The sequence below is a fragment of the Primulina tabacum genome, chromosome 11 (assembly GCF_025594145.1).
Source record: "Primulina tabacum isolate GXHZ01 chromosome 11, ASM2559414v2, whole genome shotgun sequence".
Taxonomy (NCBI): domain Eukaryota; kingdom Viridiplantae; phylum Streptophyta; class Magnoliopsida; order Lamiales; family Gesneriaceae; genus Primulina; species Primulina tabacum.
The window spans coordinates 2,358,316-2,634,395 of NC_134560.1; the positions used below are offsets into that span (position 1 = coordinate 2,358,316).

Sequence of the window (276,080 nt, forward strand, 5' to 3'; positions counted from 1 at the left end):
GCTCTATTGTCCACTTGATCATCCGTCTGGATACCTCTGAATGAGTCATGATCCTGTCAAGAGGACTATTGGTAAGAATGATGATTTGATGTGATAGGAAGTAAGGTCGTAGCTTCCGGGCGGTCATGATCAAGGCCAAAGCAACCTTCTCTATTTCACTGTAACGGAGCTCGGGGCCTCTTAGAGCATGACTGACATAGTAGACTGGCTTTTGATCAGAGCCTTCTTCTTTTATTAGAACTGAGCTAACAGCATACTCCGTAGTAGATAGATAAATATATAGTTTTTCCCCGGGCTCCGGCTTTACCAATACAGGAAGCTCTGCAAGGTGATTCTTCAAGTCCTGGAAGGCCTGCTCATATTTTTCATCCCACCCGAATTGTTGGGCCTTCCTTAGAACCTGGAAGAAAGGATAACTCCTATGTGCTGATCGGGATATAAATCGAGACAGGGAACAATCCTCCCGGTCAGTTTCTGTACTTCTTTGACAGATCGGGGGGGTGGCATACACAACACGGACTTGAATTTTTCTTGATTCACCTCGATTCCTCGATCTGTCACTATGAATCCCAAGAATTTGCCACTCTTTACACCAAAAATGCATTTGGCAGGGTTAAGCTTGATCCCGTAATGCATTAGAGTGGCAAAGGTTTCTTCCAGATCAATGATGAAATCCTCAACCTCCTTGGACTTGCCCAGAATATCATCCACATAGACTTCCACATTTCGTCCCAGCTGCTTCTCAAATACTTTGTTTATTAGACGCTGGTAAGTAGCCCCTACATTCTTCAAACCCGAAAGGCATTACAATATAACAAAATGTACCTCCCGAGGTGATGAAGCTGGCTTTATCTTGATCACTCCTGGCCAGGGGAATTTGATGATATCCCTGGTATGCGTCCATGAAACTCAATAGTTCAAAACCCGAGGTGGAGTCCACCAGCTGGTCAATCCTGGGCAAGAGGTAATGGTCTTAGGGCAAGCCTTGTTGAGGTCGCGGAAATCTACACACATTCGCCACTTCCCGGTGGATTTAGGTACTAGCACCACATTCGAAAGCCATGTGGGGAATTGAATTTCTCGAATGTGGCCAGCCTTCAGTAGCTCCTTCACTTGCTCATCAATAACTTTGTCCTTTTCAGGACCAAAGTGTCTTTTCTTTTGTTTTACCGGGTGAGATCCCGGGAGAATGTTCAGTTGGTGCTCCGATATTAAGGGAGAAATCCCTGTCAGCTCCTGTTGGGACCAGGCAAACACATGGATATTAGCTTTTAAACAGTTAATTAAACTAACCCGGGTGGATGTATTGAGATCTCGAGCCACCCGGATTTGTTGGCCTGGTCCGACTTCTACCATCTCCTGCTCTTCTTCTGCTACAAAATGCACTTCCCCTTTCTCCACCACTCTTCTTCCTACTTCTTTCACTCTGGCTTTCTTCCCTTCCCTCTTAGTTTTGCTCTGATAAGCTCGGACCGCCTCCACATAACACTTCCGAGAAGATGGCTGATCCCCCCGGACTTCTCCAACCCAGGCTCAAACAGAAAATTTTATCTTTTGATGATAAGTGGATGCCATGGCTCTTAATTCATTCATGGCCGGCCTCCCTAGAATGATATTGTATGAAGAAGGGGAGTCCACTAGAGTGAAAGAGGTCATCACTGTCTTTTTGAGATCCTGAGAGCCCAGGGTTAGCGGTAAGACAATCTCCCCTTCCGGGTAGACCACATGGCCAAGAAAGCCAAAAAGGGCAGTTTCCATAGCTTCCAAGTGAAAACACTGTAAATCCATCTGCACAAAGGCATCTTTAAAAATTACATTTACGGAACTGCCCGAGTCAATAAAGACCCTCAGAATGTCATAATTTGCCACTCGGGCTTGGATAACCAGTGCATCATTGTGGGGTAGATTCACCCCCCTCAAATCCTCTGGGCCAAAATTGATGACCGCCTCATTTCTCCTCGTCCCTTCTACTTCCATACATTCCCTCCTACTCCTCGATTTCCTCGCCCGATTAGAGTCTCCATCAGTGGAGCCTCCTGATATCATTTTAATCAACTCAGTGGCAGGGGACGAATTCTTTTTTCTCTCAGGCTCGGGCTCTCTTCTTCTCCCGGGCTCTCCTCTCGGACTATTCCTCATACCTCCTTCCCGAGCGCTGGACCCTGGCTGCTGAGATGTCCAAGGTGGCAATCTCGGCTCTCTGTTGTTGTGACTGGGTCCGGGGATGCAAGAAATAGTGAATTCATATACAAATAATTAAATTCGTAAACACAAAAAATTCATCCAATAGATAAAATTATGATATATATATGATGAACTTACAAGACAATGTCATGAAATTTGAAACGAGTGGTTAATATATTGAATCATCTCGTAACCATGGGTTTTAATTTAAAATGCCCATGGTTTGGGGCAAGGAGAATAAAGTTTTTGGGGACGTTGACGCTTGATCTATTACTTTTTTATACCGTAATATAAACAAAAAGGTACCAATAATTGAAATTTGAGTTTTCCTTTCGCAAAAATTAATTAACGAAGTTCCTAGATTAAATTCCAAAGTAGGCGTCGACCAAATCGTTGGTGCAATCCCAGTTTGAATTATTGAAACTTGATTTGGTATATAAAAATGAATTTAGCATAACCTTGTCCACAATGCGGAGTTAGATTATCATCCACTAGAGTAATTTTCCTCGTATTCAAATACCGTTACATCGTATAAATCTCCGACATTTTAATAAAAATTGTTATCATAATTTGATGATCACAAAACTGAAATTTCACATCATCGTTGGATAATAACATATTAATAGAAAAATCCCACGATGCGAACGCAACCCAAAATAAGCATGTTAAATCGCCAGAAAACTAACTAATCGACTATACTACCCGGTCTAAACTTCTAGTTGGCTGTTTTTCTATCTTCCACCAATTTACAATTTGTTTTTATTATTTATTTTATTTACTTTACGGTATTGTTTTTAAATTAAATATGTTAATAAATGATTATGAAAAATTAATAAATAATCAAATTACTTTTCAAATTAAATATTTTTTAAATTTTTTTCATGAGAAAAACTGTAGTGATCTAAGATCTATTGTGTTATACGGATATGATATCAATTTATGATGCTTGAATGATATTAGTCTTTTGTGTTGTCAAATTTCAATTTTAGTGCTAAATCTTTGTTTTTTCAGTAATTTTAGTTTTTTTTTCGAGATGACGCTGATGTGATATCAATATAGTTTTGATATGTATAATGCTGCATCAATAATCTGATGATAAATAACAAAAATTGGAAAAAAAAGAAAAAGGAAAAGAACATCCCCATTTACTAGAAAATTTGTAGGTGAAACCATATATTATATAATATTTGTTCATGTATTGTATTAAACTTATATATCGCGTACCGAAACCGATACTGAAAATAAACGTGCACGACAGATACGATAACCTTTTGGCTAGAGCAATGGAGTAGTGGTAGTGTAAACATTTGGATAAATGATCGCAGTCTCGATTCATCATTGTTGAACTCGATCTTTATCGATCCAATAAACTTTTTTTTTTAAATCGCTAGCCTATTCGTATACTTGAATAAATAATAAATAATAATGGCACTTAGATATAACAAAATTCATTATTCAAAGGCATTATCATGTAATATGATTTGATATGATTGTCTCCATCACATATGAGTTAGTTAATATGCAAGTGATCCGCTGGCACTGCTTGTAGTGCCTTGCAAATGTTAATCTCATGATCATGTGGTTCTGAAGTGAGTTTGAACTTAGACGTGTCTATTCTATTAGCTTGTAAGAAAAATCGTATGTTATTACGAGATAATCAAGCGAAAAATTGATGTGAGAGAATAAAATACGATGATAAATTGATTGTAGTAAAAGAGTATAGACTTTAAAAGACGCACTTATAACATAATGTTTGCAAAAGACTAATTTGATAACTATTTTTTAAAGAAGTTTTGATAAACTAACTTGAAATAAGGCTAAAATTGATAACAGCATTTTTGGAGAGGCTTTTTTTTAAAAAAAGTTTCGTCTATTTACATTTGGTCCCTTATTTGATTTAAAAATAAAATAATACGCTATACGAAGGGGTAAAGTGTAAATACTTTTTACCTTAAACTCTTGTTTCCATGGACCCCACTCAATTTTGGCACTTTGGCTTACAAATTACGCGGCATATTTATCGAGGTCCGTTGTTTCGTTCGCAGATGAGAAAAGCCCAAGGCGACGACGTCGTTTCACACACGAAGAAATCGGAATTGGGACCGTCGATTTTATATGAAAGCATAGGAACCGTCAAATTCATATCCCCACGCCATCCCTAATTAATTTACGAATTTAAAAAATATGTGATTTCCCAAACCCCAAACAAGAATTCTGGACTAAACACAGGAGCTGAAAAGCCTAAACCCCTGTTTCGAAGAAGAACAGTAATCGAAGACCTCGGAGAAAAAATGTCGAATGTAGAAGATGAGAAGAAGCCCGCTGATCCGGCGGGACACATCAATCTCAAAGTCAAAGGGCAGGTCTCGCTTTCTCACTTTGGTTTTTTTAATTGATGATTTTCTTATGGGTTCTGGAATTATGGATGCAGTTGAGTTTATAGTTTGTTAGTTTCCTCTTTTATTCTGCTTACTTGTTTTATTGTCATGATTTAGCCTCTATTGGTTGTTGAAATTTTATGGTGATTGATGGACGTTGAGCTATTTATGGTGTTCTCCTCCTATGGCGTATCAGATATTTAGATCAGAACTTCTCAACCAAGGTTGGATTTAAAATTTTCCCCCATATTTGGGAGTTTCACGCGTTAGTAGATTATTGCTGAAGCCCTAAGGGACCGTGTTTATCTGGTTGACTTTGAAGGACAAATTCTCAGAATATTTTTTCCATTTATAGCCCTAAGTACATGTACATGTTAGCTTCGAACTCCCTTTCGCTATGATTATGGTGACTGATATCAACCATTTCTGAGAGTTAGTGTTCGTAGGATATATCTGTTGCTACCTTTAGTTGGCTTCTGGTTCCAGTAAGCTCTGCCTTGTAGGATTCTGCAAAAAGAAAACAATAATATTGACTGCACGTAGATGAAAATTTTATAAAAAACCCATGTGAAAACTTTTCTGTGAAATTTTCGTTGTGTTTCTATGTGTTTATGAATTTTGGTCAGTTTTAACATAACCATTGCAGGACAAAAAGAAAAATTCCACCTGAACATTAGAGGTCGTTCTTATTGATCCTTTTTTATTAAACTTCGTGCTAAGACTTTAATTGTCCATTACATTTTGGTTTTTGGAGGCTGGGAAGCTGAATAAGCAAGTGCCTGATCTGTGTGAATTTTTGTAGGATGGAAACGAAGTGTTTTTCAGGATTAAGAAGAATACTCAGCTGAAGAAGCTTATGAACGCCTATTGTGACCGACAATCTGTGGATTTCAATTCTATTGCTTTTCTATTTGATGGCCGTCGTCTCCGAGGAGAACAAACACCAGATGAGGTCTGACATCTCTCTCATTTTCTCGTTTCTGGATCATCGATGCATCTCCAAACCACTGCCAACAGCTATTTTGGCGCTGGGTTTTGCATTCCAACAGGGGCACCATCCTCACACATGGGATGGCAATGCCACAACACTGTTCATTGCGCTAACACATGTTTTTCCTTTATATATTTTTATTCTGCATATGTATTATAATTTTTTAAAATGATTTAAATAATAAATTTTATTAATTAATAATATTTAAATGGTATATAATTAATATAAAGTAGAAAATCAATTATTAAATTAAATAAATTGAATTATTTGATTAAACATAGATTTATTATATTGATATTATCCGATGCTAAACTGGTGCAATGGGCTGGAGATGATCTTATAGCTCCTGAACACACTGATTATATATACTATATCTTTACAGCTGGAAATGGAAGATGGTGATGAGATAGATGCAATGCTGCACCAGACTGGAGGCACCATTGCATATCTGTGACGACGACGACGGAAAGACGTCAAATTAATACAAGTCGGGTTGTTCAACTCTTTTAAGCACAGTTTAGATTGCTTTGCTTTGATATATTGGGTTTGTAAGAATCTAAATTGAAAGCCATACATTTGCTAATTCTTCTTCTTTTATCAAACTCAGTATTAACAGTGTCATATATATTTTGTGTACAGCGTGTCACTCGTTTTCATTGGTTTCATTTTGTTCCTGTTTTTTGATTGGTGCTACTTCTCCTCGAGTGTGTATAAAACAGAAAGAAACAAAGGAATGATTTGGCTGAAACTGAAGTTAGTTCCTTGGCAAATAGTTGTGATGGGTTCAATGATATTTTATTTTACTCAATCGACATTCTTTTTTGTTGTAGTGGTGGAGCTAGACTAGACAGGGCTGGCAAGGATGGAATTCCAACCCCGCTTAAATATTTATACACATAAAAATGGCTTCGTCCCCCACACGCCCGAACACACACAGTCCGGCTATGTTATTTGTTCGAGTCTTTTAATATTGTTTGGTTTATTCAATCAACCATGGAGCTGGATTACACTCCAATATAATAGGTCGACTTATCGTCACAGATATTAAAAAAAAAAGGTAAAAAAAAAGAAAAAGAAAAAAGAGTTGGTTTCTTTTATTTTTGTTAGTTTTATTGAGAGAGGATGGAAATTATAAATTAAATTACACGAAGCCATGAAATCTGAGGTGGGGGTGAACATTGTCTTGTTAGGCCGACACAACGAATCGAGTGGTGTAAAGTTGGTTGATGAAATTATTGTAGACCCGGTTTTATTAAGTGTCCGAGTCCAATCTGAAGACCTACCAACCCAAAATGACCCAGTTAGTTCATTTCGTTTCTGTCACGATCAAAACCTCCCAACATGTTTATATATATATATATATTGGATTCATCTTTATAGATCGCACGAGAATGAATTGCTTTGGTAATAAAGATGAATCCAAAATCAGTAACCCCATAATTTCAATAATTCAATTGTTACATCAATTGACAATTGTAAAAAGATATGTTTGTTATGTTTTAATCAGCGTGTATCGAAAAAGAGGTCTATAACTACGTTCAAAGGTAAAAGGATCATTTAGATAATTTAAATCTAAAAAAATTTACTCACAGGAAAGCACTTTCTTTTTCATTATTGTAATGTAATAATCCCACACTGAATAAACTCGTGTAAACTTTCTTTATGAGTTCATAATTTGCATTTTTTTCCAACTATTTTAAAGTGTCTTTAATGGTGAACGTTGAAGATGCCTAAATAATATTAAATGTTAATCTCACATCTCAATCATCAAAGATAAAATATGTTGCAGAAAAAAAAATCTAATTCCGGAATGGCGATCTTCAAACCCAACTTCCGATTCATCGACACATGAATAAAATCTTACCATTTCTTCCCATCGATGGCCTTTATTTGCTATGTTCCAACGAATTTACATATAAATATCTGGAAATTTCCAAATAAGCCTAGTATGAATGCCTTTAAATCTGGTTTTTCCTTTACCAGTTAGCTGTGTTGAATTCACTTTATGCACATGAAACATACAGATTAGCTACATAAATGAACGGTCGGATCTTTCTCCAAATCAATATATCATTTCTTTTACATGTAATTTATACAACGCCACGTGTATATCTGACATGTTTTACATCGGTTCATATACTTGTTAGTTATTTGTACTCAGTTAAATTACCATAAATCCAATATATTGTGAACTAAATTCCAAGAAACCAAATATCATAGAACATTAAAAACATGCAGAATACTCCAAATCACCAGGAAACCAAATGTTATATATAGAGGACAAAATCACGTCGTTGGAGCAAAAGGAAGAAAGTTAGTGATAGCTCAGAATTTAACAGAAACTTCAAGATTTCGCTTAAAAGAAAGCAATGGGGGAGAGGAAAAGGCAGCGCCAATGCATGCCTTTTCCACAGTTGATAGTTCAAATACTTTACTTATTTTCCACTCTTCCTTTCTCTCATTCCTTCGACTATGGAGATGCTCTAGCCAAGAGTCTACTGTACTTTGAAGCGCAGCGATCGGGCCACCTGCCGTACAATCAGAGGGTGACATGGCGCCACCACTCCGGCCTTACTGACGGCCTCGAACAAGGGGTCTGTTTTGTGTTGTGCTCAAATGTTAAATTAAATAGATTAATGTGCTAAACGAGAACAATAGAAAAAATCCCTCTTGAAATCTAATGAAATTTCATCCGTGTTCTTGGAAATAGGTGGACTTGGTGGGGGGATATTATGATGCAGGTGATAACGTCAAGTTTGGTCTTCCAATGGCCTTCACCATTACAATGCTTTCATGGGGTGTCATTGAATACCGGGATGAAATCGCTGCCGCAGGAGAACTCCAGCATGCCCTCGAAGCGATCAAATGGGGAACGGATTACTTCATCAAAGCACACACACATCCTAATATTCTTTGGGCTATGGTGAATTCTTATTGTATTTTCAACAAACTAAACGCTTCCAATATCCCGCGTGCTTCAAAGATTTAAAGTCTTGATTTTTTATGTTATCAATTCTGTCAGTTTTAGACAACAGGGATTGTTGGATTTTGATGTTGCTTTAAAAGAAATGACGTTGCCTTTTAATTAGGTGGGTGATGGTGACACCGATCACCTATGCTGGCAGCGACCGGAGGATATGACGACATCCCGCCGAGCGTATAAGGTGGATGAGGAGAACCCGGGTTCCGAAGTGGTGGCGGAGACCGCAGCCGCCATGGCAGCAGCGGCGATAGTGTTCAGGAGAACAAACCGACAGTACTCCCACCTTCTCTTGGAGCATGCGAAACAGGTAAGTTGGCGGGTAAAAGTAGATTGAAAAATGAAAATTACTAGCATTAAGATTGAATTATTTTTCTTTTCATATATTTAATTAGAATTTAATGATCTGTGCTAAGATACTAAGATATGTGTTACACGTTTCACCTATGAAAAAATAAGAATCAATCAATCATATTAGAAACCCGAACCCCATTTTCAAATTAGTTCAATTAAATTTAAATTGCATTAATGTCGAATGACATAGTGGGAGATTGTGTATGTGCAGTTGTTTGAATTTGGTGACAAATACAGAGAGAAATATGACCGCAGCATTAAAGAATCGAAGGGATATTACCCGTCGGTGAGCGGGTACGTAGATGAGTTGTTGTGGGCAGATTTGTGGCTCTACAAAGCTACCGACAATGAAATACAATACTTGAATTACGCCATTCAAAATGCGCAATCTTTTCGTGGGATCACTTGGGCCATTGCTGAATTTAGCTGGGATGTTAAGTATGCGGGACTTCAGATCATTGCCGCTATGGTAAATACGTAAACATTTAACTTTTCTTTTTAATACTAATTTCTTTTCGTTTCGGATTTGATGATTAATTGCTTGCAACTCATGCATGTTGTATTTTAAATTTCACATTTTTTCTTTGCAAGGCCAAGAATTCCATGCAAAAAATGAATTTACCACTCAAACTATTTTTATTGCAGTTGCCAAGGGAAGGCAAAAGCCAACAACAGAAGGAGATCCTCGATCAGTACCGTTCAAAAGGAGAACAATACATTTGTGCTTGCCTAAACAAGAACAACTCGACCAACGTGCGACGAACCCCGGGTGGCCTACTGTACACCCGGAGATGGAACAACATGCAGTACGTTTCCACCGCAGTATTCTTGCTCACACTCTACTCTGATCATCTTCAATCCACTAATCGAAGACTCAACTGTGACAAAGACTCGGTGAGTTCCGACGAAATCCTCTCATTCGTCGAATCTCAAGTACACTACATTCTGGGCTCGAATCCTATGGGATTGAGTTACCTGGTCGGCTATGGACAGTCCTATCCCAATCGAGTACACCATAGGGGAGCATCCATGGATTCATTCAAGAATAGCAAGGTTTTTGTTGGGTGCAAGCAGGGATATGATAACTGGTTTGGAAGGCAGAAACCAAACCCGAATGTCATAGTAGGAGCCTTGGTTGGTGGACCCGATGATAAGGATAACTTCATGGATCGAAGGGGTAACTTTGCTCAGACTGAGGCTTGCACATACAATACAGCGCCTTTGGTTGGGGTTTTCGCCAAGTTGCACTCACTGGAGAAGGGCAATTCCACTGCCACTGCTTCGGAGAGGCTCTCCCTAGTCTCCTTCGCTTAAACAGACATGACTATTTTTGGTATAGCACGTGAATGAAGAAAATACACAGGGAAAATAATAGTTAAGAAAAGGGTATTAATTAACATTCAATTTTTCCAAAGACCCATTTTTTTTTTGTGTGATTGATTTTCAGTTATTGTACGAACTGCCAGCCATCAGCAACTGGAGAAGAAGTAAACGAGGTGAATCAAACGTGTCACTTCACCGACTGACAGAATTAAATTTTGAGACACAACACATGCGAATTGATCTGGCATAAAGATTTAAAGGACAAACAGAGATTCTTGGCATAGGTCAGCGCGATTAGTTTCCATATTTTAGCCTTTACCCGGTGAAGGTGGCCTAAAAAATTCGCCATCGAAATCGGGTTTCAGAAGTCGTAATACGAATTAAAAAGTGAAGGAAAATTTTCTTATGGAATTTGAGAGAACGAATTTTAAAACTAACCATTATTTTCGCATTGTGCTGGTGGAAAAAATCTTGATATTTGGATTCGGGGTGAACGAAAAAAGTCAGATCAATGCAAGTCGAGTCTATCATTAGGATAATGAGATCTTTTGTGAGATAATATAACTTGTGAGCATATCTCTTGTGAGATAATCAATAAGTAATATTTTTGACATAAAAAATAATATTTTTTTACGAATGACCAAAATAGAATATCTGTCCCATAAAATTAATCCGTAAAACTGTCTTGATGGAGTTTTTGTGTATGAGAATTGGAGGAAGCTTAGATATATTATAATCCAAGACAACATTATGAAACATATAACCGATAATACTGTATTGACTCCCACCCAATAAATTATATTCTAATAAATTAAGGATGATCTAGAGAATGGGTGACGATATAATTATTAATCATAATCATGCTTAGGTTCGTCATAAAATTTAGTAATCGTCGATGCAAGTTCAGCCATTTCCAACAAAATTTTAATGGTAAATTGAGCCGGTTGAGACAAAAACTGATCACCCCAGAATTGTTCTTTCAATCTCAAGAAAGAAGAGCTGACCAAGAATAAATATTATAAAATTCTGCTTCCTGCCTCACCAACCAAGAAGTAAGAGCTTCAATAGAGCCATGCGGATATAAAGACCATTCTTTGCTTGTCTAAAGTATGCAGCCCGTGGATCGACGTCGACATCAACAGTGATCTATTATTAATCAAGAAATAATCATTAAAAATGGGTCTAAGGGGACGTGTTGTTTGAAACAGAATCATAATGGAAGGCACCAGTGAAGCTGGTACTAGAACCTAACCTCATCAAGCCTTGGTAGCGGATGCATTACAACGGCGTGTTTCTGCATCACATTAAGGATATTCTGATCCACTATGTACTTTCCCCGAGCTTCTTCATAGATATCTATTCTTTCCCCGAATCTTTCACGTTGGATGCGAGTTTGGTACACCACATCACATTTTGAAGCAACCTCCATTAAATCAGCACTTTCTTCCCATTCAACTCCCTTAGATGTCAGATAATCTTTGATGTCATCCTGAAATTGGAATGGTAATGATATACCAATGAGTTCACAAAGGATTTACTAATAGGATCCAATTTACAAATCTACTTTTCATATACTTAAACCGAAAATAGGTTCTTATAACTCCAATCGGTTTCACCTTCATCTTTACTACTTCAGGCGACACGAGGTAGAGCTTAACATCCTTGTACTTGGCGAGTAAATAGGCAAGTGATCGAACTGTTCTTCCATATGCAAGATCTCCAACAAGTCCAACTTTGATGCCATCAATTTTTCCTATCTCCCTTTGAATAGTGTACACATCCAAGAGGGCCTGTTCATTGCCATAAAATTAAAAAGTGCAAATTCTAGAGTAAACTTTATGGTACATAATACGTTTTGATTCGCTGAGTCCTGTTCAAGCAAACAGATAAACATTATGTGCGAACTGACGCCACAAGTTACTACTGCTTCCTTTATTCGTGGAATATTATTTATATGATGTACTTTAATTTTTTTGTCATGAGGACCCAGGCAAGACAGACCGACTGTAAAGAGAAACTCATGCGGAAAGTTTAAAGTCATCACAAGTTATAACTGATAAATGCCCCCAGTGGCAACGATCATAATTGGTAGCTAAGAACTGCACCATGAAAAATATAAGGTTAAACAAAAAGTACTTCATAATTGTTGTCTTATTACAGAAGCTATTCAGAGACAATTTTCTTGATACAACATACTAAATACTTATATAAAATGTTTCTAGTCCAAAGTCTACAATCAGTTCATCGTCAGACCCAAAATACAGACTTCGAGCTACACAAATCCACACATATAAACTAAATTTCTGGAGATGCAGCTTTACTCCCAAACAAACTGGGATACGTGATTCTCATAGATATTCTTGAAAAAAGGATATACCTTTTTCTTCTTCTTAAAAGGGGGTCAGTTTGGGCCTTCGGGGGTGTCAATAAGCCGGTTCATATGTGATATTGGAACATATTTTAGAGAGTTGACAAAAGAATAGAATAAATTGGTTCACAAACCCGAACCCATTGATATGGTTGATCTAAAAAAAATCGGGTACCTGAGTTGGATGCTGTCCAGGGCCATCTCCGGCATTAATAATTGGAATACTGGCTGTCGCCGCTGCCCTCCTGGCAGCGCCACTTTCAAAATGTCTCATCACAACTATATCAGAGTACCCTTCAACTGTTCTTACTGTATCTGAACCATAAGGAAAAATCAATGTCAATGGTTAGTAATGATTACTCTAAGTTAAAAAATCTACTGAATACCTTCAAGTGTCTCTCCTTTTGCTGCAGACGAGAACTCGCGAGCATTTTCTGTTGTCAAAACTTCCCCACCCAAACGTTTCATAGCAGATTCAAATGAAAGCCTAGTTCTGGTCGAGGGCTCGTAAAAAAGAGTGGCCATCAGATACCCTTTAAGAATTCGGCCACCAGATGTGTTTTTCTCAATTTTCTCCATTTCTAGTGCCACTTCAAATATGGCATTCAGAGTGTCTCTATCAAATTGCTGAGCTTCAATGACATCCTCAAGGTGAAACTTATTCCCAACTTCAAATGAAGGTTTAATCTCAACTTCCAATAAACTGCATTTGACGCGTCTCGTGTGAGACAACTTACCCCATCTCGGGTCAACTGATTTCTCATTCCACGATACCCATGATTGTGACATGTCAGCTAACGAAGATGGTGAAATTGAAAGAAATTTTCGTTTAAAGCAACCGCTAAGGTAATTGAAATTAAAATTCCCGTTGTGTTTTGCAGCCTCTGGAGCGAGACAACTTCCATTCACAGTCCATTTCGAAAATGAGGAAGACGATGCCATTGCAACAGATAGAACCACCTGACTAAACACATCATCATCATTATTATTAAAGAAAACATCTTTGAATGGATATTTCCCAATTCCTGATGGTTTAACTCGCAGTGAATGGACCTTTCGACATCAAATATTTAAACATTATACAAACATAGATTAACCAACCATATGAAATAATTGAACATTATATCTCCACATCAAATTAAGCGCTCTGCAACTGCACAAGGCATCAATGCCAAAAATGAAACAAACTCATTGAACTCGGTAGCCAAAATGAACTATATAAGCTTCAAAGCTATGATCTTTCTCTTAAAAATGAAAGCAACTTAATTCTTATTTGCAAAACATAACATAAAAACGGTGAAAGAATGAGAAATCAGAAATCCGAAATAGGCTTACCGAATCTGTGCTACGTATGTATATCTTGGATCCCTTGGATGTCGACAATCGACAAGAGTCTAGGGTTTTAGCAAAACTAAATTTTGTGAGAGAAATAAAATGGAGCGCACATTGGGAGGCAGCGATGCAAAACTCTTCATGTCGTTCGGGAAAGAGACGAAATATCTACTGTTAATTAATTGCCCGTCCCCAAACTTTGGCTAAATTAGCAAAATGTCCCAACTGCATATGTTCGTAAGTATTTTAAAAATAACGATTATAAACTTTTTTAAAAAATAAAATTTTACAAATTTATAATGAAAAATCCAACAATAACTTTTTTAACAACCAGTGAAATCGACAAACACAGATTTTTGTCGAAATATAATATCATTATGATTATTTATATGCACAAATTTCTCAGCATTTCTCGTACCAAGCGTGTGGTTCAGACCGTACGTATATCGATAAATATGGATCATTGGATTCATCGTCGAACTCAAAAAAATTAAATTAATTTATCGATTACTGGGTTGATAAAATCTACAATTAACAAATAAATAATGTGAAAGATATTCCCATGGAACAAACAGATAAAAAGGAATTTGCAGTGAGGTTAGATTATGAGATTTTGTAAGGTGTAATCATGTCTTTTTAATTCTTCGTCACCTTTATGAAAGACAAGAGGAGGAGATTGTGCTGAACCAACGATCTTTACATGCAAACCACACTTGTAATTTCTTCACAGGAATGGATCCAGCATCCAACGACAAGTAATATGTAACACACATACAGAAAAGCATACCGATGAATAAAACAGACTGACACAAAAACCAAAAGAAACACACAACAATCACAGACTTATTGAGACAACCGATAAACCGAAATCTGAGCTTGGTACCAAGGAATTCTGCTGCTACACAGGCACCATGTCAGGATGAGAGGTGCCTTTGAGATCCTCCTCATTTTCACGAGATCGAGGGGTGACAGCTGAATCGTCGGTGATAACATTAGCCTCGTGGGTACAGCAGCAAATGGATTCAAATATAAGCTCCTTTACTTCTTGGAACCTCTCTTCAGAAAGGGAGACCTCAGCCAACAGCCTCCAAGCATTTTCTGTGGATGCCTCCTCATAATCCTTCTTTCGTTTCAGTACCATATGTCCACTAATCTCCCACACTGCAGGATTGACTTGTGTGTTGAGTAGCTCGGAACTCACTTCCCCTAAAGCAAGTTTCTCTGCATAGCACTGATTTTCCATACACGACTAAAAGTTAGCCTCATTGACTTGAACATGAGAAGTGCATTCAAAAGCCCCTTGAAACTATATTAAGATAGTGAAATCAAATATGATTTTACCTGCGGGAAGAGGAAAACACGCTTTCCAGAATCAGCAATTAGTACATTGTAAGGAACATTGTTCTCTTGCAAGCAAATACAGGCGTCTGAAACCGCATTGGATAAATATTCCACTTTATTTCCGGCCTCAAAAACAAGACCCCGCACAGGATAGTTAAGAATATCCGAGATTTTCACTCCACTTTTCATAGTGATTATCCTCTTCGAAGGAGTCCTTTCGACAGGGAAAGGTGCAGCTAAGTAATAGGCCTGAAAATGGAGGTGATTGATGGTTGCAAATGCACCTAAGCTATTGTAACCCACTCTGAAGTAGGGGTTACCAGCCTCTACAGCCATAAGGAGAGCAAGCAAGAAGCTCTCACGGTCAATCCTCTGCGGCAAGCACTCAAGAATCCGAGGAATCAGCAGCACATGTCCATATTCAATTGGACTAACCTGTTAAATCAATCAAACTAGGACGATTACCTATCATCAATTTAACAGACCAAAAAATCAAATGGAGCAAAGCAAAATATATCGTACGTTAATAGCCACGATGCTAGGCGAATTCTTGATATCAATTGGTGCATTCGGAAAGAACTGGACCTCATTGCTCTCACTGGCTTCAAATTGAAAAAGCATCTCTTCTTGCCCGATCTTAGTGAAGTTGAACTTGTTCTGGTCGAAGGGTTGCAATACTCTATCAACACGAAACTCAGTAGGCCTCTTCTTGAGGTGTCTGCCCTCATTCAGCTGAGCAATGAACCCATAGTCCCCAGGAATAATCTATACGCCATTTTTATTCACAAACAATTACACCGAAAATGATAGAGATCAGACTTAAAAATTACTCAAAACCGGATTAGTTCAAAGGAAAGGACAAAACCTTGGTTTCACAAGCAGTGACATCATAACGAAACAGGCCTCTCAGCATACGCTCCTCCCACTGTCCAGGAGAACAATAAAATTTATGACAAAATTAACTTATTTCAGTAAAAATATAAAATTAACCCAATTTTTACCTCGCCGAGAAGAAGTGAGTCCAAGAAATCAATTGAAGGACCATTATTCCCAGAGCCAGCTAAACTCTTGTCACAGGGAAACTTGTTCACCTTCTTAAAAGAATATAATGGCAGTTTTGCACCTGATAAAACAAGATCCCGTAAATTCCACCACAGTAATAAACAAACAAACAAACGAGACTCGCAAATACCACATAAACAACCAAAACTACCACGAAGACAGCAGCTTCTGAGGCAATTGCGCCCGCAGCCGCTGGGATAGCGTGCTACTTCCTCCGTCTCTGCTTTTTGGTAGTTGGAAACAACAGTAGGAACCCTCTTAATGCTGAGCACCATCTTAATATTTGTCTCTTTTAAACAATTCCTTTCTTGGTAGCTGGTAGAATCAAACAGATTCTTGATCGTCCTTGGTAGTTGGTAGAATCAGACAGATTCTTGGTCGTTCTTGCTAACAACAGATATATTCTTAAACAAAGTGGTGAAAACCGGACAAATTCTTGCTCGAATAATAGGATACTAAATCCAAAATTCGTGAAAATATCTACAGATAATGAGAACTAATAGAAGACGTAGCCGCCGCCGGCAAGGAACAGCAGATCTGAAGGGCAGCCGCCTTCAGATGGTAAAGCTCCACGTCCGCCGTGCATCGCAGGGTTGCTCCCGATTATGCAGCCATTGCGTCGTACTTCTCGGACATGCAAAACAGCGCGACTAACTCCGATTAAAGCCGTGATTGTCGACAACTTTTCTTCTTCGGGTATTACCCCCTTCCAAAAAAATAGAGAAAAACTGAGTATTTAGAACCTTTTAACTTAAAATCAGAGAGAGCCTCAGCGAAAAAAGGTCTGTAGAGATGACCACCGGATTTCGAGAGGAACGGGTAAAAGAATTACCGGACTTTGTAGAAGGGAAGAGGAAATCTGATATCGCCTCGTGCTGATACACACACACACACACACACACACACACACAGAGACAGGGAAGCAGTAACGTAAACGATTCCGTTTAGAGCACTGGCGTGGTCTCCTTTCGTGTAAACTTAGATTAAATTTTATTTTTAATATTTTCAATATAATTTTAAAAATGAATTTGATGAGATTAATGTCATGAAATAATAATAATTATTGTGAAGCATATGTGGGTAATATATAAGAATATATATGGTTATAATAAGTTTCTTACGAAATTATCTATTCGTGAAAGAGTTCAATCAAATTCATACATGTAATAAAATATAATAATTTTAATGAATCGAATTTAGATCAGACATATCTATATTTACAAAGGCTTCAACAAAATGACAAAAACTTGTGTGAAACGGTCTCACAGGTCGTATTTTGTGAGACAGATCTCTTATTTGGATCATCTATGAAAAATTATTACTTTTTATGCTAATATTATTACTTTTTATTGTAAATATCGATAGGATTGATCTGTCTCAAAGATAAAGATTTGTGAGATTATCTCACAAAATAACTATTCCAACCAAATTAGTTAAATCCTCTTGCAAAATCTAAATCTTCCGTATGTGGCTTGGAAACTAATTTATGATAATAAATTTCTTTTATTTCTTTCCAATATCAACAACATAACCATATGACACATGTGTGGTGTCGGACAAAGGGCCAAGGCCCAATTTTTGCTTATGTATATTTTGTTGATTATCATGAAATTTTTTGTGTACGCTTTACGATCGAATTTTAAAAAATACATATTTAAATGTGTTCGTTTTTTTTAAAAAAAAAAATTGTGAAGTTGGTGGAATTGATGCTTGGGATTTGGGATGGAAAATTTTCGTTTGGATGGGTAATAAAAATAAGCTTGTTTTATTATTTTTTTTATAAAAAAAAATTACTTAAAAAATATTGAGAAATAAATTGATATATGTGACTATAAGCCTAATGTGTTTGATTGAATGTGACTGCCTACGATTATGGAAAGGGATATTCTTAATTACTTTGGATTTTTCTTTCGAACTAATTATTATGCACACGCGATGCGTGTGTACAGATTTTTTTTATCATTATCGATGGACTAAAGTGTAATTTGACAATTTATGGAGTGACTAAATTGATATTTAAATTCTTGAAATAACAAAAAAAAATTAAAAGTGTGTGTTGAAATTAAAAACAAAAAACAAAAAAACAAAATGTAAAATTAGTATCATATAAGGGTAAATTTGGAAGAAAAGTTGATATCCTCCTAAGTAGTTACTATCATGTGTTCAATCTTAATAAAATAGAATAGATATTATTAATCGATCTTTAATTTGGCCTCAAATCACATACAAACTTCGCACACTATCAATAAAAAATCGAACACTAAGAAAAAGGGAAAGTTAAAATATTTTGAAAAATCGATAAAGGAAATTCTTTTGGTCTTCGATTCTTACATTTAATCACCTTTTTTTCTACTCGGGGGTTGGTGGGGGTTTTTTCCCACCATTAAACACGATCGTTGAAAAATAAAGCAATCGCATGTTACATAATTTCAAATCTAAATTATTTTACAATAGAATATAGTTTTTATTAAGGTAAAAAAGAGTAAAGAAAAGAAAAGAAAAGAAAATCTATAACATTCTCTAGGTCATTAATTTGTTTAAAATTTTGTGATGGAACGTTTGATATAAATTAAGTGTCCCTCGTGGTTTCCTTAAAACTTGTGTCGCATTTTTTATGCCACATGAAATGCACGGAATTAAGGGCCAAAAAAAGAAAAGAAAAAAAGAATACGATTGTCTATTATTAAAATGAAGACAATTTCGAAGATGACTTTGGGTTATAATTTTATTTCATGAATTGATAGGAAACTTGGTCAATCCTACAAATTTCAAATTAAATCCGTGTTACACCTCATTACCCAAATCTTTATATGTCTTGATTTTTTCATAAATAAATAAACGAACGGTGATGTTAATATTGAGACTTGGACTTAACTCAATCCCAAAAAATTAGCTTGTCTAAGCCATATATGCAAATCCCAGAAATTTTGTCCAACTGATTTGGGACAACTAACACACACTACTCAAGTCCAGGAATGAATATTTGGAGCGTTGAATTTACAAATGATCTAAATATGGGCAGTCCAACACATAACAGTAGAACCTGAGCTCTGATATCATGTTAAGATTGAAACTTGGACCTAACTCAACCTAAAAAACTAGCATAAGAAGGAAGGATGTTCAAGTTTCAATTTTAACGGTGAATAATTAATTTATTATAATTTTAAATTGTATAAAAGTTAATTATCGTGGGCTCTTCAAGGACGGACAAATTGGCGTTATCTCACTCGTTTACCCATGAATCATATTATAGTCTATTATTATTATTATTATTATTATTTAAGCTATATAGTCAATTATTATTGCTAAAGAAGACAATACGAAAAGAATGATACGTGGATAAAATTAATAAATAACTAAATTTGAAGTAAGATTGACGTTAAAAAATATTGACATTTCTAGTATTGAAGAAATTGCCGGCAGTGATCACGCTGTTGATTTTCTTGATCCCTTCTTTTGCTTTTTTTTGGTGTTGATTTCTTTTGGAAGAACGCAGCTCTTCCATTTCATGGATGTAATCCTTTTTTCCTTGTATTTTGATTTGTACTCCGAGCTCCGATTATGGCTGACTTTGGAGCTGTTTGAATTTCTTCTGACAGGGTTTCAATACTTTTCTGCTTTTGAAATTACTAGCTTCAGCGCTACTGGAAAGGCCATTAATAAAGCACCTGGAGACCTGGGATTGATGGCTTTCATTTGTCAAGACTCGTAAAATCATGTCTATATATATATTCTTTCTGTTTCTGTCGTTTGGTTCTCTTCTCTAAGTTTTCCACTAACTGGGAGAGAATTTTTTGAAAAAAAAATTATGATACAGGAGAAGATAGAAGAAATCTTGAATCCACTGGGTTCGCTTGTGACAAATCAGTTCGCTCTGTGTAGCGAATCCACCTGTAAAAATCGATACCAGGAACATAACAGTTTACGTTTCTTCAAACCAGACAACCGAGCAAGAAGCCATTATTCGGCCTTACGCGAAACAAGAAGACGAAGTACTCAAATCCATCACACCTGTTCATATTTTTCGACATGGGAACTTCACCAAATATCCGCCGTTTTGTGAATACAGGCACGAAATCCCTGCTGTAGTTTTTTCGACAGGCAGCACAGGCAACGTTTTCCATGAAATTAGTGAAATAATAATCCCTTTATTCATGACCACGAAACAGTTTGAATCCTGGGTATTATTCATCCTCAAGGATTACAAGCCATCTTTCATGGCCAAATACGGCAAGGTTTTGTCACAGTTATGCGCTTTTGAGGTCATGAATCCAGCTTCAAATGGGAGTGTCCACTGTTTTCCAGGTTCAGTTATTGGTGTTAAGTATAACGACAATTTGGTAATGAAGTCCAGTGAAATTCCGGGGGGTTATTCAATGTCAGATTTCAGACATCTTCTCAGACAATCATACAGTCTTGAGGTTCACACACGTTTCACAGATCGTACCAACACGAGGCGATTCTTGAACGAAGATGAGATGATTTTGATATGAAAGAGTTGGGATTTGAAGTAACCGTTGTTAAAAGATCGACACTCACCTCGAATCTGAACAAATTCACACAAATGATCAATTCTTGCAGCGTTTTGGTTGGAGCTCACGGGGCAGGACTCACAAATGAGCTGTTCTTGCCTTCCGGTGCTGTAATGGTGCAAGTAGAACTAGTCGACCGAATGGGAATCGAACATGTACTATGGCGACGCAGCACGTGCAATGGGGGTACACTATTTGCGCTACAAAATCGAACCAGAAGAGAGTTCCTTAGTGAAGTTGTATGGAAGAAATCATCCGGTAATCACTGATTTTGCATACATGTATAATAAAGGCGGATACCAGGCGGCCGGACTGTGTATCTTGATCTGCAGAATGTAAGGATCAATCTTGTAAACACTTGTTGAAGCACTAAGCATAGTTACGGATTTAGAGAGGTAGACAAAGATTATTCATTTGTAATAAAATGATGATAATTAGCTTTTCATAGATAGAAAATCTTGAAATCATCAGAAAATGATATAAATAAGTTACCATCGAATTTTTTTACGAATATTAGCGGAAAAAAGAAAAATGTGAACCAAATTGGTAATGGCCGTAAATTCAAAAAGGAAGTTGCTTATTATTATTTAATTACCTTTTAATGGCTCTCTGAAAAGAAAAATACAAGAAGGGGGCGGCTACTTAGCACGAGCTTTATCAGAAAAATAAATAATTTGGCTCATTCACATGATCCACTGGACTTGTCAGGATATATATTCGTTTATTATTTAGAATATAATGTATTACCAATTATTATAGTTAATTATATTTGCAAGCATGATTTGGACATATTGGACTGTATTATGGCACGATTGTCACAGTTATTTAATGTAAATATATTTAGTCGGCACTAATTAAAACCACAAACTCACTAATTTTTTTTAGCCAATTCACATTCACGTAATTTTTTATTTTTTTTTTACTACATGGGCATGTTTTTGTCAAACCTGATCCTATTAAAAATGTCCGATATTATTTTCAAGAACTCTAAGACGAAGAGAACAAATGAAGCACAACATCAGGCACAATCTTTAATACTCCATTTAGCTTATTCACTCCTGTAAAATTTCATTTTTTAAAAAATAATTTAAATTACTTAAAATCCCACTTTAAGAAAATACTTAGGTTAATTAATAAATCAAGTGTAAACCACATTTATTACATAACCTGGACTGATTAGTAGCTGTAACTAAAGATAGAGATACTTAACCAAACAATGAAAAAATTAAGAAAAAAAGTCTCCTTCAATTAAACAATACAATTAATATGAAGTGTAGTTGTAAAAATCCAACAAAAAACAGAACACAGTTTGCATCTCGTGGACAAGATATTGTTCTATTCTTTCTCTCTGTTTATTTATTTATTTTTATTTCTTTTGCCTCACAGCTTATAGATTCGTTTCTTGCATCTGGAGAACTAATATTTTCTAACAGTTCTTTGTGCAACCAGGAATGGAGAGAGATCCTAGGAAGCTGTTTTCTCGTAAAACTCCATTGATTTTCTTGCTTGTGATTCTTTGGCTGTATGTTGACTTTTTGTGGGTTCGTTTTATTCGATTAGATGAATGTAAGTTTACCTGAATTTCTCGTTTTTTGAGATATTTGATTAGTATATATACTAACTTGGTTATACTTGTGATTCTGTCATAAACTGAAGTTTGTTTAGTTCACATGGAATTTGTCAGGGATGCAATACAACTCTACTTCGGAAACTACTCCAACAGACATATTAAAGATTAGATTGAATGAAACCGTGAATGAAAACCAGGACTCCCTTGATTTTGTTTTATCCAGATTGCTGAAAGGTTCCAAAATTTTCACATATATGAAATATTTCTCCTGATCAATACTTCCGTATTAAGATTTTGTGAAATTTTTACAGGGGAAGATCAAGAAAAGCTTCAAACGACTGGATTTGTTTGTAATCCTGAAGTCTACTCCATTCACTGCGTTACAAGTAAACCTGTTTGGATTGACACCAGATCAATGACAGTTAGTATCCCGTCCAATCTGACCAATCAAGAAAGAGTGGTTCGGCCCTATGCTAGGCAAGAAGATGAAAATCTACTCAAAAGTGTCACACCTGTGAGTATATTGCAGGGGGATGTTACTTCACCAGTTTGTCAGTACAATCATCAAGTCCCTGCTATAATTTTCTCATCCAGCGGATTTGTGGGGAACATTTTCCATGAAATCAATGAAATTCTTATACCTCTGTACATAACCACGAAAATGTTCAAATCCCAGGTCCAATTTATCATGCTGGATTACAATCCTTCATTCGTGAGAAAATATGGGAAGGCCCTGGATAAGTTGTCGGATTTCCCGATTATAAATCCCGCCATAAACAAAAGTGTGCACTGCTTTCCAGGGGGAGTGATCGGGCTCAAATTTCACGGCCATCTGTCTCTAAATTCCAGCGACATACCAAAAGGACATTCGATGCAAGAATTCAGATTGTTTCTTAGACAATCCTTTGGCCTAAAATTCAGTCATGTTTCCCAGATCAGAAGGCCTACTGTAATGCTCTTATCCCGAAGAACAACGAGACGATTCCTCAACGAAGAAGAAATGGTTTCCACAATGGAGGAACTAGGATTTCGAGTCATTGTCATTGCCAGAGCAAAAACGATCTCGAATTTGAGAATGTTTGCGAATTACATAAACTCATGTAGCGTTTTCGTGGGAGCTCATGGGGCCGGTCTAACAAACGAGCTTTTCTTGCCTGATGGTGCAGTAATGGTGCAAATAGATTTGATCGGCCTTGCGTGGGCCGCAGCTACTTATTATGGGGATACTGCCCGTGCAATGAACGTGCATTATTTGAGATACAAGATTGAACCGGAGGAGAGCTCGATTTCGAAGGTTTACGGAAGCCCGAATCATACGGTTTTGACACAGTTCCATTGGCTCAGTGTGGAAGCAGGGAGGGAGGTGTATCTAAATGGACAGAATGTAAGAGTTAATATTGCCAGATTTCGGGAAACAATGGTCGAAGCGATGAGTCTTCTTTCAGGTCCGGTTTTGTAACCACACACGAGTAGGATAGGAGATTTTGAAAAATAAAAATAAAAATTTCCTTATAATTTATTCAGAAGATTGAATTTAATTTTTGTATTGAATTGGATGCTTGTTCCGAGTGTAACCTTAACGGGGAATTTCACGAATCAAAGAAATTCGTGGTACGCAATTAGTGTTTACTGTAAAGATTTTTCATTTTGTCTTTTACGATATCATGGTAATTCATTTTGACGGATTTTTTCAAACATAGTTAATAATAATATCAGCACATCTTTTGCACCATTGCTACAATCACAAGTTGACCTCACGCTCAACTGTAAATATTTATTTATATTAAAATTTTCGTATCACAATTTCCCAGAAATCAATTGATATTTATTGGGTCAAAAACAGACTGCTAAACAATTATACATTGTTGTTAAGATATTGCATTTAACTATACAACGCAATAACGTGTTAGGGCATACACAATGGGTGGGTGTTATAATACCCATCAACTCATCAAAAAACGTGAGGTCCACTGCCACATACTCATTATAACAACATATTTTTTTTAGTCACATTCCTTTTAACATTAAAACTCATTATATATGGATCCCACAGTACACTCATTAAATAAATATGTTTTAAATATATTTTTACATTATTTAAATCATTATTCTAATTTTAATAAAATAATTTTATTAATTTTAATAAATAATATTAATTTTTTTAAAAATATATTTTTTAAATAAAGTAGGTGTTCGAAAAAATATATTAAATTGAAATAAAACAATAACTTAGAAATAAACTTCACTTTGATGAAATTAAAACTAACATATGAAATAATAATTAATGACAGTTGATTTACCCATACGTAGGTGCTCGTCAAGATTGTCGGCGGGACTCCGTAAGCCAGTTGACGAATCGCAGCTGTGCATTTTTGTAGTGGTTAGAACCCTTTTCTTCGCACAGCATCGTCCCTCTGTTGAAAAAACGTTCAATGATTCTCTAATCCATTCACTATGCTGAGGAATAACTCTCTTCGCATTCGAAATCGTCTTCGAAATATTTCATCGTGATACACCGGGTTCGTAGAGAAATAATCATTGACGAGCCTCTCATTCCCGGTCTCACGATTTCTTTGGATGAACCTTCTTCTTCTGCGTGTTTCCCTCCTCTGATATAATTCCATAAGTTGGTGTTGTTGAAGTACCAATGACATCATTTCTTCAACCAGATCATAAGCTTGCGCATCGATTTCGACATGGATTTCGTCAGTCGCTTGTCGAGCTAGAATTTGAGCTACAGCTGCTTGTAGAATGACACATTTTTGGAGGAATGAAAATATGTGTGCACATTTGTGGGTATTTATAGAAAATAATCGAAACTAGCCATTACAAAGTTTTTGGATTTTTTATAATTTAATTTGAATTTAATTAAATATTTAAAATAAAAAATAAACTATATACAACGGTTTACAAATGAAAATTAAAAAAAAAATTGTAAAAAAATCAATCCTACCGTTGAAGGGAAAGTCAAAATTTAAAAATTTAAAAACAAAAATAAAATAATTCAAAACACGTCGGGCTTAGCAAAGTAGCGACAGATTTATTAGCAACGGTTTTTTAAAAACCGTCGCAAGTTGTCCAATTTTTTTTTAAAAATAAACTGACAGAGGGACGTTCAAACAACTGAACGCCCCACTCTCTCTCTCCTGTGAATGGGCGTTATAACGCTCACTCACAATGGAGAGGGTGTGTTAAATGGGTGTTATACTCTTAGTGGTGAAGAAATGCAAAAGATGGCACAGCTTTTGAGTGCAACTCCTACGATTTTCTTACTTACCTCCCCTTACTATTTTCTCATAGAAGCTTTTCTTTCTTACGATCCTATACTTTCAGCAGCAGGGACAGAAACATCAGGCATTGAGCAATCTTTTAGAAAGACTGTACGAGGTTAGTGATATAATCGTCCGAATATTCTGCGTAATGTTGCCAACGAAACAATCTTGATTAATGTATGCAGGAGAGGATCTAAGAAAGCTGGAGATGACAGCATTTGCCCGTGATAACAGAACATTTCGTCGTGTGTTTGCCAAATATGCCCAATTAGGATTGAGAGTAGCAACTTAATGGTGCTTATTCCCTCTAATACTAAGAGTATGCAAGAAGAAACATAGTGTTAAGCAATACACAAGGCAAGAAAATATTGATACCTCTCCAGTATATGACACCAGTTAAGACACTGCAGGTAACCAACTGTCAGTCCTTCAGTATCCCAGTTCAACCACAAAATCACTGTCGTAATATTCTCATGGAAAACCTGTTCCATAAATTTAAGGGCATCATAATGATGTTATCGACTATGCAATTTCAGACACAAGTGTTTGAAATCCTAGACAACAATCCAGAATTTGTCAGAAAAAAATGGCTAACTATTATCTCGATGGGTTAGTCATGAGGCGATTGATCCGGCTGCAAATTTAAGTGTATATTGTTTCCCAGGTTCAATACCTGGGCTTAAATACCAATCCACATTCCTGGGACCTGGAGGATAATCATGCACGATTTTAGGCAGTTTCTGGGGAAAACAAACGACCTGAAATTCACTCGAGTCTCCAAAAATAAAAAGCCAGAACTAATGCTTGGTTCTATAGAAATCAAGGACTCCATAGAAATCAGTTAATGGATTTGCAATATAATTGACTCTCGCAGTGATTTGGTGGAGGGAGAGGTGACTTACAAATGAGTTGTTCTCACCTGATACAAGTGCAACTGCTGGACCAGGAATGCCTTCCGACCAACCACTCAGGCAGCCCAGCATGTGCAATAAACCTGAATAATCTGATGTATAAAATTGAACCAAAAGAGAGCTCACTTGTGCAAATTTATAAATGCAATCATCCAGTCATAACTAATCCAGCCTTGCAAAGGAACATCTGGCAGCCAGGGCTTTGTACATCGAGAGGCAGAATATAAGGATAAAAAGTGTAGAGTTTAGGGAGACAACAGTTAAAGCATTTCAAATGGTTGGAAACACATTTTTGCTAGATAAATAGTATTTGATGATTTCACACAATAAATCACCAGAAACAAATATAATTACAGTTCATACAAGCACTCCCCTGGCACAAATTGTTTCAGCAATTTAAAAACAATGGATTTTTTTTTACTTCACAGATACTTAGACTCTTGCAGACCAAGTAGCATTGCCGAAGCTGCAGAGTTCTCCGGTTCTTTCACTTTTGACTTCTCATTCCCCTTCACAAAGAGTATACCTTCGGTAATTTCAATTTCAACAGAACAAATATACTTCTTCTTATGAGCCAGACCAACCTCTTCTTAGATCCTACACATAAATATAATATATGAAGAGATCAGCAACATAACATAACCACGAAAAATAAACTAATTCAAATGGAATGCAAGGTCTGAATTTATCACAAACACAATTATGTCTTAATCAACTTAATTGTTTACAGATGCAATAAATTTTAACACAATGAGCTTCCAGCAGGAAAACTCTTACTTTGTAAGTTGGTTTGGGCCATTTCTTCTTGGCACATAGCTCATGCAGCTTATGCTTTGCTCTTTCAATTTCATTATCCCCATTGAGTTGGCTGCATGTATCGACCACCTTCATATCAATAGATACATAAGACAACCTCCAAAGAGCGAATTTTGCAGCATGAAGCTTTGCATTTTCTTTTTGCTCAGAAGAAGCTGAAGCCACAAAACGTCCGTCAACATATACACTAGCAATATTTCTGTCTCCATTTCTCCGATGACTTATGTCAACTTGCTTGCCATCCTTTTGGAATTGTCCAAAGAGCGTTGTCACTGGTTGTGGTCGTTGTTCCAACCCATCAAGCGTGACAATGGGTTCTAGAAATTCTCTGATTATCTGAGCGTGAATTCCAAAGAAAAACAAGCAACTTAATAAGGGATTTTTGGGGGTATGCTTGTGTTGATCAATATATGTTGAAACCTGAGAAAATCTTCAACAGCTAATAATATATGGGACACCCAAATAAAAGAAAGGATTAAGTGTAACATTTATGGCATGTTTTTGTAGCCAGAAAGCGAATATTTAAAACAATTAATATCAATTTTCCACCGAACTCCTTTTTTTGTGCCTGACTAACTGTGCTAGCAGGCTTCACCGAAAAAGGCCTGCCATGGCATTAGTGAAAAATGTTTATGCCTCTAACAAGTGACAAACACAAATTTGACAAAACACAGGGAATACACTATCTGATTGATATTTCTGTACAGCAGGCAAAAAAGATGCATTAAGAAAAGCAAGGCAGAAAAATACGGAAAAACAAGACTTACCATCCACAGCATTTGAATTGAAGTTACAATCAACATATAAAGCAGCAGCCACTGATTCTACAACGTCTGCAAGAATTTTTGGTGCTTTAATCAACCCTCCATACACTTCTGGTCCTTTCTCTTGCTGTATGCACCACTATCACAAATTCCCTAACCTGAAATACACTTATGCGAAGGGGCACAATTTCGGTAGAGTCCAATATCGAAAAATTGGCCTAGCTTCCCAACAAGCACTTGATATGCATATTCAGTGGGTAATTTTGATGGATCCATTCTTGGGCGCAAAAAAGGAACAATGCACCTATAAAAGACATGGGCACTTCTTATTTCAAAATCCCCGTAGCAGAGCCCATAGAATAAGTGCACACTTCACTCGATTGCACCTAAGAAATTTTTTGTTTGATTTATGCTACACCGGGATTGCTATACTCGATGTATTTCATATAAGATGTTCGTATGATCATCTGAATTCAAAATAAAAAATATTAATGGACCCACATTGTTCGTTTTGAATTCAAATGTTCACACAAACATCTTGTATAAAAGTGCAACGTGTTACTACGGATGTAGCATAGAATGAGCCGAAATTTTTCCATCAAAGGAACTGGTGACACGATACAATGGAGGAATATCCATACTCAATTGCTTATTGGACAACTTAACCAACTTCACAAAATTCAACTCAACCAAAGCCATGTCCCCGGAAGGGCCACAAATTCGAAATATGTGTCAATCAACAGACTCACGCACATGCACTAGTTTGCTAGTTGCTAATGTAACGCTTTTCAATCAAACAGTACAGCCATAAATATAGACTATGCAAGCACGAAGTACGAGTTGTCTTGCCGTAAAAGTACAACAAGAGAATTAAGCCCTGAATCTTTAAACAAAGAACTCAAAAGCTCAGTGCTTTTAATGCCAAAAAAGAGCTATTTACCAAACAGGGAAAAACTTAGGTACGGCATTCGAACCGTACTAAGCAAGGTGACAAATAATAGAAAATTCTCCAAACATTAAAGGGCAACACACCTTCTCGTCAAGGGTGGTGGCGTTGTGGCGGACATATTTGTAGAGCTGGTGACGGACGGAGATGCACGCGAGCTTCTCTGTGCTAATGTTGGCGGCTCGTATGAGGGAGAGCTTACCTGGGTCAAGGTCTGGGTAAGCCACAAAAAGATGACTAGTAATTGCTAAGCCGAGAGCCGAATCGCCTAGGAACTCAAGCCGCTGGTAGGAAGCGGATTCAGTGTAGGAGGAGTGAGTGAGTGCCTCCTCCAGTAGGCTCTTGTTCTTGAAAGAGTATTTTGGAAGCTTCTCCACCAGCCTCATCAACGTCGCTATGTCAGGTATTTCTTGATCATGATAGGAGTAGGTGTCAATGGTCGCCCGCGACATGGTTGCTTTGAATTCGAAAGGGCTTCTCCGGTTGTTCAACCAAAACTACAAAAGGGGCCCACCCTAAGTCCCTCGGAGAAAATAAAATTTCCTGATCATTTTTTATTATAAATTAAATATTGTGCTGATTTACTTGTTAGTACAAAAATAAAATTCATATCATATTATTAAATCTCAACATATCATACTAATAAAATTTATACATTAATATAACAATAATTTTTTTTTGCAATTTCAACCTTTTTAATATTTGTTAACTATCTTTATAAATGTGATTTTAAAGTGAATTTATTAATAATTTGTGTATGTCTCTTTATTTTTTTTTATTTTTCTCCGACTTCTCTCAATTTATCTAAAAATTCAAATGATCTCAATAAATTTTATTTAATAATTAATCTATAATTATCATATCATAATAAAATAATGGCAAAAACATGTGTGAGAAGGTCTCACGGATCGTATTTTGTGAGACGAATCTCTTATTTATGTCATACACGAAAAAGTTTTACTGTTTATGCTTTACTTTTTTATTGTGAATATCGATAAGATTGACATGTCTTACATATAAAGATTCGTGAGATCGTCTCACAAGAAACATACTTTAAAATAATATATATCAAATACAAAAAATATTAATATCACACACGTAGCGTTCCACCTAACATAAAATAAAATAAATAAGATTGTCTTATGATCAATCTATTATAATTTATACATACATATATATATATATATATATATATATATATATATATTATCTTACTTCTAACTATTTAAACAAAAAATCTTTTGAAAATATTTTTATTAATATTCAATATTATCTTTATCTATTTCAAAAAAAAAAAAAAACTTCCTTTTGAAAATAATTTTTTTTAAACTCTGACCTATTTTACACTTAAAATTTTAAATCTCATGAATTTAAAAATAACAAGATAAATATTTCAAATATGACAAAAATTTCATATGACATTCTCTCAATTTATTTGAATTTAAAATCTGAAGAAAGCAAATAATAAACAGAGCATCGATCCATAATATACTAGTCAAGGCCCAAGGGAATAAACTTTTAATTTGTCACACTAAGCGATTGTTAAAAACAAAATTAGGAAAAGATTATCATATTTGAAAATATGGAATATTGTCATGAAAATGAGAGTTTGCATCTTTTGAATAAATATAAATAAAATTTAAAAACTTTTTCATATAAAAGAAATGGACAACCCGCACCCACCAAACAAAAAAGAAACACCACGATCCAAACGCAAGGAAAAAAACCAAGATAACCACTGTCTACAAATGTAGTAGGGAGAAAAGACATGACATGTGCGCTTCCAGTATTTTACCAATCCAAAAGTCACGGTTTTCAGGTTCCTTTCTTTGCCAAAAAACATTCATGTACTTTCGTTCTAAACGGGGACCATATAAAAGCTAAGATCTGCATATGGCTTCATTTTAGTTGACCATCATATGCTCGAATCCAACTCCCGCTTGCATAGGAGCCCGAGCAGCTTGGACATTGTAAACCAACTGTTGTAACCACTTTCTAGTAGTTGGATCTTCCTGAAGACCACAACATTAAGAATGTTCATAATGCCCACTTACACGAATTTAGGATAGGACATTGTATTCATTATAATGTGATACAAGTTGCTACGTACACGAAGGCAGCTATTAAATGTCGCATCTCTAAGCAAATCAGGTAGGCAGCTTTTCAGTGCTTCACAAGCTCTACATATAACGAGGTGATGTGATCAATTACACCAAATAATAGAACAAATATGAATGGAGAAAGAGGAAAACATTCTCATATCAATATTTCATGATTTGTTGACCACCTTAGATTTTCAGACAACCGAAGATAGCATCTGATTATGTGCTTTAACAGCCGAGGAGAAGGTTGTTCAGCTTGCACGGTAACCATGTTTCCAAGTACTCTACCAACAGCATAGAACCGCTCAGCTGTTGTGCATATGTACTCTAAGCCAATATCATCAAGTAAAATCTTCTGCACAATGAATGTTGCCACCTGCCAATGATAATCCATGCTCAGATAAACTCAACTGATCACGAATAAGATGCTTAAACCCACAACAAAATGTAACTGATAAACGGGGAATCATATTGAACTGTTTTTAGAGGTCATATTGAACTGTTTTTAGAGGTCGGAAGCTAATGAAAGAAATCTCGATTTGAGTGTTACTGCTGGGTATATCATGTGGGATGTGAAAAGCTCGTCCATAGCAATGGCTATCAGCATCTACTTATAAAAAGGAACGTAGAACGGAAGAAAACATACATCAAAGCAGATACAGTTAGCAATTTTTAACACATCAGCTGACATATGCAATGGACGACCTTAAAGCAAAAAATCATATGCATACAGAAGCATTTTCTGGAAAAATTCTCCTAAAAAATTCATCGAACGAGGCTCCAACAAAATATTAATAAACAAAAGCATTGTCTTGGAAGAGCTCCAACAATTGTCAGTTTAAATGAAAAATTTGTCACAACCAGTGACAAGCAAGAAGAAACATAATCTTCTTAAGATGGTCCCACAGACTGTCATTGTCAAGCTAACACATTAACTATATTAATGAGACTTATAATGCGTAATAGCAATAAGAACATGTATAGTTTAATAGAAAATGAATAGATGAAACTCAACTGTTTTTGACAATTCACTCCCCATCTCCATTGTGCGCAGGCACAATGGAATGATCTCAGTAGAGAGAAGGAAACTAATAACATCGGTGTCATCAACCTTGAAAACCACAAGCCACAATTTACTGTTAGAAGCGACGATAAAGAAAAAGGAAAATTTTCATACACCAGGAACAATGGCATGAATGCAAGTGCCCTAAACTTGCTCGTGAACCACACAATCATGGGCTACAGATGGCAAGACATGAAATTAAGTCATCAATTGCACCCAATTAATATCATGAGAAGAATTACCGATGGACAAGAATGATGAATACAGAAATAAAAAAGCGAAAGCTAGAACCAAAGATATAGAAAAAAATTAGTCTCTGTGGGCAGCTTTTGCAACTTAGCAACGACTTCTTACTGAACTATCATCTCACACATCCAAAAGGTCGATAAGTTGGCAATGGAATAAAAGTCTCTGAGGGAAGCTTTTGCAACTTAGCATTGACTTGCTACCGAACTATCTTCTCATACATTCAAAAGGTCGATAAGTTGGCAATGGAATGAAATAACTAACAGCAACTAAAACTGGGACAAAATGTCCATGTTTAACAGCAGAAAGAATGCACACAAACATGTCACAGGGTAATGGGTAAGACAAGGTAGAGTTAGTGAAGGGGAGGGGTGCAATAAGCCAAGCTCCAGATCAATCTCACTGAAGAGGGGCAGTTGTGTCTTTCCATTACAATTTCTGTTGTTGCAAAATAATAGAAAAAGAGGGATTCTCATTATTAAGCATGAAATTTGATGATTAACTACGTAATTAAAAAATACCTTCACTAGAGCACCGACGACACCTAAACTAGTTAGCCTCAAGTACTCAAAGGGCCTTGATTTGCTGGTTGTGTTGAGAAAAGGATACAAGTAAAGAGGAATATGAGCTGCAACATTAAAACATCAGAAGACAAACAATCACCAACATTTTGAGGTTACCAGACAACAACTGTGACTCCGTCCTTATTCACCTTTATAATATAAAAGAAAGGTTACTGTTCTAGAGATAATCAAACATCAAAGAAAATTTAAATAGACTAAATTCAATTCCGTACACAGTTAGAGTAACAATCATATCAGAACAAAAACGCCATGGAAAGATTTGCTACAAATAAAAAAAATTATCCGACCAACAAAAATTACCATTAAGGAACAGCATTCTAGTGTCCGGATGGGAGGCCACACACTGCAAAAAGTTGAAACTAATACCATTATTTCAGGGTTGAAGTGATATCAGAATAATCCTAAATACCTAAATACAGTTGCTGCTTCTACTACAGGAGTACTGAAAGTAATTCAAATGACATTGTAGGTGCACAAACATAAAGTAGGTAGTTTTCTTTTGTTGTATCCTCGGCATGGGAACATGGTCAAAAAGTGCAAAGCTACTTCATAAGAGAGAAAAATCCAAAGCCAAAAAAAGAAGCAGAAATAAGACTAAAAGAAGCAAAATTAGAGAGAGATACAAGCTTCCCGCCTGAACAATGAATAGAGAATGATTAGGATTATGCTCCACCAACAGACATTTTCATTTATAATAAATTAGACAAACATCTAATTCACATCCCGACCATGTGAAGAGAATTATGATCTTTAACCATCTAACTCATAAAATAGTCCTATTTGGAGCCACACATGCGTTGACCAGAGACTTCAGAGACATAAAAATGGAAGGAGCAAAATAGAATCATATACATAATTAAAACTAATTGCATCAGCACAACATAGCTTGCATTCGGGCCATGAAAAAAAGTAGCCCCAAAAAAACTAATGAATATCCCTTAAAAGAGAATATAAGAAAATTGCACGAAATTTTGAAAACAAAAAACCATAAGACCTGAAGGAGAGCGAGTGCATTGCAAACTCTGTTTGATTGTGCCGGAGTTAAGTTTGGTGGTGATAAAACAGGATAAATGGAGACTATCTCCTGCACGTCAAATGAAAGCAGCATTCATATCAAACATGTGTGTGTGTACACATGTGTGTGTGTATATCAATGTCTTTATGTATATATATATGTATGTAAACAAACCTGTAAAAGGGAAGCAACAGTACCGAAGGAATTCCACAACAACGGAGCCAAATCTTGGAACAGTTCCCTCTTCTAATGGAAAATAATAAACAGTGTATAAGGCATCCATAAAGTAGTGGGCAGATAAAAGCAGGCAAGATGACCACAATGCCGGTGTTAGGACTCCCAAAAATTCGCATCTAGATGGAGAATTTACGGCTGTGGAGCAAAAATGAGACACCAAACTTTATCTATCTATATAATAGAGCCTGATTGTATGCAAATGCAGAAGAATTTATCTCGTCTTTTTCTATTTCAGAGAAAACCGAAAAATGAATCCTAATATTTGCAAATGGGGCCGATTTTTCAATCAATGAATCTGGATTAAAACGTAATTATTGAAACGTGAAGATAAAGAGTACAATTGCATGCCCGTTAAGGCTCAGTCAAAGCTTAAGAACAGAAAACATAAATTCAACACTCAAACAATTGCGTGCAAACAACAAAAATAAATATAAACCTTGGAGAGTTCGTGGAGTGCGTTTTCCCGAAGATCGGGATTGCAAAGATCGAGAACTAACTGCTCAGACGATTGCATTCTCCAGTCCTTGTTGGGAACAGAAGAGGTGCTTCCGGCTTCGAAGGGGGCGGCTTTCAAGTTTAGCGACGGAGCGAGGCTCGCCATTCTTCTCTCTCTGCTGAATGGTCTCTGTTTCGGAATTTATATTTGCGAGAAGGGTAAAAGCAGGGTGAAGCGGACACGTGCATCTCATGCGCGGTGCTGCCGACACTTGCCTGCCTCAGTCATCCGAAATTCATGGGCTATTGAAACGAAATCAACCCAGTAGGCCCAACAATTCTACCCGTAAGTTCCATGCAGCCATTTCTTTTTGGCTTAAATGTATTTTATTTTTCTAATTCAAATAAATTGATGATTCAATTTCTTAAATAAGCTACAACTAAATTATTTTAAGGGTAAATTGCTCATAAATCCCCAAACTCAAACTCAACTTTATCCAAACTCCCTATACCTCAAAACCTTTCTTTTAACTCCCTAATACTTTAAAATAGACAAAAATACCCTTATTCCTATTTTAATTTCAATTGATCCTCACGCTTTCAAAATGGTATCAGAGCTTTAGGTGGATTTATTTAAACACAAATTTTATTTTTACAAAGTAACTAATTGTATGAGAAGGAGAATTTTGAAAAAATTATGAATCCGAACTACGGTTCGAGAAAAATAATTCACAAGGAATATTCCAATATTTTGGAATATAAACAAGTGCATCTAACTATTGTTAGATATCAGAAACAGCAAGGGAAGCTACTGCACTCTCAGGTAAAATCTTATGTAAACTTATGATTCAAACAAATAAGTTTTTGGAGATAGTTCCAAATTCCTCTAAGCTCTCTTCAGATCTTAGAGAAATTCAGAAGACAGTACAAAATTATGCCAATATGCTATATTTTGTACCACAACGAGTTGAGAAAATCCTTGAAACCCAGGAAGAAATTCTTGGAATATTAAAAAATATTCAAACAAGAATTCAGAAACTGGAACAACAACCCAGTTCCAGTAAACGAACTTCAGGAGGTTGGTTACCACCATCCTTTGGTACTGAACCTTTGTTACACCAACAAGGGAAGGCCAGAGTGGTGTCAAAACCTTTGACTGAAGAAGAACAGATGATCAATCTAATCAAGTCTGTCTCAGAAAAGAAATTGATCTGATGACAACTTTAGAAAGTATTGGTTTAGAGGATCTACAAGAGCTTGCGGAATTTTTCGCAAATCTCAAAGTTGTAGATCTAAAGATGAATACAGCAGGGAGTGAAGTACCTGCTATAACCTGGTCATCTACTCAGGAACCACCAAGGGAAAGTATGGGATCTCATAATGTTAACATGAGAGAATCCCAATCAGATTTCCATACTGGTGGAGGATCACACCCAGCGGGTACAAGGACAAGGAGAAGTCAAATTCCCTTGCACCAAACACCCTACGGGAAGACTGTTTTAGATCCTATACATCCTTATGGGGTTATGCTTAACCTTGATGTATTAGATTTCAAAAACAGAGAAGATCTCATAGATGATTGGACATCTGCTATGAAAATCGCAGCAGGAACACTTGATCTCAATAAAGAAGGATTCATTAAACTTTTAGAAATGAGTCTAATGGGATCAGTGAAAATTGCTTGGGACATGACTTCATCAGAAATGAAAGAGTCAGTCCTGGCCGGAGAATCTCTGAGCGAGATAGCCGGAAAAATGGCTACCCTATTTAAAGCACAATTTATAGGGGTAGACTATTTTAATAGTCAAGATACAGAGAAGAGGAAGAAATATACTCAGGCTATGTATAGTCTTGAATTACATGATATATGTTTGGTGGATGAATATGTTATGTTATTCACTAAATATAGATGGAATTCAGGAGTCGAAGAAGATATAGCTATGCAGCTTTTCTTCGCAAAAATGCCAAGCCCTTGGAGAGAGATGCTCATAAGGGAATGCGTACCTGGTAATCCAGATACGCTGGCAAGAAGAGCCTCTTTCCTCAAAGGAAAGTTGGCAGAATGGTGCCATATGGCAACATTACAAAAGAATTATAAACGCTTAAGGGGTATCAACAAAAGAACTTCTTTGTGTTGTAAGGAAAATGATCTTCCAACAATTATTGGAAGTAAACCACAGAAGTATAAGAGAAAAAGTTTCAGGACTCATCCTTATGCCCGAAGTGGGAGAAGTTCTTGGAAACCAAGAACTGTATGATCTAGACAGAAAGCCAGATCTTATAAATCTGGACAAAGAAGTGGACCATCGAGAAGTAGGATATCATCCCAAGCATCGAGTACATCTCGAAGCACAGGAAGAACACCTACTAAGAAAACTTTCAGAAGAGCTCATACTCGGGCTAATGAAAGTTTCAAGGACTGTAATTGCTGGACATGTGGAGCAAGAGGTCATATTTCGACCAACTGTCCAGAAAATGAAAAAAGAGGTATTAAACGCTTTGATCCTACTCCGGATATTGAAGAAGCAGTTTATTATCAAGATCTTATTCAAGTATACCGATTTGAGGACATCGCCTCAGATGAAAGTATATATGAAGAAGAAGAAGTCTTAAGTCAGGAAGAATCTGATGGAACAGAATCGGAATCTGACTGAAGACGAGGTGTTTCGACACGAAACACATGAAGATCTGTCTGGGTTTTTCAGCCAGACAACAATATCTCATAACATGATTCAAAGAATCATGAGAGAAAATCCGAGTCTACAGAGATATCAAGGTTTCTCTGCAGGACAGATAGAAAAATTCTTAGGAAGTCTTGGCCTAAGAAACAGAAAGCATCATCTAATTTATAAAGTATCTAGAAGGGAAATGGCAATCCCGATGGAACTTACAGGAAATAGAATGAAGATGCAGTTAATTCCTTCCGAAGAAATTAAGGAAGAATTACAAAAACTAAAGATAGAAGTAGCAAGGACTATGTCTTGGATTCATATTGGAGCAATCCAAATTATGATAAAAGCTACTTTTAAAGAAGGAATAGATTCACCTATTGATATTTCTATATGCGATAAAAGAATGGGGAATCTTCAAGATTCAGTACTAGGAACAATCTCAGGAAATCTCTGTGCGGGAAAGATTGTAGGAGTGATCTATCCAAGGATAGCCTACAACCTGGCAGATCGAGATTTCAGCCGAGCCTTGACTTTGCATCAAAACTTCAAGGAAAAAAGGCTGATGAAAGAAGGTAATAGGCCATATTCTATTATCTATCAAATTTCATATGCTCTGTCTAATACACATCATTCTGAACTGTTTATTAGAAATGAGTTTATTGAAATCCCTGAAATATTCGGAAAAGTTGCTCAGGCAGTTTATCCAGAACGAGTAGAGTTTCCTTTGATACATGAAACAGATATCCAAATACAAGACAAACCGATTCTACAAAGGAATCAAAGTCTTAAATTGGAATCAAGAAGACTATCTTTTCAAGGAGATAGAATTACGAGTTACAGATGGGGAAAAACGCCTGTCATAGAAACCCACAAGAGCCAAAAAGCTTTTCTACAATGGGAAAACTTAGATGCCCAGAAGGTTGGAAGGAAGTAAAAATAGTATTTGATATTACAAAACAAAGGAATCAATTTCCTTGTAATTCAATATACTATTTGGAACAACCGATGATAGGAACTTACCAAGGACTGATTAATATCGGAGAACTGGAAGTTCACATTCAAGGAATTCCAGGGAAAGAATCAGATCGAATGATTCTTGGATTAGAGTTTCTCGAGGAACACAAACCTTGGAAACGTCTAGAGTATGGAATGAAGTTTATGGCAAATGATAAGATATGAAAAATCCAATGACCACAAGCCCATTCTCCATATACATTCCAGTAGGAATGTTGTATGAACAATATAAGGCAGAATACTTTGCTGCATATATTGATTCAGGAGCTGGAATATGTACAGCAAAACGAGGAGTTTTTCCAAATAATTTGGAAGAAGAACTACCAAAGATTGCTGGAATAGATTTTTCCAGACGAATCTTAATCTTATGTAAAGGGATTAAGATGACTGAAATTATGATTGGCGGTGCTGGACAAACACCTTGGTACAAGGTAAAGACACCACCAATTTATTTTCATGATACAGGAGCTGACATATTATTAGGAAATAATTTCCTACAAATGTTCAAATCCTATACTCAAGAAAATGAGACTAGAAGATTAGTGTTCACAAAATCATAGTCCAGAGACTAAGAGAAGCATTTTATAGAAAATTGCCGATCCAGTTTCGCAGCAAGCATGGTGATTCAGGAAAACTTCTGAACCCAAAAATGAAGGATTCAAGACGGTTTGGAGAAACAATGCTCCAGTTGAGAGCTGATAAAGAACTCCAACAAGAAGATATAGAATGCCTTAAGATAACTCTACAAACAAATGAAGTAGAGTTTGAAGCTAAGGTATCTTTGGAAGATGTCAAGAAAAGGATCAGAGAAAATTATAATGAGGATCCCTTGGCATGGTGGGACAGAAATCAACTCAAAGCTTGTCTTAAGATTAAGGAAGGAAAAGAGTATGAATTTGTCCGTTGTAAGCCTATTCCAATGAATATCATTGATCAAAGGGATATGCAGATTATAATCAAGGAACATTTAGACCTTGGTTTAATCAAAGCAGGTATGTCACCATATAGCAGTCCATGTTTCCTGGTAAGAAACCATGGTGAGATAAAACGAGGAAAACCCAGACTTGTTATTAATTATCAAGAAATTAATAAAATTCTGGAATTTGATGGGTATTTTATACCTAGTAGAGAACACTTGATTAGTTGTATACGCAACGCCAAGATATTCTCTAAATTCGATTGTAAGTCTGGATTTTATCAGATTAGGATGGAGGAAGGAAGCAAGAAATTCACAGCTTTCTCCACACCTCAAGGACATTATATTTGGGAAGTATTACCAATGGGATTGGCTAATTCACCCCAGATATTTCAAAGGAAAATGGATAATCTTTTTAAGGATTATTTTAAATTTATGTTTGTTTATATTGATGATGTTTTAATAGCATCTAAAGATATAAATGAACATGTTAAGCATTTGGAGATTTTCTCTAATATTTGCAAGAAAGAAGGACTGGTTTTATCTGAAAAGAAAGCAGTCATTGCTAGTAGAAAGATTGAATTCCTCGGAATTGAAATCGATGAGTCAGGAATAATTCTGCAAGACCACATAGTTGAAAAAGTGCAGAATTTTCCAGAAAATCTCAAAGACAAGAAACAACTTCAAAGCTTTTTAGGAGTTGTTAATTTTGCTGGGATGTTTATAAAAAACCTAGCAAAACACAGGAAGGTGTTCAGTCCATTATTGAAAAAAGATACAAAATTTATATGGAAAAAAGAACATACAGAAGGACTTATTCATTTAAAGAAGGTTTGTAAAAATCTTCCAAAAATGACGATTCCTCAAGACGAAGATGATCTGGTATTATATACCGATGCCAGTGATCATTGGTGGGCAGCAATTCTTACTAAGCTTACACCAGATGGAGAACAACCATGCAGATATTGTAGTGGGTTATTCTCAGATGCAGAAGCCATTAGATGGCATATCAATGAAAAGGAATTTTATGCAGTAAAAAGAGCTTTTGAAAAATGGCCATTATTTTTAGTTGCAAAGAAATTTACTTTGAAAGTCGATAATACACAGGTAAAAGCGTTCTTAAGGAATAGAATTGAATCTAAACCAGAGAAGGCTAGATTATTAAGATGGCAGGCATTATGTCAGAATTATATTTTTGATATTGTGATAATAAAATCTCATGAAAATATTCTTGCAGATTTTTTAACAAGAGATAGACAGTAGTGATATCAATTTCATCATCAAGATGCAGAGGCATTTGAGGGAACACCTTGAAATGCTTCAAAACGAGTTTAACAAGCTAGTCGTAAACGCAGAAGTTGCGGGAAGACTACAACAAGCCGATAAGAGAGTTGTCTCTGATCGAATTACATGATGTTTACATGCATATACTCAGTTATGGTCTGTAATGCAAAGGCCTATCCTCCAAGGCATTGAGAAGCCATTGGTTTCCCAAATGGAGAGTTTTCGAGTACAGAACTCTATACCTGTAGCAGGGGATTCAAATACCCCTTGCACAAGTGTTAAGTCGGGATCATCACCAGATGAGTCGGCTGAAACAAAAATTGAGACTCCTGATCCTTATCTTGAGTCTTCAAGTCAACCCTTCACCTCGGGGATTTAAGAGGGAGAGATCAACCTTAGGCCTCGTATTGACAAAGGCAAATCTAAGGTTGGTATTAACGAAGCAATAATTTCTCCATTTCAGGTTTATCAACAGAATTGGGAGAAATTGAAAACAAGAATTGGAATCAACCCAGCTACTAACAGGGTTGATGTCTCAGGAAAATATCCAAGGGTATGGATGAAACCAAATTCATATCCAAAGGAGGTTAAAGCATGGTATGAATTCGGGGCTCTTGCCTCAGTTTATACTACATCACCCAGCTTTCCGGAAATTTCAGGATTACCAAAGTGGATCCAGGAAGCTGTTCATGAAACTTGGGCGAATAATGATTATTTGTCCAGAGGAGATGTTTTGGAGCTATACTTTTTTAGTGCAGCACCAGAACCAGCAGGGAAAGGTTCTCACGAAGCCTTTCATTTCATCAAGTTAAGGAGGCCGGATACAAATATCCAAAAATTTATCAAAGACCCTCCAACAGAAGAAACACCCCTGGTTGCTTCAATTTCTGAAGATGATATGTCTACCAGAAGAGCTTGGGGTCTATGGGTCTGTCTCACTGAGATGGACAAAGTCAAGTTTCCGTTCAAATTTTATAATCATTCAGTGAACGGATCATTCCTGTTAAACACCATGACAGGAAAAACCACAAGTTTTGCAGAAGATTTATTCGAGAAAAAGAGAAATCTTTTGTGGAATAGCAAGCTGCCGGCCAGTAAAGAAACTCGCCGAAAATTCTGTAACATGGCACATATAGGAAGATGGTCAGAAAACATCTGCCTTGAATGCCAAAACCAGAAGGAACCTGAATTCGGTAAAGGATTCAAACCGAGATCTGATCGGAAACACTTTACCGACACAAGCACAAGTGGAGATGGACCACATTCACGTTTTCCTCGAGGAAACCGAAAGCCAAAGATTCATCGACAAAATTGAAAGTGGACATATGACTAGTCCACTAACAAAAAGAAAACCCACCATGTAAGTGGAAAGACAGGACCACCAATAATCGGTGGACAAGGACAACAGGACCACTAATAATAAGTGGTAAAAGACGAAAGAACATTATATCCTTTATTTTAAAAGGGAATCCAATAAAGAAAACAAGAAAACTGGACCCAAACTTTACACTATAAATAAGAGTAAAGGAACCAGTAAACCATATCAGACTTAAACCAAAACTGGAAACAAAAGAAAATGTATTTCAACTATCTCAGAGTTTCCAGAATAAGGATTAAGGCAACAAGAAAAGAGCTGAAAATTTCCAAAGATTATTATAAACAGCTCAAAAAAGAAGGAAAGGAGATACAAGCTGATCTGATCCAAACGCATATATACGATTTATGCAGGCAGATAAAAATCCAAGAAGGGGCGGTTTCTAGATTAATAATCTAGAAAAAGACAAATCAAGAAAGGTGGAGGGACCAACCTAATGGACCACTCAACCACTACATGGTCCATGTGCAAGCTGTAAAGGTTTATGAAGATTTGAAGTCCGAAGGAGCCTTCTATAAATAAAGAAGCAGAAGGAAGATGAAGGCATCGATCAACCTCTTCGTTTTTCTTCAAAACATTTGTAATAATTCTCTTTCAAGTTTATGTGTGTAGTGAGTTCAGCTACTATCAGTAGCTAAACAAGTTTCTCCTCCTCTACAGGATGTTACTATGTATTAATAAAATGTTTGTGTTTAAATAAAAGAAATCTTCGCTCTAGCCCCTCTCATGTATTATTTTCAAAATTTTATCTTTTATTGTACACCCTAAGGTAGGAAACGAATTAGGGTTGTGCCAAGTGCTGCTGAAGGAATCTGCGTCAGTAACCATCGGTTGCGATCGTGTGGTTGGACTGTGAGGAGCAGTTCGTAAAATACGGTGGATATAACCCGGTGGTACTCCGGTCAAAGAGGTAAAAGATTTAGTTTATTTTCGGAAGCATGATGGGCCATTATTTACAAAAGAAAAATCAATTATTTAAAATAAAGATATAAGGGTAAATTTGGAAATTTAAAAGAAATGGGGAGTTGAAACAAAGTTTTAGTATGATAGGAAGTACAGAGAAAGTTAAGAATGGGTATAGGGATTTTTTGACAAGTCTCCCTTATTTTAATATCCATGGAAAAAGATAAAAAAATATATTTTTCATTAAACTAATTGTTAATTTTATTTTAACTTGATGTATTCCGAGGTTTTTGTGTACAAATATGCATTATGTGCATATGAAACCAGGACAAAGTCTATGCTACTCACGGATAATTATACCCCATCGTCTTAAAACTAATCATTAGATTTTATGGATCTCACATTTTCATGGGGCCCTCCTAATGTTAAAATCCGAACATTGAAATTTTGTCACAATTCGTGGGGAGACAGAGGCTTTTTCGAGGATCACAATGAACCGAACCGGGCCGGGCGCGCGCTTCACCGAGACCTGACTTATTAGTGTCTTTTTCTTTTCCAAAAAATTCCGGTGCCCCTTATCATCTTAAAAATAACCATTAGATTTTATGGATCTCACATTTTCATGGGGCCCCTCCTAATGTTAAAATCCGAACATTGAAATTTTGTCACACTTCGTGGGGGAGACAGAGGCTTTTTCGGGGATCACAATGAACCGAACTGAACCAGGCCGGGCGCGCTTCACCGAGATCTGACTTATCAGCATCTTCTCCTTTCTCTTTTTTCAAAAACTTCTGGTGTCCCTTGGGCCCAAACCTTTAGCTCAAACTTTGAGCTAATAAAGAAAAATTTATTTGACAAATTTTCCAACATGGGACAAGACTTTTCATGGCATTAACTAAAGAAAGGACCGTAGACGTATTTTTACCGGCACGTTTCACACAAATGGTTATTCCGCGTGGGTTCGTATATCTACAAGGTTACCTCATCGAGATGGATTTATTTATTTTTGGTTTTTATGATATTTTAAGAAGTTGGTGGTGATCAGAAACCTGCCCAGAACTTGCGACTTTCTTTAGTTTTTGAAGCTATCGAACTGGAATCTGACCAGAAATTAGTTAGCTCCTTAATTTGGTAAAGAAAGAGCGGAAGCCCACTTGAAAAGGCAGGAATAACAAAAGCATGTGTGAAACCGGTTGCCCATTTCGTGTCTTGAAAAAAATGTGTAGCAGTCGTGTAGTAGTTATGCTCAAATTCAAAAACCAAAGAAAACAAAGCGGAAAAGAATCCACCCAAGGAAAATCATGGAGGGCGATCAGCTAAAAAGCTTGACCACCCGATCCTGTTCCTGCTTCGATACAAAGATTGTGGTTACTTAAATCCCTCACAAACGTGGTTCTCTCGTCCCATCTCGACATTCTTTGAGCAACTTATAACATCCTTTAATTAAAAATTAAAATATTCCAAAGAAATAAACAAAAAAAATTATCCACTTGTTTTAATGAAATACATTGTCGAGTGATTTTTCGTAATAAAATATATCAAACCACGCCATCATATTAAAATTCTAGAATATTATCTAGAAATATTCAAGATATGACTTAAGAGGAGTTGTGATGAAATTCAAAAATTAAAACCATGCAAGGCATAATAGTTAGCAGCAGTTGCTGATGATGCACTTTTTGCTGATTACGTTTGCTTGAGAATTACACATTCAAAACCTGAATCCCTGATTATCATGAGCGCCTACCATTCCATTACTTAAAGCACCAGCCCCATCATTTAACTGTTCACTTTTTCAGCTGAAAATAGCTGGGCGGTTGCATTTCTTGAACTTTTGGGTCTCACAGAATCTACTTTACATTGTTCCTCTCTTATCTTTCCTACTTTATTACATTGTCCCTTCCCACTTAAACCTTCACGCCCCCAACTTTTTCTTGTCGCATCTACATTTTAACATTTGATACCCATTATTTGTAGAAGACCAGTGTTGCTATCCCACCACTGTTTTAGGTTTGTTAATTTCTCATGTGACATAGTTCAACCGAGGAGTTAGTGTGGAAATAAATAAGTGGACATTAAATGAACATCTAATTCCTAAGGTTCAATTAAAAGAGAGCAGTCTAAATAGTAAATGGTTGGCATTAACATGGGGTTAGCCAATGCACCTACTAGCAGCTGTTATTATCTGTGAAATACTTTTTCATTGGTTCTCATTGTCTTTCCTTTCTTCGCATTGAATACTTACTTACCTTTTAGGCACATTCCCAAAGTTGAACGAATAAATATTTTGTAACTTATGTCCAACCCATATTTCTTAATTGAAGCATTTATTATTATCATTATATCTTCATGAGATTTTGAATTGTTATTTTCAAAATACGATTTAAATATCAATATCTAAAAAACCAGTCATGTTATGTACAAGTATCGTGTATATTCGAATTCTAAAATATTTTAAAAGAGTTTCAGTATGTATTATGTTGTCATGTATCTTTCGTTTAAATTTGACGATAATGTCGATAATTAGAACTAAGATTTAGTTAAATGACTGTAATTGATTCACAGAGGAGACATAACTAAAATGTCATATGTCTACACATACCTACCTGAGTTCGATATTTTACCATTATGAAACGATACTTTAGAGTTTTCGACAAACTCTATGTTTGCACCCCCTTGATTTCTCGATTGTTGTAAATGGTTCACAACTATAATATATTTTATTACAGAAGAAGTGAATTTCATCGCATTACAAGCAACAAGGAACATTGCGTTGCCGGCAAACAATACATTAATCATCTTGTTTCGCTTCCAACTTGAAAATTTCTGTCCATCGACCTAAAGATATTCGAAGCAAGTGAATCCTTTTTGTCGTGTTTTCACATTGTATACATGTTCAAGAATTTTTTCAAACCCCCCTCAATTTTAATTCAATGCATAGAAGATATTAAACGGTGTATATTAATCATGGGTAATTGTGCCTAAGCTAAATCCGAAACCTTTGGATTAATTAAGAATTTGGTTGGGGCAAAGTGTGAAGCGCGCCGCAATGTTTTAAAAACCACAGCTTGGTGAATAGCGATACATGTTCACGTGTCTGTTTTCATGTGGACGGCTTTTATTTCTCCAACTTAGGCAACGCTCCGCCAACTCACACCTCCTTTCGTTTTCTTTTATCATTTGTTACACCTAACTATTTCAAATTCTTATGTAGCAAGTGATATTTTATTAATTTTTAAATGAAATTGAAAAGTCCCGATTGGTTGATCTTTATAAAATTCCTATATATTGATGTAGAATATATACTTGCATCATAGAAACTCGATAAAACGTGCAAATTTTTGGATGTTACTTAAACCAAGAAAAGAAAAGGATGGTTTTCTAGGTTATGTATGTATAGCCAAGTATTTGGCCGTCACTCTGAAATACCCAATAAAGATTCTGCGCAAAAAGCCACCAAAACACACACCAAAGGCATAAGGACACGCAATAAATACAACAGCCTATTACTATTAATAATCTAACACACACCAGGACACGTCGTGTCCCCACATCTGTGCATATATAGGTTGCATTACAACCTCCTCCCAACACCCATTTTGAAAATCAAGCCTATTCTTTTGATCAGATTTCTCTCCGCTATGGATTGGACGAGGGGTCCCACAATAGGCCGTGGCTCCTCGGCCGCCGTGTATCTCGCCACCTCCGCCGGTGGGGAGCTCTTTGCGGTGAAGTCTGCTGATTTCTCTTCTTCTGTCTTGTTGCAAAAAGAGCACCTTTTGGTTTCTCAGCTCTGCTCACCATATATAGTAAGATGCTTGGGCTTTGACACTACTGTGGAGAATAATGAACGAGTTTGCAATCTTCACTTGGAGTATGTTCCCGGGGGAACGCTTTCTGAGCAGATTGCGAAGCAGGGGGGTTCTTTGGACGAAGGTTTGATTCGATCTTACGCGCATCAAATGCTGCAGGGGCTGGATTATCTTCACCTGAACGGATTCGTGCACTGCGATATCAAAGGGCAGAACATTTTGATCGGAGAGAGTGGGTTGAAGATTGCTGATTTCGGGTGTGCAAAGCGTGTTGTGGAATCCGACGCTTCTTCGAAACAAATGTTCGCCGGAACTCCAGCTTACATGGCACCGGAGGTTGCTCGGGGAGAGGAGCAAAGTTTTGCGGCAGATATATGGGCATTTGGGTGTACAGTTATTGAAATGGCAACGGGATCTTATCCCTGGCCTGAGATAAAGGACCCCGCATCGGTCCTTTACAGAATCGCTTCTTCTGGCGACATTCCTGTATTCCCGAGCTGGTTCTCTGATGAATGTAAGGATTTCTTGAGCAAGTGCTTGATTAGGGACTCGAGAAAACGGTGGACGGCGGGCGAGCTTTTAAAGCACGCGTTTTTTGATGATGTCACGGAGACTTGTGGAGAAATCAGGGAGTTTACGAGGAAATCTCCGACGAGTGTAATGGATCAGAGCTTCTGGGATGAGCTGGAAGAGTCAGGTTCTTCTCAAACTGCAACGGGTGTAATTGCTTTTTCTTCAGATTCTCCGGAGGAAAGGATCAGTGATTTGATTACTGAGAATTTTTCATTGAATTTGAGTTCACCGGATTGGGAGGAGGACGATGGTTGGGTGACGGTGCGGGGCGATGAAACTGAAGAATGTTACAGATTTGCGAATGGTGACTCTGAAACCTTGATTGATGAAGAACGTGCAACATTTTCAGGCGTTGGTGAAGAAGAAATTCAAACGTCGGTTGCCTCTGAGGATCAATTAATGTTTGATTGTTTTGGTGATGTACTTAGCATAACCCCCAGTGTTGCGATATTTTTTTGTATCGTAATTTTACTGAGATTTTTAACAGAATTCTTTTTGTCATTTGGATCAACTTTCTCGAAATCTTTTAGCACTTTTTCTTTTTTAATTTAATTTAATATATAAGAAATTATATCTATAATATTGCTTATGACAGTCTTTACCGATACCTAAAATTTCTTGGACATAACATAAATTTGTCATACTCACATGGTATTATGGCCTAATACATGGATTAAAGATTATGATGTGTAATAATAAAGTTTACAAATTATTAGGTTGACGATTAATTATCGTGAGACGGTAAATTACGGATATCAAAAAACAACAATATTATGAAAAAGATAAAATTTTGAGTATATTATAAATTTATGTATTATATTTATTATTATTGGTTACAATAAATAAAATTTAATACTGCTTATGGTATGTGAAATGGATCTCAAATCTAATTGGTTCAGCGACTATGAACATTAAAAAACTCGTGATATTATTTGACATCCAATTCTATTCTATCCATTTTATAAAACAAAAACGTTTTGATTCTCAATATTCAAATTAGCCACAGATTGGTTTGGAGTCAAATCACACGCGACCTACCTTCCGCCTAACCTCATAGCTCCAAATACATCTGGGTCGTTTGATATGACGATCCTCGTACGCAAAAATAATAATAATAATAATAATAATAATAATAATAATAATAATAATAATAATAATAATAATAATATAATAATAAATAAATGTCCATTCACAAAAGTAACGCTTAATCATCTTACTCAAAAGGATAACGAAATTTATTCGCTGCTTCGGTGATTACGTGTGACGTTTACGATATCTCCGAGTGTTGGTAGCTGAATTTTATATCTAATTTCCATCAACTCTGCTACAAGTGTCGCAACTCCATGGCCCAACTATTTGTCTGACTAATCACACGAGAAATCTTGCAAAAAACGAGTCCACTTCACATTTGAGGAATTTTCCAGAGAATAACGACGGATGGGTAGTCACACATGGCGTTGCATAGGGACGACACGCAAGACTTTTGCGAAGTGTGAATGATACACACGACTTCTTCCATGTGTGGAGTTGTGTGGTTGGTCAAAAATCAACCCCCCAAGCCGTGTTCGAACTGTTGTTGTGTGAACATGTTAGGGCTCTGCCCCCAGCAATACATGCGTCGATGTCCTATTGCTTCAAGAAGTCAACCATTTGTTAATTCAGAAACAACGTGAGGTTAGGTCAATTTCTCAACGAACAACCATTTTGTTCTTGTCGCACATAGGCGACGGATATTCGATTGTTTGGGTGGGATTCTGGCCATTCGAATTGGTTGAAATTTAGCGACTTTTAGGCAGCCCAATACTTTGTTCCAGAAGCAAGACAGCTCCAGGGGGAGGTAATCTTTTTTTTACGTATTAGTTTGGTCGGACGTAGTCTCACGGAAGAAGATACTGGCAGCTTTTGTGTACCCATTTTATATAAGATTGTTCGCAATTTGTTTTTATATTTGTCATATTTTTGTTCAAATACTGATTGAACATCTACCAGTCGTGTATCTCATAATAAAACCAATTAATACTCCACTATAAAAAGATACAATAGGTGGTGTAGGACTATAGATTCGATGTGCTTACCTAAATCAAGAAAAAGATATTTATCTGACGGCCCATTTCAATGCCAAAGCATATATCGCATGATGGAATCTGAATGTGAACATTCGCGAATCCTATGCAACTTTCGACAAAAGCACAAACACGATCCACGTATGAATTCAATTCCGTAATGATTTTTTCATATTCTACTTAGGTGCGTGTTTGCTGAAATTTGAATATTTTCCTTCTTGTGTCACAAATACATTAGGCACGGTCACATGCTTTGCTACAGACCAGGGGGGCTCCGCAATACAACACATGCATGTAGGACACGCTTTGTCCCCAGTTACGCTTACAGGCTTATTCACAAAAAAGAAAAAATCTTGAAAAACATTTAGGATTTGCAATTATTATAAGAATCTGTCAAAACCCACTAAAGATTAAACATTCAAGCAACAAACCCAATTCCAGAATAGTAAAATCTGACAGGTGGAGAGTGGACACGCGACAAAAAAAAGTAAATGTTTTGCCTGAAATATGGAAACCTAAAGTCCGGGGATTGGTTCCCACTAGTTTATAACAAGCAATGATATTTTTTTAAACAGATTTCTACCGCACTCAAGTGTCCGACCTGCACAATAAATTAGTAAAGCCCATAAGGCTTTCAGAAAAAATCATGCTCGAATGTGAATGAAATCTTATATTTCAGTTTTAGATAATTGCCTGCAACAGACCAATACCCATTACCGGATCAATCCTCTCCTTCAATCACTCGATGCAACAAGGACTAGTTAGCTGCACAGCTTTAGAAAAATAAAAACCGGAAGGACAACTTTTGCATCAAGTTATGGAGGCGAGGAGAACAAAAATGACTCATATCATTGCACAATTTGAGAGCATAAACTCGGCTAAAATTTCAGGCACACAACAAATATAAGTAAACCCTTCCACTGGAGAATAAGCAAATGAAGTTTAGATCATTTTCACAGTACCGTTGAATTTCATTTTTATTAACCAAATAATCTAAGCCTTCAATTGTTCCTAACAAGCATTTTTTTTAACCAAATAATCCAAACCTTCACAATTGGTCCCAACAAGCGAAATGTCAGCTTTCACAATTCGCCTTTAGTCATCTTCCTCTGTAACTTTACCCTTGACATTTCCCTGTGTCTGATCCATCTTCTTTACAGACTCCAAATGTTTCCTCAGCATGCGGACCTCCTTAATGTAGTAGTGGATTCTGTCGATCATCAATGCCAGGAAGAGTACAAAACCTACATTCAGGATCGAGAAAAGTTTGTTCAATCATTGGAACATATTCAACACCGAGTATAATTTACTGTAGTATTTTTCTGCTAGATCAATTCAAAGTAATCAACCCCCCTATATAGAGTTCACGTAGGGAACATAGTTTTTTAAAATCACACGCAGTCTACAAGGCTCAAACCTTGAGCCTTGGCACAAGCTGAGACTCCGCACTCCATCCCTTAACTGTGAAACACCAACTTTGGTGAGCTACAAAGGCTCAAGACCCCTGATGTAAGGATAACAAACTAAGATAACGACGGTTGTTTATTTTTGTTATTAAACACGTGAGTAAATTATCTTTTGATACTCATGTAAAGGTACATATTCAGCTATATGTAATTAAATTTTCTTCATGTATTTCAATATTTCCACATTACCAATAGATCGCTTCACTTCAATAAAGTGTGCTAGCTTTACATTTTACGCATAGGGTCAACGATATCCAAGCATATTAATCATGCACGTCAGAGTGCCTTGCACTTCTAATCTACATCATGATAGATACATTTGAATTAATATATGGTAACCGGCGATGAATAGGATATAAGATCATTTTTTGTATCGATCAACCAAAATAGCATGGAATCGTAACTGGACAAAGAACTATACAAACATTTTCTGACATTTATCAATATACACTTGTAGATACCAAGAAAATTACAAGCGTTGAAATGACGGACAGAGTCAGGAAATTTGTATGAGGAAACATTATGTATAAAATCAAATTTAGGAGAATATATTTCTTGAAAACAATAAACCAAAATAACCCCGAAACAGAAAGAAGACCCCTTAATTCTGTTCACGTGCTGTTTCTATTTAATAATTGAACAAGATAGATTATGTTCTTTATCCTTCACAATTTTCCTTAATTTTGCTCCTTCCTGCCTCATTCATTTATTCAAATCCTTTTTCTTCTTTTTAAACGTTATTTTATTATTTTTTTAATAACGTATCATCCAAACTTTTTCTCTCTAAGCTCATATATTTTAGCAATGCAGTTTAGTCCCACATTTTTATCAGATTTTACGATATTATTATTATCTAACTTGTAACTTTTTCAGTTCACAATTAAATATAAATTGATGTAATTTTTTACTTTAGTTAATAAAGAAGTAGTTAGCTACATCCCACAGGGTTAAACATCCAGGTCGAAAAGCAAGACTTAAAGTAAAAAAAGAGGGGCCAGAGAGTTACTATTACACAATAACACAACTAAATTCGACGCGTGATCTATGACCCCTTCTAAATGTGGATCTCCGTACAAGTGATCTCAAGTTCGCAAATTCGCTTTGAGCAGGCTTCCAACATGTCATCTAGAGAAGGGGTTCCTTTATCCGAGAAAAAGTATTTCTAATTTGCATGGTCTAATTCGCGAGAAGATACTGAACTCTTATATTTAAAAAAAGTTTCAGCAGGGTTCAAAGATTTCACCCCTTAGGAAGTCCGCTTTATTTTCACATTTGGAATTGCACAAAAAAGACACTTCATCTCAGAGAGGTTTGCGAAAAAATTTGGAGTTCCCTTCGGGAGGTGGGGTAGGCAAGTTTGGGCTTTGTTGATTTACTGAGTGATGATTCTATTCCAAAAGATCGGAAAAAGCATGAAAAAAAAGGCTCAAATGTTAGATTCCTCCGAATGTGGGATCTCTTTGGTGAGGTAATTTCCGTCATTAACCAGAATATACGTTGCTTACGGCATGGCAGAGCCAAAGCCATTTGTTGTCTTTTTTAATTGAAATAGCGAACTTTCTTTCTGAGGTGTGGTCTATCCGAATAAATTATTCATTAATCTAAATTAATTAATCAAGTTGATGATAAAATCCTTGAAAAATATCTTGTGATCCTGCTAAAAAAAATTTCTTAACTTAAATCGGCCTCCAAAAATGGCTATATGGTTTATCCGGGGGAGAGATCTAATCAATTCATTTTTATGTTTCGAATCCATTAGAAAATTTGTTTTGTTAGCTCAATGATTTGTGACGCTCCGCGCGTTAACTCCTTTAAGTGAGTATGCCTTTTTCTTCCTCAAGCTAGAGAAGATTCGTCCGAAATTTTCTATTTCAATCAAATGCCCATTTCATCTGTATGGGCCCATCCCCCGTGAGCCCAAAAGCGTGAGGGGGAAGAGGGCTATCACCTTCTTTGGCCAGATCTTCCAATCTTTTCACAATTACAGTTCACTGCGCCCTTAAACGAATTATCAGTCGAGACAAAAATTATTTACTTCATTTAATTTTTTTAATCTCATTCAGAAAAATAACTAAATAAAAAAGTTATAACTTGATTATATCATTTTGAGTTACTTCACCAATTAAAAAACCCACGAATCTAATAGGCATAAACAAAAGAAAGGCAGAAGCAAAACCATTTGCCAGCAGGTCTGCAAAGTTAACAAATTCCTGGCCCAACTTGGGTCGAACAATTCAAATCGTCATATAATAAAATGCAAAAGCACCGTTTTTCAAAAAAATTGTTTTTTACGGAAAAAACTAATGAGGTTATAACAAATATCTGGAGGCTAAAGAACAACAATTCCCATTAAAATTTATACTTCTAGCAAATGAATAACTGAAGAAGATGGAAACAGGGAATGATTTAAAACTTACCTAGCAGTGATGCTTCGAGAAGCTGAGTAGCGTAGAGAATCTGATCGGTTGGATTAGCCACGCCGCCTTCCTCAGATCGGTTCTGAATTCGGTTTATGTTAAACAATAAGGACGCCATTATCACAAAAAGAGTAGCTCCGGTCGTGGACGCCACGATAGGCCCTCGCCCCTGCTTCAATCGGTCGAGTAACATCAAAAGCGGCTTTCTTAGCGGCGTCCGGAAAAGAAGCAGCAGAATCACCGCCACTTCGGCGAACACCAGAACATATAGAGGCTGAATCATCTTTCCGGACAAAGATTCACAATTTTTTTGAATGAGATGAGATCGAGGGGTTTCGGAACAATGTTCGTTTGCGAGAATGGGTTTACGGTATGTCTCAATTCAGCAGACGAAGAAAGGAATCAGAGGAGACGTGGCACCTACGCCCTACTACCGCTACTGCTCTGCTACTATTATTATTATTATTATTATTATTATTATTATTATTATTCAGTTTGTGACTATCAAATTTTTTATTAATAATACGAACAACTCGTAATCGAATTGTACGCATCGTTTTTTCTTAATAAAAAATAATATTTATAAACCGCATAGTGTTGAAAATAATATATTTAAATATTAAAAAATAATATTTAAAATGTGTGTATTGAATATTTGAATGTTGAAAATAAGAGTTGTAAATATTGAAAATTAGTGTGTGATGATGTAGGTAATGATGTATTTTATTTTTGGATTATTTGTAAAGAAATTCTATAAATAGCCTCACCATTTGTGAAGAAATTCACAATTGAGTAGAGAGAAAAATATTATAAATTGTGTAGTTTTGTCAATTTTGAGAGTTTGAGATTTTTACTTTTTACCATAAATTTTTACTTTTCACAACACGTTATCAGCACGAAGCTCTAAAAGTCCTCCATACTTTTCCAAGCTCCAAACAGAAGAAAAAGGTAACAAAAGTAATAATATTTATTTTACTATTATTTATTTATTGTGTATATATTTAATATATAATATAATGTTATTATTAGAAATAATAAAAATAAATTTTTCAAAAACTTGTTATAAATCCTGGGAGGATGTTAAGACGACATCCCACACTCCCGGTAAGGGATACGACAAGTATAAAATCCTATAAGATTTTTAAACAAAATAACTTATGACACATCATTATAATAATGTGATATGATATACATAATTATTTAAACATGACTAATATTATATACACCATATTATTACCATAAAATTATACAAATATATACATTTATTTTTTTGTACACCAACAGTCATAAACGGTAACAAAACGGCTAATTTTTGCCCTATAATATGATCTCACAAACTCTTTCAATCACTCCAACTTTCTCCTATTCTCTAAAAATTATTCTTCATCAAATTTTTCGAAGAAAAAGGAAGATGACTTTCTCAAGGTTATTTTTAATTATTTTGGTTATCATACTCACGAGTCTTTTTTATTTATCGGAGAATATCCTCCTCGCGTGTTTTCTTTATTTTTACAAATGCTTGTACTTGTTGTTTATCCATTACTTTGTATTGCAATATTCATTAACTAATAAAATACATCGTAATTTTTTTAGTACCACCATGTCAAATTTGACAAAGCTCGAATTTGTTGCGTTCGACATCACGGGAAAAAATTATATGCCATGGACTCTCGATGTAGAAATGCATCTTGAGTCATTGGGTCTAAGCGAGACCATTAAAGAAAATGGTATATCTTCATCACAAGAAAAAGCAAAAGCTATAATATTTTTGCGTCGACATCTCGATGAAGGTTTAAAATGTGAATATCTAATCGAAAAAGATCACATGGCTCTGTGGAAAGGATTGAAAGAAAGATTTGAACATATAAGGGAAGTTATACTTCCGACCGTCCGTGATGAATGAAATATGTTAAGATTCCAAGATTTTAAGAAAGTCAGTGATTATAATTCAGCGATGTATCGAATAATCTCGCAGCTAAAATTTTGTGGACATGAGGTTACAGAATTGGAAATGCTTGAAAAAACATTTTCCACGTTTCACGCATCAAATATAACTTTACAGCAACAATATAGAGTGCGTGGATTTGCGAGATATTCTGAACTCATCGCCTGTCTTCTTGTGGCGGAAAAGAACAACGAGCTGCTAATGAGAAATCATCAGTCTCGACCCACTGGATCAACAGCATTTCCAGAAGTAAATGATGTAAGTAAAAATGAATTTAAACATGGAAACCAAAATCAAATTCAAAGACAAGGTTTTGGTCGAGGTCGAGGTCGAGGTCGTGGACGTGGACGTGGACGTGGACGTGGAATTGGTCGTGGTCGTGGTCGAGGCCGTGGTTTTGAAAACAATAGAGATAGTTATTTTTATAACTCATCTCAAAAGGACGTCACAAACCACCCACAGAAAAGGCATCATGAGAACATGAGTGTTAATGAAAATTACTCGAAAAGATTTGAAAGTTCTTGTTTCAGATGCGGCACTCCAGGACTTTGGTCTCGTATTTGTCGAGCCCCTGAGCACCTTTGCAAGCTCTATAAAGAATCAATAAAGGGGAAAGAAAAATAGACCAACTTCACTGAACGCAGTGACCGTTTGAGTGATGTATTTTATTTTATTTTTAGTTTCAAATTTCAAATAAAATATTGTGGTAAAAGAAATAAATATTCTAATAAAATACTAATATGAAAAATAATTAAGAAAAATGTAAGTTTACATTTTAGGAGTAATAATTTTGAAAAGATGTGAGATATAATAAAGGCCGACTTATTTAATTGAATATGTTGATTAAAAACTATTATAATTATATGCGAAAAATTATTACAAATGGTTTAAGCGGATGATCGATTTGGTGCGATTCTTGAGGAAAAATAGCCGAACAATATATGCTATGTGTTGTGAAAAGTAAAAATTTATGGTAAAAAGTAAAAATCTCAAACTCTCAAAATTTACCAAACTACACACTTTATAATATTTTTCTCTCTACTCAATTGTGAATTTCTTCACAAATGATGAGGCTATTTATAGAATTTCTTTACAAATAATCCAAAAATAAAATACATCATTACCTACATCATCACACACTAATTTTCAATATTTACAACTCTTATTTTCAACATTCAAATATTCAATACACACGTTTTAAATATTATTTTTCAACATTTAAATATATTATTTTCAACACTCCATCTTGTGATGATGATCATAATATGATGATGTCTTCATTACGTGTTTTTGTACTGCCTCGTTAAAAACCTTACTAGGAAAAACCCATTGGGATAAAAACCATAGTAAGGGAAAAAGAGTGCAGTCACGTAAACTCCCCCTCATGTTGACACGAACAATTCTTCACAAATTTCGTAGATTACGCATCCCAATATTATATATGTGCTTTCTGAATATTGACGTAGGAAGTGCCTTTGTGAAGAGATCTGATGAGTTTTCACTTGATTGAATGTGACGAACATCAATACATTTATTCTTCTCTAGCTCTTTGGTGAATGCGAAGAACTTAGGAGGAATATGTTTAGTTCTGTCGCTTTTTATGTATCCCTCTTTCATTTGAGCAACACATGCAGCATTATCTTCATATAGTATCACAGGCTTCTCGCCATCATAAATGATAATGAAGATCATGAACGAAAATCTTTTGGTGAATGTAAAAATCGGCAGGATTGGATAAAATGGAAAGATGTCATCCAGGTTGAATTCGATTCGCTAAATAAACGTAATATTTTTGGACATATAGTCCTTACACCTGAAGGTGTAAAACCTGTTGGATACAAATGGGTTTTTATTAGAAAGCGAAATGAGAAAAATGAAATAGTAAGATATAAAGCTCGACTTGTTGCACAAGGTTTTTCTCAAAGGCCTGGAATTGATTATGAAGAAACGTATTCTCCCGTGATGGATGCAATTACGTTTCGGTATTTGATTAGCTTGGCGGTATCTCAAAATTTAGAAATGCGTCTTATGGATGTTGTTACAGCTTACTTATATGGATCACTTGATAGTAATATATATATAAAAATCCCTGAAGGATTTAAGATGCCTGAACCACAAAGTTCAAAACCCAGAGAATGTTATTCTGTGAAATTACAAAGATCATTATATGGGTTAAAATAATCCGGTCGAATGTGGTATAATCGACTAAGTGATCACTTGATGAAAAATGGATATGTAAATAATTCAATATGCCCTTGTGTTTTCATTAAGAAAACAACATCCGGATGCGTAATTATTGCTGTATATGTTGATAATTTAAACATCATTGGAACGAAAAGGAAATTCAAGAAGTTGTGTCATACTTGAAGGAAGAATTTGAAATGAATGATCTTGGAAAAACCAAGTATTGTCTGGGGTTACAAATTGAACAAAAAGAATGTGGAATGTTTGTTCACCAGACAAATTATACAAAAAAGATCCTTAAACGTTTTAATATGGATAAATCAAATCCTTTAAGTACTCCAATGGTTGTTAGATCATTAAACATAGAAAAGGATCCATTCCGTCCATGTGAAGATGATGAAGATATTCTTGGTCCAGAAGTATCATATCTAAGTGATATCGGTGCCCTTATGTATCTTACAAATTGTACAAGACCTGATATATCTTTTGCCGTAAATTTGTTGGCAAGATTTAGCACATATCCAACAAAGAGACACTGGAACGGAATTAAACATATATTCCGTTATCTACGAAGAACGACAGACTTGAGACTTTTATATTCAAAAGATGCTAATCCAAGTATAATTGGTTATGCTGATGCTGGATACTTATCTGATCCACACAAGGCACGTTCTCAAACTGGATATGTATTTACTCGTGGAGGCACTGCAATTTTTTGGCGTTCACAGAAACAAACACTCGTAACAACTTCATCAAACCATGCCAAGATTATTGCACTACATGAAGCAAGCCGTGAATGTGTGTGGTTAAAATCAATGACCCAACATATCCAAATCTCATGCGGATTATCATTCGACGAGAAGCCTGTGATACTATATGAAGATAATGCTGCATGTGTTGCTCAAATGAAAGAGGGATACATAAAAAGCGACAGAACTAAACATATTCCTCCTAAGTTCTTCGCATTCACCAAAGAGCTAGAGAAGAATAAATGTATTGATGTTCGTCACATTCAATCAAGTGAAAACTCATCAGATCTCTTCACAAAGGCACTTCCTACGTCAATATTCAGAAAACACATATATAATATTGGGATGCGCAATCTACGAAATTATTGAAGAATTGTTCGTGTCAACATGAGGGGGAGTTTACGTGACTGCACTCTTTTTCCCTTACTATGGTTTTTATCCCAATGGGTTTTTCCTAGTAAGGTTTTTAACGAGGCAGTACAAAAACACGTAATGAAGACATCATCATATTATGATCATCATCACAAGGTGGAGTGTTGAAAATAATATATTTAAATGTTGAAAAATAATATTTAAAACGTGTGTATTGAATATTTGAATGTTGAAAATAAGAGTTGTAAATATTGAAAATTAGTGTGTGATGATGTAGGTAATGATGTATTTTATTTTTGGATTATTTGTAAAGAAATTCTATAAATAGCCTCATCATTTGTGAAGAAATTCACAATTGAGATGAGAGAAAAATATTATAAAGTGTGTAGTTTGGTAAATTTTGAGAGTTTGAGATTTTTACTTTTTACCATAAATTTTTACTTTTCACAACACATAGCATATATTGTTCGGCTATTTTTCCTCAAGAATCGCACCAAATCGATCATCCGCTTAAACCATTTGTAATAATTTTTCGCATATAATTATAATAGTTTTTAATCAACATATTCAATTAAATAAGTCGGCCTTTATTATATCTCACATCTTTTCAAAATTATTACTCCTAAAATGTAAACTTACATTTTTCTTAATTATTTTTCATATTAGTATTTTATTAGAATATTTATTTCTTTTACCACAATATTTTATTTGAAATTTGAAACTAAAAATAAAATAAAATAGTATAGCTGTTATTTTTGTTGTGAGTGTGTTGTGTTGTGTTGTTAAAGTATTAAGTTAGTTTTGAATCTTGATTGCTGTTTTATCTAGTTTTATCTTTATATGATTTTAACTATATTTTAAGTTTGAAGACACTGTATTGTTACTATTTTCAAATAAATTAGAATATATGTTATAATATTTTTTATTAAAAAAATCGTAAACCGACCACTACCGCTTGAAACCATTCAAAACCTTAAGGCCCAGTTTGGTTAGCCTTATTAAGGTGTGATTGTTTAGTTATCCTTTGTTTGCTTTCATTTATAAATGTGATATTGACTATTAGTTAGACAAACTTTACTGTTCTCCTTGGACAACAAATCCACGCATTCATTGTGGATAGTATTTATCCTGCTGCTCTCATAAAGTTTATTGACCAAATACTCATGTTTCTAAAATAAAAAATTGCAAGTGGCCTACGGACACGTCATTCTCCTTCTTTCTTCTGAAGAACCGATGGATGCGCAGTACCTTAGAAATCGAAAGTGGTGAACCAAAAATCCTCATTTCTAAGTCTGATCTGTTCAATTTTCAAGTTTATTCGAAGGTAAAACTCGATAAATTACAACTTTGAAGCTATGTGTGATTATTGGTTTTGTATGTCATGCATAAAGTATTTCAGAGTAGATAAACCTGAGGAAAACTAGCGACTGATGAACATTTCGTGTTTCACGTGATCGTTGTTTAGTACGAATGTGTTGTACATATCCTAGTAGTGTTCTGTTGTCGTTTTTTTTCCAGTTCTTGTACTGTAATTTTGAACCTTTTTTTTTGCGTAAATCCTATACAAAAATTTATCATGTGACATTGTATGAGACATTCGTTGTGAATCTGTGTTGGGCTGTTGTACAACAAAAATCTTGTTTTGTAAATTGTAGATTTTTTTCCTAAAGCTTCGTAAACTGATATACACGAGTTACAACTTTATTGACCATGCTTGTGAGCTTTCGTTATTTATTTCTTGGCTCGTTCTAATTTTCGGTTGCATTTGGTAAGTACGTGTGCAAAATGGACCGTAGACGTCATAACATTAGAATTTTCCTGCTGCTACACCAAATGATGGTCCGTACAATTTTTATGGTATGTCTTTTAATACGACATCGCACGAGATGTAGCGCCGATCGACGTCGTCAAGCACGTAGAACGTTAGTTTCGTACAGCATGACGGAAAGAATGACTGCACAAATGAACCATTTGCGAAGAGTTATTGAAACCGGAGATGTTGAATGTGTGGTGAATTTGAGGATGAATAGAAATTCATTTGCACAACTTTGTTACTTGCTAACACACGTCGAGGGGCTGGACCATTCTAGATATGTTAGGACAGAAGAAAAAGTGGCTATGTTTTTGTCTATTTAGGCGCATCATAAAAAGAACCGAGTCATTGGTCATGATTATCTACGAAGTGGTCAAACAATCAGCACCCATTTCCATGAAGTGTTGGGGTCAGTATTGAAGTTACATACTATACTGCTTGTGAAGCCTTCCCCGATCGATGAAACCTGCACTGGACGAGACGTGGAAATGGTTCCATGTAATCTGAACATTTGAAAGAGGAATACTTATTACAAATTCCATTTATAATGTTGTTCGTACTTTACCTTATATTAGACATCCTCATGATTATTGTTCTTATTTATGTAACTTATTTTTCAGGGTTGTGTTGGTGCGTTGGATGGTACATATATAAATGTTCATGTGCCTATATTAGACAAGGGAAAGTACAGAACCAGAAAAGGAACCATTGACGTGAATGTTTTGGGAGTGTGCGATCGAGATATGAACTTTATCTATGCGCTCTGTGGGTGGGAAGGATCGGCAGCGGATGCTCGAGTGCTTCGTGATGCATTATCACGTGATGATGGACTTAAAGTTGAAAGAGGTTAACATATTGTTTCATCTAATAATGTTATCTCACCATAGTTTTTATTTGGATTCCTATTTCAGTATTTCAAAATTTATTAACAAAATATATGACTTCGATGGTAGGTTCTTACTCTTTGTGCGATAACGGATATGCAAACGTCCAGGGATTCTTGACTCCATATAGAAGAGCACCATACCATAGGGATGCGTGGGGCAATCGCACAAATGCTCCCTAGAATTATAAAGAACTCTTCAATTGGAAGACACAGCAAAGCTAGGAATGTGATTGAAAGAGCTTTTGGGTTGCTTAAGAAAAGATGAGCTATTCTTCGAAGTCCTTCTTTCTATACACTTAAAACTCAGAACAGAATCATAATGGCATGCATTTTGTTACACAACTTCATTCGAGCTCAAATGCCGGATAATCTTGTTGATGAGATTGAAGAGGAGACATTAAGCCCAATGCCACAGAATGAGAATTACTTTATCGAGGATTTTAATTTCTCTGATGCATGGGATTCGTGGAGCGATAACTTCGCAATGTCGATGCAACACAACTAAGACAATAGTTAATTGTTATTGTATCTGGATTGCAAACTTGTTTTTATTTGTTATGTACGTACTACTGTTGTTTGTGAAAACAATTGTTTTGTGAAAACAATTGTTTTGTGAATTATTTTTTCGATTAATTGTTGTATTTGCAATTACGTTCTGAAATGTGTTTATCCCTTTTGCAATATAATGTTGCATCTCCCATTCTAACTTATCACATTAATGTGTAACAGGTTAACATAGTACAAACATTTGAAGCAATGGATAGCACAAGTGTGACTTCGAAAGGTCAAAAAACAGATAAGGTGAGACGTAGCTGGACAGCCCCTGAGGAAGAGATTCTAATTGTGGCGTTGAAAGATATAATAAGCAAAGGATATAAAACAGATAACGGATTCCGTAATAGGTATTTACCTTTATTGGAAACTGCATTGAGGAATGCATTCAAAGATTCAAATTTACGTGGGCATCCCCACATTACTTCAAAAATACACGTGTGGAAGAAACAATATGGATGTTTGACATCAATGCTAGGCAAAAGTGGGATTGGTTGGAATGACATAGAAAAACATGATTGACGCTACGAATGAGGCATGGGACGCGTTACTTAAGGTCAGAAATTTTATTTAAATTTTAAATTTTTATATTTGAAATGTGTACGCTATTAAAACGAAGACCTTTTAGGTTGACAATAGTGTTCGAGTCATGCGTTACAAGCGCTGGCCACATACAAAGATTGGTGCGAAATATTTGGCTACGATAGGGCAACAGGTGATCGAGTGGAGACTTTTTCAGCTGTTGTTCATGATGTCTTAAATATGACTCAGCATGAACCCATTGACATGGAATTTGGCATGGATGACTTTTACCGGCCACTTGAAGGAGATGGTGAATCAGTGTCTGTTGCTCAAACTATCCCCTCGAACCCATCAGGAGTTTCAAAGGTGAGATCAAAGAAACGCAAGCAATTAGACGAAGTTGACAACCAAATTGTTGTTGCAATCAATAATCTAGCTGATATCACAAAGGAAACAATGTCCAACCTCATAAAAGAAATGGCACTGTAATGTGTAGGAACATCTTTCGCTCAAATTTTGTTTGAAGAAATTATTCGATTTTTGACCATAGTAGGAAAAACTTCGAAGTCAAAACAAAATCTTTTATCTGTTTCCATAATAGCATGGACATACAAAAAACAAAATCGATGCGCAAAACCTGAATGACACAAGAAATTATATCTATTCTCGTAATAGCAGGATTCTAAATGTAAGAAATTATATCAACATAAACCTAAAAAAATTACTACACGTTCAAAGCGACAAACTTGTTCGATTTTGTTTCTATGAAAATCGGAATTAAAAGATTTCTCGAATAAAAACTTCAGAAATTACTCACAATAACTTTTTCTCCCAAGTAGATCTTCATTTCTTCCACTGATTCGTACCACGTTTGTATATATAATTTCTTAGATCACCTGTAAGAAAAAATAAACGAGAAGACCATGTTCATGCTTACCGGTGGATCTTCGGTTCATATCTTTCACGGATCTGACCTCGACTTACGATCTTGAAGGAAGAACAATGTGGAGAGGGTTTTCATTTTTTGGGATACAGACAGTAGCTTAGGGGAGAAAGTGAACAATTATGGCAAATAAATTAAAATATAACATTTAAGGGTATTTTGGTCCATTAATAAGTTTGACATGATTTTATCACTCTTCTTAAATTTGCACCACACATGATATTATATATAACCCAAATTACATATCTTATCCTATCAAACATTTATCAATAAAATTATTAATCATTCAACTAGTCCCGTCCTACAAACCAAGCGAACCCTAAGAGTAATTCTACATGTAAAACCGCGATTATTTTTTTAAAATACCAACCGATCGCATATGACAATTCGATTTGAATTTTTTAAAAAACCCGCAAAACCATACTGTAATCATCCTCTAGTTGTGACAGATTATATATATATAAATTGAGATTGATGTGTGATGCTCGGTCCCGCCCACACAATTGGTCTTGCGCCAAAGGTTTCCCTTCCCTATCCTCCAACCATTATCCACAAACTAAATCAAACAGGTGATCGAACGTTGTCCTAATGAATTCCATAATATACCACTCTTCTCCACCTCCTCCATCTCTTCCAAAACGCAACTATATGTACCAAACGAGGATGGTTTTTCAGCCAAAGAAACCAGTCAAGATTCAAGAAAATGGAACTGGATTCTCGTCTTTTAAAACCAGGGCTACAGTCCCTCCTGTGTATATCATCGCTAGATCGTCAGCTACCGGCGGAAACTTATCCGTACTTCTCCAGACAAGGTGTAAGATTGTGATGTTTATACTTTTGTTACGTCGTGCATCGATTGATTTTTCTGTGATTTGTTGGCAGCGCCGTACTTCTGTTAGCATACTGGATTGCCAATTTTCTCGTGCCATGGTTTATTATGGCAGATTATCGAAAAGATAAGTCAGAAGATAATGATGATGATCCATCCCAAGATTAGAGGAGAAGCAAGCCGATGGTTTGGGAACGGATGCGGGATTTTTAAGCTTAATGTGTTCGCATTGAGTATAGAAACTTGGCCGTCCACGATTTGTGGAAATTTTTTTTCTGTATATTGCTTCAACCAATTATCTTGCAACTTTCCATTTCTTATTTTTTCTAATTCAAATCTGCGCAGAAATTTCTTCACAAATTCTGTTCTTGAACATTAGGATATCGTTGCTGTTATGGATAAGACGAATGAAGGATGAATGAATACAAGTGTGATAAAAAAATGATAAGATATTGATGAGTAATATATAGAGAGAAATAATATGTTGTTTTGTATGTTTTTTATAGGATTGTTATGTTTACATTGTATAATGTCTTAAATACAATTTCTAATTACTCACAATTACCTAATCTTATAAGAGTAGGTCTCTTGTGATATTGTCTCACGAATCTTTATCTGTGAGACTGGTTAACTCTACCAATATTCACAATAAAAAGTAATACTATTAGCATAAAAAAGTAAGATTTTTCATGAATAACCACAATAAGAGATTCGTCTCACAAAATACGACCCATGTAGACATTTTTACACAAGTTTTTGTCATCTTATAAAAGATGTCATTTTTTATTAATCATAAAATTCTTTGCAGAACGAGCAAAAAATTTAACCGATGTGAAATCATCCTTGTGGGAGATAATTTTTTTCCCTCAAAATAAAATTTGGTTTATTTGTAGTATGAATATATTAAATAAAAATGTATTTATATACGAATTTGGAGAGAATTTAGTTCATATATAATTTACATGTAAAAAAAATCTTTAAAGAACAATCTAAAAAAAACAAAAAACAAAAAACAAAACAAAACATCACTTGCACGACACACAATTTTAGAATAAAACATGCAAAACTTTCAAAATTACCTCGGGCCTCCAGTAGAAGCCGCAGCCCGACTAATTACCCCGGGCCTCTAGTAGAAGTCGCAGACGATATTTAGGCGTACTGTTATTTCGTTAATACTTTTTAATATGGGCCTAGCGTAATATTCAATATTAGCAACCTCTACTAGAAGATGTAGCCCAAACAATTACCGTGGGCCTATAATAGAAGCCGTAGCCCAATATTTAGATCTGCTGTCGATCATAACTTACCTTGGGCTCAGAGCAATACTAAATATTGGAAACCTTATTCATATTAGTTATCCTCAGCCCAAACAATTACCCCGGGCCTCTAATTGAAGCCGCAGGCCAATATTTAGGCCTACAGTTAATACTCGTATACTCAATATTAGCAAACTCTGGTACAAGATTCAGCCCAACCAATTAGCTAGGGCCTCAAATAGAAAGCACAGCCTAATATTTAAGCCTGATATACTGTAGTACTAACTTCATGGGCCTGGTCCATTACTGAATTAGAAACTTTAAGAAGAAGAGACAGCCCAATATTAAGGACTGTTAATAATTACTTCGTGAGCCTAGTCCAATATTTAACATATGGTTAGCCCCATATTAAATATTAGCAACTTCTGCTTGAAGACGCGGCCCAACGAATTACCAAGGGCCTCTAATAAAAGCACAGCAGCCTAATATTTATGCCTGCTATACTGTTAATACTAACTTTCCTTGGGCCTAGCCCAATATTTACGCCTTCTGTTAATAATTACTTCTCCTAGGCCTAGCCCAATATTAACATATGGCTAACTTCAATATTAGCAACTTCTAATTATTTTGTAAAAAATGGATAAAATTGATGCTAATATTGATAATTAAAATAAATAAAGTAACCGAGAATTCTCTTTTCACCATCTCCTTTAAGGATGAATCTGCGATGTATTGATGAATGCATTTTTTCCTTATCTTGGGATCGAACATAAGGTGCAACGATTCGATAGACAGCTCTTTGAGATAGATGTAGATAAACAATAACATCTATAATCGTATAAGAAGTTTTCTCCTAGTATGACTCGAGAAAAAAATGATTTTATTTGAAAGAACCTATAAAAATCAATCAGACTTTAATTTCAATTATTTTTTTCTCATTCCTGCAAGTTTAAAATAAATCTTTCGTATTATATAGCAAAATAAATGATTATTATAATATTTTATTAAATGATAATTATTCTATTAAATAAATAATAGTAAAATAGTAATATTAAAATTATCAGTAATAATAGTATATTGATAACATTAATTTTATAATAATTAATAGAACATAATCATAATAATAATAATAATTTGATAATGATAATACCCGGACCTAATGAAAAAAATAGAATCGCCCCGTCTATCCTTCCGAGGATTATTGAATAATTATTTTGAATTTTTTGTTAGAAAATATTTAATTATTAAAAACAATTTTATTATGTTATGTTTTATTTTTTACGTACCAATTATCGAAATACAGTAGAATTACATTCTCATCTTTATTTTGTTTCAAAGTTGATTTGCACATTTAGATGCTATCACCCTACTCTCAAGAGTATATAGCATCTGCCAAATGCATCTACAGATCCTTTATATTCAATTTCAACCATACTTAAACCTCGGAACGTTGGTGAAAAACATTACTGAAACTCTGCAAAGATTTCATTTTAACTTGTTCCATTTTAATGTACCAATTATGGCCTAAGAGATATGTCAAATCTTGTTCATCCGAGAGAGATTAAACTCATTGTACTGATTGTATGGTTTACACATTCAATTAACGAACATCAACATACAGAAAATCTGCACAATAACATCTAGTGGATAAAAATATTATTAAACACCACACAAAAGTTACACACTCAAATTCTTATCAAGTTCAAAATGAAAATAATCTTTCTTAGAAGGATATAACCGAGGCAATACAAAGAATATACAAGTTTATCTTAAACAGTATATATGTATACACACACACACACATAGAGGCTAATCAACAGCAACAAATACATCTCAGAATGATCCAAATGTATTCTCGCCACTGTAGGTCATGTATAGGAAGCCGTCTTCATCTTTATTTTCCTCGTATATCGCAGACATCATTGCAGCTAAAATAACACACAACAAAGGCCCTTGTTAAAAACAACAGAACGAACTCATCTCGATTTAAACACTGCCAAAGTTTCTCTCTCACCGGTTGGAGGGAGAATGTTCTTGACAAATATAAATATAGCTTTATCAGCACTTAGCTTAATTCTTTTTCGGACAACATAAACAAATTGTCCAACAGTCAGATCAGCAGGTACCAAGTATCTACAGAGTTTAAGATAAAAAAAAAACCATTAACAGGTTGGGAACAAACAAAAAGCCAATTGGAAAATAATATCTTTTCGCCAATGAAAAAAATAAAACGAAGGTGGATCAAAACTACGGTCCTACACAAACTGACAGTTGCTGTGAAATAAAGAAAATGCTATACAGGGTAATTTAAGATAAAGTTATCTCCAGCCAAGGAAATGCTGTAGCTACTAAAGCTTAAACACTCAACCAACCGTTGCTAAACTGTAATAATATTGCTGAAAAATATAATCAAGGGGTCCTGCCTAGGCTCTCTAATGTGTTTCACATCAAAGATAACAATGCATATAAGTTTAACTAGATCCAGAAAAAGAAATAGTGTTGGAAGTCATAAAGGTCACCGACTTCTTCTTGTCAATGTCTGGGATGTCACTCCTTTCAGTCTTCTCCACAATTACCTACACCACAGGAGTTGAAGCGAAGGATTTATCGACCGATAAAAAACAAAACAAGTATATGATTGAAAATTTACTAATTTTCACCGGAATTCTGTCAGGGTACTTCTCCCTAATACGAGCAGCCTCAGCTTGTCGCCTCTCTGCAACACATTACATGAATATACACTGCAGACTGTGAACACACCACAAAAGAACAAAAAAAACTCAAAGCCATCTACAACATGCACAACTTTCCCATTCGACTCCTCAAGAAACGTCAACAATTTTTCTAATTTCAGACCATAGAGCAAACACAGTTTATAAGCAAACAACTAGAATGTGACAAATCACGGCTAGAAGTTGTTTGAAAACTAAAACCCAACAGTTGCAGCAGTATCTAAATGAAAACTTACCTACATACTTTAAATAAAAATTAACACAAGGCCAGTTTCCCCCCTGATCCACTCTCACAACCTAGTAATTGAGAACTCAAGCATTGATCATAGAATACGGAAAAGTCCCACGCCATTTCAACACTGTCTCGCCAGTAACTAAAATCTCAATCAAACTAAGATCAATCAACATAAAATTGATGCATCATCCTACAGTCAAAAGCCAAATCACACAACACTACCGTAAATCAAATCAGTCGTTCATCCACAATAATAAAGTCAAAGATCCAGATCATCCAAGTTCAAAGAAACATGAGTTTGACCACTCTTTGACAAATAAGATTTTATCACAATTCTAATAAAAAAAACACATTCGATAAATGAAAAAAATGTAACCAAATCCCAGACGGAAATTAGGGCTCCTAAACAAAAGGACCATCAATTTACCAAGAGGGTGTTCCAGTTTGAAGGAGCTTTTGGCCATGGCGTCCGGTGTTAAAACAACGATCGGCGAAAGAAGAGAAAAATCGCGTTTCAACGTTAGGTTTCTTGCCTTGAAAACGAGATATTTCTTGTTCAGTCAAGGAATAATAATCATAAATAAAATGTTAAATAAATATGTAACTAATTTGTGTGTATATATATATAAAAAAAAAACTGATAGTTGCACTAACCTATAATTTTGGAAAATTTTATTTTAGTATGTTTTATCCACGTCGAAAATATACGTGAAAAAATAATTGATGTGATATTCATAAGATGTTTATGTCATGCAACGTCCACAATTAATAATACAAATATTTTTCAAGAAAATAATTACGAAAACATTAAAAATTATAATTTATAAAAGTATTATTAATAAAAATAAATTTGAAATGTTGCAAGATTTTTGAACTTTTAATTTTTTTATAGGTTAGATATGTAAAAATGTAAAAGAAGTAATTATTTTCGTATTCATTTAAGATTTTTTGTAATTGTGATAACACTCTAAAGATGTGAATGTAACAAACCTTATTTGTAATATTGAATTGATTGATCACGTTATCAATCGAAAAAGAGCTATGAGATTATTTTCAAATGCACTTAACTAGAACAACAATCAGCTACACATAAAATTAGTTGATATTTTGTGAGACGATCTCACGAAACTTCTTCTGTAAGGCCAGAGGCAGAACTATATGAATGTACATTCGGGCTTGGACCAATTTTTTATTTAAAAAAATTAATGTGTAAATTTTGTATAATTTTGGAATAATATGATATTATCCTGGGTAAATCAATTTAAAATATTAAAAGATTTTAGAGTTTAAAATTCTAGCCCGGTCATAGCCATATTTCTGGCTCCGCTATTGTCTAAGACGGATCAACCCTATTGATATTAACAATAAAAAATAATACTCTTAGCATGAAAAGTAATATTTTTTCATAGATGACTTAAATAAGATATCCGTCTCATAAAATATGACATGTGAGACTGTCTCACACAAGTTTTTGCCACGTAACACGTTGATACGCAAATCTAACATTGATTGAAAATCGACAAATACAAGAGAGAGCCCATTGTGTTTGTGCATACTATTATATACTACATAATAAACTATACTACCAAAAGTTAAAATTACTCCAATTTAAACTGTTTTCACATCATTGTTACTGTCACTAAATATGAAATCAACGTAAATCATAGAGTGTGATCAGCAATATGGATTCATGCAAGTACGGTCTCTCTCTGCTCACAGTTCCAGGTGGCTGTAGAAGGAAATGCAATTTCTTGGCAGTGATTATGGTACCTGATTGTACAAAAAGATCAACATACTAAGAAGTTCCCGCAGTGCTGTTATGTACCTGAAGGAAACATCATGACGCAAATTACTGGTTAAGCAAACCTCAAAACATGGTAATACTCTTGGTTAGAGAAAGAATAGCAGCAGCCGAGGGGAATTTGAATTTTATTGTGAGCTGAGAAAAAAGGCCTATCTACAAGGTTTTCACGAGAAGAGGGAGGAAACATCGTAAGATTGAACGACAACTTGAGGGAAGCCAAAGAGTTTTTACTCCTCGTTTTCCGATTCTGTTCACTGTAATAGTTGGAAAGACAATCTACTTTTCTATCAGAAGTAATAATAACATTCCGTGTTTCCTCTAGCCATGTATCTAAAATTGCCAGCTCCCACGGAAAAGTTTTATTTGTTCAAATAAAGCTAATCACAAACCTGAACATAATTTAAGTTACCCCTCAGTTCAAATAAAGCAGGATTATTTTTATAATATGACTAAAAAAAGCAAAAACTTGTGTGAGACGGTCTCACGGGTCGTATTTTGTTAGACGAATATCTTGTTTGGGTCATCCATGAAAAAATATTAACTTTTATTGTGATAACGGTAGGGTTGACCCGTCTCACAAATAAAGATTCGTGAGATCGTCTCACAAGAGACATACTCTTAAAAAAATAGCTTATAAATTGATCACGGCAAAAGATAGAAGCTAGAAATAACACTGAAAGAAAAACCCACCCCATCTATACTAATAATAAAAAAATTTATGCAATATTTGAATGTTAATTTTCTGTATCCAGAAAAATAAAAAATAAAAAGTATTTACACCATTTTTTCTATTTTAAAAATTAATATTTGAAAAACTTAAAATTTGTCATTCAAAACTTTTTGCATCCAATGTATCTAAAATGCTTCTAAAAAAAATTTCTATGTCAACTATTTTATCACAAATTCAATTTACATCAATATCTCAAGGTGTATCTAAATTAAAACATTTATGAGTGGGGTCTGTTGAAAAAATTGCATATTTATTACTAGATAATACAATTAGGGATGTAAACGAACCAAATTGTTTGTGAGCTATTCGAAGCTCGATTCGATAAAAGCTCGTTTGAGCTCGTTTAATGAGGCTCGTTAAGATAAACAAACCAAACTCAAGCTTTACAGTATTCGGCTCGTTAGCTCGTGAACATGTTCGTTGGTAAGTTCATGAGTAATCTTTTAGATGAAAAAATAATAGTTTTGATATTTGATTTATTGATTTTGCATATTATTTATGAAATATATAGAAAAATCTATTAAATTTATTTATTATAATAAATTTACAAATTTTAATAAGAATAATATATTTTTCTTTAAATATATAATTTACTTTTTAATTAATTTAATGAAAATTTAAATGTATAATTCATATTTATTAAGCTTGTTTAGGCTCGATAAAGGCTTGAATAAGCTCGTGAGCCATGCATATATTCGTTAAATAAAGCTCGAGCTCGGCTCGATTATAAACGAACCAAGCCCAAATATTCAAGAGTTCGGCTCAGCTCAGCTCGACTCGATTACATCCCTAGATACAATATCACTTTACAGTAAGGAGCTACACAAAACCATGTCGTAATTTTCAAACTAATCAAATAATTTTACTATATTATAATAAAATTGTTCTTTATATTTTATTTTATCAACTACCATTTCATTTTCAAAAATTTATATTTTATTTTAGAATTAAAAAAAAAATTAATGAAACACATATATCGCTCACGTGCAACGAGAAATGCCATAAAACAGTCTCTCATTAACCATTGCTAACTACCCAAATAGTTGTCCTAATTCCTAAAAGGATCTTCCGGACAGACTATCACGTCACGCACTATTGTATAATAATAATTGGCTAACTCTGTAAGACTGTAATCGCGGTACTTTGGATTTTGTATTAAAATATCAACTGATATCAAATTTTAGTCGTGGCCTTTGCTGTAGACATGTATTAGGATATATAGTTGGAAATAGAAATATTTCCTCCAATTCCAATTCACATCGATATTGACACACCCAAAGCAAATGCAACTCGCACAGCCATTTCTCTTCATCCAGCATCAAGAACCTCAAATTGTCCAGACATTTTACATCAATCCAAAACTATTCATTTAACAAGAATTTAAGTTTGAAAAAATAGAGCATTCGGCGACAAATATGGAAATGGAAATTTATCCATTTATGAATACATAAAGCAGGAGCTCGCCATTAGTAAACATATGGCAGTATCCTCCAAGGAACCAGGGACCGATATTCCGCCCAAACTTCCTTGTACTTCTGTGCACACCGGGCTTCGTCTCTCCTTTCTCTCCATATCAGTAAAACAAATAGGTATATTGGATAGAAATATGGAACTGGAGAACTGCATAAACATGGTAAAAGATGACAAAATTAAGCCACTATAAATTGCCTTTCCTTGATAGATAGAGAGAGATTATGACCTTATCCCACAAGGTAAACTGAAGGACAGAGCAACCAACAAATCACCGAGATAATTACTGTGCCTGGCAATTGCCCTGAAAAAGGAACAAAAATCTACCAGGATGGAGGCATAGTAACTTAGGATGAAGGAGCAATTCATAGTTCGTAGAAACACAAGGAACACCAAAATGCAGTGGCATTGTAAAGCCTAGACATAAGGAGAGGACCAATGCAAGACAGATGGTCGAACTTTCAGAGAGATGATACATTAGAATCTAGATACCTTGAGGCTACATTCATTTTTCAATGTCGCATGGCCTCTATTTTCTCTCTAGAGCTATATTAATTTCTATTATCTATTATCTTTATAAACGTTGTTTCATTGTTTGTTTACTAAATTGTCATCATATCTGATGTTTGTCTTTTGGTTTTTCTTATGTTTATCTTTTGGGATCACTATGGTTTTTTTGTCATTTGCCTACTTAACTTTGACTTTTTTTTTCTTTGTTTTTGGTTGTGCCGTTTAATTACAGAGTTACATCTTCAGGTTCCATCTGGGCATCGCAACTCCTTTTCGCAGCATCCACTAATTCGAAACTTAATTAGAAAGTCATATTTCGACTCGGACGTTTTCGAGATGCTGCTAATATCCAACGAATGACAAGTGTTTTTCCTTTTATGGATCTTATTTTAATGAAAATTTGATGAGTCCATCCACTTACACATATTGTTTTTACTGTTATATCGTACTTTTGTAATTTCGTAATTTGTTTAACTTTGACTTTTCTTCTTCGTTTTTTTTGGTTGGACGATTTAATTTAATAATTACGTCTCGAGTCTCGAGGTTCAATCTTTTTATTATATCTGTTGCTTTGGAGACTTGGAAGTTTCGACTTCACTTATGTTAAAAAAAAAACAACCGGATTTAAATAATCTAAGTTTTAATTTACAGCTTTAATTTAAATAAATTTTTGTAGGCAATGACATTCATTAATTTGAAACTTAATCTGAAAACCATATTTCAACCCATAAGTTTTCGGGATGCCACTAATAACCAACAAATAAAAAGCGTTTTTCCTTGTATGAATCATATTTATATGGAAATTTGATTAGTCGATCCACTTACATGTATTGCTTTTACTGCTATTTCGTACTTTTGTAATTTTGTTATTTGTCTGATATTTAACTTTAAATTTGCTTCTTTCTTCGTTTTTGGTTAAATTATTTAATTGCATTATTACATTTTGAGTCCCAAGGTTCAATCTTTTTATTATATTTGTTGCTTTGGAGATTTTGAAGTTTTCCAACTTCAGTTATGTTAAAAAAAAACAACCAGATTTAAATAATGTATAGTTTCAATTTATAGTTTTGACTTAAATAATTTTTCGTGGACAATAATCATTATTTTCATTCTCATGTGAAGGTGTTAAGCTTTTTTGAGTCAAATGAGTTAACGTACTTCGATTTCATAAAACAATCAAAATGAACGAAATCATATTAGTGTTAATCTAATGTGTATTGCTTTGATTGGTCTATGTATAATTAATGTGCGTTCTTCGGTTTTTATTCATCTGCTTTCTATTTGTTGAGTACATGGATTTTTATATTAATAATGATAGATTTGACTTTTTTCATACAAAAATTTAATCAGGAAGTTGCATTTCTCACAAACAATAAATTTGTCCGTGATATACATGTCTTCTTGTTATTTTAGTTTGTGTATTTTGTTATAATGTTCATGAATTCAATCTCTAATATTGTTCTTTAGATTCGAATTTCATATAAATTAAAACATATTCAAGGTAAATTATTTATCATATATTTTTCAAATTCCGTAATTCTTTTATTATAATGATTTATATCATTTCACAATTTTTTTAATTAACACAGTTGATTAGCAGTAAATTTTTTTAAAATCATATTTTAATTCATTCGGATATATGATGTTTTATCGACAAAAATTTTCTTGGTTATTTTATGCAACTACAATGCATGTTCTTCTTCTTATTATTCTTATAACGTAGATATACTCGATCATATTTTCATGAGATGAAGTAAGGGAACCACAGAGAGATGTTCTGAATGCCAGATGGATACTTACCAGTAACCAGAAGCAAGAAGCTTCCCTCCAATTATTTTTGGAGGCCTACCCCAAATATGTGCTTTGGGATTCTTTTTGAAATCATGCTTCTGCTTGTTAGCTCCTCGGAAGACGAGATAGCTTTGCAACCACAAAACAAGCATGTCAGTGTAGAAAATAGACAAGATCAGAAACTCCAAATATGTTGGTTGAAAACAACCAACCACAATAGCAGCTGTGATTGCCTCATCTGAAAGAGAAATATTACCCAATGAGAAAAACAAGACAGTTGGCAACAACAGCAGCAGTTGTTAGCTCCACCTCATTATCTTTAAGCCACCAACCCTTTCAAAAGAGAAGAAATAAATTATAAAATATTTACAAGGAGAACATGCTCGTGCATGCATACACAGATACACTACAGCATCATTCACATGCCAGATTGAGCCAGAGTAACTGATCAGATGGCACACTAAACAAGGAGATGACTAGAATAAATGAATAGAATAGTTCATTTCTGAAAAATGAGTAGTAGCTCAAGAATTGAATAGAGTAGGACAACAAAAACGTAGTTTTTACCTAAGTTACAAATATTAAAATCATTTTGTTGCATAATGACATTATAGAAAATGAAAATGGATAAACAGGCATGAAACAGAAACAGTCAAAATTCAATTTCAGGCTGTTTCTAGGAACCCTTGGAAATTATAGAGATGAGAATATAACCATTGTACAACTGCAGCAACAATCATAGATCAAAAGGATTGACCGAATAAAATTAGATAATCTACAAGTTATATGGTTCCACATTAACATAATTTCATGATGGTATGACATTGGTATCATCATCGCTAAAGACACTGGATAGACGAAGAATGTCCTCAACAATGCCAGTCGTAAAATTGCAATAAAGATCATGTTTCATAGAGGAAAGGCGAACATGCCCATAGATAACTGAATGCATGTGTGTGAGAGGGATTGGTGGAAATTGGATATGTTTGGAGAAAGACAAAGGGAATCGGAAGACTTTAAAAGAATGGGGATATGAAGGTAGTTATCACACAATGAACCAGGACCGAAATGTTTCCAAAACCATTTTCAATACTAACTACATTAAAATATCCGGGAATAACAAATCCATGACAAAATTCATATTTGAGTGCCATTCAAAGTTGATTTTTCCAGAAAAGTTTTATGCTTTGTCTAAACCCAGTTTGAGGGGTAAAGGTATGTAGAGCTGAATTTAAGAAAGGGAGACTTGAAAAAAAAATTGAGTTAAGTGTTGCCTATACGACCGTATACCTGAATACTGAATGTAAATGGAATCCAGACTAGATCTCCAAAAACCAGCATGAAACCCAACCTCTCTGCAATTATATCCCATCTAAGAAGATGCCAATTTGTTTGAGGTTAGATTTAAGGATTCTGTGACATGTGAATGGAAGGTTAACAACTAGGCTATTCAAAAATCAACCAAAAAAGGGAAACTAACTAATTTGTCAGAGATGGCAAACCTTCAACACTAATCAGAATGATATGTTACACAAACCTAGCAGAAAAAAACTAGTGTAACATTTCCACATGAACTTTGACAGACGAATCAGCATTCTAAAATAATATGGCGAACCAAAGCTAATTGAACAACAAAACTTTTAAAGCCAAACAACGAGAGCTATTCTATGACATATACATTGGACAAACAAATGATGATATGGATACAGTTGCAGTGAAATATATGTTCACATACAAGAGGAAAGTATGATACTTACGTGGAGGTCATATATTCTTCAAAGAAAAAGTAGTCCAGGATGTATAGCTGAATTAGAAAGCAAAAGACAAAATTCTAAGAACTAAACGATTTCAAGAACACAATATAATTTTTGCCAACATACCACACAAAATAGCTGGTAGAGTATCATTGATCGGCTTAAGTCAGTCACTTGAATGCAGTTTGCAAGAACAGACAGATTTATAAGAAGCCATCCCATCATACCAGCTCTAACAAAGTAGAATCTACAAGATAGATTGGATTACATTATATTAAAAAAATGTACTGGCCAATTTCACCATGTGAGGAGATAAAGGTGGCTACTTATAAGCATAGGAAATCACAATCACATTCACTTATTGACATAATGGAAAAAAAGCTGATCAATTATTGTTTTCTTCCAATAAAAAAGGTATTAACTGGAAGGAATTGTCACTAATTTATACATAGCATACTAGAGAGAAAAATAAAACCCTAACTGGCAGTAGAGTTTGGTGAGAAAATGCCAAAAGCACTCATAACAGAGTGTGTTATGAAGATTGTGAGAATTTCAAGACACCTAGTTAGCAACTTAAGTTTGGAAACATACTTGAGGTCAATTCCCATGAACTGAGGATTTAGTTGTATCCCAAACCACCTATAGCATGACATAAGAATACATAGGCATAAAATGCAGAAAACTGTTAATGGCCAATCTATAAATTTAGTAAATAAAGCATTATGTATAAAAAAAATAAATAGAAAAGAAACGGTGAAATAGTTCTTGGAGCTTGAATGATCAATACAAACTGCTTTCAAGAACTTTTCAGGGGATACTACGATATTTCATTTCAATAATAGTTTGAGAGACTTCATGTGACAAATTGAATTATTTACCAGTCATGAATGAAGTTTCCAGTGACTCGAGGCTTTAAAGAAGAACTTTGTGATCGGGAATTATAGCCAGTTATATAGAGAAGAAACGTCATCTGTCATGAAACACCATTAGAACAAACATTCGTGACGTTCAGGCAAGAAGACACTAGATCGTCAAAATTTACAAGGTGTATGATCACCGAATGGTTGCAAGTGCTTTTTAGGAGATTAATAATTCACTGCCTTTAAGTCGAAATTAGTTACCGGGATGTGCCCGAGTGTATGTGATGATACAACACTAGCTTATAAAATTTCAATATTTCAGTCACTTTGTGATGGATGACCCCAATAACGTGATTCTCAGCTAAATGTTGGAAAATGCAACTCAGCGTCATAATTCAATACCAACAAACCTATTACATATATTTACTAGATTAAAAATAATTAGCCAGGTGTACTATAATTAGATCCCAACCCTTCCATTGAAGAAATGTAACAACAGGTTGACCAGAAACTTACAAATACACTGAATACAAACGTTGTTGACAAAAGCTCAAGCCCTCTATCTGCAATTGCCTGCAGCAAATGTAGCGATACCAAATGCATTTCAGACATCAACGTGCGCATAGTCCACATTAAATGCCGTGAACAAAACAAATTTACAACAATCTTCAGCCTCTTATGACGATTTACAAGCAACCAAAACAAAATAAGAAAGAAAGACTCATTTTCCATATGAGCACGTAGTAAAACTACAGATGACAATACTACTCACAGTGAGTGATATAAAATCCATCCATCCGCCTATCCCGAGTAGAAAAACCAAAACGATGAGAGATAATAAACCTGTAATCACCAAACAAAGAAAAAACCGATTAAAAATTCTGAAACAACGTCATTGGAACCAAAGCTGTAGAAATGGTGGTCTGATTTCAAACCATTGCAACGATAATGGAGCCGAGTTCCATCAGAAAGCACCGCTCCAGGAACAACTTTCCCGGGCAAAAGGGATCCAGCAATCGCCAAATAAGTAAAGAATAGCATCAACATAGCAACCTATTCCATTTTTTTTTTTCGAAAATCACAGCAGAAAAGGTAGTCGTTACAATGAGATACAGATACACATTCATTAAACAAATTTATGAGTGATTTGCAGAGAGTTAAGGCGAACAAACTGATGTCCACGAAGGAATGAGGGAAAGGAGAAGAGCGCTGAGATCCATCGGCGTAGGATTGATGGTAATTTCTTCAGCTTACTACTGCCGTGCTTACTTTGCTAGGACTCCTGTCTAGGTTGTCACGGAAGGCAGAAAATACTTGGAAAATCTTATTTTTTAAATTGTGATGCACATGTTTGGCCAACCATAAAAATAGACATTAGAATTAAAATTTTCTTTGACTATAATGTCCTTTGGTTGAAATATTCTATATATTTTCATAAATATTTCATGTATTCTAAATTATAATATAAGATATAATTCTATGAGCGATTTTTTTTATATTTTTATCAAATATATAAGATAGTATCGGTAGAGATATTAATAAATAATTCTATATTATATTTATTAATTATAATATAAGTCTATACAAACGAAATTTGTGCGTACGGATGCTGGATAAAGAATAGATAATTAATACTATGAACTACACCAATAGGCCTAAATATGCAGTAATATGGCCTGCACCATACGGCCATCAATCTCCAGGCAAAAATGGAGCAAATATCTATGGTAGCTCTTTTGTCTTTATTTCACCTATAATATATTACAAGAATATAAAACAAGTGCAAATTTATTGGACTTTTTAGCGTTGTCCTGAGATGGGACGATTGCATCAGAAGAAAACTTTGCTTTGCATTGAGCCGATATATATTAGAAAACCGCACTCCAAAGAGCATTCTCGCCTTCTCCACATCTTCGGTGCACATCTTTAATCCTATCAGCCGAATTGCAAATTCCGCTGCAGCTCCAGTCGAACGAAGCAACACAGATGTTGCCTGCTTGGGCCTTCCACTCACAATCTGTGGATATATATGATAGAAATCAACATATTTAACAATTTCATGCAAGTGCATATTTTAAGGCTAGGAGATATGTTACCAGGTGGTGTTCCGCAACATAATCTTCGGTCATCTATGTGCTCCACATCCAATCCAATGAACCAAGCTCCTAACGACACATCCTCATTCGCGTATTTGTGCAATACATGCCTACAAAAGTGAAACTCAGAAAAAAATTCCACAGATTTGATGATGTGAAGATAACAAGAAATAAGCCAACACTCACTGATTTATTGATATGTAGGTAGCCAAATCTTTAGAAATGGCATATAATTGCCCCGTAGCGTGACGAAAATATTTGTTTCCTTGTTCGCCAAATTTCCAATACTCGGGTTCATGATATCTCACACCCCTGCCGAGGAAATGCCACGGCCAAGGGCATGTAAGGTCCAGAAACAGGAAATCCATCACATCCATTCATCAGCAGATATATATTCTAATAATACTCTTACTTACTTTTGAGCCAAGACGGGACCGGATTTCATGCATCCAATATACACCCTTGGTTTGGAACGATGCCTAGCTAGAGTTGCTCCTAAAGTTGCTGCATATTGTGTTCCGAACATCAAAATGTGTGGCAGCATTGCCCAAAAAAAAAACACAACAAAGAAAGAAGCCCCGATTAAATTTTGCTAGCATTTGTTTTAAATGCTTGCCCACTAAATCCCACTATGTTTGCTTTTGCAAGATTGAAAAAATTGACACAACACACAATATAAATACTTAAACAGCTTAGTGTTGCGAAAACTATAATCCCAGGTCCTAAAACTCCAACCCTCCTCACCTTGTACATAAAGTGGAAGTTTACTGTTAACAACATTGTAATAAATACATGTACTTCAAGGAAAAAAATTTAAATCAAAATAAATATTTGGAATGGTCCAAACTGAGCCTTTCCAGCAGCAGAAATGATATACTAATACTCGATTCCTTGATTCAAGAGGGGAGATCACAATTGCTGCTTTCTATAGCACATCCCATCTTCATTGGTTATTCATAATTTATATTCACTCACAAGCCATGAACACATACTGTGATATATATCTTGTACTTGACATGCAAACTTTAAGAGGGAGATTATTCGATGCTTACCTATATTTACATGAACATCATCATCAACTTTGACATAAAAATCTGCATCCCAGAGTGCAACAGCAGTGGTAAAATAAGTCTTAGTCTTGGCTGATAGTTCAAGGTACCCCTCTACATGTTCCTAGTCAACCATTCAACGACATTGTATAACTTAAAATAGCTATTGAATAGCAAAAGAAGTAGGTATAGACATGAGTTGTCCCCTCATTACGGAAGTAGAAGGCCCAAAAAATAATAATAAGCAAGCTATACTAAAAAATAAGCAAACGCACCAGTCTCAACAAGTCTCCATGTTTCTTATCTTCTGCTTCGATAGCTCTATCGAGGATACCGCCTGACGTTGCGCTAGTGACCAGGGGATGCAATGAAAATGGGCAACAACATAATCATCATTCTCATTCAAGTTCTTTGTGATTGAAAAAATGAATAATAGTAAGGTGGTGAGAAAGTATCAGAAGAATATATAATCATCACAAAGTTTGAAAACTAAGATTTAAGTTCGTTCAGAGACATTCCATGATACTTCAATTATGTTTCACCAATAGTTACATGATACCAATTGAACGAAAGAGTAGCAGCCCTACACTGCTGTAAAACACACAAGGGAAGCAGGAATAAAAGAAAATCCAAGACAATTAATTTTTAACGAAAAATTAAGTGCAAATGGTATTCTACTATTCTCATGTAATTGATTAGCTGAAAATTATTGTCCAGCACAAAGAGAGAAATTGAAATAAAATTCCAATGAGCAAGGATAACAATATAACAGTCACTCAAAATGGTTTAACATCAACAAATATAACTATTTCCCACCTGTGACCAATCACAAATCGAATGATGATGCCCTTTTCTTCCTCAAGCCTTTTGCGTTTATCACCTGAATGTATATGAAGAAGAACAAGATCATGTAAACTAAACAGCGAGCACTGAGAATCAAATTAAATTAACTCAATTTCAATCACCTTCTAGCATCCAAGTAGCACGCACTGAGTCTCTCCTCTTTCTACTGCTAAAGGCAGTATTTATGCCCACCACCATCAAGTATTTTCTTTTTTTGGTTAATTCGGGCATCTTCAAGTCTTCGGAGATGGGAGAACCACTGAGTAAGGAATCCTGTACAGCCCTGGCTGTGGCTAATTCCATCTCCAAATTTGAAATTGTTTTATCTAAGGTTCTGCACATTGTAAGTGAGCTTAAGTGATGCAATTTATGTCACTGATAAACATTAAAAATTATAAATTATTCAAGGTCCATGGAGCTTACTCAATTGCATGTTGAGACTTTGAAACTTCACTTGATATAGACTTGGACTCACCCTTTACATCCTTCTGATAAATAAAAAATGATTAACAATACAGAGTAATGAATTTTTCAACTAGTATAGAGACACTCGGACTTGAGCAAATCCCTTTAGAATGAGAGTAAATTTCAAATAGTTACTATGTGAGTACTCACAGCAGTTGGATCACAACCATCTGCAACTAAACTGAGTTTCTCTTCTCCTCCCCCAGTCAACCGTGATATGTCTTTAGCTTCGGGATCTGCCCACTTTCTGTCACCAGTAAATTTAAATCAATCAAGCTACATCCATAGGAAGTCCTACCCAGCAAAAGGAACGTGTGGAACAAACTCATAGAGGCTGTTTCAATAACAAGAAAATAAACAGATTTTGCATAATAGTTTCTGAGTTTAAGTTAGAAGTGTCGGTTTCAGCTTAATGTTATATTTTCTCACATGCTAATCTTGATAAATCCTCGCAAAGATATTTCTCCCGCTCAAACTATATCTTCCCATTGATGGTAATAAACATCTATAACAAGCCAAATCGCCTGTAAGGTACCTAAATGTCCTAGATAAGGTAGAGAAAAAAAATATATAAGTGAAATTGAAGGCCACTAAAATCCTGACTGTTAACTTTTGGCTCCAGGAAATGATCGGCAGCATTATGTGGATTTTTTTGTTAATAATTGGATTAAAATCGATACAACTTTCAGGAAACCACACCAACAAGTCTACGACCACCTACCTAAATTGATAATCATAGGCTGTTATGATTCCAATCACTAACCAAAATCTTTAGTCATCAGACTCCATATTATACAGGTTAAATATGGATTGCATATGGAATAGCTCCATCTAGGAAGTTTAATCGAAATTGAAAATATCAAACCTATCGGTGAAGAGCATCCCAGCACAGAAACATCCAATACAAAGGAATATTGTGAGTTTTCTGTGAACCACATTCTTGGAAGTTGACTCCACCCCTCTGCTCTTCCAAGACATTATTCTATTCTTCACTTTAAACTCTCAGTTGCTCAGTTAAAGCACACCCCATATCAAATTTCACGAAATTTAAAGAATCGACTAAATAAAAACGATCAAAAGCTGATATCTTTCGTTTGATAGCAACAGATTTACAGTAACCCAATTCAAGAACACAAGGATCAGGACACCCAAAAAAAAAAAAAAAAACTAAAACAACAAAAAGTTACACAACTGTCACACGCAAAACAACGTGCGATTTCTTACGCAAACTCCAAAACAAGATTGGAGAGATCGAGAAGAAAAAAAGAAATAAAGAGAGAAAAAGCTAGAAAATAAATAATGCTAGAAGATTTCCAGTGATTCTCTTTTTGGCAAGTCAATGGGACTTCTTGGAGCTTGTATTAATTATCTCCAAAATGGGTAGTACAATTTTATCTCAACCTGAATTTATGTAGAGGTGGGTTATTCAATCCGTGATGCTTAATTTCATCGGGGGAAGGAATCTAAAACGGAATATAGATGAAGAATTGAAGAAGGCGAATAAGCAGACTGAAGGTGTGTGTTCAATCTGCCAAGCCAAGAATAGACCCACCGCCCACCTCAACTGCTCTCTGTTCCATTCCTTTATTATTAATTTTATTCTGAATTTTTTCTAAATCTTAATACTTTGACAATAAAACTACCTTATTTTTATTTTTATTGCATACAAAATAAAAATAAGGTAGTTTTATTTATATATTTGATAAAACTTTCATTCATACATTTTCACCAACATTTCTACGTACTATTTACTTATTTCTAATTTAAAATATAGAGTAGTGTAAGTTAGAAATAAAAAAAAATAGACAAACCAACATGTTAATGTTTTTTCAAAAGAGTTGGTCTTTTGTGTCACAGGTTTCATGAGTTTATATTTATAAGAATTGTCAATCTGAACCATATTTATCATAAAAATAATATTTTTGACCTAAAAAGTAATAATTTTTCATGAGTTGAGTCGATCGTAATCCATCAAACAAAATTGACCCACAAAGACATATATTTTTATTCAAAAAAATAGCCTGAAGAGAGGCACTTATTTTTTTTAAAAAAATAATAATAAATAAATAAATATTTCCACTCTTTGGTGAAGTGAAAATTGTTTATTACCTTCGATCGTATCTCAGATCCCTGATATCAGAAGGATTCGACAGGCCCGTCAACAAAACAGCCGTATTTACCCTTTTCTGTATAATAATTAGTCATGCACATGGTGCACGTGTAACGAACATGGTGATTGCCTCTCTCCAGAATTATCGAAGTTTTTATACAGGTCATAGCCAACTTTAAGAACATTTGCCATTTTCTTTTTTTCTTTTTTCTTATGTTAATTATTTATTATTATAATAAATAATATTAATCGGGAATACGTAAAAATAATTAAATTGTCCCTTACTGGTCGATTGCATTTTTTTGTCCATTAATTCAATTATTTATATATAGTTATATAATTAAAGCCCACGATTTAATAAAGTGTTGCATTCTTCCAATTATTTTTCCTGGAATGGAGCAGTAGGTGACGAGTAGTTTTCTCTTAGAAGCAAGCAGCTGCACATTATGGTTGAAGTGGGTGGACAGCTTACCACACGATCGGTTCAAAATTTCGATTTCACTTTCTATTTTATAGTATTGTTTTATTATGAAATATAAATTTTAAATAACTTTTTTTATTATTAGAATTTCAGAATTATATATAATTTTTTGGGGAGAATATCTTGACATGTAATTTTAAATAGAGTAGTCTCTTGTGAGACGGTCTCACGAATTTTTATGTGTGGGACGGATCAACCATACCGATATTCACGATAAAAAGTAATACTCTTAGTATAAAAAGTAATATTTTTTCATTGATAACTCAAATAAGATATCCATCTCACAAAATACGACACTTGAGAACGTATCACACAAATTTTTGACTTTTAAGCAGATATGTCTCCACATGATTGACAACCCTAGGCTCAACGCAAACTCAATTAATGCATTGGACCTAATTACTCGTACCTTTATTACACCGACAGATTGGTTACACGTAAATTCTAAATAAATAACTGTGTTTGTTGAAACGGTTTCAGTTTCATAAAAAAATCTTTGTACATTTTTTTGGCAGTTTGTAATTGTTTTCCTCCACAAAGATGTTATAAACCATTTTTGTAATATATATATCATATCTTATCCGATTCATGAAAATATATTATTTTTATGTTAAAAGTATTACTTTTAAAATAAATATGAATCGAATCGACTCGTCTCACATATCTAAATACATAAAATCATCTATTTTCAAAATAAATATGGATCGAATCGACTCATTTTACGTGTCTAAATATGCGAGATATCACAAAAACTATATCCCTTGTCAATAGTCGACATAGCGAATTCACCTCACGTGGTCATGATATTTGGATTGATTGATCATTAACTACTGTAAGGTCGTGACGCACCTCAATAAACGCCCACCATGTGAAGGCAAAATTCACTCCATCTTACATGTTATTTTCACTTGTATTCACTATCGAACTCGTCAAATCAAATGCTATTTAGTTTGGGTCGGCCTGATCAAGACATAGCTCCTTGACTTACTACTCTCAGTCATTCTATCAAAAATAAAATAATAATGGGTGGAGTGTTCGAGTTAGTAGACATCACATGTTCTATTTTCGACCAACAATTTTTTAGACGAATCGGTCACACAAGACTTGTCTAATGAGATTTTTCTCTTCAGTTATTATGCATTTTCTAGTTTTTGGTTTGTTCCAAATTTTCAATTTATGTGAACAAAAATACTTTAAAAACATTAACAATCACTCATAAATGAAAATTATCAATATATACAATGTATGAAGAACTTTGCTTTATTAATTAACCTATTTGGTTGTTATATATAAAATTATTTTTCAATGAGGTAAAAGAAACTGAATCACCATACAAACTATTCAAAAAATACCTTCTATATATATATATATATATATATATATTTTTAAAAAATATCAATATGCATTTTTTGAAAAAAAAATATTAATTACTATTTCTCCACCAACCACTGTAGAAATATAGCTCGCATCAGAAAATTGACAGATTGTAATGGATCCACGATTATTTTTCACAAAGTCATATTACATATAAATAAAGCAAATGAGACTCATTTACTAACTCTTGATAATGAGTTAGTACTACTCATATAATAGATTGGTAGGATGGACAAATCCGACAAAATTATCTTCTAACACACTTTCTATAGAATTTAATCAAAGTGGGTAAGAGTAGAAAAATGAATTCCTCGTATCGCACGCGTACGTGTAATACATAAAAGATAAAAATTGCCCTACGCTTGGATCTTTAACAACTTGTAACTTCAAATTACAACAAAGGTTCAATATATTGGAATTTATTTGTCATCAACCTCAAAATTTTAGTCTCTACAAAGATTCAGACATAGCGAAGGGGTTCTCTCCCAACTTCAATGGTAAAACTTGTCTCTTGACTTCGGGGAGATCAAATCGACGCTAGCGTTGCGTGCCTACTGTTGTGGCTCTTGCCCAAAGCCAATCCCTATAGGGTATCCATTGACGAAGATGTTGAAGTTTATCTCAACAAGTCCATCCAAGTCAAGCCACCCTAGTCCGTTTTCGAGCCCATGCAGTAAGTACCTCACCTTCGCGGCGCAGAAGACCACAGCGCCGGCCCTGTGCGTTGCCACTTGTGATCTCGTCCGTGGCGACCGCAGCCAAGCTATGGTGGCAGCATCGGCGATACATCTCATGCACGCCGTGGCGTACACTCACAAGGACCTTCCGTTGATGGATAGGTCCAGAGTAGTAGAGTACCCAATGGTTCGATTCGACACAGATTCAACCCTAACATTGAGCTTTAACCGGAGATGGAACGATCCCATTTGGGATCGAGCTGCTGGGAGGATCCATTATCGCGCATCGATCCGGAAAATATCCTTGGTGTGATCGTAGAAATCACCGGAACAACAGGCTTGCAAGTCGCTGGGTACAGTAAGCGGTAACCGGTCGATACCATGAACGTGGATCCAGTGCCGTGCCCTAGATAACATAAGAAATTGGACCCTCGAAAAATAGATCAAAAGTTTCTCCGAAATAAACAAAAACTCAAAAAGTTTCTTCATATTTTTAAATTGTTCAAACTACGCGTTTGTAGTGAAGAAAGAGCTCGATCAATTAAAAAGAGAAAATAATTCATCTTGAAAGATTCTTCACCTAATTAATAGTGTGTTATCTCTTTAACACGTTTTCGTCAAAATGCTTCTTTCTTCAAATATTATCTTTCTCTTTGAATACAACTTCAACTCCAATGTCACATGCAATTTGTTTAGCTTCAATCACAGCTTTATCAAACTCAGATTCTCTATAGTCTTCCAAAGTAATAATAAGTCCTTTTAACAGGAATTTGACGGAAGCTAGGCTTGAACAAGTAGATAAAAATTTGATTGAATTTCCGTTCTGTTGTCTGTACGTACGTAGCGTAGGAGTAGGAGTAGGAGTAGAAGACCAATCAAGCAACGAATCTCTTGAATTGGCAGGCTATCCAAATTCTTTAATTTCAGGAAATCAATTTATCACCCACATCAAATTTAAAATTTTAATCAATATGTCAATATCTTGTGTTACAAAAAGGCTACAATAAATCCACTTTTGCCTGTTTAACCATAATAATTTTATCTAATATTTCATAATCAACTCTTACATGAAGTTCTTGTTTCGACGATTCAAAAGTTTGGACAAGATTTTTTACTAATAAATCGATATTGAAAATCATTTCATTAAGGGCATGGTCATGTACTTTTTTAAGTAGTCTTGTGACCGGGTCTAAGATTTTTTTTATAAGGGTGAAATCTAAATTTAATTGAAAAAAATAAAGAAGATTTTTTGAAACTCTCCATTATATTTCAATGCATATGACAATATATACTATTTTTATTTAAAAACAAAACAAATTATAATTTTATTGACTGTAATTTACAAATATATATATATATATATATATATATATATACTATTTTATTAAGTTTGAGACACTTAGAGTAACTAACTTTGGTGTCATGATCTGTTTTAATAAATATATATATTAATAAAATGTTAAAATTTTAATGTAAGTTAGATGTAGTTCAGCGGATAGTGTCATTGTTTCTTGAGGCTATAGGTTATAGATTCAATTCTTATTGATGTCATTTTTTTATTCTTTTATTTTTTAATTTATATATCAAAATTACAGTGTAGTCCCTCATTATTTCTTATAATTATATTTTGATCCTCATTTAAATATAAATCAAATGAATTATAAAAAATATTATACAAGCACGCAACGCGTCCGTTGGTGAACTAGTATATATATAAGTTTCAGACTATGGATAGTTTGATCGAGAAATCCGACATTTTTATTCAAATTATGTTGAGGAACTACTGGTCAAATTTTCAAGAAAGAGAGAAAACAAGAGGGAATTTCCCAAATGTGTTGATAATAACGTAGATTGAAAGAATGGGCAAACGCGGCAAGGGCGAAGAAGAGCAGAAAATACATGGAATTTGCCACAAACAGCTGTAACATTATCATTGAGCAGAGACCAGAAAAAAGTCAACCATTATCGTATCCATTATGAGCCGTAATATATAAACATATAATTTTTTAACGTAAAAATTTACAGTTTTTAATACTTTGAGCGTAATATTTACAATTTTTCTGAAGAAACAGAGTTCAGTTTGATTTTGATTCGAGAAATCCAGTTTTGGACAAAACAGCGTTTCTCACACTGAGTAAATCTCTGCCTTTCAGTGTCCTTCCGGCACCTTCACACACAGAAGATGAAGGCCGTATTTTCTTGGCAATCCATACATGAGGAGGAATCATGACGGTACTCTCTTCGATTTCACCATCATCATAATCTTCTTCTTCAATGTCGCTGTTCCACCTGTTTCTTGCAAATCCACGATTATTCTCGTCCACGTTGGAATCTGCATCCAGCCAAAAACGAGAATTTTTGTAGGTTTCTGAACAGATGGGTATGCTCAAAGGTGTTGATCGACGTTGAATGATTTCGGGTTCGCTGGAATAAGAATATCTGTTGGGATTCGGTATTACCCTGGATGGGTATTGGAGGCCCTTGGACATGTAAGCGGTCTTCTCCCTGGAAACGGAATCATGTATTTCCTGGAAAGCTTCCCACACCTCCTCCTCCTGGAATTCTTCGTTTCTCAACGATGTCCACCCGCTGCTTCCAGGGCTGTATAAACCGTACTTACTCTCCATTCCTGGAAATATATATACACACAAAAACTCGGTTAAAAAGATCCAAGATTCTGCAATCCTAGTATGAAATCAAGATTTTACACAATACGGAACAAGAAAGCTAGAAAAAACTTGCTTTTTTTCGACACAATTTTCCAGGCACTGCTTTCCTCAGCGCAGTGTCTTGAAAATTTATGCAGCTTCAAGTATCACCCCATATTATTCTTAAGCAATTTGATTCAACGAATATTTAGAGGGTATTGAATATTGAAGGCTTGTTATTTACAATATATCGCTGGAGACGGGATCGAGCTAAGCTTGTGTTTTAAATAAGACATGGGGGAAAAATTGGAAATGAATGATAGACAAGGGGGAGGCAATATAAAGACATTTCCTTAACATTTAATTGGTATAAATTTACATCTCTTTCTTCTCTTTGTGGAAAGGTCAAATGGGAGATATATATATCATTTTTGTTTTATTTTTTCCCACTCCAAATCTCACGGTGGAATTTATGCCTTCCGAGGTTGTTTCCTTTGTCCACTTTTCCTTCATGGGATTGTGACAATTATTCTATTCTAAGCGATCAGCAGAATGTCGAAACCAATGCATGCGATGCTGAGTTAAAGCCACGTGTAGCATACGATGTATTTGGACACTTCACAACTCGCCTTATCAAGACACGATAAATCTTCGTAAAAAAATCTTAATCAATTCCTGATACCCCGGAATATCCCGGGTCATGGATGGTGTCCGGGTCAGGATATAGATTGTGCTTGGGTCATGGATGATCCGAGACGATTGATGATGCCTATAAAGAAGCCCGGTTCACGGGTGACCCGTGATATCTAGTGGCCGATAGCTCGAATCGGGGTGAAACTATAAAGGGGGTCACCAGAGGCCGGACAGTTAAATAACCGGGACGTTTTCTCCCCGAGCTATCGGTTGACCGGACTATCATGCAAGCTCCTGGGAAACTTTCGGCCCGGGCCGCCTCGATATGAGCAACACACTCGAGTGTACTAGCAGAATAGGGTGTGTGTGGCTGTCCCATCTCTGACACTAATCCAAGTGGTTGACAAAATCGGGTAGGGTGGATTTGACTAGTGTGAGATTTGACATGTCAGAATATAGGGTATGACTAGCCGCCATACTATAATTAGTAGATAACACGCTGAACGAGGTCAGCATTACTTCTCCTACTATAATTATCAGGTTCTTTCTTTGCATTTATGGCTCGATTTAGATATTGAATAAACTCCTACACCAATTTCACAATCATCACTTGGTTACATTGGTTTTGTGCTTGAATCATTCAGTGACTTAAGCATCGGAGTGGCTACGTCGGATACCCCTATGGCACCCATTCATGTGGTTATGTTCTTGAGTGCATGACATCCTACTTGCCCAAGAAAGAAGTTTCTAGCTCACATACATCTTGCTCTTATTTCTTTCATTATCTTGATAGCAGATCCGACAAAGTATCTATCCGACTCATCCATTTCACCCCGGATCACATTAATTCCCTTTGCTGATCAATTAGTAACTAATACAGAAGGCCTTACGTTGCTTGCCTTGCGGTAGGTTCATGCATTCGTTTTTCCCAAATATAAATGAAATGTCACTGAAAACTCGGAATTAACTCATACCATGTTTGTATTGATTGATTTGGTTCAGAAGGACTGATTTGATTTATGTATTTAAAATCCATCATGGTTATTATTGAAATTATGTAATTTAACACGAAATACATTTGAAATTCACCGTAATTCTGTTTATCTACGAAAATCAAATGATTTGAAATTCTGCGTCTTTAATTCAAGCACAGCCTCAAAATCTTATTTGACTATTGGTCGGATCTGGTGGGTCAATTAATATTTTCTTGAACTTAAACCACAAAAAAGATGTGTCAACAGTTTTGATGCAAGGAAATAGTGATGGCACGTTCAACTGAAGAGTCTCTATCAGTTCCCACATGATTTTAATATTTTAACCTTTTTTCTAATAAAACATATATATATATATATATATTATATATATATATATATATATATATATATTAATTTTTACCAAATTATTAGAAAATATAAATAAAAAAAAATCATTTGAACCAGTAAATGCAACCGGCATAACACAATAACTACACCACAGAAATTACCATTTAATTTAACGAAGCAAAAAGGTAAAAAAATATAACAGCTGGTTGCAATTGAATTAGATTACAAGATTTGATAAACCGATTTAATTTGTTCATAGAACATCATTATCTTACAAAATAAGCCAACAGCCATATGAATTGGAGGTCGCCGGTTGCCGCCATGCAGTGAATCTGGCGCTAAAAGTTGAGACAGATACGAATTTTATTGACGCCATTTTCAACCCTCGGTTTACTAGAAATTTAGTATAGCTAGGAATCTTCCTTTTGTATTTTTTTTAATAAAAAATTCTTTATATCGACTCTACATGAAATAGGAAAAAGAAGGGGAAGTTGATGAAAAATCCTCCATCAAAACATTTTTTTGGGTTCACTCTTTACCCACAAAATTGTGGTACTATGTCATACAAAATGTGGTACACTTCATGTGGAAATGTGGTACTAAAAAAGTACCCAGGGACTGAACACATAAAAAATCGACGGCTGGGGACTGAAGGCCAATTTCGTACAGCCATCGAGAATCTTTGTTGAAATCAAAAGGATAATTGTGCGCAGGTTTTACATTTTTACTTGTCTTGGGAAACAATTCAAAACAAAAACAAAAAAGAAAGAAAGAAAGAAGTCGTTTTCTGGAGGCATGGTGGAGTTTTATACACCATCTTTCCCATATATAGCACAAGAATTTCAACATCGTATTCTAGAAATCCCACAAGAATTTACCCATAAAATCGTGCATCCATGATGATCGATGAACATCAGAGATACATGTTCCTAATAAATCCCTCGACTATGTCGAAATTAATATCAAAATCTCAGTTTGCATCAAGACTAATTTGCTCCAATACTCCCATCCGAATCCCATTATTAATTGTCATGATTTTACAATGAACCTGAGGAACGGAAACAGTAAACAGTTGCAGCTATTTTTTGCAGTATTGATAATCGATCTAAGAAAAACTTCCTTTACCTAGTTAACCTCTTCGAACAACCACCACTTGAAAGAAACAACAATAAAGGTAATTCAGAGACCTTGGATTCAGGATATTAATAAAACTCACGAGTGAAAGAAATGCAATAATCTTATAAAAACAAATTAACTATAAGCAGCACATCGAGCCATTCGGCAAACGACACACCATGCTTAAACATAAGCAATTCGGCCGAAAGGATATATTTCTCTGCTATCAATGAAAGTCTCTTAAGGTCTTCTCAAGAAACAAAAAAGGGAAGTATTCTAGTTTCCACACTTTTATAATACTACAGAACACATCTTATCTGCTTTGAGACTTGACAAATAGTTGATACAAGGACAGAGGCCAAATAAAAGGGACATGAGAACGAAGCTGTGCCAATAAAAACAAGGATGCCAAGATAGATGCAATAGGATAAGCACAAATTCTTTTCGAAAAGATCCATCGTAGGCGACCTTCTCTCGGAGAAACTAAATAAATCAACCACATTTACCAAAACAAATCCTAGCAATGACCTCTACGTGACACATTTTCATGTTAACAATGTAGTATCTCCTGTCAAGGTAAGTCCAAGGAGTTAGAAGAAGATATAATAAAATGCAAAGAGAAGAAAACAATTAGGACTTCACTTGTCCACCTCATTTGCAACTACATAAGGGCCTCAGCTCCAGCAACAATCTCCAAAATTTCGCCTGTGATCTTCGCTTGCCTTTCTCGATTATAAGCAATTGAAAGAGACTTCTTCAGCTTCATCGCATTATCAGTAGCAGTACTCATTGCATTCATTCTAGCAGTTAGTTCACTAGCATATGATTCTTGCAAAGCCCTCAATATCTGACTGTTCAAATAAAGGGGCATCAATGCATCAAGAATATGTGCTGGGTCCTGTTCAAATGTGTAATTTGGTAACATTTTTACCCGTTGCATGCCCAAAGTATGATCCCTCTCCAAAGTCAACTTCCCCCCTTCAGTAGTCAATCTAAAGAACTCGTCTTCACTAGCATCAACACTTTTCCCATTGACATCACAAGCTTCACCTTTCGCAGACAAAGGAAGCAATGTATGAATCACAGGATCAGACTTAATCAAAGACACAAACTTTGTGTACAAAAGCTCCACTTTATCAACCTCATCGCTCAAAAACAGAGAAAATACAACATCAGCAATCACTTGAGCTTCTTTTGATGTAGGAAAGCTTTCCCCTCGAATAAATCTATCCACATTCACATCTGGCCTTCTACTAAAATGTGCATTGCCTTTTAGACCTACACTAATCAAAGTGTGATCCAACCCTAGATTCTTTAATTCTGAGATACGGGCATCTACCTTTCTCAATATCGCATTGTTAAAACCTCCGCAAAGGCCTCTATCACCAGTTATAACAACGAGAGCAACTTTCTTCACGGGCCTGACTACTGTTAGGGGAATTTCCACGTCATCTAATTGACACTGCTGGTTTAAGTCGTACAGAACTTCAACAAGGGTTTCAGAAAAGGGTCGGCTGTTAATGACTGCTTCTTGTGCCTTCCGGACCTTGGCTGCAGCCACTAGTTTCATTGCTTCGGTAAATTTCTGCGTGTTTTTAACCGTTTCAATTCTCTCTCGAAGTTCACGAAGCCCATTTCGAACAGAGGGAAGTGTTTGGAACTGACAAAAATTAAACCTTGAAGATGGTGTAGGATCAACAACAGGAAATGGGATAAGCTGCGACTGGAAAGAGATCGAAGCGAAGTTGTGGAATGAAAGTTCAGAGATGACCATCGTAGATAAGCTGGAACTGAACATGGTATTTCCCTTTCGACTTCTTTCAAATCAGCGCATTGGGTTTTTCGGGTTTAAGGAAATTTTTCGGGCTGCAAAGTATCAGAACGTCATAGAACGAGCACGTAAATCGTGTAGCCCGTCGTTTAGTAGGTTTTCTTCCGAAGACAGCAAACTCTTTCTGGCGGCTCGATCGCTAGTCGGAGCGTTGTAGGTTGACGGAGGTTAAGAAGTAGGGGAACCTACAAAATCGGGGCTCCGTCTCTAACAAAATATACATTAAATCTATCTATATCTATGTAAATATACGGATTGAATTGTGATTTTACTCTATTGTCTTCATTAATTAGTTGTCATCATTAAATTTGTATCAATTTTTTCCTCGTCTTTAATTGGTTATCCTTGTATTTATTTAATTGACTCTTTCACTCATTTTCATGCATGTACACTTTCTCTTTCACTCATTTTTATATATACATATTTGACCACCTCATTTTTATCATCAAATTGTTGCACAACAGTAAATAATTGTTAAATCTATATCTATATAAATATACGGATTGAATTGTGATTTTACTCTATTGTCCTCATTAATTAGTTGTCCTCATTAATTAGTTGTCATCATTAAATTTGTATCATTTTTTTCCTCGTCTTTAATTGGTTATCCTTGTATTTATTTAATTGACTCTTTCACTCATTTTCATGCATGTACACTTTCTCTTTCACTCATTTTTATATATACATATTTGACCACCTCATTTTTATCATCAAATTGTTGCATAACAGTAAATAATTGTTAAATCTATATCTATATAAATATACGGATTGAATTGTGATTTTACTCTATTGTCCTCATTAATTAGTTGTCATCATTAAATTTGTATCATTTTTTTCCTCGTCTTTAATTGGTTATCCTTGTATTTATTTAATTGACTCTTTCACTCATTTTCATGCATGTACACTTTCTCTTTCACTCATTTTTATATATACATATTTGACCACCTCATTTTTATCATCAAATTGTTGCACAACAGTAAATAATTGTTAAACATCTCAACTTCTTTTTCACTAAAAAAAAAAACATTTCCAGTTACATATGTTATAGTACCTATAGTTATTTGTATTCTGAAATTTACAAACACAATCATACTCACGTATTTTACCATCGAATTAATTTTCTGTGAGAAGTGCTTGATGGGCTTGTTTTAATATTCTGGTTCAATTCTTTGGTGGAATATTGATATGATATATTCATGTTTCATTTCACAATGCTTATATTATGTTTTCTACATGTTTGATCGATTATGATCACTTGGAAGTTGGAAGCAGTATGCATTTTGACTTTGTATACCACACTTCGTTGATTTTTTTCAGCGACAATTTATTAAAAAAACTTTTTGTTAGTTGATGAAAATGACAATTTAAAAATTAGAATAGTAGTTTGATTTCTGAAGTTGAAAACTTACATGCACATATGATATTAAAGTTGTGTTTTAAAAGTAGATATCTTCTGTTCATATGATTTTTATCATTCGAACAATCTACTCTAGAAACGATGTCATCTTCATTAATTGAAATTTTACAGCGATGATTTATTATTGTATCTTTTTATGTAAAACTGCATAACACAAATTATCACAAATTTTATTTTATTCTTTTAATAGTTCTTTAAAAATTCGCGAATTATATATACACTCCACAATAATTACATAAAAAATGAAAAAAAAAACAATAATTAGTTTATTTAATCAATTTGATTAAAATACTACTTTCAACCAGTTTTTCATAAAAAACATTCAGTTATAATTTGATAATTAACGTTTCTGCAAGAAAATATCAACTAAATCAGATCGACCAAATTATTTTTCCCTCAACAAATTTGATGTTCAAACTAATTTATAATATTTTTATTTAACATAGAGTACGATCATTTAAAATTATCTTATATTACCATTTTTTGTCTCATAAACGTTGAACCACTGTTAAAAAATTAATAATTGATTCTTCATTTAATTATTTTACATGTAAACTAATTTATATATGAAGCACAAAAAGTGATAAAAAAATTAAAATTTTTAGTTAGCAAAAATATTTCTATGTGAAAAATATTTTAGGTGCAACATATTTATTTTTTGTTTTCATTATAAAAATCAGATACGACATAGTTCAAAATGTATCAGCAAATAACTGATTTTGATATAGGGATGTTAACTTTTAATGTGACTCGAAAAAACCATAAATCCAAACTGAAAAATTTGAAAGGAAATTGAATCAAAATGAGATGCAAATCATTTTTTTATTCGCATATAAATATTAAAAATAAAGTTTATATTGTTCAAGTAAGGATATATTTGTCAAAATTAAACCAACAAAATAATAAAATTTAATTAGATAATAAATAATTTCATTTTATTTTGTAATATTATATATTTCATATGAAAATAATTAGCCTTTATATATATATATTTTTTTTTGATAATTATTATATTTCATATTTCTAAGTTTTACTATAACTAATATATATATATATATATATATATATATATATATATATACCTCAAAACTATGTAAAAACATAATTTCACCATCATAGTAATAAAAAAATATTATTTCTCAGCATAGGCTCATTTCTTTAACTTTGAAAAAAAATTAAAACAGACATATATAAGTTTACTTTTGCCTCAAGTTTAATATTCATACTCACATATTTTACCATCAAATTAATCTTGCTTACTTTTTTTTTTTTTTTTTTTGCAAAAAACAGGGTACAATGATTAATGGATTGATTTTCTCAAATGTCAATGAATATTTTCGCAAGTTATTGAAAACCAATAAGTTGTATACAATATACAACTCTCTTATCAAATGCATAGACTCCAGATATTCAAATGTCGACCCCAAATTTGAGCTGAATTTACAAAAAAAATACCATATTTTCATAGCTACCTCGGATGCTAAAGATGCCACACCTAACATTTAAATTCAAGGGATTTGACGAACTCGCCAATATCATGAATGCAAAAGAAGTTCTGTGTAAGTTTCCATATCTTGAATAAATAATTTTTCCAACTGAAAATAGAAATCATATTTCTCAGTATGTTGTAAAACAAACTTTCTTTCTTCATTTCCTAAATGTTTTTTTTTTAGCAAAAATGACTAATGTGTGGTGTAAATCGAAAAAATGAAACAGATGTACAACATTTACAAACTACGCCTACAATTGCAATGATTCTTAACCCACTATATGACATCACCAAAAAAATACAAACATGATACATATTTCTGAATTTCTAACTCTTCGTATTTTTGAGTTATACATTTCATTGTATAAATTGTATGAACTTACTTATTTATTCACAAAAATTATTCTAGCACGACAGCTTTCTTTTTAAATATATAAAATGATGTTAGAAACTAGATAAAAACACTGGAAATTTTGTTTATTATAATATATGAATGATTAAAGACTATTATTTATAATAAATTTGTAGGTTGGATGCAGACCAAAAACAAGACAAGTTAAAAGAACTTTGAGTTACGAAGACACTCATAGACGCCAAACAAGTGACATTAGATGATGTAACAAAAAACCGAGCTATGTTGACGGATGTGCTGCATTTACTATTTATGAATCTTAATAGTTTTAATTACTAAAATGATACAAAACAAAAACCAGATAATTTGCACATGCTAAATATTAAAAGTTTTAACAACTAACATTCAAACTAAACCAAGATTCGAAATGCTTCTTATTTTTACATAGAACAACTACATTTGATACGGAGCAAGATAAAGGAAATCGAAAACAAAGCTACTCCATGGTATGAAACATGTGATCATTGTTTCCAAGCTGCTACAAAAACAAATAACAAAGCAAGTTGTGCCAATTGCATCAACTATTCAATTAAGATCATTCCAAGGTAATAAAAAATACCAATACCCAACCCAAGTTTTATATCACAGTAAAAAAAAAGAGATGGTCACTACTTTACTTCTTTATGTTGCAGGTATAGAATAACAATCACAATTGAAGATGAGAATGAGATGGTAAGAATAACATTATTTGGAAAAGTTGCGGCATCTTTTGTTGGATGTTCTATTGAATATTTCATTCAAATTCATGACCAGGTATAAAAAAACAAACAAATGATTTTATATCTACATAAATAAAATATTTAGATTTTCAATCTAACAATAAAAATTTGAAATGCAAAATTTACCAAATAACCCATATAAAGATTTGCTAATTAAGTCAACCAAGCATCCACACATTCTTGTTCAAGTTGGATAATTCAGTAGAAATACGTGATGGAGTGTTAAAGATTGTGGCAAAAAGCTATTGAGATACATGACAATTATCCAACAACAAATGTCAATATCAGGAAACGGAGATCTCGGAAGATTATCAAGCAAACTAAATAAAGCAATGTACCGTCAAAGGTAGAAAAGTCAAATGAATTAAGCATCAACAGAAATATAAAGATCCATGAAGATGAAGATGAAGATGAAGATGAAATAGAGATTCGAGATGACGAACCAATTGACGCCTACAAAAAAAGAGCTAAGAAGATAAAAATCGATGGGTACAAAAAGATTTCAGGGGGTCTTCAAATTAAAGACAAGAAAATGTCATGATTTTATTTGTTACCAAATAATTATTTATTAATCTATTAATAGTTATTCTTATTGCAAAAATAATTCTAACATATTTAAATAAGATTATTATATACAAATTATCTCTATTTCTCTACGTGCAACGCACGTGCATTTATCTAGTTCAAAATAAATATATTAATAAATTTTGTACGTGAAATATATTGCATAAAAATGATTTTCTTTTTTCTATTATCATAATTTCCAAATAAAAACAATACTATCATGAAAAAGCAGCACCTATAAAATAATATAAAAAAAGTACTCAATGCTTGTTTGATAATAGAGAGAATAATGTGATGTTATAGTAATTATAATAATAAATAATAATAACAATTATAATATTATTTATTGAGCAAATAATTATTTTGAATTTTAATTTAAAAAATTTGATTATTAAAAAAATAAATTTATTATTTTAACTTTCTTTATCGATCGTTGAAATGAAATATAATCATCATTTTATTCTCATATTCATTTCATTTCAATTCCATTAATGTATTATTTCATTCATTCATGCCAATGAAGCCCTCCGTGATTAAAACTTTAATATCATTAAGAGCTAAGATAATTATTTTTAAGAAAACTCCGCTTGATAATATAATATTAAAAGTAAATATTCCATTTTTGTTTCATACTAAAACAAAAACGCAATACATTTTTGATGTGGCCGAGAATATGTAGCACCTAAGTGAAAAGAAAGATTCGGATTGACCACGGAAAACACAACCGAGATACTTCTGTAATTCACAAGTCCTTGAGGTGGACGGATCAATCTCATAGTTTGTGAGGCAAGTGCCGACGCTTTTGCTCTCGAATTCGTCATCACTCATTCCCTCTCTGCGGCGCCGTCGTTGATGTTGTCTTGTGTTATTTGCCCTCTTTGGAGCTAACCGAATGTCTCTTACTAGAAATGCTAGCCTCAATTTCTCAGCTATGGGCAATTCATCTTGACTTGAAATTGGTTGAAGTGCAGTTTTTGAAATGAACCCAGAGACAGCCCAAGTTATCGGCCCTATATCTTTAACAATGGAGTCATCCTATACTTATTGCAATAATGCTTCTTGTGGAACTCCAGAGCCCCTGAAAACCAAAGGTTACGGTTTTGGATTTACTATAATGCGTGGGCACTCAAAGGCTAAGGACTCCTCTGAATTCTTGTCGACTGCAGGCTGAAAAACGGGCAGGAATTGTTAAAAATAGGGTAAACTGGATCTGACATCTTTTCCATTTTAAACTATGTTGCATCAAAGGCCATATCCAGGGATTCAGGAAAAGGGACGGTGAGATAGGATGAGCAGGGGAAGAAGGGGGTAATGCAATGGATTTTCAGGATGAAACTTACAATTTAGGGGAGAGGTCGCCAGTTGAACCCCAGCAAGCCCCCACCCACCCACCTTGGAACAGCCCTCTGTAAGAGGCAAGAATATATTTAAAACGAGTATTGTACACAACTAAATACGCACAAAGACAGGCCATCAAAGTGACTGTGCACCATGTGCAATGTTGGAAGTATCAAGATCCTCCCACGATTCTCCCTCCAGATAAACGATTTGGTTTCAAGAAATTCAAACATTGACGGGCAGCATAGTCACTCCTGCAGCAACCTCTGCAACATCAATTGGTTCTTTTCCTGTCATGAGTTTTATCCTCGATGTCAAAATCCAATAAATGGGTTACATCAATCGCATGAAAACGATGGCAAAACTCAGAAGTTACAATACGAACATACTTTATTTGATCTGATCACCATTTTTGCACATCCACAAAGTTCTGCAAAACTCAGAAGTTATAATGCCAATGGAAAAAGTGCCTTTATGGTTCATAGGTTATGCAACAGAACTATAAATCTCTTTAAATAAGAAAAGAAACAGGAAAAACAACGCTATCCTAGCAGTAAATCTAACCAAACATCTCAAAGGATATTGCTTTCGCATACTATGCAAGATCACTAACTGAAACAGAAAACGCTCATAAAGTGCATACCCCCATCTCAATATCTCAAGAGCAAACGCCATTTGATGACAATCTGCTGTACAGACAGCACAAACAATAGTTTCAAGAAGAATCTAACTGACCGAAAATAATAATTATAGGTAAACATCTGTTCAAATCAACTGGATGGCCATAGTACCAAAACAGAAGAAAAGTACTTTTCCAAGTCATATTGCAACGATAGCTGGTGCAAGAAACTCAAATGAACTTATCACTACCTGATATCCATGGCTCTTAGATTTTTACAAATCGTAACTACATGATTAAGCCCGGTATCTGAAACATCTGAACCACATAGGTCGAGTATCTCCCATGAACATTCTGCAAAGGCAATGATAAGGTCATCATTCAGTAAATTTCTTCTTCCTGCAATTGCAACCACAGCCATCTGTGAGATTCATACAGAAAGAGAAATAACTTTAAAAAAAAAATTACAACAGAAATAACTACATCGGACCCCAATAAACGATTCCTTCGGTAGCAAACCAGATGACCTCACGTCATTTGCTTGAAAGCAAATAATTACACTTGACCTTAATATCCAAGGGGAAGTAGAGGCTACCCACCACTCCAAGACACAAGCTCATCAAACTCGACTCAAACACGAAATTTTATCCAAAATTTTAAATCAAACTCCAACCTAAATGTGTAAAATCGACCTAATATAAACAGGATTAATATTTGGCTATTTTAATTGAATCTCAAGAAAAATGATACAATTTTTTAAAAGATGGTTATTTTGTAGGCATGATATAATCAAAAGGAGGATTAAATATATAATGAAATTCATAAGACATAAACTTGCGTAATTCTGAATCGGAGATATGATTTTTCAACCACAGAGATGTTACACAAAATCGACTATTATTAAAAGAGATGAGAGGTTTTTTGTGTGCGGAGCACAAAAAGCAGGCCTACTTACCGGTACTTCCACTATCTACAATACTACTACTAATAATAAATTGACACGTACATAATAACAGATAAGGTTACAAACACAATAATTTAAGCATTATCTACATAAAATTATTACAACAGACTTTTAGTGACAGCTTCATCAGATTCATGAATTTAATATTGCAAAAAGTTCATCTCCCTCTTCGTAGAGGTCCCGAGCATCTTGCTCTTGATATGTCATTTCCATATCTTCAAAAAATTTATCTTTTCCTTTTGAGGAAGAGGTTGATGCTTTGTGTAGATAATGATAATTGAGATTTTTCACCAAAGACTTCTGCATACATATTAGTAATTGTATCTTTGTCCACAGTGCTGAAATAATTCTTTAAGCAAAATGGCATGGGTTGGAGTATCTTTGTTTAAATTCTTATAGCTTCTTTAGCTCCTTGTCTATCATAAACCTTTCCTTCAACAACCATTTTATTAAAATCTTCCTAACGTGGGAGCAAATTTTATTTCCAATTTTTCCTTATTTTGGTCTTGTAGTCCGTATTCTCATCGAATGATCCATGGAACATTGTAATTGATAGTAAATACATGATTTAAATTTGGATTGATCAAGATTTTAATGACCCACGAAAGTTTTGCCAATTCTCCTCTTTTCAATTTCCTACGTTTTGGCCTTCCCTCGACGCTCTTGCGTTTCGGATCTTGTGAATATCCGACCCTTGCCACGTTTGTCGGTGTTTGATCATAAACTGAACACTGGGCTCAAGTTAAAGGCCTAGAACTGAGCCCAATTCTCTTTAACTGTGATAAGCAGTTTTGACCATCAAAATAGTGTGGGTTCTTATGCTATGCAAGCCCAAGCAGGCAAGCAATAAATTTAATAAGCATTTTAATTTGTTATTATAATTATTTATAATAAATAATATTGTTGTGTCTATAATAAAATGTATTCTTATTGTAATGATTATTCTCATTTGCTTAAATTTGTTATATTTATGATCAAGATAAATAGGACAAGATAATATATGTAAAAAATTGTATGTTATAATTTATTCTATAAGTAGGGTGATTGAGTTCAACGAAAATTACATAAATATTCATTTTATGAATTTTTTATGAATTTTTTATATGTAAAAACTTTTGTATAATTTTGGATTAATATGATATTAACCTGAGTATATCAATTTTAAATATTAAATGATTTTAGAGATTAAAATTTTAACTCGGATAGAGCTATATTCCTAGCTCCGTCACTGACGTTAGCAACACGATTTTTTAATCAATTGAGAATGAAGATACATCTCATTTTGTTGATGTCCATGAAAAACAATGTGCTCTCAGTGCTCAATTTTATGAGATATCCATTGGTGCTCCAGAATTAGCACAATTATAATTATTTATACACCGGTGTCCGTGAAGTGTAATGATTTTATAATGTCATGGCTCTAAATTAACACAACATGATTTTGTATTGAGATATATTTATGATTAAGATGTGATATAATATCTAATGTATTGAAAATTAAATAAATGCATGATCAAAATCCGAATATTGAGAATTCAAGGAAATTTATGGTTAAGTTCTTATATCAGATATAAGATCTACATGTATTTTCGAACGATGTAGATTTATGCCTAACTATATCAATATTTATAAAGAAATATTGATAAAAGAGAAAATATTTGTTTATATTCATAAAGAATATTAATATAAGATCCAATATTTAGCAATATTTTGGAAAGATATTGATTTGATATGTTTTTAGTTAAATGGGGTTTTTAGAATTTTGAAAATAAATGTGTCATATATTGGAGATATATGAAAAATAGATTTTAAATATTATGCCAACGGATTATTACAATTTATTGGTCGTGCAAGAAAACACTACAATTAATCTTTTGAATATGTTTAAAAAAACTTTGGATTTTATTATCAAGCATTTTGAATTTTCAACAATGAGATCTTTATGATGCAATTTCTCATTTATTATTCTTGTAACCAATATTTCCAACATCGAGAGGAAGAAAATATAAGCTAAAAGAATTTTGTTGAGATCGATTCCTATGTAATATAAATTGAACATGAATTTCAAAGTTTAATTATCAAAATACATTATTTGATAATGTGTATGAGATTGCTTATATTATTTAGATTCATTAATTTTTTAGTTGAACAATTTATACAAGGCAAAAACTTGTGGGAGACGGTCTCAGGATCGTACTTTGTGAGAAAGATTTCTTATTTGCGTCATCCATGAAAAAATATTACTTTTTATGTTAAGAGTATTATTTTTTATTATGAATATTGATAGGATTGACCCATCTTACACATAAAGATTTTTGAGACCGTCTCACAAGATACCTACTCTTTATACAATTATTCTGAAACTACAAATAACTCATTTAAAGAAAACGGGTGCGGTCCTTTCTTTCTAGAATCTGATTTCTTAACACCGAATTATTACAATCATTAAGTTCAAACCATCAGGTGCATCGAATTCTTGAAATACATAGAAGTGTTGATGTTCCAATAAAAATATTTTACACGAAGATTGAAGCCTTCTTCATTTCGATGAGGTGAGAGACTTTGGATGCTGCACATTAATTACCAAAACAAAAACCAAATCACGTGCCAACAAGGAAATAATAATATACATAATGTCACATCCCATTCTGCGAGCTGTTAAGCTACCTGCTTATTTTCTCGTCAGCAGCCCACAGATACACAGCATACCATTCCAGGGGCTTTGGCACCTTGTTTTGCGGATTCCATGTATATGATTGCCCTGTATTTATTCTAGTTGTGGCCTGGTAGAGACTCATTGTAATGCCCGAGATTTTGATTCTGTTAATATGAGATTATTGATTATGAATTGATATAATTATAGACGGGTTATTACGAGACCAGATTGACCAAAACATATGAAGGGTGCAATTTTTAGACAGAACTATTGGCGCCCGAACGGTAGAAAATGACCGCCCGAGCGCCAATGTTCAACAAGAACATGTTCGGGCAGAAGATGTGGCGCCCGGGCGGTAGATTGTGACCGCCCGAGCGCCAAGGGAAAGTGCTTGGACAGAGAGTGCCGCGCCCGAGCGGTAAATTACCACCGCTCGAGCGCCGGCTGAAGTTTAAGAAAATGAGACACGTTTCCTTCGGCATGCAACGTGGTAGGTATATATATATATAGACGTATCATTCTTCACAAAACAAAAGAGAGAAACAAAGGAAAAGAACGAGAAAGCTTCAGAGAAACTTCGTGAAAAATCCTTACGCCTTTATATTTCAATCCGCCCGTTAGATTTTGAATCTGACTTTAGTACTGGGTTCCTATCAACGTAGGCTACAACTGGACGTAAGTTTTACTACGTTTTGACATGCTTCGAAATTATGCTATTGTCAGAATTGAATAGGATTCATATATGATGTTCTTGTTATGTTAGACATCATAGAATCGAAGTCAGATTGAGAAACGGACTGATTATGGAATTGTTATGATTTTCTGAGTATATTGATTTGAAATCGGACAGATTTGGATTATGAATGAGTTACAGACTATATCAGATATGAAATATGATTTGTAATTGATGTCTGTTGATATGGTAGTGACGGGGAGACTGAAATTGTTCCGTTATGCCGATGATTTGAATTAAATCCAGATTAATCAGATTCAGTGTTGAATTGAGAATTGAATATTGATATTAGGATTCTCAATATATCGTTTCAGATTTACAGAGACAGTCTTGAGTTCAGAACTGATATTGCTACAGACCGAGACTACAAACGGAAGGTATAAATTAATGTTGAGTTGGGATTGCACAACTCGAGTGAGGTTTGGCTCGAGTTTCCCTAAATCACATACTTTATCTTATTGTATTGATTTGATTGATATACTTGTTCTCTTGATTGATAGATAGCAGGTATTAGACGAGAATTTTGTGACAGAAGTGCCTGATAGTTGTGGGTTCGCCACGGGCACATTGCACGATGTTACAGGATAGTGTAGACATCTTGGGACGGAAGTGCCTGACAGTGGCGGGATCACCACGGGCACATTGCACGATGTCTCAAGATGGGATATTAGCGATAGAGCTACAGTCCATGACGGATAGGTCAGGACACCGGATGTTGGTTATATCGAGTAATAGGATTGGAATTCTTCTATTACGGAATTCGATATAGGAACACCATATTTGGTTATATCGAGTAATAGGAACAGAGTTCCTTCTATTACGGAATTCGATATAGGAATACCACATTTGAAAACCGGGATCCCTAGACTAGGATTGAGTCTAGTCTTAAATGTGACGTCATGAGTCTAATTGACAGTTATATTGATTCATATTGATTATGTTCCTGAATATGGTACATATTGATTTATGTTCCTGATGATGGTACATGTTTAGGATAGGATTTATTCTTGATATGGATTTATATTCTGATTTGAATACATGTTAGACATATCTGTTATATGCGGTTACATTGTTTTTATGATTGCATGTATACATGATTTATACTGAGAATGTAATTCTCACCGGAGTTATCCGGCTGTTGTCTTGTTTGTATGTGTGCATGGCAACAGGTGGGATAGGATCAGGGTCAAGAAGAGAACGAGGCTGGACTAGATAGCGTGGAGATCCGGGCTTCGAAGCAACTTAGGATTCAGCACTGATATATAGTTGAACCTAGTTGAATTCTTGTAGATAGTACAAGATTTATATTTTTATGTTTAATATGTAATTTGAATTGAATTACATTACGTTTCCGCTTTGTATTTTAAAAAAAAATTTAGACCCTGTTTATTATAAATGTTTGAATTATTCGTAAAGACGATTAAGGAATGAATTAGCGTCCGGGTCCCCACACTCATGGAGAATTTTTTATTTTTATTTTTATTTTTAAAAAAAAGAACCGTGGAGAATAAAACAAAACGGTTGATTTATATAAAGATGTGTGATTTGTTTCTAAATGAAATGGTGCACGACTATCGTTTGATGTGAACGATAATATTTAGATTCTTTATATCATCTAGAGTTTGATTCAAATTTTATAATAATTGAAATTAAATAATACTAATTTTATCGTTATATTTTATTTTATCATATCATTTCACGAGTAAAGCGATATCTCAATGAGTAGGTTTCACGAATCTTTACATGTGAGACGGATCAACCTTACCGATATTCACAATAAAAAGTAATACTCTTGGCATAAAAAGTAATATTTTTTCATGGATGACCCAAATAAGAGACTTGTCTCACACAAATTTTTACAGTATATCAATGTATTTATATGTGTTCCGTTGACCTAATGATTAGCCAGCAATCTGAGCCTCATATCCAAGAGTCAATATCTTAATTCAAAATTAATAATTAATAATGGCAGTGATTGAAAAAATAATGGATCTTAATAGCCATTAGGATGGATGCATGTGTAGATTAATTCAGGTGATTGCACAAAAACCCATCAGAATTAGTACCTCATGTTTTACTAAGAAATTCGTAAAGAATATATATCCTGCATAAATCCCAGAAAACATAGCTTAGGTAAAGGAAAATGAGGGCCTTCTTGCATTTTCGTACCTCAATTACCTTAAAAAAATTTGATGTATTTTGAAAATTTTGAGGACATCATCGATATCACACTTGGGGTTCAGAGACATGATATTAATTTATTCGTTCTATTTTATATTTATTTATCATAATGAATTTCAAATTCTAATTAAACAACTAGCATGAAATTCAACCATCTAATTTCTAGACGAAATTAACATAGAGATTTTTTTTAATCTTGTAATTTATATATATTTTTTATCTGGTTTTGTTATCGGTCAATTCACAATTATAATCTACTAATTTGTTTTTTTATTTTCAATCTTAATTTTTTTCCCTGGAATGCTAACCTGGTGTCAGACATGTCAGTATTTTCGATATGACATCAACACTCCGATGAAAAATGATTAAAATAAAAAAACTATAAATTAGTGGATTAACAGTAAATTGACTAACGACGTGATTAAAAATGTAATATATATATATATATATATATATAATTACGTTAATAATAAAGAACATAATTTTCTCGTAGCATTACAAGTAGGAATATTTATACCAAAGATAATGTACTAAAATCAGCAAATTAGTACGGGTAATTAAGGTAGCTGATAAGCATCCAACAAACTTGAATGCTCTTCTTTCTACTCTGCTGCGTCTCTTGCTCTATAAATGCTCATACCACTACTTCACAAAATTCTTCACACTAACAAAAAATTATTACAATCAGCATCTTTCTGAAAATTACTAAACTCGCGGGAACAAATGCTCATGTGTTGCCTACAAATGAAAAGGTGGTTATCTGCCATATTTTCTTGTTCTTCTATAGAATTAGCGAGCAGATCCGAATCCGGGCTTGTTTCCAGGCTGATCAGTAAAATTGCAACTATCCTGTCTGCTTGTATCTTTGCTTTGGGTAAGCCCCTTGATCCACAGTGCCATTTTTTCCACAAAATATCGAGATATATGTCTCAATCAAGTATTTTACTAAATGTACATCGATTTCTTATATTATTATTTATATGATATCATACTTGGCTTCTGTAACTCGTTCGTTTCTTGATTTCATTACTAAATAACCTCATACCTAGCGAAAGGAGTGTGTGTGTGTGTATATATATATACAGGTATATGCATGGAAAAAATTATTTCTTTCTTTGGATTGCGAGGAAATTATGCTGGTCTGGAACCCAGTTCAGTAATAGTAATGGTTTCTATGAAATTTAACTGGGAATTTAATGTAACATTGAGGGTGCAGGTGGAGCTATGATAGGATCAATAGCAGGAGCGCTCAAAGGACATACGACGGAAGCTGGTATGCTACGTGGGGTGGGTGTTGGGGCAGTGGCAGGAGCCATCACTGGCGTCCAATTAATGGAGCTCATAATCAATGGAGAGCCATTTTCCAAGGTGGCCAGGCTATCACCTATTTATACGTTAGTTACACATTATATTTCAAAATACATTTTAATTGGAAAAAAAAAAAAAAAACTCTTTTAAAAATACAATTGTGGTAACTCTATAATTTCAAAGGTCATCATGTGTAACCTAATTACATCATCGTACATATATATAACATTTTTCATTAATTACTAATCAAGGATCCAGGCCGGATTGTATATGTCTTAATTAATTTGCAGGTGGCATTAATATGTAGTCTTTTGAATGGGAAGATATTTAGGGAATGGGTGAGTAATTCAGTGCTCGAAGCTTATCAGTGGCAGGAAAGTAATTGCATTATAAATTAAATATTTTTCCGGCTGCCTCTTGAATTAATTTGCAATAAGTTAAACAAGTTAAGTAATTGGTTGGATTCAATATTTGGCTGTTTCAGATTAGTAACATGGAGTCGAGTAACTTGATCGTGGACGACATATTTGAGGTGAGTACATCCATGGGATTACCTAAGGAAGTAATAAAAGAGTTGCCGATTATCGAGTTCTTCGACTCGAACAAGGCGGAGAGTCGTAGTAGAAACTGCGCAGTCTGCTTCCAGGTTGGTAATTTGATCTCTCTCGATCGCGGTTCAACTACAACTCATCCTTTTCTACGTGCAATTTCATTCAATCCAGCATTAAATCTAATAAATGCATGTAACTTTGATGACACGCCCCGTTAATTAAGTATTTTTATATATGAAAAATATATAAATTCAAGAGGTTGTTGAAGACGATTATTCCCCGACTTAAATTATATATATATATATATATATATTTACTATAATTAGGGAGCTAATTCCAAGAATGATTACCAACCCTCCCTGTTAATGGATTAAATATTCTACTTGTTCTCATGACATGCTCTTTTAATTTTCAAATTTTATTATTAAATTTCTAAAATTCAAGAAGACATCACGAGTTACTATAAAAAAAACAATAATAATAATATTTTACTATATATAATACAACAGTATCATAAACTAACTATGATGTAATTTAGGAATTTTTCTAAAATACATTCTATCTTATCAAAAAATTGCATTAGTTTTACGTAATGTACATGTCGTGTGTCTTACGATCCGCTAGTAATAATAATCCGATTCTGAATTCACGTGAGAAATGACAAGATTAATATTTGAGAAATTATAGCAATTGGGACTTGACTTGTTTCGAGTGTTTTCTCAGGATGTAATGGATGGTGAACGCGCGAGGTTGCTGCCAAGCTGCAGGCATTTGTTCCACATACACTGCATAGATCAATGGCTCGCCCGGCGACCCACTTGCCCACTCTGTAGACAACTCGTTGGGTCGCAATCAGCAATTAATATTGCATCGATTAATTAATTGATTAATTATCACACACACACACACACACATACACGAAATAAGCTTCACAACATAATATTTTGAGTCATCGTTATGTATAAAATTACTGAAAAATATATCATAATGCTTCAGTAATAGCATTGATTTTGACCTACATGGCTAGCTAGATTGATCTCTCAACTGTTTTGTTTTTTGTCGTGGTCCATGACATAACAGAATATAAAAATCCACAGCCCATCTGCCTCAAATTAACCATCATCAGAACATTGCACTTCAAATTATTAGCGTCACACTATCATTGCGCTTGAATAAATGTATTTGAAGTTAAGGAGATTTGAAAAGTTTGGATGATTTTTTATTAAATTGATTTCAAATCGATCTCTCTTTTAATTTTATGTACATGTAATGATGATCTTGAAATCCCATCGGATTTTATTTCAAATTCGTTCTTCAAATATCTTTTTTCAGTGGAAAATATTCTCATTCAAGCATTACCTATGGTCCGACCGTTGTACGAGGAAGGGTCGGCTACATGTTTGAGAGTGCAAACGATGTTTTCAAATGAGTGGACTACGTAGGATATGTGTATATTGGCCAATATTGTTTGAATTTATGTTTTATAAATTTAAACTTTACCCACAATCTAAATTTTAATGAGCAACCCTGATAATCAAAAGATGCACCTTATTTTCCGAAATTTTGTTTTAAATATAGATACTATGCAATCTATTTTTACAAGAGTATATAGGATTTAGAGTAGGTCTCTTGTGAGATGGTCTCATGAATCTTTATCTGTGAGACGGGTCAATCCTACCGATATTCACAATAAAAAGTAATACTCTTAGCATAAAAATTAAAAAGTAATATTTCTTTTATGGATGACCTAAATAAGATATTCATCTCACAAAATACGACCCGTGATACCGTCTCACACAAGATTTTATCTAGGAATCTAAATCGTTGTCATGTATGTACACGCAGCTGAAGATGAGGCCTATTTGATTCAAAATCCAGACATGGGCCCTAACTGGGCTCATTACCAAGTCCCAGCTATCCTTCAGGACTTTGTCCGCAAATAAAAAATCGAACATTGTATAACTTATCGACAAATAACAAACAATTTTTTTTTTTAAAAAATACTATTTATTTTTTCAAATTAGTTCTAACATATCGATCGTGCAACTTTAGTCTATTGTCTTACCTTATTATTTATGAGTAAGGAAGCAAAAAATGTTAAAAAAATAAAAATTTATTAGACATTCTTTTATGAAATATATATATACACACTATATTATAATACATGAATGACGTATAATAACTAATTTTGAGTCATAATGTAATTTTTGTTAAATAAAAAGTACAAATAATATTTAATTTTCATTTAATCAAAAATACCAATAAAATCTATTTTAGTAAATTTTTTGTTTATCATAATTGTTATATCTCAAAAAAATTATTTTATTTATATTTTTAAATGATTATATCACAATTTTTTTCTCATTATCATATCATAGAAGCAAAAATCATAGTTAAATCAAGTTTCCGAAACTAACTTTTAATTTTAAATAATATACATTCTATGTAACAAAATACGTGTGATTGTGCAGTAATTAATATATATAATATGATATCATAGCTGTACAGGACTCGGAAATCGAAATTAAAAGTAAATTATATTAATTTATTCGAAAGGGATGTATTATACTAGTGTTCGTCTTTGACCTAAAGCCCAAATTTTGAATTAATTCACTTTCTTTTGCACAATTTCTATATCATGCGAACTGACCCTTGATTCTTTCAGCTATGTATAATCTTTAGGATAAAGTTTATATCCTCCCGGAACTCTTCTCTAAGGTAAGGTGCACACTTCTCACGATTTCAGCTCTTACCTCTGGTTTCCTTTATTTTATCTTTCCTCCACTGACGCGTGTAAAATCTGAGCTTTTGTTGCGTGCATTTAGCTTGTTTAGACTGGGAGCGGTATTTTCTGGGGCAGTTTCTGTTGATTTGGGTTAAACGACGATGGAATTTATTGGGTTCATTCTTCTTCTTTTTTTTAATAATTTATTGGGTTCTTTCTGTTGCATGTTGTTTGTGAGCTTTTTGAGTATTCATTCATGCGATTATTTATGGTTTAGTAATCTTCGCAGCCAAAAAATGATAATTTTTGTTGCTACTGTCAAAGAAGCTGTGTGATTTCCATCGCCCCCCCACCGTCCAGCTTCAACCCATTGGTACTGTTGATTGATTTTGCTCCTATCATTACCATACTGCTAGTTTTGTTGAGTTTCTATCTGCCAAAAAGGTGTTGTAGTGCTTTTTTGAGGTTTTAGCTGCATTTATTGCAATGTAGCGTAGGACTGACGAAAAAGAAACGAATATCAGTAATAGAGACACGGTTCCTAAAGTTTGATTGAGTTATATGATTCTATACGATAACCATAAATGGAGAAATGTAAAAGAATGACCTTTGTTTGACCAGATTTTGAAATGTAACATTTTCAATTTTTTTATTTTTTTTATCTTTGTTTGGTATTCGTTTCTTCTACATTTTCATTTTGCTAAAAAAATTTAAGAAAAGTCAGAGGTTTAAGAAGTAACCATAGAACCTATGGATTAAAGAAGCACGGGTTCCATTCTTTTAAAGACAGGTAACAAAAGCATATTTTCTATCGATTTTTTTCCACAAAGCATGATAATGCTGTAAAATATGTTGTTTTATTTGTTAACCCTAAAAACTGAGAAGAGCAGATTGTGGCCTGTCTTTATTTTGTTGTATTGATTTTTTTTTTCTTTTTTGCTTTCTTTCGCATGTCCCTTCATTGTCTTATCTTCTTATTCTTGATAAAACCGAGTTAGATTCTAATTAAGGTTAATTATTGATTGCTATTTATTCTTGGCGATCTAGACACTGAATTAGCTTGAGCTAATATCCACCCTAAATCTAGTATTATTGTGCTATGTTATATAGTCGCCTTGTGTAAACTTGTTTCACTCCACGTATCACTTAATTTACAGGAACTCATCACTTATGGCCCGAAATAAGAGATTCCTATAGTAATTACATGCAAATCAAGATTAGAGCGGGTTATGGTTTCGAAAGGGAAAAAGAAGAGACTCTCGTAGGTTATCAGCGTCATCACATATTGGGTAGATGTGGCCAAATCTTTTTTGTTAAATTTTGTGACTCAATGACGTCTATTCGATCTGCATCATTATAAAGAAAGTAGCACGAGTATCTTTGAAGATAAATAGATAATATATTCATTTTCGTAGGAAACAAATAAGTTGCCTGACTTCCAGCAGCTTTTTTTACGTTGGTGTGTTTCTACGTGTAAAAGTTATTATGCCTTCTGATTTTCTCTGTTATTATTGCCGGATTTTTTCAGAATATTCACCAGGGCCTATTGCATTGTCTTAATTTACTATTTTTTGACTTTCAGGGACCAACAATTACGTTATATTAATATATTTTGCTAAAACATAAGGTAAAATTTTCTGTGATTTCTCAAAATGAATCAAGTTAATCAAGGTGAGGGCACTGTTGTCCCATTTATCCATCAAGTAAAGAAGCGACGGGGTCGTCCACGTAAAGATTCAAGCCTTAAGCATGCTCGAGCTGCTTACGCACCTCCTGGTTTTGAAGTCAAGCAAGAATACCATCCTCAGAGAGCTTATAAAACAAATAGTGATAGTATGGTTGGCCAGACTGTGACTGGTGTTGTTCAGGCCACATTTGATGCTGGTTATTTGCTTACTGTCAGAATAGGCAACTTGAACACAAATTTTAGGGGTGTGGTTTTTAAGCCAGGGAATTACGCCCCTATCACTGCTGAAACTGATGTAGCTCCACATCTCCAAATGATCAAAAGAAATGATGTCCGTCTCCCACATGAGCGCCAAAGTTGGTCACGATGCCAGAACCTTTCCATCCAAACAACTGGTCCGGTGTCTTCAAAACTAAAGTATCCCTCACCAGTAACAGCTCCTTCTGTTCCCACTGTGGGCACGAGAGGAACTGTGGTTCCTGTTGTCCTTCAACCTGTTAACCGTTCAAATGGATATTCAGCTTCCAATCAAATACTGCCTAGATACATCCCGAGCTCCTCATGTGATGGCTTTTGGAAACAAAGATGATCATATGGTTGAATCGTCAGCTATGTTACCTCCAGATCAATCTATTCCAGCTAGCCAGATTTTTGTGACCACACAACCCAATTCGAGCCACCAAGTTTGCAAAGAAAGTGAGCAGAATGACAAGGTTTCTTTACTTGATGAAGGCATCCCTGAGGCTGGATACGGTGAGAAAGGCAAGCCAATGGAATCAACAGATGTTAATACACCAGACTCGTCACAATCAACAGATAGTCAAGTCGAGAGTGACTCGGAAGCTTGTAAATCTTCCCCAGAAAATTCAGGCATCGTGTCAAACCAGCAGACTGGAAATTCCAATGAGCCCTTCCTGACTGGGTCCCTGCAAACTACTTTTGTTGCAAAACCTCTGTTCACCTATGGAACTGGGAGAATGACCGAGCTTTTAAAGGTGGAAATGTAGCATTAAACCTTACAAATATTTGTGCTTAATTAGTTATTTGCCTTGATGATCATAAATTGGATGCCAATCTGTAGGCTGTGCAGGAAAATAAGAAAGATAACCCGATTCAAATTGCTGAACAACTGAGTTTTGCACCCCAAGTCGAATATCATGCAACTAGGAGTGCAGAAACTGATCCTAAAAATGAAGCAAGCATCCCATGATGGAAATACTTGGCGAATGCTTGTATTTCAACCTCAAGACTGCTGAAGGATTTGTTTATTGTGACTCGAGGATCTTCAAGAAGGATAGCTGATTTTCCGGGGAAGAAAGGATTTGATAATGATGAAGTAGCCATATCTTTGATATCTACCATCAAATCAAATCGCCCTTTTTTATGCCATGGGTTTGATGATAATCTTAGCAACAGACACCCTCATGGCCTTTGTTAATCTCTCATCAGTTAATTTGACTCCCTTGTGTTCTTTGGTGTACTTCAGTTTTGCTGTTTTGTATTCTGACGAATATACATACTACTTGAAACATTATTGAAAGACTGTTGTCAAAGGACGTGTGTGAGATCTACATTTACCACTTCAGAAGCCTTCTCTCTTTAGATGGATATTTACGTTAACCATTTGGCAACACTCTTATCAAAGTAAAATACTTTTAAAAATCTCATGAGATTTTTTTGAAATATAATTTTAAAAATAATTTATAACGATGAATTGTTCTGGTTAATTCACTTATTCATTTCTAGCGAGATCAGGACTAGTACTCGTATCAATAGACGAAGAGGAAGACCAAAAAAACATTTTTTGGTGGTGATTTTGATTTCTGCAAAATATTTCTTCGAAAATATATTTCTGGAAGTTCAATTGGAGAATCGACGAATAGATTAGTTAGTTTTTAAAAATAGAAATTTTTAATTATTAACATAACGTTATATTATATAAAAAACAATTGAGATATCTAAGTTTTTAATATTGATGTTGCTGAAATCGGTGATGCTAACTAGGAGGTCGGATCTTCACTGGTGGAGCTCGGATAACACTCTAGGAGGGTGGCTTGGAGGTCGGATCTTCACCTTGGGAGCTCGGATCGGACACCTCGAAATCAAGAAACGCAAACAAGAGTGTTAGAAGGGGGCCGGAAGGTTGTTCCGGCGTAGCCCCTCCGACGCTCAAGTCAGAGAACAGAAAACTGAGAGAGTAATGTGTGTGTTGAGAGAATGTGAATATATGAATGAATTAAAACAATGAACGGAACCTGGTATTTATAGGAGAACAACAGAGTCCTAGTTTGGTAGAGTTAGATCCTCAGAATCTTCGGAAGATTTGATTAGATATTGCACCGGATTTGGTTTAGATATTGTGCCAGATTTGATTAGATCTTTAATGGGCTTTACCTTTCTGGGCTTTGATCTCTGTGGGCTACGCACTTAACATCTGAGTAAGAGCTCTCGTAGGTATGAGCCCGCCTGCCGCCAGGACCTTATGGAAGCTCGGCTCGGGAGCTCGGTCGAGACGTCTCCAATCGTCTCGACATCACCGTCTTGGAGGTCGGCTCGGCTCCATTCGGGGAGGTCGGCGTGGGAGGTCGACCAAACTTTCTGATCGACGGAACTGCTGATATGGGAGGTCGGCTAGGATGACCTCCCATATGACCTCCCCCGCTCTTCTGAGTACTGGGCTTCCAACGAAATGGGCCATCGAGAGCGGGCCGAGCCCATCCTCCATCCGGGGGTATCACGAGTCCCCCCTTCAAGTCGAGCTGACGTTGAAAACCAGAAGCTCGTAGTTGTATGAGCTCTCGGTGGCCTATGATTACTTTGAGCTCAAAACCATTGAACCGTGCTGAGATTAAGATGACCGAGTGACTGGGTGAGCTGACGTTACAAACCAGAGGCTCGTGGTTGCGTGAGCTTTCGGTGGCCCTTGGCTATACTGAGCTTAGAAGTTTTTAGGCTGTGCTGATCTTTCGTGATAACGTGTTGGTTGTCCTGATGTGAGGGGCAAAACCTCTTACCGAGCTGAGTCTTTGGCTTCTTTGACTGTTCTGGGCTGTCAGATGAATTTCCTAACTGAACCGTTCTGCTAGGTAAGGCTCTTTGCTGTGCTGAGTTGACATATTTCTGTTTGAGCTGAGCTGAGACTCGCGGTCCCTAGCCACATTGGATTAGTCATTCTATGACATGTTCTGAGCTTTGTGAAGGGCTGAGGCGCGCCATTTTTAGCCCTGTAGGCTCCCGACCTAAATATGAACCGTCACTGCCACCTGTCAAGCCAACGGCTAGTTGCACTTTTCTCGAGAAGATCCAAGCCGTCCACGTCGCCCGAAATCGATGGTCCGATCTTCTCAAGGTCCCTCTATAAATACCATCCAAATGCCACTCGATCAAACTTTTCATTTCGATCCCCTAACCTCGGCTCTGACCCCCCAAAGGAATTCTCATTTTCCTTATCCTTATCACCGGGTCGGACATCCACTCGCCTTTGCCTCTGTGCGTCCTCCAGGTCCACATATTTTTCGGCCCGGCTCAGGAGCTCATCATAACTTTGGGGGGTTTTTTTCACCAAGGAATTGAAAAACTGTCCCCCTCGGAGCCCCTGTGTGAAAGCATTTACCAAGGTTTTTGTTGCTGCAGCAGGGACCTCTAAGGCTGCACTGTTGAATCGCCTAATGAAGTCCCTCAGTGAATCTGCATCTCCTTGTTTCAAACTGAATAAATCCAATGACGTCTTCAAATATCTCTTGCTTGTAGCATACTGGTTTATGAAAAGGGTGCTAAATTCTCGGAAGCTGGTAATGGAATGCGGTGGTAGCAGATCGAACCACCTCTGAGCGGGCCCTACCAGGGTGGTAAGGAAGACCCGGCATTTGACCCCATCTGAGTATCGGTGGAGCAGTGCGGAATTATTAAACCTCCCGAGGTGTTCTTCAGGGTCAGTACTCCCATCATAATCCTTAACAGTTGGCTGGCGGAAGTTAACGGTGAGGTCCTCATTCAGTATTTCAGGAGAGAGGGGGCTTTCCCTGTCTAGCATAGGAGGTCGGCCTTCCATCTGCCTGCCCAACCTTCTGACTTCCTCCCATATGGCTTCTAGATGTTCAGGAGGAGGAGGAGGAGAAAGATTGGGAGGTTGTTGTGGTGGTGGTGATGGGGGCCGATTTCGGCGGAGGGCCTCATCCACAGACCTGTTAATCAAATGGGCCAGTTGATCTACGCTAAGATCAACCACTCCTCTCCTTTGACCCTCCCGGTGGCCTTGTTGACCATCTTCAGGACCTCGGTTGCCCCCTGCAGGGCCATGGTTTCCGCCTGCAGGACCTCGGTTGCCACCGGGAGAGCCTTGGTTTCCGCCTGCAGGACCTCGGTTGCCACCGGCCGGGCCTGTTCTTCTACCTGTTCGTCCCCACATGTCTACGTCTTCTCAGTATATTTCCCACAGACGGCGCCAATTGATGTTGCTGAAATCGGTGATGCTAACTAGGAGGTCGGATCTTTACTGGTGGAGCTCGGATAACACTCTAGGAGGGTGGCTCGGAGGTCGGATCTTCACCTTGGGAGCTCGGATCGGACACCTCGAAATCAAGAAACACAAACAAGAGTGTTAGAAGGGGGCCGGAAGGTTGTTCCGGCGTAGCCCCTCCGACGCTCAAGTCAGAGAACAGAAAACTGAGAGAGTAATGTGTGTGTTGAGAGAATGTGAATATATGAATGAATTAAAACAATGAACGGAACCTGGTATTTATAGGAGAACAACAGAGTCCTAGTTTGGTAGATTTAGATCCTCAGAATCTTCGGAAGATTTGATTAGATATTGCACCGAATTTGGTTTAGATATTGTGCCAGATTTGATTAGATCTTTAATGGGCTTTACCTTTCTGGGCTTTGATCTCTGTGGGCTACGCACTTAACGTCTGAGTAAGAGCTCTCGTAGGTATGAGCCCGCCTGCCACCAGGACCTTATGGGAGCTCGGCCGAGACGTCTCCAATCGTCTCGACATCACCGTCTTGGAGGTCGGCTCGGCTCCATTCGGGGAGCCAACGAAATGGGCCACGAGATCGGGCCGAGCCCATCCTCCATCCGGGGTATCAAATATGATGTAATCCTCTTTAAAAAAATTTGAAATTTTATTTTTGAGTTTTTATTTTAATATTTATTTTTGGATGGATAAAATAAAAATAATTTATATTTGGGGATTGTTCATTGTTTAGATGGGAAGACGGGGTATACCATAATATCCCCAATTGTATGGATGGATGTGTTCTGTGTTTGTTTGGTATGTTCATAAGACAGGGGCATTTTTGTATCTTCAAACCATAAAGCACAGCCAATTATTATTATTATTATTATATTATTATTATGTCTAATTTTGCCAAACCTCACTGCCAAACCTCACTGCCAAACCCTAGCGCTCGTTCTGGCGTCGAAAGAGAATGGTAAGACCTAAAACCACTAAGGTCAAATTGCAGAATCGGTTATCCGAGGTTAATGAAATCGAGCTACTCAATTTATGGATCGATTCGGGGAAGCCTGACTCCGGCACCAACCCTCTCTCCCAGCCTCATCCACCGGAAAAAGGTCGAATTGGGAGGCTCCCTGACGGTTCCTTTTCTCCTTATTCCGGGGCTGAGAAATTTACTCAACTGCCTCTATCGAAGAAAACCAAAGATGGATTGACGCAAGCCAAGTATTCAAAAATGACTGACATTCAGAGGGCCTCGCTCCCACACTCGCTATGCGGCCGTGACATACTTGGAGCTGCTAAAACGGGGTCTGGAAAGACTTTGGCTTTTGTTATCCCGGTGAGCTTTATATAATATTGCTGATATTCTTGTAGTTTAGTGGTGGCATCGTGTCCGTGTTCGATGGAGTGCAGAAGAAGATTCGTGATCACAATGTTTTCTTGTTATGCAGGTTTTAGAGAAGTTATACAGAGATAGATGGGGTCCAGAGGATGGGGTTGGATGCATTATCATGTCTCCCACCAGAGAATTAGCCGGTCAGCTTTTCGAAGTATTCAAATCTGTGGGGAGGCACCATGGCTTCAGTGCTGGACTTTTAATTGGTGGTCGCAAGGATGTTGACACAGAGAAAGAGCGTGTGAATGAGCTGAACATTTTGGTCTGTACACCAGGTCGACTACTTCAGCACATGGATGAAACCCCAAATTTTGACTGTTCACAACTTCAGGTCTTCATTTGGGCAATTTTGCTTCATCATTTGTGTATTGTAGCCCTTCTTGGCTGATAATGGGTACATATGCATAACATGTAGTAAGTTATTAGTAGTACGATCATGTTTTTGGCCTCTTGGATTGTGTTTAACTGTGATAAATGTTTGTGAAGTAGAATAAGACACGGTATTTCTTATATGTGATTAGTTTTCATGTAGTGACTTGATCATGCCTCAATTTTTGCTTGCATTTGCCCTTGCCTGTTCTTGTGTGCCATTAGCAGCTCTCTTTTTTTCTATTTTGTTTATTTATTCAATTTAGTTGGTTATAGTTTGCTCGTACCATATATGTTGCTTGTGTGTTTTCTTTCAGCCTGAGCATTGTAGGTTAGGCTTCTTAGCATGGAGAATTGTGGTCACACTTTTATATAATTTATCATGCTTATGATTTGACAATAAAGAGGCCACTAAAAATAGTGGAATATCTTTTAATGGAACGTCCAGCGTCCCTCACACTAGGTTCCTAGATGTGTTATATTATATCTACAGATTCTGTTGGCTTATTCACTCTCTGTGTAACTGCTCTTAGATGTGACAAGAGGACAGTGTAATTGACTTGAGTTTAGATTTCTGGCTTGGAAACAGGTGTTAGTTCTTGATGAAGCAGATCGTATTCTTGATGTTGGTTTTAAGAAAGATGTTAATGCTATAATATCTCAATTACCAAAAAAGAGACAAACATTATTATTCTCTGCAACCCAGACAAAGTCTGTTCAAGATCTTGCAAGACTCAGTCTGAAAGATCCAGAGTACCTTAGCGTGCATGAGGAGTCTGAAACTGCTACACCTAATCGTTTACAGCAGACAGCTTTGATTGTTCCTCTTGACCAAAAGCTTGATATGCTATGGAGTTTTCTAAAGGCGCATCTCGGTTCAAGGATACTGGTCTTTCTTTCGAGCTGCAAGCAGGTAATGCTGCATTGACTAATAAGAGCTAGTATTTATCAAGATATCTCCTCTACCAAATTATCCCACTGTATCTTTACAATTTTTTTAATATGAATTTCCTGTAAATCAAAGATTCCTTTTTATCCAATTCCACATGATTGTACAGTTTCTTATTAGGTCAATGACTGATAGGAGGAATGTTTGTATATCTACATTGTTTTTGCATTTGTGGTCACTCAATTATGTATTTCTATTTACTGTTTTTGTACTTTGGGTTCCTGAATCATGTGATTTAGTAGCAAGGATGTGAGCACAGGCCGACTCTGTGTAATGAAGCTCATATTTTCTATTTTTCTTTGTTTTTCCTTTCCTTTTTTTAAATTTATTGTTCTTGATAACTTTGCTTATCTGGATATTACTGCATGCCACAGGTAAAATTTGTGTTTGAAGCATTCAAGAAACTTCGTCCCGGAATTCCTCTGAAATGTCTCCATGGAAGGATGAAGCAGGAGAGACGCATGGGAATATACGCACAATTTTGTGAAAATAATTCTGTACTTTTCTCCACTGATGTGGCGTCTAGAGGACTTGATTTTAATAAAGCTGTCGATTGGGTTGTCCAGGTTGGTCTTTTCTGTTTCTATCCTAATTTAGTTTCCAACTTTGACTAGTGACATAAAATGAAGCATCACGTGGAAACATACTACATAAACTTTGAACTGTTGGTTTGATTGCCCTTGCAATTCTAGGTAGATTGCCCTGAAGATGTTGCTTCTTACATACACAGAGTGGGGCGCACTGCCCGTTACCTTTCTGGTGGGAGATCCATTTTATTCCTTGCACCCTCGGAGACAAAAATGCTTGAAAAATTACAAGAGAAAAAGATACCTATTCGATTTATTAAGGTCTGATATTCTTTTATGTTTAGTTTTCCTAGTATTTCATTATTTCTTTTTATTGATGGTAGAGATGCTTGGTTTCATCACTGTCAGGTAATACTGAGCCATTTCGAATCATTGGACAAATTGCATTTAATATCAATAATTGATTATGATCCCTTGCAGGCAAATACCAAAAGGTTGCAACCTGTTTCAGGATTGTTAAAGGCATTATTGGTCAAATACTCTGATCTGCAATATCTGGCTCAGAGATCCTTTGTAACATATTTGAGGTCTATCCATAAGCAGCGTGATAAGGAGATTTTTGATGTTGCTAAACTTCCGATAGATGAATTCTCCGCATCACTAGGTCTCCCCATGACCCCAAAGGTCCGTTTTCTGAAAGTAAAAGTTAAGGACAAAAAAGTTTCCGAAGAATTGACCCTTGTTCCTGAAAGCAATGCTGCGGAGAACCGATTCAATTTGTTAAAAGAAACTTCAGGCACTGGTATATCCGATGAAGCAGAATTGCACACTGAAGGTGGTCTTATTTTGAAGATGGTCACTCGGCATATTGGGAAAGATAATACTCCCGATATTAGAGATGACGTGTACATTTCCACACTTAACTTTTTGTATATTTATATTTCTGAACATTACCTCTTTTTCCAAACTTGTATTATGGAAAGGGCGTGATTTTGGGCATCCCAGAATTTGCGGAGAGCGAAAGAAGAAAGTTGGAAAAGGCTCCAGTACTTGCAAAGAATTGAGAAATTCATCACAAAATCATTTTGCTTTCTGACAATTTAGGAGTCAGATAGCTCTTTATCTACATTTTGTACTATTATATATTTGGAAAAAGGCTACAGTTAGGGTCTTCATTTTACCTTTCTTCCAAAATGAGTGCTCAATTACTTTGTGTCCTTACTAATAATGCAATATTTGTTCTTGCCCATTGTATGCAGTGACTCTGAGATGATCACCATCTTCAGACTATCTGGTTATTTTTTTTACCTTAATCCAGCTTTTTGATTTTGTAGGCCTGCCACTAGGGTTTTAAAGAATAAGAAGCTGAAGATTAATGTGGATAGACCGGCAGGCAGACATGTTGTATTTGATGATGATGATGATGTTGATGGTAGCGACACTTCAACCTCTCCTACAAAACTAGCCAATGCGCAGACTTGGTCTGATTCCAGTAAGCTGGACAAGGACATAGGTAAAATTTAATCATTTGGATTTGCCCTACAATTCTATCATCAAAAGCTAGCAGTTGTAGTTATTCCGTTATATTGTTGAAACTTCTTAGTAGAAATTAAGCTCATGTGCACTTGAGGACTTGTCTGGCATATTTTTCCTATTTCAAATTGTCATGTCATTATCGAATTAACATCAGTTCCAAACTAGCCGGTCTCAGCAATTGTACAACCTTCTCCATTTTGCTTGAAGTTAAACACTGGTCATTTTCAAATCACAAAAGCTTCAGTGAAGCGCCTAAAGTGTTTGGCCAAGTTTTAAAAATTGATAAAATAAAGAAAGCTATCATCGATGAGTTGCCTCATAGTTTTACCTGGCCTCTATTGCAGTTAATCAAAGATACACCAAGCTGCGGGAGGAGGTGACTGGGGTGGACGAGGAAGACAAAGCTTCGTACCGCCAACATTTAAGAGAGAAGCGTATCAAACAAAAGATGAAATTGAAGAGACGTAGAGATGAGAAGGGTGAGGGTGAGGGTGATCTCTCTGGTTCAGACAAAGAGGCACCCACTGGTAGAGTCAGTAAAAAGTTGAAGATCTTTCTCCATGATAGCGAAGATGGTGAGACGAGGCAAGGTACTAGCATGAGTACAGACTCCATTACTCTTGCAGAGCAAGAGGAAATGGCTCTCAAGTTGTTGAGTTCGATGCACTCCTAAACCCGTCTTAAATCAGAGATTATAGCCTCGATCGTTGCTACTTTTTGCTTCTGCAGCAGGGAAAAAAACGGTATTACTGGTTCTTAAGAATCTTGTGTAGAGCCAATTATATTTATAGATGTAGATCTTCTAGTCTCTTTAATCTCAACCAACCAAAAAATGGCAATTATATTATTCTCAGGGAGCGCAAATTTTGTTACAAAAATTTTCAGTTGATGGCCATATTTAGTCGCGGCATTTCGTTAAAAAAGGTGAGGCACAAGTTTTTGATGCTTGTATATTTCGGCATTTTATTTCAAAATTCTAGTATCAGATGCAATATGCATTGACTTGAAAACTGTCGCTACTGCAAAAACAAATAAAATGAGTTACTGTTGTAATATTTTGAATCAATATATCCCATTTCTTTTCTCAAAACTAATTTTTAGGCCCATAAGCGTGCTTACATTAAAAAACCAACTTTTATTAAGCTAAATTGCAAGAACTTGTAGAACATGCGATCTCTATGTCGTTTGTTAACATAGCAAAGTAATCGACGTAAGTTCCATTGAAGGTTTACCGACCAATCATCTCAGGAATGCCAGGAAGCCATTTCACGGTTCTGTCCATGGTGATGAAGGTAAAATAGTATGTCTCAACGCTGAGGAAAAATGAAATTTACTCTTCCATGCGTACAGATAAATGATACGCTGTTGAAATATATTCCATAAATATACTACTCAACAAGACAACATTTCCAGTTAACAAAAATATAAGATGCAATCAGACTTGCAAAATCAAACTCCAGGGTGCTGACCGTCAGCGATTCTCCAATGAATGGAAAACATTCCCACTGGCCATACAGGGGGTAACACTGCAACCAAGTTTAAATCTACGGGGGTAAATTTTGCAGGGGAAGGAGATGGAAATTAACTAGTGTGCTTGTGGTGTTTGAAATCTCATTGATAATCAGGAGCTCTATTCCCTCTCTTTATTTCCCCTCCAGAGGATAATCTGTTCATCTTTAAAAAGGATAGGGACACAAGGAACCAGATCCTGCACAACAGAATGGAAAACAAGAAGCAAACGATCACAACTTCCCCTTGTGGTATGCGCATGAAATTAGAATAAAAGAAATATCAAAAGTCAAGACTAAACATGCAATTTGCCCGAATGTCTCACTCTATTTAAAATTTATTGTTCATGGTAGTTATCCCATACAAATCTTTTAAATGAAGCAGAAATCTTAGCGCCACGAACCAACTTTTATACCCTTCCAAGTGCAATTTCAAATCAAGATCCAAATAGCGGTATAAAGGAAAGTGCAAAACCCAACTGCTATTAAGGAGAGGGCCTCGTACTCTTAATTTGACGCCAATCTTTTTACAGTCGCTGGCACCCACATAAGCACAATCGAGCCTCACCACTTCTTCGGTCTCAAATGCTGCTCGTACTCTATCCACTACATTAACATACACACCATTCCTAGCTGCAGAAACAAGACATGACATTTAACGGTCACCATCTGCAAATCAACACTATCTGAAATATTTACTTGAACAAAAACACCAAATCCATTTACACAGTTTCATCAAAGGGGGAGAAGTAAGTCCTTGGTTCCTGCATCCCCTTGGTTTCTTCAAAAGTCAAACCATCGGCGACATTCTTCACGAGTTTTGGATAAATTGGTTCATAAGGCTTCCACAACATTAGAGGAATTTGTGGTCGTTTTGTGAATTCATAGTTACGACCACGATATAGGAGGAGGATATTTATGTGGCGGTAGATAATTTTCCCTCTAGATTTGTCCTACGATACACACTGAAATTCTCATCAGCTAACAATGTAGAAATTAAATAAAATCTTCAATATTTCAGACATAGGAAGTATGATTTCTCAAACCTCAAGATGGAAGCAAACATTGTCCATGTCAAGTGTTGGCACTCCCAAGCACTTTATTCTCACTGCTTCTGCCCTTTTCCAGTGGTTGTGGATGTCTTCAAGCATGTTGTGAGTAACTCCTCCTTTTCCTAGCACGACCAGAATTATTTTGCCACAAGATTAACGTGAAGTAGAAATGATTCGTATCAATCTTGTATGTTAAAACTCTTAAAGAAGTCTAACCACCCGAAACTGGAAGGAAAAAAATCAATTTCATTTTTCATTTCCTGAAAGAAAAAAAAACATAAGCAACTTTCAAAATTTTCAGGTGGCCTGAAAAAATTTTGATGGAAAAACGAAAACTGCATGGTTCTTAGTTCTCACACGAGAATAAAAATTCCGGTCACAAATAAAATATTCATGAAACGAGGACTTACCCAAATTAATTTGGCGCGAGCAATCAATGTGGCGATACTTCTCCACAAGCTCCGTTATTTCCTGTTCTGAAAGCGGCTCCCCGAGAACTCTTTCACGTTCCTCCTTCAACTTCTCGAAATCCGGCTTATGGTCAGCCGGAGCACAAGTACCCGTCCATTTACGATCTATCCGACCCGGTCCAAAGGGTGAGAAGCGCGGAGGTTCGCGGAAGCCAATGGGCTGAACATCCGGGCTGTTCTCCGAATAAGAATACATAAAATCAAAGGCCAAGTCGGACTTCACCGGAAACTGGTTTGCGTTGTCAGAACTCGTCTTATTGGTGCTTTTTTGGGGTTGATTTTTGCGCACGGAAAGACTTGATTTGCTCTTCTTTTTGGGCGGTTGTGTTGTGGCCCGTGAAAATGGCGGGTCGTAAATTTCTTCCTTGGATGGAGAGTGGCAAAGAAAACAAACGATGGAGAAGATTGACGATGAGCATAATTGAGTAGATAATCTAGGGTTTGTGGGTTGTCGGAAGATTGAGCGACGCCATGAAATGAGCTTCAGCATTTGATATACGTTGGGGGTTCTGCGGCAGAAGTATACGGGGTAGAATCAAATATAGCATTTCATATACACACACGTTTGAATTTCAAATGTTTTTTTTATAAATTTTGTGTGAGTTTGTAATTAAAAGGATACTTTTTGAGTTAATAAATACTTCTTTCGTAGATTTCTATTGAAAATTTTGAAGGATTATATTTAATGGAATAACAATTTAAATGGCAACTGAAGGGGGTGGATTGATCAATGGTTGCATTTGGGAGCCAAATCAAAACAACTAAGTGACTGACATATGTAGGTGTAATGCTTCGATAATTTATTTCGAATGTTGTCCAGTTGTTTCCTCGACCGTAACTTGGTATTTGGCTGTTCCAATTCATGAGTTATAACACATCTGACCCGGCAGAATTTACGACATTTCAAATTTTCAATTCCACCCAGTTACCTCTTTGCTTTCTTGTGACAGAGAACATGCACAAAAAGGGTACGAACATAAAATCTGAATGAAGCTCAAGAAACGTTGCAAAATCTCTCAGCTTTGCAACGCCTTTGATATCCAACCATGGATCGAAAAACATCCAAAAGACCATCCAATCCATCGGGCTCTTCTCCCACACCTTTCAATGCATACACAATACTTTCAATAGTCGACAAAAATTCAGCCTTTGGCTGATGCCTCACTTCTGCATATAAGCTCGACTCGTGTATATCCAACCTTGTATGTGGCAAGAACTTCAACCAAGGATTCTCCTTATACATTCTCTTTGCCTTGGCCCAAGTTCCATCCAACACAATTAAATTCTTGACATCAACAGTTAAAGCTTCAATGCCTAATGATTCTTCACTTGGAAATAAAAGAACTGATCCTGGAGGAACAGTAATGTCGAATTCTTCAAACTCTTCGTGTCTGTTGCTCCCAACCACTGGCTTGCTTTGAAGCTTTTTCACGACGAAACCTTTTCTTAAATCATCAACAGCTACATCAGAGTGCAGCAATTGATCAAAATCCAGTTTCCTCCATTTGTTTGTTGCTGTCCAACTTTGATCGAAGGACGTAATAGCTCCATATTTTTCAACCGTGAAATTGATTTCAGAAGATTTACAACCATGGAAAGCTGCTATATCCTCGTCAGTTACATCATCTTTACTATTCCCACCCGACACTAGCTCATCCAGTTGAGAACTCCTCAACGGTAAAATTGTATCATCATTGCAAATTTCGCTCATTTTCGCACCATCAAAGCAGTCTCTTTCCCTAATTTGTCCATCTAAAACGGGCCCATCAACACAACCATTAGTCTCCCCTTCACTTGACATTTCATCAAACACATTGCAGCTTCCATCCGTCTCAATCCGATCCATTCTCCCACCTGAGTCAAGCAACCGAATAAAGAACCGGGCCTGGAAATTAACATCAGAGACGGTGACGACATCCACATTTTTCAAACCCAGGGTGGCGATTCTTGCAGAATTCAAGGGGTGCTTCTTCTCAAGACTGTGACGGAGAATGGTGACGGCGACGGAATTATGGAAAGCAGGGGTCTTCAATGTGTTGCAGAGGCAAGTAACAGTAGGTTTGGAGCATGAGGGGCAAGTGGGTCTCTTCATTAACCCGGATTGATGCACCAGTCGGAGAAATCGTAAATTTGTTGTGGGGAAATTAAGGATGGAGTTGAATGGCGAAGTTCCCTGTTGCGATCCGATACGTATCACAGAACCGAGCGGCATGAGCCGAAGGTTGCCGTGCATAATCGATTATTGATTTTCCGCTGATTATTAATCATATACTTGTATATCAATCAACGGATTAATTGGCTAAATAACCTCAGTCAACTCTTTAGGTCATTTTCTTAAAAAAGTAGTTGATCGATGTTAAAAAATAAAATATCCCTATATCAACAGCTAAAAAGAATATTTTTGACTTTTGGTTTTAAAATAAATTTGGGTGTTTCTTAATAACAAAATGTCAATTATATTTTGTGATTATTTATTTTTATCAATATTAGCCATTTTCATCCAAATCATATAATTAAACGACTAATATCATTGTTAAAATTTTTAATTATGTTATCAAACAGCGTGAATATCTTGAAAATTATTTTAACCACATATTTACAAAATTTAACAATAATTTTGGTCGTTTACTTACATAATTTTATGTTGAAATGATTAAATTGATCAAAAGAACATAATTACATAACCAATTTAATCATTCGTAATTACATATGGCCTTTTTTGATAGCAATACAGAGGGAATTCTATGATAGCAAGAATGAGATTTACTGCCCTTGCAACCACCGTATATCACATATGAACTCTACGCGACAAAGTAATATTCGATAATAGACGGTCGGATGTGGATGATATCATTAGAAGAATTCAGATTCACATCTTTCGTTGCATTCTTGATGCTGCTAAGATAATTTTTGATTCATTGTAAATTCTATTGTGCGATTGCTTATGATTTGACATGTCATTATGAGATGTCCAGTGTATCTGTAACTACTACTTTTTACATATTTTAATAAATGTTTTATTAAAAACAAGAGAGAATAAAACTAACAATTTGTCTTCTTAAACCCAAATTCTGCATTATCTTATGATTAATTTAAATAAAGTAAAAGGGTAGGATTTTAATTTTGCTTTAACATCTAATTACTCTCAACTTCTTCATCATTTTTAAATAATCACTTCTCTTTTCCAAATACTCCCTTAATTTGCAGGACAATTTTAAATTAACACAAATGATGGACTATTTTCTTACAAACCAAAGTTTGAACCAAATTTGATACAATAGCGATATGAAATGCTTTAAATAAATCTCACTATGAAAAATTTCCTTTTTCAAAAAAAAAAAAAACATTTCAAAAATAATCATGGATAAAACAGTTCTCTTCCTTTTATAATTAGGTTTTGTTTAGACAATTACTTTTTTTTTAAAAAAAATTGTTTTTTATAAGTGACAAAAAAAACTTAAAATATTGTTTGGATAAGATTTTTATAAAAAGTTTTTGATTTTTTAAAATGTTCTTCAGGGTATAATTTTTAAAAAACAATTTAAATGTTTTTTTGAACAACATTTAAAATATTTTTTTAATTTAAAAAAAATAATTTTATAAAAACGTTTTATATGTACTTGTCTAAACGGGAGCATGTATCTACTTTTTAAATCTCTGGTAATTATTTCCATTATTATATTTTTATTATCCAATTTATTATATATTTTTAATGATAATTACCATTAGATATTGTTTGATGCAAAGATATAAAACTTTAATGTTTAGCTAAATTTTATAGTAATTAAAGTTCAAAATAATTATATGCCCACTGCCATCGCTAATTACACTCCGGAAGTTTTACACTCCGAAGTTTGACCAGCAGAGCATCGACCCGAAGGTAGCACACGCCATTTCCTTTTGAGCATCTTTGTTTGCTGCACACAAATTTATCACAAATATTTATCATTCTTTTTTTGACATTTTATTTTTCATATTGACTGCGGTATTCTCCAATGATCCTGATTTGGGAATCAGAAATGCACGACTTTTGCTTCACGATCCCATATGGACTGCTTCTGGTGTGTGGTGGCGTCATAGGATATGCCAAAAAAGGCAGCGTAGCGTCGCTGGTTGGTGGCTGCGGGACTGGTCTGTTTCTTATCCTCGCTGGTTATCTCAGCCTCCAGGCATTCAATAAGCGCAAAAATTCTTACTTGGCCTTGATTCTTGAAACGGGTATGCTTAGATTTTTTTTTTTTTTTTTACGGATTTACAGTTCCTTTGATAATCAGTGTACACACACGTAGTAATTAATGTTGTTTTACAACCCTGTTTGGATTTGTCCGCATACACAAATTCTTGATGAACCTTATTCGGATCTGTAGAGGAAACATGCATGTTAACTCGTGACTTTTGTGGTAGCTTGCAATGAGACAAAGTATATTTCTCTATGTTGTGAATTTCCACCTTACTAGACTGTATAGATTAAAGGATTTAAATATCAGTTGTTTCATTACCCTATTATATTGACAATATTTTATGTCGGGAACTTTTGGCCTTGATAATAATTCGCCTCTACGTTGCCATTAGCTTCTGCCGTATTTCTGGTATTCGACTAATTATTTTTGTTGTGATGTTGCTATTTCTCACTTGCATTTAGCCTTGTGCCCGTACCAGTGCACAAAAAATATCAGGAAAACCAATATCTTATTTTGGAGAAAAACCAGTGGGATGAGGAGTTGTGTGGTCTTTGAACTGGCTGTAATGTGTACGATAATTGAGAAACTATTGGCAGTCGGCATTTAGCTTGTATATAACCATCTATAAAACAAATATTTGATGCAATGATTGAACTGATCCAAAAATGATTTTGCAACTTAAGAGTTGTTACTTTACATCCACCAGTGTTGTGAATGGAACGGAGTTATTATTCTGATCTCTTGTTGCGATTCAAATGGTAATTTGATCAAGATGTTCTGTACTGGCAATTTAGCAAGTACCAATAAATATCCAGATCCGTATCTTTCATTGCTGAAAAAATTCAGCTATTGATTTCACATCAATGATCTCGGTGATAATCAGAGCTCGTTTACATATACAAAACCTTTTCCAATGCTAAACTTCACCTTGTAAATGACCTATGCCCTTGAAATATCTGTTTCCAGCAAACAAGAATTCACTGTACAACTAGAATACCCTGTAATTTCTATTGATTGGTTACGCCACTTATCGTACCGTTCTTCTATTACTCTTGTTGGCGTGAAGCCGGGACTTGAAAACCTTTTTTAGGTATCTTAAATTTCTTACGTCTCACTGCCTCTTCTTACCACGAATCTCTTTATCAATATGCAAAATGACTAACCGTGAAAAGAACGTTCCTTTTCTGTTAAAATCATGTGGTGTCGTGCTTCTGGTTGCGAGTTATGTAATAAATTTATTTGATTTGGGATCGCCTTTAACAGTTAGTGCTACCGTACTAACGTGGGTCATGGGGCAGCGATACATGCAAACTTCCAAGATAATGCCTGCTGGTATTGTTGCTGCTCTCAGGTAACTGAAAATATTTAAAATGTACCAATGCGCCTGGTTTCCATAAACAAAGACTGAATTGATTCATATTGCTTCTTGGCGTCTGTCACATAAAACTGCTATAATATTCAAATGTTTCACTACATGTAACGTTTCTTTAGTTAATTTGTTATCTACTTATTCAATTATTAATGTCAAATTGTCAACTGGAGATAGGGTTGGGGAATGTCCAACTTTTCTGGTTTTCCTCTGCTTTTGCAGGTTTTTTTGCTTTAAAACTTCTCAGGGTATTCATGCTTACTTATTTGTTGATTATGCCAATTGCATGAGGCAACTATACTCGAAATGAACTGATTTTGTCGCCGTATTTTCTTGTTTGCAGCTTTGTCATGACTGGATTTTATCTTTACAAGATTACAACTGGTGGGAACCATATCCCACCTAAGAAGGACTAATGGAATCGAGAATTTATTGCCATATAGTTTCAACAATATATTTACAGATAGAAAACATGCTACTTTAGAGTTGTAAACAAAATTGCCCCTTCAAAGTTCTTGAATCGCCTCTGCTGATCCAGAAATGTAACTTCTGTCATAAACTCTACTAATATTGTTTGAATGCTGCTTTGCCCAAGGTGTAATTCCGCTAATCAAATTGTTCGCAATCTTCCTATTTGGACTCAACTTTGCTACTATTTTACTTGATCCAGATCTTCAAAATTTTCAGTCTCTTCTAGCAGGGAAAAAAAATCACCATTTGGAGATTACTAATGGATGCGACTTGTTGTCAGTTAACCTCTGGCGTACTAGTAAAGTATAAAATACAATTCTATTTTCTTGAGCAGACAGTAAGTACAGATGATTGAATCTACGTTTGATGTTTTCAACATACATGTTATTACCGAAATATACAAGATGTATACATATGATATAAAAAAGGTTTACAACCTACTAGTATATAAGTGCTGTAAGATATAGCCTGGGATTTGAAGGTAGGATAGTCTATCAGCAGCCAGCTGGTCTGTAATAATCTTTCGGCATCGACGGGCACCTTTCATTCATGTGAGGGTAAGGTTCCACCGTGTTGTATCCCGGTAATTCCATTCGATATTTTCCTCGAATTTGACAGAAGGGGAGCTTTACTGTGTCCCCATCGTTACACCATTTAGGTAAATGGCTCATGTTATTTTCAAAAAACTTGAGTGAGTAAGCATCTTTTATCTGCAGTGACAGAAAGTCGAGAAAGTGTTACTGTTTGCTGAACATATTTAAAGATAGGAGAGTTGTCGATTCTTTTATATCAAGAAAGTAACATAAAACAACAATAAATTGGAACACAGAATACTTTAAAATCTTTACTTACAGTGAACTCAGTGACTTGAATAGAGCTCGAAAGGTTACCAAACAGCCCTGCTGCCTTGTATAATTCGAAGACAAAAGCAACACATGATGTTGACTTCCCATCTGCATAAACCCAATCATCTTGTTCTGGAACAGTCAACAATTCACCAAAAGATGAACCACGCTTCTCAACTTCGATGAGAATTTCAGAAAGTGTAGAGTTCTGCAAGGACAAAAGTATACCATCTTTAGTATCCAATTGAATGTTATTCGGTGGCAATGCAACTATTTCGAAGACTTTCCTTCAATCCACCCAGATCAAGTTTGTAGGTCCTTCAAAATGCGTACATATTTGATAAATAAATGTGCATAATAATGAAACCTTAGTTCCAAGACGTTTGTTCAATGCTTCAATCCACAAGTTACTGGCGTATGAAGGTCGCATATGTGTCCAAACAGTCATACAAGAAGCCACCTGTGATTTATATATAAAAAAAAGATGAAAAAGAAGCAAAAATATAAGCTCACATTTCTAAGGGCCTTAAAAAAATAAAATAAGATAAAGAGGCAAAAATATCTCATCAATCCATAGGGTAATACAGCATCTGCAGGTATAGATGGTGACATAACCAACCAGCAGCATCAGTGATTGTAAATTTGTAAGACATTGAGTTCAGTGGTATGATCTGTTCATGATGGCTGGCTGGCGGTCTTCTTTCTTTTTTTCTTTCTTTTTATAAATTTCATATAATCATTTAAAAAAAAATAGGTAATACATCTCTCAATCAGGATTTATTTTGTATTGAAGCATATTGGAACCTGAAAATTTGGAGAGATGGAAGAAAAACTCTCGAAGGACAAAAAAGCAGTACCAGATGAGCATCCAAAGGTTTTGGGTAATTCCCGCTAACTGTATCTATCCAGCTAAATATCAAATTGTGATAACCATAAGGATTTCCTGACATGCTTTGTGCGTATTCCCAGGCAGCACTTTCGTTGAACTTTTCACGGAGTTCTGGATGCAAGGGAAGTAACGCTATATGTGGATTGGTATCATCTTTTGTGAGTTCAAATTCCCACCATTCATCCCATGGTAAGATAGCAATAACATCTTCCCCCTAAAAAGTAAAATGAAATTAAAAACAGTATACAAGTGAAAAGACAAAGAAAGAAATGATGTGTCACCAAGTCGACACCAATAGCTGTTTCAACTCTTAATAACTTAGGATCAAGAACCAATAGCTGCATATGTTCCATGCAGGTTATGTCTATTAGATTAGACCGTCGGTCATCAAATTAATTTTAAAGACGTGTAACAACAACATTACAAGGAGACAATAGGATGTGTCTCTCTCTTATTAGGTACTTGGTTTATGGATAGCAAGTCATGAGGATTCTTAACGACTCACCCCAGAACAGATAGAGAAATATATCTGAAATAATGCAAATCTGAAGAACCGAGTGAAATCATTCAAAACCAACCAAAAGTATCCTGGATTTCACAAGAATCTAACACCAGAAAATTCCAGTACCAGTTAAAGCATCACCTTCTCATTCTCGTTTCCTGATTCTGCAACCCATAGCTTTCCATCAGAGTCCCTTAGGCAGACAGCAGAATGACCCGCATATGATCCAGTTACCCACTTTTCTAATGTCTCAAAACCACCCCACCGACCTCGGATTTTCGATAATACAAGGAAATCTCCAGATTGGATATCCTCAACAGTAATGTTAGTGACCCACGGTTCGGGACGTTCGTCAAAAGTAGCATCCATGTGCTTTTTAAGAAATGCAACATTAGAACTCTCCCCCCAGCTGGTGAACAAAGGGAACACTTCCCATAGAGCGCGAAGGGTTCCTAACATCCCCGCTTGCATGAGAAAGATCGATACCCCTCTATTTTTTACCTGATTTTTAAGGGGATCCATCCTTATTTAGTATGAAAAAAAACTTGCTCTAAAACAAAGAAGTATGGTTCTCATTAAAATAAACTTAAACTCACATATTCAAACTCAGCTTCTGATTCCCACTCTTTGAATTCGAGGGTGTGTTCTCGAGATAAAAAGTAATAATCCCATGTAACTTGATAAGGAGTTGCAAAGATATAAAGATCCATGCACGTCCAACTATGAGCATTGCTTACCTGAATCAATAAATCATCTTTTTTTCCCTTTTAATCCGTAATCAAGAAATAATCTTAACTGACAAGAAGATGGACATTGAAAAGGCATTTAGCTGCAATTGAAACTTTCAACAGGTTTTGTATTTTACCTTTGTACGTCGCCCTAGTTAACATTAAAGTAATCTGCAGGAGGAATAACCGAGAGCCACTTTTCCAGATTTTCAGCAAAAATAGTTTCAAAGGAACCATAATTTACAAAGGTCCCGAACTTACACAATGAAATTTTCTTCAATAACCGAACTAAAGAAATAGTCAAACAAAAAGAACTTAAGAAAATCAGCCTTTAATATGAAAGTCCTTCGAGAAGTAGTTCAAAGCAAATAAATAAACCAACCCGAAACATAAAATAAGAAATCCCAAATTCCCAAACCTCCAAAACTCCCTTCAATAATCCTAACTACCTCGAAATCGATCGATAGAAGACAATAAAGCTGCATCCAATCACCTTAATATGAAGAGTACCGCCCCCGAATTTAGTTTCACTTTTGTTGTGAAACTCCAACCAAGCAGTGTTGTTGTAAAAGCAAGCACCTTTCCACTCTAGTTGGGGAGCGTTACCAGCAGTGGCAGCTCCGACAAAAGCAGGCAAAAGGTCCGCCTCGTTATGGAGAGCATTTAGAATAGGCCAGGAAACTTGTCTAGGAAGCAGCGGCAGTAAATCTTTAGGACGAAAGATTGCTTTATAGGCTTGTGCTTCCCGAGTGTATACACCAGAAATGATGAAAATAGTCAACAATATCATTAATACATGATAAGTTCTGATGCTGATCTTGAACCCAAGTATCATGGCGGAAGAAACAGAGAGATGATTCAAGGAATTCAAAGATTGAGTGGGGTTGCGAGGAACGAAGTCCTCTAATGGTAAGATATGACTTCAATTAACGGGGTTCTTGACAGGTGATCAGCTGCGATTTTTACAGGATAGCATGAACCACAATGGTAATAAAATTTCCTTTGTTTCGTTTTGCCACTGCAATTGTTTGTTTGTTTGCCTATAATTGGTTTCAAACCAATTAAAATAAGATAAATTGGATTATTAAAGTTCGACTCCGTGTGTTAATTATCCTCTGAGAGACAATCTGAGCCAGGTGGTGTTGGTGGGTGGCGGAAAAATACCCCACCAAATTCGACTCCGTGTGTTAATTATCCCTTATTTATTGCCTGTAAAAATGTTTTATGTGCTAAAATAATACTACAGTTAGCAAACATAAATTATATAATGAAGTGTGTAACTTATCTCTAAGACATCATATGCCATGAAATAAAGAATATGTATCTTGTGAGACGGTCTCACGAATCTTTATCTGTGAGACGGGTCAACCCTACCGATATTCACAATAAAAAGTAATACTCTTAACATACAAAGTAATATTTTTTCATGGATGACTCAAATAAAGATTCGTCTCATAAAAACGACCCATAAGATCGTATCACACAAGTTTTTGTTTAAAATAAAATAAAGTATTGTATTAACCATCAAGATAATTAGCCTAAAATTTTTTACAACTTTTAATTACATGAGTGTGGTCACTCTCACCTGGAATCGAGCTCAACTCGCATCTCTGTTACTATAACACAAGAGGTTGCATGTATCAATATCCAATTCTAAAAATCCACTCTCGCAGTTAAAAAAAAAACAACTTACAAGTTAAAAAAATAATAATGATAACTTGCACGATTTTAACGAATTCCAGGGTCAACTTGTCCTGCATGAATACGTGATTCTACGTCACCTTCCCCGAGGGCTATCTTTTACCACTAAAGCTTTGAAAATGAAACAAACATTGTAAATCTCACAAAGTCTCTACGACTGCTATTGCCCCACGCAACAGGAAACTAAGCCACACCTCAAAACAGCCAGGCCAATCCCAATTTCAGCCACCAATCCATTGTCATTTCCGCACTTTCCTTTGTGATTGCTACGTACATATATTTGGCTCTGTACTCGCTTTCTTGATCACACTAATTATTTCAATGGATGTTGTATTTCAGCCGAATCCAACTCTTAATAAACTTGTATATGGTGCCAGATTTCGCCATCGAATTTCCCTTCCTAACAGACTAATTCATTGCTCTGCCATGGCGCCGCCCAAGCACCAACTTCCGGGTAACTTGGAACTCGAACCCAAGCTCACAACCCGCGGCTCCCCGGTGCTAAATGACCCGACTTTGAAATCTACGTGGCCTCAGCGTGCATGGGTGGCAGGCGGTTGCACCACTGTGTTGATTTCTCTGGCGAAATCTGTATTTGCTGCTGAGGCTTCCCACATTTGGCTCGAGCCCATCTTAGCCGGCTTGATTGGCTACGTGCTCGCTGATCTCGCCTCCGGCGTCTACCACTGGGGCATTGACAACTATGGCAGCAGGGGAACCCCAGTCTTTGGCGTACAAATTGAAGGATTTCAGGGTCACCACAAGTGGCCTTGGGTTATCACACGTCGACAGTTCGCCAACAACTTACACTCGCTGGCCAAAGGCACGATTTTCACTGTCCTCCCGATAAATTTCATCTGTGACGATCCGACAATAATGGGGTTCGTTTCTGTGTGCTCGGGCTGCATTATGTTCAGTCAGCAGTTTCACGCGTGGGCTCATACCACTAAGAGCAAACTCCCGCCGTTGGTGGTGGCACTGCAAGACGCCGGGGTGCTGGTATCGAGGTCGCAACACGCGGCGCACCACCGCACACCGTATAACAACAACTATTGCATAGTGAGTGGGATTTGGAATGAGATTTTGGATGAGTCGAGGTTATTCGAGGCGCTGGAAATGGCGATTTTCTTCAAGTTCGGGGTCAGGCCAAGATCATGGACTGAACCCAACTCTGATGTCCCTGAAGAAGCAGAAACTGCATCTTTGGCTCCATAACTTTGGACTCCATTGTTCAAATATTCATTTTATATTATTTTTGTGTATGAAGAACAGATTGGATTACTCAATTTTTTTGTTGTACCATATCAATTACACGTTAATTATAGTTGATCATATTGTATATTTTAACGAAATTCTAATGCAAGGTTTCAACCTCGCTTATCCCTCAACTTTTATCAGTTAAACCAAGTCTTGCCAGCATAATTTGCTAATTTTATACTACTATATCGTCGGTTGTAACTTGTACATTGATATACAATCTTACTAGTTTTCAACTTGTGAGGTGTGAATCTCTTTAGAACCAAAAAAAATAAAAGAAAAAGAAAAAGAAAAAAAGATTTTATATATTTGTTTCGCACAAAATATGATACATTTATTCATGTCACATCAAAGTCTCCAGACGGTACAAAACTACACCACCATTCAAATGTTCCTGCTAACTAGGGCCACATGACAAGTTTAAACATTTTATCATGCTGAATATTCCCACGAATCATGCTCGAGCTGCAGAGGGGTATGGAGGCATATTCCATCATCTCAATAAACCCAACTTACGAATGGTTGACTTTGCAGAGGAAGATAGGTCACAAGAATACCACATTTTAATTTTTTTTATTGGAACGAGACCCCAAAAATAAGTTCGCCCGACACTAAATTTAATATACAATGTAACACTCAGGGTCAACAAGAAGACGAAGAAATATTAGACAGCATCCATAACTGCAAAGGAAGACACAGATGATACACAGGGAAACCAATATCTACGTCTGCCATCCATGTGGCCATCATCAATCATAGCAAGACCTTCCTGTATTACCAAACTGAATCGATTAGCATTCGTTCAAATTCTAAAGCATATGCCTGTTGATGAAGAATATATGACATACTTCTAGTAAAGTTTCAAGGGCATCAGTTGCACGTCCTGATGACCAAGAGAGTCGTCTCTGTATCTCATCAACTGGCACATAGCCTAGACCCTAAAACAAACAAAGCTAGGCAACTAGTAATTTTAAGAACAAAGAAAAAAGTTACAGTGTAATAATTATGATATAAATGTCAGTCCAAGAAGAGGATATTGCTAAATAAATTGCATCATTATGAAGAGGAGGCCGAGAGGCAAGAACCCCTAAGATACTTCCCCTTTTATTTTGTGGACCTACTGAAATCAGTAGCCAACGTAAATTCAATTATAGGTTCCATCCTATATTGAAACTGTGAAGATTGGTATTATGAACACCTCCAGACTTCCTTGGATCGATGATGGGCCAGTTTTGAATATGAGAATTTATTCACGTGCATCTTTAAGTTCTATGCCTAAAACACAATGCTTAGAATCTGCCCCAAATTTTGTTTCGGCTTGTATCAAGGGTCAAACCATGACCTGAAAGTTCATTATTTATTTATTTGGATAACTATATTGTGATACATGTTCAATTCCATAGAGAAGCACGAATTGCAAGATTGATATTAGAAAGAACATAAATCGAATTGCTTCAAGATCATTTAGTTTTGATGGAGCAATTAAATAATTTTTTGCCTCCAAAAACATTGAAAACATTAAGATGTCCAAATGTGAGCAACCATATTCAAGAGCTTGACATGGGAAATAACGTATAGACTAGGAGTCTAGAAGTAACCTGAGCAAGCTCTAAAATTTCATTATTCAACTCTGTAGGAACAGACCTAACAAGCTTCTTTTTACCCAGAGATATCACCTCAAAACCATTACCAAGAACTGGAAACAGAGTAGAAATATCTGTGAACAACACGGTCCAAATGCAAGTGATATTGGATGTTAAATTAAAGGGTCAGAGTGTGTGTGTGTGTGTGTGTTGAGAGAGAGAGAGAGAGAGAGAGAGGGAGAGAGTATAAGGTAAGTGATCACCAGTAACCTACATAATTAATCCATGCAGTAAATACTGGAACAATCTTAGCAATTTATAGAACAAACCCGTGATCCAGGAGGAGGAATGTTTTTAACTACACAACACAAATAAATACTTTATTAGGGCAACATTAAGGCAAGAAATCTCAACATTCTCTCTCTCACCCAGGTCAGGATAATGACTCAATGGTCATTAATTCAAAGATTCAAAATTTATCCAATTGGTGAGTAATCACATGACCCAAATCTCACCAAATATGTTAAGATTGTTGTATCCTCCAACTAAAATTTGGGCAAAAGATTTGAGTCTTAGGTTGTTGTACGTTAGAATATGCAAGTCTTGAAGTATCATGCACGACTAGCAACCACATCAGACTACAAAAATTTAAGCTTTATTCTGAAACTCAATAAAAATTTCTCATGCATTAGTTCGTTAGTGCACAGTAGCAGATAAAGCAATTTAAAAGTTCTCCTGTCTTCACTGCAGAACTTTTTTTTCCTACAAGACTTTAAGTTATACTGGAAAAATTCCACATTACCTTCAGTTTACTAATTGCTCGCAAACAGTCATCCTGAGAAACAGCCTCACGAGAACTCTTCCTTCTTTGACCTTGCACATTGCATAATTCTTCCAAGCTGATCAAACCACCATTGAGAGGTCTAGTGGCCAGACAAATATCAACAATTTGCATCCATGACTAGATAAAGGGATTAGTTTTATCAGACATAAAGAGAGAAAATACCAAATCCCAAATTATAGAAGTATGAATCAGACAAACAATATAGCAAAAAGAAGGTAGGGGGATGCAACTAAACGTTTTCCAAATGTAAACTTTCACTGAGTGAGAAAATGATTTATAACAAATGGTACATGCCAAACACTGTTCACCGCTGTAAAATTAAAGCTTGCTTGATACTGTTAAGAAGTTCATCCCAAATAATATTCTAATAAGATGTAGAACAGACAAGTGAAAGTACTGACAACATGAGCTATAAAATTTCCATCACGCAGAAAGGTACACAAGTGTTCAGCTGAAGTTTAGCTTCATTATTCTAATACAAATAATGTAATCTCATAAGCGTTCAGATGAAGTGTAGCCTCATTGATCCAAAGTAAGTATTCCAACTGAGGAAAGATCTTGAAAAGAAATACATAACTAACACTTGAAACTTAAAATTAAAGTAGAAGGAATGGTAAGATAGATACACAGAAACAAAGAAGGGAATATGTTTCCAATTAACATAAAATTAAATGTAGCAATTGATGGATTGCACAAGTAAATGCAAGTTCACGTCTTGACGTGAACTCATGACAAGCATATCATCAAAATCAAATGAAGATTTTGATGGATTGCACAAGTGAAAACACAGGTAAGAAGGCTGGTGGTACCCACCAAGTTCGTAATAAAAGTCACCAATCCCCAATAACTCAGCCCAAAAACCCTTATTAGACGCCAGAGGTGATGATCAAAGTTAGTTATTATTCATGTTCTTAATAAGCCTATTCATATGTGTGTCCTATTCTTTAGGATTAGTTGCAACTTGCCATGAAATGTGGCTTTTCTGTTTTTCCTCTGTACATGGCTATAAATGCCTTATGTCCTTTTTTCAGAAATAAGACTTCTTCATTCTCTTCCATTTCACGTGTTATTTCGCTTTAGCATCAATATTTGGTATCAGAGCCACGCAAGGGGCCTGATTGTGAGTGTGAAGTGTGTGAGTCTACAAACAAAATGTCAGAAAAGTTCGTGCAACCAGCTATTCCAAAATTTGACGGTCATTATGATTATTGGTCAATGACGATGGAAAACTTTCTGAGAAGCAAAGAGATGTGGAGTCTTGTAGACGAATGAATACCAGCGTTGGCAATTGGAACAACACCAACGAGTGAAGCACAGAGAAAAAGCGTGGAGGAAGCCAAGCTCAAGGATTTGAAGGTTAAGAATTTTTTATTCCAGGCAATTGATAGAGAAATTCTGGAGACAATTCTTGACAAAGGGACATCGAAGGCAATCTGGGTGTCAATGCGGCAGAAATACCAAGGTTCCACAAAGGTGAAGAGGGCACAACTTCAAGGTCTGAGAAAAGAGTTTGAGCTGCTTGCTATGAACGAAGGAGAGAAGGTGGACAACATTCTGGGAAGAACCCTCAGTGTGGTGAACAAGATGAAATCAAATGGTGAAAACATGGAGGAAAAAACGATGGTCAGTAAGATACTTAGATCATTGACTTCTAAATTCAATTATATTGTATGTTCGATAGAGGAGTCAAATGATTTAAGCATCTTAACCATTGATGAACTTCATGGAAGTCTTCTTGTTCATGAACAAAGGATGCAGGGACATCAAGTGGAGGAACAGGTGTTGAAAGTTGCTCATGATGACAGGTTTTGGAAGAGGAAGAGGAAGAGGAGGAAGAGCCATCTCTAGAGGTGGAGGTGGAACAGGAAGAGGACGTGGAAGACAGTCCCTAAACAAAGCAATTATTGAATGCTACAAGTGTCATAAGCTTGATCATTTTCAATATGAATGTCCAGAATGGGAGAAAAAGGCAAACTATGCAGAGATGGAAGAAGAAGAGGAACTTTTGTTGATGTCACACATGGATATGCACCAAACCGGACAAGAGGAGATCTGGTTCTTGGATTCAGGATGTAGCAACCACATGACTGGAAACAAAGGTTGGTTCTCTAATTTAGAATGAAGGTCTTTGCCAAACTGTGAAATTAGGGAATGACATGACAATGAATGTGGTCGCAAAAGGAAGTGTAAGAATGCAAGTTAATGGTGTCACTCAAGTAATTTCAGATGTCTACTTCGTTCCTGAGCTTAAGAATAATCTGCTTAGCTTAGGACAGCTTCAAGAAAAAGGATTGACAATTTTGATTCAGAATGGAACATGTAAAATATTTCACTCTAGGAAGGGTTTAATCCTGCAAACTAATATGAGTGGAAATAGAATGTTTTATGTATTAGCCACGGCAGCACCAAAGGAGATCATGTGCCTGCAAACAGAGCTAGAGACAGAAAAGGAAGTTCACCTGTGGCACTGCCGGTTTGGTCACCTTAATCACAAAGGACTCAATACATTGTCACAAAAACATTTGGTAGCTGGCTTACCAAATCTGAAATTCCCAAAGAAGACTTGCACTGTTTGCTTAATTGGAAAACAACACAGAAGATCAATCCCAAAGAAAAGCATGTGGAGAGCCTCAAAGAAACTACAACTCGTACATGCTGACATATGTGGTCCTCTCAAGCCTCCCTCAAACAGCAACAAGAGATATATCTTAAGCTTTATAGATGATTTCTCACGTAAAGCTTGGGTTTATTTCTTACATGAGAAATCTGAAGCATTTCAAAACTTCAAGAACTACAAAATTAGTGTTGAAAAAGAAGTTGGTGGGCACATTGCTTGCTTAAGAACTGATAGAGGTGGTGAATTCACTTCACATGAGTTTGAAGAATTCTGCAAAACTCAAGGCATTAGAAGGCAATTAACAGCGGCTTATACTCCACAACAAAACGGAGTCGCTGAGAGAAAAAATAGGACGATCATGAATGGTGTGAGAGCTATATTGAACGAAAGGCAAGTTCCGAAGGTATTTTGGCCAGAAGCTGTGAAATGGTGTGTGCATGTGCAGAATCGAAGTCCAACTTCAGCAATAGAAAACACAACTCCCGAAGAAGCGTGGAGCAATGTGAAACCTACAGTGGAATATTTCCGAGTTTTCGGGTGTGTGGCTCATGTTCATATACCAGATCAAAGAAGAACAAAGCTTGAGGATAAGAGTAAGATGTGTGTTTTCTTAGGTATCAGTGATGAATCAAAAGCTTACAAATTATTTGATCCTATTTCCAAGAAAGTAATTATAAGCAGAGATGTGGTGTTCGAAGAAGAGAGAAGCTGGGATTGGGGCAGAACCGATGAAGAAAAGAAAGTCGATGTATTAGTGTGTGAAGATAAAGAAGACAATCTTACAGAAGAAGAAGCTGAGCAAGAAGAAAATGAAGATGCTGATGGCAGCTCAAGTGGAATCAGATTTCCTGAAAGTGAGGAAAGCATCACAGAAAGTTCAGTTCAAGGGAGGACCACAAGAGCTAGAAGAGAACCAATATGGATGACAGATTATGTGACAAGGGCTGATTTGTCTGAAGAAGAATAAAATCTCATGATACTGATGGCTGAAAGTGAAAATGATCCATTCTCATTCGAAGAAGCACACCAAAGCATAAAGTGGCAAGAGGCAATGAAAGATGAGATGAAGGCTATAGAAAAGAACAACACATGGGAGCTAACAGATCTACCGAAAGGAGTCAAGCCAATTGGAGTTAAGTGGGTTTTCAAAACCAAACTCAACGAAAGTGGAGAAATAGAAAAACACAAAGCAAGATTGGTGGCAAAAGAATATGCACAACGATATGGAATAGACTACACAGAAGTTTTTGCACCAGTGGCTAGACTTCATACGACATGTCTAGTTCTTGCACTTGCAGCTCAATATGAATGGGAAATATTTCAACTTGATGTGAAGAGTGCATTTCTTCATGGAGAACTTAAAGAAGAAGTTTTCATTGAACAACCAGAAGGGTTTATCAAAAAAGGAAAAGAAGACAAGGTTTACAGATTGAAGAAAGCATTGTATGGCCTTAAACAAGCGCCAAGGGCCTGGTACAGCAAGATAGAAGCATATTTTATGCGTGAAGGGTTTGAAAAATGTTCCAGCGAGCACACCTTACTTACCAAGAAAGAAGGAGGTAACATACTTATTGTTAATCTTTATGTAGATGATCTCATCTTTACTGGAGACAATAAAAGTATGTGTGATAAATTCAAAAGTTCAATGATGAGAGAATTTAATATGTCTGATTTGGGAAAGATGAAATACTTTCTAGGAATTGAAGTTATACAGAATGAAGCTGGAATATTTATCTGCCAAAGAAGATATGCTCGAGAAGTCCTTGAAAGATTCGGCATGGGGAGCAGCAACTCCGTGAAGAATCCTATTATTCCTGGAACACGATTGTCAAAAGATGAAACAGGAGATGGAGTAGATGTCACTATGTTTAAACAAGCAGTTGGAAGTTTCATGTACCTCACAGCCACTCGACCAGATCTGATGTATGGAGTAAGCTTGATTAGTAGGTTCATGGCAAATCCAAAATCATCTCATTGGCTTGCAGCAAAAAAGGATTTTAAGGTATATAAAAGGAACCACTGATTTTGGCATACTCTACAAAAGAGGCAGTAGAAATGCAGGTCTCTTATCTTATACGGATAGCAACTATGCTGGAGATTTGGATGATCGTAAGAGCACTTCAGGTTTTGCTTTCAGTTATGGGATCTGGAGCAATTTCACGGGCTTCGAAAAAGCAGCAAGTAGTGAGTCTATCAACTACAAAAGCTGAATACATTGCTGCTGCACTTTGTGCTTGTCAATGTATTTGGCTTAGGAGAATCTTGAAGCAACTTGGAGCTGAAGAAAGAGGAAGCACACAAATTCACTGTGACAACAACTCTACAATTCAGTTGTCCAAAAATTCTGTTTTCCATGGACGAAGCAAGCACATTGAAGTAAGATTTCATTTTCTCAGGGACTTGGTAAATGATGGAGCTGTGAAACTGAGTTTTTGTAGCTCTGACGAGCAGATTGCTGACATAATGACAAAGCCTCTCAGTTAGGAGAAATTTGTGAAGCTTCGTGGGATGCTTGGAGTAATTAATGCAGCTGAAGTTTAAGCTCAATGCAGATGCATTAGCTTAAGGGAGGGAATGATGATCAAAGTTAGTTATTATTCATGTTCTTAATAAGCCTATTCATATGGGTGTCCTATTCTTTAGGATTAGTTGCAACTTGCCATGAAATGTGGCTTTCCTGTTTTTCCTCTGTACATGGCTATAAATGCCTTATGTCCTTTTTTTCAGAAATAAGACTTCTTCATTCTCTTCCATTTCACGTGTTATTTCGCTTTAGCATCAATAAGAGGATCCACTCCGACTTTAGCACACATCTCATGAAACTGAGATCGAAAAGTTGGATTCTTGCGGATGTCATTCTGCCCAAACACGAGGAAATACAAATCTTATATAAGAAAATAAATAAATAAAAATTTATCGGCCTAATGTTAATTCTATCCCTTTTTTCAAAAACCAAAATACCAAGAAATAGATTTAGCTTTTTTTTTTTTTAACATCTTCGTATTTTTCCAGCATAGACATTTTGACGCCTATATCCTTGCAACCTTTACGGAGACAACACCAAAACTACAGCTTGAAATTCAAGCCAGCAGATCAAAGAAATAAACACAGAACAATAAAAGAACCTTGCGCTTGCGAGCAAATTCCTCAAGCTGGGAACGAAAAGTAGCGAGCTGTTCTTTCATTAGATCGGTCCACAGTTTTGCCACATTCTCCAGCAGTCGATATTGATGCTAGAGTTAATCACAGCACAAAATTAAAACAAAATATATTCCATACGAGCAATGTATCAATTCAATATAGATGAAGAGATGTAGGGAACCATCACGGATCGGTGAAGGGGACTCTCGCTTCATAGTACGTTAGTGAGTTTTTAAAAACGAAAAAACCGAATCGAACCAAAAATAAAATATTCTAAAAAACTAAAAATAGAATAGAATTGAACCAATGCTTCGGATGGTACATGAACTATATAAGTAAAAAATTATGTGAGATGATCCGTGAAGGGGACTCTTGTTTCACAGTAAGTGAGTGAGTTAAAATTTTAAAAACGAAAAAATCAGTTTTTGGTTAACCAACTTAAAAACCGAATCGAACCAAAAACAAAATATTCAAAAAAACTAAAAATCAAACAGAATTGAGTCAATGGTTCGGATGGTTAATAGAATCGTAAAGGCGTGAACTTGTGTATGATGGTCTTATTGATCTTATTTTGTAAGACGAATATCTTATTTGGGTCATCCATGAAAAAATATTACTTTTTATGCTAAGAATATTACTTTTTAGTGTGAATATTGGTAGGGTTGACCCGTTTCATAGATAAAGATTTGTGAGACCGTCTCACAAATGACCTACTCAACCGTAAATATCCTTAGATACGCCACAAAAAGATACAAATTTTAGATATGTAAATATAGGGTAATTTATTTTCACCTCTTAAACATTTTTATGTATTTGATATTAATTTTTTCAAAGCATGTTTTAATTTGTAACATTTTATGTATTTTATACTTATTTTCTTAACGTATTATAGTTTTTATACTTAATAAAGAAAATAACTCTCAAATACATAAAATAGGTGGATATAAATAACCAATAAATATTTGTAAATTTTTTTTGATAAAAGCTGGTAAAAAGTTAAAACTAATTGGATTCCACAAATAAGAAATAATTTCTATCTTGATAGAAAAAATATTTAAGTTAAAAGCGTTTTTTTTAGAAAGGGGGTTTTTATTAAAAAAAATTCGTATTAAATGAAATTTATTTGATTAAATAATGAAAAAGCAATTATCAAGAAGCCAAAAAATATGTCAATTGGGGTTGCAAGTTGCAACTCATTATTATTATTTTTTAATAAAAAAATACAAAAAGAGAAATTCTTGTATTGTTGACTCGATGAGGCCCACTAATTCACGTCAGAAGCCCACCTTGTGATCGGTAACTACCCGGCCCATTGTCCTTGTGTATATATTGTGTGCGTCTTGAAGCCCTCGTCAGCTTCGATGGTTACTTTTGCGTCAATTAGGGTTAATTATCTCCAGCGATTCCATTTTTTTTATCTTTTATTTCGAAAATCCCTGTGAAGATCGTTATGATAAATCGAAAGTAGTGGCCTGATATCGATGATGATATTATTATTCCGAGGGATTCTCTTCCCCACGCCCCCACGCCCTCAATTTTTATGTTTCTTTTGGTAAAAAATGCAATCTTTTGCATCATACAGCAAAAATACTTTGCTCGATTATTTCAAGAAATTTGTCCATGTTATCTTCTGATATTTGAAATAACCACATCCCAATGATGTTTCTTGACATAATTTTATCGTTAAAAGTAGACTGAATTCGTGATGTGAAAATGGTTCTGAGGGATGTAGAAAATCTTTTTCATCATTAATGAGTTTCGCTTGTACAAGTGAAGTGTGGAGTAAGCTTCCATGGAAATCGATGATTTCCTGTGAAATTATTGCTTGCGAGTCTCCTCGATCGTCCATCTTGTTAAGTAATTCTATTGATAATATGGATTAGGTTGATGGTATCAGTATGACATAGTGATTGATCTGTCTTTCGTCTACCTTCGGTCTACACTGGAGAACTTGTCCCAGTCTAAGGAATCCGATGGTTGATATAATACATGGTAGAATTGTATGTGGTCTAATATAAAATCCATCCTTCCGATATATCTCCACGTTTTTTTATAAGAAATAATATTTTTAACGAGCGATTCAAATAGACGATTTTTATGCAAAATTGGCTCATTGACTAATTTTGTACGCTGTTTGCCTGGGTTAGTGAGTCGAAGAAGATTGGTATTCTGATGCTTAAGCTTTACTCATGCTTGTATGGTATTCATTCTCTTAGGGATGCTGCAAATCATTCATTGAAACGTTCGTTTTTGTGAGAGAGATGGAAATCAAGTAGCGGACAGAGTGACATCTCATGTATTCTATCTTAGTGCTCCACAGTGTTTCATGAATTACGTCCTTCATTTTTTAGCACTGCTGTAAAACATGACTTGGATTATTTTGTTGGTTAATGAATGAATGTTTTTTCCATTCAAAAAATAAATAAAAAAAATCAAGTAATATATTCTGCAAAAAAAAACTAAAAATAAAGTTACATCGTTCTTATGGCACTATAAGCACCATCATCAATTCTCCTTTTTTTTTATGCTCATAGGGTATTGGCATTTTAACATACACAATCACTAGCTCCAAATAAAAAAAAAACATACAATAAATTGATTGAATGAAAACGATCGAGGCATCAGCACACAATTCTGCTAATATCTCAGAGAATTTGTAAACAAATAATGCACTCAGGCAAAATTCTCTACGTCCATTTCAAGATTGATGCAACTGCAATATTTAACAACGCACTCCAGGCATTTGAGCTAGGGTGCGTAAATATAAAATGTGCATCAAACGTCAACTCCAGACACCATCATCAAGCAAAAAGGAATTATGACGGCTATTTACTCAAGTTTCGCAGATCAATTTCCCAGGCAGATGCCAACTGCAGTAGCAATTGGTCTGTTGACGAGCCTTCCCAGTCCTCAGGCAGGTCTACTGAATTACATTCTTGCAAATTCTGCAAAATCTCCATTTTCACTTCCATCGGAATGCCAGGAATATCTTGACCATTTTCCAAGACAATGTCTGCCAACTGAGTCAAGGAAGCAGAACAGAATCAATAGACTTATCCTTCACCACTGTCAAATAATGTCGCATGAAAAGACCAAATTTTAAATACCAACATGGAAACAGAAGTTATACCTGTTGAATCCAGTATAAGCACATATCAAACAAGTTATGCTCCAACAAAAACTGTGAAACAGCATGCAGAACTTCACTGGCCACCTCATTTGAGAGTTGGTTAATTACAGGGCCTGATTTGTCCATGAGTTTTACCAGTAAGAGGTCATCTCCAGTAGACAAAGCCTCGACAAAAGCTGAATCTACATCACCAACATGAAGAGCATCCATTGCATTGCTCCAAGACGTCCAAATTGGATCACGTTCTTGCACTGGACCATCGCCTCCTAGTGCTTCAGATGTCATTTCTGGTATAGCCACTCGAGCACTACGTGTAACTCCATTGTCTTCACCAGCAACTCGAATAGCTTCCAAGGTTGCCTCATCCTTTGAAGCTTGCCAAACACTTCTTGCAGAAGGTCCTTCACCAAATCTAACAGGCCCTGCTCCGTTTTCCCAAGCTCTCCGGCTACCAGCCTGATCAGCCTCATTTTCTGTTTTAGAATTTCTAAAATCTGTCGGACCACTTCCAGCAGCTCTTCTTGAGCCAATTTGGCCATTTTTACCATATGTGGGGAAGTCCCAAGAATCTGATACATCAGATCTCCAAGAAGAGCCCCTACCTTTCAGTCCGGAAGAAACATTATCAAATGCAGTAAACCTCTCTCCAAAGTGACCGCGCCCATCGTTACCTCTTCCAAGTTTTCCACTGGAATAGTCAGGAAAGCCATTGTATCTGCTGACAGACCTATTTGAAGATCCCTCAAATCCTACCATAGAACTACTGCTCCTTCTGCCTGAGGATACAGACAAATCTCGTGCCATGTCTTCAACAACTCTCTCAAGACCTCGTACTCTGTTTTCTAAGGTCACCATGCTATCATGAGACCCACACATAAAATCCTGCAATGGAAAAGAAATATTCATAAATGCCAATTCAGGAATCAAGATCTAAATGCAAATAAAATAAAGAAACCTGCAACATATTCATTAGATGAGCTTGTTGCCTCTCCAGTTGTAACAATTGTCTCTGAATTACCAACCAATTTCCTTTAGTACTCATAAATCCCTCAGATTGACCTGAATTTCTGGAAAAATCAGGATAAATGTTGGATGACTCTCGCTGATTAGAAGAATTCCCATGCTCACCAACAATGCCCCTTTCCATGCTTCCATATTTCCCTCTGATTTCACCAGCCTGTAAGTTGAGCCCAACGTTCCCATTCAGATCTGTATCATATGATTCTGACTCTTCCTCAATTTGTGAATTTGAAACTTTAATACATCGGCGAGATACAATCACTTCTACAGGTAACTCACCCGAACCTCTAGTTTCTAGTTTTTGGAAGAATTCAGGGTTAAGTTCTTTGTCAGTCAATGCTGGGGCTTTCTTCTTTAGAATCCCTACAGTCTTGTCAGAAATGTTGTTTTCCTTCACAGAATTTTCGCTTCCTTTAACACCGAGACTTGTAAGATCGTTTCTTTCTGATGGGTCGGTAGCCTCACCCTCTGAATATTGAGCGTTTTAATATGGAACTTGTGAAGAGAAAAATTCCAACTGAATGATATATTAAATGATGAAGCTTTTTTTATCAAATGCCTACCATGAGATGAAGCTTTATTATCATCTGAAGATCCATCTCCTTTCCCAGCAATTTTCTTCCATATCAGCAAAGCCTCGGTCATACTCTCTCTCGCAGGTTTAATCTAAGGAAAAGTTGGCATTATAATAGTTGGTTAGGTTACCCATAATACTAGAAGTAATACATCCCCAACTGACTGAAATTCCCACCTAAAATCGCCTTTTAAGAAAATAAAACATCATTTTAGAAGTGGAGAATCACGTATGAAAATATACCTTACCCAACTGTTAAATAAACCAGTATCTTTGCATTGATGCCAGAAATTCATACAAGATAAAAAGTCAAAGATGGTTCAGGAATATATCATACTGTTTTGATGAATAGTAGTTTGGATAGATATAACACTATTTGATGCATGAATACCTTGTCAAATCGACAAGACTCGAGCACATTCAATGTGGAAGCAGCTCCTTCCGGTGTTATGTTACTCGTGTTAGAAGATAAGGAAATTAACGCCTCAGCTGCAGCCTTTCTAGTGGCCCAATCTGAACTGCCAAGACACTCGTGAATGCTTGGCAGCAAGGATTCTAAACTTTGGGGTGTGATAGCTCCAACCTACAACAACATAAAGAACATGTATACTATCACCACAGAAGAATATTAACTGACATCTTCATGTTATTGTCCAGTATTGCAGAAATCCAGAATGTAATAACCTGAACAGACTAAATCAAAATGAGTGGAAGAAATATTGCACGTTGAAATTCATCCACGGAAAGCTCATTCTCCTAGCATATAATAAGATGCCAGATATGTAAAGTGATATGATGACAATTGGGAACCCTTATTGACCTTGACAAGGGTAAGGGTGGTGAATAAATACTTAAAGTACCGACATCACTTGTTTCTGTGGTGGTTCACATGTTTCAGTACAGCCAAACTTTTGGAAACCACGTAGACAGAAATAAAACATAGAGAAGGATGGACTCTACTTTCTAGGGCATATCAAAATTATCCTGGCTTAAGTGATTTGTTAAAGCAATGTAATACAACATTGTCTAGTAAAAGTTCATCATGCTCTAGGAGTTTTGCCTCAAATGTGTAAGCACAAAGTAAAACAGTGGAAACCAATACGACAAATATTCCATATTCCGTCGATCTACTCTCATTATGGTGTTATCACATATATACAAAAAGCAGAATAAATAATCAAATATAGCTTTTGATTGATCTAGTCTCTCACTATGGTGTTACCAAACATATTACAAAAAGTAGAAAAAATAATCAGAAATAGCTTAAGATACAGTCAAACTTCAGCAAGCTTTTCTCATAAATCTCGATTAACATCAAAAACAAAGTTTCCAAGTAGTAATGAATTCAAAAGGCGAATTAAATAAGATATCAAACATCAACTAATCAGATCAATCCATCATCATTGGGGACCAAACCTGGGACAAACTCGAAACCACTTGCAGTAGTGAAGCATTAGCCAAGAAATTCAGACTATTTAAGTGCTTGCAAACCCTAGGACAAAGTTTCTGGAACGTAACCAAAGGCGGGTCAGCGGCGCTTTCAATCATTTTAGCCAAACACATAGCAGCGGCGCCTTGGGCAGTTTTGTTATTCTCATTCATCACTTCAAACAAAGGCTTCACAAACAGAGAAACAACTCCGTCCCCACCATTACCGCCCTTCAGGTACAACCCTGCCAGAGAACCAATGGCATCACGACACGCGTCCCTGACCTGTGAATCAGAGTCCTTGAGCTTTTTCACAATGTGGGCAATGATTTTGGTGAGGTGGGTCGCGGCAGGGTCGGTGTGGACGGCACATAGCACGGCGAGGAGGCGGAGACCTTCCTTCTTGACAGCAGGCTTGGGGTCATTGGAGGCGTCGTAAAGGCAGTTGAGTAGCATTGAAATGCCGTCGCTTGAGAGTCCATTTATGATCTTCTCAAGATCTTCAACAGCGATCTGCTGGGTGTCTCGGTCGGCTAGTTTAGAGAGGGAAGTAAGGATTCTCTGCTTCAATTCAACCATGGCCAAATGGGACGACAACGAAGATGAGGAAGAAGCAGATGAAGATCTCAAAGGGGTTGTTTGGTTAGGAGGTTTCGTGGGTTTTGAAGATCTTTGCGAGCTCATTTTGAATTTTTGCAGCACAAGAATAACTAAACAACGCAAAATTCAAGATTTATTGAATTTAAGAGGAACAGGGAGAGGGATAATGAGGTAAATATGAAATCTTTTCAATTGAAGATTCAAGATATTTGAAGGGAAGGATGAGAATCAAGGAAGGGAGGGGTTGCTATCAATGGTGGTTACTAAAATCGAAAGCAAAAGCAGCACCTGTGCTCTTGGATAGTCAATTAGATCTGTGACTAAAAGTGGTTCAAATTCCCCATTTTCATTTCAAGTAATCCAATTTTAATTTACTTATGTAAATTATCTTCTTTTATTTTTGTTTTTCAAGAATTGGGAAATATGTAAAAGTTCAGATCTGATTCCAATAGGATGATAATTCTTTATTTGAGCATAATCAAGTCATTAATGAATGCAGTAAACTGACATGTCGTGGCTGAAAAATCGGAAGATTGCACGTGTAAATTTTGAATTTTAGGACCCAAAAATTAATTTTTCAATAATATAATTGAACATGTGGTTGAGGGACATAATGCAAACATTTCAACACATGTTGCTTGCATATACTCGTCTCCATCACATACCATAAAAGTTGATGTCCCATAGAAAATATTATTGTGGTATTGTTTAATCTACTAGGTTTGCGAGCCCCATCAGATTAACGTGTGTCATAGTATTTTGATGAGCTTCCAACATTGTTTCAATATAAAAATGCCAATTACCTGTTAATTATTAATTTTTATGATGATGTTGTACTTTGATGGATATTGAATAAATTTCTTGATATCTTATGAATGAGCTTATTATCCTTGACTCATCTTTAGCCTAAATGGAAGACAAGCTCATCAACTCATGTATTCTCCTATAAATATCATGTTCGGGTGTATAACTCAGGCGTTCACTATATTATTTTTCAGCAGCAATTTTAGCTGCTCTCCACTTATATCCTCAGTCCTCTGACTTGAGCGTCGGAGAGACTATGCCGGGACATCCTACTGACCCTCTTCTAACGGTCTTATTCGTGATTTCAGGATCAGGGCAATTTCGAAACCTGCGTCTAGACTAGTGATACTTGCTGGAATCGGACCCTAAATTTTCCGTGAGTATCATTTATGATTAATAAATACTACATGTTAGCATTGTAAACCACATTGAGATTGTGTTGATCAAATAAATATTCACAAACTCTGTCCAATTGAATATCCATCTAATCTAAATTACCTGTTTGTTGATATGATTAAATGTATTATTGATTGCGGTTTACCTATAGACTGTTTTCCTATTAAATGGACACATTTATCATTTAAACAAACACTATTTTAACTTTTTTTTAAAGAAAATAATCAAAATAAAGCATCCATTAGATTAATGGTACATTCATATTAGATGGCGATACTTTGTATACAGTAATTGCTGGGCTTTAAGGGAATGGGATAAGACGTGGGCTATTTTCACAAAAGTAGAGCCCAATTGTATCATAATAGGCATCCTAAATTAATATAATTAGAATCTGTTAATCTATATATCTTTTTTCAAGGGATCCTGAAGTTCATTTGATATTATTATTGAAGTACTGAAGTTGATAACTATTAAAATTATTTTATAATATTGTTTGATTTCAAAAAGAGAAAATTATATTTGTTTATTCATAGGGAATAAAACTTGGTATTGATTAAATGGAAAAAAAAAACAAAAGAATGGATTTTGAAAGATGATAAGAGACATGTTTCGATCCTGCGTTCTGTTGGTTATGGACCCTCACGTTTTCGCTGTGCCACTTTGATGTGATGATCATATAAAGTACAAGAAGTTTCAATCCTACAGTCATAGACGATAAGAACCGTTGGTTTCCACAGTCGGTGAGAATCTGAAACCATCGCCAATGGCGTCAACATTTCCACTTTCTCTCCAACCAAAATTCTCCTCTAAACCTATAGGTTCTTCTTCTTATTCAAGTGGGTATGCTGTTGTACCTCTCCCGCAGCGGACTTGTCCATTTCTGGGTTGTGCAAAAGGTGCAAATGGTCTTGGATGGTGCAGAAGCACAAGAAAATTGGGTCCCAGCTGCGGTTCGAGAACCACTTGCTGGTTCAAGTTCGGGAAGAATGGAGTCGATGCTGAAGGTGCCGGCATTTATGGTAGTCAGTCCCGCGATGATTTTGACCGCGACGATGTTGAACAGGTGTAGTATATCTCTACTGATTTTGTTCTTGTTTACGCCTTAATTGTTGGCAATTTTTTCATGCGCTTTTTTGTGTTCTATTGCTGAGTTTACGGCAAAGTTTTGTTCGTTAGATTGGGAAAACAGAATGTGAAAAGATAAGTATCGATTACTGCCTAATCTTTGACACTTAATGGCTGATTATTTCCCAGATGCAAAAACTTTTAGAGCCCCGAACCTGCAACTTGAATGCTGTGGTGTAGTTGATGAACCTCGCAATTCTGAGGTGGATTTTGGCGCAAAGATTTTAGTTTGAGAAAAATTCCACAGAAAATTAATCCTCCTCTGTTTCGCCCTGATTTTCTTAGGAAAAGCTTGCGAACGTATTAGTTACGGTGATCTTATTTAAGTCAGTACTGGAATACCATACATCACTTTCACTTGAAATGTGTTGAACAATGATGAAAGGATTACTGGAACCGTAAAAGGTAGTGTTTGATTGATCGAATATTTACTGGATACACCAATTAGATATCCATTTCAAGGTTGAAGCTGCAGTGTAGTTCGAATTTAACCTACAAGATGGACAAGCTTGGATTGTTTGGTTAATGCCGTAGTATCATTGATACAAATTTAGATGCTTTGGTTTGTATAGTGCAATAGTAATTTTGAAGGTGAGGACTGTGTGTGCTATGATTGAAAACGAGGCAGTGAAATCTGTCGTTGAAGCCTATCCAGTATAAAATTTGAAGTTGATGCTGCATTGATAGAGTCAAGTGTATCTCCTCAGCTTGATATTCTAATTAATAGTTTTAATCTTCTTAAAAACCGTGGTTTCTGTGACAATTTGAACTTTTGAGCAGTACTTCAACTATATGGGCATGTTAGCTGTGGAGGGTTCATACGATAAAATGGAGGCTCTATTGAACCAGAACATCCACCCTGTCGATATTTTGTTATTGATGGCTGCTTCAGAGGGTGATAAACCGAAGATCGAAGAGTTGATGCGAGCTGGAGCTAATTGCACCATCAAGGATGCACAGGGTCGGACTGCGTTGGATAGAGCAGCCAGCAATGAAATCAAGGAATTTATTCTTGGATTCTCTGTGCAAAAAGCTTGATGATTCTTCAAGCGCAAGATGTGTCCCGAAATATTTTATCTTGTGATCACGTTGTATTTGTTCGGTGGTGGCTGTATAAATTTACCTTGTGGTCGATCAGTTCTCTAGTTAAACTTGGATAAGTTTGAGGGCTTTTAATTTTCGTTTCTCACTGAGCATCTTTGTGGACAGAGACCAATGATTTTGTGTGTGTGTGTTTTTTTAAGAATTAATGTTGGAGGCCCACCTAAGAATTGATCAATTATCGTTTGATGCACTTATTAAGGTCGGGATGTAATATAATTTTTATTCATGTCTTTAATTTTTAATAATCTGAATTTCAAAAATTTATCTGTGATTACATTTATTTGGTTGCATTAAACATCCTTCTTCATTCACATCGTTAGCATATTACAAATAGGCAAAAATTTGTGTGAGACGATCTCACGGGTCATATTTTGTGAGACGGATCTCTTAATTGAGTCATTTATGAAAAAATATTACTTTTTATGCTAAGAGTATTACTTTTTTATTGTGAATATCGGTAGGGTTGACTCGTCTAACAGATAAAGATTCGTGAGACCGTCTCACAACCTACTTTTACAAATATATTTCATTTAACCATTATACTTGTTTTTGTTGTTCGTCAGGATGTCTTGATTTAAGAACAAAAGCAGCAACAGAAAAAGCAAGTCGATGCAAGGAATTTCTTTTCTCCGCAAGACGAAATTGCCCGTATAAAAGTGCTATACGTTGCAGGCAATCATCCTCAAGATACAACAACTTCAAATCGAGAGGTTGCAGCACTACAAACTCTCGAAAATAGCGAACAAAATATCGCAGTAGCTTTCAAATATGAAACAAAAATAAGTGCAGCAATATGGTAAGAAAAATTCGAACCCCAATAATGATGTATGAGAGGACTATTTATAAATGATCACCTGATGCGTAGAAGAGACGCGTCTTTTCAGACCGGATGCGGATAAGAGTCACAATTTTCTGCGAGAGTAGTGAAGGGTCACAATGGTTTGTGCCAAAAGAAGCTTGGAGAATATGTTATGATGGCCAAGGGACACACATAACGTTTGGTTATCTCATAATTTGCGCAGCGCGCGACAATACGCGCGGCCGCACGCATTGTTCTGTGCCGCGCAGAGCAATGCGCGCACCTGCGGGGGAAGCCGCGCGGCCGCGCGCAGGGTTCTGTCCGTTGGCGCTGAACCAACAACAAGCGTGCATCCACGCGGGAAGCGGCGCACCCGCGCGCCTAGTTCTGTCCGAATGCATCATCTTGCGATGTTGTGCGTTTCAGGCGCGAGTGCTAATTTTCAAATAAATTTGGTCCAAAAAGATTAATATTGGTCAAAGACCACACCGCACCACGCTACGTCTCACCAGCTGGCCGCGCGCGCACGCATTCTACCGAGATACAACAGCGTCTTCCCTTTTCTAAAAGCTTCCGGTACACCTTGGGGCCCAAACCCCTAACTCAAACTTGAAATTTACAAGGGAGACCTAACTTGTCTCATTTTCTGACATGTGACAAGTCTCACTCCTTTTTCTATTCAACACTCTTCATTATTCATTTATCCAAATGTTTTGAGCTCTAACTCAAACAAGGTTTGTTTCTGTCATCGAATGTTCTCCAAACATGCGCTGGTGTTTTGTGGAGGTCTTCTCAATTCCCTTTCCCTACGTACTACAACTTTTTCTCTGTAAATGTGTACATGGACATCGATAGGAGACTTAATCTCGTATAATAATGATCATTTTTTTAAGAAACGTATAAAAATGATTCTACAAATCAACAAAAAGAATAGTTTTTTTGTGAGACGGTCTCATGAATTTTTATATGTGAGACGTGTCAACCCTACCGATATTCACAATTGAAAGTAATATTCTTAGCATAAAAAATAATACTTTTTCATGGATGATTTTAATAAGAGACCCCGTCTCACAAAATACGACCCATGAAATCGTCTCACACAAGTTTTTACCATAAAATAAAATAATAATGATTTGATATATAGGTATTCAAGATGTGCCACCTAGATAAAATTTGACATTTATCATCATTCTCTTAAAATATAACTAAATGTACATTTTATTCTCAGAATGTTTATTTTTCTAAAATACGATCAGATGCCGCCAAATATTGGCAGTGTTGATTTGTATCATGTCTAGAACCAGGGCATTTGCATGAATTTACACACGTGGAAGCTCGATTCCAATGGTGATGCCACCTCTCCGACATGTTTCCGTTTTGCATGTGAATCATATTCCACGTTCTCACCATGCAAGCGCTTTACTCCGCTACAAATACCATCCTCGTCCCCTTCCATTTCCTCCCACCAAGCACAATTCAGTATTCAGTTTATATCGATCTGCAAATATCATGGCTAAAGTCATCGCTTTCGCGGCTCTCTTCGCTGCTCTTCTTGCCGTGGCCAGCGCTACCACCTACACCACGGTGGTGACCACCACAATGGTTGACGAGGAGAACCCACGTGGTAGGGGCGACTCCTGCATGCAGGAATACGAACAACAACAGAAGATGAGCCACTGCCAGATGTGGATGCAGAAAATGGGAGGACGGTTCTTGGATGCCTCCTTCCTGAGGAGCGCTGTGAGCAATCCAATGCGGGGCCAAGGAGAGCACCTCCAGCAGTGCTGCCAGCAGCTGGAGCAGATCAGCTCTCCATGCAGGTGCGAAGCCATGAAAATGATGTGGAGGGAGCAACAACGGGAGCAGGGATCCAGAAGGGGTGAAATGCAAGAGATGAGGGAAATGGTGGAGAATCTTCCACAAATGTGCGGAATGCAAATGCGCGAGCATTGCCGCCTGAATGCTGCCTGAAGTACTCGATAGCCCACGCAGCCCTCATGCCTCGAGAATAAAGTTGTGCCTGTCTCCCGCTAATTGTGCAGCCATTAATTTGGTTTGCTGATTTTATGCAGGAGGTCCGCATGCATGCAATAATTAAGTAGAATTTATGCATACCATCGTGTGTAATTTTTACATTGTACAGTTCTACATGTTGGTGCAGCGTGAGTGTATCTTCTCCAGTTTCAGGCTGAATAAAGATGTCCTTTTTATATTACTGGGACTCCAAGGTTTTATGATTATTCTTCTGCGACTTGTGAAACATATTATAAGGTAAAAGCATGATAAATATCTAGCCGCATTTCTTTAACAAATGGAAGTCGGAAGATGCAGATATATATGTCGAACAGGAACGCGGTGGCGAGCTCTGATTAGTTCATAACTTTCTACTCATGCAAGTCAATAACTGCCCATCAGATAACCATTTATTCGTTGGAAAGTTGTCCTTCCAACGCTGTATTAATCTAGATAGATATTCAGATATACCAAGACGAGAATGCCACACAAAAGAGTGAAACTTAACAGAAGTTTTACGTATCTTCATCACAAGAACTCATTTAAACTGCATTAATTTTATTTTAATAACATTGTGTTGGGGATATTTTGTAATTTATAGAGCGAAGACTAACAATCTTTTGAATTTTTAAGATCAAAATCGCTCCTGATGTTAGCATTGTTTGTCGTCATATTAACAGTGACACATCACATCATCGTTTTCCGGAAAATGTGAGGATACATGGCCCGGCCAAGAAAATAATAGAGACCTGGAACGCTTATTTTTAGCCTTGCTCGCCCCTCGCCCCAAAATCCGGCGGATAAAGTTAAAAACTTCTCACAAATAATAATACACTTCTCACAAATAATAATACAATCTCTTGTGAGATTTCACGAACTTTTTAATTTTTTGCTCATATTTAGGCATATTGTGAGACTTCTCACAGTACCGTAAACTGTACTTATATTTAAAATAATATTTTTGAAATAAAAATAACATTTTTATGAGTAACTCAGATAAAAGATTCGTCACACATCTCATCGAAAATTTTGTTATAATAATAATCTTTTTCGAGTAAGGAGATATAGTGGTTTGAATCTTGAATCTCATGAGATCTCATATACACCAAATTTGAGATCTTCATACAAATCCAAAACCTCGCACCAAATATGGTACCAACCTTGATATCATATGCACACAAATATGTCGTAAAAACATCAATGTTTTGAATTCAAATAAAAATGTTGTGAAATCTAATAACATCAATGGATAATCTTATATAAAATCACTGAAAAGTTATAACATACCAATGTAACATAGATTAAGCTCAGAAGCGCACACCTTTGATAAAATAAGGATCTTAAGACACGAGGGAAAAAAAAACAGAATTTAACATGACCGAATGCCAATTAATCAATCTAATAAAAATTAGATTTACAAAAATATGATGTCCCTTAATGATGCTTGAGAATTAAATTTGTATCAAAATCTCATATAACTTCAATTTCATGTATATTCACCTTCTTTGTTACTCAGAAAAGACTATTCTTGTGAATTTCAGCAGTGATCTTCTCCACTCTTCTCGGTTCCTCTCAGCTGAAACTTCGATTGATTTGCAGTTAATGGTGTTCTCCTTGGATTAACAGATACAAATGCAACACTCTTCTTTGTTGGGCTTCTATGTTTCACAGGCTTAACAAGAGGACCCGTGCTACTAGCAGTTAATGAATCGTATTCCATCAAATTTTCACCGCATGTTTCAGATTTATGGGAAACCAAATGAAAACTCGATGATCCAGCACTATGTGAATCATTTTGAACATGCGTTTCAAGATGGTTCACTGGACTTTCTTCACCAACAATCGGTTCTGCTGAAACAAGCTCCACATCTATGGGATCAGATTCATCTACTACATGAATAAAAAAGGGAAATAACATCATGCACACACCCCAAATACATTAAGCTACAAGAAAGATATTCAACAGAAAGAAGAGGAAAGGAAAAGAGGAAGACTAAAGGTCCATGAAAACTTCTGTAACCCCGTCATTGAATAATGTATTAATATAATACATCACATTGATTTAGAGGACGTACCTCCAAGGAAAGCCTCAATATTATCGTATTTTATATTTGATGGCTGTATGAAGACATTTTCTTCGCCATCCTTCTCTTGACTTTTTGATTCACTTTCATATGTCCTCTCGACTAACACATACTTATCTATTTGCCAAATGCAGTCTAAAGTCACGGTAGCTTCCATCTTCCTAGGATAATATTCTCGAAATAGCTGTTACATGTATCGAAAGCAACTTTCGAAATCAAAATGAATGTGTTGCATGAGAGAGATCTCTTTTGCTGAACTAAAGCAGACTAACCTCAAATCCCTCTTGGTTTAATTTTATAGTATGTTCCCTTTGAGAAAGAGAAGAAACATAATTATAGACAAGAACAACATCAACAAGTACCTGCGTACATAATCAAGGCAAACAATGTTCCAAAATACTTTTCTATGATTAAAACGATGAATATGACAAAAAGATTCTTAAAGGCGGTGAAGTCTGGGTGTGTATGCTATATGATACACAGTTATACTTACTTGTTGAACTAATACTCGAAGGCGCGCAAGCACGGCCAATGTAGTCAGGGATAACTTCATAAAAAATGATTGAGCAAGCAGTGTAGATATCTCCCTTAGAATTGTTAAGAGAAAACATTGACAAAGAACATTTTGGTTGATTTCATGCACATCACAACTACATATAAGGATAGAGGCTAAACTAAACACCAAAATGAAAGGATACATAGCTGCCCTCAACAGGGGCTCAACCATCTGCAATAATGCATAGTCTACATTACGACTACGAGTACATTGGTCCGATAAAAGGAAACTGAAAGTTTGAAGGGAAAACCTGTGACAGTAAGCGGGCAGCTCCCAAGAGCCTCTCCAAAAAATTGTATTTGCCACCGTCACACCGTCTCCTCTTCAAACTGAAGCCGCAAAAACAGCAAAAAATATTATACAAGAATTTCCTTTCACATGCAAAATTGATCAACAGATACAAAGAATTAGTGATTAAACTTTAACTACATTACCAACAGATGAAAATGAATAATCCAGTTTGTTGTAGTTTAGTTTATTCTCCTTGGCATATGATAAGAAATAGGTATATCATAAATAAGTTTTAAGATGTCCTCCTTCCAAAACTATATTAATCTAGTGAAATATTCATACACCAAGACGAGAATTTACAAAAAAGAGTGGGAAACACAACAGAAGCCTTAACCAAATATAGTGTCTTCACTAGAAACTTTAACTAATATCCCGACCCAATCACTTAAACTGTGTAATTCAACCCAGATCCAAACTCCCAAACTACTAATAAATCACTGCTCAAATTGATTAGCTAAGTACTCACAAGATACATTACACAAGTAAATAGTTATAAGCAGAACAGTAATGGATAATTGCCAGTGACCATAAAAATGGCCTACGAAAATAACTAAGAATTCACAAGTACATATTTAAAACCACAAGGGTCGCCAACAAATAATATAACTCAAAGGGGATGAGCATTTGTAAGACTGGTGCATATAAGGAATTCAACGGAAGTAGTATAGAAAATAAGAAAAACTGAGAATAAATAGAAGAAAACAGCAATAAACGAATATAAGACCTTTCCAAAAGCTGCACCTTTTGCTGTGGTTTATTCCCGTTGATCACCAAGAAAGAGGCGTCCAATATCTCCTCCAAGTTCACTGATTTCAGAAGGTTCAAATCTCGTCGAACCTACCCGTTAAAAAAGAACAAAATACGTCACAAAACAATAACACGAAAGAAAGAAACTCCCCACTTCAAACCAAGCCACATTCACAAGGAAGCGCAAAACGCGGAGCGAAAAAGAACCTTCAGCACATATTGAAAGTAAGAGCATCTTCGATGTTGGTTTTTGTGTTTATAGACAATTCTCTCAAGAATGCCTCTTTCCGTTAGTATCTGACCCAGAAACGACTTCAATCTCTGCACAACTGTTTCAATATCTGTAGCCATATGCTTCAATCTGTCTCCGGCACCTAACAAAAAAGCCCAAATTTCTCAAACAGAAGAACTCGAAAAATTGAGAAGCTGCGATGATTCTGAGCAGCAATTGAGAAGATGGGTCGGGGATAGTCGAGTTTATGCTTTCATCGAATGCTGTGTTTGGCTACCTAAAATTGAGATATATAATAACCAAGCAAGTTGAAGTTTTTAATCCAGTTGTCGTTTATTCCAATAACAATCCAATTCCATCCATAACCATTGCATACCACCAGCTTCTTTAGAACTTCGCTGGATACTCATGTTAAAAGTTTTAAGTTCTGTTAACAACTAGTACAATTTCACGACCATTATCAAGCAAAAGATGCAGGGAGAGTGAGAGGAGGGAATCCAGAAATCTTTAATAAAGCGCAAGCGGGGGAGACTAAATTCACGGCATTAATTTGTTCGGCGCTCTACCCACCAAACATTATCACGCAAATCAGTATTATACTACTTCACAATCCCCTTCAGATCCTCCTTCAAAACAAAAGCCATCTCAAATAATCTTCCGCAATCTCTATCATATCACCAACCGAACTTTTGAATACAAGTACATGGACTCTCTCTTTTCTGAAGTGCCGTTGAGTAAAAAATTCAACACTTTGGATTAAACAATGGAGGCAGCCATTGAAGGGGACTAACCTTAAGGTTTAGGCTTTTAGGAGCAGAGCACTGCGTCGCTTCCCCGAGGAAAGATTGCGATAGTGGAAACCGACGTGGTCGAGTTTAGACAGGCTTACCTTGTGTGCTGGCAGTGGGCCGGACTATCCGATAACTGGGCTAAATTAACACTGTCGAAAATTTTGGCTCACCACGTGGCAACGAAGTTTGTATTTTTACTTTTTTTTTAAGGAAGGCACGCGACATTAATATAGCAAAATATCAGGGACAATAAAAAATTGGCCTTAAATAAAAAAATGGCCCAAAAAAAATAACTGAGATCCTTGTCGTTTAAGGGCACCCATATTAGTGTTTAAATACGTTGTCGTGTTAATATCAATGTGAGTGACCCACCCACTTGTGGGTTTTTTAAAGTCCAGATTACCTTTTTTAATATTATTTTATTATTATTTTTTTAAATATAGTGAATGAGATGCGCCATGCATTAATTATATTTATTAATATTTATATATATGTATATTATTTAATTTAATAATGTATTATTATTATAAAAACATATTATTATTTATATAAAATAATAATAATTTAAATTTTGTAAATAATTTGAAATTGAATTTATATAACTTAAAATAAGAATGAGTTGAATGAGTGGACTGCGGGATCTACAAATAATGAATGTTTATGTTAAAATGAATGCGGTAGAATAGATGTGTTAATATAATATGCATGTGGCATATGGATCCTACGATTTTTGCTGAGGTGGTGGATGTTATAACAGTAACGAATGCGGATGTTCAATAAATAAATAATAGTAATGTGATAAACACATTTAACTTATTTTAGGACAAATGAGAGTTGATTTTTACACACGTGTAGTAGATATAACAAAATATGACGAGGTAGAAGAACGGCTCTCTCGGTGAGATGCACTTGAAATTTGGTTGTTTGAAGTACAGTAAATGGATTAGCAATCCTTGATTGGTAGACACGGAGCAGTGGTGATTCTTTGAGAGACAAATGAGGAATCTAACAATGGAGGAAAGAGATAGGGAATGGGAATTTCATCTTCGATCAGTATCGTCGAGTGCCAGAGAGGTCGAATTTCATCTTCGATCGGTATCGTCGAATGAGATTCCAACTACGCCACCGACCCAGCTTCCGATCCTTCAGTCCTTAATTCCGTTTAGTTCCCTTCCTTTTTGGTTAAATAGGTATATACGATTTCTGAGTGCACGTTTTTGTGGATTAATTGAAGTTTGTTTGAATCGCGTAGATCAAAATGTTACACTGAACTTTGTAAGAGTGAGATCAACTGGATAAGTGAATTTTCTGGGAATATTTGTGGGAAAGGTGCGATTTTGGGGGAAAAACATATGTAACTGAGAAATAAACTACTTCAGAGGCTACCTTTCACTCCATCTTCCAGTAGAGAAACAAATGAGATCCAAATTATTAACAAAGCACGATGTTATGTCTTACTGACTTCTAGAATTGTAGAAAATTGCTGTCAATCATTGTTTTGTTGTGAAATAAGTACTGCTGTTCTTCCCATTTGATGATGAATCTGATTCGTTTTAATCCGAATTGTTTGGTCATACTCTAGGCTGTCATCCTTTGTCTTTTAGGCCATTCTTCAATTTTTCCTTGATTTTGGGGATGTCATTTTACACGATGCTGATCCTTGCCTTAGAACATTTTCCCGCTCATGTTTGAGCCGGTAAGGGAAAATTCACATTCTTCTCTTGGCAAAATAAAAATAAAAATGTAGGGATATTGCTTATGCATCTGTCCTATACTTATACTATATGAGCTGTGTGCTATATTGAATGGATATCCAGTGCAAAAGTAGACTGAAAGAGTGGAAAAATTAATTTTGGTAAACATGAGATTAACTGAATTCGACCTCCTGGCTTTCTAATCCTCATTTTATCTGTTGTAGGTTCGGGTCACATTTACATTTACCTAATTAGTTTTGGATGCCTCCATTGTTATGTTGATGAATATATGTTGTTTATTCATGCTTGAGTTCCTGATAAATTAGATGACCCCAGTTTTTTTGTCATCGGATTCTGTATCTAACTTCATGAATTTGTGATAGTATGCAGCAACGCTTTGAACTGACAGCGGTCATTTTCTTTACTAACTTTTGAAATTACCAAGCAACCGAAACTGGTGAATTTCAAAATCTTCTAAAATAACAATGTGTTTCTACGTTCTTGGTTTTAGTTTATTTACTTTTTGTGGTATATGGAATCAGAGTTATTGCCAACTCAGTTATATCTGTTTTCCACAATGCATTTGTTAATCTCATGTTATTTACTAAGTGATTTCTTATATCCAGTCCAATGGACCTGGATCTATCAATTTGATGGTCGTCATACACATGCCGATTTTGGATTATTCTTGTAGTGAATTTGCAGACCCTCTTGTTGCTGAAAAAACTATTGAATTTTTTAACTCAAATAAAGGAAAGCTTTTAAAATCCTTTCCCACATTGTTTCCTCAGGTATATGCTTTGAGATAAATTCTTCTAGATACTATTGATGCATATGGTTTGAGATAATTTGATAGTTCGTCGTCGTAGTAAATAAATGAGAAGATATAATTAATGATGTGCAATAGATGACTGTGAGTCATGATTAAATTCTCTCAAGATAGAACGGTCTCACGATATAGAAAATAAAATATATTCTCTCCCCTCTCCTAGCAGTACTAGCTACATCTCTCAACAATATCTTCTCCCCCTAAATATTAACTTCCCCCTTTTATCCTCCTACATGCGTTCTGCCACTCTTATTTCTAGATATTTTTTATTTCCCCAGTTTGGTCCAGTCCACTACCACCCCATAGCTTAAAGCCTCAAACTTGTAACAGAATGACTTTCAAGATTTATATTAGCAACAAAGTAATAACCAACTGAAAGAATTGTAAGTGTAGTATAATTTTTTGTGTTGATAAGTGTATGACTTTCTAGATTTGTGATAGCAACGACATAATAAATAACTGAAAGAATAGTAATTAATCCACTACTTTCCTCTTTTAATGTCTCGCAGCATGATATGGTCAATTAAGTTATTTTGTTAACATGCAGTTTTTCCAATTAATGCTGAAGTTGATTGCATGGAATGGAGATAAGTCTCCTCCTACCACATTCTTCTTTGTTATCCACCAAAATTCAAGTTGGTGAATGATAATTATTGGTGAAATATCACCCAAATAAATGCATTTTATGTCACCACTGAGCTTGTCGTTTGTTTTGTAGTCAAATGGTCTTTCAGCTCTGAATCTTTTTCTCCGTTATGCAGATTAGAAGAATTATTCATAAGAGTTTTCGGTGGATTCATGTCTCCTGGATCCTTCTTTCTCCTTTTCCAATCACTTATTGACTTACCTAGTGAGTTCGTTTATCTAGATTTTGCGACAACTGTGATATCTGGCTTGCATTCATTAGCACTCTGGAGCAAAAGGGTTTATCTTATCCAGTACATGTGGTTCATTGGTGTTCAGATTATGGCTTTCGGCTATAATTTGAATCTTATAATTTAGTTTCGGATGTTATTGTTCCTATTAAGTTTAAAGGTAAAGTGTTCATACTTCAAGTGCTAAGCTACAATTTCATCGGGGAGTTATGTATATAATTTATCTTTGTTGTTCTTTTACACTGTTTAAGCTGAGTTGGTGAAGCAAAAGTAGAATTAAGTAATTTTTTTTATTCTAGACTTTTTGCCTTACATGATTAGGTATCTGTTAGATATACAGGTTCTTATTTGCACTCACAATTTTGCAAGAATTTGTCAAGTATGCAGGAACAGCACAACCATTGTTTCAATTGAAAGATCTGTTTGCTGTAAATTTCTTGCTCATCATTCTACACTGTGACATCTTTCTATATGTCTTGACTAGTACTGGTTGTGGCACTGGAAAAGGTTGAACGAAGCTCTGGGTCACTTGTTGGAAGCAGCATAGCTTTAATTCAAAAAAGCGCTGCACCTGAGGTCTGGACAGAACTAGAAAATATGCCAGTTATATTTCTACTCAATGTTAATAACCCTTGTTTGAATACAGATGTTTCTCGCACTCATGGATGAAGCATATACAGGTTCAACCATTGGAGATGGAGGTGCAGATTCTGAATCTGAAGATAGCACTAATATGACTGTTGACTATATCTTTCTTGATCTCCTCAAGGATGATAATGATGGCCTTTCTGTATGGTACTTTCTGTGTAACTTGTAGGATAACCAAAGGATGAAAGTATTTGGTGTATCATTATTAGACGGTGGACCATTATAGCTTTTCCTCTGGTTTGTTACTTCAATTTTGGTCGGAAACATCTAATCTAATAACCACCTTTATTTTTCCATGATTGTGCTATTGCAAGTTAGAGGCCAATGTTTTGGCCAACTAATGTTTCACACACCTTTTATTCATTTTATTTATTGTGAGAGTATGTTACTGTAACTTTTCTTATGATTTGTTTGCACAAATGGTCTCCTGTTTCTCTAACTTGCCAAGCAGTTTGGTTTGTTTTTCTCCATTGAAGTAATAATGATCCTTTCTAGTGAAGGATCAATTAAGCTATTAGTTTCTAGAGATTTTGCTTATTGATAGTCATTGGACCTCTCCTGCAAACGAGTTCTGTTGTTCTACCAATGAGTCGGAATTTCTTTGGTCATAGTTTGCCTGGATATCTAATGTTTCTTTGCCAATGTGATGTTTTAGGAACATCATTGGACCTCTCCTGCAATGGCTGCTGCTTTGCAGGCTGTAATTAATGCCCCACGGCTTCTTGATTCCTATTTTCCTTCAGCTGTTCATGATGCCAATGATTGCAGGTTTACTCCGTGTATTCTGTATTTTCTTTTACTTGAAATGAGATTTTAATAGCTACATATAGCCTGCAAAATTCAATATGTATGGCAATAAGTTATCTGCCGGATTACTTTATTGATTCTGATTTATATCTGTGCCAGCTTTAATATATGCTTTAATTCCTCTGCTTATGGCTAGATACTCCTCATTATTTCCTGACAAAATATTCTCATATGAGGTAAGAAAGTTTCAAATGGTCTATCATTTTTGTGTATACGTGTAGATGCAAGCTCCTACCTGGAGCTTGTCTTAACGTGTAAACAAACTATAAGTTTTCACAAACACCATTGTGACTTCTAGTTATTCAAATCACTCATTCACAACATGTTGGCACAATTCATTGCATTCTTAACCGGCAGAGGTTTTATAATTATGTGCCGGTGATGTTGAAAATGTCCTAGGCAGGTTTGATGTGGAAGTTGTGTTATTAAAGTGTGGGACAAGTCTATTCTTTTCAACTCTAAAATTCACTGTTTCGACAAATTAGTCTTTGAAGCCACCAATCCATCTACTAGGTTTCCGTGGTGTAGTTTCCTTTTCCCTCCCCCCACAAATGTATCTAAGAAAATTACTTTACTCGGGTTCATTCACTTCCAGTTTTTAACTTTTTTTCCTAGTACAATCGAACGAGTCCTTTTTTCTTCTTCTTCTTCTTACAAGTACCATCTTTTGTATTATTATTACATTACATTTTGAAATGGTTCAAATCTTTTGCAAAACTTATCATCTGTCTGATTTGTACAAGTGGTACTCAAATATTTTATAGATCTTTTCCTAAGAATTTCAAGTTATTACGCTTCTCCATCGTTCCTGCGTTAACTCTGTTACTGTTAGGGTTATTTCGCGCGGTCGAGTACTTTGGGTTCTACTGGCTCTGGGTACATTAAGATTGTGGTTTTGTGTAGATTGAGGGTGTTATTCTGGATATCTGATTACGTGGGTCTTGTTCTCAGTGTGGCCAACTCTTTTATCGCATTAGCTCTAAACTGTGCGTGCCTGGTGTTTGAAGATTTGCCCAATGGCAATGCAGTGCACTGATATTAGCAATCAAGGAAAAACGAAGGTTACAGACATTGATAAATCGGAATCCGTCATAAATCAGAATGTTGAAGAGAATGTTGGTAAAACTGTACTTATTGGTGAATCTTCTCGGCCGAAAAATTACAGTGCACCTAACACCAATCCAAAGGGTGTTAATGGGATGGGTAATAGGAAGAACAAAGCATCATATGTCAGTCTTTTCAAAAATAAAAGGATGTCCAAGGACAACTACAAACTGGAATTCATAGAAACAGGTACTGGCAATGTGACAATTTATATGGATGAGATTGATTCTATAGAGCGAACGTATGGTATTTGCTTGCTGGGATATGTAATCAGTGGAAAGCCACCTACTGCGGCTCTCTTTGACTTGGTTAATCGGTGGGGGAAAGATATCAAATTTCAAACACATGATAGTGGATGGATTGTTTTCACATTTCCTAATCTAGAAACTAAAGAACGTGTGTTGGGAGGAGGTCCTTACTTGGTGTATGGTTTTCATCTATTTCTGAAAGAAACGCCAAGATGTTTTAGGTTTAGGGAGGAAGACATGAATTCGATACCATCTTGGGTTCAAATTCATGGACTTCCACCTGATTGTTGGAATGGTGGCATACTAAGCAAGTTGGCTTCTAGAGTTGGCACTCCAATCCACAAGGACATGCTTACTTATGAAAGAAAGAGAGTTAAATATGCTAGAGTATTGATTGAGCTGGAAGTTTCAAAACCAAAGATTTCAGATTTGGTTGTTGAATTACCTACTGGAGAAATTGAAATAACATTTGAATATGAACAAGACCTCAAAGTATGTGAGATATGTCATCATATAGGCCGTACGGTGGATCTATGCAATAAAAGACCTCGGCAAAATGATATTGATGATGGAGATTTGGAAGACAATCATAAAGAGAATCATACCAAGCGACATAGATCAGTGAGTGTGATGTGGAGAAAGAGCAACTCCAGAGGCAGATCCAGATTTGGTAGGAAATACAATCATGCACCACCACGGAAAAATTCAATGAATGCTAAAACTGTTGCTACTACAAATGTGCCGCTACAGAATATTGATGATAACACAGTGGTGGAGGAAATAATAGTGCCAAATTCAACGGAATGTTGTGGCAATATTCCAGTAGATGTTCACGATACTACGGTACAACCTAATGATAAAGGCAAGAAACCAATGCATACTGTAGAAATAGAATTGACAGAACAGTGCAAAGTGAGAGAGAATTATAATGAAGGATTTGAGGAAGTCTCGAACAAAAAGAAAAATAAGAAGAAAGAGAAATTGACTAATGCACAGCAGCTAGAAGCAAACAAACAAAGGGCTGCATTCTTTGAAGACATGGAAGAAACTAGTTCTTGTGACACGAATTATGTCAATGTGGAAAATACCAATAAGAAAACGAGATATTTTGGAAATCAAGAGAAGGGGCGGCAACCCGAAATTGCCTTCGGTTCTCAATGATAGTTGCTTCTTGGAACATTAGAGGTTTTCATAAACCTCTAAAACAAAAGCGTGTCCAAAATCTAGTGGCCACTCATAAGATTGATGTTTTTGGAATTTTGGAATCTAAGATGGATGAAAAAGGTTTATTGAAACTGCTTCGGATCCGTTTTCCAGGTATGCAAGCTGTTCACAACTTTGACATTAACAATAAAGGGCGTATTTTTGTTCTGTGGAATCCAAAGAAGGTTGGTTTGAATGTGATTGGTGTTTCAGAACAAGTGATACATGTAAGTCTTCACTGCTTGATTACGAACAAAATGATTTGTGCATCGTTTGTCTATGGGTTTAATACTATCGTGCAACGTAGATCATTGTGGGAGGAGTTAAAACTGTTTGGCTCTACTTGTATGTTACCATGGATTTTAATGGGAGATTTTAACGGTGTGTTATCGCAGGAAGAAAAGAAAGGGGGCCTCAAAATTAAGAATTATGAAACTACTGACTTTGTGGATTGTGTTGCATCTCTTGATTTGGTTGATCTACATTACTTTGGTTGTTGTTTCACATGGAGCAGCCCAATAGTATGCAGTAAGCTGGACCGCGCTCTTGTTAATAACCTGTGGATGACGTCGAATATGGAAGCGCATGCAGAATTTTTGACTCCAGGTTGCTCATCCGATCATTCGGCTTGTGTTGTCAATATTTTTCAGCAGCGAAGGCAAAAGCAAAAACCATTCAAATTCCTTAATATGTGGACTCTATGTGATAACTTTTCAGAGTTAATATACAACAATTGGTGTTTCCTCGGTCATGGTACAACTCAATTCAGATTGAAACAATTGTTCAAAGGAATCAAGAAGCCGCTTCAACAACTTAACAGAAATCAATTTGGTAATATTTCTGTCCGTGCCAATGCAGCGAAACAGAAACTGGATCAATTGCAAATGAATATGTTAACATTGGGGATCATGGAGGAGAATTACAGAGAAATTAAAAAGAAAACCGAGTTGCTACTGGAGGCAGAAAGGATGTACATTGCTCAAAAAACAAAGATCAAATATCTTAAAGAAGGGGATAGATGTACCAAGTTCTTCCATGATCTAATCAAAAGAAATAATAAGAGGAATGCAATTGGTGCCATTACAAAACATGATGGGAGCACAACATTTGACACAGAAGAAATTTCTCGATGCTTTATTGATTACTACAAGGGGCTCTTGGGCAGCAAGGTGGATAGAATAAACATACAGCATGACGTTGTTACTGAAGGGCCGTGCATACAAGAACAACAGTGGAGTGCTCTTACAGCAGATATCTCAGAAGAAGAAATTGTTAAAGCTTTACATGGTATAGATAATGATAAAGCACCAGGATCTGATGGATTCGGAGCGTTCTTCTTCAAGAATGCATGGAGCATTATTAAGAAAGATGTTTGCGATGCAGTATTTGAATTCTTCTCATCAGGGAAACTTCTTAGACAATGGAACCATTCAGTGATTGCACTAGTACCAAAAAATCCAGCTGCTTCGAGAGTACATGAGTTTCGCCCCATTTCATGCTGTACAGTTTTTTACAAACTAATTTCTAAAATTCTTGTGGACAGGCTGCGAGGATTAATGGGAGATCTGATTGATGGGGCTCAAGCGGCATTTCTTCAAGGTCGTTCAATTGTTGATAACATCCATTTAGCCCAGGAATTATTGAGGAAATATGCAAGAAAAAGGGGTACACCGAGATGTATTTTGAAAGTAGATATCCAAAAGGCGTATGACACAGTTGATTGGGATTTCTTGAAAGAGGTACTAACAGCTATGAACTTTCCTACTAAATTTATTAACTGGATAATGGAATGTGTCACTACAGCTTCTTATTCGATTGCAATCAATGTCAACTATTATGGACGATTTGATGGTGCAAGAGGATTGAGACAGAGTGATACTTTATCACCATTGTTATTTTCATTATGTCTTGAAGTATTATCGAGGTCCCTCAAAAGAATGTCTAGATCCCCGGAATTCGGTTTTCATCCAAAATGTCGTAACTTGCGTATCACACATTTGGCATATGCTGATGATTTACTACTATTGTCATATGGGGATACTAGAATGTATATCGATGATTATGAGATGTTTGAATCGATTTGGTGACATGGCTGGTTTGAGAATCAATGCTCTGAAATCAAACATTTATATGGCTAGCATAGAAGAATCGGTGCGTAATGATATAGCATAGATCACGGGTTTTGGGGTTGGGGAGCTTCCATTTCGATATCTCGGGGTCCCATTAGCCGCAAGACAATTGAAAACTTCTGAGTACAGTGTCTTGGTTGACTCCATTGCAATGAAGGTTAGTGCTTGGCCCCGTCATTCTCTATCAAATGCAGGCAAAGTTGAATTGATTCGATCTGTTATTCAAGGAATTGAGTGTTTTTGGATGTCAATCTTCCCAATCCCGATTTTTGTTATTAATACAGTGGACTCAATTTGTCGCAAATTCATTTGGCCGACTAAACACCCTCCAATTGCTTGGCAAGAGTTGTGCAAACCGTTGATGGATGGAGGGCTTGGGTTGAAAAACTTGAAAATGTGGAACCGTGCTTTGCTTGCAAAAACGTTATGGAAAATACATTCTAAACAAGACAGCCTTTGGATAAGATGGGTCAATCATGTGTACAGCTGCTTCGGGGGAGTATGGAATTGGCATTGGCACACAGAGCAATCTGGTTTGATTAAACGGATTATTGAGATTCGGGATGAGTTGATATGCAAGTATGGCTCCAAAGAGACGGCTGCTGCACAGCTGGATTCTTGGTTTCACAATAAGGGAGGAGTATCACGTGCTTATGAATTCTTCGCACAGAAAAATGGAAATTGGCCATGGAAACCACTTTTATCAAAACACTACATTCTCCCCAAACACCGATTTGTACTGTGGCTGTTGGCTCACAGAAAACTACTCACTAGAGACAGATTGGGGTATCTTCAAGATAGTAAATGTGTTCTTTGTTTGCAGGAAGACGAATCTAATCTTCATCTATTTTTTCAATGCCGTATTACAATTCTTGTTTGGGATGAATTAGAAGATGGCTTGGAATGAGGAAGTTTATGGGATCGCCATCAACTATCCTTCGTGCATTTAGAAGAACTTATAGAGGGAGCTCCACGCTAGCAAGGATGAGATTCACGGCTATGGCGGCTACGATTTACCATGTCTGGAACCCGCGAAATAGGGTAATGTTCGAAGATGAGAGCCCGAACATTGACAGCATTGTGCGGAAAATACAGATACTTACATACCGATGTGTACCGGAAGCTATGGATATAATGACTTCTTCATTGACTAATACACATTACTAGTGATTATGTTGAATTACTTTGATGCTTAAGGTATATTGTATGATGTTTCGCATTTGATACATTGATCCTGGGTATGCCCAGTGTACTTGTACCTAACCTTTTTACCTTTTAAATGAATTTACGTTCATTAAAAAAAAAAAAGTAACGTCGTCTGAACACACACCGAGTGCGCGCAGCAGCGCTTGGGTGGAAAAGTGCACGTCGCGAAACAATCTACGTAAGCCACATGTGTTAAAATGACGTGTCATCCAATTCCACGTCATCCAATAATAAAATTAATTATAACTAATTTCCGGTACGAGTTATCCGGTCATCGAAAAATAATATTTATGTAGCGTTCGTTTAAAATAATAAAGTAAAATTGCCGGCTATTTAGTCTTAAAAATATACGATACATTAAGAATAATCAATTAATTAAATAAATTATGTTGGTCCGACTCCAACATATTATAAAAATATATATGATATATCTAGAATAGTTAAAGTATATTATTAGTCCAACTCCAACATCTTGTAAAACTAAATGCATGCATCTAACAAAATCCTCAAACATATTTCTTTTATAAAAATATATATCTAATATATGGCATGATATAAAAAATTACAACAAAAACTTGTGTGAGACGATCTCACGAGTCGTATTTTATGAGATAGATCTCTTATTTGGGTCATCCATGAAATAATATTACTTTTTATGCTAAGAGTATTGCTTTTTATTGTGAATATCGGTAGGGTTGACCCATCTCACAGATAAAGATTTGTGAGACCGTCTCACAAGAGAGCTACTCAAAATTTAATGTCTTAGAAGTTTTAATAAAAGGATAATTTAAGTTCTAATATAAAAAATAGGTGTATCAAATTAATTTTTTTGAGTTAATTTCGAGGGAGGAGGAAATTTCTTCATAAAAAATTTATGTAATTAATATACATGTCTAAATTTTCATCTGAATCATGTGCAAGTCTTCTTGCACGTCCCTAGCTAATGTTTCTTGCTCCTTGGGGTGTTAATTTGGAAACTCCTGGATATTCTTAAATATTCAGTTTATAAATTTATTCATATATTTAAAAAGCCGACGATTATCGTGTATTATAATCAATTGCTGCACTAAGTCGGATGCAAGAGATGATTCAGTCGAAGGGACTCATTTCTTAATCGTATATTTTTTAAATAATAAAAAAATAAAATTCTAAAACTATTTGTTTTAATCTCTCAAATTTTGAAATTTTCCAAATGGTTAAAATTATTATTATTATTTAGTTACAATGGGGGTTGGAAAGTTTTGTTGTAACGTAGGTTCGAACACACGTCTCTCTCTTATGGTTTTTTGTCATTACGGGTTTTGGCCAGATGGTTAAATGATTAAAACAGGACGTAGACCCAATTAATGACAATTATCGTCCTCATATTTGTTGCAACAATGTTGTCGGTATGCGTCGCAATCTATTGTCCTTTGTCTTTGAGAGTTCACAGGTGAAATGGAAATAAACGCAATATCATAACACGAGGGTCGGCCTGTGAATTTGCCTGATTTTGCGTTTATTTGTATGCTCTCCTCTAATTGTAGGGTAACTTATTTGTCCCACCAAATACAGAATTCTCAACTTTTTTGTGTTTTCTTTTGTTACTTTACTCCTTATGTAATAATTACTAACATATATATTGGCTGCCAGATGATCATAAATTGAGGTCTAAACGATACGTGTGTTCGTAACAATATCTGAAATATACATATGTACGTGTATACAGTGTCGTGCTATGAATTTTTGCGGACCTGAGTCGAACATAAAAAATTAGACGTATTGAATAATATGTGTTAGTTGCCCAACATTGGTTGAATAAAATCTATGAGAGTTGCATATATAGACTTGGACAATTCTCCCTATTGAGTTAGGTTCAAGTATCAAATTTAACATGGTATCAGAGCACATGTTTCGCTGTTATGTGTCGGATTATCCATAGTTGGACCACTTGGACCATGGGCGTGAGAATGTGTTTTAGTTGTCCCAAATCGGTTAGATAAAATCCATGAGAATTGCAAATATTGAGCTAACTTTTGGAGTTTAGTTAAGTTGAAGTGCCAATTTTAACAATATGTCACTACTTTTCCATTAACTAAGTTTGCTCGAAACATAATGTCATGTTATCTATTCAGACATTTTTCAATTTCAAGTAAGAAGTCTTTAATATTTTTACCAATTGTATTTAAGTTCTTAAATCATCATCACTTCAGAGAAACAAACTCTCTTGATTCAAAATTTTCTATTAATTATATGCAACAATATTAACATTAACTTCTCTTTTCAATTCGTTCTCAATGGGAGTTCGAATCATTTTACAATCATCATTATCATTCATAGATTCATCAAGTTCTTCAATACAATATTGTCTGAAATTTCTAATCCATATATATCCATCAAATTATCAACTGTTTCTTTCCTCATTATTTTATTGTTACTTTTAATACATTAAATCAAATTTGCAAGCAAAAAATCTCTCTTAGAATCATCAATACCAAATTCTAACAATTAGAATTCAAATTCGATTGCCTAAATCAATGGTTACTATGTGATCAAACTGTAGGAGACGATGGAAAACAAACTTTCTTTGTATGACTTGATGCCAGTGTATGATCAAGAAAAGTTTACACTCATGTCGTAGAATAAATATTCGTTTGAAGATTTGTTTGGTACAGACATACATATATATGCATACGTATATACATACATTTGTATTTATGCCTGTGAAATTTCAAGAGTACATTTTTATATCTTATCTGTACGTTATGATCAAAACAGAATCAGATGAATGTATATATGTATAGAGGGAGTCGTATGAGCTTAGCCTGTAATTAAATTTTTCCTGCATGAAGTTATATCTAATACTAAACTTTACTGTAGCATGTTCCCTGTTGACAGTTACAGCCGCCAAACTTTTGTAGGGTAAGTGATCATCGATGTACGATACATTAATTCTACATTAGTCGCATTAACACATGTTTTTGTGTGTGTGTGTGTGTGTGTGTGTGTGTGTAAAGACGGTGAAAATTCAATATTAAATAATACCGTTAATTGTTTGACATCAACAAATAATAGTTAATTAAATTGGCAAGTCAAAAGTTTCTTAAGCCTTTTTAATTAAGACAATAAATATGTAATGGCATAGGTACTTTGGGTCACGTTTATCTGTTTTCAACGGCGAGAACTTATCTATTTTATAAATAAATGACACTTATTTTGGAAAGATATTAGACTTTAATTTATAGGCAAATTATATAATATTTTTTAATTTGATTCCAAGACTTAATTCCAATCTTCCTTGTCTCAATCTCGAAACTGATCCATGTACTAATTTAAGTGGTGACGCAACTATAAAATTCTTTTTGAATTAATTTTTTTAAATCTTAAGTTAATTTAATTTGGTTCACACGATGATTATCAAGAGAACATTATTTTGATAAAATTTATTAGTGGAATAAACCAGAAACATTTTTACTATTTTATATATAAAAAAACTAAGTTGCAAGTAGGTCAAATTTAGACCTACCTCAACTTCAATTAATCAAGATTCCCATCCCTAGCTCATATAATAGTTACGCATACTCCACTATATATACATATGTATTTTTTTTTCAATATGAGGGCTTAATTCTCCAAAACTGGATTAAGACATTAAATACCTAACTTCACCATCTTCAATTAATTAATGAAAGAAACATGAAGATTTCTTCAGATTAAAAAATGGCGGATTCTGGTACTGAAGAGAGCAGCTGGACTTTCTACATACAAGGGTTCATGTGTGATGATGCTCAAAACAGCTCCTCGTCCTCAGATGATGAAACCCCTTCTCTCGTTTCCGATGCAAGTTCTTCCGCTGTCAAAAAGTCGACAGATATTCACAGCACGGACACAAAATTAAGGTTTCCTAATGGAATCAGAGGTAATAACCATGATAACGATAATAATATGATGGGGAAGAATATTAGTATCATGTGCAAGCAAAACAGTTTCAAGAAACAGAAAACTAAAGTTCCTGCATCTCTGATGGACTATGATCTAGAGGACACCGCAAGTTCTCCTGCAAACAGTCCCAAGGTTAGTTTTCGAACAAGAGATCATAACCATTCGTTCGCTTTTGTTTCTGGATTTTGTGTAATGTTTTTGTTTCTTGCATGCTTCGGTTCAATAGATTTCTCATATGAATGAGTTCATGAATCATCAAGAGAAAGGAAAGACAGATGTTTCTGAGGTATTTTATACATGTTTAATTAGACACGCAACACACACATATATCTCCATTCGAGAAGAAAACTAATAATTCATGATCGTTCGACTAGATTATATATTTTTGGGTTCCATTTCGAGGGTTTAGCTTATTATTATCTTTCTTGTTTGTTGAACAGGCGAAAAGAAATGTATTTGGCAAGGGTGGAGCATTGAACGATCATCATCATGTTGAGAAGGAGAGTAACAGCACAGACTTGAAGAAGAGAACCTGTGATTATTGATTTTCTTTTTTTAACGTTCATGAATCAGAAATTAAATCATTGATATCAAATAATAAAAATCACTTGGATACATATAATGTTGAATAATATGTATTTTCAAGAAAAGGGTGAAGTGCGTGCGCGGCATTGTGATGAGTGACATTGATTCAACTGTACTTAATTCGATCTTTGTTTGATTTGGACAGTACTGTGTGCCTTTCTTTCCAGTATTCTTTTGGATTTCTTATTTTCTTCTCTAAAGCATGATCTTTCCAATATTGAATACAAATTGAGATGAACAAAGTTAATATACATAGCAATGAATTTAGCTAGCTAGGCAGCAAGTTCCTTTTCATTTTTTGTGTGAATACTTAATTACGCATCACTTATCATATAAAATGTGTTGTGCAAATAATATATCATATATGAAAGAAAGTATTTGACCTTTTAGTGCTCCAACAGTAAGGTTGACATTCAAATTATATATATCTTTTGTGGCTGACTTTTTAGAATATAGATATTATATAGATTGGATTTTGATGAAAAATATTATGCTTTAACTTCGTCTATAATCAGATTTGAGAGATCTAACACTTGGATATATACCGTGGGAGCTAGTTTCCACGCCACACCAAGTATAACATGAGTCCTCCAGGTGTTTTGGGATATGATAATATTTTTTTCCGAATTGGGCTAGACTTGTTGTGATTGGGTCTCGATCTCGTCCCAAACTTGAAACATTAAAGTTAGATAACTGCATATGCAACGGTATTAGCCATTTACATCACATCTCTAGCAAAAAAGAACACATTGTTTACAAAAACTTATTTTAAGAGTTTCAAAGCTTCTAACCAATAAAATATTTGAAAATTATACGTAGAAGTTAGAAATCACTTAAAATACGGTATTGCAAACACCATCTTAGTATACTAGGAGAATCCAAACATGGATCATGAAAATGCAGTGATATCAATTATGATTAAAATCTTAAATCAATTAATAGATATGTTGCATTTGGATTGATGAATTTCACGAGTATTAAAATGAATTATTATTTTTTTATATAGTTTAAGATAAACGAGATCATAAACTTCAAATCTATCACTTTTCATATTTATATAACGTTTCATATTAATTAATATGAATTTCAAGTTCACCCAATAATATAAACATTTAAAATTCATTCGGCTTAATGTAACTATTATGTAAATAAATAAAATATTAATTTAATATTTCATATATTATATCATTATTAATAATAAAACTATAATCGAAATATATCCATAACAATGTAACTAAGTAAAATAAGTTTTGTCAATCAGCACTTAAACTTGGCTTTTTTGGTCGAGCGTGGCAACGTACATCCACATTCATTTTTGTTCGGTTCTCGTAGCTTCGTCAATCTTTTTCAATTTGTACTAAAACTTGATTTTTTAAAAAAAAAATTATAATAATAAACTCATAAAAGAGACCGAATTTTCCATCAAGAAATGTTTGAAAATTAGTTATCATATTATTAATTTTCTATCATGGTAAGATATAATACACCACATCATGCATCAAACAAATATACTGGAAATATAGCAAGTAGCAATAGATGGATATATCGATAGGTGTAGGTTGGAGATTAAATTTTACAAATTTTCACGTTTAATCAGTCATTCTAGTTAGATAGCAATTATTGAGAAGTGAGGATGCAAAGTTCAAATCCAATAAACTTATATATTTAATGGGACAACCTTTGTAATTTATATTTTACTCATAAATGATTGAGGAACTGGTTTTAAAGTTTTTAATTAAACTCATCTGGAAGATTAGTGCTCGCCGCCGCAATATAAAATTGCAGGTTTACTGCTATTTAGTATTTTGTTAGCACAAAGAGAAAAAAGTACCCGACAAGAACAACAACCAATAACATCTTTCACAGTGTCCTAAAGCCATGTTTAAACCAATTAATTAACAATATACTTTTTGCATGCAAATTTTCACATGAATCAGCAATATACTAATCATTGGAACAGCTCAGCATTATATACATGCGCTGTCTCAGAAAATTTCGATAGATTTTATAAAACACTATCATCTCAGGTTGGCAGGTGTGTGTTATTAAAGTCTATACCAAGAAAATATAATGAATTTGTAGTTGTCTCCGCAGTTAAAATTCAAGAAATCCCATTTTCCGTTGCAGCCAACATAGACTCTGTTAAAAAGATGTAATTAACGATTCAACCACGACCATTTCCTCTTTCCAGAAGAAATATGATGAAGTTTTCCACAGTTGCCTAATCTAGAGGGCATCGTCCGTCTACTTTTTCTCAGGAATTTTCTCTAACAATTCTGATACGACTTCGAAAAGATCACCACCAGTCCATAATCAGCAACCTGGTAGAAAAGCAAGCGAAAAAGCATATGATTATCATAGTTTTTCAACTGCAAGCAGTAACTGGGTGGTGATGAATCCGGTTTAATGATGTATCTTATCTTATCCTTACCAGAGGAATGAAATGAATCACATAAGGCCTCTAAATTTACTATCCATTTAAGCTTCTTTACCATCATGTTTAAACCAAGAAAAGTAAACTAGTTTCTCAGAAGTTGCACAATTGGCAACTAAAACTCACTATATACATAAGAGTAGGATGGATCAACAAGGACCTGGAAAATTGGTGCGTCGGCGTCTTTATTTACAGGAACAATGACCTTAGAATCTCTCATGCCTGCCAAGTGTTGAATAGCTCCAGAAACACCAAAAGCCATATATAATTCAGGAGCAACATTTTTCCCAGTCTGACCTACCTGTTAGAATAACAATGCCTTATCAGCACATGCATTTGTGTAAACCGGACAAAATCAAGAACCATCAGCATTGATTAATCATGATTAGCACTTATATTGTTGGAGATGCAAGTTTTAGCTACAGACTCTAAAATCGTTATCTGCGCCATTTACAGCACAATGTTCTGCATCAAGCCGCTATGCATAAAATATCTCGACAAATAAATCGATAGCTATTTGTAATAACATTGCACCTAAACACGGCAGTAAAAATTGTCAAAAAATTAAATTGTATTTGCAATAAATGGATTCTTATGGAAACAGAGACAATGAGGATTAAATATGAACAAAAAGTGATTTTGAAGCAATTTTCTATCGTTTCCTGTTCAGAAACCCAGACAAGTTTTGTTCCTTACCTGTAAGAATGGTTAATCAGAAGACAATAAATCTTTTATTTCTCACAAGAAAACGAAATTCTGCTGGTGAAAATCATTTTTTCAAATTACCTGACAAATTGATGAGACCCATGAATCTCCCTGACATCAGTGATAGGACAAATGTCCAGCAAAGCAGCTGCACGAGGGAGTATATTTTTCCCAAAAGAACCAGATCAAGCAATTATATGTGAGTAGGCTGCCTTTTTTATGCACTATACGTACTAGTCGAGCCATGGTTCTGCCCGAGGATAGGTAAACTTGTCTGAATCAGCAATAAGAACCTGTATAACAAACATATGACAAACTTCAGAATCCAAAAAAGGAAATTGCATAGTGTAGTATGTCACATGCTGCTAAACACTGTTAAACAATTTCTAGTGTATCAACTTTTCCGTAGTTTTATTTCATTAATTCCAATTTCAAATAGAACAAGTGTTTTGATTGACAGATCCATTATATAAATCGATTTCTCTTGATTGGATAACTGTGGATTTTTTGGATTTCAAATTCCTTCACTACCATTTTAAACTTATATCTTAGTCATTCAAATGGATTTGAAAATCTTCCAAATCTGGAATCATTTGAAATCCACTTTGACATCATTTCTTCAAATTCAAATCCACCAAATCAAACACAACCTGAAATTAAATTCGGACATACAGTTCTTTAGGTCTAGCGACCGACTATTTCACCACGGACAAAGTATGCTGTAAATCACTTAACAAATGACAAGTATAAGTTGCAGCAATTTCATTTTCTAGAAAACAATACAAGACTGAATATTTTCATACATGGATACCTATCATGTGAAAGAAAGACACTTTCACATATCTCAGCTGTATTTCTGAGAAAGATCTGATAATAAACCTCATTATTTCCCACCAAGCATGTCGCTAGCAGCTATTCAAAGCCAACTGATCATACACCAAAAGGCTAGACAATTAAATTTGATGATGAGATGGTTTAATATATTTTTGGCAAAAAAGATAAATTTCTGCTGTCACCCCTGGACCATCCTACCCTTTTAACCATTCATTAAAAACCATCAAAGTGTGCTCCAGGCTTAAGGCAAAGAAGCATGCAACCTTTGCACTTGAAGACATGCCAAGGCACATCCCTTTTGTGAGGCGCGTGTCTTTTGCAAAAAACAAGCATCTTGGAGCACCAAGAAGGCCCGAGGCGCATTTTAAATGCATGTTAAATTAAAGAAACTTTAATTTGAAATGAAATCCAATGTAACAGTTGTTCATATTTGCTTGTACTCTAAAGATTACTTATTTGTTTTACTTTGGCTTGTAATTTACAAAACATATAAGCTTTTCTTCATACATCCAATTTTAAAATATTAACACCTGGTGCACTTCAGTTTGATAAGACATGTGCCTAGATCCTATATTCCATTCACATGTGCACCTTTAATACCCTATTCCATCAGTCGATTGTACAGAAGATGAAAACGCTTGAATTGAAAAGTTAATTGCAACAGATATGGGAAACTAAAGAAAGATTAAGATAAAAAAAATCGGATAGAAAATACCTTAGAAATGGAAGGATGCAGTGAAGCAGCATGGGCGACTGCTTCTTGCAAGGACGGACCGGAACCAGCAAGCAGTGAAGATACTGAGTTTCCATCACCCAAATATTTTGCAGCCTCCACAGCACTCAGCGATGAAGCTTTCATTGAACCTCCTTCATGTTCAGCTCAAACCAGTGTGCTGTTGTAAAAGAGTGATTCATTTAGAAACTACAATCCCGGAAATTAAAGAAGCGGTATTTCTTAAACATGATATTGAATAGAAGGAAGGATTTCCTTTAAGCAGCTATGAACAAGACAACAAGATGACTTACAAATCGATAGCAGGGGAACACACGACTGGAAAATGAACGATTTCGAAACGCTCCGAACGCTGTCTTGATTGCCATTAGTTCTGTTTGTTTTTTCTTTATTTACTTTATTTTATTTAATTGGAAATGATTTCCTCCGAGAAGACGAAGCGGTGAACACCAGTTACGACGTCGTTGAAGAGAGCCAACACAACACATGCCAAGTTTATTTATTTTTTTGGAAAAAATGCGATTTTTTATCTGAAAGGTAAAATAATTTCCAATTTCACTCCTATACATGCGCCGTGTGTGATTTTGACAATGTTACCACAAAAAAATTGATTTCAAAGTCATTTTTTGACATAACGTCGTGTCTACATGGTAAATAATTTTTGAATAAGAGAAAAAATATATATTTAATTATATAAATTGGCATTGTGATTTTGATTCTCTATTTAATTAAATTTCAAATTAATGTAATAACTTCTTTGTTTTTTTCCCTTTTTTTGTTGATTTGGTATGATGTGTCAAAAATATCCGCTGACACATCATAACATCTGAAATCACGAAAAAAAATAACTAAAAGTAAATATATATATATTGTACTAAAATCAATAGATGATTAAATAAATAACAAAAAGCAAAAACGTATGTGAGATGATCTTATGTGTCGTATTTTATGAGATGAGTATCTTATTTGAGTCATTCATGAAAATGTATTACTTTTTATTTCAAGAATATTACTTTTTATGTCAAGAATATTACTTTTTATTGTGAATATCGGTAGAGTTGACTCGTCTCACAGATAAAAATTCGTGAAACTGTCTCAAATAAGAGACTTATTCGTAACAAAATCACAAAGAGTGGAACAACATGACACTTTTCTCTTTCAATGATATTCAGATCAATTTATTTTTAATTTTACGATTGCAACACACAAACATGTCAATGTTCTATCCACATTAAAGTTAGAAACTCCTCATAGGAGTCACCTTATTTCTCAAGGCATTCCAAACAAATAATAAATTTTCCCACAAAATCCCCATTAGTCCCACTAAAACAACCTCAGAAAAATCCAAAAAAAAGAAAAAACATTTTCAACTCCGACACATTCACATCAAAGAGCAAGAACAAGTGATGAACCAAGAAGAGCAACTCCAATGGTTCCAACGACACCATGCACAATTGAAGAAACACCATTATTAGGAGGAGAAGCTTCCTGAGAGGGAGCTTCGGAAGGCGGAGAAGGAGATTCTTCGCCAGAAGGTGCCGGAGACGGTGGCGACATCTCCACCACTGGAGCAGAAGAATGTTTGCTTCTATCCGCCATGACAACCACCACCAACTTCTCATTCTTGTGGCAATTATCATCCACCCCACTGATGAAATAATGGGGTCCTGACTGATTGAACTTGATCACGGTGTTCCCATCATTGTATTTTGCAATAGGCGATGCAGTTTTGCAGTTTGTGTAATCATCCTTGGTTACTTGCAGAACGGAATCTTGATCAGCAACATACACAAATACTGCAAAGAAACAATTATATTAGTGTAATTAAACATGGTTAAAATACTTTTTCCAATCGAAATAAATAATTATTTCGTATTGACTTACACAAGGAGTCCCCAACTTGAAATCGATTTCTTTCGGCCCATTTATTGTACTCGGAAGAATTAGGATCAACGGGAACTGCCCAAGTACCTTTGGAGCCACCAACTTTAAATTCAAATGCATCACCTTCCTTGATCAACAATAGAACATTGAAAATCCCCAAGAAATAGATGATGTTAAATCGGGCCATTGGAGAAGAATGCGCCCTGCAGGCCAAGAACCAATAATAGTATAATTTGTACCGAAAAATGTCTGATTTGTTGAAAGCAATTAATGAATTGAAGATGCGACCAAGATGGGTATTTGTAGATGTGGTTGCACAAGTTGTGGGGATGAAGCTTTTGGTGCCTTTTGTTATTCTTAGCTTCCACCGAAAAATTGTTCCCCTAGCTGGTTGATACTTTGCTTCATCATCACCAAGAATATTTCCTTGTCTTGCACTTTGGGAAATGGTATCCAAGAAACTTATTTACAGGGAGAAATATATTTTTAATATTTGTTCTTGATCTTATTAGATCGTTTGTTATAAACAAATTTCAATTTTAAGCCAGTTTAATTTAGTATTGGATATATTGTAAATGACTTTGAATATTTGGTACTCTGAAAGCAAAATCATCAGAGGTCTTAGTCCAACAGCGACATTTAAGAGTAGATTCAATATTAACATACAGTGAACCATATATTATTTTTTAGTTTGCCCAAATATATTTGAAGGAAATGTGAAATTTTAAGCAAACATTTAACAAAAAACTCTCGTGAGTCGGTCTAATGGGTCAATTTTGTTAGTCGAATTTTTTATTTGGGTCATTCATACAAAAATATCACTTTTTATGTTCAAAGTAATAAAAAAGTATTACTTTTTATCGTAAATATGGACATGTTTGACATGTTTCACAAATAAAGATATCTGATACCGTCTCACAAAACACAGACCCTAATCAAATTAATACCTATTTCGACATTTTGCATGCTGAACAGGCGTGAGCGATCTTTGCTCTCATATGATTATTCTCCTTGATGATGAAGCCGATGCATTCTGGTGCTTTGAACGTTTGATGCGGAGAATTGATAGTACTGGGGAATGTATGTCTCATGCATTGAAGGTGTATAATACTGAAGTGTGGTGTGGTGCAATCATGGTTCGCTGGAACGGCCGTTTCGGAACGGGAACGGCATTCATCGAGTCAAAGTTCCGGGCAAAAACGTTGGATGCTTCGTAACGCCATTTTTCGTAGTATATCGGTGATATATCGGCGATATGTCGGTGGAACGGAACGGCTCGGTGGAACGGAACGGTTTTTATCTGATTTTTTGATATTTTACGTGGCTTGTTTTAAGTATTTACATTTTTATATTTTTGTGTCGTTTTTAACTTTCCTAATTTATTCATTATTTCTTCATCTAAGTTCAAAACATAAAATTAAAATTATGACAGCATCTACTTAAAAATAGTAAACTATTTAATTAATTTATTCATATGTATTTATGATAGAATATTATTAATGCTAGTAATATTTGTGCTGTTTTTACTAATTTCTGAAATTTTTAATTTTTTTTATAAATTCGTGACCGTTCCGCAACATAACATTGGAACTGGACCGGTGGTTGTCGTTTCAAGCACCGCAACCGTTCCGGCGAACGTGTTATACATTTTCAGATATTGAATGACATGACAAGAAATCTTGATGCCAGAAAAGCATGCAGAACCGGTGCCATGAAGCTTCACAAGAAATATCTAAAAAAAGGTATTATTTTGCCATGGTCTTACTAATAATCGGTTGTTGCACTGAAATTATATTCCAAGTGACCCCCTGTTTTTGTTGAAATGTCCTTGCAGGCCAAAGATGCATGATACAGGAATAAATGTAACTGAGATTTTGGCTGTGCCTTGGAACATCAACCTCAATGTGGCCTGAAATTTGAGCAGCCCCGATTATATCTATATGTTATTCTGATATCTGACATTATACCTTTAACATACAGAAGAGGAATCATGCCTTGAATTCCACAATTTGTCTGTGTAATTTTTTTCTGAACTATTTATACCGCTGAGAATTAGTCAGAGGATGTTCTAATACTGCTCTGAAAGTTTAAATCTTTCTCAAAAGTTGTACTTCAATAAATGGAACCATTCGTACGAAATCAAACTGATATCATATCAATAAAAGAGCATCACTGGTTTTTCTTTTACTGGCCATGCTTCCTTTACTTAGTGCAACGAACTTTGAGTTTCAAAGCCTTTAAAGTTTGAACTTCTCTGAAATTTTTCTTTAAGAGGATGCCACCCCTTTTACTTTGACGTGGAGGAAAAGAACATCGGCCAGGAAAAATGTTCTTATCTTCAGGTCCAGGATCATATAATAAGTGTTTAAAAAATTCAATAATAAAATATTGTCGTGATTATGGTGAATAAGATTTCGATTAAACCAAAATATCAGCTGAAACAATTTAGTTCAAAACTTAAAATCAAACAAACGAACCGAATTAAATTTGATTATTTGGTTTGTATATCAACCAACTTTTACCCTCGAAAAAAATTTAAGAATAAGATGTTTATTTAAAAAAATTTGGCCGTTTACCCCCGGATTGCTGCTGCACCTTCGATTATTCTTTTGGCCGTTTCTTGATTTGAGTATAAACAAATCATATAACGCAAAATGAGAGATTATGCTGACAGAGAAGAGAAGCGTGAAAAAAAGATCCTAAAAGTATCAAAATATAGCGTTCTTTTTCAGAAACTCCTGGGAAGAACATAAACATGAACAACAGGAAAACAAATTTTGTTTTTCTATATCAGTATAAGCTACAGAAAGTGTATTATTCTTTTGCAAACAATCACAAATGAATGCATTTCATAAATCTCGAACTATATCTCCATTCTCGTCATCTGCTTGTTGAACTACAATTGTCTTGACCATGCTGCAGAATTTCTTTTATCTTTTTAAAAATTTAGACAAATGCGTCTCTATACCAGAAGAAAATTCTGAGCTGTCATCAATTAAAGCTGAATGTCAGAAGCAGGAAAGTCAGCAGGGAAAGTAGAATCGGTGAAACCAGACCAAGTCGAGATCGCCCTGCGTCGCTTCTACGGGGCAACTCTGTTGGAAGAGAACACTCCTCCCCGTTGAAGAAAACTTTCGAAGGGAATCCATCCCCATTGTGGTATGTTTAAATTATTTAGATGTTTCTTTGTGAATGAAAGTGCCGATTGTTGCTTTCCAGGAACTCTAGGATCCGTTTCAGGGTGAGTCCCGTTTACCTCTCCAACCAAGTAGTTTAATCCAGGCAGGCCTTGCATGAATATGGTGCTATTGACTTGAGGTAGCTTTGTGCCGTTGAATGAGTAAGCTTTTTCAAAACCAGGGAAAGCCTTCTTTAACTGGACGGCAGAGAACCAATCAGAAAATGCGAAATCATCCCAGTTGAAAAGTGTTATTCTCGCTGTCCATCCATTGTTATAATCTGAATCAATGTGCCAGTTGATGCTCACTCCACAGTTGTCTGGGCAAGGCAATTTTGTCGGTAGATTCTTGTTCTTAATCTTGGCCCAAGCTTTTGCTTTCTCTGTTCTGTTGACGAATGGTACCAAAAGGGCATCTGCGGGAAGAGGCAAAGGAGCCGAATTTTGATCACAACGAGCTTTTTCGTCACATCCACATGCGCAAGTGTTGCAAGGAACAACTGAATCAGCATAGTAAGCTGAGTAGGAAACGCAGCATTTAGATTGTTTCGGCTTCGGATGAGTCATATTGCAAGTCACTTGCCAACTTGCTACTGCGAAAGTCTCTGCAGCAATCCCGGAAGGATCGGGAAACTCTGTTGGATCTACTCTAATAGGAGTGCTACACTTGTAAGTCGGGTTGAGTCGGCCATCGATCTTCCAATTTTGAGGTGGATAAAGAGCGGTTCTGTTCAAGTCAGGCGGAAGTTTGAACACTTCTAACTGGAAAATGGCTCTAGCCTGAGTCTCATTCATTGTCTTTGGCAACAAAGTACCATTCTTGCAGCAATTTGGCAACCTGCCAACCTTGTCATCGTTTTCCTTCTCAGGAGGTAAGTCTGCTATAACTGGCTTCTTTTGGCAGTTCATTACATTAGAAAAATCGAAATCCTGGTAGTACTGGCCTTGAGGGCCGTAAATGCATTCTGAAGGGTCTTTTTTGTGGGTGTAAGCGCCTCTCATATCATAAATGAACTCGTTTCTCATCCAATCCCAAGTCAAGTTCCATTGATCAAGACGACCAAGTGGATGGTTGTTGTCTATGGTGACTTGTGCAAGATATTTGTTCTCATATGCTCGAAGAACATCGTATGTGAAGGAGAGATCACCATACTTTCGAGGCAGGAACTTGGTTTTGAGTTTGTCCTTGTATTTTGGGTCCTTTTTACAGCAAACATGCATGTAACTTCCTGAAATAGTCAATTTTCAATTTTACTCAGCTCACATTATTCAGATTGCAAACAGTTCCATTTGGTACTCAGAAGCCATATGATAGGAAGAACAGTGTCTTGTATATAAAGATGTATTTTAAGGGGATTTAAAATCAGACGAGACATTATACACTTGGAAAACTATATTCAATGAGACGAATACAACAAGAAAATCCACTCAAAACTCCTCATGACTACCCTCAAACAAAGATAAGGGAATGCATTTTAAATATAATATTAAAGCACCATTTATAGTACAAATTATGGACGTCCTGGTAAACGATTCAACGAACAGATGTGTCGCAAAAGACATAACGTTTGCTGTATTGGCTTACCTTTTCGAGTGGCTGCAGGGCATTTGTACCCTTCATTAACAAGCTTAAGTTTTTTAGGCATGGGAGTCCCTTTAGTTCCAAGCCCAAATTGTGTTCCTTTGAGATTGACCTGCACCATCATCTGACCGTAATCATTTGCAGTATCTATCGCAGTTTTCAAATCAGCCTGCGGATACCCTGCGAGAGTCGTTCCATTATTCCCGACTCGGACAGGGTATCCATCTCCATCAACAACCACAGCACCGTCGGCAGAAACCAGCAGCTCTCGATACTGAAAGCCGACGAAAACTTTCCAAGATTTCAGTTCTTGAGCCCCAGCATTGAGAACACTCAACATGGCCTTAAATGACCATGCCTGAGCCGAAACATTCTTGACAAATGGATACTCTTTCTCTCGTCCCATGAATGTGTAGGACACAAAGATTCCATCACAGTTCTCTTGTTCCGGAGGCGGTGTCTCCGGGGTGTCATAATCCTGAGCATTGGAGACGTTGATGGTGGATACAAACAGGACAAGTAAAACACAGAACCGTTGTATTCTCATGCCTGATTTTCTTGCCAACATTTGTGAGAATAAACGTGGATTTGTTTTCAAATCCTTTTCTATTTTTTTCCTAAGCCTTGATGTTGAATTAGCTAAAAAGGCAGCGTTGGGGCTCGGCGGAGAGCCGGAAATGTTTACTTTTCAGAGATCACCAGGCAATGCCCCGTGAAATTGGACACGGTGCATGAAGGTGATGAGAAGAAAAATGATACAGATGAGACGAGAAAACAATGTTAGTTACTGCTGGCATAGGCTCATATGAGACGCACGTTTTTCGTAGGAACTAAATTTAAGAAGCGTTTTCTTCCTCTAGTTCAGCGATTCTGCGGAGGTCAAAAGATGGGGTATAAATGCAAATACTTCATTCACCTAGAAAGCGGAAAAATGGCGTACAGTCCAACATGTCATTTTGTTTATGAAGTACTTTTTTCTGCAAAATTGTAGATTAACCAACCACAGGCAATAATTAGATTGAATTGGCACATATAAGATTGGTATATATTATTCAATTAATTTGGTAAATTCAGTAATGTATTAATTTTAATTTTTTTTAATTTGATTTGATTATTTTTATCCAAACACAAAAACTTACGTTATACACTCACATATGTCAATTTCATGAGACCGATTTTCTATTTGGGTGATATATGAAAAAATATTATTTTTTATGCTCAAAACATTACTTATTATTATAAATATGATCGAAATTTACCAGTCTCCCCGAATACGAAAATGGTTGGATATCCAACTTATAATCTATATAATTATAATAATATACAATACCATCGACTAGTAGACACAAGCAAGTATGTTGGATATCCAACTTATTTCGTCCAAAAACAAGATTATAAGTACAACATGACGCCCTTATTGTAATTATTGTCAACTTAAACTCATATGGATCTAGAACCAACATCGCCTGATTCACATCAATCCTTCGGTGTAAGATACACCAGTGGAACCCAACCAGTCCCCGCCCTGAATCAGTTCCTTCACTGTAAATTTCATGGCGTCAGACGATTTGGTGATAACATGATATCCAGGCCAATCCACCCTCTTGCTGGTTCCAGCTCCAGCTCCCTGGTTCTGGTACTCCCCATAATACAAAGTCTTCAGCGCAAAATCCCCGTTCCACTTCGCCCATCCTGCCGGATCTATGACGCTGCTGATGTTTGACTGCATGACCACGGTCCTCGAGTACTCCTTCCATGGACGGCCTAGGTAAGTACGAAAGGAACTTTGCACTGGTTCGAGGTCACTACTAGCGATGATGTCGCAACCTTGGATGGAAGTGGCCGTGTTCTGATTCGGGTCGGTTCGGCCTTGTGCTGTGACCATGTTTTGCTGCTTAGCCATAGGTTTTCGGGCTGCCAGTTTGCAATTCTGGAACACAACTGCTGAGTTGCCGAATATGAAGTCGACGGTTCCCGTTATGTAGCACTGTTTGTAAAATTGCCTTTGGGAATGCGCGTACAGTGTGTCTTGGAAAGCGTCGAGGCGGCAGCGGTTTATGACGGATTTATCAGCACCTAGGCGGAGTGCCACTGCCTGGTGCATCGCCGCCCCGGCTGTGTTTTTTATGCCTATGTCTTGTAGTATAAATCCATCTCCAACTGCGGCTGCAATGCGCAAGTAGCTTATGTTAGAAAACTACCATTTCACTAATATAAAAAAACTCGACGCAGTGTATAGTGAGATAGTGGAGTTAATTAGGGTGTGAAAGCCTAAATATATAATTATGTATATATGGGCTCCATTAATATTTATTCTGCCCAGACAAACCATTAATTCATACCATGCAAAACGGATTCAAGTGATTAAATATATTATTTAATTTACCGAGAGTGGCGGAGTTGAAGGTAGTGGATCCACCACCTACACTGAGATCACCGGTGATGGTTGTTGAATCCATACCATCTCCAACAATCATCAGATTCTTCTTGTTGCTGGCCACTTCAACGTTCTCCTTGTACGTTCCCTTCTTAACGTAGATCACGTAACGGGTCTTGCTATTGGTCGGGGCCGCTTTAACTGCTTCTGCAACTGTCTTGTAATTACCCGATCCATCTTTTGCAACGGTTATATCAGCTTTTATCGCGTTACCCGAGGTCTCCAGCAATGTCTTGTCCATTGCAGTGATCCAGGGAGGTAGTAGCATCCCTCCAAGTGCAGAAAGCACCGCAAAATCCGTGTCAGGCTCTGATACCGTGGCAAGAATGGCCAAAGAAGCCCTTGCCCTCAAGATAAGGTCCTCGAGAAAGGTTTCCATTGATTTTCTTGAGGAATTTTTGAGCCCATCAAAACAGGTGACATGATTAGTGAGCACGCCACTCAGCCATGTTCGTGCATCAGCACGAGACATCCTGGTTCCATCCCTAATAGCTTTGACGGAATCAAGAACCCGGTCAAAGGACATGTCTAATAGCTCAAGGCAATCAGACAAAGCCCCTTGTTCAGTCTGCTCATTCATCTGATTCCTCAAATTTCTAGCATGAAAGGAAGCATTCTTCATGAGACGAGCTTCCTTCATCAACAATTTTTGCAAGATGACCGTAGTATCTAATTTGGTTTCAAAACTAGCACTGGAATCAACTTGAGAAACGAAATCTTGGCATGTCTCGGGATGCAAAGCCCGTTGGCAGATATGTGAAACGTCGTTTTGGGTTTGTTTGCTAAGATTTGAAGCAAGAAAAACAGCTGAAACGAGTAGCACGACAAATGCTAAAGCTGTGTAGAGGAACTTGCAGATGAACGTGGATTTTTGGGGAGTATTTAGCAGAGGTTCAGTTGTTGAAGCCATCTTGCTATGGTTCGCCCTTTGCCCGCTGCTTCTACGGCTGCTTTATAGAAGACTACGGTGGTAAGGATAAAGTAAATCGAGTAATATCAGATTACTCTTTAATTTCTAAAGTGTAATTTCCAGCAATTGATCCATTCATATATCACATTTAAAATTGCGTAATAAGTTACAATTATTTCGTTGAAATTATAGCATAGGAAAGAAAGTAATTCCATTAAAATAATAATTATAAAAGTTTCATCTGCGAAATTACTGCCAAAAAGAACACAGGCACGTTTATATAATGACCGGGATAAGCTCGTGACAAATTGATCATAAATAATTTTGTTTTATATTAATTAAATCTAACAAAATATTTTGATCCAACAAATGTTAAAATTATTTAATATTTATTAAAATATATGATTAATTATTTGAACAACATTAAATGTAAAATTTAACTCAGAGTGGAAAAAAATATTAATTCTATATATATTTATATTGTAATATAGCCATCGGCCATCCACCGACAGAAAATGTGAAGTAGGGTATTATTAAACAAAAAAATAATGGTGGTAATAAAGTTTGCTGTCGTTTTACTTGTGTAAAATATATGAGGTGTTCCGAAAACCATGATAACGTAATAGAATATGTTGGAATAATGTCTCGTAGCAATCAATGCGACCATAAGTAAATATAATATATACCCATGAGAAAAATTTTTTCCAAAAAGGAACAAACCTGAGGATTCAGATAGGCACACCAATCGAATCGAGCTTTATATTAATAAAAATTTAAGAGTCTAATTCCGTGAATATATTCCGATTCGATATAGATTCGAAATTTGAAAATTTTATTTTTTTTGCTTGAGTTCGACTTGAAATGTACGTTATTCGCGAGCTATTAAACTATTATTTGGATATTAAAGTCCAGAAGGAAGATTCAAAAGTTCGAAAAATCAGAAAAATTCGAAATTTATATATATTTGATGTATACTTATATTATTTTAGTAAAATATTAAAGCAGAACAAAATAATTATAGCTCTACTTCAATTCGAATTTTTTTTAATATGTTCAAGTTTGATTTGATCCGATAAATTCAAATATAAATCAAATATTTATTGACTCGATTTATTCAGAGCATAAGTGGATCCTTATCCTTTTAAAACATGACAAAATAAACAATACATGCAGTTGGTTTCATGATGACGATATAAATTACCGCTTTAAATTATCCTCCTAGTTTCCATCTGCCTAGACTTTTGTTAATTATTTTTCCCTTATTTATATAGTTCTGTATTTCAAAAAAAAAAACGTCATAAGAATATATTTTAATAAATTTTTAATTTATCTTGTAACTGTAAACATACAAATTGAGTTACAAAATACATTTAATTTGTTATATAATATTTGTCTAGTAAAATTTGTCGAGTGTGATTTGGTGATTAAAATATTTTGCAAACTAATGTATCACCATGTGAATTTACCTAATCTTCATAAAATAAAATAAAAATACTGCAGGTTCAACGTGCTATAAATATATGATATGGCAGCATAATTTTAAATAATGCCAACCAGTCAATATTGGCATATTATCTACCCTAATTATCCAAGCCATAACTAAGTAAATAATCATATTGGCAGAAAAGATAACCAAAAGTAAGATACAACAACATGAGTAGGTTTTTTTAAGATGGTCTCACGAATCTTTATCTCTGAGACGAGTCAATCCTACCGATATTCACATTAACAAGTAATATTCTTAGCATAAAAAGTAATATTTTTTCAAAGATGACCCAGATAAGAGATCTTTCTCACAAAATATGATCCGTGAAATCGTCTCGGACAAATTTTTCCAATAATATAATTGGTGGTCTCTTTCAGGACTGTGAGTCATCGACTCGAGGGGAAAAAATTCAGCCATGGTACAAAATTTTTTACATTTTATATTATATTATATTATATTATATATTCAAACCCAGGGTATCCGCTCATCGATTGAATGATCGCGGTATTCATTATTAAATTGGTTATCGAGACAACATATGCACTTCACGAGAAATTCCATGTCACACTGGATATCCTCACCCGGTGTGGTGTGACGTCCGTCCATCTTTCATTTGCACAATGAGTGGGCCCCACACCAAATAAAGGGTTGGACGGTAACACACTTGCTAAATCATAGAATTTCCGAACCACTTTTTGAAGGTACCAACATGATCACGAGTCGCTTAAATCAAAACTACCCCCAAATCTAACGTAATAGAATTTTTTTTTTGTTACAGGGAGAAACAGACAAATGTTTGAATATAGGATCTGAAAATCATTTTAATCCGGCTGTTCTATTGATTTTAGCTTCCGATTAGGCATCGATGTCCTGTAAACACGAATAGAAACTAATAAAGAGACCTATGATCCCCGTAGAAAGATGTCGCAAGACTTTGTGGAAAAAAAACAATTTGTTGAGCTAGAAATAGTCCTTATGTGTAGAAATGTTTTCAGTAGCTCATTGGTGTACAATCATGTGTACTTTTTTGCTGGGCTTGGCTGGTATGATCTTGTTGGATTTTGTACTTTGGTCCATTGGGCTTTTTCCAATTTGAATAGATATTGGATAAATATCTTATGACATTGATATGTGGATGTTAATGTGGTTACATTGAAAAATAATCTTAGCATATACAGACTTATATTGAGTTATACTTTGTGAACGTGAAATAGATTTGATGACAGATATTTTATTATGTCGGTGTCAAACAAAGGGAGAATTTGTTGCAAAATAGACAAATCAATATATATCCATGGCAGATTATTCGGGGCATACACTATGCTGACAGATTCATTCGGCCACCAGCCCACCCAATGTATGGGACAATGACATAAATTTTTTCCAACATGAAAGAGATTGGGTGCGAAACCAGGTGATAATTGGGAAGAAAAAAAACAATCTTTCATGTATATTTTTAAAGAAAAAATCCATTCCACATTCCTACATCTTCGTGACAAATGAGTGCAGGGCTTTATCTTTGATTGGTTGATTTGAAATGTCACCCATCATGGATATATTTTAAATCCATCTTAACACATAAGTTGAGGATGAAATGGATTTAAAATTCATTCAATTAATCAAATAGATTCAAATATATAACTTTAAATCCTTTCATCCAAGCTCGACCTTCTAATATTACAAAACAAATACAGAAAGCAGTATTTAAGACATTATTATAATAGTACAAAACAAATATGGAAAGCCATATTTAAGACAATGTATTGCATTCAACGCACGAATGTCATTATTCATATCCATCAAAACAGAAAAAAGTTCGGGCAACATCATACATGACACTGGGAAACTAAGAGAAATTGGAAACGTTGTAGCATACAACTGACGTAATTTAAAAGAACTGCACATATTATCTTCAGCACTGACGCAGTATCCAACTGCCAGAGCAGAACGACAAAGGCTGGTATTCAGAAACCATGAATTTTAATATGCTCCTTTTTCACGATCCCAGCCTATTTCCAAGATCAAATATTAGAAAGATTAGATTATTGACGTACAAGCTTCAGAGGTTCAGCAATATAATAGAAAGTCTTATGCATCTAATAATTTGTTTTGCTACATGTTGGAGTAGAGTGTTTTCCCAGACTATCTATATTGCTTAATAGTTAATGTCTTGTAACTCAATTTTCATACATTTAAATTATGATTTTGACCAGCACATTTTCACGCCAGCAAATATTGTGATGAATAAACTATGAGAAGTAATCACCTGAATAAGAAAGGAAGAAACGTTCTTCCGCTGGTCACCTTGGAGTTGAATAACCTTCATAGGAAAATCCTTTATTGATAAACTAAAAGGGTTAAAAATGAAGAAAAGTAACGAATTAGAATAAACAAAACCTGGCCTAGTTCTGGGTCCTGAACAACAGTTCCATTGCAGCAAAACTCTTTCTTGAGATCCTTAAGGATTTTGTTATAGCTGAACTCTTTCTTTAAACCCTGCACAGTTGTTAGGCTTTTCCGACCATTCCGCTGCTGTACGCGAACATGAATGTAGTCCTTTGACCCGGCACCAGAATTCTCAGCATTTGCATCAGCAAAAGGATCTGGCCATTAAGGGAAAATCAAGTCAGCTACGAAAAGGAAGGATTTCTAATCTCTCTAGATCTAGCAATAGACAACCACATCATTTCTCATTCATTATTATCATATAAAATATTTACAAACATTATTACTTTTCAATCAACTTAATTTCCATTTTTCAAATCATCACAGGAACTATGACAGCATCAACAAACAAAAAGTATTAAAGAAGCATACCTAGAGCAGTAGGAGTCTGGATGTCAAAATCAGACATGAAACTTGATTATTTTTAATAATAGAAGTGCGAACAGAATTTCCTGAAACTGGATTCAAATTATCAGGCCTGATTAAAGATAGAAACACGAAACAAACATCAGTCAACAAAATAATCTCACATGGAAATTAAGATACTGGAAACGAAAAGTCAGTTAATGATTACAGAAAGTAAGAAATAATAACGATGTCATGTTTCAGAATGAATTACGCAGATAAATACGAGAACATGTAATTGGTAGCTTTAGAGAAATTGCTAGATCGATTATAATGAGGATCCACTAATGAGAGATGTGAAAGCGTGCCCCCACCCAACTTTGGCTAGCAAAAACACAAGACTGGTAATAAGTCAGACTGTCCAGACAGACAAACAAATTCATGAACTCCAATAACCACCCGTACATTCACAACCTGAACGAAAGACTAGCCTAAAATTTTAACGAATTTTTAAGCACCCAACTCATTAAAATAGGAGACTTAAACAAGGGGCGAATTAACAGGGTAAAGAGGTAGCTGCCCAAGGTTGAATTCCACAAAGAATTGGCGCATAAAAGTGATTAACACGTCCTTTCGAAATGCAAAAGGATTTTAGAAGCACATATAAAGTGATTCATATGAATAAATTCAAACGAAAATAGCCACAATAAAAATTAATTAGAACATAATAAATTTAATTAATCAAGCGACATCAAATGACGGAAGAAAAATTTTCATCTATTTACATACACCATAATTAATCCAAGGTAAAGACAAAATTGAATAGGAATCTCCAAATCAACAATTCATATCGCAATTGAATCAAACAGAACAAAAAGGATCGATCCCGAATTGGGACAACGAAGGCATCGAGAGATCACCTGACCAGGAAATTAGGGCTTCGAAGAAGGCCGAAACGATGATTACCGTATGGGACGTAATAAATGAGTTTATATATTCTGCTTCGCCTCTAAGCATTACGTGGCAATACTATAATCTAGTGCTAGTTTCCCGGGTCCTTGGGCTGCGTAAATATGGGCACCCGATAAAATGGTCCATGATCCATATGCGTGACCCAAAACTATTGGGCTTTCCATTTTCGAAACGTATCCAAGTACCTGATTAATTATTTTTAAATCTTTAAGTTATTAATTATGATTAAAAAATAATTTGATTTTTTTATAATAATTTTTTTTGAAATAAAGTACAAGTCTTTTTGTCCGTTTATTACTAAGATGCGTTATTGATAAATAATGTGAAATTAATTATGCAGAAGAATTTCTAGTGCACCGACGCACGCGTTGCGTGCTTGTATAATATTTTTTATAATTAATTTGATTTATATTTAAATGAGGATCAAAATATAATTATAAGAAATAGTGAGGGATTACACTGTAATTTTGATATATAAATTAAAAAATAAACTGAAAAATAAAAAGAATAAAAAAATGACCTCAGTAAGAATTGAACCTATAACATAAACCCCAAAAAACAATGGTTCTATCCACTGAAATACATATAATTTACATTAAAATTTTAACATTTTATTAATATATATAATTATTAAAACAGACCACGAGACTAAAATTAGTTACTCTAAGTACATCAACCTTAATAAAATAGTATAGATAATTTTTTTTGCATAAATATGTAATCTAATTAGTATTAAAATTTTAGTATTTAAGAAATAAATCTTTGCATAATTGAAATATTATTACACAGAATTTCAAGAGAGTGTCGTAACCAAGAGATGGCCAAGTAACCTTATCTCTGATTTAGAATCAGCACTTGCTACTTTGAGAATGGCTTCCAGTCTCATCCAATTTCTCCATCACCACATCAATCCTTTAACTCTTGTGCACCCCAAGCTAAATCCTCAGAGCCCCGTACGTCTTGACCAATTTTCCATCCACTGCACATCAAATTCGGACCCTCCATCAACTAATTTCACAAGCCTCTCCAACTCCACTCCTGAAGATGATCAATTTCCAAATCCAGGCCCCACCATCAACGCAGAACAGTTCCCCATCGAAAAGCGTAGAAGATCAGAGATAATACGAGACAGGAAATCAAGAGGCGGGTTGGTGAAACCCGAGCCTCCGAACTTCGAGATAGGGTGGAAGAGAACCAAACCCATTCCACTGGAGAAGCCAAAAGGGTACGTGATAATGGACTTTCTGGAGAAACTGGTGGAGCTGATGGAAAGAGAGTATGGCTCCACAGCGCTGTTGGCTAAAGTTGGAGAAATAGTGGCGGAGAGAGCTAGAGAAGAAGCAGAAGTGCTGGTGGATGAAGGGAAAGTGGAGGAGCGAATGGTGACTGAACTGTGCAGGGTTTTGAAGCTGATGGAAATGGATTTGGCCATGCTGAAAGCAGCTGTTAAGGAGGATACCTTGAATGAGAGGATTCAACAGGCCAAGGCACGCTGCAGACAGGCAATTCTTGTTGCTAATTCCTTCTGAATTTCTTACCTGTATCAATCGAAGGATATAATAATTAAGTTAAAGAAAATTTCTCCAACTCCACCGAGCTCCTGCTTTCGTCTCCTTTTGTTCAGAAATATGGTTTCATTCTGCGACAGCATGGTGAAGATCATCAAAATTCATTACGTTTTTGGCATGGCAAAAGAAAATTTGGATTATCATGGTTTACGGCTTTACCAAGGAAATATAATATACTACAAAAGATCAAATGAAATCGAAAGTCAAACGGGTTCTTTACACATCAATCCATTGTTTAGGAACACAAATAATTAAACTAAAATTGTTGGGTAATTTACAAGAATCGCTTGAATGGTTGCTTTTGGTCCATTATTCAGTGGATTTGGATCCTCTACTGTGTTAAAAACACAGCATTTGGTGCTGTGCAATTTTTATACTAGATGATCACGTGATCATCTTGTGACATCTTGCCATATAAGATAAATTTAAAAAATTATCAGAATAAACGAGATGATCAGATGATCATCTCGTGTAAAAAGTGCACAGTACTTGGTGCTGTGTTTTCAAATTAGTAGAGGATCCAAATCCTTATTCAGTATGAATTTATTTCATGTTGTCATTCTACGTCGTTTATGATTTTTTTATAATTCTATCTTTCTAAATATAATAACAACGAAATCGATAGTGCACAAAATATTATGTTTTCATTTGAATAAATATTTATAAAACTTTTATAAAAGTTAAATGATTTAAAAGTTGTTTTAAGAATAAATATGTGTTCAGACAACTATTTTATACAAAATTTTTAGAATTGAAAAATTGTTTGGATAACAATTTAAAAATATATATTTTATATTTAAAAACATTTAAGAGTGAAATGAATTATTTAAGGATATAGTATGTCTATTGTGAGATGGTCTTACGAATCTTTATTGTGAGACGGGTTAACCCTACCGATATTCACAATAAAAAGTAATACTCTTAGCATAAAAAATAATATTTTTTTATGAATGACCAAATAAGAGATCAATATCACAAAATACGACCTGTGAAACCGTCTCACACAAGTTTTTGCCTTAAGGAATAAAGTATTGTTTGTAAATATTTTTAAAAAATAATTATGAACTTTTCGTTTACAAAATTTTTCAAATTTGTTAAGGAAAATACATAATTATTTTTGACGAAAACTTGTGTGGGATGGTCTCACGAGTCGTATTTTGTGAGACAGATATTTATATGGGTCATCCATCAAAAAATATTATTTTTTATGCTAAAAATATTACTTTTTATTGTGAATATCGGTGGGGTTGACCCGTCTCACATAAAGATTCGTGATATTATCTCATAAGAGACATATTTATTATTTTTATAGCACTTGCAAACATTACCTTATTATGATTTGAAAGTAATCAATGATTTTTATGAGATGAAATATAAAGAGAATGTACCCAACTACATCTAAAAATCAAATTTCAGTTTATCTATGAGATATCCATATATTTTTATAGATCTCACATATTCAAATCAATTTAAGACTATTGGCTTTTAATACTTAGTATTATACAAATATGAATTCAACTTATTGACAGATATAATCACGTAATGAAATGTTGAGAGTATTATTTGGGTCATCTATAAAAAGTATTATTTTTTATGCTAAGAGTATTACCTTTTATTATGAATATCTGTAGGATTGACTCGTCTCACAAATAAAGATTCGTGAGACCGTCTCACAAGAGACATGCTCATGAATGTTTTGACAAAAGTTAAAAAATATATATGATCATCTAAAAATAACACCAAGAAAACATAATAAAACACTAAACAAATAAAAGCAAATTTAAACTACATTTTGTCCCCAACTTATTGATTACATCTTTATAGTCAATCGGAGTAGATATATGCCAAGATGCCTAAAGTTAAAATATTGAACTTTTCACAAAATAACAAAGGCTGTGTTTAAACTGTAGTTTGAAAATGAAAGACACGATTAAAACCATGAGTTCCATATTTTCTAAATTATGCTTTACAGCTAAAAAATTAATTTATTTATTTGATTAGACTTTAAATAACCAGTCTCGATGAATATATCATAATTACGGTTGACGTTGTTTCATACGCTGCATCGAGTAAAAATAATCTAATATATTGACATGGACTATTTGCACATGTTTAATTATAGGTAATAATTTGTGTGAGACGATCTCACAGGTCGTATTTTTGTGAGACAGATCTCTTATTTGGATCATCCATGAAAAAGTATTACTTTTTATGCTAAGATTATTACTTTTTATTGTGAACATAGGTAGAGTTGACCCGTATCACAGATAAAGATTCGTGAGACCATCTTACAAGATACATATTCTTAATTATGTGGTTTTGGTACAACGAAAATATCTTTATTTTAGGTTGCAAGTGTTGTTCCAATGTTAATTTTTGACTCAATGATTAATTAATATATACATAAAATATAATGAATGATAACTCTAATTCTTCGTAGAAAATAACTTATATTGTCTATTTTTTTTAACTACGTGATTTGTTTCTTTAATAAACACATAGTATTACGTGTACAAAGGCAATAATATCTCATTGCCATGAACAAAAACACACACATCAAAGGGCCAAATGTGTCGTCTAATAATGTATCATTGCACTACAGAAAGTTTGCTCTTGTATATTTGATTCGATGTTAAAAAGACGAAGAAATGGTGGGGGCGAGTTAAACCAGTAACGTGACAACTTGTTTGGGGAGATGAAACCTGAAAGAGACAACATGATAAAACTTGCCAACCCGATGGCGGGATGTATGCTTGTATTTCTCGTCGTCACATATTTGTGTTCATTGAGATATCATTTTATATTTAGAGTAAATTTTTTTTCAAAACGATCTCACGTATCTATGTTAGTAAGATCGATCGTTCATATCTATAAATAAAATAAAAAAATATTTTAAATATAAAAAATAATATTTTTCATCTGTGAGATAACAAATATATAATATTCTGACATGATTCTTAACTAGACCCGCATAACTTACCCATCCTATCAACAATAAGATATATATATATATATATATATATATATATATATATAACTTGTTAAAAGTATTTGAAATATGTCTACATATTTTGTCGATAATTTATAAATAATATGAATTTAAACAAGATACAATTCATTTTTAAAAAAAACAAATTACATGTTCAATTTATATATATTTTTCCCTTTCATCTCGCTATATATCGGATATATGTGCCGTGCACAGCACAAACGGAGATGCGAAAAAATTATTCGTACATTCTCATTGGATTCCGTCCAACCAATTTCCCTTCGCCAGGATCGATTTAAATTCTTCAAAGGTCAATTCCATGTGCATTTTTTCCTATAAACGATTTTTTTAAGTATTTTTATACAAAAACATACATAAAAAAAATTTAAATATACAAAGCCTAAATCAACATTTTAAATTTTGTAAGAAAAAATAAATAAATATTTTTCTTCAGAGCATAAACTTGTGAAATTTTTCTCTTGTGAAAAAATAAAATACACCAGCGGTAAAAAAAAACTGTATTTGACCGTGGTGGGAGAACAGGAGACGACGTGGGGAAGTATTCTTCAATTTCAACAAAGGAGAAAGAAAATTTGAAAACAAATTATAAATTTAATCAAATCAACGGAAAAATCACTTTGAGAGACGTGATACGAAAAGCCTTTTTTTTCCTTATCTATTCATGATCGAGCTTACCTTTTCCCTCTCTTGCAAGCAGTTCATACGTTTTTCTTTCTCTATCTGGTATACATGGATCAGACGATCTCGAACATAATCCAAATCCCAACGAGTTCATATTAGCTATATTTACGAAACCCTTTAACGATTTGTGTATATATATATACACGTATTTTTGTATAGATATTTGTTCATACTATGTGTGAATTATTTGATTTGTTTCCTGAAGTTGGGTTGGTGCTTTTGTTCGTATAATCAAGAGGCAAGTGGATAGGCACAAGAAATATACAAGGGAGTTTTTTGAGGAATTTTGTTGTCGTGTATGGTTGTCAGATATGCATATCCAGGTTTGTTTAACTCCCGGTGTGTGATTAATGTCAATTAAGAAATAGAGCTCGACTGTGGGGCAAGCATCATCAAACCGCTGGCTTGTTGTGAGTTGCATGGTTTTGTAATTTTCTTGGATGCCAATGACGCAGACACCAGGAAACTTCAAGCTGTATTCTTAACTGGGATGTTAATCAATTTTGCCAGGAACAGGCAAGTTTGCGGAGTTTATGGTCATTAGAGAGGTGAGAGAGCTGAGCAGCTGTGGTTGTGTGCTGTTGGGAGTTTGCTCTGTGTGTTATTTTCCATTGGTTTTTCCGCCTTGATATGAAGAATGAGTGCCAGAGAAGAGGTGGCGTTGGAGTTGATATGGAAGCCTTGGTGCCACAGTCGGGGAGGAGCAATAATGGGATCATTTCTAACTCTTTTAAATCTCTTTCGAGTTACCTGAAATTTGTTTCCTCAGGTGCCTCTACTGTGGCAGCGTCTGTGAGGTCTGCTACATCCTCTGTTGGGGAGAGGGACAGTGAGACAAACCACGATCAGGTGGGATTCTGAATTATCCATTTTTGATTTCTTGATTCTTCACCTTGGACAGGTAAGATAAATATTGGGAAATATAGCTTTTGCTGTTGTGTCATGCCTTATATGTTGGATTGCCGATGTTACTCCTGTAGGGTCTGAATTTCTAGTAAAAGCTCATTGTGTTGTTAAGATCGGATAACTTTAGTTCTTGGCAACTGAAATTCCTTCAACTAGTTGCCCGATTCCTTAAAATCGTTCACGGTTTGAGTTTTTGACATACAATCACCACTGATTAACGTGTTGTAACGCCATTGTTTCAATTACAGATTTTGAATTGTAATGGGGGTCCCAGGGATGGAAATCATAGACTTTCTGTTTGTTCGTGTGTTCCAAAACTTCTTTCTGGCTATGCAACTTGTTTTGTGCACTTATGAGGATTTGGTTTCTGTTGAGACCCTATAATTGATTTTCTTTTTATCGGGTTCTAATTTCGTATTCATCCCAAGTAACCACATTTTGAATTTGAAAAAGCTCTGTTTCCATTTTACAGCTTTATCAAATATGAAATTGTTCTTACCATTTAAGTGTTGAATTTTATTTTTGAAATAGGTACTATATTAGTTTATATTCATACTACGTTTTGTGCGTTAAAAGTGATGCTGCTGGTAGCATTTGACAAGATTATAAGAGGTACTACTATTAATATTTTTAGTGATATCAATATGACCACATAGACAAGTTCCAGACGATTTCATTATTTGGTCTACACATTTTCAAAATTATTGAAACCCAACTTTTCAAACATTTTAGCATTTACTTATGAAAAAAATGAAAGAAACCTTTTTTGAACTAAGCACGACTGCTTGACGATAAAAAACACATCAAATAGTACATCACTGGCTTTTATAATCTAAGTGTGACCAGGCTTTGTAGAAAAAGTAAGGCAAGTTGCAAATAGACCTTGAATTTTTGTCAAATCCAATATATTATACTTCCATGCAATGGGTGATTGCATGGGATTGTTTTTTATGTTATCACCAGGTGACATGTCAACTTCGCTATTTTGTTTTGTCGCTATAGCCTAACATCCTAAAATTATGACCTTCGTTTGTAGTATTGAATTGTTCAACGTTAATTCATTGATATTGTAGCTTCCTTTTCCATTTCATCCTAAGTCATTTATAATTGCTACAAATGTTAGATCCAGGTAGATGAGAACTCCTTTCTGCAATTTGCTTAGTTTTGCCCCAATTATTCACCTTAGGTTTTGTGGGCTGGATTTGACAAACTAGAACTTGAAAGAGGCATCACACATCAAGTTCTCTTGCTGGGGTACAGTCATGGATTTCAGGTTTGGGATGTTGAAGTAGCAGACTGTGTGCGCAATCAAGTCTCCAGGAATGATGGACCTGTTTCATTCATGCAAATGTTACCAAAACCAATTTCATCTAAGCAAACCGCAGATAAATTTTCTGACAGCCGCCCATTGTTGATTATCTGTGCTGATGGATCCTTTACTGGAGATAACAACGTTCCGGAAAGGTCGGGAATTCTTCGCAATGGCTCTGTCCAACAGTGTCCTGGGCCAATTAAAAGTAGTTGTGCATCAACTGTGGTTTGGTTTTATTCCTTGAGATCTCAATCATATGTACATCTTTTAAGATTTAGGTCAGTTGTCCATTTGGTGCGATGCAGCTCTCGAGTTGTTGCTGTTTTACAATCAGCTCAGGTATGTTCTGTCTCTTCTTGAATCCTTAGATTATGCTATACTATGTTGCAACATGCTGTTTGGCCTTGTTTGGTATATGATATGCTGGTTCTACAGGTACATTGTTTTGATGCTCTTAAATTAGAGAGACAGTATACAATCCTTACCAATCCTGTTGTTACGGGGTGTTGTGGGTCAGGAAATAAAGGTTTTGGTCCCCTTGCGGTCGGTCCCCGGTGGATGGCTTATAGTGGGACTCAAGTGGAGGTTTCAAATTTTGGGCGTGTTAGTCCACAAAATCTTAATCCCTCAGCCAGCTTCCCTAATCCCACACAAAATGGAAGCCTAGTTGCACATTATGCGAAAGAGTCTAGCAAACAACTTGCTGCTGGTATATTGACTTTAGGGGACATAAGTTATAAGAAACTATCGAGGTACTATTCTGACCTGTTACTTGAAGATAATAGCAGTCAATCTGGGACTTCCCGAGTAAAGGTTCACGGTGTTGCTAGTGGATTTTCCCACGACGCAGACAGCGTTGGCATGGTATGCCATTTTCTTCTCATGTGTTAGTTGAATTACTGACCTATAAAATGAGTATTTGGATTTTCCTTGGTCTGTTACTTTTGCCAACAGATTTATCTTGTCTGTGTTGTTGTCAAGGTAACCAGACTAATTTAAGAAAAAATTGCAATGCTAGTGCATTTTACCATACATCGGTTGGCACTGTTTTTTGTCGCAAGTTTATCCTGTTCAAACTATCTGGTTTTCTATTTGACTTTTCTTGTGTGCTCTCAATCTAATACCTGTACACATCCATGATTGCAGTGTGATATTATGTTGAGCTAAGTATAGTTCATAAATTCTCTATCAGGTAATTGTCAGAGACATTGCTAAGAAAACTGTCATAGCTCAGTTTAGGGCACATAAAAGTCCTATCCTGTCATTGTGCTTTGATCCCAGCGGTACTCTTTTAGTGACAGCTTCCGTACAAGGTCATAACATAAATGTTTTTCGAATAATGCCTGGACTTTCTGGAGAATCCTCTGGAGCAGCTTCTTATGTTCACCTTTACCGGCTGCAACGTGGTTTCACAAATGCTGTAAGAATAGGATAACGATTCTCTGTCAATGCAAGCTTCTATGCAATGAATCAGACTCGTTGTTCATGCTTTTTCAGGTTATACAAGATATAAGCTTCAGTAGTAACAGTAATTGGATTTTGATCAGTTCCTCAAGAGGGACAAGCCACCTTTTTGTTATCTCTCCTTCGGGCGGATTAGTTAGTTTTCAATCAGCCGATGCTTGTCGTGTCAAAAATAATGGATCCAGCTTGATGTCAAACACTCCGGTTTCTGGATCATCTGATTCAGGATTACAGATGTTGACTCAACAAAACATCTGTGCATCTGGCCCTCCACTTACACTTTCTGCTGTTAGCCGAATAAGGAACGGAAATAATGGTTGGAAAAATTCAGTTAGTGGTGCTGCTGCAGCTTCAACTGGGCGGATTAGTTCACTCTCTGGAGCGATCGCATCAGCTTTCCACAATTGTAAAGGCAACGAAATTAATGTAGATTCCAGTTCTCTGAAGAAAAACTATCATTTACTTGTTTTCTCTCCTTCTGGTTGCTTGATACAATATGCTCTGCGAATATCTCCTGCACTTAGTGGTACTACAGGTTTGCCCATAAACACCACTTGTGAATCTAATCTCAGCGGTGATTCAAGGATAGTGGTGGAGGCCATGCGAAAATGGGATGTTTGCCAAAAACAAAATCGCGAGGAGAGACAAGACAATATTGACATGCATGGGGAAAATCGAAATTCTGACAGCTGTAAAGTCTTTCCTGAAAGAATGGAACAGAAAAATACTACTGTATTTTCCAGCATTGTGGATACTGCCACAAAACAAAATATCAGTACTGAAGAAAGGCATCGGATGTATATATGTGAAGCTGAGCTTCAGATGCATCAGATCCAGAATCCATTATGGGTGAGATCCGAGGTACTTGCCGTTTCTGTAAAGTTACGATAGTTCTGAGTAATCTTTAATGATCACTTTGATGAGTGACATCCTTGTGTTCTTGTGCTACCTTTGTGCAGATATATTTTCAGTCAATGTCGGTTGATGCTATTATTACAAACGAAGTTTTGGGAGAGGGAGAGATTGAGATTGAAAGAGTACCCATTCGTGTGCTTGAAAGCAGACCCAAAGACCTGGTTCCAGTTTTTGATTACCTTCAAGCTCCCAAATCTCAACAAGGGAGGTATGTCGTGATGGTTCTTCTGATGCTTTTGTATCAGAATGAATTGTATATATTAGTTTAAATTTTGAATGTATTGTGTCTGCCACATGTACGAGTATTTTCGATGACGCGAAGATATATGGTTCTCCTTTTTCCATATCTTCTTGATTATCTTTAAACAACATTTCTCGTTCATCAGGGGCGACATCAATGGGCATCTTCCATTGTCCGAGAATGGCACATTCATCTGCAGGAGTAGTTCCGGTGCTTTTGACTCTGTAAACACTGGTAAGATTGTGGGTAACAAGGTGGACAAGGATGTCGACCAAACAGGGAACGGTGGTCTTCGGTTGTCCACTGAAAAAAGCAGGGGCGTTGTAAATACTAACAATGATTCTCCATCGGCTAATTCTCCGCTTGAGATTGTAAACACTAGAGATCACCCTGAGAATAATAACCAACTTACACCTCTAAATAATCTAGATTGCCTGAAAATGGAGAATAAACTTGCAGAAAGTGACCAGTTTGACTAAGGTACATCCTTTTTCTTCGAATCCTGTTAAAAGTACCGTACAGTCTTGTGCTTCCTCTTGGTTTCTTTGTTGTTTCGTTCATGTGTTGATGGATGGACCAGGCTAATGATAAATTTCTTTTGCATCTGAGTAACGCTCGACGACATCCCTGTTGGTCGGCGAGGAACTGTTCTCCGTGAGGGTCCGCAATAAGTTTCAGAATGTGGGTTCTATATGTGGAGGATAGTGAACTAGAGACTTTTGGGGAGCTTGAAGGAAAAGTTTGCTGACATAAATCGGTGTTGGCGTCTTTAATTAGCTGATTAATGTGAATAACAGAAATCATTTGACTTGTATCATTTGAAGTTTTCGTTTTTCAATTCGCCTCCCTTGTGGTGCATGCATGTTTATGAGATTGTGATTTGTGAATGGTTACAAATTTCTTCTCGTTTTAATTACTACAGGATGGGCAAACTTGGATTGCGCAGTCATTCTCAATCTCGCCGTTCTCTAGAATTTTCTTAAAATAAAATATAAAAAAACAAAGAAGTCATTTTCCATTTAGAAATTATGGTAATGTCTAAGACAACAGCAGCATTTTCCGATATGCACTTCATTTGGAGGCCAAGTGAAGCAACATCAAATTGCTACTCACTATTTAATTCAAAGAACGTATTTTCTGTCTCTTTTTTCTAACTTCCCTTCTTCGAAATCAAGTCACCATGCAAACCATTCTCGGTCTCCAGTCTTTTTCCAATAAACAACCTCTTCCCTGTCCAAAATAATACCAACCCCACCGAATAAGAAAATAAAACATAATAAAAAAAGATTCCATACATATATAACCTTCATGCTAAGCGAGGTTAGGTGATGGATAGCAACCCTGAACACACTCACAAAAACAGCTTTTTTCACAGCTTTTCTCTCTAACATTTAGAGGCTATCAGCAGGTTTGCCTTGGTAAATGAATCATAGGTAGCTAGAATCTGTGAGTTCTTGTTTTTTGTTAGTCTTCTTGAATATGCAGCTGTATATGTCTCCGAGCTTGGGCATGTTACTTTCTTGCCTGCAAAAAATGTCAAGGAGCTGATCAAAGCGAAGATTGGTTCGAGACTATTGTCGTATAGAATGCTTTTCTATGCTCTTTTGCTCTTCACCTTTCTTCTTCGGTTCATGTTTGTGTTAACTGCAGTTGATACTATTGATGGAGAAGCCAAGTGTTTGACAATAGGTATGCCAGTCACTTGTGTATATATATATACTAGGAATGATCACGTGCGATGCACGTGGGTGATTAATAATGAAAAATATAATAACGAGATTTAGATAATTTTTAAAATCGTTTGAATAACATCTTATTTATGAGTCTTTATTAATCTAAATATATCAAAACACAATAAATAAAAATACATCATGACGATAAATAAAATATATTCACTTATTTATATAACATTTTTCAATTTGCATGATTATAACATAATGACAGCTCTCTCAAATTAACAAAGATATTTTTCATCCAAATATCATTCACAATGAAAAACAATATAAGTAAAATGAGAATAGTAAATTTTACTAAAATCAAAATCACAATGTATTTAAATGGAGTGCATATAGTGATTGTCAAATAAAATTCTCTTAATTAACTAAATTATCATAATGATGTTAAAATAAAACCCCTAAACTTGTTATTAAATTAAATATCAATTGTGTTTTTGCTAACTTTTAACTCATTACGAATTTTGTTTAACTTTTTCCTTTTATAGAATAGATATTACACATCAACTCAAATATTTTAAACAGTATAGTAGCTCAATCGTCATGATTCGATCGATGTCTCCAACAAGGACAATTATTGCACTCCAACAATATCAATAATTACACTAATTGAAATCTATTGAGAATCGATCTCATGACTTTGACTCTTACATATACCAATTGTAAGATCATGCATTTGCCGATTTACCGAAAGTTATAACCGGGGTAACGATGCAACATTAACTAAAATCTTTTAAAATCGTAAAATAACTCAAACGTCACATTTGGATTGTTATACCTTACATAAACAATTATTGCACTTAACAAATATGATATAGTTGTTATTTTACATTTTAGAAATCATTTTTCTAAATCAAATTTATTCTTACTAATCAAATAATTTCATCGAACACAAAGTAGTTTTAATTACTAATAATAATTTAAGCACAAATATTAATTGTTAGGGTGACCACTCTATGTCATCACCTATGCTTCATTAAGTTGCAAGCATAGTAATAATGCACAATGAATTGGTAAACATAACTTAGTTAATTTAGTAAGTGAGTAATGTTAAATAACAATTTTGTTATTTTGAAATGTGAAAAATAGTTTATATATATATAAATTCATCATATATAATGATAAATTAATTATATGCAGAAAAGAGAAAAAAAATGTTTTTTATGTATGTAATTTCATCATATACAATTAGAAATTAGTTAATAAGTTGAACAAACAAGATAACAAATCAATATATTATATACGATGATTTCGTAATAGAATAACGCTAATATAACCATACTTTGTATTATGTTTAGAACGCAATTGAAAATTGATAACAAAATATATAATAATATGAACTTGAATTTTAAAAACATTATTATCTAAACTATTATCATAATACATAATGAATCATAAATGAAATCACTAAATTATTGAGTAATTATTTATTTAATTATTACTTAAATCAATTTATAAAATAAAAGAAAAGAGAAGATATAAATATTAAATATTCATTAGCAACCATGAAGAAATACACTAATTTTAGTCGACAACAAAGAAAAATTATGGGTAAATTCAACATGCATTAATATCCAAAGACATTTAAGATAGACATAAATTATAAAAGAACCCATCAAAAAAATTATTGATTTAATTTGCTACATTAAATGAATAAGGGTATATTGGAAAATTCACAATTAGAAGTCATATATTTATATGTATGTTAGATAGATATATTTGATAAGAAACTATACCTCGCATCAATATATCTCACGTTACAAAAATCTATAAAAGAATTTAATGTTTCCGAGAGTGAGGATACAGATTGCATGGTCTCTTGAAATTGTGGATGTTCTCATTAATAATAACTGGAGCATGTATATCCAAGAAAAATAAAAAAATCACGGATGCAGGGTTGTATTATCCTGCTCCTCTGTTGTTCAAGTCCTCGATATTCGGGATCCTTGATGTTCAATTTAACAATCAATCTATGGATTTCTAGCAGCCATTACTTGGTTTCTCATAAAATCATGTTTTCTTGATTAAATGTAGGTTGCTTGGGGAAAAAATTAGGTCCGAGAATTATGGGAAGAAGACTTGAATTGACGGTAAGTAAATGCCTAAATTAAATTGCTTCAACATGATGATTACATAGACATCACTTCATATTTCTGTAGCACTTGGCAGCATGGAGTTGTGCCTGAATTCCGAACATAAAAATGATTTCTCTCTATTTGCACATTTTGCTCACACGTCTGAATCTAATTTATGAGGGTAAAAATATACTTGGTTCTTGTCAGGTTCCTGAAGTAATATATCAAATACTGGAAGAACCCGTTAACCAAAGTGAAATACAAGCAGGACAAGAAATTCCCCAAACGCTGGAAGATTTTATAGCAGAAATAAAGGATGAAAGACCTGATGCTAAGACTTTTGCTGCTAAACTCAAAACTATGGTATTATGCACCAATGTTAACTTATTTATCTTGAAATAGTTTTCTTTATGGTATGAAGATGCTTCAATAAATAAGCTACCTCTATTGCTAGTGACAATTAAATGATCTCTATATTTATTACAGGTTTCACTGCTTGAACAAAGAACAAGAACTGCGAAAATTCAGGAATACCTATATCGCCACGTCGCCTCTAGCAGCATCCCTAAGCAGCTTCATTGTCTTGCTCTAAGACTAGCAAATGAGCACTCTACTAATTCTAATGCTCGACTCCAGATTCCTTTGGCAGAATTTGTACCTGCCCTTGTTGATAACTCGTTCTTTCACTTTGTCGTTGCTTCTGACAACATTATTGCCGCAGCTGTTGTGGCAACATCACTTGTTCAAAATTCGTTGCACCCGGAAAAAATAGTCCTCCACATAATAACCGATAGAAAGACCTACTACCCTATGCAGGCTTGGTTCTCGCTACACCCTTTAACACCTGCAATAATAGAGGTAAAAGCCTTGCATCATTTTGATTGGTTTGCGAAGGGGAATGTCCCAGTTTTGGAGGCAATGGAGAAAGATCAAAAAGTGCGCGCACAGTTTAGGGGCGGTTCATCAACTATTGTGGCAAATAATACTGAAAAACCATATATTATCGCGGCTAAGTTGCAAGCACCCAGCCCCAAGTCCAATTCCCTGATGAATCACATTCGGATACATTTACCCGAGGTGAGTCTCAAAAATTCGAAATCACATGGCCCTCACAAAGTTCTTGACAACATTAATATTAACTGCGTACAAATTTGCTGCAGTTGTTTCCAAATCTAAACAAAGTAGTATTTCTGGATGACGACATTGTGATTCAAACTGATCTTTCACCTCTGTGGAACATTGATTTGAATGGAAAGGTCAATGGAGCAGTTGAAACGTGTAAAGGAGAGGACAAATTTGTGATGTCAAAGAAGCTTAAAAGCTACTTGAACTTTTCTCATCTTCTGATAGCGAAGAACTTCGATCCTAATGAATGTGCATGGGCTTATGGCATGAACATTTTTGATCTAGATGCTTGGAGACGAACAAACATAAGCAAGACATACCTTTATTGGCTAGAAGAGGTGAGATCTTAAGATTACATCTGGATACACTTTCTTCATTTAGGAGTAGTCAAAATAAAATATGAACACAGGTGGATTCTCTGATAATGCCTTTTCTCACTACTGCAGAATTTGAAGTCGGATTTAAGTTTGTGGCAGCTTGGAACCTTACCTCCTGGTCTAATAGCTTTTCATGGTCATGTCCACGTTATTGATCCGTTCTGGCACATGCTTGGATTAGGGTACCAGGAAAATACAACATTTACAGATGCTGCTAGTGCTGGTGTCATCCACTTCAACGGCAGAGCGAAGCCTTGGCTAGATATAGCATTTCCACAACTGCGGCCCCTATGGACAAAATATGTTGACTTCTCTGATAGATTTATAAAGGGCTGTCATATAAGGGCATCATAGATAAATTTTATCCATGAAAATGATCTAGTCTCTTTATCCCTTTAAATGAGAACGCGGGGAACATGTGTAGAGTTTTTCACAGCTTTAATGATCTCTGAGAGTGAGTAGAGGATTCAAATTTTGAGATCTCTTTTCTAATAAGTTCTTGTTATCTTATCTTGCATTCATTCATTTTTATTATATTCTAAAAGGGAACATTCAAATTTTTGTGCATTCGTATTTGTCAAACACCCCAGCCTCAGGCATCAAAATTCTGGTTACCATATTTTTCTTAGGTCTTGATATTATTATGGCTTGGCATTTATGAGTAAAGAAACTGAAGACAGGTAAAAGAAGACTGGAATCAATCACAAAAAAGCAAAGCTTAGTTATCAATCAATCAACATTTCCGTTTGCCATATTTCATCGAATTAAACAAAAGACCATGAAAAGTCTCAGAGCATCAAGAATAACAAGATGTGTATCATCGACAGGCATTCTCGATAGTACATTTTTGCTTACTTCTTCCCAGTTACATTTGAAACCAAGTCTTTCAAGAACTTGGATGATTTTGTAACTGGGGAGTTGATAGCCATGAGCTTATACAAAACATTCTCAACCTCAGTGATGGATGGTCGTGCTTTGAACCTCGAAAACACTCTCAACTGGACTTCCTCAACAAAAACATTCCATTTCTCACAGCTCAAAACACCATCAAACACACTTAAATATTACAACTTTACTCTTACTCAAAATCCCTCTAACCTCCAATCCCATAAACGAATAAACCTCCTCGAATGAGGCAACAAAACCACTCAGCTAATCGAAATCTATCTCCTCTTCAAATGCCCACTTGGGTTTGCTGTCAGTAACTGTCTTCATGACCGCCAATCGAGAAACCTCCGGATCCATAAACACAGCTACATCAGCCGAATTCATAGTTCGAACATCCTCGTCAAGAACTGATGAAATGTCAACGTTTTGGACAAGAGTGCCAGAATAGCGAGAATCAAAGGCGTTAATGGCAGCTTCGGTTAAGCTCTGGTTGGGCCATAAAATTAGACTTCTGATTTGTGGGCCTTTTCTTTTAATGGGCATCTTTCCAAAGATCTCAACAGCCAATTGAGAGAGAGATGCGGGTGAGTCGTCAATTATCGGAATTTCAACGGGAAACTTGGTTGCTTTAATTCCTTGAGCTTTCCTGCGAGTTTCGGGTTGTTGAGGGGTTTCTCTAAGGTGGATATAAGTGAAGTCTTGGCTTGGAGAATGGCTTCTTCTTTTGTGGATGGCGGATTGGAAGAGATATGGAACAGACCCGGAATAGATGCGAGATTCCTGATTTTCGCGTAGACTTTCCATTTTTATGGAAGATAAACAGATGGGAGCTATGATTCTGCTCGTGTTACGATGCAAACAAAATAGCAACGAGGGAGTTGTAGTTGGTTTGAAATTGGATGAAGGTTTTGAATTTATGGTAGTTTGCACAGGAATCTTCAACAGTTTGGAAGCCATTGTAGCTGTCAAAAAGAGAAGCCATTCTGTTTGTGAATCGCAGTTGGGAAAATATAAATAGCGACAAGGGAAAACAGATGGGAAAATTTTGAGCCAAAAAAATTCTAGAAAATAGATTAGAATTTGGGTTATCTTTGGCGGCATTGAACAGGTCGACTCAGGTTTACTTCTTTGGTATCCATAGCTTAGGTTTATGTCTAAATGGTATATGCTACTGAATATTGTTAACCCCAACAAAAAAACTTTGAAAAAGTTACATATGTAACCTATGGCCTTTTCAGAGCTGTTGCAATCTGCCAATCCCCAGAAAATCGCAGTTTTGCTTGGGCGTAGAAACATATCAATCCACAAGCAATTTCTCAGACTTTGAGGATGCGTTTAGCTGGAGCGGGAGAATTTTTATGAAAATGTAAATGCAACATAACAGATTTACTCAAGTTTACAAGTAGAGACCAGAACAGACTAAATTAAAGTTAAGACAATAGCGATTGTCCCAATTATCCATGAGGTCCCAGGCAGAGAAGGTTCAGCAAAAACTAAACGATAACATAGACAAATGATTTCAACAATTGGACCATGACTCGGATGGCACCATTGCAGGATACCATTGCCAACTTAGGCAACCGGGGGGCGAAGGACATGGTCCTGAGAAGTATCAACAGCTGCAGGTGGCATGAACTGCCACATCGCGACCCCAGGGTAACTGATGATGGGCACCAATTTGTTGCCAATGGCTTGGTTTTGAGCAGCAAATGTGGCAGGAATGGGGGGAGGAGCTGGTAAAAAGCCAGGTTGGGGCACATTTGTCGTCTTGAGTTGCTGCTCTAGCTTCTCCTTTTCAGCCTTTAACCTTTGCTTTTCATCCCGTAGCTCATTTTTTTCAGCCTATTCTCAAAAGCAAAACACAGAAGAAAACAGAATAAGATTGATTACATCTCAAAGTCCACGATCCCTATCAGCAAGTCAACACGGTGAAACGCAGAAAACATAGATAATTACTTCTTTCTAAATAGTAAGCGTCTAATCAGCTAAAATTATCCTTGGATCATGAAATTGATAAGGATTCACATGCAAAGTGAAAGATGAGAAATCCCTGTCCTACCTTAAGCTCCTTAATCTTCTCGTGGAGATTTGAATTCGAGTCTTTCAGCTTCTGAGCTTCACCTCTCAGCAGAGTCACCATTCGAACAGCATCAACCAAAATAGCAGCCTTGTCTGTTTTCACAGGTCTACCAGGCTCTAGGACAGCGCCCAATTCCACAAACCTAATAGGTGCACAATTAAGTCACCGAAGAGTAAAACATAGAGCGAATATGGAAACACAAAAGGGCAAGTGATTACTTGTCGTTTAGCCGATCCCTCCGTTGTTTTTCTCTGCATGCCTTGGAGCTTGATGGAGTACACAATTCAGTTCGAGATCTTTGAAGAGTAAAACAAGTGAGACAACCATAGACCGGTCTTGAGAGATAAAGACTTGACCAATTAAACATCAATATAGTTTTACAAATTCAAAATTAGGATACAGAGTGGAACTGGCCACCTCCTTTCTTTTCAACAAAAGCCAAACTTTATCATACCTCTTTTTTGAGCCAGTTTCCTTCTGAACCCCCGATTCTTCAAATGAGCCGCCATCAGTTTCCACACTAGAACCAGATAATATCAAAATATAAATAACATTAGAACAGTGATGGATATTGCTTACTGCCTGAAAATGGAAAGGAAATAAAAGATGTACAACAAAACAAGACTGATGCAGCTGTGTATAAATAGTCGGAACCATAACAAAGCAATCAATTACAACAACGGGCTAGGTACTCAACATTCTCATGTTATAAAGAAAAAAGACCATCACCGTCCATCGAAATTTCAAGCAAAAACCACACAGCATCTTACTCTCACACAATATAACAATCTAAATGGATTATTAGACTTAAAGTAATTCATATAACAATTGGTTTCACTCAAATCCATCTAAGAAATGAATTTCCCAGTAAATACTCAACATACAAAGAAAATTCTCCATGTATCCTAACAAATAAATGAACCCCGATAAATACTCGTAAAAAGACAAATACAACTATGCCGATAATGGAACCATTGGGTCACCCCCTCAGACCCAAAGTACTAAAATTTCATGTCTAATTATTACAAATATTGAAATCTATCCCACCTCGTCCGAAAAATTCTTAGGTGCATGATTGACATAAATGAAATGAAAACTCGCCAAAGAACAAATCTTTATTGATTACGAGAACAAACGAGTCATAATCTTGAAGTACCCGACATTCGATGAGCCGTTCAAGGCTTGCACGGACCAAGAAAACCCAGAATTCGGAGCAGATAAATTGGTATCGAGAACAGGGATATCCTCAAACCCATAATCGTAAAGCCAATTCGTGTTCTCCGGAGAAACCATTTCCGATCAGCAGCCAGTAAGAGGGGAAACCCTTGAAAGAAATAGATTCCAACAAAGAAAAAAGGTTTTGATGGACGCGAGGGGATTGATTGGGCGTCTGCGGAAATGATTTGAGAAGAAAATGGATTCTCACGTGAGTCCAAAGAGGAAATTGGAAATCCAACTCGGAAATGATTTTTTAATAGTTAACTATTATACATTTTCGGGTTAACAATCAAAAGCTATTTGGGACTTCTAACAAAAAAATAATAATAATAACAATAAACGAAAAATTTGTGTGAGACGATATCACGGGTCGTATTTTGTGAGACGAATATCTTATTTGTGTCATCTATGGAAAAGTATTATTTTTTATCCTAAGAGTATTAATTTTTATTGTGAATATCTATCTCACAGATAAAGATTCAAGAGACCGTTTCACAACAAAATTACTCTAATAATAAAAAAAGATTCCCCATGGGAATCAGACGCAGCAAGTGGCGACGCACTATTGTCTCCACTCACTTTGAGCAATGGTTAAAATGATATTACTTTAAAACAATTTTACATTACATATTTAGTCGACTTCGATTTTAATTAGTTACATTGAAAATATTTAAGTTATAATAATTTAAAAAACCAAATATCAAGTTCTTTATATATAAAAAAAAAAAAAAAAAATCAATAAATGAGGCAAATTGTCTTGGTTGTCCTTTGGCTGGTTATCCAATTTTGGTAAATAAATTGGGTTAAATGCTGAGGTGTTTGGTTGCTATTTGTGAATGGTGATGAAAGAAGGATTTGAGACTTGTGGTTCTGATGCCTTTGGGAAAATGATGCTCAATCATTGTCGCCTTGTATTTTCTACTCGTGCCATCCCAAACGAACTAGAATGATTTTTTTCCAAGAAAGAAAATCCACGCTAAGTTGAGATGATAAAAGACAAAATATAAGAACCAATGAATCCTTATATAATTTTAAACATTTGATTTTTGTAATTATTGTCTTACATGGTTTTCAACAAACTCAATTCTACAATCATCATCGTCATTGGACTCGTTCTATTTATAAAACAATCAATCATGTGACGGCGATACGATATATAAATCTATGTTATGACATAGAAAAAAAAGTCAATAATTATGCGGTCTCCTTTTAATAACACAAGAGTTAAAAATTCTTAAATCATTAATTTTTTAGATTATAATTTTTTCTAATCTCAAACTTAAGATATTGATAAGTTATAAGTTTTTGATCGAAACTTATTAATACAAATTTAGAATAGGTCTCTTGTGAGACGGTCTCACAATAAAAAGTAATACTCTTAGTATAAAAATTAATACTTTTTCTTGGATGATCCAAATAAGATATCTGTTTTACAAAATACGATCTGTGAGAACATTTGTTTTTGTTGTTGTGGTTGAGAATAGGGGTGGAAAAAAATACCGAAATACCGAAATACCAAAAAAATACCGAACTTACCGAAAAAATCGGGGTATCGGTACAGAATATTACCGAAATACCGAAAATAATTTTTTATTATTATTTTTTTAAAATTTAAGTTCGGTATAGCGAAATTTTTTTTAAAATTTTCGGTATCGGTACGGTACCGGTATGAACTTTTTTCATACCGAAAATTCGATATACCGAATGTGCGGTATACCGAATTTCCGGTATCGGTATGTAAAAATTCCATACCGATATTTTCGATACGGTATATGATACCATAGTTCGGTACGATATACCATATCATACCCACACTTAGTTTAGAATGCTATTGTTTCAGAATAGAGTAAATTGAAAATGGAAAAAAAAGGCAATTAAACAAAATTTTGATGACATGCTGTCAGCATCAACAAGATGACATCGCCATTATTCCCTAAGGGTCGGTGTGTCACATCCCAAGTCTTAGCGATAGTTCTAAATTGGGAAGTTGCTTATATATGGAACAACTCAGCTAGTGTATATATTTTATTTGGCATCTTCGTCAGATCATAGATTGTTTATATAAAAATTATAAACAAAATCTATTTTTTTTTTTCCATTTTAATGTGATAATTGTGTCCTCATGATATTTTGCATTCATGAGTTTCCACTAATTTGATCTAAAACTACGAGAGAAGAAAGGATAAATATTAGTTTATTTCCCATTATTATGTATGGCCAAAAAATGAGTTAATGTTAGGTTTTTTTAAAAAAAAATTCAGAGTATTAATGAAGGTAAAAAGGTATATCGATAAATTAAGAAAAGATTATGTTCTTCTTATGTTGCAAGAAGATAAATTTCATTTCAATAGTCAAACTGCATAGAATTTTGCCATGTGAAATGTTTATCAGTCTTTAAAGAAGAAAATTAAAACGAGACAGTAATTAATAATAAAAAAAAGTATTGATTTTTAGAAATGAATTTTAAAGTTCACAATCGCAAACTTTTCAAGAATTGAGCGATGTTCAATTATTGTTGCATTTTATCGAGTGAGTTTATGTTACATTAATTTGTTTTTGTATAAGACGTTTGCGCGAATATCTTATTTCAAAATAAAAAAATAAGAGATCAATCACTATTTTTAGTGAGATGTTCGCGCGAACATCTTATACATACATACACACCGAATGAGAGAAACACCGACCGACTCTTTTTATCTCCACCATAATTGATTTATTGCTCTGACCTCATTAGATGCATACATATCCTATGCCCGCTTTTGGTAGTTTTTATTTATTGGTGTTGTGTCACCAGAAAATTTTTTTAAAAAAAACGAGAACAGAATTTCAACTATCAAAACAATTATATGATGGCATTGTGGAAAGTGATGTGTGGAATCCATACAAAAAAAGTAAAGAAGTGAGGACATCAATAATTCTTTTTCTTTTTAAAAATGAAGGTGTTTGTTTACTTACTGGTGAGCATACACAAAGCAACTTCCTAAATCACGCCTTGCTGCCCACTAGCCAAATCTAATTTTAATTCTCGAAAGCTCATTTCAATCTACCATCCTCAAAGCTTAAAAACATGCAAAAATAAAAACTCAAATCTCATGCTTTCTTGGCAAGAAATAGAGTTCAAGAAAACATGAGTTTACATTTGAATGTGAGATGCTAGAAAGCATTGGTAATTATAAGTTATCGCTACAAACTACAGAGGTATATAATCGGATACAACTCAAATCAGTGAAAGCAGGGCTTAGACCATCGGGGCTGTAGCTGGTTACATACCCAAGTATTGTACTCCTTACACTATACAAATTAGAAGCAACTGTTGGTTGTTAAAGGCGCCTTCAGCCGTCGTCATGTTAAAAAAAGCCTCAAATGCCACAAATTTTCATAAATAAACACTCAATTTCCTGACAATGTAATCGATCAATCGATTACCTAGCCGATGCTCAGACGAGAGTCTGTAGTTCTTATATTGGTTTGTCTCCTTGGAATGCCAATTTCACAAGCATTAACCCTTGCTGCAAAACGAAGTGAACATAGAGATTCACCCGTAGATGAAGGATCTGGTGAAACGTTGACAAACATCAAGGTCTTTGAATCTCCACCTAAGCAAGGCTAGAGAAAAAGAAAAAACAATGTAACCACATAAAAAGGCATAAAACCCCACATGGCCAAAAAATATTTGGGCCTTAAAAATCTGTGGTAATTCCCTCCAGGTAGCATCCATATTTGGGCACAAATTACCTGGAGAAGATAGGTGAGTTTGGAATTCCTAAACGGTATATGCTCCTCCTTTTTAGCCAAGGCAAAAATGACATCGCTTAGAGATGAAAGGCTCTTGTTGATGGCCTGATATATATAAATATACATAGTCATAAAAAGGTAAATCAGTCAAGATCAAGCCATAAAACTTGAAAAAAAATAAAGATAATTGTTGCTCGGTTACACCTGTGTTTCTTTTAGTCTATCCCCAGTGGAACCACTTTTAGATAGACGCTCACTACCAGCCAGGTCAATTAAATTCAGCACACCTTGAACTTGTTGATCGATGCCCTAAAAATACAAAAGAATACAATTTATGATTTGAAGCCATGTAAGTTGAAAACCAAAGTTTGGAATCACTAAGGCAGGTGCAAATACCTCATTAACACCCACTATTCGCAAGGTGAAGACAAAATGACTCCTTGAAGACTGTTCATTCATTTGAGTTTTCCCTACAGACCTGGAAAAGAACAACAAAAAGAATTTCAAAAAGAAGGAAAAGATCAACCTCTTGGAGTGACTCTAATTGAATAATCCAAAGATCATATGGTGTAAGGGAATCCTAAAATCATGTTAGTAATTTTCATCCATTTCACCACCTAAAGTTACTATTTAAAAATTATGACACATGAAAAACTAAATGTCAGAACCACTTGAGAGTGACGATTCATTTCCAAGTTATCAAGGCCTATTAAACATAAAAGTGAAGGGGTTTTACCTGCTTTGTGCAGCGCACTCTAAAAGATAGGAAACCTCTCTGCTGCTTCGAACATCCACAATTGTAAGATCAGAGACACTGGTGTTGCCATTTACATCATGCTTGATGGCATATTGCTTTCCAGCATTGTCTAGTCGTGATGCATCAAAACCTGATCTATTTGGTGCCAACAAATCTCGTATTGTTTCATTATATATTTCAAGCATTGACACCTGCAAAGTAATTAATTTGAACACGTTACACATCTTTTAAAGAAGATGCAACAATGTAAACAAATTACTCACTTGCATCTCATACTTCCATCCTTGAGATTGAAGAATTTGCCTAGTCTCAAACACTTGCTCCAGTGATCGCGGGATCAAACCTTTATGATCCTGGATTCCCGGTGTGCCCATCATTGTATAAGTTTTGCCCGAACCTGTTTGTCCGTAGGCAAAAATACATACCTGATCAAAAGTTTCTTTTTATCATTTTGTTGAATTAACTTCACTGACAACCAAAAACAAATCATTCTTCACACAGATTTAATCATTACAAATAGCAAACAACTAAAATAAAATTTGCTTGTTCAGCTCGCTGCTTCTTAAGGAGGTCCAACATATAAAATCCCCATAATCATATCATGAGCAATCAATAAACTCTCTAGAAACAGGAAAAGCTTGCAGTCTCAAACTAAATTTAAGTTCAATAGTCCTCAAATTTTGCAAAAGTTATAAATTCAACTTTTATCGTAAGGCCATTAACGTATCACACGCGTTCTATATAAGGATAAATTACATGTAATGGAGAGCAGTGGGTAATAAAAACCTTATAACCATCCAAGGCACTCTGGACTAGCTGTGATATCTCTATAAAAACATCCTCTTGGGATGCATCAGCCATAAAAACTTTATCATAAGAGAAAGAATGCTTTTGCCCTTGGAAGAAAATAAAAACGATAATAAATTAGGAGAGATATCGGGAAAAGTATGAAGGATAGTTAGGGCAAGACAGTTTACAATTGTTCAACAATGAAGACTCACCATTTTGGCATAAGTCAATGCTTCGACCCTGTGATTCCATTGTTGCTGGGAATAATAAAATTTTGTTGTCAGATGTAGGCTCATCAGCTAACAGTGGTCTCACCCGACAAAATACACGGATATTTCCTTTTAACTCCTGTGTTAACAAAAGGATCTTGTTAAAATAATCTCACTTAGTTAAATGATTAAATTATTTCACTAAAACAAAGAAGAAACTAACGTCTAACAAAAAACTAGTAGGATAAATTGAAATAGTAATGTTTGCAAATCTAATACCAAAATTGTGTTATGTAGTTTTTTACGAAGTTTCTCTCCTTCGAAAATTTTCAAATCAGCATCAGCTAGTCGATTCTGCAGCTGGAGAATTAAAGTCTTTTGCTCCTCAAATTCACGTCTTGATTCCATTGCCGATAAGTCAGAAATCTGGTAAAATGACTCGTGAGATCAGATGAACGTATTACACCAGGATTAGCAAACGGTATGCAACTCTACAGTAGCTACAATTCTGTATCAAGATTGAAAAAAATTATATTATCAAAACTAAACCTGAAATTCCTTCTGCACCAAAGCTAGTTGCTCTTGTAATCGTTTATTTTCCTCACTTTGAGCCATGCATGTAGACTTATAAAATAAAATTTTGTAAAATTTGCATTTTAGATATAAAATAAGCAACAATGTATGAAAATCGAAACCTCAAGATTATTTGCTGATGCCTCCATTGCATCCAACTGCGCAAAGTATTTTCCAGTACTTTCTTTATATTTTTCTACTTCCTCTGTTAAAGCACTCAATTGCAACAATCGACGGTCCCGATCATCTCTTACTTGTTGCAGATCACTTCTCAAACAAGCAACTTCACTACCTAGTGCTTCTTTCTGTTTCACAGCCTCATCTTGTAATTTCTTCCAGGATCAAACATTACGACACATGTGCAAGTGCAAAAGTATTAGTAAACTCGTAAAAAACAACCTGCCAATATTTTTAAACAAATTGTGAAGCACAATCGATCAGGTTAAAAAATAACAGTTACAGACATAACTCACGTACTTAGCATTGTACATAAGGGTTAGTTTTGTATAGTTGTGAGGGTTCAGGGAAAATACTTGATATGTTTGACGTTGTTTTTCAGGGAAATAGAATTGCTACCTTAAACATAAAAAATATCAGATGTTAAAATAAAGTATCGTCAAAAGGTTATGCATATTGACTAGAATAGAACAAAGAATGAAATCATTAAGTAGGCAGACTAAATCATTATTCACTACCCCTCAGAAAATCACGCAACAACAGGTCATACCGATCCACAGAAAAAAATCATCAAACCAAGTGGTAAAAACAGGTACCTTAGAAGATGTAAGCTGCTCTTGCAAAGATGTATAACGGCCCCTCAAAGTGCTGAGATTTTCTATCACAGCTGACTTTTCCTTTTCAACTTGCTTGAACGTATCATTTGTTGCATGAAGTTCGGATTGAAGTCTGCTATTGTACTGCTGTAAACTTGTGTTATACTCCTGTAACCTCTTGTACATATCATTCAATGATTGTATCTGTAGAAGGCAAAGAGAGTCAACAGCGAGAACATTTTCACTTTGACATCTAAAAAAACTCAATGGGAAACATACTACTGCCAATTATTCTACATAGTACTTACCTTTTGGTTTGCGCCGATATTGTCTTCTTGCGCTCTCTTCAGATCTTCCGCGAGGGAAGCTTGCAATCTCTGAGCGGCAAGTTGAGATTCTCTCTCTCTTGTCAAAGAATCCAATGCTTCCTGGTAATTGCATTTCGTAATTTTGTTATTTAATAAAATGTAACACAACTTTGATATCTAAAAGCCATTTTCATAATTTCGTGATTCGTAAATCCATTACCAATTTATCCGTTTCTTCCTTGGCAAATTTTTCTTGCAGAAACTCCAAATTTTTTCTCAACTCCGTGATAATTAAATTAAATTCATCCTCCTTGGCCTTCATGAATAACTCTGACAAAATTAACAAAACGGAACACGTTATAAAATTAAATCTATAGATTGACTTATTTCTTAATGAGTAACATTCTTACGCAAAATCAAAACATTGGACGAGCAAATAAAGAACACACGCACGTACCCAAGTCATTGCATTTCTTGTGAGCAAATTCCAACAAATTCTTCAATTTATCCTGCTCTACTACATGATTTCCTTCAAGCTGTTGGAACCACCGGATACATTGCTTGAGACGTTTTATAATCTCAAGCATCTGCTCACTTTTTTCCTACAGAAAGATACAGATTAAAAAACAAGTGTACTCATTGATGCTTTCAAATCTGAAGCAGGTTCGCAGTTACTTCATTACGCTACCATGTAACATAAGATAATGTGCGGTACAAAATAATGATCAAATTATAAAACAAATTTTGATGAATAATGGCCGTACCTTATAGTTATATTTGTTTTTAATTCTCGGTTTCTCAGTAAGCAGTGCCTCCACATCCTCTTTTGTGAACTCAATTACACCACATTCATAGCCAGAGTTGCTTGGCGGCCCACTACTAGGAGGCAGATCTTGGCCCCCATTTAGCACCGAAAACGCGTGTCTAGTTTGTATCCGTGCCCCTGTGTTCGGTGCCATTTTTGAATTTCCGATCCTCCGCCTTTTATCCACCGAAACCTAAACACAACATTTAAACAAGGAAAAAATAGAATCATAACTCATCCCCCAAAAAATATCGATTCTCTTCACCCACAATAAAAACAAGAGGAAAAAAATATTTCGTAAAACTAAAATTGAAGCACAAACATACTTTTGTGAGCACAATTATATCCCATTTTCCCAAATCTACATCAGATTCAAGTGAGCCGCTATAAGTTGAACTTCATATCGCAAGAGTAATTAGTGTTTAACTCACATGTGTAGGACTGGGAGGCTTGTTCTGGTTCTTTGAATCCATATGTACGAAAAAGTGCGTGATGAAAGGGATAAGAGTAAGAGAATTTAAGTGATTGGTGGGGTCGTGGTAAATTGCAAACGAAGCTATGCCCAGAATCTGTATGCTTGGAATTGCAGGAACCAGGCGCAACACAATACACCGACAAAAGGAGGTAGAACAACAGAGAGAGAGTAAATCCGGCAAGAGAGAGAATCTCTGTGAGGATTGTTTTTTGAATTTTTTTGAAAACAACAGTGGCGGTATTCTGAAAGAGATTCGTTGCGAATTCCGTTTTACCCTACTGATTACATCTAATTTAATAATTATTATTATATATCAGCGATTAAGATATACGTATTATGTTTAACATAATATTTGATATTTAAAATATTGTTTAATCAATTTATAATATAAATATTATATATTTATAATTTGATATAAATATTATAATTAGTGTGTTTGTATGTATTGTTGTGTATGATAAAATCTCTGTTTTTTTATTCAACTTAATTTCAATAAAAAAAATGTAATAATATTATGGTAGAAAAAAGAAATATTTTTTTTGAGATTGAAGAGGAGGGAAACAGTTTTTCTAACCCTCTCAATTATTATAAGATAAAATACATATATATTAATAAGGTGTTAACATTTTAAAGCAAATAACTTATAATTTAGCAGATAGATATTTGTTTTCTAAACATTAAATTATAGGTTTAATACATATTTCGATATTTTTTTCATTTCTTTTTTTATTTATTTTTAATTCGTATATCAAAATTACAGTATAGTATCACATTATTTTTTATCATTGTATTTTGATCTTTATTTAAATATAAATCAAATAAATTATAAATAATATTGTACAAACACACAACATGTATAATACATTAGTTCTATTGGAGTTCTCGTGCGTATTATATTTTGAAATATATATATGTATATATATATCTATACTGAACAAGTAAAAAAACAAGCATATGATTTTTTTTAATAAAAGAATTCAACTGGTGTGAAAAATCTCCTATTCCCAGTCCCATGATTTTTTTTCATTATAAAACATAATTATTATCTAAATTAGATATAATAATCTTTTTTTGCAGGTGACAAGAATTTTTCACTGGTGAAACTGGACAGAGAAATAATAGTGGTTAGGTCGATGTTACATGTGGAGGCAGTGTCTCCACATGATTTGGATGGACAAGATTCACACACATATGTGATTTTAAAAAAATTAGTGGACTTCATGTATGTGTGGCTAAATTTGGACCCTTGATTCTATCATGGGTAGTGTCCCCTACATGTAGGATGGAATGAACCAATAATAGTACATAGGTGTTAGTCGTTGGCATATTATAATCAATCAACGCTAAAAGGAACAAATCAGAAGCTGCCATTGCACCTATTTAGTGACATCCATCCATACCTATCTCGATGTCATTTATTGATGTTCACTGCTAGACTTATGTTGTCAATTCATAAAACAAGATCGCAATAAATTAAAGAGTTGTGCATTAAAAATTGACACGAAGATGATGTCTGAATTACTACATAAAGTGAATCGATTATTATGTACGCAGTGAAGAGCATCATTACATATACTTCATGAATAAGTAAAATCGATTCTTCTCTCTTTTTTTTCAAAAGGCACTTGCATGACCAAGTGTGAAGAATAGGAAAGCTTCTATAAATGTAGATGTAGACGGTCGAGCTAATAAAAAGTCTGGTTATTGAATTATATCTTCAAATACCAACTACTCGAATTTGTTGCGATTGGTACATTAGTGTTGAAGGGCGACAATGATGGTCAAGAAATATTAAAATTGTTGATTTTTTCACTCATTCGTCATATGGGAAAATCTTAAATCGCATGTGGGGGTGTAAAAATTTGTGACTCAACAACCCTTCGTGTTGTTTTATGAATCTTAGGTATCCAAAAACACTTTGTCAATTACTTGACCCTTTTATTAGATTAGATTAGACTAGTCATTATATTTTGTCTGTCAACCGATTTGTATGGCATTTGAGTTAAGACAACGAGAGTAGAGAGTATTATTATCGTACAAATGGATACTCCCTCGTCCCATGCGTTTAAGCTGCATTTCTTTTTTCATGGGCTGCAAACCAAGTTGTTGATCAATCCAGCTACCCTTAGCCTTCGGTCCATGACAAGCCCATTCACTTCAGAGCTGAACAAGAAGTCCGAAAATGGACAGTAAGAATATGTTGCACTCCAAATGTGGTCTACCTTTCTTTAAAAATATGGGCCTTTCATATTAGTTTATTAAATAAATAAACTATTTCAACAAGCTTCACGAAATTGAAAACATTCTTGGTTCCCACAAATTTTAATCGTTCTGAAGTTTGTAGCAGAACAATACCAACAGTTTTACCATTATTACTATGCTAACACCATCCAAATAAAGACTAATGCTGACAGGAAACTGGAGAAGATAGGCTCAATGCCACAAATGTTCAAAACTGCTGACCACCTATAAAACCAAATTTTAAAGAAAATGGTTGAAGAAAGATGGTCAAATGATGTGTTGTAAATTGGATTGCAGACATCGCATGTATTTACTACTGCCACAAAAACAGAGAATTTATAATTATGTAAACTCTTTCTCAAGATTTCGTCACATAGTTAAGTAGATACGAACAGAGTGGGGGATACAAGAATAATCCAGAGCTCTATTAACTACGATATAACATAAAAAATAGCGTTCAAAAGATGCAGTAAGCATGAAATAGATTCCAGTTCATTCGATTTATATTCACAAATCCAATCCCTTCACAGACTACAACCAAAATATTCAAATGTGAGTTTCTGACAGAACTTAAATTTCACTACTGAAAAACTTGCAGCACGAGACATCATGGGGTCAAGAAGTTTGATCTTTTGGAACATGAAATAAATCGATCTAGTCTTCATCAGCAGAGGGCTTGGATGATCCTCCGGCCTTCTTAGGAAGTAACAGGTTGTGAATATTGGGCATAACACCACCATTGGCAATTGTGACGTCACCAAGAAGTTTGCTTAGTTCCTCGTCGTTTCTCACGGCCAATTGTATGTGCCTGGGCACAATTCTAGTTTTCTTGTTATCCCTTGCTGCGTTTCCAGCCAGTTCCAATACCTGAATTTCCGCCCACATAAGATAGACAACAATTAATTTTAATTCGGGGATTCCTGAAGGCAAGTAATTTATAGCAGACGACGATTTAAAAATAGAAGAGAAATAAATTTCCTTAAAAGAAACAAAAACAAACTCGGCATATTTATAAATAAAATTGATATCAGTTAATAGATCGATCAATCTGATAATTCATAAAATCAGGTAATCAAATCTCAAAAACCCTATAATTGGGGTAAAACAAAATGTTGTATATTCGCATGAATAACCTCGGCAGCGAGATACTCGAGGACCGCGGCGAGGTAAACTGGAGCTCCGGCACCGACACGTTCGGCATATTTGCCGGCCTTGAGGAATCGGGCGATACGGCCAACAGGAAACTGGAGCCCCGCTTTGCTGCTTCTGGACTGGGCCTTCTTGGCAGAACCAGATCCAAGAGTCTTTCCCCGTCCCGCCATCGTAGTGAAGAAAAAGATTCGCGCTCCTGTGCTAGCTTAGCTTTGCGATGATAGCAAGCTGTCAGCCATAAAACGACGCGGAAGTGACTTGGTGGCGAGTCTTCCAGGAGTTTATATAGAGAGATGGGATCATTGGCCATTTGAAGTGGAACGGGAAATTAAAGCACGCGGATCAGTAGTTACAGCCGTTGATAAGAGAAAAAATGGACGGACAGATTTTAAAACTTTCACCTTGTCGATTCGTCATCGGTCAGGACTGAGGAACACGTGTCATGCTTAGTAAATTAAAATTACACACATTGAAATTGAAATGGAAGAATCCAAAATTCAAACTATAACTAAAAAAAAACCTGCCATATTTTCTCCAATTATTTTCAACATTACACTTTAGTTGTATTCGTAACATTAGTTACCATCAGTAAATGATTGCAATCAGTCTATTCGGTTATCGATCGAACCAAATAGATCTATAACTGATTTAATTGATTTTATTTTCAAATAATGAACCACTTGAAATAGTAATAGAAACCGAATTAATCGAACCGATTTTTAAATTGTGACCGAAATAACCAATATTTTTTAAAATATGCAAATTTTTACACACACACAAACACAAAAAAAAACAATGGAGAGCTTATAAATAACAAGAAACATTCAACAAAAAAAGTGGGTGTAAGGCCCGAGAATTTGATTACCGTAATCTGAACAGATTTGGATATATTTACCGTAATCTGAGATTAATCTGGGATGATTTCTTGATTAATTGAGGTGATTAAAGACGGAACAGATCAGACCGGGACAGACGAGAAAATACACGAATTAGGTGCGAGGGAGGTGCCACTCGCGCACATGCGCGACGTAATGCGCGAGTTGGGCAGAAGATTGCGCGCATATGCGCGAGCTGTAGTATGCTTTGTCCAGAGAACCTCGCGCATATGCGCCGAGGTGAGGCGCGCATATGCGCGAGGGATGCCGAGACACACGCGCCGAGAAATGGTGTCTCGCGCATATGCGCGATGTCAGTGCGCGCATATGCGCGAGTAGTCCTGTAGCCAACGTTTTGGAACAGAAGCTTTGGCGCATATGCGCCGGATTGAGGCGCGCATATGCGCCAGTAGTTGCGAAGCCTATGCGAGTAACTCCAGAGAGTCTCGCGCATATGCGCGGAGATGAATCGCGCATATGCGCGAGGCGATGTGCGGGATATATGCGAAGACAGTAGGTCTCGCGCATATGCGCGATGTCAGTTCGCGCATATGCGCGAGTAGTCCAGGAGCCGGACAATGCTTCCGGCGCATATGCGCGGATTTTGGGCGCGCATATGCGCGTGGCATGCAAAACGTAAGATTGCCACTTGGTTTGTATGTGCGACGTGTGTGTGTGTGTATATATATATATATATATATATATATATATACACACACATATCCTACAATTCTTACCGAGGATTCAAGGGAGAAAGAGTAAAGTTTTCCTTCGACGTGAGATTTGAGATTTACGAGTGATCCGTCCTTCTGATTTTGAATCTAAGTACAGCACCGAGTTCCTAGCGACGACAGCTACAACTGGGCGTAAGTTTTGTTACGTTTTGATGTCGTTTGAAAATATGATGTTGTCAGAATTGAATAGGAATCATATATGATGTTTCTGCTACAGTAGACATTGTATAACTGAAGTCAGATTAAAGAATAGACTGGTTATGTAATTGTTATGAATTTTGGAGTCGATTTGATTGAGAATCGATGTCAGATTTGTATTGTTATTGAAATTATGAGTTGCACCGATATTGATTATGAGTTCTGGTATTATATCTGTGATGTTGAAATTGACGGGGTTATCGAGATTGTATTATTATGCCGTCGAAACATCAGTTGATTGATATTGATCAGATTCGGTATTGATTTAGATGGTATTGTGGTATCGTAAGTCGATTGGCATTGATCAGATTATGTTTTGATTTGAGTATTGATCAGAACATGTTTTGAACTGAGTCATGTACTGATATTGTATCTATTCGATTGTCATTATCATATTGGGTATGGACAGAGTTGACTTCAATACTTCGTCTTCGTCGGACCGAGAAGATAAAGGTATAAATTAATGTTGAGTTGAGATTGCACAACTCGAGTGAGGTTTGGCTCGAGTTTCCCTAAATCACATACTTTACCTTATGATATTGATTTGATTGATGTACTTGTTCTCTTGATTTATAGACAGCAGGTATTAGACGAGTAATCTTGTGACAGAAGTGCCTGATAGTGGTGGGATCGCCACGGGCACATTGCACGATGTCACAAGATAGTGTATTGGCGATTGTGCCAAAGTCTGTCACCGGATGTTTGGCTATCGATGTGGATATAATTATAACTTCTTCTATTACTGATGATCGATATTATATCGATGTGGATAGAATTGGAGCTTCTTCTATTACTGGTGATCGGTACCGTATCGATGTGATAGAATCATAACTTCTTCTATTACTGGTGATCGGTACCGTATCGATGTGGATAGAATCGGAGTTCTTTCTATTACTGGTGATCGATACTATACCGATGTGGATAGAATATGAGCTTCTTCTATTACTGGTGATCGATACCATATCGATGTGGATAGAATTGGTATTTCTTCTATTACTGGTGATCGATACCCTATCGACGTGGATAGAACTGGAGTCTTTTCTATTACCGTTGGTCGATATGGGAATGCTGACTTCTGAAAATCGGGATCCCTAGACTAGGATTGAGGCTAGTCTTAAATGTGACGTCATGAGTCTAATTGACAGTTATATTGATTCATGTTGATTATGTTCTTGAATATGGTACATATTGATTTATGTTCCTGATGATGGTACATGTTTAGAATATGATTTATTCTTGATATGGATTTATATTCTGATTTGAATACATGTTAGACATATCTGTTATATGCTTTTATATTATTTTTATGATTGCATGTGTACATGATTTATACTGAGAATGTAATTCTCACCGGAGTTATCCGGCTGTTGTCTTGTCTGTATGTGTGCATGGCAATAGGTGGGATATGATCAGGGTCAAGAAGAGAAAGAGGCTGGACTAGATAGCGTGGAGATCCGGGCTTCGAAGCAACTTAGGATTCAACACTGAGATATAGTTGAACCTAGTTGAATTCTAGTAAATAATACAAAATTTGTATGTTTATGTTTAATATGTAATTTGAATTAAATTACATTACGTTTCCGCTTTGTATTTAAAAAAAAAATTTAGACCATGTTTATTATAATTGATTGAATTATTCCTGAAGACGATTAAGGAATGAATTAGCGTCCGGGTCCCCACAACAGGTGGTATCAGAGCATTAGGTCCTAGAACAGTAGGTTCCTTAGACTGAGATAGAGAAGAGTGAGCGGGGTAGAATGAGTTTTCTTTTCTTGCATGTAATTGCTAGCATGTGATTGATTATAATGTTGAATTACATAGTGTGTGCTAGCATGATGTTATGTGTTATTGCTTGAAGTTACATAGCATCTGATTGAATATAATGTTGAAATTACATTGTATATGCTAAGATTTCAGTATGTTTTTACTGTATATTAAGCTACATGTTACCTGAATATCTGAGTTCATTTGGTAATATGTATTATTTGAAACTGGATCAGAACCAATTCTTGATCAGGGGTAAGCTGATCAGGATTGGGATTGAGACGGAATTGTCTCCTATTACTACTAACATCTGTGATTATCAGATATTCCTCCTAGAAGAGTTCCAGAACGAGGTAGTACTTTGACTGAACAGATAGATGTATCAGAAACTCAGATGGAAATACAGTTGAAAGAATTTCAGGTATTTCAGCCGCCGATCCTGAGTGGTACCGAGACGTCTGAAGATTGTGAAAACTGGTTTGATGACATAGAAATACTGTTTGATTTACATTGATTGTACAGATGAACAGAGAGTTAAAATGGTGTCTAACCAGTTACGAGAAGCCGCCAGGAGTTGGTGGATTACAAGTAAAAGAATGTTAGAACAGAGAGGTACAGTGATTTCGTGGAAATATTCAGAACTGAATTTTATCGAAGATTTTTCCCAGTTTCGTACCGAGAGGACAAGAAAGCAGAATTTGAGAATTTGAGGCAAGGTCAACTGAATATTGAAGAGTATGTTGCTAAATTTTCTACTCTACTGCATTTTGCTCCTCATGTAGCTGGGAATAATGAAGTTGTAGCGGATCAGTTCATCAGAGGATTGAACTCGGAGATAGTTGCATTGATGAATATGCAGCGACCTTACCATTTTGCTGATGCCTTGAGTAGAGCGAAGAGAGCGGAGGCGAGTCTGATTAGACAATTAGGAAGGGTGTGTGCGATGCAACCCCAGACACAGCAATCCCCTCTCCGATTTGATCGCGGCAGCACGAGTGGAAAGCAAGATTTGCTGAAAGCTCGAAAGAAACAGTTCAAGAAGTTAGGGAGCGGTTCATCTAGCTCCAGTGGTTCTAGCCCGAGTTATACCGGAGTTTATTGTAGAACCTGTGGAGGGAGACATCCCATGGAGCAGTGCCAGGGAGTGACTGGTCGGTGTAATACCTGTAAACAGCAAGGACACTTTGCTAGAGTCTGTCCACAGAAAGGTTCCCGAAGATTTCAGGGAGCAGAATCATCTGGTGGTAGTGATCGAGGAACAGACCCAGGACACACGTGATGATATAGTGGCAGGTAATAATCTTTTATGATTATGTTGCATATGTATTGATATATACTAATGCATTCCCTACGATTATCTTTGACTGAGTTGTATTGATATATGTTGTACCTGCTGGGTCTGTATTACTGTAGTATTGATCTTTGTACCTTTTGGGGAAAGGAATTGATATTAGTGAATTCTGTGATATATTGTGTACTGCAGTAAAAAGAGAATGAGATTGAATTAGATTGTATTGTACTTGTGTTATCTGATTCTGATTACATTATTGATATTAATATGTTAACAAGTACAGAACTATTATAGATTCTTGCCAGGAGATGGTAAGATTCGGACCTGAAATGGCCGATGAACGAATGATATACGGTAAGGATTCTCGATTTTGAATTCCTTGATATCCGTATTATGAATGATTCGATGATTATCGAAAAGAATGGAGTAATTCCTTATGTATTCAGTTGATTACTGAAGTTGAACCTATCTGGGAATGATTTGTCAGTAGCAGGATAGTTGCTATAGTCGTTCCAGATGAAATTCAGGGTTTGTCTTATATCAGAGAGAGTGGCTCCAGCCTTGATGTGATATCAGGTATGGATTTCATTTTAGACTTCTGTACAGAATGATATTGATTGAATTGAAATGTCAGTTAGAAGATTTACTGCCTGAGAATTAGAGTTACAACTGATTATGTGTTTCCTCTGGGAAATACTTCAGTTCTGTGTATGGGTTGATAAATCTTGTGTTCCGAAGTGTTCTGATGATCTTATGCTCGTTTTATCTATGATATTTTGATATATTCGCAGCGTATGATTGATTGAATCGAACAGTTGAAATCTGTATTGAATATTCTGGGAACCGAGATTGTTGTACACAGAATTGTTCGGCTATGAATCCAGATTGCAACAGATTGCATTCAGAGTCTGTGATATCTGAAGATAGTATACTGATTCATTGTAGCACAGTTGAGACAGTGATCAGATTGTTCAGAACTTGATTTCGATAGTCAGAACAGTGTGTCAATCAGAATACCAGGTAGGTAATGCTTTATTTTATATAATTAGCTGATTTGTTGTGCCAGATATTTCGAATTTGAAATGACAGGTATTGTCAGAGGCACACAGTAGTAGATTCAGTATTATTCTGGTAACAAGAAATGTGTGATAATACGAACGGACAGTTTTGATGTAAACAAATGAAATCAGTTTTGTCAGAATTTATATTGAAATGTCTAAATCGCTGACAGATGAAGACAGGAAGATAGAAACCAGGAAATTGGTTATACAGATTATCAATTCTTGAAAAGAAATGGGGGTACATTTCTATGAATTTTGTGATGAAACTATCGAAAATCTTGCTATGACGGTGATATGATGTGATTACTATTGAACGATTGTTCAAATCTGCGGATGTTATATTGTACAAGATGACGTATAGATATGATCAGACGACTGAGATGTATGTCAGAAAAGGGGCAGATGGTATTGAATGCCAGAGTTAATTATATCATAACGTGATTTTTGGTTGATTTTAAACTTTAGGCAGGATGTATAGCATGATTTTTATCTATGGATTATAGATTGACGGATAGTCGGAGCGAACTATCTAGATACTGGAGGATATCCAGGAACTGTAGTGCTGGATTTTAGCACTAGTGACCTGATGTCTTGTCACTTTATAAATTATTGTATAATGATAGCTATCAAATGAGTATTGAGATAGCTACAGACGAGACATTGTACAGTGAGTACTGCGGATTTCCTCTGAATGAGAATGATATTACGGTGATATCTGAGATTGAATTTGATAACAGCTGATGATATTGATTGGGTATGAGCTGTTGATTGGTATATACGGATGTTGTATAGCCAATATTTGTAATTAATTTTATCAGAATGGTTTGATAGAATGAATTTTCTGAAGTAACCTTGAGTATACATTTCTTCCTTATATGAATTGATTGCTTGTAATTTCGAGGACGAAATCATATCTTAGAGGGAGAGAAATGTAAGGCCCGAGAATTTGATTACCGTAATCTGAACAGATTTGGGTATATTTACCGTAATCTGAGATTAATCTGGGATGATTTCTTGATTAATTAAGGTGATTAAAGACGGAACAGATCAGACCGGGAGAGACGAGAAAAGACACGAATTAGGTGCGAGGAGAGGTGCCACTCGCGCACATGAGCGACGTAATGCGCGAGTTGGGCAGAAGATCCCGTGCATATGCGCGGAGTGATTGCGCGCATATGCGCGAGCTGTAGTATGCTTTGTCCAGAGAACCTCGCGCATATGCGCCGAGGTGAGGCGCACATATGCGCGAGGGATGCCGAGACACACGCGTCCAGAAATGGTGTCTCGCGCATATGCGCGAGTAGTCCTGTAGCCAACGTTTTGGAACAGAAGCTTTGGCGCATATGCGCCGGATTGAGGCGCGCATATGCGCCAGTAGTTGCGAAGCCTATGCGAGTAACTCCAGAGAGTCTCGCGCATATGCGCGGAGATGAGTCGCGCATATGCGCGAGGCGATGTGCGGGATATATGCGGAGACAGTAGGTCTCGCGCATATGCACGATGTTAGTTCGCGCATATGCGCGAGTAGTCCAGGAGCCGGACAATGCTTCCGGCGCATATGCGCGGATTTTGGGCGAGCATATGCGCGTGGCATGCAAAACGTAAGATTGCCACTTGGTTTGTATGTGCGACGTGTATATATATATATATATATATATATATATATATACATATCCTACAATTCTTACCGAGGATTCAAGGGAGAAAGAGTAAAGTTTTCCTTCGAGGTGAGATTTGAGATTTACGAGTGATCCGTCCTTCTGATTTTGAATCTAAGTACAGCACCGAGTTCCTAGCGACGACAGCTACAACTGGGCGTAAGTTTTGTTACGTTTTGATGTCGTTTGAAAATATGATGTTGTCAGAATTGAATAGGAATCATATATGATGTTTCTGCTACAGTAGACATTGTATAACTGAAGTCAGATTAAAGAATAGACTGATTATGTAATTGTTATGAATTTTGGAGTCGATTTGATTGAGAATCGATATCAGATTTGTATTGTTATTGAAATTATGAGTTGCACTGATATTGATTATGAGTTCTGATATTATATCTGTGATGTTGAAATTGACCGGGTTATCGAGATTGTATTATTATGCCGTCGAAACATCAGTTGATTGATATTGATCAGATTCGGTATTGATTTAGATGGTATTGTGGTATCGTAAGTCGATTGGCATTGATCAGATTATGTTTTGATTTGAGTATTGATCAGAACATGTTTTGAACTGAGTCATGTACTGATATTGTATCTATTCGATTGTCATTATCATATTGGGTATGGACAGAGTTGACTTCAATACTTCGTCTTCGTCGGACCGAGAAGATAAAGGTATAAATTAATGTTGAGTTGAGATTGCACAACTCGAGTGAGGTTTGGCTCGAGTTTCCCTAAATCACATACTTTACCTTATGATATTGATTTGATTGATGTACTTGTTCTCTTGATTTATAGACAGCATGTATTAGACGAGTAATCTTGTGACAGAAGTGCCTGATAGTGGTGGGATCGCCACGGGCACATTGCACGATGTCACAAGATAGTGTATTGACGATTGTGCCAAAGTCTGTCACCGGATGTTTGGCTATCGATGTGGATATAATTATAACTTCTTCTATTACTGATGATCGATATTATATCGATGTGGATAGAATTGGAGCTTTTTCTATTACTGGTGATCGGTACCGTATCGATGTGGATAGAATCATAACTTCTTCTATTACTGGTGATCGGTACCGTATCGATGTGGATAGAATCAGAGTTCTTTCTATTACTGGTGATCGATACTATACCGATGTGGATAGAATACGAGCTTCTTCTATTACTGGTGATCGATACCATATCGATGTGGATAGAATTGGTATTTCTTCTATTACTGGTGATCGATACCCTATCGACGTGGATAGAACTGGAGTCTTTTCTATTACCGTTGGTCGATATGGGAATGCTGACTTCTGAAAACCGGGATCCCTAGACTAGGATTGAGGCTAGTCTTAAATGTGACGTCATGAGTCTAATTGACAGTTATATTGATTCATGTTGATTATGTTCCTGAATATGGTACATATTGATTTATGTTCCTGATGATGGTACATGTTTAGAATAGGATTTATTCTTGATATGGATTTATATTCTGATTTGAATACATGTTAGACATATCTGTTATATGCTTTTATATTGTTTTTATGATTGCATGTATACATGATTTATACTGAGAATGTAATTCTCACCGGAGTTATCAGGCTGTTGTCTTGTCTGTATGTGTGCATGGCAACAGGTGAGATAGGATCAGGGTCAAGAAGAGAAAGAGGCTGGACTAGATAGCATGGAGATCCGGGCTTCGAAGCAACTTAGGATTCAGCACTGAGATATAGTTGAACCTAGTTGAATTCTAGTAAATAATACAAGATTTGTATGTTTATGTTTAATATATAATTTGAATTAAATTACATTACGTTTCCGCTTTGTATTTAAAAAAAAAATTTAGACCCTGTTTATTATAATTGATTGAATTATTCCTGAAGACGATTAAGGAATGAATTAGCGTCTGGGTCCCCACAGTGGGTCTCATGTGAAACCGTCTAACGGATCTTAATCTGTGAGACGAGTCAACCCTACCCATATTCACAATAAAAAGTAATACTTTTAGCATAAAAAGTAATATTTTTTAAATGAATGACCCAAATAAGAGATCTGTCTCACAAATACGACCCGTGAAACCGTCTCACACAAGTTTTTGCCCAACAAAAAATATTGACAACAAATAGAAATATTGAAGATAAAATCATTGGATGAATGATATTACTTCTAATATATTTTTAATGTCCATATAAAATTTTAATTTATATATATACTAATTCGGTTTAACCGACTTTTTCAAATTAAAATTGATTTAACCGATTGTTTAAAATTTAAAACCGAACTTCTGAATTAACCCGCCGAATTTCGAATTAATTCGATTCGGTCGATTAATTTGGTTTAACCGAAATTTTGCACACCTCTAACCATCAGTCTCATTTAGGGATGGTAATGGGGCGAGGCGGGGGCGGGTATGCCATCCCCATCCCCACCAACATACCCGTCTCGATTCCCGCTTTTCCGGGTTCAGGGAATCCTCAAACCCGAAACTTCGGGGATCAACTTTCCATGCTCGTTTAAAAAATATTAATATGACAAGACGATGACGGATTCAGATATTTTCTCAAACAAAAACTTATTATTATCTATTATTATTAATGATAATATTAATATCAATATTAATAATAATATTATTATTATTTAAAAAAACAATAATATTATTATATTATTGATACTAATAATACTATTATTTTATTATTGATATTATTTTTGGAGCGCATTCAGGGATGGGGATAGTAATCCCATACCCGCCCCGAACTACTATCGGGGATTTAAAAAAAATCCACGAACCCGAGCCTAAAATCGAATAAATCGGAAATCCTCATCTCCATTTCGAGTTTTCTCCATGAGACTCCGAACTTGTAGAGAAAGTTGTCATCCCCTAGTCCCATTTGAGGATTATCGTAGAAATGAAGCGTTAGATTGATCTAATGGTAGTCTTACCCAAGTTCGGGCCGTGGTGCAAGTACATGGGCTGGACTAAGCCCACTAGTCATTCATAATGAAATCAACAAAAGCAGAAGGCCGAACGATCCATATAAAAATTGGTATTTTACAGCAAGTGTTTTTGTTAGGATTAGGATTTCCTTAATATTGATATATCATTTTAAATAATAGAAATGTGCAAAAATATGAAATAGATTATGAATACGCGTTTAATAAAGTTGGATTCTTACAAGCCTCACCATAATTATAGTCCGAATTCCAAGGTACTATAATAATTGTTCTTAAGACCACTGATTTTTCATTAGTGCTTCTATTTAATCATTTCTGCCAGTACTGAAAGCAAAGTGGCATAGAAATTGGTGTTCAAAGCTGATAATAACGTGTCCCTGGATTTTGTAACTCATCTTGAAATTAATGCACTCATTTTTAAATTCTGCTGTGTCTTTGGTTTTCCTTTTTTTTTTTCCTTTCTATATAGTAAATTATGTGAAATTATCAAAACACACATTTAAGACCTCAAATATTTAAATAACATTTTTTTTATGTACAACTGATCGAAGGTTACTCTATGTTACATTCAGAATATTCATGCCCGACACATTTGATGACAATTAATATCATACATTGAGCTAGAATTCAAAAGCTAAAATACCTTAACACACCATTTATGAAGTTATATTATATAAGACTTTCGTAAACAAGATTACTCGTTTTAGATTTCCACGTGCACCTTGCTAGTGGATTAAAAAAAAATATGTTTTCTTGGTGACTCCATGAATTATATTTGCTGATTTAGCTTGAAGATTTTGATGAGATGAACAAAGAAATAAATCCATTGTGCTTTCTAGAGTTTAGGACATGATCTGTCGGTTTTCATTTAATTTTAAACGGCGAGGTATATTTACTGTTTATAAATAGAACTTCATTTAATCAGATGAATTGATGCCCGTGAATATAGAGTTAATTTTGAAAGAAGTGTCGTGTCAGTCAATTTCCATTTTCAGATACATTGCCACGTTTTGAATTATTTCTTTACTTTAATGTCATATACTTGGTGTCACTGGAGCAACTTTAATCAATCTATCTATTTTCTTCTCTGTGTCTGATGTCCCTCATGTTTCATCTCCATTGTCATCTTCTTCTCCACTCAAGATTCTCGATGTTCTTCTAATCCCATTCTTTATATATATAATAATAATAATACTAGTAACTGGGCTAAATTTGGATTTGCTATGCATGCAAGTGAATGCTAGCTACCAAGTTTGAGGATGGTGTTTCTTGAAAAATAGTATTTGGGTGATTGTATTGTATATACGAGTTGCCGCTTTCTGGAGCGGACGGGGCAATGTTGAAATCGTAATTGTTAGCCAAGAATGGTTATTCGTCGCCTCTTTTTTCATCATTCAATCGGATTTCGATTTTGAAAAGCGTGAAAAAGCAAAAAAGTTTCTCTTTTTGAAAAAGGATATTGAAGAATTTTTGAAGCTCTGCTTGTTTGCTGAGAGTGATAAAGAAATGTGGGAGAAGAAGAATGATACGCAGACTGTTTGGTTTTCTTTAAAGAAATCTTTTCATTGCAAATCACAGCAGTCGGATGTGTATGTTCCGAAGACGAGGAAGCAGTTGAGTTCGATTTTTACTAGGAAAGCCGGCAGGTCTGGTTGTTCCAGGTCTATTGCGAATCTGAAAGATGTGATTCATGGAAGCAAGAGGCACATGGAGAAGTTCCCCAGTTGTAGCCCAAGATCCATTGGGAGCAGTGAGTTTCTCACCCCAATTACCCATGAAGTCATTCTGAGTAACTCCAGATGTGAGCTTAAGATAACTGGTTATGGTGGATGTCATGAAACTTTTGGCGGCGGCGGCGGCGGCGGAACATTTGTTGGCACTCTGAGGCCGGGGACACCAGGCCCTGGAAGTCAACCCACAATGCACTACTTTAATCCTGCGTTCAGGAATTCAGCAACTTCACCAAGAAAGACTGCTGCTGCTGCTGCCAATCTTTTGACAGAAAAGGAAGGTTTTAGGCATGGCGCTTCTGCCCACTTTTCCTCTTACAAAAGGGCATCTTTTGATGGTAATAATAATAATTATAGTGGATTTGGTTCTTGTGTTACTTGCCACAAGTGTGGAGAACAGTTTGTGAAGTGGGAGTTTCTTGAAACACATCACCTCTCCAAGCATGCCGGTAAATATATATTTTCGAAAATTTATCTTGGTGTCTTACATTTCCGTGATTTTTATATTCCTTAGTGCAATTTCTTGGCAACACTCTTCAACCAAATTATTCAGTTTGATATTTTAACCATTTTTACTCAGTGACCGAACTTCTGGAGGGTGATTCATCCAGGAAAATCGTAGAAATAATCTGCAGAACAAGCTGGCTAAAATCCGAGAATCATTGTGTTAGGATCGAAAGGGTACTGAAAGTTCATAACATGCAGAAAACCCTGTCCAGATTTGAGGAATACAGGGAGACTGTGAAGTTTAAAGCCAGCAAGCTTCCTAAGAAACATCCACGTTGTTTAGCAGATGGCAACGAACTCTTGAGGTTCTATGGAACAACTCTAACATGTTCTCTGGGCGTGAATGGATCATCGAGCCTCTGCATCTCCGACAGATGCTCCGTCTGTCGAATTATACAGCAGGGATTTTCCACGAACAGTGAACTCAGAGGTGGAATCGGAGTTTTCACGACGAGTACCAGTGGGAGTGCTTTCGAATCAATAGAACTTCACGAGAATGATTCTTCCATTCGGAAAGCCCTGATAGTGTGCAGGGTGATTGCGGGGAGGGTGCATCGGCCATTGGAGAACATCCAAGAAATGGCTGGACAAACAGGGTTCGATTCTTTGGCGGGTAAAGTTGGTCTTTATTCGAATATTGAGGAGCTTTACTTGCTCAATGCTAGAGCTCTTCTTCCTTGTTTTGTGGTTATTTGCAAAAATTGAAGATTACAAGATGAAAAATCTTGACTCAATCTGTGCAATTTTCTTTGTTGAAGATGATATAATAGGTATTCTTCTTTAGTTTGTTTGATTAAGCTCACTGGACAGTCATTCTATATGTGTTCTTGTAATCGAAATTTCGTCTTTGTAACTAAATTCTGGACCCTTTGCATGCTTAAACACGAATCAAACGAATAATAGTGACTTCAAAATTCCCACCCTCTGCGCGAAGTTAAATAAAAAATTAATGGAACAAAAAGAGCGCCAATGAATTTTTTAGCTTTGCGTAAATCAAGAAGCATACTGTAGTACAGATGGGAATGGAAATATGGAATCCTCATCCATCATTTTCTTGACAACTTTGCATAGTTGAAGTAACAGACAAAAGCAAAACCATTGGAGCTCAGTAATGATTTTTGGCTATGTTCCACGTGAATATCGCAAATGGGAATCTTCGATCCCTCGAAAATAACGAGGAACGCTAATTTATTCTGGTATATCAGGGGAGGGATTGATGAAATTTTGAGAGAAAACATAATCCATGAACGAGAGTTTTTGCATTAAATGCAGCCGGAAGAGGGCATGTGGGTGTAAAATAGATAAAGAATCAAGAAAATAACGTGACACTTTGTCTCAGCATTCCAATTTGAAGTTTTTTTTCTGTAAACGAATCTGTTTTTTGTTTTACGCTATTTAATTTTCGTTTGAAGATAGGGTGTCCTCCACTTGCTTGAACGTGAAATGATGGAGATAAGATTGGGAGATCTCGTACTGTATAGATTATCATACCGCAAATTTGTACGGCTTAAAACGCTTATTGAACCAAATATTTGTTGTTACGCCGCACCATTGGATAATTCCGGGCTGGGGGATGACTAATGGAAACGTAAACAAAAGTTTTCTACAATAAATACTTGATTTGTGTCATTATATCTATGCAAAAGTCACGCTATATGGTACAGAAAACATTTAATAAATCATAGATTTGCATGGATCACATAATTGGTAAAAATCCAGTCTCTTTACAAGTTCTAACAGTATGTTGGATAATTTCTTGAATGCTATAGTTGCAACTAAATCCTAAGTCTCTCAACTTCTTGGAAGATATCTCAGCAGGTACTGAATCATGCTGCTGCTTGTCAAACCTGACACAAAATTTTTTAAGATAAATATGTGGAAGCTCAAGATTTATGAGAATTTTTAACATCCTTTATAAAAAAAAGCTATGCACCTCTGCGTGTCCGCACAAGAGTATTCGTGACTTAGATGCTCGATAAGTTCAGACATTGCACAACTATTTGTACAGCATAAGTATCTACCCTCGGCTTTGGGGTGCTCCATGAGAAATATATGGGCATTGCATATGTCGACGATGTGAACTAACGCGATCGATCCCATTCTCAAGTTCACTGCTTCTAATAAGGGGAGCAGCTTGGGATCACCTAAACCAGTTGAATCATAACGATAAGAAACTTCATAAGACTGCTTAAAGGACATGTACTTGTTCCTAGATTTTGTGACGATTTTCGGTATTCATCATTCTTAAAAATCATAAAACTTACCCGTAACTGGGGACAAGATAACTCGAATGCTTGTTGGAATGGTTGGTGTGAGAAACGAACCACCCACAGTAGTTGTTATGACAGATACCAGATCGATGCCATTCTCCTTTGCAAACTGGAACACCGTCTCTTCTGTTAAAAGCTTTGACAGAACATAAACCTGCAAAAATTTTCACTCGAAAATTAGTGCAAAACTCTACCGCAGTTGAACACGGGGACATTCGAATATGTAACATTATACCCATCCATTCGCTTTCGTTTCCAGGACACGTTTGACAGGTGTCTGGCACGATTCATCAACTATCGATTTCCATCCCCCGGAGCTGTCTTTTGCAGTCAAAGTGCTCACAGATGATGTAAAAACGATTCTCTTCACAGTGCCCGTTTTCGAGCAAGAAGTGAGAATGTTTAGCGTCCCTTTGATAGATGGATCTAAGATTTCGTTCTTAACGTAGCCGTCTTCAAGAGGAAAAAATCACTTTAATACCCAGATTCCAAGATAATTTCATTAGTGAAACATAGTGTTCATTACAGAATAGCAACATCATAGGAAGCCATGCCTGTTTATGCTAAATGTAATTCCATTAACTAAGCTAAAATGTCAAGCTTTCATCATGGTATGTAGAGCAACGACAAAATCGAGTGATTGTAATGTAAATAGAGGATCATCTTTCAGTTACGTATTACCAAGATTTTCTGTAGCTGGAACCCCGAATTCCATCGACGCTGCAACATGATACACACCGTCACAACCTCTTACTGCATCATCAAAACTTCCATCTTCTAGTAAATCGGCCTTGAAGAGACTCAACCGATCCCCACCTTCCCACGACTTGATAAAATGGGACGCATTCTCTAGCAATTGAGAAACACTTGGATTAAATTTTTTTTTTCTCAATAGTAAAAAATAGGCCTTTCTCGAGCATCCGCATATCTTTGGCCATCATTCTACGAAAAAAGTACTAGCCACTAAGATCAAATGACAGAAATTGAAGTGGTGACCTAGATTTCTGAGAGTGGCGTGAACCTTGCAACCTCTCTGGAGGAGAGATTTGACGAGCCAAGATCCGATGTAACCTGTCGCTCCGGTCACACAGTATGTTTTCAATCCATTTTCATCTTCCATGGCACCAAAATCTTTCTTGTTTTTTTTTTTTGGGAGGAAAACTCTTCCTTGTTTTTACTGTTTTATATCATCATATCTATACGTGTGTATATAAACAAACTAAAGGGTTTGAATAGTAGGTGGGAATCTTCAAATTGATGAGAGTGATTACACGGAAAACCTAAAAGCATTTATTAACTAAAGAAACGACAATGAAATATAATTGTTTGTTGTCTGGTCTGCATTGTTTACTCTATGGAATCACCAATTTGAGACATCAAAGTTCACCAAATTCAGAAAAACCACGTGTTTGAGGCCAATAATTCTACGTTTTACTGTTGCATGATTCTTGTATACATACGTATGAAACCTGAATAGTTAAAATCATAACCTTGAGTTTATTTTAACTGCCTCAAAATCTAGTTCAAGAGAACGCGAGACATCTAACAGATTGCTTAAGATTCCTGAATCTAACTCGCTTGAAAACTTGTGATGATTTGCCAAAGATACTGATTTTTAACAGTTGCACTTAAATGGTTTGCAAATTATATGAATTGAGTTTTTAATAAAATTCTGCATTTGCATGCTCGAGGACAAACGAATAACATTGAAGCTTATAACTAAATAAATCAATTGGTTTCAGACACTACAAGACTAAGAAGCCTACGCAGAAGCAGAAACAGCAGCTTCTTCCGTCACCTTCTCTCTTTCTCTGACGGCTCTTTTCCAATTCTCTGCGCTATCGATGATTTCTCCAGTCTTTATGAGGTAACGAACACGCTTTCCATCATCAAGCAACTTATGACCCACCCTGCTTATCACGCCCTTCTCTTTGGAGTAAAGCATCACATTTGAACTGTGAATAGGCGCTTCAATCTGACAAACCCAAATCATCAGTCAAACTCAAAACACTACTAAACACAAGATGGGAATACATGGGCAAAACAGATTCTCATGCACAGATAGGTTAATAAGTAAACAGCAAACGTGAGACAAGGAAATGACCTTTATTATCTTCCCTGGTTCTTCCTCTCCTTTGCTTTTTATGTGCTTAGTCTTCAGGTTAATTTCTTTCACTACTATAGTGCTGTTATGCTTAATAATAGAAGCAACCTCGCCAATTTTACCTTTATCTTTTCCAGATATGACTTTTACCGTATCTCCGAGTTTCACGTGCATCTTGTGAAGCACCGGGAAGCTGTTTGGCTTGCACTCTTTCCGCTCCCATCTCTTGACCTGAAATGAGATTTCAAATATTATCCACCGAAAATTCTTAAGAGAAGTATCAACCAAGGTGGTATGTATTGTTCACCACATTGATTTGGAATTTCAGAGTAATGAATCTTGAAATGGAAATCTACATTGTCTTCCTTATCTGCTCCGTGATCATTATCAGCGTAAACAACTCTAAAAATATACTTATCTCAGCTAACTTCCAATGTCCAAAACTGATTTAATCAATATTTTCAATTATCAAATTATGATCATGCTCTATGACTGTAAAAGACATCATTAGCAATGCACTCAGAATGACTCAAAAGAAAACGTTTACGCTTCATTAATTTCCTTCAACGTTTAACAAGACAATGAAATTGTAAGGCAAGTATGGGAAGCATATTTCTGTTTTGATGTTCTTTTCCTGTTTCTTTCTACACTCAGCCAATCCATGAGGCTCAAAGTTTTGAGTATAACAAATGAAATCCATAGCACAAACCTTTGATACTATCAGACCTGGCTGTTCTGTAGATTTAACCTGCAAATTGAGTCGAACATTTCAAACTAACAACAAAAAGAAACATTAATAATAAAAAAGAACTTAAAAGCTGAAAATCAAGATCAGACAAGGATTTAAATCAGCAAATATCAAGATACAATAGGAACAAATTATTCAGAAGATCTATTGGACTATACTAATCTGCACTGTTCTATCTAGTACAAACCCAGTAAGTAATCCCACAAAATTATAATTTATCAAGGACCCATATATTATACAACTTTAGAAACAACACATTGGAAATATTCAACTCGTTATTTTTTTTTTGTCCTTTTTACATATCGCATTGCTTCAGGCAAGTTGAGATGCCACTTTTTATAAACACTGTAACATCCGCCCGTTAAAAGAACACAAACGCAAGAAAAAGGTTTCGGTAGTGCTTCCAATCCAAACGGCAAGAAATCAAACACTTGACCTCATTTTCCCAGAAACTATTCTAAAAGTTCAGAAAGACTAGGTAAGTGAGCAATTTGAAATTCAGTTAAGTAAAATGTCTAAGTATCAGATTAAACAATTCCATGCCTCCAAGTGAATCCTCCAAAGCCTATGGAACACAACAACTAACGAAGATAGGTTCTCCTGTGCGAGCACTCTAGCAATCAATCCTTTCAATTCTCAAGAATTTTCTTCTGAGTCATAATTACGGTTGTTCATCCACGCAGCAGAAAATGAATGTAGGATCAAAATCAAGCAGGAATTCATCTCAATTAGATTAAGGGCAATGTTCATAAGCTCAACGATAAAATTTCTGGGACGAGATTATCCTTTCTTGCACATTGAACGAAAAAATACAAATTCAGAAGACCCATTTACCAATACTTCGCGACAACTTCGAATTAAATTTAAGACACAAATTCAACAATACAGAAAACAGACAGATTGAGGGTAAAAAGGGTTCATAATCTATGAAAACATAGGAATAAAGAGTAAAGGACAGACCAGTGTCGGGTAGAAAGAGGGAGAAAAGCGTAGGCCCAAGAAAGAGTTGGACGAAAGATTTAAACTTGTAAAGGAACTCTGCAGAGCAGCCATTGACACCATATCTTTTGCTCCTTTGGACTTACAATGGAAAGAGAGGATAAGGCTTTGGGTGCAGCTGGATTCTCCACTTCCTCCAAATTCTTATGGAATCGCTAAATTTCATTTTGGTAAATTCAACTTATAATTTTCTATTATATCCCACAGTATTAAAAACTCGGTAAATATTTCATTTCATTTCATTTCTTTATTTCTTCTTTGTGGATGAACAATCGTTTGACATGAACATTTTTTTTACTAAAAACTATGTAGAGGAAATCAAATCACTAAGCTAAAAAATTCTCAGTATTTTTAAAATTTTGAAGTTATTATGAAAAATTAACGAGACAAAATCCAAGTGTGTGTATTTACATTGAAATATATATGTTTTATTTATTTATTTTCGAGTTATGCAAAATACCTCGATGAAAAATATTTGAAACTGTTGTATATAATATAATGAAAAAAACTATTTTTCTATTTACGTTTATAATATATTTTCGACTTGGAAGACTTTTAATTTTCAATATAATTTCAAATATATTTTAAAAAAAACATGTATATTTACAATACCTTGTCAATTAGGGCGTTTGAATTAAAAGTTCAACATCATGTGGGCTTTTTAAACTTCTTGGATTTCACAAAGTATTTTAAGTAGTTATTTTTTCACACTAGGGTTCAACTTCAAATTTTAAAACAAAAAATTTCAAGTCATTAATTTTTAGAATGGTAGAAATAGAAAGAGATGGTACATCTGGTCGAAGAAGAAGTCAACATTTTGACATATTCCAAGAATCGAGTAGAAAACTACATACAAGAAAGGATTTTACTTTAGCTTCACATGAAAGGCTACCAGATAATTAACTGGTTTGAATCCTAGCAGAAACACCTCAAATTATGTTACAGATCAAGATCAAAATCAGGGAAGCCGAACAAAGAAGTAAAAACCTTCAGTTTAGATATCAAGTGAATCAATCATGCTGTCAAACGATTCAGCTCGCTGGTGTTCTAATTGGTGCATATCGATTATAACTTCATTTTCGAGGGGAGTTGATGCATGTTTCTTACTTTGTCTGAATTTGATAACCTAGAGAGAACCTGAACAATGTCCCTCATAGATGGCCTTTTTCTTGCAATAGGTACGACGCATCCGTGTGCACGATCAGCGAATGCATAGAGTTCTCCCACGTCGAATTTCCCATTTAAACGGAGGTCAACTATTTCTTCCCATCCAACTTTCCCGTCCGTACTCATGGCTGCATGTAATAACTAATCACCCACGAGTTAGTAGTGAAATCCAAGAAATAAAAAAAATTTCAAAAGACAACTTACCAGCGCAACATGCTCCATAAGACCGTGGAGAGGGTTAATTTCTTCCAGCAATAAGTTCAAACAAGTCAGAGCAACAGAGGAAGGACAAACGAAGCTCGTTTTTATGAGACTGCTCTCTGGATAAAAAATGTAGTTTTTAAACTTATACCTTAGTGAAGATATTCCAAACCCCGAGCTACATCAAGTGCTATTTGAACTCTTAATTCCCTACTTAATGGTTCAAGTTTCATCTGAAAATCACCAAAAAAACAAGTGTAATGAGCTGAAATTGTAAGTCGCTTTCTGCAGGTCCCCGATTATGGTGAAAAGTGAGAAGGGCACACATATCATAAGCTAATTTAACAAACAAAAAATTCGAATGCAAAGAAAAAATCATCACAAATAGAATTCAAATAATATATCCACCTACGACAAACTCACGAATCAAGGTTAACTTTTTAAACAAAGGGTAGCGGCCAATGACATTTAAGTTTCCACTTCATGCCACATTAAACTTCAAACTAAGAGAATGATAATAATATGGTACGTACTAATTAACTCACAACATCCCTAGAGTAGGCAAAGAATACATACTTGTACGAGTACTCAAGGATCCCGGGTGCACACCAGCCTGCTTAAATCTACCAGACCACAAAGCCATGCCATTTTGTACAGCATACCGTGGACTCTATCCCGACTGATGAATCAGACAACATTGAAGTAATATCTGCACCATCATTTTCACGAATTGGGATCGATGCAATGCTCCTGGAACTGCGCGCTACTACCAATCTGGAATCGCTTCCTACGGCATGCAAACCAAAACAAAGCGAAATCAACACTCCTATTGATATCCCAATTACTAAGCCCACATATTCCTTTCTCATCTCTTTTTTACCAGGTCCGCGATATATTACTACATGCAAATATTATACCGAAAGAAACCTGCAACGATAAAAACATGATATGTGGGTCAGTGGGTGGGTTGAATTTCAGAATTAAGATAAATTGTTGGACCCGGGTCTCCATGGTAAACGGGCTTTATCTTATGTGGGCTCCCATTACTGGAGAGTTTTTCTTAATTGTATTTCATTGGCCAGTTTATGTCATATTAAATAAATAAATGGAAACTTGCAGATTGCAGTTACGTTAAGGAAAAAACTCTCATGCAAGTGGCTGACTTTCGTTTTTCCTCACATGTTGCCGTTGACCGACGTGTTGCCATGTCAGGTCAAAGTTTGCTTATACATCAATCGCACGTGTCAAACTTACTGTGGCTGCTCCTTTTGACATCATAGTGATACAATCTCATCCATAATTTTTTTATTACAATTTCATTGTACAAACAAAAAACTCGTTTTATCCAAATGACCCAAACAATTTTTGTTTTTCGTAAACCCCACACTCAATTCAAATATTTCAACAAATATTCTCCTTATCTATACTATTAATTACAAATCTGCTCCTTTCTTTCGTCACATCATCCTCGTGGGAGCTCTCAGAGCATCCCGACTTGTTTGTTTTTTTTTTTGTTGTTGTTGAATTATACTTATTTGAATCTCGAAAAATTAAAAAAGATGGATTCTTGTTTTTTTAAGAAAGATAATGGTATAACAAAATTCTTCCCGTCAACGACAATAAGTACTTAAAAAAGGGTATTATATAAAAAAATCTAGATATTACACATTGCGATGAATATTTTAAGAATGATCTTTTATAAGATTTTTGATAATTAATTCTAATAATTATTTAAATAGGATTTCTTTAACATGACATTTTTTAGTTAGGAGTGATGCATTAGCACGTGCATGTTCGTGATATAAAGCTAAGGTAGTAAGAGCCAATAGGCTGGAACATTCTTCCTCGAGTCAACGCGTAGGTGGTTGGCGTGGAGACTAACTCGCTAGTCAAGAATCGTTAGTGCTGCCGTCAAAATCTCCAGTCACCCCCAACGATTGCCGTCACCGTCAAATTTCATATATTTTCCACCCACCATCGTCTCCCTTATCGGATTGCTATTTATGTACATATTCTCTTGTTTCCCGTCATAAATTCTTTCATTCATGCATTCACACTCCAACAATTAAATTAAAAGGAAAAAGAAACAATCTTTGACTGGTATCTGCAAACAAGGTCAGGTAATTAATCTTTATTGAACTTATTGTTTATTCGTTTTGCTTAATGTGTTTGTTTTTGCTGGATTTGAGTTTGTCGCGTTTGGGTTCATTTATCGATTAGCTGTATGCTGTGTATCTTTATTTGCTTGTCGTTGTTGAAATCCCTCAAGGTTAAAACTCCGACTGTTTTAATACTTTCTCAAGTTCTATAATGACTAAAAAAAGGCAAAGAACATGATTTCTCTATTCTTTATTGTTCTTAGATACCAGTGGATTAAAAAATAGTTCATATAGTCTGGATTTGGGAAGACCAGCTCTTGAATGGTTTCCGATGTTCTTTTTAATGGAAACTTCTTGCTGATTCTTTTTTTTTTTTTTTTGTAAAGAGGAAATAGTTCAGATGGGATGTTTTAGAAATTTCTGTCTGAACAAAAGTTTTCCTTTTTAAACAAGTATTGATAGAATTAAAATAGTCTGTTTTCGGCCTTAGCTTGGAGTGATGCACTTTTCCCTTGTGCCTTAAGTTTATATTCAAATTCTTTACTAGACTGATATCCTGCTCGATTTGTAGAAAAAGAGAAAAATAAAATGGAATAATATTGATATCAATGTTAAAATCTAGTCCTAGTTACTACTTGGATGTAATCTTCTTAACTTTTTATCTGAATCGAATTGAATCTAATGTAAACTTTGTTGATATATTTCACGAGCTTGTCTCGATCACCTAAATATTGTAATCTGTCAAATAACTGTAAAAGGTTGGAATAGCAAATACCGAACTGGTGCTTATGTTTGAATTCTGGATGAGAATGAAACGAGTTTTCTAATATTGCCTCGTTTCTCTTCTACAGGTTTATTTTCTGCTGGATAAGAAGAAACTGCATTTTGTATAAAGCAGTTTTTCTTGTTTGATGGACTCTAATTATATTGGGTTCGGTGTTAATGGTGCAGAGTTTTCCTCTTATCCTACTGTTTCTGCCTTACCGGCAAATCTGTTCAGATCCTTGGATTTCGATGCGAGAAACTTATCTGGCTCGCCTTTCTCTACCCATTCTGATACTGACACACTCAGCGCTTACAAGGGTAGTCTAGAGCAGCAAAGTTCAACGGATAATTTTTACGAATTCACCCCTTCTTCCAATTCTTCGCCGTATTACGAAGAGTACCTTCAACAGTCGAGACCCCCTTCCTTCTGCCGTCAGGATAACCTATTGGTTTGTTCCAGCGGACCATTTTCTCTTCATAGTGCTGATCACAATCAGCACGTAAGGCGTGCTTTATTGGAGTTGGAGAGTGTTCTTATGGGTCCCGACGATGATGAGGAAGTGGCAACATCAGAACCGTTTTTAGGGGAAAATAAGAGATCTCAGGCACCTGTCCAAGGGTCACGAGGCTGGAACCATGAATCCTCGGGGTCTCCTTTAAATCAATCCGACTCATTTAGCAGCTCTACTGGGGAACACAGTACGGAGATTTGCTACAAGGCCATGGAAAACTTTGCGTTGCATGGTTTCCCTCCTAATAACCTCAAGCAACTACTGGTTGCATGTGCGAGGTCACTTTCCGAAAATAAAATAAATGAGTTTGAAAAGTTGGTACCCTATGCTCGTGCATCTGTATCTATTACTGGAGATCCGATTCAGCGTGTTGGTGCATACATGCTTGAAGGATTAATAGCAAGGAAAGAGCTGTCTGGAACTAACATTTACCGGTCCTTGAGGTGCAACGAGCCAGATAGCAAAGACTTGATGTCGTACATGCACATTCTGTATGAAATATGCCCATATTTGAAGTTTGGTTATATGGCTGCAAATGGCGCCATTGCTGAGGCATGTAAAAATGAGAACCGAATCCACATCATAGATTTCCAGATTGGACAAGGGACTCAATGGATGACTCTCTTACAAGCACTCGCAGCAAGACCTTGTGGTGCCCCGCTTGTTCGAATTACTGGGATCGATGATCCTGTTTCAAAACACGCTCGTGGAGACAGTCTTGCATTAGTAGGAAGACGTTTGGCAGCAATTTCTGAGAAATTCAGCATCCCTGTCGAGTTTCAACCCGTTCCAGTTTTTGCTCCTGATATCACGAGGGATATGCTCGATGTTAGACCCGGTGATGCGCTGGTGGTGAACTTTCCACTGCAGCTTCACCACACACCCGACGAGAGTGTTGACGTGTCGAATCCAAGAGACGGGCTTCTAAGAATGGTGAAATCTCTTTCTCCGAAAGTTGTCACTTTAGTGGAACAAGAATCGAACACAAACACTGCCCTTTTTCTTCAAAGATTCATCGAAGCTCTAGACTATTATTCAGCCATATTTGAGTCGATAGATGTTACAATGCCTAGGGACAGGAAAGAGCGAATCAACGTGGAGGAACACTGTTTGGCTAGAGATATGGTGAACATCATAGCTTGTGAAGGGAAGGAGAGAGTGGAGAGACACGAGCTCCTTGGCAAATGGAGATTGAGGTTCACGATGGCCGGTTTTCAAGCATACCCTTTAAGTTCTTATGTGAATTCAGTGATTCGGGGATTACTGCGATGCTACTCGGAGAATTACACCTTGGTGGAGAAGGATGGAGCTATGCTGTTGGGATGGAAGGACAGGAATCTGGTTTCAGCTTCTGCTTGGCATTGATGATGTATGTACAAGTCATGTTTTGAAATTTTCTTCTCCAAGTGTTTTTACCGTTTCTGCTTTTGTAAAATCCAAATTTCAGGTATAAAAACAAGGTGTTATAAGATAAAAGAAACACTGCTGTTGTTATGTCATTGAATTGCTCACAAATCGTAAATTACAGTTTTGAGTTTAAAGAATGGGTCTCATGTGAGACCGTCTCACGGATCTTAATTTGTGAGACGGTCAACCCTACCCATAATCACAATAAAAAGTAATACTCTTAGCATAAAAAGTAAATCTTTTTCATGGATGACCCAAATAAGAGATCCGTTTCACAAATACACAAGTTTTTGCCAAGTTTAAAATCTATTAAGTTTAAGTTATACTTATTCAACTACAATTTAAATTACAATGATATCCACACGTTTCACTTGCGTGTAATTTAGTAAGGGTGTATTTGAGAATTTAAATTCCATCCATTTTTAATTTACCGATCCAAATAAAATATTATAATTGGTTTTCAAAATAAGACCAAAAAATTCCTGGAAATGTTTAATGAAAGTCATTAGTTTGAAAACATGAGTCAACTAATATTTGATAATTTGGGACTGAGTCGACAACTCGTATCCAAGAATAATTAGTAGAGTATGCCCTGTTGGTGAATAGTCATTTATGTCAATTTTATTTAAATATTCAAATATTTACGATTTAGAATACGTGTTCATCTCTAAAATTTTGATGTCACATCAACTATAAATCCTCTACTAAATTTTGTCTATATATACACACAGATAAAAACAAAAACATAGTCGTCATTGAACCGTAACTATGACGCTTTATAGGATTGGATGATTTGTTAAAAGAAAGCTAACTTTGATCCGGAACTGCCAAATTTTTAATAGAATAATATGTATTTTAAATATCCAATTGTTCGACTCTGTTTCCACCCGGCTCCGCTACACTTTCCATCTGTTAACCGATTACATGTTTCTATATATAGACCAGGTCCATGTACATAAGGGAAGAAAAAGTAAATTCTGGATCCCTTCAAATTCCAATCCTAATCCTAAACCCAGGCCCATCCTGTCTGCTCGCGCTTCTCCTAGAGAAGTACAATGTCAGGAAGTTCGCCTACTGAATCATCACCCGATGGAGTGGACCTCCGCTTACCGCTTCTTGAACCGGATTCCGCCGCCTCCACCAAAAAGGTGGAGAAGCTGAGCATAGATGACATGTTGCAGAAGTATTGCGGGGAGTTTGGGAGGTGGCAGCTTAGACACTTCGTGTTGACCAGCATGGCCTGGGCTCTGGAGGCGTTCCACACCATGGTCGTCATCTTCGCCGACCATGAACCGGCTTGGCGGTGCTCAGTCGGCAGTGCCGACGGCTGTTCTGCCGGGGTTCAGAGCGTGTGCCAGCTTGAACCCGGTTCTTGGGAATGGGTCGGTGGGGCTGGGAGCTCCACGGTGGCAGAGTTTGGATTGATTTGTGGACAGAAATATAAGATCGGGTTGGTTCAGGCCCTTTTTTTCGCAGGATGCATGATAGGTCAGTAGCCTAACTCTTGAGTCCTAATCTCAGTGGACCAACTTCATTATTTTCAACGCACCTTTTGTATATTAAAAAGCTAATCGGATTCTACTCACATGATATTCGATATAACGATATAGATAACACAATCAATATCTGCTGAAGACAATTTGCTTATTAAATTTGCTGGCTAGCTTATTCAGGTATGGAGGGCTGTGTGAACTGGATTAAGATATTATTAGGCTCCTTAATAATTGCCATTTAGCATCTGGCAAATGTTAATTTGTTTAAACCACACACGACGGCTGTAATTAACTAGAGGATGAGTCAGAATGGAAAAAATCAAATCCATTCTTATCCTCCAAGTCGATGTTCCCAATAGCTGAGCCACGTTTCTTGATTTTCCCTCCGCCACTATCTGTTCCATTAAATTTTGATTGCTGTAACGGAATTGTTTTGCACCAACTGCTCAATTCTTATTCAGAGTTCTGACAACAAATTAACAATTAGACTACGTTTTTTTTTACAGGTGCTGGAGTTTTCGGACATCTTTCAGACTCCAGACTGGGGAGAAAAGGTTCACTATTAGTTGTATGCATCTTGAACGCCATCTTTGGTTTTATAACAGCGATTTCCCCAAATTATTGGACTTATGCTGTATTGCGCATTCTCACCGGTTTCAGCACCGGAGGAGTTGGCCTATGCGCTTTTGTCCTTGCCACCGAGCCAGTTGGCCCTACTAAGCGTGGGGTGGCAGGAATGTCCACGTTTTACTTCTTCTCAGGAGGGATCGCCATTCTATCTGGAATTGCTTACATTTTTCGAACGTGGCGAGCACTTTATATTGCCTCATCCATTCCATCTGTCCTCTTCCTCATCATCGTACTACCATTTGTTTCTGAGTCCCCTCGATGGTTCCTAATACGAGGGAAAATGGGCCGTGCCATGAAAACTATGTGTGAAATTGCTAAAATGAATGGGAAGAATCTCCCTGCGGGTGTCATCCTCGCCCTTGATCTAGAGACAAATGAAAGTAAAACAGAACAAGAATCGAAAGAAGCCGTGACAGGATCCCTTTTGGACGTGCTTCGCTCCCCACTCACCCGAATCCGTTTATTTTTAGCCATTGCCATTAGCTTCTTATGCTCCATTGTATACTATGGCTTGAGCTTGAACGTGGTAAACCTTGGAACCAACCTTTATCTCAATGTTTTCCTCAACGCGGTAGCTGAGATGCCTGCCTTTCTGATAACTGCAGTATTATTAGACAGGTTTGGTCGAAAGCCATTGAGTATTGGTACTCAATGGTTCAGTGGAGCTTTCTGTATTGTGGGAGCCTTGTTAAACGGATATGGGATATGGAAGACGGTTCGAATGGTATGCGGTATTCTGGGGATATTTGGCATGGCGGGGACATACAATTTGTTGTTTATTTATACGATAGAACTGTTTCCTACTGTTATTCGGAATGCAGCACTTGGATGCGCGACTCAAGCAGCACAAATGGGCGCGATTCTGGCTCCATTTATTGTTGTCTTCGGAGGTGGGATCCCTTTTCTGGTTTTTGGGGTTAGTGGTATTGTAGGAGGGATTTTGGCATTTTACTTGCCGGAGACCTTGCATAGACCTTTGTACGATACAATGGCAGGGATGAAAGAGGGGGAAAGGATTTGAACTGATGTCTTGAAATGGGTCTAGAGATACGTGCATCTTTTTATTTGGTGCTATTTGGTTTTCATACAAGTTTCTCTGGAATAAAAACATATCTGTACTGCCATTTCCACGATGACCATGAAAATTGAAACCAAAATGATTCTTGGTTCCATCCGATTATAGCTTTATTTTTATCGGTCAAAATGTAAATTTCATATATCAAAATTGTTACAAGACATACAAATACTCCGACCTACAAGCGAAAATAGACAGACTATAAACAGAAGCAATGCCTAATCCAAATAATACCAATCGGCGCAGCCGGGTAAGCCGTCCGATTATGGACTAGTTGAGAGACTGCTTGCTCTAGGCATGCTTAACGGACCGGTTCAATCCGGAATCGACCCGGAACCGGTCCGTTAAGCCCGGAACCGGATCCGGAATGAAAGAACCGGACCCGAAACCATATACAATTCATTGGTTTGTGGGTTGAACCGGTTCAGCATCAACCGGTTCCGGGTCCGGTTTCAAACCGGTTCAGGACCGTATCCGGAACCGGTCCCAAACCCGAATTCAAAATTTTTTTAAAAAAAAAATAAAAGAAAATAGCCTTTTGGGCCAACGGCGGCATTTGCAGCCGTTGGGCAGCCTTGCCAACAGCTGCAAATGCAGCCATTGGGCTGAAAAATGCAGGCCAACGGCTGCTTGGACACTGCAGAACGGCTACTGAAATCTGCAGTGTTTTTTTTATCAATTTGGCCCCCAAAGTGCAAATATACAATCTTTTTTATAACCCCAAAATTCATCTATAAATACAAGTCATTTTTTACATTTCACATATCAATTTTCTCTCAACTTTTCATTTATCTACAATCAATATCTTTCTTTGCTATCATATCTCCAAATATATTCAATAATTGTGTTATAATTTTATCTATAATCCGTATTATTTTTATAGTTATATATTTACTATTTCGCAATTTATTCATGTAAACAATTCGAATTTCAATGGCATCATCTTCAAATCGTCGTGGTGGTAGTTGCGAATACGCTCCCGACTTTGGTGAACATTTTGGCTACATCCCTGATTTTGATGAAGTTGAACCTGGCCACGAGGATGAAGAAGCCATGGAACTCCCCAACAAAGATGTAGGGACGCCATCGTCTAATCGAGCAAGCAACACAATCTCAACGAGCACGACGACAGCCCGTGCAAAGCGAAGCAAAGTTTGGGATCACTTTGATATTGAACAACAAGGTACGAATAACTCTTTTGCCGTTTGTAAAATTTGCAAAACGAGGTATTCTTACAAAACGGGTGGTGGTTCCGGTGGTACCGGAACTTTGAAAAAACATTTAGTTAAGGTACATAAACTTGACCCTGATACGCTACAACCATTCGGCAGGGAACCAATACAACAACAAATTAATCCTTTTAGTGGTAAAGCTTTTACAATTACAAAAGAAATTTCTCGGAAAGCCATCGTAAAGTTTGTTACCAAATGTTGTCAACCTTTTATAATAGCTGAACAAGAAGGTTTTGTTGAATTTACTAGTACTATTCAACCTGGTTTTCACAATATTTCTAGGCACACACTTAAGAAATATTGTTTTGATATTTACAAAGAATATAAAGAAACACTAAAATCGTATCTTTCAAATATTTCTTGTAGAGTTAGTTTGACAACTGATATTTGGACTAATTTAAAATATGAATCATATCTTGTTGTTACATGTCATTGGATTGACGAAACTTGGACTATGCAAAAAAGAATTTTAGCGCTAGATCATTTAGAATCGTCTCACAACGCATACACTATCGTTAGATATGTTTTAAATGTTGTTAAGATTTATGGCATACAAAATAAAATAATGTCGATAACTTTAGATAATGCGAGTGCCAATACTCTTGCAATTAAATATCTTAAAGATTCACTAAAACCAATTTTAGAAGGTAATTTGCTTCATGTTAGATGTGCGTGTCATATTATCAACTTATGTGTTAAATGTGCATGTGATGAACAAATATCCACTGTAATAGAAAAATTCAAATTATGTGGGAAATTATTACGTGAAAGAAGATATGGACGTGACTGGAAAACACTAGTCGAATCAACCGGAATTAAATTTAAAAAATTTCCTCTTCCTATTGAAACTAGATGGAATTCTTTATATCACTTGCTTCATACTTTATTACGTTTTCAAGATTTAGTTACTCCGTATTATAATAATATTACAACACAAGCTTTAATACTAACAGACGATGATTGGAATATTTTGAGTAAATGTGTTTCTTTGTTAGAAATTTTTAAAGAAGAAATCGAAAATTTTTTTGGCATTAACTACCCTACTTCAACCATGTTTCTACCTTTGCTTTTCAATATGTTTTATAAATTTATTGAATATCGCGGTGATTCTGTTATGCGTGATTTTGTTTCAAATATGGAAAACAAATTTTTAAAATATTGGGAAACTATCCCAATTGTGCATGGTTTAGCAACATTACTTGATCCTAATCAAAATCAAGGAGGATTAGACGTGTTTTTTGAATATTATGCTAAATTTCTTAAGAAGAATGTTGACGATCAAAAGAAGTCAATCATGCATTCTCTCCAAGAATTGTTTGATTTGTATGCTAGTGAACAATGTGATAAACCGAGTGCGCAGCCGGAGGAGATGCCGACATATAAGAGCAAAAGTGGAGCACTGAACTTCTTTCAAAGTTTGAAACGACAAAAGTTCAAAGGAAAATCGGTGACAACAACCAATTACAATGAGATCCAAATTTATCTAAGTCAATATATTGAGACTACGGATAATTTCGATGTTCTTGATTGGTGTAAAGTAAATTCTAAACTTTATCCAGTGTTATCTGCAATTGCAAGAGATGTTCTACCCATTCAAAGTTCAAGTGTTGCTTCCGAATCAGCATTTTCAGTATGTGAAAGGATCATTGGTGACCAAAGAACTAATTTAAAGCCAGAAACACTTTCCATGCTAACGTGCCTACAAGATTGGTTTGCAGCAGAAAAAAAGAATAGGACCTCTGGCGCGATCGACGAATTCCAAAGCTCAAGTTCCGTCGAAGATCCAGAATATTCCAAATATATTTTAATAAATCGTGATGAATTTTAGATGTTCAATTATAAAAATAAATGTTTAAGTTATTCTGTTATATTTTTTTTATGTAATCACAATTATTTGCAATCAAAATAATAAATAAAAAATTGTCCATTGATATTACTAATTTTAATTATATAGTAAAATATAATAAATTAAAGTTCGGAACCGGTTTAAACCGAACCGGAACCGGTTTATTCGAAGCCGAACAGGTCTTGGTTGGATTGGTTCCAAGTTTTTCAACTTGGAACCGGAACCGGTTCGTAACCGGTTCCTAACCGCTTCGGACCGGTTCCGGACTCACCGGACCCAGAACCGATGGGAACCGGTCCAAAACCGGTCCGGTGGAACCGATAAGCATGCCTGGCTTGCTCTACTACTCGTGCAGTTAAAGCATGCTTGTTTTGAAATCTATGTCCAAGAGAGAAGTGGAGAGTTCACATGGGTCTTTGCGCATCAGCAATTCTTTCATATAGTTATTTATTCATGCTTTTCAAAATTATTATTAATTAACAAGGAACTATTTTGCATATATTGTGTTTTATGCTAATAACTAACTCAAGATATTAGAAAATCGAGTAAGTCTCTTGCTGTGAGACGGGTCAACCCTACCGATATACACAATAAAAAGTAATACTCTTAGCATAAAAAATAATATTTTTTCATGGATGACCCAAATAAGATATCTGTCTCACAAAATATGATCCGTGAGATCGTCTCACACAAGTTTTTGCCTAAAAAATCTATATAATGTTTTAATTATAAATAATTCATTCAGTATCCTAATATAAGTTCGGTTGGGACAGCATATTTTCCAAATACCACAAATTTTCTACAATTCAATGCAACATTTATTAGTAAAGGAATTTAATGCTTTGCTTGAAAACTGAAACGTAGATTACAAAAACATTAAAAGAAGAAAAGGTCATAAATATATTTGTGGAGTAATTGTTCAGGAAATGTATCAAAACATGAAAGGAATTGGAGGGAATGCTAGAATCATGGCTGATGGTGGAGTCTCTCTGTAAAAATCAACAAACAAAGAATGAAACATAATGAATCAAGAATATTCACATTCAATGTTTAATACCCGTTTATAAAATTGAATTGAATAAAACCAACAAGAAAATTTTAAAAAATGATCGGAAAACAACCAGGGGACTGTGAATTCTCAAGAATAGGGTCTGAATGTTTACCGGGCCTGATAGCGATTTAAAGAACGGTTCCTATCTCTTTCCGAAATGGACGAAACCTTCCTCTTGAGACTCCGTCGCCACCTGGCGGCTACCGGGGTTTCTATACTCTTGGCCCTCTCAGCTGTCATCACGTTATCCTCCGAGATTGAGGACAGACAAGGCCGCCATTCATGTCTGCCCTTCACCCTCCCTCGCTTCCGTCCCACACGACGGCGATGTTCATGCACCATCAGCATTCTCGTCTCCTCCCCCGGCGTCTGACGAACCTCCGACGAGCACGATCCATAACACGTCACGAAATCCAAGAAAAACTTCATCTTTATTTGCATGTAGAGAAAAAATTAAAACAGAGGAGAAGATTAAATCGAACTGACTACATACGCGCATATATGTGATATTCACGCCGTTGAGATGAAATCGTTTGACGATCTCAAGTTCTCAACTTCTTCCCCCCTCTGTTTAAAGCGTGCGTCTAGTTGCCATTTTAGTGTGTGTGTGTCAGTTCTATAAATAGTTGACGGGATGTGGGATCTGGACAATGTATTCGTCCTTGATTTCCAAAATATATTGAATTATTCGCGTCATTAATTTGATTTGTTTATATCCCACTTTATAAATGAAAATAAATTCATGGATAAATAAGGAGATATAAACACACATAATATATAATAAATTGAAGTATTTTGGGTGGAGTTAATTCCAAATCTATTAACTACTATGATATCAAAACTCAAACTCAATATTCATTATTGGGTATGAGAGATATCTTACATCGTCCAAATTATGTTATTAAGAGTTGTATATGAGAAATTAGATAATTATGAGCTAAATTTTCGGTTAGATTTATGTTCAAATTCATACTCTTGACATGGTATCAGAATAATATCTCTACTACTTTGATTGTTCTCAAATTGTTCAAATTCACCTTCGATTCATCGTAATGGTGAGAGGTGGAGAAGGTCAAGATGCAAATCAAAATATAATGATTCACACACAACTCCAGGAGATTCGAGCCGTCCGTATTTCCTCCAAAATGGAGATCACTCCGGTTTCATTCTCATATCTTATCTTCAAGGCTCGAGCTAGGATACATGGAGTCGCGCCATGATTATGGCGCTGACAAGGAAGAACAACTGGGTTTCATCGATTGTTCGATCGAGCATCCTCGCTCAGATGATATATTGTATGGGACCTGGACTATATGCAATAACATGGTGACGTCATGGCTTTTGAACTCTGTAGCTCGAGAAATTATAGGCAAAATTATGTATATGTCAATTGCTAGTGAAATTTGGGAAGATCTGTGTGACAGATTCCACACGGATATATGAAATTAAGAAGCTATTTAGTTGACAGCAGCAAGGATTGATGGATGTTAGCTCGTATTACAAGAAATTGCGAACACTTTGGAATGAATTAAGAGATTCTTCGGTTTGTAATTGTGGAACAGATGAATGTGTGAACTATCATAACAAGGACTATGTGATGCATGTGATACGGTTGACAAGTGTTTCAAGCTACATGGATATCCACCTGGACATCCAAGACACAATCAATCCACCTGGATTTCCAAACGCCTGATGCAGCAGAGCCATCTTCTAGTGCTTCAATGGATAACTTGGCTCATTGAGTTTCGGAGTACTAGCGTTCAGTCTGGGAATGTAATCAACATGGAGATGCAACAACAAGATCCAATTGTGTCTTGCTTCACTGGTTATATTCCATGTCCTCTTATTTTCCCTAAATTTCACGAGACGATTAGGTGATGGATACAAGAGCGACTCAACATATCTGTTGCTCTTGTTAGAGTAGGTGTCCAGCGAGTCAACTTGTGGTTTGTACTTTATTGACTCTAATATAAAAATAATATTTATTTTAATAATATTTTACTATTTTATCCAGTTATAACACTTACTTTATTTGTATGCTCATGCAAGCAGTATAGATAAAGCTCTTGAATATGCAATAGGTATCACGAGGTATATCTCGCAATGCAAGATCATGAAACTTATTAGAAAAAGTTTTGTATATTCTAAACCGGTTTCTAGTCGAATCAGCCGTCTAAAATAATGATAAAGGTCGCTTGAACTTGATACTAGTATATGTGATATTAATATTATATTTCATTGGTAAGGGCATGGACATGCCTGTTCACATAGATAAATGGTCATTTGATGATGCACTGAACAACATTCAATCAGACTATCCAAGTGGTTATTACTTATCGAGTGAAAAAGTCTGCAGTTGTAGTTGTACATCATTAGTCTTTTGATTATGGACAACATAGAGGCTCTGCTTACTAGCACTGCACTTTGACTCGTTTACCGACTCCATTGATGATCATTAGGTAGCGAGGTTGGGTGTAATTTCGAAATACGTAGGAGTCAATGAATTATAGTTGTCACCGTTTGCCTATGGATGAAGATATTATATGTGATATGATGAGTTAACAGTGCAAGGTTCCTATGTGATCGAATTCATTTGCAACTTTCGATATACCAATTGTTGCAAATTCGATTATGACATATGAGTTGAAAGGATCATATTGTACGCTAACCATAACTTAAGGTTCTTGCATGTACTATCATTGATACCTAAAGGATAATGAGGAGATGCTACTAGACGCTCTTATCGTGATCTCATGTGTGCAATTAGACTTCAATTCTAATATTCTTGATTAAGGGGTTGATGAAAAAAATTTGGCTACTTAAGATAAGCTCGAATAAAAATAAATGTTATTATAAATCACATGAAGTTATGGACCCACGACTAATTGTATCAATGAACTATTGAGGATCACACAAGTATCATATTATGTGTTTACGTTAATATAGTCAAGTTCAAGAAATTGAATTTGACGATTGTAGTTTGATGGATATCGAACAGATCACTTATAAAAGATTTTATAATTTGTTTCCATATGATGAAATATGTGAAAGTTAGCTGAACAGCTAAATGAAGAGAGTGAAACTGTCTGTTTTGGTGAATGAGTTCACAAAATTGCTAGCTGCAAAAAATGAATCAGTGAAAATTTCGATCTTTGAAATTTTCTATTTTTATCATATTAACAATATAATGTTAAGTGGAAATTTATAAGATAAATAAATAGGTAGAAGCTAGAAATTCTTAATTAAATATTAGTATTCATTTATTTGATTATTAATGTAATCTTGAGTCGTATTTAAGTTTAATGAATAGATAAAGACATATGGTAAGAAAATTAAGCCTAATTAATTCGATTTGAAAATAATCAAAACCAATTAATAACATTAATTGAGGAGAGACTTTCGCCAAAGGGTTTTAATTATTGTATATTATGTTCCGTATAAATTAACTAACAAGGTGGATTGGGTCTATTAAACATGTTTATTTATAACTAGATTTTATCTATAATTGTTGAGTACGTCAAATTCTATACATATATTTTAATTCTAAATATGTTAATTAACAATTTTTCCTTGTTTTTATTATTTTGCATGAATAAAAAAAATAATATTGTCTTTGTTGAAATTTAAAAGGAAGTCTTAGATCAGAAGGCGTCAATGACATTTTTTGAAATCAGGGATTATTAACAATAGCATATTATACAACTTCATAATAAATTTTGGTCTTGCAGTAATTTAACTAACATAATTGGTATGTTGAGTATGTCAAATTTCATACATATATTTTAATTCTAAATATGTTAATTAACAAATTTTTCGTGTTTTTATTATTTTGCATGAATAAAAAAATAATATTGTCTTTGTTGAAATTTAAAAGGAAGCCTTAGAACAGAAGGCGTCAATGACATTTTCTGAAATAAGGAATTATTAACAATAGCCTACTATATAACTTCATAATCAATTTTGGTCTTGCAGTAATTTAGCTAACAAAATTGGTATGTTGAGTATGTCAAATTCCATACATATATTTTAATTCTAAATATGTTAATTAACAATTTTTCCTTGTTTTTATTATTTTGATGAATAAAAATAATAATAAAAATGGTAGTTTATATTAAATTGACGTAAAATTATTTTTTAATCATCTATATTAATTCGGGAATTGTTAGTCTTATATTAAAGTTGATATATTGAAGAGAAAAATGATTATATACTATCATTGAAATAAATATATTAGATCTCAAAAATAAAATCAAATTAAAAATTAGTTCATCTAAAATATATATGAATTTTTTTTAATTATAATAACATTATATATATATATATATATATATATATATATATATACACACACACACACACACGTATCATTAATGTTACAAAAAAAATTTTGTCAGATGGTTTCACGAGTCAATTTTATTACATAGATCTTCTATTTGGATTGTCTATGAAAAATATTACTTTTTATACCAAAATATTACTTATTATCATAAATATGAACATGATTGATATGTCTCATAGATAAAGATAAGTCACAAAGACTTACTAAAAAAATTTTCCTTTGTAAATACTGTCCAGTGCCAATACAAATGTGTACGAGGTGGTAGGCCTGAATGGAAGGGAGAGAAGCCGAAAAATATCCATTGTTAGATAAGTTTCCTAGTGAACTCCACACGACGCAATTCCTGGTCATCTATTGGTTCCCTGATACGATCCAGGTGAATCGGGTGAGCGGAGTCGGGGCAATCCACCATATCTGATTTGTATTTTGTTTAAGGAAATGAGCAAGGAGATGAATCTATGAGCTATAGCTTCCACTGTAACCTGCAGACCAGGAGATAAACTCATGAATGGGTGTCGGAGGGGTGTCCGGCGTGACCACTCAGATGCTTAAGTCAGCAGGTTGAAGATGAACACAAGCAAATATATGTGAGAATATATGTGAGTGCTTGAGAGTTCAAAGTTTTTCATAATCTGTAAATGACATTAATACCTGCTAATTATAGTAGAAAATGGGGTAGGTACCTCGTTTTCAGTACCACCTACTAAGTATGGCAAGTCGGCTGCCCATACTATAGCTTCTGATGACTTCTAAAATACTCTAAGCCCAAGTTGCTCTGACAGATTAGACAACTTGTATCAATCACACTCGAGTGTGGAACAATTCTCGAGGTGAACCGGGTGGTAAAGTACCCGGATGCTTGTGACGAGGGCCTGGGTTATTGACTACCCGGGAAGAGGAGAAATGCTCGGCTAGTGAGAAAAGTACCCAGCACATTGGCTCTGATCCGGGCTATCCAATGAATAAACCGAGTTAATGATGACCCAGATCCTTATGGGGTATCACCATTTCCCTTTGCCACTTGTGACCCGAAACATTCCTAGTCAGCGTCGGTTCTTCGTATTGAATATATTAAAATGGTGGAATAAACTAGCTTGCAAATGCAAGAGAGACTTCTTTAGCTTAATAATTAGAAGCTATCTTTCTCGACAAAAAATGTTAATATACAATTTGTATTTATAAAACTTGTCGGATCGTTTTTTCAAAAACTTCAGTTGATCATGATATTGCAACTCAAATTTTAGCTGATCGTAATAATGAAACTCAAAAATTTAAATCATAAATATTCTCGGTTATTACATACCGACCAACAAAACTTTTACATATATATGTGTGTGGGGGTGGGTTATAATCATCATTGGCATGAATGCATTCTCGTTCACAATAGAGATCTTTGATCACTTCGAAAACAACTTAAGAAAGATCTCTATTGTCAACTTTGCATTCATTTTGGTGACTTAATTAATTAGGTTTACGTTTTGTATCGAAAACAACTTAAGAAAGATCCCACTGCATCAACTTCCTAATTATGTGGCCATTAATAATGAGTTTGGACATTCCCATGCTACAACAACTTAGCATTGATATTTAGACTCCCATTTAAAAGCTTGAAAAACAACTTAATTTATGAGCTCTCATTATTTATTTAGTAAAAAAAATTATAAACAACTTATAAATCGTAGAAATGAGTAAATAATTTGTTTGACAGTTTATAAATAACTTTTAAATAAGTTGTTTGACATTTTGTCTTTTATTGAATTTAAAATAAGATCATGTTCTATTTTTTTATTAGAATATAAAAAACAAAAGTGTTAAGATTTTATTGAGTAAATTATTTTTTTTAATCAACATTTTACTTGTACACATTAAAAATAATATTAAATTATTTTTCCAAAGAAAACTATTTTTATAAATATAAATATAAAATAGATTTATTTTTTAATATTAAAATTATAAAACTATTTTCATATAACTACTTACATTTTATTCTACCGTTTTTAGTAATTTGACAAGAAAAATATCTTATAATATCAAATATATTAATATTTTTAAGTTTTTTAAAATATGTTCATCCAAACAGTTAACTTATTTTTAAAATAAGATTTCACTGACTTTTATGCTTCTAAAATAACAATAAGTTTAGCCAAACACTACAAAAAAATTGTTTTAATGTTAGTTTAACTCGTTAGTGACTTTGAATTACAAAAAATTTAAACGCGAACATTAAATCTAAATAGAAAATTTCAATATTCATAAAGTTTGACATTAAATATGATTTATAATTTCATACTTAAATACGACTATTTTTCCTCGGGATTTCAAAAATGTATATTCACTTTTGAATTTAATATATATTTTGTTTTCATTAGATATGATTAAGTAAATTCATCTTATACATTAACAAAAAACACATTATTTCATCTTTAAATTAAAAATAATGTTTATTTTTTTATCATAAATTTAAAATTTTGTAACTTTACAATCTTACAAGAGTATGACAATTTGCAGCACAAAGAAAATAATTTGAGCTAAGAAATTTATGAAAAACTAGCCAACATCATGTCATGATTAATTATTTTAGTTTAAATATGTTAAAAAATCAACTCAAAAAGGAAAAAAATATATTTATTGAAATTTTGTTTGGTGAAAAAATAAATATTAAGATTTAAACTCACATCTACGAACTCAAACCATCCGACCCGACTAATCGGGTAATCTGGAAAATTGGGTCGGGTTGGATATAGAGAAGCATTACCCCAAATCGGGTACAGACCCGATCTACCGACTGAACGAATTACCCGATCCGTGTGCATCTGGCGTTCCCCACATGTTCCTTTATTTTCCTTCGGTAATTCATTCCGCCGCACAACAAAGATAAAATATTTTCTTGGAATCTTGTTTCCAATTTCTACAGCACAAAACCCTGCAGTAATTTTTTCCCGAGTTCCTGATTTAGTTCTAGTTTTTCAGATCGATACAATACATATAGTTCTCATTAATATATATATACACACACATGAAGCGTGGATATGATGAATCTTCGTCGTCGGGTCTTCTTGGACCTCCTCAATCCAAATTTAAATACAACCCCGAAGGTATTTTGTTTATTTTTTTAGATTATTTGTTTCGAATTAGATTAAATGATTTTAGCACCGTCTAAAAGTTCTTCTTTTTCCTTTTTTTTAGGCAAATTTAGTGATTATGCAATTTTTTTGGGTTCTGCTCAATTCTTTTGGTTTTCTGCTTATTCGAGACTCACCCAAAGTTCCTGTTTTATTTCAAGAAAAAATGTGATTACGTAAGAATTATGGTGTTATCTTGATTTGATTTTAAGAAAGTTTGGAACTTTTTCAAACTTTGGCGGCTGATAATAGTAAATTGAGCTTGAGGTAGTGAGAATCGTTTATTAGTTTTTTGCTATGTTATTTATTTTTTGGGTATTCAATATAAAAAAATATTTAAGCTCAAACAAATGCTGGAGTTAAGGTAAGGGTTTATTTTATGGGTTTTGCATCATTCCTTTTCTTCCGGGGATTGGAATTAGAAGATTATTTTGTCAGCATTTCATTTTACTTTTGTTGTTTAGGCGATGCAGAATTTTTAGAGGATGAAAGTACTAAGATATTTGCAAGGAAAGTTGCTGATCATTACAGTGCAAGAACGAATCAGACATTGGAAGAACGGGAAGCGAGCCCTATTATTCACTTGAAGAAACTCAACAACTGGGTATTTGTTGTGCTCAAATTGTAAACTTCATTTGTGATCATTGATACGTTTTACTGTTTTTTTAGTTATCCCATGAATCAATTCAGAGTAAATGTAGTAACTCTAATGAAGTTATCTGTTTTTGTAATCCAATGCAAAGCTCGAAACCAGAGATCTTGTGTTGTATCGTTACTCATCGCCTGTTCTACTCAACAGATAAAGAGTGTCTTGATTCAGCTATACACAAAAAAGGGGGATGCAGTTCTTGATCTGGCTTGCGGAAAGGTAGAGAATGAGCTGAATACTATTAGATTAATTTGAATTATGTTTACGTATGTTTTCCTTCTGAAATATTTGTGTCTTATATTTTTACCAGGGCGGTGACCTTATCAAATGGGACAAGGCAAGGATTGGTTATTATGTTGGTATTGATATCGCTGATGGTTCGGTATGTTTTTCTATTAATTAGTTTGGCTTTTTAACTACTTTGGGAATGTTTTCTTTCAATATTAAGGATTATGTTATCTACTTTGCAACTTTTATTTTTATATTCTTGGTTAAATTTATATAGTTTCTTGGTAGATTCATAGATTGTCAAAAGTGAGATCAATGTTACTACATACTCATAGATTATCATCTATTTGATATCATGATCCCTGCTTTGTTTAACAGATAGAAGATTGCCGCACACGATATAATGGTGATGCAGACCATCACCAACGGCGCAAGAAGTTCTCATTTCCTGCCAGGCTCTTATGTGGAGACTGCTATGAGGTAGATAGCAAACAGCTGGTTTAAAATTTGATTTTCACATATAGATGCTACTAAACACGTATATAATTGATTAATGTTGATAGCAGCAATTTTCACTGCTGGTCTGTGGCTGCCTATGTGACGTGTTATGGAAATGTAGTGTTTGAGCTATTGTATGGTTTAAAATATTGGGGTCATACCATTATTATGAGCGATATTTTTGGTATATGGGCAACCGCTCGGCCTGCAGTATGTAATTCTTGAATTTTCAGTGGAAGGTTTCTTAATACTTGTACAAATTAGATCAAAATTATATAGTTAATGAGTCGATAGCTTATGGCCAAGGACAATGCCAACACAGCTGAGCTTACTAGATTTGCAATTAAACCATGCAAATTATCGTTTCAAGCTATCCATCTCTTTATATCGTAGGTTCAACTGGATAAAGTTTTGGCAGATGATGCTCCATTTGATATCTGCAGCTGTCAGGTGAGGAAGTTACTTCTTAGGCCCCCTTTATTAGACAATTTTATTCAAACCATCGTCCTATCTCCGCTCCCACATTTTTTTCTGTAAGAAATATAATTAAGTGTTTGTTAACTGCGAATTTGAATATTACCACCATTTAAAAGTTAAAAGGTCTAAGGTATCGGCTCTGTAATTGTGTATTCTAATCTTTAACAGAATGATCTGAAAACCTTGATCACTCGCAAATTTTACAAATGGTAATTGTAAATTATAATATTAAATGTGTATATTTGAATTTAAAGAGTCAAAAGTTGAAATAGTGCAGTTTGCTTTGCATTACTCATGGTCTACTGAGGCACGTGCGCGGCGAGCCTTGGCTAATGTATCAGCTTTACTTCGACCTGGGGGCATCTTCATCGGAACAATGCCAGATGCCAATGTTATCGTAAAAAAGCTTAGAGAAGGTTTGGTTTGTGCAAAGTTAAAATTTTTGCGTGCACCTAACTTGGAAGCAAATATCTCATAAATATTTGATTTTATTGTTGATGTCTGTTCAATTGATTGTTGAACTTAAATGTTACCCTATATTTTTAATTTCTCAGTTGTTGATGATTTAATGACAATGGTGAGCAAGTTTTGAGTAGACGTTTTGTTAACTGACCTTTCAACATTCTATGCAGCTGATGGACTGGCTTTTGGTAATAGTGTGTACTGGATACGTTTCGATGAAGAATTCGAAAATAAGGTGAATTTACATGTTATCGAAAAAAATTTGAAACATCATGTAGATTACTGATTGTTTTTTCCATTTTTGCTTGTTCCAGAAATTTAAATCTTCAAGTCCCTTCGGAATCAAGTACAAGTTCCACCTTGAGGTATTTTATCCTTTGCCACATTTTTTTTAATTATTTTATTTTTTGACACAATTTTTTTAATCACTTTTTAGGTACTATAAAATAATCGTGAAGCAGAATGTAGCCCTTTTATCATTATAATAGGCCGTCTCCTTTTGCAGGATGCCGTTGATTGCCCCGAATGGATTGTCCCATTGGACGTGTTTAAATCATTGGCTGAAGAGGTCTTAATGTTTTGCTTATGGATTACTTGTTGGTATTTCTTTTCAGCTACACAACAGTCTTATTCTCATGCCTTGAAAACACATTTAAATCCTGCAGTATGGATTCGAGTTGGTTTTTGTCAAAAACTCACACGCATTTGTGGATGAATACATGAAGATACCCGAATATATTGAACTCATGCGAAGACTCGGTGCTTTGGGTGATGGGAAAGAAGACCAAAGTCAGTTCTAACATAAATTACGACTGACATTCGAATATTCCATTTACTTTTATACTAATTCCGCAAACAATATACTTCTGATCCTGGCTTCAGGTACATTATCACCAGATGAATGGGAGGTGGCCTACTTATATTCAGCCTTTGTCTTGAGAAAGGTGAACAAAATTATACGCATAAATCAATAAAAGACGTAACTGTAATTATCTGCCTGCCTTTCTTTCTTTCAGCAAGGGCAACCGGAACGAACCCGAACGACGAGTGGCAGACGGGACAAAGGTAAAATGCATCTGCTGAAGCAGGATATTATGCACATCAGTGATGAGGTCTAATTTTATAATTAATTATTTTTTTAAAGATTCATTTGCCATAATCTCAATGGAATAAAACATTGAGGATTCCTTCGTCTTAGAAAGGCTGATGAAGCATGGAAATATAATTTGTACTCCATGCGAATTGTGTTTGAATATTTCGAAATCGGAATGAGCTGCCTCTTTTGTCCTGCAGCTAATGGGACATCCAGTCCGAAAATGTAACCATATATATTTACTTAAATAATCACTACTTATTGTAGTCTATACGACATCAATATGTGTTTTTGATTAAGCGGGAATCATTTTTATTTTATGGGTTTTTGGATAATTCTTGAGCTGTGATAATTCACATGGGGTGACGAGTGTAAAAACAACCGAAAATATGTAATATGGTGAATTTGTTACACTAAAATTTATTGTTAATTAAAACCCTAATTATGTATACCATGTCTTCACTCAATTGGGAGTTCACTTAGGGATGTAATCGAGTCGAGACGAGCCGAACTCTTGAATGTTTGAGCTTGGTTCGTTTATAATCGAACCGAGCTCGATCTTTATTTAACGAATATATGCATGGCTCACGAGCTTATTCAAGCTTTTATCGAGCCTAAACAAGCTTAATAAATAATGAATTATATATTTAAATTTTCATTAAATTAATTAAAAAGTAAATTATATATTTAAAGAAAAATATATTGTTTTTATTAAAATTTGTAAATTTATTATAATAAATAAATTTAATAGATTTTTCTATATATTTCATAAATAATATGCAAAATCAATAAATCAAATATCAAAACTATTATTTTTTTATCTAAAAGATTACTCATGAACTTACCAATGAACATGTTCACGAGCTGCGGGGCCTTTAGCTCCTAATCGTTATTACAATGCAATCTGATTAGAGTTAACTAATTATAGCGGAAAACGAGTTTAAAATTTCTTTACAATGAGCCCAAAAATATCTCTTTTATAATTTGAATACTGAAAATAGTATTTAATCTCAAATCATAAAACACGCCCACACGTAATCAAAGCCAATCACATACAAACAAATCATATCCTCGGGACATGCCCCGGTATATAGATACATATACATATATACTGGGAACAAAACATGAACCTCAACTCAAACTGTGACTCCCTCCAGAGGTACCCTCTCCGGTCTCCTGATATCCTGGAGTACCTGCCATTGTCCACACACAAAGACAACAACAGCCCCCCTTGGGGGTGAGCAAAGCTCCGTATGGAACAACCAATCATATATAACACAAGTATCTAAACAATGATATATGGTATGCAATGCATGTATGTCGTGGAGGTATCAGGTCAAATGCCCATCCACTGAGCACATGTCAGAATCAATCGAATCGCTATCAAATCAATGCTCGAGCTGGCACACCGGCCAATATGAGATACTCGTATGATAGCGTCGGCAAAGCGCCATCAAATCCTAAATCTCATATCCAATCATATGGGGCCACAATTGTCTATGCTTTACGGGTCATATAATATCGGCATAGCGATTGTGTTCACAAACCCCGGAATCCAATCCAATCATATCAAGGTATCCAAGGATCATAGCTCAACGTGCATGTCATGTATCGATTTATGCATAAAATGATGTGTGTTAACAAAACATTTATTTTATACATCGATATCTCAATGTCATGTATGCCACATCAATCAACAAATAAGGCATATAGACACATAATCTCATTTCAATCAATCAAATCAATCAGACATATATCATATAATACATATACCTGTCGTATGTTACCCGGTCGCAACATACCTCAATTCTTCGTTTCCAGTTGATGTAGCCTGAAGATATTGATATTACACTTTATCTACATCAATAACATACTCATTCCAATCAATAACATACTCCAAAATCATTAATATGAGTTTCAAATATCATTTGAAACTTCAAAAATTCATATCAAATCAAATTCATATCATAATTCAATTTCGACTTCGAATACAAGTTTCTTGTCGGTTATTCTACTACATATCAGAAATTCAACTTCAAATACATGCTATTCCAGCACTTTGATATTTAGAGCTGGTGGAACTAGAAGAAAATTACCTCAGTCAGAAGCCCTCGACGCGAAGATCACAAATATATAATTTGTTTCGCGTTTAGACAGCGTTTCGAAGTCGATTTGGACGAAAGAAAATGAAGATCTCTCGTTTCTCTCTCTCGATTACCGAATACAAAATGATAAGAAGAAGGAAAGAACTTAATCTTATCATCACCGCTTCGGCGCTCGGGCGGTAGAATTCTCGCGCCCGAGCGCGAGAGGTTCTGCCCCCGAGTCAAATATATACCGCGCTCGAGCGGTCACAAATTACCGCTCGGGCGCGACATGTTCTGTCCGAGAACACACCATATTCCACACTGGCGCTCAGGGCGGTCATTTTCTACCGCCCGGGCGCCACATGTACTGTACCAAATGTTGGTTTTGGTATTATATTGGCGTCCGGCCTCTCCAATCGAGCTCTTACAACGTCAATTCATATTCAATATTCATTTCTCAATTTCATTGTCATAATATACATCAAATGTATAATCACATATCAAATTCATGAATTATCGATAATCATATAGGATTTACGATAATACGATACACGGTACTTACATTTCTCCCCCTCTTAAAAGATTTCGTCCTCGAAATCTCAAACATCTCTATATACATAACATTGGTAAACATACATATGTCACCAGTTATAGTACATATCAAAACTAAAATCAGAAAAAGGATCAGAATACATCGAATACAATGGAACAGATGTCATAGAATCAAACAAATGCGGATACGAATCTCGCATCTTGCTCTCCAATTCCCACGTTGATTCTTCAACACCATGTCGTGTCCATTGCACTCGTACTAAAGGAATCGATTTAT

The 276,080-nt window shown here is 35.6% G+C and overlaps 43 protein-coding genes, 7 long non-coding RNA genes, 1 other non-coding gene and 5 pseudogenes across 82 annotated transcripts; 23 read left to right on the top strand and 33 right to left on the bottom strand.

The window, feature by feature from the left end:
* The first annotated feature begins 4,229 nt into the window (after positions 1–4,229).
* LOC142519154 (small ubiquitin-related modifier 1-like) lies at positions 4,230–6,176 on the top strand. The gene is made up of 3 exons (XM_075622089.1): positions 4,230–4,547; positions 5,365–5,514; positions 5,936–6,176. The coding sequence occupies exons 1-3, from the start codon at positions 4,476–4,478 to the stop codon at positions 6,005–6,007; spliced, it is 294 nt and encodes a 97-aa protein (XP_075478204.1). The 5' UTR covers positions 4,230–4,475; the 3' UTR covers positions 6,008–6,176.
* A 1,565-nt stretch (positions 6,177–7,741) lies between these two features.
* LOC142518038 (endoglucanase 11-like) lies at positions 7,742–10,409 on the top strand. The gene is made up of 5 exons (XM_075620628.1): positions 7,742–8,147; positions 8,264–8,476; positions 8,643–8,843; positions 9,099–9,356; positions 9,533–10,409. Exons 1-5 carry the CDS (start codon positions 7,923–7,925, stop codon positions 10,199–10,201), a joined length of 1,566 nt encoding a protein of 521 aa, XP_075476743.1. The 5' UTR covers positions 7,742–7,922; the 3' UTR covers positions 10,202–10,409.
* Positions 10,410–11,033: 624 nt separating this feature from the next.
* LOC142518039 (aspartate carbamoyltransferase 1, chloroplastic) lies at positions 11,034–14,071 on the bottom strand. 2 transcript variants are annotated; one of them, XM_075620629.1, is made up of 6 exons: positions 13,914–14,071; positions 12,965–13,542; positions 12,754–12,893; positions 11,827–12,000; positions 11,463–11,699; positions 11,034–11,356 (listed from the first exon to the last, which is right to left on the bottom strand). In XM_075620629.1, the coding sequence occupies exons 2-6, from the start codon at positions 13,518–13,520 to the stop codon at positions 11,249–11,251; spliced, it is 1,215 nt and encodes a 404-aa protein (XP_075476744.1). In that variant the 5' UTR covers positions 13,521–13,542; positions 13,914–14,071; the 3' UTR covers positions 11,034–11,248. The 2 variants fall into 2 exon arrangements, with proteins under 2 accessions (XP_075476744.1, XP_075476746.1); XM_075620631.1 differs by having other exon boundaries at positions 12,965–13,538; positions 13,914–14,066.
* A 515-nt stretch (positions 14,072–14,586) lies between these two features.
* Positions 14,587–17,199, bottom strand: LOC142518201 (GDP-L-galactose phosphorylase 2-like). Of its 2 annotated transcripts, none has more exons than XM_075620923.1 (6): positions 16,444–17,199; positions 16,253–16,374; positions 16,117–16,176; positions 15,774–16,016; positions 15,252–15,686; positions 14,587–15,141 (listed from the first exon to the last, which is right to left on the bottom strand). In XM_075620923.1, exons 1-6 carry the CDS (start codon positions 16,586–16,588, stop codon positions 14,809–14,811), a joined length of 1,338 nt encoding a protein of 445 aa, XP_075477038.1. In that variant the 5' UTR covers positions 16,589–17,199; the 3' UTR covers positions 14,587–14,808. The 2 variants fall into 2 exon arrangements, with proteins under 2 accessions (XP_075477038.1, XP_075477039.1); XM_075620924.1 differs by having other exon boundaries at positions 16,465–17,198.
* On the top strand, positions 16,803–21,422 carry LOC142518452 (xylan glycosyltransferase MUCI21-like; annotated as a pseudogene).
* A 705-nt stretch (positions 21,423–22,127) lies between these two features.
* LOC142518191 (alpha-1,3-arabinosyltransferase XAT3-like) lies at positions 22,128–24,072 on the top strand. 2 transcript variants are annotated; one of them, XM_075620910.1, is made up of 3 exons: positions 22,128–22,411; positions 22,530–22,649; positions 22,727–24,072. In XM_075620910.1, exons 1-3 carry the CDS (start codon positions 22,297–22,299, stop codon positions 23,872–23,874), a joined length of 1,383 nt encoding a protein of 460 aa, XP_075477025.1. In that variant the 5' UTR covers positions 22,128–22,296; the 3' UTR covers positions 23,875–24,072. The 2 variants fall into 2 exon arrangements, with proteins under 2 accessions (XP_075477025.1, XP_075477026.1); XM_075620911.1 differs by having other exon boundaries at positions 22,276–22,411; positions 22,511–22,649.
* Positions 24,073–25,386: 1,314 nt separating this feature from the next.
* LOC142518454 (ribonuclease 3-like protein 2) lies at positions 25,387–29,757 on the bottom strand (annotated as a pseudogene).
* Positions 29,758–30,759: 1,002 nt separating this feature from the next.
* On the bottom strand, positions 30,760–35,036 carry LOC142518414 (uncharacterized). 2 transcript variants are annotated; one of them, XM_075621198.1, is made up of 9 exons: positions 34,808–35,036; positions 34,309–34,380; positions 34,114–34,203; positions 33,420–33,462; positions 33,057–33,163; positions 32,242–32,337; positions 31,412–31,602; positions 31,235–31,304; positions 30,760–31,136 (listed from the first exon to the last, which is right to left on the bottom strand). In XM_075621198.1, exons 1-9 carry the CDS (start codon positions 34,970–34,972, stop codon positions 31,029–31,031), a joined length of 942 nt encoding a protein of 313 aa, XP_075477313.1. In that variant the 5' UTR covers positions 34,973–35,036; the 3' UTR covers positions 30,760–31,028. The 2 variants fall into 2 exon arrangements, with proteins under 2 accessions (XP_075477313.1, XP_075477314.1); XM_075621199.1 differs by having other exon boundaries at positions 34,309–34,377; positions 34,808–35,001.
* Positions 35,037–46,542: 11,506 nt separating this feature from the next.
* Positions 46,543–47,943, top strand: LOC142519209 (mitogen-activated protein kinase kinase kinase 18-like). The gene has a single exon (XM_075622150.1). The coding sequence runs from the start codon at positions 46,612–46,614 to the stop codon at positions 47,905–47,907; it is 1,296 nt and encodes a 431-aa protein (XP_075478265.1). The 5' UTR covers positions 46,543–46,611; the 3' UTR covers positions 47,908–47,943.
* A 2,377-nt stretch (positions 47,944–50,320) lies between these two features.
* Positions 50,321–53,739, bottom strand: LOC142519345 (uncharacterized). Its single transcript, XM_075622335.1, has 2 exons — positions 53,302–53,739; positions 50,321–50,662 (listed from the first exon to the last, which is right to left on the bottom strand). The coding sequence occupies exons 1-2, from the start codon at positions 53,582–53,584 to the stop codon at positions 50,514–50,516; spliced, it is 432 nt and encodes a 143-aa protein (XP_075478450.1). The 5' UTR covers positions 53,585–53,739; the 3' UTR covers positions 50,321–50,513.
* A 5,784-nt stretch (positions 53,740–59,523) lies between these two features.
* On the top strand, positions 59,524–62,801 carry LOC142519515 (uncharacterized). 3 transcript variants are annotated; one of them, XM_075622554.1, is made up of 4 exons: positions 59,524–59,875; positions 59,956–60,862; positions 60,985–61,210; positions 61,318–61,973. In XM_075622554.1, exons 2-4 carry the CDS (start codon positions 60,824–60,826, stop codon positions 61,428–61,430), a joined length of 378 nt encoding a protein of 125 aa, XP_075478669.1. In that variant the 5' UTR covers positions 59,524–59,875; positions 59,956–60,823; the 3' UTR covers positions 61,431–61,973. The 3 variants fall into 3 exon arrangements, 2 of the variants coding, with proteins under 2 accessions (XP_075478669.1, XP_075478668.1); XR_012813784.1 differs by lacking the exons at positions 59,956–60,862; positions 60,985–61,210; positions 61,318–61,973 and adding exons at positions 61,980–62,358; positions 62,431–62,801; XM_075622553.1 differs by having other exon boundaries at positions 59,524–60,862.
* A 4,190-nt stretch (positions 62,802–66,991) lies between these two features.
* On the bottom strand, positions 66,992–68,902 carry LOC142519162 (autophagy-related protein 8C-like). The gene is made up of 5 exons (XM_075622096.1): positions 68,747–68,902; positions 68,013–68,068; positions 67,876–67,928; positions 67,367–67,485; positions 66,992–67,280 (listed from the first exon to the last, which is right to left on the bottom strand). Exons 1-5 carry the CDS (start codon positions 68,781–68,783, stop codon positions 67,186–67,188), a joined length of 360 nt encoding a protein of 119 aa, XP_075478211.1. The 5' UTR covers positions 68,784–68,902; the 3' UTR covers positions 66,992–67,185.
* A 3,232-nt stretch (positions 68,903–72,134) lies between these two features.
* On the bottom strand, positions 72,135–78,581 carry LOC142517616 (delta(14)-sterol reductase-like). The gene is made up of 13 exons (XM_075619933.1): positions 78,411–78,581; positions 78,174–78,291; positions 78,011–78,081; positions 77,755–77,811; positions 77,257–77,348; positions 76,970–77,017; positions 76,505–76,625; positions 76,382–76,428; positions 75,915–75,996; positions 74,881–74,957; positions 74,634–74,753; positions 72,553–72,627; positions 72,135–72,473 (listed from the first exon to the last, which is right to left on the bottom strand). The coding sequence occupies exons 1-13, from the start codon at positions 78,456–78,458 to the stop codon at positions 72,320–72,322; spliced, it is 1,110 nt and encodes a 369-aa protein (XP_075476048.1). The 5' UTR covers positions 78,459–78,581; the 3' UTR covers positions 72,135–72,319.
* Positions 78,582–78,771: 190 nt separating this feature from the next.
* LOC142517614 (putative beta-1,3-galactosyltransferase 2) lies at positions 78,772–83,270 on the bottom strand. 3 transcript variants are annotated; one of them, XM_075619932.1, is made up of 11 exons: positions 82,557–83,270; positions 81,842–81,938; positions 81,650–81,711; positions 81,349–81,560; positions 81,200–81,263; positions 80,659–80,731; positions 80,387–80,507; positions 79,751–79,838; positions 79,521–79,646; positions 79,335–79,444; positions 78,772–79,255 (listed from the first exon to the last, which is right to left on the bottom strand). In XM_075619932.1, the coding sequence occupies exons 1-11, from the start codon at positions 82,667–82,669 to the stop codon at positions 79,107–79,109; spliced, it is 1,215 nt and encodes a 404-aa protein (XP_075476047.1). In that variant the 5' UTR covers positions 82,670–83,270; the 3' UTR covers positions 78,772–79,106. The 3 variants fall into 3 exon arrangements, with proteins under 3 accessions (XP_075476047.1, XP_075476046.1, XP_075476045.1); XM_075619931.1 differs by having other exon boundaries at positions 81,650–81,714; XM_075619930.1 differs by having other exon boundaries at positions 81,827–81,938.
* Positions 83,271–88,147: 4,877 nt separating this feature from the next.
* On the bottom strand, positions 88,148–89,463 carry LOC142518404 (uncharacterized). Its single transcript, XR_012813540.1, has 2 exons — positions 89,076–89,463; positions 88,148–88,962 (listed from the first exon to the last, which is right to left on the bottom strand). It is a non-coding gene; the product is annotated as an uncharacterized LOC142518404 (long non-coding RNA).
* Positions 89,464–92,470: 3,007 nt separating this feature from the next.
* LOC142519249 (ATP synthase gamma chain, chloroplastic-like) lies at positions 92,471–94,086 on the bottom strand. Its single transcript, XM_075622199.1, has one exon. The coding sequence runs from the start codon at positions 93,848–93,850 to the stop codon at positions 92,714–92,716; it is 1,137 nt and encodes a 378-aa protein (XP_075478314.1). The 5' UTR covers positions 93,851–94,086; the 3' UTR covers positions 92,471–92,713.
* A 4,989-nt stretch (positions 94,087–99,075) lies between these two features.
* On the bottom strand, positions 99,076–101,363 carry LOC142518643 (uncharacterized). 4 transcript variants are annotated; one of them, XR_012813608.1, is made up of 5 exons: positions 100,932–101,363; positions 100,212–100,840; positions 99,975–100,112; positions 99,825–99,890; positions 99,076–99,651 (listed from the first exon to the last, which is right to left on the bottom strand). It is a non-coding gene; the product is annotated as an uncharacterized LOC142518643 (long non-coding RNA). The 4 variants fall into 4 exon arrangements; XR_012813607.1 differs by having other exon boundaries at positions 99,825–100,112; positions 100,212–100,795; XR_012813605.1 differs by having other exon boundaries at positions 99,825–100,112.
* A 6,175-nt stretch (positions 101,364–107,538) lies between these two features.
* On the top strand, positions 107,539–109,866 carry LOC142518459 (NEP1-interacting protein-like 1). 2 transcript variants are annotated; one of them, XM_075621243.1, is made up of 5 exons: positions 107,539–107,849; positions 108,192–108,343; positions 108,574–108,654; positions 108,765–108,929; positions 109,558–109,866. In XM_075621243.1, the coding sequence occupies exons 1-5, from the start codon at positions 107,699–107,701 to the stop codon at positions 109,714–109,716; spliced, it is 708 nt and encodes a 235-aa protein (XP_075477358.1). In that variant the 5' UTR covers positions 107,539–107,698; the 3' UTR covers positions 109,717–109,866. The 2 variants fall into 2 exon arrangements, with proteins under 2 accessions (XP_075477358.1, XP_075477359.1); XM_075621244.1 differs by having other exon boundaries at positions 108,574–108,621; positions 108,768–108,929.
* Positions 109,867–111,392: 1,526 nt separating this feature from the next.
* On the top strand, positions 111,393–114,833 carry LOC142518189 (uncharacterized). Of its 5 annotated transcripts, none has more exons than XR_012813481.1 (3): positions 111,393–111,557; positions 112,825–114,241; positions 114,328–114,380. XR_012813481.1 is itself a non-coding variant. In XM_075620909.1 (3 exons), the coding sequence occupies exons 2-3, from the start codon at positions 113,756–113,758 to the stop codon at positions 114,454–114,456; spliced, it is 615 nt and encodes a 204-aa protein (XP_075477024.1). In that variant the 5' UTR covers positions 111,402–111,734; positions 113,142–113,755; the 3' UTR covers positions 114,457–114,833. The 5 variants fall into 5 exon arrangements, 1 of the variants encoding a protein (XP_075477024.1); XR_012813480.1 differs by having other exon boundaries at positions 111,393–111,552; XR_012813479.1 differs by having other exon boundaries at positions 111,395–111,552; positions 113,142–114,241.
* Positions 112,197–112,827, bottom strand: LOC142518190 (uncharacterized). The gene is made up of 2 exons (XR_012813483.1): positions 112,308–112,827; positions 112,197–112,259 (listed from the first exon to the last, which is right to left on the bottom strand). It is a non-coding gene; the product is annotated as an uncharacterized LOC142518190 (long non-coding RNA).
* Positions 114,834–118,635: 3,802 nt separating the features above from the next.
* LOC142517696 (DEAD-box ATP-dependent RNA helicase 32) lies at positions 118,636–123,330 on the top strand. Its single transcript, XM_075620081.1, has 8 exons — positions 118,636–119,045; positions 119,158–119,433; positions 120,061–120,384; positions 120,795–120,986; positions 121,113–121,268; positions 121,428–121,852; positions 122,282–122,460; positions 122,828–123,330. Exons 1-8 carry the CDS (start codon positions 118,677–118,679, stop codon positions 123,154–123,156), a joined length of 2,250 nt encoding a protein of 749 aa, XP_075476196.1. The 5' UTR covers positions 118,636–118,676; the 3' UTR covers positions 123,157–123,330.
* Positions 123,331–123,671: 341 nt separating this feature from the next.
* Positions 123,672–126,774, bottom strand: LOC142517697 (CRS2-associated factor 2, mitochondrial). The gene is given in 7 exon segments (XM_075620082.1): positions 123,672–124,191; positions 124,497–124,624; positions 124,718–124,757; positions 124,759–124,944; positions 125,038–125,165; positions 125,454–126,022; positions 126,469–126,774. Coding segments are annotated over 7 exon segments (1,257 nt in total). The 5' UTR covers positions 126,597–126,774; the 3' UTR covers positions 123,672–124,113.
* Positions 126,656–127,605, bottom strand: LOC142518457 (uncharacterized). The gene is made up of 2 exons (XM_075621242.1): positions 126,766–127,605; positions 126,656–126,712 (listed from the first exon to the last, which is right to left on the bottom strand). The coding sequence occupies exons 1-2, from the start codon at positions 127,603–127,605 to the stop codon at positions 126,656–126,658; spliced, it is 897 nt and encodes a 298-aa protein (XP_075477357.1).
* A 1,704-nt stretch (positions 127,606–129,309) lies between these two features.
* Positions 129,310–131,698, top strand: LOC142517993 (protein FATTY ACID EXPORT 5-like). Of its 2 annotated transcripts, XM_075620557.1 has the most exons (4): positions 129,310–129,393; positions 129,531–129,731; positions 130,958–131,045; positions 131,407–131,698. In XM_075620557.1, exons 2-4 carry the CDS (start codon positions 129,533–129,535, stop codon positions 131,477–131,479), a joined length of 360 nt encoding a protein of 119 aa, XP_075476672.1. In that variant the 5' UTR covers positions 129,310–129,393; positions 129,531–129,532; the 3' UTR covers positions 131,480–131,698. The 2 variants fall into 2 exon arrangements, with proteins under 2 accessions (XP_075476672.1, XP_075476671.1); XM_075620556.1 differs by lacking the exon at positions 129,310–129,393 and having other exon boundaries at positions 129,407–129,731.
* A 140-nt stretch (positions 131,699–131,838) lies between these two features.
* Positions 131,839–135,515, bottom strand: LOC142517992 (uncharacterized). Its single transcript, XM_075620555.1, has 7 exons — positions 134,992–135,515; positions 134,367–134,507; positions 133,912–134,271; positions 133,237–133,482; positions 132,747–132,839; positions 132,387–132,587; positions 131,839–132,244 (listed from the first exon to the last, which is right to left on the bottom strand). Exons 1-7 carry the CDS (start codon positions 135,331–135,333, stop codon positions 132,029–132,031), a joined length of 1,599 nt encoding a protein of 532 aa, XP_075476670.1. The 5' UTR covers positions 135,334–135,515; the 3' UTR covers positions 131,839–132,028.
* A 754-nt stretch (positions 135,516–136,269) lies between these two features.
* LOC142518744 (fatty acid desaturase 4-like 2, chloroplastic) lies at positions 136,270–137,598 on the top strand. The gene has a single exon (XM_075621553.1). It carries the CDS (start codon positions 136,521–136,523, stop codon positions 137,412–137,414), a length of 894 nt encoding a protein of 297 aa, XP_075477668.1. The 5' UTR covers positions 136,270–136,520; the 3' UTR covers positions 137,415–137,598.
* Positions 137,599–138,010: 412 nt separating this feature from the next.
* LOC142518461 (vacuolar protein sorting-associated protein 22 homolog 1-like) lies at positions 138,011–140,941 on the bottom strand. The gene is made up of 5 exons (XM_075621246.1): positions 140,849–140,941; positions 139,842–140,000; positions 139,055–139,213; positions 138,305–138,394; positions 138,011–138,225 (listed from the first exon to the last, which is right to left on the bottom strand). Exons 1-5 carry the CDS (start codon positions 140,939–140,941, stop codon positions 138,121–138,123), a joined length of 606 nt encoding a protein of 201 aa, XP_075477361.1. The 3' UTR covers positions 138,011–138,120.
* A 4,343-nt stretch (positions 140,942–145,284) lies between these two features.
* LOC142519205 (uncharacterized) lies at positions 145,285–145,812 on the bottom strand. Its single transcript, XR_012813724.1, has 3 exons — positions 145,626–145,812; positions 145,462–145,566; positions 145,285–145,358 (listed from the first exon to the last, which is right to left on the bottom strand). It is a non-coding gene; the product is annotated as an uncharacterized LOC142519205 (long non-coding RNA).
* A 1,260-nt stretch (positions 145,813–147,072) lies between these two features.
* On the top strand, positions 147,073–147,149 carry LOC142519993 (small nucleolar RNA R21). The gene has a single exon (XR_012813872.1). It is a non-coding gene; the product is annotated as a small nucleolar RNA R21 (small nucleolar RNA).
* Positions 147,150–148,125: 976 nt separating this feature from the next.
* LOC142517951 (microtubule-associated protein TORTIFOLIA1-like) lies at positions 148,126–152,703 on the bottom strand. The gene is made up of 6 exons (XM_075620486.1): positions 151,782–152,703; positions 150,757–150,948; positions 150,355–150,457; positions 149,727–150,259; positions 148,772–149,653; positions 148,126–148,661 (listed from the first exon to the last, which is right to left on the bottom strand). Exons 1-6 carry the CDS (start codon positions 152,475–152,477, stop codon positions 148,467–148,469), a joined length of 2,601 nt encoding a protein of 866 aa, XP_075476601.1. The 5' UTR covers positions 152,478–152,703; the 3' UTR covers positions 148,126–148,466.
* A 1,564-nt stretch (positions 152,704–154,267) lies between these two features.
* Positions 154,268–155,997, top strand: LOC142519287 (protein LHCP TRANSLOCATION DEFECT-like). Its single transcript, XM_075622255.1, has 2 exons — positions 154,268–154,656; positions 155,499–155,997. Exons 1-2 carry the CDS (start codon positions 154,357–154,359, stop codon positions 155,754–155,756), a joined length of 558 nt encoding a protein of 185 aa, XP_075478370.1. The 5' UTR covers positions 154,268–154,356; the 3' UTR covers positions 155,757–155,997.
* Positions 155,998–158,130: 2,133 nt separating this feature from the next.
* LOC142518464 (2S seed storage albumin protein-like) lies at positions 158,131–158,592 on the top strand. Its single transcript, XM_075621248.1, has one exon. The coding sequence runs from the start codon at positions 158,131–158,133 to the stop codon at positions 158,590–158,592; it is 462 nt and encodes a 153-aa protein (XP_075477363.1).
* A 1,279-nt stretch (positions 158,593–159,871) lies between these two features.
* LOC142519340 (uncharacterized) lies at positions 159,872–163,439 on the bottom strand. 3 transcript variants are annotated; one of them, XM_075622321.1, is made up of 8 exons: positions 163,336–163,439; positions 162,520–162,686; positions 162,290–162,402; positions 161,525–161,603; positions 161,212–161,445; positions 160,991–161,080; positions 160,710–160,902; positions 159,872–160,524 (listed from the first exon to the last, which is right to left on the bottom strand). In XM_075622321.1, exons 2-8 carry the CDS (start codon positions 162,661–162,663, stop codon positions 160,172–160,174), a joined length of 1,206 nt encoding a protein of 401 aa, XP_075478436.1. In that variant the 5' UTR covers positions 162,664–162,686; positions 163,336–163,439; the 3' UTR covers positions 159,872–160,171. The 3 variants fall into 3 exon arrangements, with proteins under 3 accessions (XP_075478436.1, XP_075478438.1, XP_075478437.1); XM_075622323.1 differs by lacking the exon at positions 163,336–163,439 and having other exon boundaries at positions 161,212–161,305; positions 161,417–161,445; positions 162,520–162,671; XM_075622322.1 differs by lacking the exon at positions 163,336–163,439 and having other exon boundaries at positions 159,872–160,521; positions 162,520–162,671.
* A 9,794-nt stretch (positions 163,440–173,233) lies between these two features.
* On the top strand, positions 173,234–173,779 carry LOC142518465 (uncharacterized). Its single transcript, XM_075621249.1, has one exon. It carries the CDS (start codon positions 173,234–173,236, stop codon positions 173,777–173,779), a length of 546 nt encoding a protein of 181 aa, XP_075477364.1.
* A 3,880-nt stretch (positions 173,780–177,659) lies between these two features.
* LOC142518807 (uncharacterized) lies at positions 177,660–178,728 on the top strand. Of its 2 annotated transcripts, XM_075621625.1 has the most exons (3): positions 177,662–178,131; positions 178,226–178,285; positions 178,440–178,728. In XM_075621625.1, the coding sequence occupies exons 1-3, from the start codon at positions 177,778–177,780 to the stop codon at positions 178,542–178,544; spliced, it is 519 nt and encodes a 172-aa protein (XP_075477740.1). In that variant the 5' UTR covers positions 177,662–177,777; the 3' UTR covers positions 178,545–178,728. The 2 variants fall into 2 exon arrangements, with proteins under 2 accessions (XP_075477741.1, XP_075477740.1); XM_075621626.1 differs by lacking the exon at positions 178,226–178,285 and having other exon boundaries at positions 177,660–178,131.
* A 1,922-nt stretch (positions 178,729–180,650) lies between these two features.
* Positions 180,651–181,969, bottom strand: LOC142518466 (electron transfer flavoprotein subunit alpha, mitochondrial-like; annotated as a pseudogene).
* A 95-nt stretch (positions 181,970–182,064) lies between these two features.
* LOC142519894 (uncharacterized) lies at positions 182,065–183,767 on the bottom strand. Its single transcript, XR_012813805.1, has 3 exons — positions 183,584–183,767; positions 183,273–183,450; positions 182,065–182,373 (listed from the first exon to the last, which is right to left on the bottom strand). It is a non-coding gene; the product is annotated as an uncharacterized LOC142519894 (long non-coding RNA).
* A 662-nt stretch (positions 183,768–184,429) lies between these two features.
* LOC142518230 (early nodulin-like protein 9) lies at positions 184,430–185,449 on the bottom strand. Its single transcript, XM_075620973.1, has 2 exons — positions 185,175–185,449; positions 184,430–185,086 (listed from the first exon to the last, which is right to left on the bottom strand). The coding sequence occupies exons 1-2, from the start codon at positions 185,359–185,361 to the stop codon at positions 184,677–184,679; spliced, it is 597 nt and encodes a 198-aa protein (XP_075477088.1). The 5' UTR covers positions 185,362–185,449; the 3' UTR covers positions 184,430–184,676.
* Positions 185,450–188,162: 2,713 nt separating this feature from the next.
* On the bottom strand, positions 188,163–190,701 carry LOC142519476 (COBRA-like protein 10; annotated as a pseudogene).
* A 537-nt stretch (positions 190,702–191,238) lies between these two features.
* LOC142519900 (pectinesterase-like) lies at positions 191,239–193,318 on the bottom strand. Its single transcript, XM_075622913.1, has 2 exons — positions 192,321–193,318; positions 191,239–192,100 (listed from the first exon to the last, which is right to left on the bottom strand). Exons 1-2 carry the CDS (start codon positions 193,279–193,281, stop codon positions 191,406–191,408), a joined length of 1,656 nt encoding a protein of 551 aa, XP_075479028.1. The 5' UTR covers positions 193,282–193,318; the 3' UTR covers positions 191,239–191,405.
* A 3,184-nt stretch (positions 193,319–196,502) lies between these two features.
* On the bottom strand, positions 196,503–198,626 carry LOC142518183 (protein translation factor SUI1 homolog). 4 transcript variants are annotated; one of them, XM_075620898.1, is made up of 5 exons: positions 198,478–198,626; positions 197,585–197,690; positions 197,165–197,370; positions 197,034–197,087; positions 196,503–196,776 (listed from the first exon to the last, which is right to left on the bottom strand). In XM_075620898.1, exons 2-5 carry the CDS (start codon positions 197,619–197,621, stop codon positions 196,732–196,734), a joined length of 342 nt encoding a protein of 113 aa, XP_075477013.1. In that variant the 5' UTR covers positions 197,622–197,690; positions 198,478–198,626; the 3' UTR covers positions 196,503–196,731. The 4 variants fall into 4 exon arrangements, with proteins under 4 accessions (XP_075477013.1, XP_075477014.1, XP_075477015.1 ...); XM_075620899.1 differs by having other exon boundaries at positions 198,483–198,519; XM_075620900.1 differs by having other exon boundaries at positions 197,585–197,670; positions 198,478–198,509.
* Positions 198,627–199,312: 686 nt separating this feature from the next.
* Positions 199,313–200,125, top strand: LOC142518182 (protein CHLORORESPIRATORY REDUCTION 41, chloroplastic). The gene has a single exon (XM_075620897.1). It carries the CDS (start codon positions 199,399–199,401, stop codon positions 200,056–200,058), a length of 660 nt encoding a protein of 219 aa, XP_075477012.1. The 5' UTR covers positions 199,313–199,398; the 3' UTR covers positions 200,059–200,125.
* A 3,581-nt stretch (positions 200,126–203,706) lies between these two features.
* LOC142519359 (autophagy-related protein 18f-like) lies at positions 203,707–209,513 on the top strand. Of its 6 annotated transcripts, none has more exons than XM_075622351.1 (8): positions 203,710–204,637; positions 205,881–206,345; positions 206,442–206,870; positions 207,199–207,426; positions 207,504–208,331; positions 208,430–208,593; positions 208,772–209,106; positions 209,207–209,513. In XM_075622351.1, exons 1-7 carry the CDS (start codon positions 204,419–204,421, stop codon positions 209,103–209,105), a joined length of 2,667 nt encoding a protein of 888 aa, XP_075478466.1. In that variant the 5' UTR covers positions 203,710–204,418; the 3' UTR covers position 209,106; positions 209,207–209,513. The 6 variants fall into 6 exon arrangements, with proteins under 6 accessions (XP_075478468.1, XP_075478466.1, XP_075478465.1 ...); XM_075622350.1 differs by having other exon boundaries at positions 203,710–204,198; positions 204,299–204,637; positions 208,772–209,513; XM_075622352.1 differs by having other exon boundaries at positions 203,710–204,111; positions 204,299–204,637; positions 208,772–209,513.
* LOC142519363 (uncharacterized) lies at positions 209,273–214,018 on the bottom strand. The gene is made up of 4 exons (XR_012813760.1): positions 213,880–214,018; positions 213,381–213,799; positions 212,969–213,278; positions 209,273–210,150 (listed from the first exon to the last, which is right to left on the bottom strand). It is a non-coding gene; the product is annotated as an uncharacterized LOC142519363 (long non-coding RNA).
* Positions 210,106–214,467, top strand: LOC142519360 (putative galacturonosyltransferase 12). Its single transcript, XM_075622355.1, is given in 7 exon segments — positions 210,106–210,130; positions 210,133–210,315; positions 212,394–212,449; positions 212,642–212,797; positions 212,921–213,511; positions 213,595–213,897; positions 214,006–214,467. Coding segments are annotated over 7 exon segments (1,599 nt in total). The 3' UTR covers positions 214,291–214,467.
* A 166-nt stretch (positions 214,468–214,633) lies between these two features.
* Positions 214,634–215,630, bottom strand: LOC142518468 (uncharacterized; annotated as a pseudogene).
* A 528-nt stretch (positions 215,631–216,158) lies between these two features.
* Positions 216,159–218,362, bottom strand: LOC142519362 (transcription factor ILR3-like). The gene is made up of 5 exons (XM_075622356.1): positions 218,061–218,362; positions 217,359–217,424; positions 217,123–217,200; positions 216,884–217,046; positions 216,159–216,666 (listed from the first exon to the last, which is right to left on the bottom strand). The coding sequence occupies exons 1-5, from the start codon at positions 218,195–218,197 to the stop codon at positions 216,397–216,399; spliced, it is 714 nt and encodes a 237-aa protein (XP_075478471.1). The 5' UTR covers positions 218,198–218,362; the 3' UTR covers positions 216,159–216,396.
* Positions 218,363–221,198: 2,836 nt separating this feature from the next.
* Positions 221,199–226,816, bottom strand: LOC142518840 (kinesin-like protein KIN-14N). 2 transcript variants are annotated; one of them, XM_075621666.1, is made up of 17 exons: positions 226,503–226,816; positions 226,031–226,264; positions 225,724–225,868; positions 225,487–225,596; positions 225,267–225,386; positions 224,959–225,162; positions 224,308–224,517; positions 224,162–224,236; positions 223,892–224,038; positions 223,616–223,751; positions 223,401–223,510; positions 222,878–223,039; positions 222,594–222,805; positions 222,254–222,335; positions 222,062–222,166; positions 221,858–221,962; positions 221,199–221,728 (listed from the first exon to the last, which is right to left on the bottom strand). In XM_075621666.1, the coding sequence occupies exons 1-17, from the start codon at positions 226,542–226,544 to the stop codon at positions 221,549–221,551; spliced, it is 2,379 nt and encodes a 792-aa protein (XP_075477781.1). In that variant the 5' UTR covers positions 226,545–226,816; the 3' UTR covers positions 221,199–221,548. The 2 variants fall into 2 exon arrangements, with proteins under 2 accessions (XP_075477781.1, XP_075477782.1); XM_075621667.1 differs by having other exon boundaries at positions 226,398–226,816.
* Positions 226,817–229,257: 2,441 nt separating this feature from the next.
* LOC142519213 (histone H2A.6) lies at positions 229,258–230,233 on the bottom strand. Its single transcript, XM_075622154.1, has 2 exons — positions 229,921–230,233; positions 229,258–229,654 (listed from the first exon to the last, which is right to left on the bottom strand). The coding sequence occupies exons 1-2, from the start codon at positions 230,107–230,109 to the stop codon at positions 229,442–229,444; spliced, it is 402 nt and encodes a 133-aa protein (XP_075478269.1). The 5' UTR covers positions 230,110–230,233; the 3' UTR covers positions 229,258–229,441.
* Positions 230,234–241,439: 11,206 nt separating this feature from the next.
* On the top strand, positions 241,440–243,565 carry LOC142519372 (uncharacterized). The gene is made up of 2 exons (XM_075622367.1): positions 241,440–242,639; positions 242,771–243,565. Exons 1-2 carry the CDS (start codon positions 241,967–241,969, stop codon positions 243,400–243,402), a joined length of 1,305 nt encoding a protein of 434 aa, XP_075478482.1. The 5' UTR covers positions 241,440–241,966; the 3' UTR covers positions 243,403–243,565.
* A 780-nt stretch (positions 243,566–244,345) lies between these two features.
* Positions 244,346–246,179, bottom strand: LOC142518154 (putative anthocyanidin reductase). Its single transcript, XM_075620862.1, has 6 exons — positions 245,964–246,179; positions 245,649–245,816; positions 245,203–245,420; positions 244,962–245,121; positions 244,631–244,841; positions 244,346–244,544 (listed from the first exon to the last, which is right to left on the bottom strand). The coding sequence occupies exons 1-6, from the start codon at positions 246,085–246,087 to the stop codon at positions 244,394–244,396; spliced, it is 1,032 nt and encodes a 343-aa protein (XP_075476977.1). The 5' UTR covers positions 246,088–246,179; the 3' UTR covers positions 244,346–244,393.
* A 397-nt stretch (positions 246,180–246,576) lies between these two features.
* LOC142518155 (large ribosomal subunit protein uL24c) lies at positions 246,577–249,015 on the bottom strand. Its single transcript, XM_075620863.1, has 4 exons — positions 248,780–249,015; positions 247,781–247,819; positions 247,072–247,302; positions 246,577–246,942 (listed from the first exon to the last, which is right to left on the bottom strand). Exons 1-4 carry the CDS (start codon positions 248,879–248,881, stop codon positions 246,730–246,732), a joined length of 585 nt encoding a protein of 194 aa, XP_075476978.1. The 5' UTR covers positions 248,882–249,015; the 3' UTR covers positions 246,577–246,729.
* A 603-nt stretch (positions 249,016–249,618) lies between these two features.
* On the bottom strand, positions 249,619–251,208 carry LOC142518156 (uncharacterized). The gene is made up of 3 exons (XR_012813478.1): positions 250,763–251,208; positions 250,338–250,419; positions 249,619–250,230 (listed from the first exon to the last, which is right to left on the bottom strand). It is a non-coding gene; the product is annotated as an uncharacterized LOC142518156 (long non-coding RNA).
* A 944-nt stretch (positions 251,209–252,152) lies between these two features.
* Positions 252,153–255,038, top strand: LOC142518153 (scarecrow-like protein 21). 2 transcript variants are annotated; one of them, XM_075620860.1, is made up of 2 exons: positions 252,153–252,301; positions 253,137–255,038. In XM_075620860.1, exon 2 carries the CDS (start codon positions 253,197–253,199, stop codon positions 254,925–254,927), a length of 1,731 nt encoding a protein of 576 aa, XP_075476975.1. In that variant the 5' UTR covers positions 252,153–252,301; positions 253,137–253,196; the 3' UTR covers positions 254,928–255,038. The 2 variants fall into 2 exon arrangements, with proteins under 2 accessions (XP_075476975.1, XP_075476974.1); XM_075620859.1 differs by having other exon boundaries at positions 252,169–252,306.
* A 691-nt stretch (positions 255,039–255,729) lies between these two features.
* Positions 255,730–258,262, top strand: LOC142519127 (organic cation/carnitine transporter 4-like). The gene is made up of 2 exons (XM_075622059.1): positions 255,730–256,457; positions 256,969–258,262. The coding sequence occupies exons 1-2, from the start codon at positions 256,025–256,027 to the stop codon at positions 258,111–258,113; spliced, it is 1,578 nt and encodes a 525-aa protein (XP_075478174.1). The 5' UTR covers positions 255,730–256,024; the 3' UTR covers positions 258,114–258,262.
* An 11,212-nt stretch (positions 258,263–269,474) lies between these two features.
* On the top strand, positions 269,475–273,379 carry LOC142519010 (mRNA cap guanine-N(7) methyltransferase 1-like). Of its 2 annotated transcripts, none has more exons than XM_075621886.1 (13): positions 269,475–269,730; positions 270,222–270,361; positions 270,557–270,625; positions 270,717–270,788; positions 271,013–271,114; positions 271,526–271,582; positions 271,887–272,025; positions 272,242–272,306; positions 272,386–272,436; positions 272,577–272,639; positions 272,737–272,860; positions 272,954–273,015; positions 273,088–273,379. In XM_075621886.1, the coding sequence occupies exons 1-13, from the start codon at positions 269,652–269,654 to the stop codon at positions 273,187–273,189; spliced, it is 1,125 nt and encodes a 374-aa protein (XP_075478001.1). In that variant the 5' UTR covers positions 269,475–269,651; the 3' UTR covers positions 273,190–273,379. The 2 variants fall into 2 exon arrangements, with proteins under 2 accessions (XP_075478001.1, XP_075478002.1); XM_075621887.1 differs by having other exon boundaries at positions 269,483–269,730; positions 270,231–270,361.
* Positions 273,380–276,080: the final 2,701 nt, after the last annotated feature.

What these genes read in the sequence shown, in the direction of transcription:
- LOC142518457 (XM_075621242.1), bottom strand. Translation starts at nt 127,605, where the DNA reads ATGAAGAGACCCACTTGCCCCTCATGCTCCAAACCTACTGTTACTTGC. An exon ending in TGGATGGAACTTGGGCCAAG is followed by an intron (nt 126,713 to 126,765) that starts GCAAAGAGAATG and finishes GCCACATACAAG; the next exon opens with GTTGGATATACACGAGTCGA.
- LOC142518038 (XM_075620628.1), top strand. Translation starts at nt 7,923, where the DNA reads ATGGGGGAGAGGAAAAGGCAGCGCCAATGCATGCCTTTTCCACAGTTG. An exon ending in TCTTGGAGCATGCGAAACAG is followed by an intron (nt 8,844 to 9,098) that starts GTAAGTTGGCGG and finishes GTGTATGTGCAG; the next exon opens with TTGTTTGAATTTGGTGACAA. An exon ending in TTCAGATCATTGCCGCTATG is followed by an intron (nt 9,357 to 9,532) that starts GTAAATACGTAA and finishes TTTTTATTGCAG; the next exon opens with TTGCCAAGGGAAGGCAAAAG.
- LOC142518039 (XM_075620629.1), bottom strand. Translation starts at nt 13,520, where the DNA reads ATGGCATCGTCTTCCTCATTTTCGAAATGGACTGTGAATGGAAGTTGT. An exon ending in CTGGACAGCATCCAACTCAG is followed by an intron (nt 12,001 to 12,753) that starts GTACCCGATTTT and finishes GGCAATGAACAG; the next exon opens with GCCCTCTTGGATGTGTACAC. An exon ending in CGCTACCAAGGCTTGATGAG is followed by an intron (nt 11,357 to 11,462) that starts GTTAGGTTCTAG and finishes GATTAATAATAG; the next exon opens with ATCACTGTTGATGTCGACGT.
- LOC142518465 (XM_075621249.1), top strand. Translation starts at nt 173,234, where the DNA reads ATGGATGGAGGGCTTGGGTTGAAAAACTTGAAAATGTGGAACCGTGCT.
- LOC142519154 (XM_075622089.1), top strand. Translation starts at nt 4,476, where the DNA reads ATGTCGAATGTAGAAGATGAGAAGAAGCCCGCTGATCCGGCGGGACAC. An exon ending in ATCTCAAAGTCAAAGGGCAG is followed by an intron (nt 4,548 to 5,364) that starts GTCTCGCTTTCT and finishes GAATTTTTGTAG; the next exon opens with GATGGAAACGAAGTGTTTTT. An exon ending in GAGAACAAACACCAGATGAG is followed by an intron (nt 5,515 to 5,935) that starts GTCTGACATCTC and finishes ATATCTTTACAG; the next exon opens with CTGGAAATGGAAGATGGTGA.
- LOC142519900 (XM_075622913.1), bottom strand. Translation starts at nt 193,281, where the DNA reads ATGGCTTCAACAACTGAACCTCTGCTAAATACTCCCCAAAAATCCACG. An exon ending in CTTCAACTCCGCCACTCTCG is followed by an intron (nt 192,101 to 192,320) that starts GTAAATTAAATA and finishes TGCGCATTGCAG; the next exon opens with CCGCAGTTGGAGATGGATTT.
- LOC142517993 (XM_075620556.1), top strand. Translation starts at nt 129,509, where the DNA reads ATGATCCTGATTTGGGAATCAGAAATGCACGACTTTTGCTTCACGATC. An exon ending in GGCCTTGATTCTTGAAACGG is followed by an intron (nt 129,732 to 130,957) that starts GTATGCTTAGAT and finishes CGCCTTTAACAG; the next exon opens with TTAGTGCTACCGTACTAACG. An exon ending in GGTATTGTTGCTGCTCTCAG is followed by an intron (nt 131,046 to 131,406) that starts GTAACTGAAAAT and finishes TCTTGTTTGCAG; the next exon opens with CTTTGTCATGACTGGATTTT.
- LOC142518461 (XM_075621246.1), bottom strand. Translation starts at nt 140,941, where the DNA reads ATGGAAGAGAATGAAGAAGTCTTATTTCTGAAAAAAGGACATAAGGCA. An exon ending in CAGAAAAGCCACATTTCATG is followed by an intron (nt 140,001 to 140,848) that starts GCAAGTTGCAAC and finishes CCCTTTATCTAG; the next exon opens with TCATGGATGCAAATTGTTGA. An exon ending in AAATTTTAGAGCTTGCTCAG is followed by an intron (nt 138,395 to 139,054) that starts GTTACTTCTAGA and finishes TGTTTGTTTTAG; the next exon opens with GGTCTAGGCTATGTGCCAGT.
- LOC142518183 (XM_075620898.1), bottom strand. Translation starts at nt 197,621, where the DNA reads ATGTCTGATTTTGACATCCAGACTCCTACTGCTCTAG. An exon ending in CCAGACTCCTACTGCTCTAG is followed by an intron (nt 197,371 to 197,584) that starts GTATGCTTCTTT and finishes CTTAATGGCCAG; the next exon opens with ATCCTTTTGCTGATGCAAAT. An exon ending in AGGACCCAGAACTAGGCCAG is followed by an intron (nt 197,088 to 197,164) that starts GTTTTGTTTATT and finishes TTTCCTATGAAG; the next exon opens with GTTATTCAACTCCAAGGTGA.
- LOC142519249 (XM_075622199.1), bottom strand. Translation starts at nt 93,850, where the DNA reads ATGTTCAGTTCCAGCTTATCTACGATGGTCATCTCTGAACTTTCATTC.
- LOC142519209 (XM_075622150.1), top strand. Translation starts at nt 46,612, where the DNA reads ATGGATTGGACGAGGGGTCCCACAATAGGCCGTGGCTCCTCGGCCGCC.
- LOC142517992 (XM_075620555.1), bottom strand. Translation starts at nt 135,333, where the DNA reads ATGATACTTGGGTTCAAGATCAGCATCAGAACTTATCATGTATTAATG. An exon ending in GCGGTACTCTTCATATTAAG is followed by an intron (nt 134,508 to 134,991) that starts GTGATTGGATGC and finishes TTATTGATTCAG; the next exon opens with GTAAGCAATGCTCATAGTTG. An exon ending in TTCAAGTCACTGAGTTCACT is followed by an intron (nt 132,245 to 132,386) that starts GTAAGTAAAGAT and finishes CTGTCACTGCAG; the next exon opens with ATAAAAGATGCTTACTCACT.
- LOC142519359 (XM_075622349.1), top strand. Translation starts at nt 204,419, where the DNA reads ATGAAGAATGAGTGCCAGAGAAGAGGTGGCGTTGGAGTTGATATGGAA. An exon ending in GTGAGACAAACCACGATCAG is followed by an intron (nt 204,638 to 205,880) that starts GTGGGATTCTGA and finishes TATTCACCTTAG; the next exon opens with GTTTTGTGGGCTGGATTTGA. An exon ending in CATTATGGGTGAGATCCGAG is followed by an intron (nt 208,332 to 208,429) that starts GTACTTGCCGTT and finishes ACCTTTGTGCAG; the next exon opens with ATATATTTTCAGTCAATGTC.
- LOC142519340 (XM_075622321.1), bottom strand. Translation starts at nt 162,663, where the DNA reads ATGGCTACAGATATTGAAACAGTTGTGCAGAGATTGAAGTCGTTTCTG. An exon ending in AAGGTGCAGCTTTTGGAAAG is followed by an intron (nt 161,604 to 162,289) that starts GTCTTATATTCG and finishes TTGCGGCTTCAG; the next exon opens with TTTGAAGAGGAGACGGTGTG. An exon ending in TTCGAGTATTAGTTCAACAA is followed by an intron (nt 161,081 to 161,211) that starts GTAAGTATAACT and finishes TTATGTACGCAG; the next exon opens with GTACTTGTTGATGTTGTTCT.
- LOC142518840 (XM_075621666.1), bottom strand. Translation starts at nt 226,544, where the DNA reads ATGGATTCAAAGAACCAGAACAAGCCTCCCAGTCCTACACAT. An exon ending in CATTGACTTATGCCAAAATG is followed by an intron (nt 223,511 to 223,615) that starts GTGAGTCTTCAT and finishes TTTTCTTCCAAG; the next exon opens with GGCAAAAGCATTCTTTCTCT. An exon ending in AACTCACCTATCTTCTCCAG is followed by an intron (nt 221,729 to 221,857) that starts GTAATTTGTGCC and finishes CTTTTTCTCTAG; the next exon opens with CCTTGCTTAGGTGGAGATTC.
- LOC142518230 (XM_075620973.1), bottom strand. Translation starts at nt 185,361, where the DNA reads ATGGCCCGATTTAACATCATCTATTTCTTGGGGATTTTCAATGTTCTA. An exon ending in TCAAGTTGGGGACTCCTTGT is followed by an intron (nt 185,087 to 185,174) that starts GTAAGTCAATAC and finishes GTTTCTTTGCAG; the next exon opens with TATTTGTGTATGTTGCTGAT.
- LOC142518201 (XM_075620923.1), bottom strand. Translation starts at nt 16,588, where the DNA reads ATGGTGCTCAGCATTAAGAGGGTTCCTACTGTTGTTTCCAACTACCAA. An exon ending in TCACTGCTTGTGAAACCAAG is followed by an intron (nt 16,017 to 16,116) that starts GTTTTGTCCTTT and finishes AATGGCGTATAG; the next exon opens with ATTATTCCTGGGGACTATGG. An exon ending in GTGTTTTCCTCTTCCCGCAG is followed by an intron (nt 15,142 to 15,251) that starts GTAAAATCATAT and finishes ATGGAAAATCAG; the next exon opens with TGCTATGCAGAGAAACTTGC.
- LOC142518459 (XM_075621243.1), top strand. Translation starts at nt 107,699, where the DNA reads ATGCTCATGTGTTGCCTACAAATGAAAAGGTGGTTATCTGCCATATTT. An exon ending in TGCTCGAAGCTTATCAGTGG is followed by an intron (nt 108,655 to 108,764) that starts CAGGAAAGTAAT and finishes ATTTGGCTGTTT; the next exon opens with CAGATTAGTAACATGGAGTC. An exon ending in ACTGCGCAGTCTGCTTCCAG is followed by an intron (nt 108,930 to 109,557) that starts GTTGGTAATTTG and finishes GTGTTTTCTCAG; the next exon opens with GATGTAATGGATGGTGAACG.
- LOC142518807 (XM_075621625.1), top strand. Translation starts at nt 177,778, where the DNA reads ATGGCGGATTCTGGTACTGAAGAGAGCAGCTGGACTTTCTACATACAA. An exon ending in CTCCTGCAAACAGTCCCAAG is followed by an intron (nt 178,132 to 178,225) that starts GTTAGTTTTCGA and finishes TCGGTTCAATAG; the next exon opens with ATTTCTCATATGAATGAGTT. An exon ending in GAAAGACAGATGTTTCTGAG is followed by an intron (nt 178,286 to 178,439) that starts GTATTTTATACA and finishes TTTGTTGAACAG; the next exon opens with GCGAAAAGAAATGTATTTGG.
- LOC142518189 (XM_075620909.1), top strand. Translation starts at nt 113,756, where the DNA reads ATGGATATTCAGCTTCCAATCAAATACTGCCTAGATACATCCCGAGCT. An exon ending in GAATGACCGAGCTTTTAAAG is followed by an intron (nt 114,242 to 114,327) that starts GTGGAAATGTAG and finishes GCCAATCTGTAG; the next exon opens with GCTGTGCAGGAAAATAAGAA.
- LOC142519213 (XM_075622154.1), bottom strand. Translation starts at nt 230,109, where the DNA reads ATGGCGGGACGGGGAAAGACTCTTGGATCTGGTTCTGCCAAGAAGGCC. An exon ending in TCGAGTATCTCGCTGCCGAG is followed by an intron (nt 229,655 to 229,920) that starts GTTATTCATGCG and finishes GCGGAAATTCAG; the next exon opens with GTATTGGAACTGGCTGGAAA.
- LOC142519345 (XM_075622335.1), bottom strand. Translation starts at nt 53,584, where the DNA reads ATGATTCAGCCTCTATATGTTCTGGTGTTCGCCGAAGTGGCGGTGATT. An exon ending in TCTCGAAGCATCACTGCTAG is followed by an intron (nt 50,663 to 53,301) that starts GTAAGTTTTAAA and finishes TCCTGAATGTAG; the next exon opens with GTTTTGTACTCTTCCTGGCA.
- LOC142519162 (XM_075622096.1), bottom strand. Translation starts at nt 68,783, where the DNA reads ATGGCCAAAAGCTCCTTCAAACTGGAACACCCTCTTG. An exon ending in CAAACTGGAACACCCTCTTG is followed by an intron (nt 68,069 to 68,746) that starts GTAAATTGATGG and finishes AATGTGTTGCAG; the next exon opens with AGAGGCGACAAGCTGAGGCT. An exon ending in CCAGACATTGACAAGAAGAA is followed by an intron (nt 67,486 to 67,875) that starts GTCGGTGACCTT and finishes TAAACTCTGTAG; the next exon opens with ATACTTGGTACCTGCTGATC.
- LOC142517951 (XM_075620486.1), bottom strand. Translation starts at nt 152,477, where the DNA reads ATGAGCTCGCAAAGATCTTCAAAACCCACGAAACCTCCTAACCAAACA. An exon ending in TGGTTTCGAGTTTGTCCCAG is followed by an intron (nt 150,949 to 151,781) that starts GTTTGGTCCCCA and finishes ATGTTGTTGTAG; the next exon opens with GTTGGAGCTATCACACCCCA. An exon ending in ATCTAATGAATATGTTGCAG is followed by an intron (nt 149,654 to 149,726) that starts GTTTCTTTATTT and finishes TTTCCATTGCAG; the next exon opens with GATTTTATGTGTGGGTCTCA.
- LOC142518153 (XM_075620860.1), top strand. Translation starts at nt 253,197, where the DNA reads ATGGACTCTAATTATATTGGGTTCGGTGTTAATGGTGCAGAGTTTTCC.
- LOC142519372 (XM_075622367.1), top strand. Translation starts at nt 241,967, where the DNA reads ATGTGGGAGAAGAAGAATGATACGCAGACTGTTTGGTTTTCTTTAAAG. An exon ending in TCACCTCTCCAAGCATGCCG is followed by an intron (nt 242,640 to 242,770) that starts GTAAATATATAT and finishes ATTTTTACTCAG; the next exon opens with TGACCGAACTTCTGGAGGGT.
- LOC142519127 (XM_075622059.1), top strand. Translation starts at nt 256,025, where the DNA reads ATGTCAGGAAGTTCGCCTACTGAATCATCACCCGATGGAGTGGACCTC. An exon ending in TTTCGCAGGATGCATGATAG is followed by an intron (nt 256,458 to 256,968) that starts GTCAGTAGCCTA and finishes TTTTTTTTACAG; the next exon opens with GTGCTGGAGTTTTCGGACAT.
- LOC142518414 (XM_075621198.1), bottom strand. Translation starts at nt 34,972, where the DNA reads ATGGCGAGCCTCGCTCCGTCGCTAAACTTGAAAGCCGCCCCCTTCGAA. An exon ending in TAGAATGCTGTTCCTTAATG is followed by an intron (nt 33,164 to 33,419) that starts GTAATTTTTGTT and finishes TTAATGTTGCAG; the next exon opens with CTCATATTCCTCTTTACTTG. An exon ending in GGAGTGAATTGTCAAAAACA is followed by an intron (nt 31,603 to 32,241) that starts GTTGAGTTTCAT and finishes TATCATTGGCAG; the next exon opens with GTGGCAACATTCATTGTGCA.
- LOC142519287 (XM_075622255.1), top strand. Translation starts at nt 154,357, where the DNA reads ATGGCGTCAACATTTCCACTTTCTCTCCAACCAAAATTCTCCTCTAAA. An exon ending in ACCGCGACGATGTTGAACAG is followed by an intron (nt 154,657 to 155,498) that starts GTGTAGTATATC and finishes ACTTTTGAGCAG; the next exon opens with TACTTCAACTATATGGGCAT.
- LOC142519010 (XM_075621886.1), top strand. Translation starts at nt 269,652, where the DNA reads ATGAAGCGTGGATATGATGAATCTTCGTCGTCGGGTCTTCTTGGACCT. An exon ending in TTGATATCGCTGATGGTTCG is followed by an intron (nt 270,789 to 271,012) that starts GTATGTTTTTCT and finishes TTTGTTTAACAG; the next exon opens with ATAGAAGATTGCCGCACACG. An exon ending in TTGATATCTGCAGCTGTCAG is followed by an intron (nt 271,583 to 271,886) that starts GTGAGGAAGTTA and finishes GAAATAGTGCAG; the next exon opens with TTTGCTTTGCATTACTCATG.
- LOC142518191 (XM_075620910.1), top strand. Translation starts at nt 22,297, where the DNA reads ATGGAGAGAGATCCTAGGAAGCTGTTTTCTCGTAAAACTCCATTGATT. An exon ending in TTTTATTCGATTAGATGAAT is followed by an intron (nt 22,412 to 22,529) that starts GTAAGTTTACCT and finishes GGAATTTGTCAG; the next exon opens with GGATGCAATACAACTCTACT. An exon ending in TTTATCCAGATTGCTGAAAG is followed by an intron (nt 22,650 to 22,726) that starts GTTCCAAAATTT and finishes AAATTTTTACAG; the next exon opens with GGGAAGATCAAGAAAAGCTT.
- LOC142519515 (XM_075622553.1), top strand. Translation starts at nt 60,824, where the DNA reads ATGAAACCTGCACTGGACGAGACGTGGAAATGGTTCCAT. An exon ending in AGACGTGGAAATGGTTCCAT is followed by an intron (nt 60,863 to 60,984) that starts GTAATCTGAACA and finishes CTTATTTTTCAG; the next exon opens with GGTTGTGTTGGTGCGTTGGA. An exon ending in TGGACTTAAAGTTGAAAGAG is followed by an intron (nt 61,211 to 61,317) that starts GTTAACATATTG and finishes CTTCGATGGTAG; the next exon opens with GTTCTTACTCTTTGTGCGAT.
- LOC142518464 (XM_075621248.1), top strand. Translation starts at nt 158,131, where the DNA reads ATGGCTAAAGTCATCGCTTTCGCGGCTCTCTTCGCTGCTCTTCTTGCC.
- LOC142517696 (XM_075620081.1), top strand. Translation starts at nt 118,677, where the DNA reads ATGGTAAGACCTAAAACCACTAAGGTCAAATTGCAGAATCGGTTATCC. An exon ending in CTTTGGCTTTTGTTATCCCG is followed by an intron (nt 119,046 to 119,157) that starts GTGAGCTTTATA and finishes CTTGTTATGCAG; the next exon opens with GTTTTAGAGAAGTTATACAG. An exon ending in CCCGATATTAGAGATGACGT is followed by an intron (nt 121,853 to 122,281) that starts GTACATTTCCAC and finishes TTGATTTTGTAG; the next exon opens with GCCTGCCACTAGGGTTTTAA.
- LOC142518155 (XM_075620863.1), bottom strand. Translation starts at nt 248,881, where the DNA reads ATGGTGTCAATGGCTGCTCTGCAGAGTTCCTTTACAAGTTTAAATCTT. An exon ending in CAGGTCTGATAGTATCAAAG is followed by an intron (nt 247,303 to 247,780) that starts GTTTGTGCTATG and finishes ATCTCATTTCAG; the next exon opens with GTCAAGAGATGGGAGCGGAA. An exon ending in AACCAGGGAAGATAATAAAG is followed by an intron (nt 246,943 to 247,071) that starts GTCATTTCCTTG and finishes TGGGTTTGTCAG; the next exon opens with ATTGAAGCGCCTATTCACAG.
- LOC142518182 (XM_075620897.1), top strand. Translation starts at nt 199,399, where the DNA reads ATGGCTTCCAGTCTCATCCAATTTCTCCATCACCACATCAATCCTTTA.
- LOC142518744 (XM_075621553.1), top strand. Translation starts at nt 136,521, where the DNA reads ATGGATGTTGTATTTCAGCCGAATCCAACTCTTAATAAACTTGTATAT.
- LOC142518154 (XM_075620862.1), bottom strand. Translation starts at nt 246,087, where the DNA reads ATGGAAGATGAAAATGGATTGAAAACATACTGTGTGACCGGAGCGACA. An exon ending in AAACGAAAGCGAATGGATGG is followed by an intron (nt 245,122 to 245,202) that starts GTATAATGTTAC and finishes AAATTTTTGCAG; the next exon opens with GTTTATGTTCTGTCAAAGCT. An exon ending in TATCTTGTCCCCAGTTACGG is followed by an intron (nt 244,842 to 244,961) that starts GTAAGTTTTATG and finishes CAACTGGTTTAG; the next exon opens with GTGATCCCAAGCTGCTCCCC.
- LOC142517614 (XM_075619930.1), bottom strand. Translation starts at nt 82,669, where the DNA reads ATGTCTTGGAAGAGCAGAGGGGTGGAGTCAACTTCCAAGAATGTGGTT. An exon ending in GGGATGCTCTTCACCGATAG is followed by an intron (nt 81,939 to 82,556) that starts GTTTGATATTTT and finishes TACTGGTGACAG; the next exon opens with AAAGTGGGCAGATCCCGAAG. An exon ending in TGATGTTCATGTAAATATAG is followed by an intron (nt 79,839 to 80,386) that starts GTAAGCATCGAA and finishes CACAATATGCAG; the next exon opens with CAACTTTAGGAGCAACTCTA.
- LOC142519362 (XM_075622356.1), bottom strand. Translation starts at nt 218,197, where the DNA reads ATGGTTTCTCCGGAGAACACGAATTGGCTTTACGATTATGGGTTTGAG. An exon ending in AACGGCTCATCGAATGTCGG is followed by an intron (nt 217,425 to 218,060) that starts GTACTTCAAGAT and finishes ATCTGGTTCTAG; the next exon opens with TGTGGAAACTGATGGCGGCT. An exon ending in AGAAGATTAAGGAGCTTAAG is followed by an intron (nt 216,667 to 216,883) that starts GTAGGACAGGGA and finishes TTTTGAGAATAG; the next exon opens with GCTGAAAAAAATGAGCTACG.
- LOC142517616 (XM_075619933.1), bottom strand. Translation starts at nt 78,458, where the DNA reads ATGGATCTCAGCGCTCTTCTCCTTTCCCTCATTCCTTCGTGGACATCA. An exon ending in TTCATGGGAATTGACCTCAA is followed by an intron (nt 76,626 to 76,969) that starts GTATGTTTCCAA and finishes TCTATCTTGTAG; the next exon opens with ATTCTACTTTGTTAGAGCTG. An exon ending in CATTTACATTCAGTATTCAG is followed by an intron (nt 74,958 to 75,914) that starts GTATACGGTCGT and finishes CTCTTTTGAAAG; the next exon opens with GGTTGGTGGCTTAAAGATAA.